Source organism: Pararge aegeria, chromosome 9 (genome assembly GCF_905163445.1).
Source record: "Pararge aegeria chromosome 9, ilParAegt1.1, whole genome shotgun sequence".
Taxonomy (NCBI): Eukaryota; Metazoa; Arthropoda; class Insecta; order Lepidoptera; family Nymphalidae; genus Pararge; species Pararge aegeria.
In genome coordinates this window covers 4,157,596-4,402,483 of record NC_053188.1, presented here as the reverse complement: position 1 = coordinate 4,402,483, position 244,888 = coordinate 4,157,596, and the positions used below count along the sequence as shown (strand labels likewise).

The window sequence follows — 244,888 nt, the reverse complement described above, 5'->3', positions numbered from 1 at the left end:
AAATGTCATTTTATTCGTGTTTTCCAGTAATAACCGATTTGGTTCTGACGAAGTTGCACGGGTCAGCTAGTATTTCTTAATTTGACTAATATACGAGTAAGTAGACATTTTTGAGTTGACTAAGAAGTTAACATTTATCTAATTTTGCTATTGAAACTAAAACATTGCACAATTATATAGATTTGTATCCGCAAAAAAAAACATGTTTGGACCAATTTTATTTTGTACCTATTTACCGCTTATTTTGTAACCCTTGTTTAATGAAAATAAATGAATTATTATAATTATAACGAATTCGTTAATGATACTGAATAATATACATAAATACTTACAAAATACAAAAAAACACCGAGACAACGAAGAACATTCATGTTCATCACAAACATTTTCCAGTTGTGGGAATTCAACCCACGGCCTTGGACTTAGAAAGCAGGGTCGCTGCCCACTGCGCCAATCAGCCGTCATTGGATGGATGGAATTAAATTCCGTTATTCATACAATTTAAATTTGAAATGGTTTATTAAAAAGGTTATACAATATTACTTTTGAATCAGAAAGTCGGTCCAGTCAGTAGGTACGTTAATTATTGCAGCTATTCACACAGTCCCTGTGGCGCAGAGGATAGCGCGTTGGACTTCTAATCCAAAGGTCGTGGGTTCGATCCCCACCAGGGATGGCCAGTAAATCTTTTGACTTATTCTGACTTAGCCTGAAATAATTTTAAAAGTAATTTTAAATTCGCGGCTACTAAGTATTGGACCGACCTACCTCCGCCATTTCGAGACATCAGCATGTCCAACCTCTGTTTTAAAAAGAAATTAAGAGAATTCCTTTTGCAAAACCAAAACATTTAAGCAAGGGTCCTTCTTTTTTTTTATTCTTTATTTTGCTTTGATCACTAAAACGAAATATTTACCATTTTTTTTATTTTTTATTATTATTTCATAACGAATATTTTTTTTTTTAAATTATATAATACTTGACCAGCGCTGGGTTTTAACAGTCACAGCAATCATGCCATTTTGAGATCACACCGTACCTATACCTAATAATTATTGTGGTGTAGATAGACGTTTTGTTTTTAATTATTTTTAATTTTGGTGTATACCCAAAAATAAGTTATTTCTTAGTTCGCGGAGTCAAAAACCAAGTAAAGGTAGTTTCATCATCCAAAAAAAAGTTGATGACCAAGTCTTGTATTTTTTTTGGTTCGACCCAAGAACTGAATCCAGGACCTCGTGATCCGGTGTATTATATGCTTGCCACTATAAGTACCAACTAAATATTTACTTAAATTGAAATTCAATAATGGGCTGAAAACTAACTAACTACTACGAGAGTACAGTAAAATCCCTTTGAACTCTTACATAGACAAAATTAAGAAACTATTTCTTTAAAAATTTTAGAAATACCATTCCTACTCAATTATATCCCCGGGGAAAGGATATAAATTAATCTTCTCCCACAGCTTTATCAACTCTCAGACCAATGGCACACAAGGTGAAATAATATCCAAATAATAGATGTGTATTAATAAACGGGGGTAAACTTCTCCTATTCCATGTTCCAGTGATTTAGCAGGTGGGCACGGTAATTATATCCCTCGTCAGGGGATATAATCGGGGGATATAATTTTTATCTCCCGCCCGTGCTAGCCCTCCTGAGAGTTCTCCATAATATACTCAACTTGGCCAGCGTGGTAGACTACAACCTGAACCGTCCTCACTCTGAGAGGAGACCCGTGCCTTGTAGTGGCCCGGTAATCTGTCATTTGAAATTATTTGAAAGGTGATAACTATCTTGGCAATAATTGTAATAAGTATATATATTTATATATTATACATATATTATACATATATTATACTTTATATGTTACTACGCTAGTACCCAGCCCGCTTCATCGGGCTAGATTTTGCTTTATTTTATTTAAACAATAAACTTACATCATTAAATTTTGATTTCAGTCTCATAATATATTAAAACATTTATTTATCTTCGTATTAATTCTCTTCTATTCTCTTCTCGAGCGGGTGAATATCATTATCTACACCCTTGTACACCCAACAATAAAATATCATCATAGTAAAAAAAGCTGTATTTGACAGTTTGACAGTTCAAAAACGGGAGTGCTCCGATCGTCACCAAACTTTACAGGATTACTCGCCAGGAAAATCCGGTGATGCCCTGAAAGTTTCATTGAAATCGGTCCAGCCGTTTCGGAGCCTATTCGGAACATACCCACACACTTTCTCTTTTATATATATAAGAACATTGGTATAGCCTAGCTTTTTGTGACATAGCTCGTTCGGGGAAGTACTTCCACTATGTTTGTTTCTGCTGTATATTTTTCTATTGCATGCAAAAAAAAGAAGCAAAGTTTAAATATGTATAAATAGTAACATTATATATGTATGAAATATAAGTGCGTTAAGGTCTAAATAAATAAAACATTTTTGAATTTGAATTTTGAATTGTTGTTTATTTGTTCGGCAGTTGGTTGTCCGATTACCGTTAAGTGGGTCAGATTACCTATTTTATAATAACAATTGATGGATTAATTAGATAATTAATCAGTCAATTTTTAATATAAAATAAAATTTGTTATTTAATTTATTTCAATAATACTGCTAATTTTTCGAACAGTTTTCAACCCTAGCGTAACCAAACAAGCCTATGTAAAGCGTTTAAAATTTTTCAGTATTACCGGAAAATAAAACAATTTGTATTATGACCGATCACGTAAAAAATTGATTGTGACGCGTCAGCTTTAAGGTATTACGCAGGTACATTTATTTCAGGAATGGAGCCCGCTGGATTAGGAAACCAATGAATAACCGATGAACTGCCCTGATGGGGGCTTTAAACTGATGGTTTCAATCATAACAATATTGATTGGTTGCTGGTGCTTTCGGCTAAAGCTTTTGGAACGAAGATCCTTTACCACGCGTTATACTACGTGCCACTCAACCCTAGACTGTAATCTAGTGGTCCGTAGGTTATATATAATATAAATATTACAAATAAATAATTGCAAAAGAAGAACAAGTTGCAAAAGATGAAGAAAATAATAAGAGCTTTTTTTATATAAGTTAAAAGTCCATCCTCTGAAATCTAACAAGTCGTCTTTATTAAATAATATTACAAATAAATAATAATTGCAAAAGAAAAACAAGTTTCAGAAGATGAAAAAAAAAATAAGAGCTTCTTTTATATCAGTTAAAAGTCCATCCTTTGAATTCTAACAAGTGGTCTTTATTAAATAATATTACAAATAAAAAATTGCAAAAGAAAACAAGTTGCAAAAGATGAAGAAAATAATAAGAGCTTTTTTTACACCAGTTAAAAGTTATCCTCTGAACTCTAACAAGTCGTCTTTATTAAATAATATTACAAAGAAATAATTGTAAAAGAAGAACAAGTTGCGGAAGATGAAGAAAATGGTAAGAGCTTTTTTTATATCAGTTAAAAGTCCAACCTCTAAACTCTAAAAAGTAGTCTTTATTAAATAATATTACAAATAAATAATTTCAAGAGACGAACAAGTTGCAGAAGATGAAGAAAATAATAAGAGCTTTTTTATATAGAGAATTTACAGTTAATACTAAACTCAGTAATATCCAGAAGGCATTATATTTCATTTCATTACCTCTTCCATGTAGTAGACAAAATAGGAGTAAGTGCGTAGTATATTATTTTATCAACCCTTTACCGGCCTCCACTGAACCAAAAGGTATATCACGTTCATAATATTGATAAGGATAATACGATTTCTAAAGTTTCAAAATTGATTGGATATTACAGTTCAGTCTCATTACTGATATTCCTTTACTGGTAGGTCTTCACGTTAAAGGTACATCCCAACGGATCCTTATGACTGTTATATACTGCCGCAGTAGTCCCAAAAGTTGTGGAAAATTTGGAACATTGTCCAAAACCGGAAACCTTTTAGGCCGTTATTAAAATGGGCAACGTTCATCTCCGCTGCCGGAAGTAGGTCCCTTTGAATGACCAACGATTTAAACTAAAAGCTGTATCGATGTCAAGTACGTGAGCTTCTCAAAAATTATACTATTTCCCGGTTCGTCCAGAGCCTTTTTATTTTAGGCTTACAGCTTTTGATCAACGAAAAATACAAGACGTGCTATCTGTCTTCTTTAAATAAATTGGGCCTAGTCTAATTTCATTAGTTTGATACATTGATTTAAAAAGTTACAATCGGCTTGCTGTGTAAAAGGCTTAATGCATAATTAAAGAGTGGGAAAAAACCGACTATTTTATACAACTAAAAAGCAAGAACTAAACATTCACAAGTCAGTTCCTATTAAAATGTGGAAAATTACTAGATACTTTCCATGTTAGGTACTGTAAGAAAGAAACTTTATTCAAAGTAGGTATATCGATTATCGATACTTAGTAATTTTACATTTTACTTAGCAAAGACTTAAAAATGTTGTAGATAGTATTTGTTTCTTGCTTGTTAGCTTTTTAACAAAGTCGTTTTTTTTGGGCTTTAAATTTTAGACGTTACGTGAAATTTATGAAATACCTCAAATTTCATCATGCGAAAAAACAAACAGACAATTTTTGTCTTGTTGACGGCCGACGTGCGCAGTGGGCAGCGACCCTGCTTTCTGATCCCATGGCCGTGAGTTCGATTCCCACAACTGGAACATGTTAATGCGATGAACATGGATGTTTTTCAGTATCTGGGTGTTTATCTATATATTATCTTATATCTTTAAACGAGCAATTCTTACACATATATAATTGGAATCTCGGAATCGGCTCCAACGATTTTCATGAAATTTAGTATACAGTACATACATATAATTATTTCGGGGGCGATAAATCGATCTAGCTAGGATTCATGTTTATAAAACGTCATTTTATTCGTTTTTTCCGGTAATAACCGATTTGGTGCGGACGAAATTGCACGGGTCAGCTAGTAAGTATTTCTGTATATTATATATAAAGGACTACGTAAACGATAAAAAAGCTTGGGTGTAAATTATTGCTCTAACCAGGTAGCTCTTCTAATAATTTAAAATGACATTGTGAGATGGCGATAACAAAAAAAAAAAACAAAACACGGCTAAGTTTGTTGTGGGCTTCTTCTTAGACCGGGACGCGTTTGGAACCCTCGTAGCTTTAGTTTTAAGTTTACGAATGTGGTTATCGCCATCATCTCACTACCGTGTAATTCTTATGTACGCATCAAAAGTGCCACCTGTGGGCCTATTTGAATAAAGATATTTTTGACTTTATTATTCATAAAAATATTCATCAGTCATCTAGTACCCATAACACAAGCTACGCTTACTTTGGGGCTACATGGCGATGTGTGTATTGTCGTAGTATATTTATTTATTTATATTTGTAGAGACGAGTGGATAGTATCCAACTTACAATAAAGTTTGTAATATATTTTTCAAAGCGTTATATTATAGTAGTTATAAAACAATTTTTGAAAGCGGCGTAGCCTTCTACTTACTTTTCGGGGGGACGGCGTTCGATAACCAGCACGCACCTCTAACTGATGTAGATTGCATCTCATCTGTGTAGGTTACATATACCTAAGAAAATATTTCCTCACAACAGTTAGAGGCCTTAGTCCACCACTTGGCCAGCGTGGTGGACTAAGGCCTAAACCCTTTTCATTCTAAGACAAGACCCATGCCCTGTAGTGGGCGTATAGTGGGTTATTATGATGATGATGATGATGATGACATTCTATTTTTGACTGTAGGTTTTTTCTATACATAGACAAACACTCCGCACTAAAAACCTTACCAAGACAAAGGAAAAATGGTCCGAAAAACAAGACTATTACTTTAATATACACTGAGAATTTATTTCAAGTAAATGAAAATTATCTTTTGTTTATTAGAAAATATTGCTTTGTAACATAATTACAAAAGAATTTTATTTAATTAACGTTCAAAAGATAACAAAAAGGCTTTATAGACTTAACTTATAAGTGCTTTTCAATTTATTATTATTTCTAGGCATAGAAATATCGACACAAAGAAAGTTTTTTTTATTAACTATTGCAGATAAATTTGTTATTAACAAATTTATCTGCAATAGTTGCCAATAAAAAAGGATCCCAAGATAGTGGTGTTCTCTTCTCTCTGGGCAGTTTCTGCGCGTAGAAATTTCCCGCTGTTGCTCGCTACTCCAGCCATCCAAGCTCATTCCAGAATCCCAGCATACCGCCCAGGTTGCTGAGAACTTCTGGGATAGTGGCTGGTGATCCCAGGTAGATCTCGCATTGCTCTGTCACGCCCGTGCACTCCAGCATCACGTGCGAAGGTGTTTCATCTGCCTCCATGTATGCTCTGCAAAGAGGGCTGTCGGTGACACCTACAGTGGAAAGATGTCTGTTTAAGGAGTTATGCCTTATGAGTCCCACCACCTTCCTAAGTTTGTTTCTAAGATAGTGGTGTTATACGATCTCGATTGGGCTCGAGAAGCAACATCGCATGGGCTAGTAGAGTCGACTAGATACGTATGGGTCAGCTTTTGGGACATAAATCGAATCTCCACGCTAACTGATACTCTCCAGCGCGCAATAGATCACCGTGGTGGTCAAAATACTTTCTAAACGTATTTTTCAAAAAGTAATCTTGACAAACTCGCTCTCATTATTCGTCTGGTCAATAGTTACAACCGACCCTGATATTGATATCTTTCAAGATACCCTAGAGATTTTTAGAAAGAAAATTACGTTCATATCGTTATGTTCTTTCAATATTAATTAACCTATCTTTATATAAATTTTAAATATATCAAACTATGACAGTTTGATATATAATATTAAATTGAATTTAAAATTTATATCGAATAGGTTTATTAATATAAGCAGTTTATAAGTTCATAAGTTTTAATAGTTTTTAGTCTAACACGTATCTTAGTTTTTAGTAATGGCAATAGACAGAATTTGTAATTCTAATAGTTTAATCTCTTTGTGAATGTCGTTACAATTACATGCCGGTATGTCTTGTACCTGTATAAATATATATAAATACAAAAATAATTTGTTTGACCGCTTGTAAATAAATAATTAAATTGGATTTTCAGATTCAGTGAGTAGCACCTTAGCGCCGATCGCCTACCTGACTATTTTGTCGACAAGTTGCAAAGCGTTGCGCATTCCTATTTTTATTTATAACACGGGCTCTTTAGTTAAGCTCTTATATGCTTGTTTTTGCAGTCAAGCAACATTGCTGTGTTCCGATCTGATTTGTAGGTAGGTGTTTGCTGGTGTTATTAATTACACGTGCATGTGGTTTACTATACTTTTCTAAGTTATGTGCGTTTTAAGTAATTAAAATATCACTTGCTTCAACGGTGAAGGAAAACATGGTGAGGAAATCTGCACGCCTGAGAGTTCTACATAATGTTCTCAAAGGTGTGTGGAGTCCACCAATCCGCACTGGGCCAGCGTGGTGGACTACGGCCTTAACCCCTTCTCATAGTGGGAGGAGACCCGTGCTCTCTAGTTGACCGCTAATGGGTTGATGGGATGATGATGACATGCGGCTTAAACTACGCTTCAAGTTGATGGTCACAGGGTGCCACATTCTTAGACGTGTTCCCGGCAAGCTCTGCTACGTATTGCTCGACATATAGGCGATAATTCTTCACTTTATCCGATACCATCAGGTAGTGGCGTGCACTTCGTGTAAGCACAAAAGCACTGTCTACCCTAAATTTGATTCTAAAACTCTTATAGGAGGAAGATATGCCGTTTTATGCAATTTTCCCACCGTATGCAGACCCTGATAAGAAATCTAGTGAGGATTTTTGCCGTTTTATGCAATTTTCCCACTGTATGCATACCCTGGTAAGAAACACAGAGCGGATTTTTGCCGTTTTATGCAATTTTCCCACTGTATGCATACCCTGGTAAGAAACCCAGTGCACGCCACTGCCATCAGGTTAATATTAATTGACAGACCAACATTTTCAAAACTTTAACTTCTTCCGAAGTAAAGGTTTAGCGAGAAAATATTTTTATAAGGTGCGGTGTTTTTTTAGGTCTTGTTCTGAGTTTATTTTTAACGTTATCACTTAGTTTTAGTATAACTTTCAAACATTCTATTTAAGTAGAAAAGAATGAAAAATAACTGCACGGATTTGATTTCAATTTTTCCCACGAACTTTTAAAACTTTATCTTTTAAAAAAGGAAAACAAGTAGGTAAACCTTCTTTTAAGTTATTAATTTAATTTAAAACTAACCTAAAGTAATTTATCACTACTGGTTTGTTTTCCTGGCACAAAAAGTATCCTGAGATACTCTCCGTGCTATCAACTAACTATCAAGCCAAGTTCTAAATCAAATATATGAAATAAAGAACGGCAAAAAATCGTCTTTATTGTAAAAAAAAATGTGTGACAAAGGAGTATAGCTGCATACTAAAAAGCGCAGCACTGGTTTTCAGCCAACCCCATCTGGTTGCTAAGTTAGGGCGTACAGGAAGTAGAAACAAACACTCATTTATAATATTCGTTAGGATATTTTCACCTATCCAAGAAATTATAATATAAATGTTTTTGTTTGAAGCGTCAACAAATGTTAAGATTGATGAGAGATAGGTGATAAATACATTCGTAAGCTTAAAACTAAAGCTACGTCAATATGAGTTGAGATGAGAAAATCATCATCATCTCTTCTACCCATTACCGGCCCACTAAATAGCACGGGTCTCCTCCTACAATGAGAGGGGGTTAAGGTCCACGACTTTGGCCCAGTGCGGATTGGTGGACACCACACACCTTTGAGAACATTATTTAGAACTCTCAGGCATGCAGGTTTCCTCACGATGTTTTCCTTCACCGTTGAAGCAAGTGATATTTTAATTACTAGAAACACACATAAAAGTTAGAGGTGCGTGCTGGGATTCGAACTTGGCCCCCCTAAAGTGAAGTCGAGCTCCAAGACTTCATCGCAATTTGAGTTTTTTTAAGAGCACTACAATTACCATGGGATAATATTTACAATATTATGCCTCGTTGGAGTTGTTATTTCGTAGTTTAAAAAGCTAACTTTAGACCAATGGTTAGCTTTTAAAACTACGGATCACGAGGTCAGGGTTCATATCCCCGGTCAGGCAAAAAATGGTTAAGTATTGTGTCTTTTCGGTTAAAGAACTTTCAGTAGCAGCCCGCAGTTAGGCAGCGGTGACAACTCCCGTACCTTGCCCGACCCGGGAATCGAACCCAAGACATCACGATCTACAGTTGAACATGCTCACCATTACACAGATATGTGAATCTATCCACTTCCAGAAATTTCCGAATTAAATTCTATTACAGTAAATAAAGTCGGCCAGTGTTCGTTGTATATTAAATCGAATTAACATGGTCTTGAAATCCAATATGGAGCCGAACGGGGTTTATAGTTACGCAAGTCTGGTGATTAATTGGACCTCATTAAATAAACAAGTCATAAGCGGCAACGAGTTAGTTACGACAAGTCCTTTGTCAATAAAAAAAAAACGTGTGAGCCGTCACGGGACGCCTGGCAACATCGAAATTGTTTTCCATAAGTTATTGCAGATATTGCATAATAAAAAGAGTAAAGCGTTACAAATTAGTTGCACAAATAAAATAAAAATACTACCAAATGGATAACCACTCCTTTTTGTAAGTCGGTTAACAATGACTGTTTTATTAGGTACAAATAATTTTGCATATTCATTTCTATTGTTACATACGAAATACAAAAATTCAGTCATATAGCGCGGCGATGCGTCGCGGCCTTTTGTTTCCTTAACCCTAAGAGATTAGCCCTGCATCTCAGACAAGTAGTGTTGCCCAAATGCAAGAACAAGACGAGACTTAGCCAGTCTTGGTCTTGGTCTTGCGCCAATACACCTGGTCTTGGTCTTGGTTTTGGTCTTGCGCTCCCAGTCTTGGTCTTGGTCTTGGTCTTGCAGCAAGAGTCTTGCAAGTCTTGCAATTACCTATTAGTCTATTACTATTTATTAAAGTTTACTTTAAATCTTAGAAAAACGTATTAGAATTGGAACATTGTGAGCTTGAATTAACATAGCCATAGTAAAGATCAAGCAGATTAATAAATAACTGAAGATTTGATAAGAAATTCGAAAAATCAACTGACCTATATGTCGTTTTCCATGGAAGTAACTGTTTCTTAATAAACATTTATGATTTATAAGCTTACATTTGCTAAAACATGTAAAAAAACAAATTAATTACAATAACTTGACTGTATTTTAAAGAACAATACTTATCTGTCTAGAAAGAGATTGAACCCTCAACTTATAAGAAATTTAATAAAAGAGTTTTACGATTTATCATTTATTTGAATAAAAAATAAAATACAACACAAATCAACAGCTTTATCATTAGGTTATGATACTTTATATCAATTCTTTTGACCAAGAATTAATACAAAGTAACCATCTGGCTGACTCATCACTTAACCTATTTCTATGTTTTCTAATTACTACTGATGCTTTAGAAAATAACCTTTCAGCAGGTACTGAAGTTGCAGGTATTGAGAGAAAATCACGGGCCATTTTCGATAAAATCGGATACTCTGTCTCATGCGTCCTTCACCAATCTAAAATGTCTTCCGAGCTGGCAGTTCTTGGTTTTCTCAGGTACTCCTCCAACTCGTCTATCACTAAGCCTTGAAGACAAGATCCAGATGACGTCGAGGGACATTCATAGAGTTTATCAAAGTCTATTACGTCTTCATCTTCATCACATACTTTATTGTCTTTTTCTGGTAATTCCAGAGATTTGTTCAGTGAGTGTAGACTTTTATATTCTTCATAAAGTTCATTGAACTTGCGCAGACTTTCTGTTTTAAGTTGCTTCCCCCACATTGTCAGGTCAAAAGTCTGAGCCTTATGCCTTGGGTCTAAAATTAAAGAAGTACAATAAATCCAGTTGCTCTTCTTGTAATGTTTAAGCATTTTGTCTCGAGCTGCTTGGAAAGCTAGAATGAGCCTTTCATCCACTTCAGATCGATTAGGTTTCTCATCTAACTGTTTTACCTTTACCTTTTTTCTACTAAAAAAGTAATTGTATGTGGCGATTTCAATGTCGACATTTTACTAGAAAATGCAACAACTGCTAGATTGCTTAACTTATTTAAATGTTTTAATTTGTGTCACACTTTTAGTGAACCTACTAGAGTAACTGCAACTTCAGCATCCTGCTTAGATAATATTTTTTTCAATTGTGACATTTTAGATAAAAGAATAATTTAAGGTCAGATCATTGTGGTCAACTTATTACTGTTTTAAATACTATCAATAAAAGCAGACAAATTATAAAGTGTAGGCCAATAACTAAGACTAAATTATTGCGATTCAAACGTGAAATTTCTGCGAAAATCCCTGGTATTGCGTGCGAACATTTTCATCCGGACAGTCTTTATAGTGCACTATTTAATACTATAAACAACGAATTTAATAGAGTATTCAACTTTAAGCACATCAATGTCAGTAATAAATTAAAATTTAGTGACTGGGCTACTGTAGGTATATATAAAAGTAGGGAGAAGTTGTATGAGCTGTATGATGAAAAACAATTTAATCATACTCCAACTTTCGTAGAACACGTAAAAAAATACTCTAAAATATTTAAGAATGTTTGCACTAATGCGAAATCGCTACACATTAAATATAGTATAATGAAATCTGATAACAAAGTACAAACAACCTGGAAAATAGTTAATTACGAGTCAGGAAAAACTAAATCTCGTGATGTGGATTTTGAACTTATTGTTGATAACAATAAAGTGACGTCTGACAGGGAGGTTGCTAATACTTTCGAAAACTTCTTTCAGAATGTTCCCATTTTGTTAACAGATTCTCTAAGCTCTTCACCAATAGCAGCTCAGCGTATATTGAGAGATAATGTTAAAGAGTGCAATGTTTTATTTAATTTTAAACATATATCTGCAAAAGATATTGTAAAGAATTTCAGGTTATTAAAGTTGAAAAAAACCGGTGATCTGTGGGGTATGTCGGTGATGGTCATTTCTAACATTATTGAAGTTATTGCCCCTTATCTAGCCGTAATTTTTAATGAATGTGTTGATATGGGTATTTTTCCGAACCTAATGAAATGTAGTAAATTAATACCCCTTTTTAAATCCGGTCATAAAAATGACCTTAACAATTACAGGCCTATTTCAATCTTGCCAACTCTTAGTAAGGTCTTTGAAAAAATTATATTAAATCAACTTTTGAATCACTTCAATGTAAATAACTTACTACATCCGGAGCAGTACGGTTTTACTAAAGGTCGTAGCACCACGGATGCAGGCGCTAAACTTTTAAAACATGTGTACGATGCCTGGGAACGTTCGCAGAATGCCATTGGTGTTTTCTGTGATCTGTCCAAAGCATTCGATTGCGTTGAACACAAAACGTTGTTATTAAAACTAAGCCACTATGGCATCAAAAACGTTGCACTCAATTTAATTGCCTCTTATCTAAGTGATAGAGTTCAAAGGGTATGCGTAAAAGACATAAAGTCTAAGGGATCATCTGCCTTAATGGGTGTCCCACAAGGCTCAATTTTGGGTCCCTTATTGTTTCTGGTGTATATAAATGATCTGCCACACCATGTCAGGGGCACTTGTGAGATTGTACTGTTCGCAGATGATACATCTCTCATTTTTAAGACTGATAGAAACAAAGATAATTTTGACGACGTAAACCGTGCTTTGTCACATGTGTCAGACTGGTTTACTGTTAATAACTTACTTTTAAATGCAAAAAAAACCAAGTGTTTGGAATTTGTTTTGCCTAACGTAAAAAAAATTGATAAAAACATCATAATAAATGGAGAAACACTTAAAATAGAAAACTCCACTGTTTTTCTAGGAGTGACCTTAGATTGTAAACTACAGTGGGGTACCCATATAGAAAGCCTAGCGAGTAAACTCAGCTCAGCTGCATATGCAATCAGGAAAATTAGACAGCTTACCGATGTTGAAACAGCTAGGCTTGTTTATTTCGCATACTTTCACAGTATTATGTCCTATGGGATCTTGCTGTGGGGAAAAGCTGCAGATATTGAAAGTATATTTATACTACAGAAAAGAGCCGTACGATCAATATATAAACTTGGATCACGCGAATCGCTTCGTGAAAAATTTAAAGAAATAGGTATTCTTACAGTAGCTTCGCAATACATTTATAATAATATAGTCTTTGTGAGGCAAAATATTACTCTTTATAAATCTGAAACTGAAAGAGCAACTACTGAGTTTCTTGCCGGCTCTTCTCGGTAGAATCTGCTTTCCGAACCGGTGGTAGAGTCACACAAACATGCATACTTGACGTTTCAAAAGTGCTTATATTAGGCCTACTTGAAATAAATGAATTTTGAATTTTGAATTTTGAATTTTACCATGGATTCAATTTTATCTAGCAAGAGATTAAATGATACAATGACTAGCGGTAACGTAACATATTTGTCTCCACCAAGTTTTGTACTTAAAAGTTTAAAGTTTATTAGAAATTTATGTAATTTTTCGAGTACCTGCCATTCATTAGCTGTGATTTGAAAATCATTCAATTCGGTGACAGAACTGCACAATATGTCAATGCCCGCTCTCACTTTTAAACCAAATCCAATCATATCATGTGTGGAATTCCATCTAGTTGGACAGTCAAGAATGGCATTTAGATTTGATGGCACGCCAGCTGCTTCACAAGCAGACTGAAACTTCTTCTTCACTATCTCACTTCTTTTTATTTTACTGGAAATACTGCGTAACTTTGTTACAGATGTACGCGAGTCAGCAATATTTGGTGCAGATTCTTCATCTTCCTCATCCTCAGTTTCGTCTGCATAGTCTTCGTACTGCTGATCTTGCGCGTTAGTGTCAGACTCACAGTGTAATGCTAAGGTCTTTAATAAATCTTGTACACCAAGGTTTAAAATGTGAGCAAAGCACCGGAAATGTTGATTGTCTGAATCAAAGTGTGGCGGCAGCTGTTTGCCCAGTTCATACATAAATTTGGTATTTGCATTTGCGTTGTCGACCGTGATACCTTGTATTTTATCAATTATGCCATATTCCAATAAACATTCATGGAAAATCGTTGCAATATCTTCCCCAGTATGTCGACCGCGTGATGGTATAAAATCAAGAACTACAGATCGATACTTCCATTCGTTGTCTATATAATGAATAGTAACCCCGTAGTAACTCCTACCAGCAATTGACGTCCACCCATCAATGGTAAACGACATTTTAGATGATAATGGTTGAAGTCGTTCCTTGAGATTCAATTGGAGCTCTTCAAATCGCTCTTTGACTTTCCTTCTAAGTGTAGACCTTTTAGGAAACACCATATTAGGGCAAATACGTCGAAAATATACTTGTGTAGCTTCGTCATCGAAAAATGAGAAGGGAAGATATTTTTTCACCACCCAATCAACTGTAGCTGTCGTGATGTTGTCACTGCTGTTTTCCGACTGAAACAAAACAATAAATCTTGTGTTATTATTTAAAACATACTAGGTTTGAGCGTATAAGAGGAGGAGGTTTGTTGTTGTTAAATCGAGAAAATCGTTAAATTGATATTTGTTATATTAAGGTTGCACTGTACTGTAATTTACCAAAATAAAGTACTTAGTTGTTACTGGCCGATTAAATGAAAATATGGGTGTTTATAAAAAATATTTAAGACGATAATTACATACTTAATATGTCGCACCCCTAGATGAAAACACCACTAACTCAAAAATACTTACGTAAGTTAATGGCGTTTTTGAAAGTATCGCATGAATAGCTACGCGGAGTTAAAATTCTTTTAACTGTTAAAAAAATATTCTTACCTGTCCACTTCTTCCAGCGGTTACTAAAAAGCTTGTGATATCTCCACTTAATTTTGGTTTAACAGGAAGAAATATTTCTGATTCCTTTTTGTGGAAAGACATTAGATGTTTCCTTAAGCCTGAAGTGTTTCTGTTTTTCATTTTTATTTCAATCTTTTTATGTTGGCACAATTTACACAAGGCAGTTTGGGATGCATGAATTATTTCGAAAAACTCCTCAAATTTGCTTTTGGGTCTTTTAGATCTGTGACTCAAACTCTCGTTACTCGGACTAGAATAATTTGAATCTTCGTCACTCATATTAAATTGTACACGTGATACGTTTTTAGAAAACAACGAGAATTAGTAAAAACAATTATTAAGTTAGAATCGAAGCACAGCTCAATTGGAAATGACTGGAATTAAAATAATTCCTTCATTTATAGTACGTTTCCTTGCTTTTTACCGCGCCGCCTCGCCACGTGCCGGCTCTATGAAAAGGATGCCGCCGCAAATCGAACGATGCCGCGTGCGGCGTACAAACACACACTAAATATTACCTACTTGTACAGACGCGACCCGTGAATAAAATATATGTAAAGAATTAGTGCCAATCACTATTCTTTACATATAAGTGAATGTTTTGGCGTGCATCTATACTAATATTATAAAGCTGAAGAGTTCGTTTGTATGTTTGATGACAGAAGTTTTAAAATAAATAAATAAATCCTGAACGTCACTATACCTCCAAAGTTACTATTCCTCGTGGACGAAGTCGCGGGCACAGCTAGTAAATACTTACTCTCATCATCTCTCTCAGAGATATTCGAACACTTTTTTGCTATTTTTTCTTGTAAAAACTTAAGAAATATAATGACTAAATGTACAATAATAGTACCTAAGTAATTAGTTTAAAACCATATAAGTAATCAATATTATAATTACTTACTAGAATGAATTATTATGACATCTACTACCTATCCTCACCATTTTATCCTAATCATAATACTACTTGCGTGATCAGTATAATGTATTCATTTTCATTCTAAGCACTCTGAAACTTATTTATTCTTTGGAACACCTGTAGGTACTCTTAAAATTCGAAATTATTTTGCATGAATAGTGTCAAATGTTATGATTTCGGCGCGGCGGCAACGATTGTTTTAGATTTCAAAAGAAGCCGCCGGCGCGTGTATCATAACCATGTACTTCCGAAAAGCGGCAAATTTCTTTGAGAAGTAAGTACAAAACCTTTGATGCCGCATTATCAAAGTGCCGATGGTTAAAACATAACTATGCATGCACTCAGTTTGATTTTAATAGATATTTTTTTATTCGCTATGTTTATGGTATTAGTCGTAATGCGCATAGGTCCAGTTTTTCATATTCTTTGATATAGTTTTTTGCGTCTCATAGAATTCCTAAGCGTACCTACCTACCTATACACCGAACTGTTACACCTAACTACTCCGTGAAATAGCGCTAAGTCCTAGCTGCAAGACGCAAGAGTCTTGCAGGCTATGTCTTGTTCTTGCTCAAGTCTTGCACGGTCAGTCTTGGTCTTGGTCTTGCTAAAAATACGCGGTCTTGTTCTTGGTCTTGGTCTTGCAAAAACGCAAGAACAAGACCAAGACTGCAAGACCAAGACTGAATTTGGGCAACACTACAGACAAGTGACGATGGGTTCAGAATGGAGTCAATGATAATGTCACAGACCAGTGAGATTACGATAAAGCTGTATACACCTATACTTGATTATTGTAATGGCACTAGACAGAATTTCTAATTCTAACACATAATTATTTTCTTTATGAATGTAGTTACAATTTATTGCTGGTGTGTCTTATGAATAAATATAAAAAAAAAATAATAGATTGCCTAACTTATCTTATATCTTTAAACGAGCAATTCTTGTGTTGTTTATTTGTGTTTTTTTCATTGGAAGAAAAATAACAAAAAGGTGGCGTTTGGGTAGTCCCAATTTAAACTGAAAAATATGACTTCCTGACATCTATTGGCACTATTGGCGAATAATAATACTATTTTTTTTTAATTGTGATACTTTTTATAAAAAATATATATTTATTACGAAAGATAAAAATATGTTTGTCAAAAATTTCATGTATGACTATAGGTGTAGACGATGTAGCAGTACGCTGCATTCGAAATTTACGCGGGCGAAGCCGCAGGGCATATCTAGTAAAGGAATAAAAAAAGGACTGAATTCTCTTATAACATACGCTACTTACTTATACTATTACATCATCAATAAAACCGTTCGCACCCGATACGTCAGAAAGGCGCCGAATATACATAAAACACTGTGACCCTCTTATTTTGTCCATCAAAGTTCTCGAATATCTCATCTTTTCCGATGAATCGCCTTTTAAAAAATAGCATTAAAACGTACAAGCGAGTCGTCTTGTGACACGCTGGCAGTAGACATCTGTAAACCATTAAAAAATTGTTTATAGTTCTTGATCAACACAATGCAATGGAATGGAATGGAAGCGGTGATAGCCCAGTGGACAGGAGTTCGACTTCACATTCATTGGGGTGAGTTCGAATCCCAGTACGCACCTCTAACTTTTCTAATTAAAATATCACTTACTTCAACGAAAACATCGTGAGGAATCTGCATGCCTGAGAGTAAAATAACGTTCTCAAAGGTCGTCCAGTAGTCAAAAGGAGTCCAGCAATCAGAACTGGGCCAGCGTGGTGCACTACGGCATTAACCCCTTCTCATTGTGTAAAAAGACCTGTACCCTGTAGTGGGCCGGTGATTGGTTGATATGATGATGGTGATGATTTGATTGACCAATCAGTTAGCCCACTTAATGGTACGCGGCAAGGCATCGCTTATAAACAGAGCAACACTTCGCTGGTCAAGATCTATCCAACTTAACAGGTTTAGGTTTTAAGCCACATGCGCATGTCATTACATCGGCAACAACGCACGTCAGACGGAATAGAGTATTGCTGTTTATTGGTTCGTGGCTACTCGTTCGTGGCAGTATCAGCTTGATGCCCTGGATTCGGTGGATCGCCGTGCTATCGATCATCGGTGACCTAGCGAATTAAAAACTTCAGAGTTTGGAACATCGTCGCAAGGTTGCCTGCCTTTCGGTATTCTATAGGATTTATTTCGGAGAGTGTGTTCAAGAACTATTTGGTCTAGTTCCCCCCTCGCTTTTTTACCATCGAACCGCGAGGCACCGTAAGGATGTGCATCCCTACGTGGTCGATATACCGCGGACGCGTACGAAGCGCTTCGCATCTTCGTTTCTGATCCGCACTCGATCTGGAATGCCCTTCCAGCTTCCATTTTCCCCAATGCCTACAATATGAGTATGACTACAATATTAGGCTGCATCATCGCTTACCATCAGGTGTGATTGCAGTCAATCGCTCGTCTATAAACATAAAAAAATACCCCACTACCGACAAAGACGTGCTACCAAGCGATTTATCGCTCAGGTACTATGCCGCGTAGAGCTAGGGGGCGTGGATAAGTGGTTTAATATAATTGCCACGGATTAAACAGTTACCATCTCAGACTGCATTATCACTTAGGTACCACCACCTGAGATTTTAGCCAAGAGCTAACTTGTAGTGGAAGTAAATAAAAAGAAGCATAAAGCTTACGATGAATGTAAGTTGGTATGCCAGTTACCCAACCTGTTTTATTTATAAAGCAAACTATTTTCAATAAAATCCTGTTTTTAACCCCCGACGCAAAGACGGGCTGTTTTAAGTTTAACTGTAAAGTCTGTATATGTGTGTGTGTGTTAGTGTCTGATTTTCTTCAAGAAAAACGGTCCAAGATGGCCGCCGCGCCGCCACAAAAGGGAGGAAAACATATTTTTTCAAAACTCCTTCAGAATGGTTATCAAATAAAAGAGCTTGATTAGTATACACTTTGACAAATTTCAACTCCAAGATGGCTGCCATAACGAAATGGCGAATTACAAATTTTTCTTACAGCTACATCAATATGGGTATCAAAAGAAACGGCTCGACTTGTACAATTACGTACACTATACTAAAAGTCGGGGGTTATAATTTATATGTTATACTATTGATTTTTCACTTAACACATAGGATATCTTATAATACTGATTATTAAAAGGAAGTCGGCGCCAGGTATAAGAATTTGATGGACACGATAATGGAAAGCATAGCAAGATGGCTACGCGCATAAAAGCGTGGCTCTTTCAAGATAATGGATTACCTAAAATGAAATTCAATCTACATTAGTCTGGATCGATATTGACATAATATACGATAGTAACAATATCTCAAAAAAACGTATACATTTCATTAGTGTGAAGCCCTACCTGCTGCAGTAGTTTAAAGAAGAAGTTTGCACATTGCGCGAAGTTAGGTTTAGTTGTGAAGCAGTACAGATGTTACAAAAGTATTTTTAATCCACCGGGAACTTTGGCCGACTCGTTTGCAAAAGATAACTAAGACTATTCCTAAACTTTTTTTAGAGTGTCAGCGGTCACAGATTAACCAATATATACAATACATTATGTAGCATGTGTACTTGACTTCGACTTCACTATAAGGAAGGTGGGTTCGAATCCTAGCACGCACCTCTAGCTTGTCTAAGTTATGTGCGATTTAAGCAATTAAAATACCACTTGTTTCAACCGTGAAGGAAAACATCGTGAGGAGACATGCATACCTGAGAGTTCCCATAATCTTCTCAAAGGTGTGTGGAGTCCACCAATCCGCACTGGGCAAGCGTGGCGGCCTTAACCCCTTCTCATAGTGGGAAGAGACTCGTGCCCTGTATTGGGTTGATATGATGATGATGATGTTTACTTATTAAGTAACGTAAAGCTATTCCAGCATCCTGGAATCCCACATAGCTCAAAAATAGCTCTTGTTCATCTACGGATCTCCTCATTTATGATTTGATCACGTACTCAGAGTATAGCTCTCTGTACGCCCGTTGAGTGACTCTGAGAAATTCTATGAGATGTTAGTTAACATCTTTTCGACACCAAAGAGAACACAACCATTCTTAGCAGATGTCAGTAAAAACCGGGTACAAATATCTCAGACAGATTTTTCTATCTTAAAATTGCTATAGGTAAAAGGTAAAATACCTACTATTCGTTCTTATAATTTAAAACTCGTAATGAAATTAAGAGAACGGGTTTAGTTTAATGAAATTCGAAAAGTCTAGCTTATTATCCGTCTTAACTAGTAAATTAATTAAAAAGTTAGTAGAGGGATTTTACTACGTACATATTTTTGTAAACTTTCAATATAAAATTACTTCTGTTAGAAAATATAAGGATGATGTGGACATCATCCTTATATTTTCTAAACTGGAGTTTGAGGATGTTACTTTTGTTAGAATGAAAAATACTTAGTTTAAGTTTTGTTAATATTTTACTCTGCCACTAGGCCACACATTATTGTCAGTCATTTGTGATAGGGAAACTTGGAAAGCAATATTTACGTGATCAAAGGTTCCTAATGGGGCTGATTGAAGCTCCAAGACCAAGACCAGGTATATTATTCGAGCATACCTCAGTCGGTTTCCGAAATAAGTAGAAACAGTTGCGTTGCTTAAAAAAAAATTAAACAGATTGTATCTTTGGAACTACCAATGCAATTGAAAAAAAATATTTCCGTTAGCCGCTAGTACGCTGTGAACTTTAAACTGAACACATCTAGAGCATCATAAATAAGTACAAACAGAAAATGACTTCAATTATAAAACACAATTTAATAGCTTTCGTCGTAAAAAACTTGAGTTTAAGAAAATGTAAAGACATTGATAGAAGGATAACATAAAAATAAAAAATCTCTTGTTTCGCGCAGGAGCTGTTTTATTTAGGCAAATGTATGCCCATTTTACGCAATTTTGAACCATCGTAAACTCGTTTATGTCCTTTACTTTATATTATATCTTTGTGCTAGAGTTTCCCGGTAATTTTCGGGGTTTTTTATTAGTTTTAATCTACATAAATCTGGATTATACTTATGAGTGGAGTTTTGCATTGTTGATTGCTTCATATATTAAACATGTATTTTTTCATTTCTGGAAAAATTTATTTGTGATCAAACATGAGAGAATCAATCATTCCCACATAAAATCCTTTATCTTTTAGGTTTATGCATGATGGTGGTGTTATTTATTCAGTGGAAGTGTTTGGTGGCACCTAATGTACTCGTAACTTACGTTTTGTGAGATGGTGATAACAAAAAAAAAAAAACACCCGGCTAAGTTTGTTGTGGGCTTCTTCTTAGACTAGGACGCGTTTGGAACCCTCGTAGCTTTAGTTTTAAGTTTACGAATGTGGTTATCGCCACCATCTCACTACCGTGTAATTCTTATGTACGCATCAAAAGTGGCACCTATGGGCCTACTTGAATAAAGATATTTTTGACTTTTTTTTTTGACTTAGCTAATTGGCACCTGAGGGTAACAAATTAGGTGCCAATTAGTTACTCTAATTGCACTCTAATTATTAGTTTAAGGTGGCATAATTTATTTATTGACGGCCGACTGTGGGCAGCGACCCTGCATTCCGAGTCCATGGCCGTGGGTTCGATTCCCACAACTGGAAAATGTTTGTGTGATGAACATGAGTGTTTTTCAGTGTCTGGGTGTTTATCTGTATATTATAGGTATTTATATATATTATTCATAAAAATATTCTTCAATCATCTTAGTTCCCATATCACAAGCTATGCTTACTTTGGGGCTAGATGACGATGTGTGTACTGACAAAGTATATTTATTTATTTATTAATATTATTAATTATTATTAATTTTTTTTTTATTAAAAAATATATTTTTCTGTCTTTTTCTTTCATCGTCATCCTGGTGTAACGGTGATCTCTGTGGTTTTACGTGGTATGTGCTTGGTTCGATCCCGGGAGGGGGAATTTGGGAATTTATAATTTACTGGCGACCCGACCCCGCTTCGCACGTACGCAATGCAAACGCTAATGTAGGGTTTGCATTTTATACGTGATTACTAATAATATTATGATTAGTTTATAAATAATTCCGTGGCACTTCAATTTAGCTTTTGTAAAGTTTAGCCATCTTGTCTACATTTGTAAATACCATCGAAAATCTTTAATTTTCTCGGATTTTCTTTAATTTAATATGCTTGTATCCTTGATGTAAGCCGTCTTCTTGAATCACTCTATCTTTTACTCAAAACTGCATGAAAATCTGTTTAAAATACCTAAGCGTACAAACAGCGGAGCGAACTTTCAATGTATTAACCTGTGGCGTGCATAGAGGGTATGCATAGGGTATGCAGGTGATACAAAATTAAAAAAGTCTTTAGTGCGAGTTTAAAAAAACCTAAGGATAGGCATTGTAATTTATAAACAGCCTACCCTTAAGTATTTATCACTCGTACTGGAGATTTTCTTCATTTTATATCATCCGCATACCCTGTGTTTACACTCTATGCACGCCACTGCTTATAACACCCTTTTACTTTTTGCGTTGGGGGTTAAAATATGTTTTAATTTTTTCTTTAGCGCATAGATTTTCATATTTTATAAGAGATACTAAACCAGGTTTCAATCGGCCTCGGTCGATATTTTCATATTATGTGAGTAAAATTCAAACATCAATTACCTAAATACTTTTTTAAATACATAAGCGAATCGAAGCGAATCTTCAATCAAAGCGCTATAACGTTGCAAAAGCTCGTAACAATTTGAAATTAATTTGCAGCACGTGTGTCAGCCCAATTTCGAATAGCCGGGTACACATCGGTCTCACGGGAGGGGGGGCAACCTTGAAGTTTTGTGGCCTCAGTAATTTACTCACTCGCACTGTTGACACTTTTTCTAACTATTTATTATTCCGGTGAACAGCTCGAGACTGCACCATGTTCAATGGTCCATATTAGAGAAGTCATCACTAGCAAAAGTACGAAACCTTACTTGTATCTTGTATTTTATAAATTTAAAATGCATATAAAAAGTACAGTCGCTATAAGACTGATGTGAAAGGCACATACTAATTTCGGTATCGACGGTAGGAGAGCCGTAGCTTTATTGGTGAAAGCGCTCAAGCCGCGATTGCCCAAGAGCCGCAGCTTCAAATCCTGTCGGTTCCGAAAATTTTTATATGCATTTTAAATTTATAAAAATTTTAATTCCACTAAGTGTGGGTATAAAAACACTAATAAAAAATATATAAATTGTATCTTGTTTGTCTTAGTATTGGAATTATTATTTATAGCTGTTTTTTTCTAATATAACGTTTTACAGCGCATTCATAACTTCACTATGTGACGCAAAATCATCATTGGTGTTACCATTTCGGCCCTATGATCTATCGGTATTATACTATCGGTTTTCTATTTTCTTTTATTATTTTCTCTTTTTTTTGGAATGAGTCACATAGTAAACGTTTAACTTTTTACTGGTTATCACAGCATGCATTAAAATGCAAAGAGTCATCCCTATAAGTTACTAAACATAAGATTATTTAAAGCTACGTTACAATGTATAATTCATAATTTAAATAATTTATAATTTAATTTAACCAATTATTACTATCATCTTATTTTGTCCTATATTCATGAGTTTACAACAATATTTGACGTAATAATGTAGAATGGGATCACGTAAAAGTACCTACCCTACCTACTTCGTCTTCGTTTTTTTGGAATTTTGAAACTCCCGTGGAAAGCATACATTTTCCCGAAGTTAAAAATGTCTGCTTGCAGCAATCTCTATGCAAAATGTTGCCAAGAACTATTCCGAATATAGGTAAAAATCTTTATTTTTCTTAATCCCGGGAGACCGTTGCTTCGTACTTTACCAAAATAAAAGTATTTTTCAGAATGTACAGTCTTTGTGCAAAATGCCATTAAGATCAGTAATTTGGATAAGTCGCAGTCAGTTACAATCGGTTACAAGCGAACAAACAAACAGAATTTATTTAATATGACAACCGATTGGCGCAGTTTGCAGCGATCCTGCTTTCTGAGCCCAAGGCCGTGGGTTCGATTCCCACTACTGGAAAATGAGCATGAATGTTTTTCAATGTCTGGGTGTTTACGTATTGACTTACGCTAACTCATTCAACGTAGAGTAACAAGTGCTCGAAGATCATAGACGAGTTATGTGTGCTTGGTTAGTTATCAGAGACCGAGCTACAGACGACAGAGGTGTGCGTAATGTGGACGCGGCTATTTTTACGTTCAGAAATTCAAATAAATATTAAATCTTTATAAAGCGAGTATTGAAAAGGGTTTTTGACAGCTGTTTTCTCAGTATTGTGAACGTATTTATTGCAGGTTTTGGAATTTGAGGCCTATTAGAGAAATTTTAAGGCACAAATTTAACTTTATCTTAATTCTGCCATTAAATTGAAACAAAATAATATACATGTAATGTAATGTGCGCTGTACAACGAATTTGTCTATAGACTAAGCGTTAGGTTATAAAGTGAAAAGAACCTTTTCCATTAATTTTGCGTGGACGGTCTTAATTACGCATAAATTTTTCAAATAAAATGTTAGGAGATGAGGAGGGATCTTCTGAAATTATAAAAACAATTCTGTACATTAATGCCTTCAGGGTGTTCCCAAATGTTTTTTTAACTACATTATATTTTTCGACCTTATTAAAAACTCGTATATTAAAAATCCTTATCTCATAATATTAACAAATGAATTATTGAAATGTCGCAAAAGTACGGCCATAAACAATTTTTTTTTTTTAAATACGCGTAATTACTTTGTAAATGAGAATTCAACCTTGGAAATTTCCAAAAAGGTTGACCAACTCCGAAGTTATTTCACACAAAATATGAATGCCACAAATTTTGAGCAAAAATACACAGTACTGGCAAACGTAATGAATTTTATTTTATTTTCAAATCATTTCTTGATTTATTAATCGTAATAATGTAAGAAATTTATTAATCCGCTTCGAGTATTCTAGTATTCTACTGGAAACTTTTTGGTAGGTATGCACTTCTCTAGACCACAGGGAAGCAAAGAGGTTTTGTCTAACCCCTACTGAACAAAGTTATTTCATGCGGCTGTGACACAAAAACTTGTGTCACAGCCGCATGATATTGTTGCACCCGATTTATCATTAATTGATATTGTTGCACCCGATTTAGCCTTAATATTTAATAATTGTATAGATTGTGGTGTGTTTCCTGACTTAATGAAACTTAGTAAAATAGTTCCATTGTTTAAATCGGGTAGTACTTCTGACCCCACTAACTTTAGACCAGTATCCGTACTACCCACTTTCAGTAAAATCTTTGAAAAACTAATTTTAAATCAATTACTTTACCATTTTCATAAGTATAATTTACTTCATATTAAGCAATTTGGTTTCACACGGGGTCGCTCAACAATCGACGCAGGTGTTGAGCTAATACAAAACATATTTGAAGCCTGGGAGGAGTCACGTGATGCACTTGGTGTGTTCTGTGACTTATCTAAGGCGTTTGATTGTGTTCAACACGAAACGTTAGTTAGGAAACTACACCACTATGGAATTCAGGGTTTAGCTCTAGACTTAATGAGTAACTATCTACGCGATAGAATTCAGAAAGTCGACGTGAATGGAAAACGGTCTAATGGATCAGTTATGAAAATAGGTGTCCCACAGGGGTCTATATTAGGACCATTTCTGTTCCTTATTTACATTAATGACCTTCCTTACCTTGCCAAGGACAAACACGGGATAGTTCTGTTTGCCGATGATACATCACTGACTTTTAAAATAAATCGACGTGAACTAGCTTTTGACGACGTAAACAACTCTCTCGCTAAAGTGGAACAGTGGTTTGAAGCTAATAATTTGGTTCTTAACGGAAAAAAAACCAAGTGTATAAAATTCACTTTACCTAATGTTAAACACGTGAAAACCACTGTACTACTTAATAATGAGGAACTGAAACTGGAGGATACGACAGTTTTTCTAGGAATAACGTTAGATTCTAAACTTCAATGGGTCCCTCATGTAAATAAGTTATCGAACAGGCTTAGTTCTGCTGCCTATGCGGTAAAGAAGATACGCCATATGACCGACGTAGAAACTGCGAGACTGGTATATTTTAGTTACTTTCACAGCATTATGTCATATGGAATTTTACTTTGGGGTAATGCTGCTGATATTAGCACTATTTTCGTGCTGCAGAAGAGGGCTGTTCGTTCTATCTACAAAATGGGTCCGAGAGAGTCATTGAGAGATAAATTTAAAGATTTTAAAATAATGACAGTGTATAGTCAGTACATATTTGAAAATTTAATGTACGTTCATAAAAACATTTCTAAATTTAAGAAAAAATGTGACTGCAATAATTTAAACATTAGAAGTAAGAATAAACTTACAGTGCAATATACTAGGTTACATAAAAATCATAATTCGTTTAAAGGAAATTGCATACAATTCTACAATAAACTACCAATGGTCATCTTGGAGATGTCTCTTAAAAAGTTCAAAGTTTGTATTAAACGTAAGCTTATAGAAAAGTCCTATTATAGTATAAAGGACTACGTAAACGATAAAAAAGCTTGGGTGTAAATTATTGCTCTAATCAGGTTGCTCTTCTAATAATTTAAAATGACATTGTGAGATGGTGATAACAAAAAAAAAAAAACACCCGGCTAAGTTTGTTGTGGGCTTCTTCTTAGACCAGGACGCGTTAGGAACCCTCGTAGCTTTAGTTTTAAGTTTACGAATGTAATCGCCATCATCTCACTACCGTGTGGTTCTTATGTACGCATCAAAAGTGCCACCTGTGGGCCTACTTGAATAAAGATATTTTTGACTTTGACTTTGACTTTGTAAATTTGATACTTGAGTCTGTATTTTATGTTATAGGTACGATAAATATAATAAACTAATATGTAACTAATGATGCGGCGATAGCCCAGTGGGCAGTAGCCTGACTTACCTTTCGGGGGGCCGAGTTCGAATCCCAGCACGCACCTCTTACTTTTCTAAGTTAAATGCGTAAGTAGATATCACTATATATATCGGCTCTCACTTGCCTACATGCCTGAGTGGCCTTCATTATATTTTCATAGGTGTGCGGAGTCCACCAATTCACCCTGGGCCAGTGTCGTGGGCACCACCCTCACCCCTTCTCATTGTGGGAGGATCCACGCCCTGCAGTGGGCCGGTTATGGGCTCACTTGATGATGATGACGATGAATATATAAGTTTGTCTCATTATTTTTACTATCATGATCTATTGGATTTATAAAGAACCTGGAACCCATTTGGTTCTATGCTTTTTGAATGTTCAAAGCCGACAATCCCTTAAGTCTTTGATTCTAAACTAGTAAATTATTCAATATAACGGTGGTATGGTAGGAGCTTATTTTTATAATTTCAGAAGATCCGTCCACATCTCCGCTACACTGCACTTTCGGGCGGCCGAATTTGAATTCATGCTGGACACGCACCTCTTAGTTTTCTAAGTTATGTGCGTTTTAAGTAATAAAAAATATCACTACTGCCTTAATCTCCTCCCACAGTGAGAAGGGGGTCTCATTGTGGCAGGAGATTCGTGCCCTTTAGTGGGCCGATAATTGGTCGATATAAGTAACTAAACAAAGACAATACACACATCGCCATCTGGCTTTGCTTGTGGTACTAAGATAACTGATGAATATTTTTATGAATAATTTTCATAATATCGATATAAACACCTGAAAAACATGCATGTTCTTCACACAAAAATTTGCCAGTGGTGGGAATCGAACCCACGGCTCTAGACTCAGAAAGCTCAGAAAGCTCGCTGCCCACTGCGCCAATCGGCCGTCATATGATGATGATGAAATTATTCAGATTTCGGTGGGATTTAATAAATCTGAAGGAAGTAGAGCACTGATAAAGTACGCCAGTCTCTATTTCGTTCGTATTATGTTGATCAAATCGTTCTATTTGGAGTAAAGCGTCTTTGGAGAGCACTTTTCCTTTAATGCAGTTTTCTCTGAAAGAAAATCTCTGGCTCTCAACACTGTTTATCTACTCTTTGCCTCGGCTGTACAGAATTAGAATTAGATGTTTTAGTAGTTTTAAAGCTTTTAGTAGTATTAATAGAGATTTTTATGACAGACCTCCGACTTAGTAGGCAACTATACCCGTCCCGTCCTACCGTAACTGTAGTAGGTCTGAAGTAGGTACATGGTTGTCGGTGTAATTACTAGCTCATGAGGCAACACCTTCGCCTCAGGCTGATAGGCATAGAAGAGAACAGTTATTTGTAGGACATGTTCCTTGCATGCCCTGCGTAGTGTTGTTTGGGTTATAGTCACTGGTTTTTCATCAGGTTGCACATCTGCTGCTGTTATTTATTACTAAAAAGCATAAAAGATTAGCTTTTAGCATATTAAAGTAGTCTTTTTTTTTGTCTGTCTGTTTTTTCCTGTTAAATCTCCGAAACAGCTATTTTGACAAGTATATTATGGTCAGATTGTATTAATAGAAAATAATTAGTCGCGTAAAATATTAACTTATTTTATTAAACTATTTGTTAACCAGATATTAAGGATAATCAAAAGATTTTTTTATTTTTATTTTTAGTTTATTTATTATGGTCAGGAGTATAGGAAGAAATACTAAGTAGAGTAAATAAGTTGAATGCGAACGAATTCACGGAGAGCCAAAGTATCAAATATTATATATGAGTGATTGCCCAAACGTGGATAATCGCAAACCTCCTAAAAAAAACTTCCATCTACATGGACATAACAATATGTCCTCGTAGATAGACTGTAAGTACAAATAACTGACAGATAAAGATAGAGAAAATGTTTTTGTTACTCACATTGAAAACCATTTGGATGGAAGCCAAAGCAAACAAAGAACTAAGTATTTATCCACTCTGATTCTTATAATCTCTTTAGCATATTAGTCTTGAACATGTTTAATAAATATACTACGACAATACACACATCGTCATCTAGCCCAAAGTAATTGTAGCTTGTGTTATGGGTATTAAAATGACTGACGAATATTTTATGAATAATATACATAAATACTTCTAATATACAGATAAACACCCAGACACTGAAAAACATTCATGTTTATCACCCAAACATGTTCCAGTTGTGGGAATCGAACCCACGGTCATTGACCCATAAAACCGGGGCGCTGTCACTGCGCCAGTTGGCCATCCCAAATAAATCTAAGCATAGGGACAGACAGACAGAGGAATTAGACTTGTTTTATACTATGAAGTAAATTGCCAACTGGTCCATCATCTGGCAAATTACTAATATATAAATAATAATAAATAAATAATATTCTACGACAATACACACATCGCCACCTAGCCCCAAAGTAAGCGTAGCTTGTGTTATGGGTACTAAGATGACTAATGAATATTTTTATGAATAATATACGTAAATAAATAGCAATATACATATAAACACCCAGACACTGAAAAACATTCATGCTCATCACACAAATATTTTCCAGTGGTGGGAGTCGAACCCACGGCTTTGGACTCAGAAAGCAGGGTCGCTGCAAACTGCGCCAATCGGCCGTCAAATAATGAAATGTGATGATAAATGAAATGTGATATATAAAATGTGAGTGACCTTTTTACGGGACACCACTCATATGAGCTGTAACTAGCTACATGCGAAATAAGTGAACTCCTTAGAATTATAGACTGGAAGTATTATTTCTATTTTATATCTTTGCCTTTTGCTGCAAAAAGAGCCGAAGGCTTTTACTCTTATTCGAAGATTGTCAATAAGGCTTAACGAGTTTATCGGAAAACGGAACTCGCGTTGGCTGGAAACTCATAGCCAGCAAATAAGCTACGTTATCTTACGAGATAACGATGACTTTGTTTTGTTCATCACATGTACATTCTATATAATAATAATAATTATTATTTATTAACCACAATAAATAAATTACAACATGCAGTATGTTGAACAAGAGAACGGAGAACAAAAAAAAACCTGTGCAATTTATTCACACACGGTGGAAGTGTAACTTCTAAAAAGTGGCCTACGAGAGATTGAGGTGGATGTAGAGTATCAGAACTATTCAGTTTCCATGGTAACTAGAATAGGTAAAAAATGTATAATGTTTTCTATCTCATTCTGTCCTATTTTGTGTTTGTTTCTTTATCTAGATATTATTCGGTTTCCTTGGTAAATTAAATAGGAAAAAAAACAGATAAAATCGTATGTATATTTCTGTCTCATTCTTTGCCGTTTTCATCATACACATTTTTGTATTTGTATCTCTTACCTGTCGTTTTTTCTGTTGCATCCGGTTTGAAATCTCAACGATTCTAAAGAAGTTTGACTTCAATAAATACAATAATTTAGGAGTATGTTGGTTTGTTGCGGTTGACGGGTCACCTACTCAGCTTTATTATATATTGCTTTTTTGGCAGTAAGTACCTGCCAAGGAATACTGCAACGCTGATTTTCAGTAAGGACCCAAGGTCACGGACAGGCAGCGACATTTGACAGTTGACAGCCAGTAATTTTTCTACGTCCATTATTCTAAAATGGGGAAAATTTTACCGTAAACCGGTAAATTTTTCCGTAAAATGGGGAAAATCGGAAAGTTCTAGAGCTAGCTATAAACCACGGATGTGAAGTGAAACGTGCTCGTTTTTACTGTTTTTGGACACAATGCACTGCTTGCAATAATGGCTGAATATATATATAAGGATTCTGTATGTTCTTAATTCTTTGGCATTCAGTTACAATCATATTTAGTCGTTACCGACTTCGAAATATTTAGAATAGCTAGTTGTAAGTACAGTCTAGGATGTTAGAGGTCTAACCTGTAAGGGGAAACAGTAGTTATATTTATTTATTTAACTGTAATTCACGGGGTGTGCACCCCGTGAGTTACAGTTGCCCAATTCGTCTCCCAGGGGCTACAAAATGAATTCAAAAAGTACCAATAATTACAAAAAAAAATAGACAGCTTTTAAAAAAACAATCATAAACAAATCAAATGATAACAATAACAAAAAAATTAAAAATTATATAAACAAAAATCTAAAAATTTTAATTAATTTTCGGAGCTGAAGCGACGGAATATTATCCATACCCCTAGTTGTTTCCTTCGCCTCGCATCGTCGGAACGTTGAATCGCTTGGGGATACACCTCTGTCGGTAGGGTCCTTCCACCAGACAAGACCAATGAAAATTCAGAAATCATAAATTGCCACTGTTGGGGATCAAACCCGTCTTGGATTACTAATAAAGTCACGGCCGCTCACCGTTGTGCCATTGAGGTTGACAAAGCAAACCTCTATTTTTCGGAGAAATATTACCGTCCCAGACATTGTTTCGTAACTTATACCAAGTCAAGGGGATTATCCCAGCTCTAATATGGTCACTGGAATTCGAGTAGAAGTAATAACTTAATTAAGAAAATGAAAAAACGGTTAAATGCGAGTGAGACTCTTGCACTGAGAGTTCCATACCTTTTTTTTTTTTTTTTTGACGCTGGGAAATGCGTTGAGGCATCCCTGCCGGAGGCTGTGCAGTCAGAACTGTGCAGCCTCCAGCTCCACGTTTTAGGAGGGTTGCATACCTACGACAACGTGACGTCAACTGTGCTATGAGAGTGTAGCTCATGGTCCACTCGACATTGTCTATTATCAGTTTTTATCTCACTTTTTAATGCTCGTTTGATGATCTCCCTGGTGCAGTGGTTACCTGTGTCTGTATTTATGGATTTCCCAGTTTCGATCCCCATTTTGGGGCCTTTATTGTTTGGCCATTGGTTGGGTCCGGTGGGAAGCTTTGACCGTGGCAAATTACTTACCGACAAAAACGTTACACCAAGCGTTATGGTACGATTCCGCGTAGAAACCTTACTAGTATTAGTTCAATGTAACTGCCGTAACTTGCGGTGGAAATAAAAGCTCTAATTTGTGTTGAGTCGATATACCATTCGTAGGTTTTAATATTATCATGCATTATTTATAACAATTCCAAATTGTAAGCCGATAGCATTACTAATAACCTGTCTTCATAATATAAGAAGGTTGTGATTTGAGTTACACCATATTGTTTCTATTTTTACCATTTTGTTAACGGAACCCTAGACTTTGCTTTGACGTCACCTTTACGTAATTCATAATTATTTTAACCATAACATCTAAGAATAGAACGTAGACAAAAACTGCTCTTGCGTGTAATATGATTCGTCGTTTATATTAGATACTTCTCTCATAAAAATGTTTTCGTAGTTTACCAAGTTTAATATCGAGGATATATAACACTTCAAGTAAGTATGTATTCCACAAAAAGAAAACGTTCCAAAGTTTACCTTTAATATAAGCGTCTATTTTACCTTTAATATAAGCGTCTATTTTACCACGTGGAAGATAAAACTGTTGGGACTTATGCGTTTTGTAAACATTTTTATATTATTATTAGTGGACTGTATTATCTCTTAGGTTGTTTTTTAATATCTAAAAAAGGGAATAAGCATTCTGTTCAGGATAAGAGATAAGAGGAAAATGGAGAAAGGACCCACTTGCCACAGCTCACAAAAAATTTTCTATGTCGCAGTCCCTTTAAACCTACGCTGAGCACAAAAAATCAGCTTTAAACTTCACCTGTAACTATCTTTTTAATGTCCTTATGCTATTTTAGAGTTTATTTACGAGAGATTAGTTCGGATTACATTTAGATATTTCGAATGCACGCTTTCAGGATGCAAAACGTTTTTTACTTAGAAGGAACAAACACTGGGTTTGCCTTGCATGGAGACTAGGTTAAAAAAAGGATGATTGAACCATTTAGGAGTGAAAAGTGAATGGAGAAAACATAATTTCTATGTTTTCTAATTACTAATGATGCTTTAGAAAATAACCTCTCAGCAGGTACTGAAGTTGCAGGTATTGAGAGAAAATCACGGGCCATTTTCGATAAAATCGGATACTCTGTCTCATGCGTCCTCCACCAATCTAAAATGTCTTCCGAGCTGGCAGTTCTTGGTTTTCTCAGGTACTCCTCCAACTCGTCTATCACTAAGCCTTGAAGACAAGATCCAGATGACGTCGAGGGACATTCATAGAGTTTATCAAAGTCTATTACGTCTTCATCTTCATCACATACTTTATTGTCTTTTTCTGGTAATTCCAGAGATTTGTTCAGTGAGTGTAGACTTTTATATTCTTCATAAAGTTCATTGAACTTGCGCAGACTTTCTGTTTTAAGTTGCTTCCCCCACATTGTCAGGTCAAAAGTCTGAGCCTTATGCCTTGGGTCTAAAATTAAAGAAGTACAATAAATCCAGTTGCTCTTCTTGTAATGTTTAAGCATTTTGTCTCGAGCTGCTTGGAAAGCTAGAATGAGCCTTTCATCCACTTCAGATCGATTAGGTTTCTCATCTAACTGTTTTACCATGGATTCAATTTTATCTAGCAAGAGATTAAATGATACAATGACTAGCGGTAACGTAACATATTTGTCTCCACCAAGTTTTGTACTTAAAAGTTTAAAGTTTATTAGAAATTTATGTAATTTTTCGAGTACCTGCCATTCATTAGCTGTGATTTGAAAATCATTCAATTCGGTGACAGAACTGCACAATATGTCAATGCCCGCTCTCACTTTTAAACCAAATCCAATCATATCATGTGTGGAATTCCATCTCGTTGGACAGTCAAGAATGGCATTTAGATTTGATGGCACGCCAGCTGCTTCACAAGCAGACTGAAACTTCTTCTTCACTATCTCACTTCTTTTTATTTTACTGGAAATACTGCGTAACTTTGTTACAGATGTACGCGAGTCAGCAATATTTGGTGCAGATTCTTCATCTTCCTCATCCTCAGTTTCGTCTGCATAGTCTTCGTACTGCTGATCTTGCGCGTTAGTGTCAGACTCACAGTGTAATGCTAAGGTCTTTAATAAATCTTGTACACCAAGGTTTAAAATGTGAGCAAAGCACCGGAAATGTTGATTGTCTGAATCAAAGTGTGGCGGCAGCTGTTTGCCCAGTTCATACATAAATTTGGTATTTGCAGTTGCGTTGTCGACCGTGATACCTTGTATTTTATCAATTATGCCATATTCCAATAAACATTCATGGAAAATCGTTGCAATATCTTCCCCAGTATGTCGACCGCGTGATGGTATAAAATCAAGAACTACAGATCGATACTTCCATTCGTTGTCTATATAATGAATAGTAACCCCGTAGTAACTCCTACCAGCAATTGACGTCCACCCATCAATGGTAAACGACATTTTAGATGATAATGGTTGAAGTCGTTCCTTGAGATTCAATTGGAGCTCTTCAAATCGCTCTTTGACTTTCCTTCTAAGTGTAGACCTTTTAGGAAACACCATATTAGGGCAAATACGTCGAAAATATACTTGTGTAGCTTCGTCATCGAAAAATGAGAAGGGAAGATATTTTTTCACCACCCAATCAACTGTAGCTGTCGTGATGTTGTCACTGCTGTTTTCCGACTGAAACAAAACAATAAATCTTGTGTTATTATTTAAAACATACTAGGTTTGAGCGTATAAGAGGAGGAGGTTTGTTGTTGTTAAATCGAGAAAATCGTTAAATTGATATTTGTTATATTAAGGTTGCACTGTACTGTAATTTACCAAAATAAAGTACTTAGTTGTTACTGGCCGATTAAATGAAAATATGGGTGTTTATAAAAAATATTTAAGACGATAATTACATACTTAATATGTCGCACCCCTAGATGAAAACACCACTAACTCAAAAATACTTACGTAAGTTAATGGCGTTTTTGAAAGTATCGCATGAATAGCTACGCGGAGTTAAAATTCTTTTAACTGTTAAAAAAATATTCTTACCTGTCCACTTCTTCCAGCGGTTACTAAAAAGCTTGTGATATCTCCACTTAATTTTGGTTTAACAGGAAGAAATATTTCTGATTCCTTTTTGTGGAAAGACATTAGATGTTTCCTTAAGCCTGAAGTGTTTCTGTTTTTCATTTTTATTTCAATCTTTTTATGTTGGCACAATTTACACAAGGCAGTTTGGGATGCATGAATTATTTCGAAAAACTCCTCAAATTTGCTTTTGGGTCTTTTAGATCTGTGACTCAAACTCTCGTTACTCGGACTAGAATAATTTGAATCTTCGTCACTCATATTAAATTGTACACGTGATACGTTTTTAGAAAACAACGAGAATTAGTAAAAACAATTATTAAGTTAGAATCGAAGCGCAGCTCTATTGGAAATGACTGGAATTAAAATAATTCCTTCATTTATAGTACGTTTCCTTGCTTTTTACCGCGCCGCCTCGCCACGTGCCGGCTCTATGAAAAGGATGCCGCCGCAAATCGAACGATGCCGCGTGCGGCGTACAAACACACACTAAATATTACCTACTTGTACAGACGCGACCCGTGAATAAAATATATGTAAAGAATTAGTGCCAATCACTATTCTTTACATAATATAAGTGAATGTTTTGGCGTGCATCTATACTAATATTATAAAGCTGAAGAGTTCGTTTGTATGTTTGATGACAGAAGTTTTAAAATAAATAAATAAATCCTGAACGTCACTATACCTCCAAAGTTACTATTCCTCGTGGACGAAGTCGCGGGCACAGCTAGTAAATACTTACTCTCATCATCTCTCTCAGAGATATTCGAACACTTTTTTGCTATTTTTTCTTGTAAAAACTTAAGAAATATAATGACTAAATGTACAATAATAGTACCTAAGTAATTAGTTTAAAACCATATAAGTAATCAATATTATAATTACTTACTAGAATGAATTATTATGACATCTACTACCTATCCTCACCATTTTATCCTAATCATAATACTACTTGCGTGATCAGTATAATGTATTCATTTTCATTCTAAGCACTCTGAAACTTATTTATTCTTTGGAACACCTGTAGGTACTCTTAAAATTCGAAATTATTTTGCATGAATAGTGTCAAATGTTATGATTTCGGCGCGGCGGCAACGATTGTTTTAGATTTCAAAAGAAGCCGCCGGCGCGTGTATCATAACCATGTACTTCCGAAAAGCGGCAAATTTCTTTGAGAAGTAAGTACAAAACCTTTGATGCCGCATTATCAAAGTGCCGATGGTTAAAACATAACTATGCATGCACTCAGTTTGATTTTAATAGATATTTTTTTATTCGCTATGTTTATGGTATTAGTCGTAATGCGCATAGGTCCAGTTTTTCATATTCTTTGATATAGTTTTTTGCGTCTCATAGAATTCCTAAGCGTACCTACCTACCTATACACCGAACTGTTACACCTAACTACTCCGTGAAATAGCGCTAAGTCCTAGCTGCAAGACGCAAGAGTCTTGCAGGCTATGTCTTGTTCTTGCTCAAGTCTTGCACGGTCAGTCTTGGTCTTGGTCTTGCTAAAAATACGCGGTCTTGTTCTTGGTCTTGGTCTTGCAAAAACGCAAGAACAAGACCAAGACTGCAAGACCAAGACTGAATTTGGGCAACACTATCACTTACGGGACGCCGAGTTCGAATTACAGCACACTTCTTACTTCTTTAAGTTATGTGGAATTAAAATATCAATTGCTTGTACGGCTAAGGAACATGAGGAAACCTGAATGCCTGACAGTTCTCCGTAATGTTCTCAAAGGCGGGTGAAGTCCACAATACTGGGCCAGCGTGGTGGACTACGGCCTAAACATTCTCATTGTGAGAGGAGACCTGTGCCGATCGGGTCGATACACTTTGATCCTTTAACCTAGTTCTTTACCCTCGTAGGTACCTAATACATTCTCATATTACCTATATGATACTCAGCGTACGCGAATAGCGAACTTGATTACAATTAAGAAAATAATTGCTTTCAAGTAACTATTGTGTGCTTGAAGCAAATTGCTTCAACTTAATTATGTTGAGGGTCGGCGACAGTTAAACGAACGGATCTTTGACACTATACGGATGAATAATTCGTTCTCCTGGTATGTTTCACTCACTCACACATTATTATTTAAGCTTCTACTACTAAAAGACTGTTATCAGAGGCTTCCTACTGAAGCAGTATATTACTACAAAACAACCGTTTTATATATTATCTTATTATAGTTTCTACAATTAAAAAAACTATTAAAGGCCCACCTATTAAATGAAAAATAGAAACGATGTCTCCTATCTACAAACTGAGGCGCATCTTGTCACTCTACGTCGATGTAATATCCAGTTCATGACGTAGTTATGCCTAGTGATTGGGATTTTGTTATATTGATACCATACTTCCCTCATATGTATACTTTTAACGGATAACTGTCTGATGTATATGAATTAATTATTTTGGCATATTGAATTAAGTCTTTTTTTTGCGAAGCACACTCTGACTTGTAATGTCAGCAAACCTTATCATGTTTGATGTAATAGCTTTAAGTTTTCATGTAGTATTAAATAAATTTCTGTCGCACTATAAATTTCTTAAACCGCATCAGTTAGCGCTTGACTGCAATCTCACCTAACGATAAGTGATGACGCAGTAGTCATGATGGTAGTGGGCAACCGGCTAGGGAGTATGACAGTTATACCCCTAATCGGTGCCCTACCTACGCGTTGAATTTTTAAACTGAGGTAGGTATAAGTTAATAGCGCTTTACTCTAATGAAATGGAGTTCAAGACAGCCGAGGGGCTGAGAAATGTAATTGAATTTAAGAAGAAACTCGCTTCCTGTGAAAATAGGCAGGAGTTCTATTTAAAGAATAAAAGTATTCCAACAATATATTCTGTAACATCTTGTGTTATTTGAATTGCACCTGCAGAAATCTCATAGCAATTACGTCTAAAGGTGTTGTTGATATTTTATAGCCTAATTGTTAAGGAAAGTTGTTATTAAATTTCTTCTTCCCATCGCCGCGCTGCACTTGTACTAGATTAAACAACTGAAATAATATAACTCTGCAAACATTTGAGAGATAACCTACTTGATTGAATTCTTAAAACTTAATATTTTGTCAGACATATTTACTATTCATTTTTTAATTCATTTATTAAAACATTTATTAAACTAATGTTGAAGCATCAAAAGCCACTTCTCACTTCATTCCATTTAGCAGTTGACAGTTTTAATTATCTTATTTTACTACTAATATTCTTAAAGTTTACCATAAAGTGGAAAAAGTTTATGAGCCAGCAACATTCCGCGGTTGTGAAGTGAGACGTGCGCACCCGCGTTTTCACTGTTTTTGGGCATAATATACTGCACGCAATATTGGCTAAATAAGGGTTCTGTATGCTCTCAATTCTGTGACAATTACATACACCTACCTACTTTAATCTACCTACCTGTTTAATTTAATGGTAGGCAGAGGCGTGCGCAAGGTTTTGATCTAGGTAGGCATGAATCAGGATAACGGCATTAAATGGAGAAAACCTTGCTACTTTCGTGCATGTATAAAGTGCACGCTACTGATTGTAAGGAAGCATACTGAAAGCTACTATTCTTAAACAATTCAATACCAGTGGCGTGCACTTCATACATGCACAAAAGCACTGCTTACCTTAGGAGGAGGATTTTTGCCATTTTATGTAATTTTACTGCTGTATGCATACCCTGGTAAGAATTTTAGTGCACGCCACTGTTCATAACCAATTGTTATTTTAACTTTTATAACTTCAAGACGCCCAATTTGAAAAATCATGTCTTACAGTTTTTAAATAGCTATTTCAAATAGCAGATTAAGTTGAGACCGCAATAAAATCTAACGATAATTTAAATAACAACTTCATTATTAATCTATTTTTAGCTCTATCACAGCGTTAGATTGCTTCCATGCATAAATAATTTATATTTGTCCGCTCAAATAGTTAGAAGTACACCCACACGCTACTTTGGAAACTGTAGAAATATATAAACATAGGTATAATGTAGGCCGTAGTTTTTATTTAAGTCAACGAACTAACAGCCCCCGATTTCTGATCTCAGTGGGATGTGGGTCCTTGCCACGGTCACGGGGGCGATCGGACCATTAATTCAAAAGCCTAGTTAAGTCTGAAATGTCAAGCCTAGACGAGGTCCAAGTCCTCACTTGTCCTCAGGTTGACGTCTCCCCTACCTCCCGACGATGACGTCGAGCCCTGGGGCTTTTTCTCATGGCGTGGTGTCGCACTCGCCGCATCTCCGTGCTGGTAGATTCATTACAAACAGATAGACTTAACGTTTCAAAACAGCTTAACTTATAAGCAACTAATAAATATATTACTACATCATTTACGGCCGACCGGCGCAGTTTGCAGCGACCCATTTCGGAGTCCAAGGCCGTGGGTTCGACTCCCACACCTGGAAAATGTTTGTGTGATGAGCATGAATGTTTTACAGTGTCTGGGTGTTTATCATGTATATTCTAAGTATTTATGTATAATATTCATAAAAATATTTATTAGTCATCTTAGTACCTCATAACACAAGCTACGCTTACTTTGGGGCTAGATGGCGATGTGTGTGTTGTCGTAATATTTTTTTTTATTTACATTCATCTACATTTTTAATTCGGTGACAAGTAATTCTGAATTTTGTATTCAGTTCCTTTTTATATAGTAGTACCTAGTAATTTTCTATAATTATAAAAATAATAATAAGTATTTTAATCATGTTATACATGTTTTCATCTATTATCAATAGTTTTCTCAGCGCACGCCAAGTTATGAAGTTTAAAGGCAAAATGTTGATACTTTGGGTTATATTATTGGAATTTTCTTAAGGATCTCCCATTTTTTTTTCTAATTAATTTATAGCCTGTTACTTCGTTATAGTTTAGCTTTCTTTTGGCGTTGAAATGGTTAAATTCGGAGCCCATTGGGTACAAACAAAATTTTTCCTCTTTATAATGTTAATATAGACGTAATCACTTTTTAGTTGATAGGTAACATTTATTACTAAATTTAATTAATTCAAGCAACTTTATTCATCACAATATCAACACACTACAGGTCAAAATGAGGTTAATGCCGTAGTTCACCACGCTGGCCCAATGCGGATTGGTGGACTCTATAAGTAGCAACAGTATTAGTATAATATACAATAAATAATTAATGACCAGGTGAATTATTTAAGAAGCGATTAAGTTACCTACTAGAGCTGAGATTAAATACTATAATGTAGAGACTCACTTTCCAAAACCACAACGTGACATTTAATAAATTAAGTACATTCGTATGAACCTTATGCGTCTGTATTAAGGAACGTCATTGAACGAGTTTGAAGGCTGGTGGGGGAAGGCTCTCGCGCAGTTTAACGCAAACTGGCGTGTATTGTACTCGGATTGAACGATTTAGCATCACTAAATTGACATATTTATCGATACAAAATCGCAGTGAAAGTGATTTAATGTGATAAGCGTGTTATCGATGTTTATTTCTCACTTGTGATTTGCTTATGTGTGATGTGACATAAAAACGTGGTGAGTTAAAACTGTTATTTTATTCCATAGTGGTGTTAAGGTGGATGATTTGTCCGATTATGACCTTTATGGGCACGTATTAAAATTTATTGTTGTTTAAATACCTATCTCGTTTGGTATTGATGACTTATCTGTTTAGCATCCGTTGTATTGATTAGTCATTATATCGGATGTTACATGGATTGCTATAGCACAGATTCTTGGCCATAGATACATTGTACTTAATTCTGTTGTGAAGAATGAAAAGAAAAAAATCCAGATGTTATATTGCCATCTGCTGTAGTCAGTGCGTAAGTAAATGTTTTTAAAGGCTGGTGATGTTTTTGATTGGACTCTTGGAGTTCCAATTTTTAAACAAATGGATTAAAAAAAACAAACAATGTCGTTAAAAAAACCCTCACTAGGGGTCTTCACCCGTAGGCTCCTAGTAGCCTTAAAATATAAAACCTTATGTAAGAACCATGTCTGATGTGTCACACTTACTTTTGATTTGACAAATTTAATGCGGCCGGTCAGATTATCAGTTAGCGTAGCGACGCAGAGAGAATTTATAAAAATAGAATACTTTAAAGCTCATAAAAAAATGAATATGTTCCCTTTGGTAATGCCATATTCATTTCCTTTGACATACGAACCTTTCACAATTATTTTATACACAAAATATTTTAACTTTTTCAAATAGGTATGCCTATTTTTTTAATAGTAATTATTCACGGACAAGCAGATAGCCTAACCTAACGATGAAACCTGACGTCTATAAACGGAGCAACATTTCGAAGGGTATCCGAGTGACCCGTCCTGCAAAATGCCGCCTTCGTAGGTGTTACGCCTCATGAGCTTGTAATTACACCGGCATCCACACCTTTCAACAACACAACAGCACTGCTTGCAACATTTCCCAAGCTTGGTCTCTAAAACCACCACTTGGTGGTTTCCAAAGCTCCACTACTATTTTTTATTTCAAATAAAATATAAGGTTTAAAGACCAAACATTTTGTTAACAAAAGCCTTACAATGTTCTATTTGAAGAAACAAAAATACCGTGATCCTTTACGAACCCTACCTTCGTCACATTTGAAAGTAACAATCCACAAAAAAATCCTCTAGACCGAAAACAAAAACTATTATAATTTACCTATACAACGGGTACAGAGCATTTTTGGAATCCGTATATATGTTTAATCACTGTGATAAACTAAAATATAAATATTAAATATACTACGATAAAACACACATTGCTATCTAGCCCCAAAGTAAGCGTAGCGTGTTATGTGAGATGACTGATGAATATACATATATACTTATAAAATACAGAAAAACACTCAGATACTAAAAAACATTCGTGTACATCACACCAACATTCCCCAGTTGTGTGAATCGAACACCAGTTTTTCAGTTATTGGGATAGCCTAGTTGGTAAGGTTTCGGCTTCTCTTTTGGGGACAGATTTGAATCCCCGTACTGCACCAACCTGCGCAGGAGCAGCGAGGTGGATCTAAACCTCTAAAAATCACTCTGTAATAAATTAGAGAGGCGATAAAATAAGCTGAGGATGACTGAGATGAAGGCAAAAACTTTTAATATTGTTGTGTTCCTCATTAGGAACCCATTACTGTCTACTGCAGGGCACGGTTCACCTTCTAAAACTAGTAGAGTGTAGCCGTAGTCCACCATGCTGGCCAAGTTCGCATTGGTAGACTTCAAACGCCCTTGAGAACATTAGAGAGGACTCTCAGGAATGCACTGTTAAAGCAAGTGACATTAATGCCCGCACTCTGCACACTGCACCTAGGAACCTTGGATGCCTAATGATTAGAGTGATGCGCAGAGAAAAAACACGTTTCACAAACTCTTAGATGATGACTAACGACGCCAGGTGCCTTTTAAAGTTACGAATTTAAATGGCTCCTAGCTCCTACGAAAAAAATTGAATTCGTTTTTTTAATAGGCTTAAATCTATACGAAAAATAAAAATATGTTAATGCAAACACAAATAACCACATCTTGTGGCAAGAAACAAAAATAGGTTAGGATATATTATGAGTTAGGCAACTAGGCGTGAAAGTCGATAAGTGAAATCATACCTAGGAATCTAACCTGGCTAAGTTTGATGTGGGCTCTTCTTAGACCAAGGCGCGTTTGGAACCCTCCTAGCTTTAGTTTTTGGTTAACGAATGTAGTAATCACCATCACTAACATTAGTGTTAACATGTTAAATGTATGAACGCTTCAAAAGTGCCTGTGATAAGATCTACATGAATACAACATTTTTGAATTTGAATTTTTAATTTGAATTTGAATTTCTTCTTTGATGAGGCGTTACATACTTATGTATTGTCTTGTTAGTCAAACGCCCGTAACTTCGAAAAGTTAGAGATTCGTGCGATCGCGTTGAAGCTGAAGGCCTGGGCTTGACTAGGCTATTATATATGCCACTTCTATTATAATATTAGTATTTGAAACACAATAATATTTAATTTCAAAGAGTTTCACGAGACTATTTAACTCAAGCTGAACTTAACAAAGTGGCATAATTTATCTACGAGATAAAGTGGCGCCTTCGATAAACTAATTGTTTATACTTTATCGACGAAAAGTTATTTGAACTTAGTTAAAGCATGACTATTTGTGTAAACTCCCACGATTTAAAGTAATTGAAAGTCATTTAAACGTGAAATACATTAAAATTCATATGAGAAAGTAGGCATGGGAAAATATAGCTGAGACCTTGATTAAGCACAAAGTTATTATAATTATTTACGTCTTTAACGATAATTTACTGATCATCATAAACCATTGTAGATACGTATACTAACGTTCTCATAGGTATGTAAACTAGTGGGCCTGTGTAATGTAAAAAATATACGGTAAATAATATTGAATGGTTTGTAGTACATACACCCGATATGAATGTTTTGTATAAATTTGAAATTTGTTATGATTTTGATTTTGATTTACTATAATTTAAATTTTAATTTATCTAATTTTATTTTATTTCATTTAATTTGTAAATTAGATATAAAATGTTTAATGTTTATGGGTAAAGCCTGAAATAAACGATTATTATTATTTTTTTAATTATTATTAAATATTCACAATTCATATAAAACGCGACCAAATTTTTACCCGACTACTGGAGAAAGGCAGTTTCAAAGTTTAAAATTAGTTTACTTCAAGTAGGCCTTCTACGTAAGCACTTCAAAAAATTCAAGTCCGTCTGCTTTAGTAACTCTACTAACGGTTCGTTAGGCAGATTCTAACGTAGGAAGCCGCCAAGAAAGTTAGCAGTTGCACTTTTCCTACATCAACATTTTACAATTTAACGTTCACTATTCTAACTTCGATCAAAGCGGAGACGGCTCTTTCCAAGCAACTTTGACAATAAGAAATTCATCAGTTTATAGAGACCTCGCTTTTAAGTATTTCAGCACAGACATTGAATTAAAAACATACAAAAATCTCATTCATCCATTATTGTGAATATGAGTTATAAATACTTGGCTTTTATAACTCTTACAATGCCTATCCTTAAGTTGTCGTACTCGAAATTTTCTTCATTTTATATCATCTGCATACCCTGTGCATACCCACGCCAATGAGTGCATTGTGTCCAAAAACAGTAAAAACGCCCCGTGCACGTGCCACTTTATACCCACGGAATGTTGCTAGCTCATAATTTTTTCCCATTCTTCTATTTTATGGTAAACTCTTAGAAAATTAGAGGTAAACAAATTACCGTAAAGTGCTAAATGGTATGAACTGACTAGCCGTTTGTTCGAGAGACCATTCTAAAGTGGAGTGGTTCTTGATGCTTCAATAGGTATTAGTCGTGTACACGGTTTCTGTTTGTTTGTGATTCTGTGAACGCAGGTACTTTAGTTTGTCCAAAATTAATAACGAAATAATTTTTTAAAAGCATATAGTCAAAGCCACAAAGGAGTGCCTTTTGCAGACGACTACATACTCGTACTTATTACAATACATAAATAATGTATAAAAATCGTATTATAACAATAACCTACTAAAGAAAACGTGTTTAACTAGAAGGAGGCAAGCAAGATTCCAATTAAATAGACAGCATTCCGTAATTTCCGCTCTTATGATTGCAAAAGTATTATCATCAAGTAGCTTACGTTAACCTGGGCTAAATAAAATGTTTCTTAAATATAAAGAACTAGGTTTGCTCACGGCTTCTTCACCTACTTACTTACCTTACTCTACACATGTTATTTTTTGAAAAAAATGGATACAGCCAATAATTTTCTACTTCCGCCCGTTACTATCTTGGAAGGCATCACACCTCATCAACAAGTGTGATGTAAAGGAATAAAAAAGAAAAAACGTAATGTAAGTTGGTCAGTTCATGGCCTTTGCAGGCCATATCGACTCAACAGAAATTAAACTCAAATTAGACATAATGTGTTGTTTAAGCCCGGCTAAGATTGTGGCCTCTTTTTAAACCACGGTATGTTTGGAACCTTCCTAGCTTTAGTTTCAAGTTATCGAATGTATTTATCACCATCTCTAACATTAATAGTAACGTATTATATTTATGAACGCTTCAAAAGTGCCTGTGACGCTTGGGCAACCAATCCATCCCTATGCTTTCTTTTTTTTATGAAGTATGTATATTTTTGTAATTTATGTATATTATTTAAGTATTACTTTGTGTGCACCCTGTGTGCCTTCTTCTTAACTTCATGTACTCAATTCGATTTCGAAGGTCGCCTGGTAGAGATCGCTTTTAAGCGATAAGGCCGCCTATTGTACCTTTTCTCCTTTTTTTGTTCTAATGCTTGTTATTTATTTATTTGGTGTACAATAAAGTGTATTTCATTCATTCATTCATTCATTGAATCGAGCTGGTGTTGTGTGTAGGTATATGATGTGCTAAAGCCATGAACCAGCAGACTTATTGTGTAGTTTGTATAGTATTGTCATGATTTTATGTCATTTATAATCTGTGATACGTTAGCAATACTTTAAATCTCAAGTCGAAGAAAAACTAACTCTAATCTGATTGGTCAATGTGAAATTACTGTTTTCCCGCGCATTCCGTCTAGCCAATCAGAACGTTTCCCTGGTAGATGAGATTGGTAAAGAGTAATAGAGGATGGAAGGCGGGGAATGGGTAAAAGTGATGATGGTGGTTAAGTGGGTTAGCAAGAGAGCTCTGCAAATGTATTGTTATTTATCTAGATTTATGAATGTATATTACCTTTATTTAGTATCGATTAAACATACACTTTTAATATACATTGCATATTTATTCTACGAACCTCTTAGCTAGGTAAGGATACACTTATAATTTCTAAATATTGCAGTAGGCTTCTGCGGCTTTCATAAAATTTCGATAAAACCACCGAGACGATAAACCATTAATATTAATACTAGTGACCCGCCCCGGCTACGCAATTCTTCTATAACAACACACCACTTTTTTCTTCACGTTGTTTATTACGCTAACGAAAAAAGCACCAGCATTTAAAATCTGTAATATCTTGGAAAATATTCATTTGGATTACATATTGTACAGGGCCATATTGATCTATAAAAAAAATATATACTATATATCCCTACTAATATTATAAATGTCAATGTAAGTTTGTTTGTTACGCTTTACGCAAAAACTACTTAACCGATCCTCATGAAACTTTGTACACATATTTTTGGAAGTGTTAGAAATAATATAGGACGATAGTTGAACGTGACAACGTCGTAAGAAAATACTGATGGAATGGTTGCATTTTTTAAAAGAAAATTTTAATTTTATTTGTTTGATAGATATTAGCAACGCTATAAACAATTAACACCACATTCACTTTTCACTGCACTTCATCCTTGCCGAAAACATGTAAATATATTATTGTATAGAAGCTGTCCAAGCGGACGCATCGCTCACTCAAGTAGGAGAGAGACAGATGTCGAACGCGGAGGCCGACTGTGCCTCTTTGTCGCTCATTCCGCACTCTCGCTTGCACTTCAAGCCAAGGCTTGAAGTGCAAGCGAGAGCAAATGGAACTCCTCAGAGCGAGGTAACGCCGCATACGTCATGTTTTTTCGTGCGTACAGCCGACTCCATCGAATTATAAAACGTTGTCACGTCAAAAATAAGATATCTTTATAATATGATATAGGAAAAAAAAACATTTATCGCCGTCCCTTTAAAGTCGGTTGAAGATTTTCAATAGAAAATATGTTTGTTTGACTTTACCGCAATATTCGTCGGGGAAAAAATATGTAAGTAAATTGCGTAGGACAAATTTTGAGTGGCATGTATATATTCACAAGCAGCGTACAAATAAAATCCGACAAGAAATCTCCCATGACACAAATTCGTGTATTTCAAGATTTATTCACTTTCTTTTGATTGGAAGTGCCAGAGTAATCCTTGGAGATACTAATAAAATGATCTTGAAACATGAAATAGGCAAATGGGTAGTTTTAAGGGGTCGTTGTTATTATAAGAGGTCCAATATATTTCAAAAACTCTAAATTGCAAGCTGCAGATGAACCATTTAAAACAGAGTCATTATATCATCACTAGCTGTAGCCCGTGATTTCGTCCGCGTTTAGTTTTGTTTTTAGAGCATATTTTAATTATGGGTTGATTGCCCAGTAAGTAACAGCTCGACTGCGCATTAGGGGCGCCGAGTTCGAATCCCAGCATGTACCCCTATCTTTGCTAAGTTATGTGTATTTTAAGTAATTCAAATATCACTTGCTTCAGCGGTGAAGGAAACTATCGTGATGAAACCTGCATGCCTGAGAGATCTCCATAATGTTCTCAAAGGTGTGCGAAATCCACCAATCCGCACTGGGCCAGCGTGGTGGACTGCGGCCTTAACTTCGGGGCACGGGTCTTCTCCCACGATGCGCAGGGCCGTAAGCCGCCGTAGCCAACCACGCTGTTCCAGTGCGGATTGGTTGACGTTATAATAGAAAATAAATATGCAATGTATTATGTCTCATTCTCTTTGATACATTTATGTGTTTTCTTTAAAATGGGAAACAAAATGTATAATTAATTCTATATCATACTCTCTCAAAAACTTCTATGCGTCTCTTTCTTTCAAATCACAACTATTGTCCGACAAGTATTACTTTAAAAAATATAACACAAAACTAAAATACAAAGAACAATTTCTAAGGAACACCTTCTTTGGTAATTGTTTGTTAGACCGCGTCAGAACAAACGAGTTAACCGTAGTGTTAAGCCTCAAGTGTCTGTTATTACACCCGCATCCACACCCTTCAGACCGGAACACGCCAGTACTTCCCCGGACGAGCTCTAAAACCCTTATACAGGGGGAACCCTTGCCCTGAACCCTTGTGGGCAGGTCAGTTGATGATGATGTGTTTATTTTTATTATTTAACTCTTTATTTGTACACCACTATGAAGTTAGGAAAATAAAAGAACAATTGAAATACAGAGACGGAAGTACAATACAAAGGCGGACTTATCGCTTAGTAGCAATCTCTATCAGGCAATGTTAGGATTAGGACAAGATGACAAGACGAGAGCGAACAGGTGGTGTAAAATTATTATAAACCTACATTCAAATTGCTAAATAGGTAGTACCTAAAAAAATATAATAATAAACTAATATTGTATTACATTTTGATGTACCTATGCAGTAGGAGTTTTGGTATGTATTTCAAAATACGTAATATTCACTGATTAGTATACAATTGATTCACGCCTTTGCCAACTCTACTGAGATTTCCTTTGAAATGGGAGAGGATAAAATTAATTTCATTCATTTTTACTTTCTTTGAGGATAAAGTAAAGCTTCTTTCAAGCTATCTACTCTCGACAGATTGAATTACAAAAGTGAAATGAAGTCGGATTAAACTTTTTACGGAGTGTATTATTTTCACTTTAACTATAAATGCAGAAAGTAACTTACTATAAATATGTGTACGTCGACCTCCCTGGCGCAGTGGGGAGCGCTATGGTTTTATCAGTGAGAGGTCCGGGGTTCGATTCCTTACAGCCAAATTTGGTAATTAATAATTTCAGATTATTTTTCTGGTCTGATCTGGTGGTAGCCATGGGTAGTTACCACCATACCGACACGATTGATGAATTCCTTAACGACATCTAAACATTGCTAAACTTTAAAATGATGTTGGAAAAGAGCAATCTGCTGAGTTTCTTGTCGGCTCTTCTCAGTGGAATCTGCCTTCCGAACCGGTGGTAGAGTCACTACAAACAGACTGACTAGACGTTTCAAAAGTGCTTATTAATTAGGCCTACTTGAAATAAATGAATTTTGATTTTTTTTTAATTTTGAAAGACGTGCAACATAGCGATTTCCTTTCACTCACGGTAATTGCGATGCCACGTGAAAAACTAAAAGGGATTTAATGTAACTGCTATAGCCTTAATAGGTTAGCCCGCTGCCATCTTACACTGTATCATCGTACACTGTAGTGAAGGGCTAACTTGTATCGGAGTAAAAGAAACTATAGTATGAGCGATTCATTCGTTAATGTACACAGTCCCTGACCTTTTAAATCGTATCAAGAACCGGATGGGTACTAATGGTAACTGTCGTTTATTATCTCACGATCATTTGTTTTAACCTTCACTTGAGCAGACCGAATACTTCCTTGAAACCTGTGTACGATACAGCAAGGAATTACTGAAATGTTATAAGTAAAAATAGATTTCATTAATGATGACGACCTCTCTGGCGCAACGGTGAGCGCTGTGAATTTAATTAGCAGGCCCGGGGTTCGATTCCCGGCAGAAGCAATTTCGGAGTTTATTATTTCTGAATTTTCTCTGGTCTGGGGCTTTGGCCGTGGCTGGTTACCACCCTACAGACCAAGACGTGCCGCTAAGCGACTAAGTAGCCCATTCATGAAGGAAGGTGTTGACAATGTAGCGTTTCGCTGCGACCTGCTGCCTGATTCACCAATTTTTCAACCGTTGCAAAGCGGTGCTGGATGATGACAGCAGGTTAGGTACAGTTGTCACCACCCCTCTCCTTCCCATGGGTGTCGTACGAGGCGACTAAGGAAATATATATTATAAATAACATCAATCAAAATCTTCGTCAATGGTGGGTGCGGCTGCTTCCAGTGCCGAGCAGGCAAAGAGGCGTAAATATGAAAACCTGGACAGCAGCTTCATTTTTGTGCCTTTTGGAGTAGAGACTTTGGGGCCGTGGGGTCCGGAGGCAAAAACCCTTTTCAAAGAATTATCGAAAAGGGTTATCGAGTCTACCGGTGATCCTAGAGCGGGCAGTTACCTTGGCCAACGAATTAGTTTGGCCATCCAAAGGGGCAATGCTGCCAGCATCTTAGGAACTGTGCCTCGCTGCGGTGGTTTCGAGGACGTTTTAGATTTTATTTAGTTTTTAAATAGTTTATTTTAGGTTATAGTTATGTATTAATAAAAATTTAACAAATAGAAAAAAAAAAAAAAAAAAATAACATCATACATTTATAATACTAGGGACACTTGTTATCTCCGTACGGAATATGCGATGAGTTGACAACTGTTGCTACCAAATTATGCATTTTTTATGAAGACAACGAGTTGAAAACATGTCGGGAAATTTAGTGAACCGTACCGAATGAAGGACCTCGAATTTTGCTGTCAACTTTTACTTTCAATATTATACGGGTGATATTCAATAAAAGCTTGTTTGAATATCATCTGTATATATAAGTGTGTCATATAAATTAATAAAGCTCGTTCAACAGATAATGATCACCAATTAATAGGTGAACTAATTAGCGGTAGTCACAATATAAATCTGACACACAAAGGTTTTATGTTTCAGTGGTTCTGAACAATAAATATTACGTTACACTGGTTATAAAAGTCAAAGTCGAAGCCAAATATTTCTTTATTCAAAAAGGAACATAGATGGCACTTTTAATGCGTATATTACATGTAAAATATGACATACGAGTGAGTTGATTGATGGCTATAAATAAATTTGTAAACTTAAAATTAAAGCTACGAGGGTTCCAAACGCGCTCTGGTCTAAGAAGAAGCCCACAACAAACTTAGCCAGTTGTCATTTTTTTTCCATCTCACAATGTCATTTAAAAACTATTTAAGAAGTCATCTAAAGCGATCATCGCCTAGTGGTTAATAATTCGGCTTAAATTTCGGGGGACCGAGTTTAATCCCCAGCACACACCTCCAAGTTTTCGGAATTACCAATTTGTATTTTAATTTTAGCAGTAAGAAGCCATTGGTTTGGCACGGAGCGATGGCAAGAAACCTGATAGTACGACGCTCGATCCGTGAAGGCTGGGATGCTCCCCTATGTGGGATGCCGCGTATGTCGATACCCTAGCTGCATCACACATCCAGGCGAATTAGTCAATGGTGGTTGGGGGTATATATCGTATATATAAATATATATGATATACTTATATATAGTATTGTATGTGTTATGTATATTTTAATTTGTACACCAACTATTCTTTGTGTCTCCTGATCTCCCATTACTTATTGTTACCTGGAAGAGATCACTATCAGTGATAAGGCCGCAATTACACCCTAGTTTCTTAAAAAAATAAATTATTATTATTATTATTATTATCGTTCTTTCGCTGTGAAGAACTACATAGATTATTAATAGTTGAAGTTTAATAGAACGAACTTAAGAATCTGTATTGATGAACGTAAGATAGATTCGGGAACATTGTGAAGAAAGGGTGTAAATAATTGAATAACCCTAGTAAGTGGTGTTACGCTTGCGTTGAAATAACATTAATAACACAGCCAAAGCACAGTAAATGAATGAAAAATATATCGACGTATTCGGCTTTCACGCAAGGCAACAAAGTGTTGACTCCTCACATCTCACATCTATTGTTTGACACTTGCGGGATTTTCTACTGGATGGACAGAAATATCTCTAGCTGTTTCTGCCTTTCATATTATTTGGATGGATGTATTATATCGTAATATGATTTTATATTGGTGGGTACTGCCAAAAAATCATATTGCAATATAAGTTTTCCGATCTCAAATGTTCTATATCTAGATATTAATTATTATAAGCACGAATAGGCAATGCTACGCGGTGACAGCTGTGAATGACTGAATGACTGTAAGAGTTATGAGGCTCACCTCATAACTCTTACAGTCATATTCGTTTCGAGTATAAGTAATTAAAATATCACTTGCTAAAACGGTGAAGGAAAACATCGTGAGGAAACCTGCATGATAGAGAGTTCTGCATAACGTTCTCAAAGACGTGTGTTAGTATATCAATCCGCATGTGCCTAAACCTTTTTATAGACCCGTGCACGGGTCGGTAATGGGTTTGTAGTGTTGGTACTCATTCTTGTTTATAATGTAATCAGTTAAAAAAATTCGTAACTGGTTACATAGTATTATAAATAATAATCCCTCATTGCCTGAAGACTAAAGTCTTCGAACAGTGCGTGTTGCCAGTGATGACTTACGGAACTGAGACATGGTCGCTAACTATGGGCCTCATAAGAAGGCTCAGAGTCACTCAGCGGGCGATGGAGAGAGCTATGCTAGGAGTATCTCTACGTGATCAAATCAGAAATTAGGAGATACGTAGAAGAGAGTACTAGAGTTACCGACATAGCTCAACGACTCGCGAAGCTGAAGTGGCAATTGGCAGGGCACATAGCTCGGAGAACCGATGGACGTTGGGGTCTTAAGGTGTTGGAATGGCGACGCCGCACCGGTAAGCGCAGCGTAGGTCGGCCCCCAACGAGGTGGACAGATGACATCAGGCGAGTCGCTGGAGGCAAGCGACCCAGGACCGTGAATTGTGGAACTCCCTACAAAAGACCTATGTCCAGCAGTGGACGTCGATTGGTTGACATGATGATGATGATAAATAATAATTAAACTTATGGTTTATTTCACGCGTGGTTTTTTTTTTTTAATATTATACTTAGCACATTGATAATATTGATAATAATTAATAAGCTTTTTATCGCCCGCGTTTCTTACGGTTACATACAAATCCCGTGGGAACCGTTTGTTTTCCTGGAATAAAAAGAAGCCTATGTTACTAACCGTCCTTTCAACCGGCGCTGTGAAAAAAAACAAGTTTATTGGTTACTTAGTTAGGGCGTGAAGAAAGGACAAACAAACAAATAAACAAACGTACTTTCGCACTTATAAAATCAGTGAGCATTCAAGGGACGTCAAGGTATGTCTTATTAAACTTTTTTGAGGTAATACTATTTTAAGCGATGCTAGTAGGCCTCCTGATCCACATATTTTCATTTTTTACGTTGAAAAATTTTAATGAAGGGTATGTGGAGTGGACCCGAACCGGTTGAATACTGTCGGTGAAACTACAGGTGGGCCCCGGCCTGTGGTGACTGTTTTGAAAAGTTGTGTGACATGATGGGTTTCGTACCAACATTCTTGAGCGACTAGCGTATGCCCGCGACTTTTTCTACGTGGATATTCTATTTTCTTGTGGGAGACAAATGTTTGCTCGCTGCGTACTTCATGTAAAAAGGACGTTTTAACTAAAGGTCATCGTTGATAACTTTCAAACTATTTGTTCTTATTAATTTCAAAAATTCATTTATTTTAAATCTTATTTATTGCACCACCTACCTCTTTTCTATGTTTTTTCCTTTGACGCCATTGGTTGCCTGGAAGAAATCGCAAGCTTGTCATTAAGAAATTCATCAATTGTATAGTAACCTCGCTGTAATAAATGTGTTTTACCATATTCTTTAAACTTATGCACTGGTAGGTCCAAAATAACCTTAGGAATCATATTATAAATATTATACGTATACTCAATCCCATAAATGACTTCTGTACCTTTCGTACTACTTATAAAGGAAAAAGTTTTTTCTCATTTGAAAACCAGAAGCGACAGTTATATTTATTTAGATATGAATCAACTTAATACTTAAATATATCCAGTCTTATTGTATTTGTGGTGTACTATTTTGGCTCTAATATAAATATAATATAATATAAATATAAAAGATGCTATTGCGGACTTCTTATTAAAACGGTTTAAGAGAAACAATCCCACAATAGATTGTTTTAGCTAATCTCCAATAGTCTTTGTAGTGCACGCCTAGATAGCTCTGAGATGGCAATTTTTATTTCCGATTTGAAACTTATCGTTATATTTTGGCTAATGTAGGTACATTATGTTTATAAATTCAAGCCTATGTATTGTTGTGACGTATGTACCTACTGTGTTTCAAGAAACTCGTTTTTTATTTTTCGTACAAATATCCATCTATCCATAGGAACGTATAAAAGGACAATGTTTTTTTTTCGTTTGAAAGGATAAAATCCCACATGGTCGCCACAACAAAATGTCGAATTAATTTTTTTTTTCATCTCCTGTAGTATCAAATAATAGGGCTTAACTAGTACAATCATTTACATTATACCTACCGAAAAAAGGTTTATTTACTTATTTAACATTTTTTGAGTAAGCTCTCATCGTATTGGTGTTTTGTACAATTCCATGCATATTTATCACATCTTTGCATATTCCGTAAATTACATATCAATATCGATATTATATACACTTATAATCCGGCTGATAAATTCACTATCACACAGTAAGAGCTAGTGTTCCATATGCTCTCAACCAGTGGCGTGCATAGAGGGTATGCACAGGGTATGCAGATAATACAAAATGAAGAAAATCTCCAATACGAGTTAAATATACTTAAGGATAGGCTTTTTATAACTCTTACAATGCCTGCCCTTAAGTTTTTTATAACTCGTACTAAAGATTTTCTCCATTTTATATCATCTGCATAGCCTGTGCATACCCTCTATGTTCGCCACTGCTCTCAACAATGATATCCAACTCCACGCCTAAGATAACTGTCAACAACTTCATAGATTCCATAAAATAGTATACCTACGTTGTCAGAACCTCATATTGGTATACTCAGAGTCTTGAGTAGGTACCTAAGTGCCTATGTTATTTTTCTTTCGACTACGTAAGCTTCGCGCTAGAATCTGTTGTTTAAATACAGCCATCCTTGTACGCTTTTGTAGTTTCAGTGTTTGCCGAAGTAATAAAAAGTTTTGTTTTGATGTGGGGAACATTTTGTATGATTCCTTGAGTTAGGTTGATACGTGTTTTAGCTTTACCATCGAAAGTTGTAAGTACTTACCTAAGTATTAACTTCATCATCATCTTCATATCAGCCAAAAGACGTCCACTGCTGGACTTTTGCATGACTATACCTTCTTCTCAGTTGAATCTTATTTCCGAATGTGAGATAGAGTCACAACAAAAAGACTTGACGTTTTTAAAGTAGATCTACTTGAAATAAATGAATTTTAAACATTCTAAAGATTTTTTATTTTCAACCAATGCGTTAAAAATCATTTATTACACTATAATGATTAGGTTGATTGGACGCGGTAAAATGTTGATTTAGATGAAAGGAATTTGAGAATTTATAAATTCTGAATTTTGCTCAGGTCTGTTCAGGATTCAGTGTTCCGGTGCGATGTTGCGTACAAACCAATTAGGGGTATGACTACAATACTCCATAACAGGTTAGCCCGCTACCATCTTAGACTGCATCATCACTTACCACCAGGTGAGATTACAGTTAAGGGCTATCTTTTAGTGGAAAAAAAAAAAAGAAAAGTTCTTCAGTGTTCCGGAAAATGTACCTCGCTTATTGCCACTTCAGCTTTACAACCCATTTTTGAACAGAGCACGTAGCACTAGAATTCTGTAGCCGGGAACTCCACTCTCTTGAGCTTTCTTATTAGATCCATCGTCAGCGAAATGCCGTATACTTTGCAGTTAGCATTATAGCCACATAAAACCTTAAAGAAAAAGGAAAGTATATTCAGGTCGCAACGAAAACCTCTTTTATGTCGCTAACAAGTTTATTATCGTGAAAGTAGCAATTATTTGTAAAACCATTACACCTGTCAGCGGAGATTGAGCCGAAATTGGCACCTTGTGCTTGTTGCTTTTAATTTTATTTATCCACGGAAATTAACCGGAACTTGTTAACGTCAACCTTAAAGTATTGGATAATTTGTTCGGAAGTCCATGACCTTAAATCTACATGGTTACCTATTCGTTTTTCTTTTTAGTTTTCCTAATCCTAAGGTTGCCTGGCAGAGATCGCTACTTAGCGATAAGGCCGCCTTTTGTATCCTGCTTCATTCTTTATGTGTTTGTTCTTTTTTTTGTCTCGTTTTTCTGAGTGGTGTAATAAAGAGTATAAATAAATGGTCATGATTTAGGGATTTAAGTGTTTATGGTTCGTGGAGTTTCATGGCCCACTACAGGTCACGGGTCTCCTCCCACAATGAGAAGAAGTTAAGGCTGTAGTCCACCACGCTGGACCAGTGCGGATTGGTGGACTCCACATACCTTTGAGAACTTTATCTAGAACTCCCAGACATGCAGGTTTCCTCACGATATTTTCCTTCGCCGTCGAGGCAAGCGATATTTTGAATTACTCAAAACGCATACAACTTGTGTGCATACAAGGTTTTGTGATAAACATGTTTGTTTTTCAGTGTCTGGGTGTTTATCGCTATATTATAAGTATTTATGTGTATTATATTCTTTAAAATATTTAACAGCTATCTTAGTACCCATAACACAAGCTAAGCTTACTTTGGTGCTATGTGTGTATTGTCGTAGTATATTTATTTATTTAACTCAGAAAAGTTATAGGTGCGTGCTGGAACTCGGCCCCCCGAAAGTGATGTCGAGCTCCTACCCACTGCGCTATTACGACTTCATATATTTATTGGTCGTGATTTAATAATACGGTAAATACCTATTAATATAATCAAAAAATATGTGATTTAAACAAGAGGTTAAGTTAAAAAAAGAAGATGTTGTTTAGTTCGGGTAAGTCTTTGGTTGGTTGGGTTGTAATGTATGTACCTACCGCAAATAAAGGACGAACTAGAAAACGTGTTTTCATCACCTGAATAACCAGACTTATGTTATTTTTTTTTCATTCTTTATTAATAAACCAACGAAAAATATATTTTTTCAAGGAAATAATAATTACAAACTAAAATTAATATTTACAATAAATATAAGCCGTCTAACTGTTCACTTATGGGCATGGTACCCAAAATGCTGGCGCTATTGCCCCTTTGAATTGCTAGACCGCCGTTGGGCTAAATAAGCGCCAGCTCTTGGGTATTCATTAAATTAATAATTCGCCATAAAATGGGGAAATGGGAAAAGTTTGTGAGCTAAGATTCCGCGGGAGTGAACTGAGACGTGCGCGGGACGTTTTCCCTGTTTTTGGACACAATGCAGTGCATGCATTAATAGCTGAATGAGGTTTCTGTGTTCTTACTTCTGGGTAAACTCCTAAGTTTACTCAATTTAGAAACCTTCGTTATAACCTTATTAATAGAAATTAAGTAAGCCAGCTGCTTCAAAGAGCATCGTTATGGTCCTTTTATCGTTTTTCTCCTCACAATAAGCACTATAATTGCTTAAACGCTTGTCGTATGTCCCCAGAGAACATTTACGACCTATATAAATAAGAAGTTGAGACTGGCGCACCAATAAAATACATTTTTCTCAATAAACGGGATACAATTGGAAACGTTTAAGCCTTTATCGAAGTGAAGGTTTTGTTTTATTAGTGAACATAATATCTGAGCCGCACAGAAATATTGTATACTACATGTGCCTTGCAGCTTCGCCCGCCTAATTTTGGAAGGCAGCGTACTGCTACATATTTATAAATGAGATTTTGAGATTTTTTCACAAACAATTTTATATCTTACGTTATATTTTTTTGAAAAAGTATAGTATATTATTTCTAATACCTCCAAGAATATGTATCAAAAGTTTCATGAATATCGGTTTAGGAGTTTTCGCTTGAAAGCGTAAGAAACAAACTTACATTCACATTTATAATATTAGTAGGGATTAGTAGGGATGTCCTAATTGAAGCGGTGATAGCCCAGTGGTAAGGAGTTCGGCTTCATTTCGCTTCCTAACTGTAAGAAGTTATGTGCGTTCTAAGTAATAAAAATATCACTTGCTTCAACAGTGAAGAAAAAGATCGTGCGGAAACCTGCATGCCTGGTTGTTCTTCATAATGTTCTCAAAGCTGAAGTCCACCAATTCGCACTGTGCCAGCGTGGTGGACTATGGCATTAACCCTTCTCATCGTGGGAGGAGACACGTGACCTGTAGTTTATTGTTGATTGTTATTAGGAACACAAAACAGTTAATAACTAAAGGTATATCTAAATATAAATAATAACAAGTTTTGATCTAAGCTACAACCAGTGGCGTGCATAGAGGGTAAGCACAGGGTATGCAGATGATATAAAATAAGTTGTATTAATCCAGTAAAAGTTGTAAACACTTAGGGGCAGGCTTTTCTAACCTTACGTTTTATATAACTCGAACTAGAGATTTTTACGAATGTAACCTGCATAACCTGTGCATACCCTCTATGCACGCCACTGGCTACAACCCAAGGTATGTGTACACAACTTGCCTAGTTTACTCTCCAACACATAAACTATATCTATGCCCAAATTAACAACAATCCGTAGCTCTGTTGCTGAGTTATTGATAAACAAACAAACACACTTTCGCATTTATAATATGAGTATGGATGAAAAGGCGTTTTGGTATAAATGTGATGGAGATATGATGGATTCTAAGAATAGGGAATATCTTAGCCGTAAGCTTGCGGAAATCCCTATGAACGTGGCAATGTTGGGGATTCCGTATTTTCAGCGCAGATATAGCTCTTACGGAATAGTATTTTAATATGAGATGATGCTGCGGAATTCCGCCTGCAAAAATTCGTCTCTATATTTTCTTACCGTAAGACAAAACCTTAAAAACCTTAAAAAATACCACTTTTGGCTAAACACCAAAGTCTTGATCATCCCCGTAAGGTAGCCAGTCTGTCGGTGTTTTATAGGATACTAGCTGATGCCCGCGACTTCGTCTGCGTTTGATTTTGTTTTAGTTAGATGTAGTTCTAAAAAAATTTAAGAATACCAATTCTCATAAAAAAAAAACTGGTGTAGTTTTTAAAAAGTAGTCCGATTAAATTCATTTTTGTTTTGTTTTGTCTCCTAATAATTGATTAAGTTAATTTTTTTATTGTAATTTAGCTTTAAATATTTATACTTTTATACTTTTAAAGGTTTATATTAACTGACTAATAATTAATTGTAAATAATTTATAAGAAATACTTTTTTACATTTTAATGCATGCTGTGATAACCTGTAAATAGTTGAACATTTACTATGTGACTCATTCCAAAAAAAAAAAGCATGTTTTAATGTATCTACTGTTGGTTGTCCTTTATAAATAAATAAATAAATAAATAAATAAAAGTAATTTTTCAATTCACATAGTAGCAATATCTTAAAACAACTGTCTGATCAGTCTTAGCTCCTTCTTTCACTTACAAGGAATAGTAATCGTTAAAGGAAGAATCGAAATCGCATTGTTAGTTGATTCATATACTAAAGGTTAACGAATAACATTTTTTATTTAGTCCTAGCACTGAAGTCCCCATAAATGGGGCAGCAATTATGTATTCAGTATAGCTAAGCCTTAAATGAGGGGTTCGCTGCTGACCGCTGAGGAGTTCTGTCCTCTATCTCTTAATTTCGAGTTAAAAAGTATCCTATATTACATACTTCGAAGAATATGTGTACAAAGTTTCATGAGGAACGGTTAAGTAGTTTTTGCGTGAAAGCGTAACAAACAAACATTGACATTTATAATATTAGCAGGGATACAGAAAACTTTAATGCTTAAATGGGTCCCGTTTGCCTATAAAATGGAAATCTCCGTTTTAAACGAGGTGTCTTAAATATTTTTTTCTCCGTTATCAAAGTTAACCAATCTTAAATTGCAATTACCAGATTAAAGTTAATAACATGAAGAATCATGCTACGTAATATCACTTTCTTGTGTTCAGTATTTACTGAGATAAATTGAAATCGCTGCTGCCAAAATTTCGAATGCCTCGCCTTAATATGAGATGATGCTGCGGAATTCCGCCTGCGAAAATTCATCTCTATATTTTCTTACCGTAAGACAAAACAATATCACCTTAAAGAATACCACTTTTGGCTAAACTCAAAAGTCTTGATCATCGCCGTAGGGTAGCCATTTTTGCGTGAAAGCGTAACAAACAAACTTACATTTACATAGGGATACTTGGAGAGTGTGCTCAGGATATATTCGATCTCGTCCTCTCCTCATCACTCTACCATCGCACTGCAAGGCACCTGGCGAGTTTGCCCCCCCCCCCCCCCCCCATGTTGTTGATATCCCAAAAACTCGCACGAAGCGATTTGCATCTTCTTTTCCTATACGTATGGCTGGGGTTTGGTACATCCTTCATAGTTCTGTGTTTCCTAATTCTTACAACCTGGGTATCTTTAAAACCAGAGTAAACAGGCTTCTTCTAGACAAGCGGGTTACATCTTAGGCCACATCTACACTTTCCATCAGGTGAAATTGTGGTCAAGCGCTAGTCTATTATAGTTAAAAAAATCTAAAAAGGTTTTTTTCTTTTTTATTAATGTACCTTTATTAATACTAGTGCTTTCTTTTTTTATTACGCCACTACTAGCTTGGCCTTGACGGCAATCTCGCGTGTCATTAATCGATGATGCAGACTAAGATAGTAGCGGGCTAACCTCACCTATGGTTGTTATCTTGGCCATTCATCGGTTTTCTTTGTGAAATCGTACCGTAACGCTATATAGCTTAGAGGCATTTTTTTGTCAATGGCAACTAGCTACGGCCGAAGCGACCCACAAGACCAAACCAGAGAGATCTTATTCTCTATATTATAAATTCCTAAGTCGCCTCCGTCGAGGTTCGAACTCGGGATTTAAAAGAAGAATAAGGAACACTTTATTGCACGTATAACATAAAGGAAAAGAAACAGTAAGGAGTATACAGTAAACAATGTAGACATGCAAAGGCGGCCTTATTGCTGTGAGCAGTCTCTTACAGGCATCCTTTGCAGACAGAACTTACAGCAACATAACGGGATAGTGCCAAGAGTATTGATATACATATATACGTAAATACCAAAATGTATAGATATTAGATACTAATATATACATAATTTAAATAAATATAAGTAACTAGCTGTTGCCCGCGACTTCGTCTGCGTTTGATTTTGTTTTTTGATGTGGCATTAAATTTAGCTGTAGTTCTTAAAAAAATTTAAAGTATTCAGTATCGCTAAGCCTTAAATGAGGGGTTTGCTGCTGTCCGCTGAGGAGTTCTGTCCTCTATCTCCAACACAGTTTGGATAAAATTAAACACATATAATAACCTATATGGTACAAAAATAATTATTTAAATCGGTTATAATTTGTCGGAGTTATGGTGTAAAATCGTCAAACATTTTCATCCCCTCTACCAAAGGAACCGAGCTTAATGTCGGGATAATAAGTATCCTATATTTCTTCTAACACTTCCAAAAATGTGTGTACAAAGTTTCATGAGGATCGGTTCAGTAGTTTTTGCGTGAAAGCGTAACAAACAAACTTACATTGACATTTATAATATTAGTAGGGAAGTAGAGATAGGGATAGGGATAGGGATATATAAACATGAAATATACATAATATATATAACATACATAATGTATATAGGTTGTATTTAATACATAATGAAATTTAGTACAGTAGAGCTTTTTGTGACAGAGCTCGTCCGGGGAATAGTTTTAGGCGATAGTTTTCCACTTACCATCAGGTGGGTCATCTGGTCCGTCAACTATTACAACGAAAAAAAAAAAGGTTATTCGATCAAAGCTAATATACGAACAAATGAACAGACATGTAGAAAAACGTTCGTTCAGGTTTAAAAAAAGAATGCGACTGGCAGAAGTTTTGTATTTATTAACCCATAGATAACGAAGGCTTCGCGCTGCCTGTTAATCGGATATTAGGTACTAATTGTTTTTTACAGATTGCGAAATCCAATTCCAGTCAAGTCATTTCCAACTATTTTACTAACATCTACGAGTAATTTCCTTCGAACTTATTCTATTGATACTACTACTATTATATATATATAGTAATGTCCCTCGGTTGCTCAATTCTAAGTCATGTCTTTAATTTTAGCAAACACTTGAGAGCTCTTCAGAGCGTTCTTTAGAGACATTTCATTTACTTTCCCAAACCTTATTTCACGCGAAATTGACCCTTATCGCCCATAAAGATATACTGGTAATAAACAGTGAATTCTGTAATCAGACGCCTAACGATTAATTCGATAGAACTGTAAGCTTTATCGCCCATAAAATAGAAGGCAGTTTGGCTTATGAGCTTTCAAGAAAACCCAAACATCCGTTTGGTAGTTTTGTCTACAACGCTACGTAGGTATTGACGTAATGCGATTTCGTCAACGCGGATCCGAATGAATGAATGTTTAAAGGCTGAAGTTACGAAATGCTTATAGGTCGCATCACGTGATCAGAGCGCTGTGCTTAAGGTATAGAAATAATAAGCTAAGGTAAGCAATGTGACGCAGTAGCTCAGTGTTATTAGAAATTATACGCGGACGAAATCTCGAGGAACCTTCTTAAATTTATTTCAATAAACTGTTGAAATATCACCTCGTTTCTGAATTTCGACATAAACTCAAGTGGCTTCCTATACTTCATCGCCGGGAGCTGCGTGAGCTTTCGCTTCCGTAGGTACGTACTGTATGTTATGTCATTCAAAAACTCCTCCATACTTAAAAGAGAAGTTTACTTTTCTTGAAGGGCAATCCGGTCTTAAATCGCGTCGTGCCCTGATTCTGAGTATGCCTTTCCTCAAGACCAAATTGACATTGCAAACCGTCGATTCTGGAATGTGCTTCCTATAAGCAAGCGGCAGTTGAAATTACTAGCGATACTTAAAAAAGCGGTTAAGTCATTATCACCTATTTCCAACTCAAGACGACTATTTATTTACTCTTATTTAATTATTTATTATATGGTAAAGAGTTTTTTTTTTTTAATATTTATTATTAAGTACATGTAAGATGCATTTGTGTAAATTAGTTTAAGTAAGTATGTAGTTATTCGTATGTATAACTATATATATAATATTAAGGATTAGTTGAACGATAAAAAGCTTGGGTGCGAATTACTCTAGCTTCATAGCTTCATATAAATTTACTGTGAGATGGTGATAACAAAAAAAAAAATACCCGGCTTTGTTTGTTGTGGGCTCTTTTTAGACCATGGCGCGTTTGGAACCCTCGATTGATAACTTTTTACTAAAGTTGCTAGACCAACGACTTCTTCACGACGAAAAGGGTTTCGGTGGTACTCCTCTTAAATTGGCAGACTTCACACGTGTATAAACACAGCTGCAGAATTAATCATGCATAGGAGGTACAGAAGTGCCATTGCTCTTTTTACGGGGCGCAATCAATACATTGTTATATGTGGAAGTACCTTTCTAGACGTGAAAAGAATTTATGGGAAAGTAAGTGACTGCATACACTATCTGATCATGATTCCGAAGTTTAAATCTGCGGACATAAAAGAGGTATAATATGGAGCTTTATCTGCGATTTTGGTGAGTTTATAAATCGTATGTACTTTGCTAAAACTTTGCATCAAAGTTGAGGCAAAGTCTATATTTATTTTACTAACTTGAAATCCTTCCGAATTCGAGCTTATTTAATAAGATTTGGCATTGTTCAAAACTTCGACTATTTGTTTTAAACTACAAATATCAATATGATTTTCAAAAATTTAAGTACTTTCATTTTATCCAATTTTACCTCATCAGACGCCCAATGTTATTTTTTTTAATCTACATTTTTTTACACGGCTTTATACAATACTAATTGTTATTTCTTGGTGTATTTATAAATCTCTACTTGTAAATAATTGTTATATTTTGGCCAATTTACAAAAAATGCTTATAAGTTATAGCCTACGTTTTATCCTGATATATAACTTCTATAACTGTAAAGTTTTATCAAAATCCTTTTAGCAGTTTTTGCATGAAACCGTAACAAACATCCATCCTTAAAATCTTTCGCATTTATAATACTAATGCCTGAAATCCTATCCTGTTCTGCTAATATTATAAATGCGATAGTTTCTAATTGCTCTTTCACGCAAAAACTACTGAATAAGTTTTGATATAACTTTACGGTAATATTAGTAAGATAGAATAGGATTTCGGGCGTACGTACCTATGCTAATCCCGTCCACCTTAGTTAATATTATGATCAATGCCCCAAAAAAATCCGATGTTTAATACGATTTTTTATCCAATCTGACAATACACGAACTCATTTTAACAATAGTTTAACCAATTTTATCCAAATCCAACCTTAACTTGACACGCCACAATATCTCATCCAGCTCTATTATCTCACCGTAATAAATTTCAAATAAAAGGATCGTTCCTTTGATTTGAAATTAACACAATCCGAATTAAAGTTATAAATGAGAAAGTGTGTTGGTTTGATCGATTTGATTTTTGGAGGAGGAGGAGGTCCAGGAGGTCCTGGATTTGATTCCCGGCAGCGTCAATTGGGGAATTTTAGACTGCATCACAACTTACCACCAGGTGTGATTGAGGGTTCGACTATTATGACCACACTGGGCAGGTGGGTTGGTGATTGCAGTATACGGTAGTAGTTGCACAGATGACGCTGCTGCCCGCTCTCCGTTATATTCCCTTTACTACTTTTAGTCCCAGAAGGAAGGAGATTCGAGGAAATAGTCGTTTTTAGCACAAAAAATCTACTTCAATAGTTATCTGAACACAAGAATAATACTACGACTGCCGATTGGCGCAGTTTGCAGCGACCCTGCTTTCTGAGTCCAAGGCCGTGGGTTCGATCCCCACAACTGGAAAATGTTTGTGTGGTGAGCATGAATCTTTTTCATTGTCCGGGTGTTTATATGTATTTATGTATATTATTCATAAAAATATTCATCAGTCATCTTAGTACCCAAAATACAAGCTACGCTTACTTTAGGGCCAGATGGCAATGTGTGCGTAGTCTGAAAAAAAAAAACACTTGTTTTCTAGCATGTAAAATATATTTAACTCGTAGTTAAGTGAAATCTGAATACTAAAGTCTCAGCTTTCTTAAATAACAACGTAATGTACCTAAGTACTAGGAACATAATAGCAGCGGTCATCGAACTTTAATATCCTATGGAGTTTCAAAACCTAGACAGTATTCGTTCCATTGACTGACTATATTACCTCTTACTCTATCATAATGAGCGTAAAAGAGACAGCATGAAGAGAAATTAGCAAAGTTGTAGCAGCGGTTTTAAATGCTTTCACACGACCGTGTCTAGTGTTCCGTGGTTAGGAATGATGTAATATTGCTCTTCTATACAAATCCAGCGGTAGCGGATAGCCCAGTAGGCCGGATCTCGACTTCACTTTTGGGGGACCCAGTTCGAATCCTAGCACTCACCTCCAATTTGTCTGTTGGGAGGGTTCTGCCGTGGCTAGCTACCACCCTATCGACAAAGACGTGCCGCTAAGAGATATAGGGTTCTGGTACGATGTCGCGTAGAAACCGATTCGGTTTAATATTAATGTCATACCCCTACAGATTAGCCCTTTACCATCTTAGACTGCATCATCAGGTACCAGCAGGTGAGATTGCAGTCAAGAAACCGATTATGGGCTACCCCTAATCGGTTCTACGTGACATCGTTCCGGAACGCTAAATCCCTGGGGTAACTACTAGCCACGGCCATTCATATATTTCTGAAAAATCTTGCAGTGCTCTATAATGAAAATTCTATTTGATTATTATAGGTATTCTAATGCAGTAGAATTATACATTTGAAATATTGCTATTATCAAATTCAATATATTATTTTTATCTCATATACAATGCTCTTTTGTTCTACCCACGTGTTTAATTTAAAACGTAATAAATCAAATTCAAATTCAAAATTCATTTATTTTAAGTGGGCCTAATTTATAAGCACTTTTGAAACGTCAAGTCAGTCTGTTTGTAGTGACTCTACCACCAGTTCGGAAGGCAGATTCCACTCTTTTCCTACATCATTTTATAGTTTAAGTTATTTCAACAATAAATTTTGTGAGAGGTGAGAGCGGAGTGGCCTGCTTCCAAGCAGCCTTGTCGTTAAGGAATTCATCAATCGTGTAGTAACCACGATTTGTTAAATGTGTTTTAATATATTGTTTAAACGTAGGTAAAGGTAGATCTAATATTACCTAATGGGGTCTCCTAAAAGGGTTTAAACTAAACAATGCCTCAACTATCGCCAACGTACTTCTAATTGATTGGATATATACAAATCTTTTACGGTCGAATCAACAATTTATACTGTGCTACTAAGCGTGGTCGTAAACATGCTTTTTTAAATGATTTTATTTAACATACAAAGTTTGTTGGGTCGAATTTAGCAGATGAAATTTTACCCCGTACCTGTTGACATATTGAGCTGATATTTCAGGCACAACTTTCGTAATAAAATTTAAAACTTGAAGTAATATTGTAATCCAAAAATGCAACCGTTCAAAATGGCGGATTAGTTCCATTTTATTCCACAGCTCACTCATTCGATCTCTTATTGACGACCTAGCTGGCACAAAGGTGAGCGCTGTGAATTTAAGTAGGAGGCACCGGGTTCGATTTCCGGCAGGGGCAATTTGGGAGTTTATAATTTCTAAATCTTCTCTGGTCTGGTCTTGACTAGATACCACCTTACCGGCAAAGACATGTCGCTAAGCGATTTCGTGTTCCGGTGCGATGCCGCGTACAAACCGATTAGCGATATGACTACAATACTCCCTAACAGGTTAGTCCGCTACCATCTTAGACTGCATCATCACTTACCACCAGGCGGGATTGCAGTCAAGGGCTAACTTGTATTGGAATTTAAAAAAAAATGCAACTGAACTGCTGCAATTTTCTGATAAGAGCAAGTATAAATAAAGTTTTCTTCTACTTTTCACCATCAACCAAATACCGGCCCAGTACAGGGCACGGGTCTTCACTCCGAGAATGGTTGAAGCCTTTGTCCACCACGCTGGATTATATCCTCAATGAGGATTGGTGGACTCCACACACCTTTGAGAATACTATGTAGGACTCACAGGCATGCAGGATTCCTCACGATGATTCCTACCCAATGAAAACTCCCTTTTATGTTTCAAACCAAGCCTTGTAAATCGATTTCTCAATGAATTCTGGACACCAATTCGAAGGTATGCTTTATCCGTTGCTACCTACACCTTGAGCGTTTCTTGCTTGTGTACGGCCACGCTTAGCTGGGCTTTGAAATTGATTAAGGTGCTTTCACACGTAAGGTCTCATTCAATAGATTTCCGGAATAGACATTACGGGTTTCGCATTTGGGAGAATATCGCACGAATTGTGATCGGTGTATACTAAATTTCATTCCAATAGGTACAAATTAGAATAATAAGCTTATCAGAAATAAGGGAGGTTGTGGTAATTTCGGTGTATGGGTGCGATAGGTATTCGAATTTTTAGCAATTAAATATCACTTGCTTTACTGTTTAGGGGAAACGCTATGAAACCTGCATGCAAAACTCAGGGTTTTCTACAATTACTGACGGCCGATTGGCGCAGTGGGCAGCGACTCTGCTATCTGGTTCAAAGATCGTGGGTTCGATTCCGACAACTGGATGATGTTTGTGTGATGAACATGAATGTTTTTCAGTGTCTGAAATAATAATAAAATATTCATCAGTAATCGTAGTACCCATAACACAAGCTGCGCTTACTTTGGGACTAGATGGCGATGTTTGTATTGTCGTAATATATTTATTTATTTTTTATTTTTATTTATTTGGGACGGAAAATAATAACGTATTATCACAATAGCTCTTAAATCTGAACAAAAAAAGTGGTTTAATATGTAATCCACACCAGTATCCATGTAGATACTAGTTACACTTACTATAGCAATTTATCTTAATTGTAGTTACCTAAAGTACCTATTAAAAGTTAAAGATTGCTCTCATAACAAGTTAATGCAAAAATTTCTTAGCCAAGAAAAAAAAACAAAGGAATAGAAAAACTCATTAATTGAAATGAAATAAAAGACACATTTAACTTAGGAGACTAAATATATAATCAAGGGCGTTCTCAAGGGCGTGAGAAAACCGTACTCCGCGTGGTGGACTACCAGGTAAACCCTTCTCTTTTTGAGAGGTGACCCGTGCCCTTTAGTGGATCTGTAATTGGTTTGATAATACCGGTCTCATTTAATTTTTAGAAATCTGATGAAGAGATTCGGGGACGGATAACAAACCCGTTAAAAAAAATGTGTGTGCTATATACTTCGTAACAAGCAGTGGCGTGCACTACATATATACGATACATGCACAAAAGCTCTGCATACCCTAATTTTTTTGTATAACTCATTAATACGAAGGATTGTTCCATTTTATGGCATCTGCCTTCTTTATGCATACCCTGGAAACTAAAACTAAACTTTGTGCACGCCACTGGTAACAAGATAAAAATCTTTTCAAAAATTTTATCTTTTGCCTTATTCTAAGTTTGTAGAAAAAACGACGCTAACAATAGGTAAAAGGTATATGATACATTGAAAGTTTTATTATAACGCATTCTCTAGTTAAAAAAAGTTTATCTAAATATCACAAAAAAAATATTCCTATATAATTAAAGAAATGGATATAATATCTTTGGAATACTAATAGACTAATTATCGGATTTTTGTACAGTTGAATCAATTAAATCACGGGAATGAGCCAGCAGACTTTGACAATTGAAAGTGTACACTGTCAAACCTTATAGCTAACTTCAAAGTGTCGGTTTTTTGTGACGGAGTGCGCGCGCATCGTAAAAATTTACTCTCATCATTTTTCCATAACGTGCCAATATAAGTATAACTTCAAAAATGACAGGAAATAAATCTTAATTGCTGCTATCTTATAAATATTCATTGTTTACGCAATAACACAACATAACATCGTGCTTGTACACTCGAAAGGGTTACTAGTGTTCTTTTTGATTAAAAAAATCAGTAGGTATTAGCTCGGAATAATGAAATTGGCGGTGTCACCCCCGTGCTTTGGAGAGCATGTTAAGCCGTTAAAACCCTCATTGGAGCGGCGTGTTGTGTCTAAGCTCGAAAACTGTCTCTCCCATGAGAGAAGATGTCTGTGCCCTGCGAATGATTAATAAATGCGGCGCTGAAGCGAGAGTTGCGCTCGTACATTTGCGTCGTCGTTGCGCACGACTGTTATAATGAGTCAAGTTCTGTGTTAATATCATTAGTAAGTAAGTCACACACTGATTTACACTTCATTACATTGAGAATGTACGAGGAATGTTCGTCATGCAAGGTTCAGTGAGAACTCCGATGAGGCATGACTTCGATCGTTTGACATTATTTGCTACTTCGGTTTACTCGGGCATGCACTTGGTCTGCAATAAGTTTTATTCTGTTTTTGCGTATGCGTAGCAATAGTAAGGAAGCGTACCGTTAATATACCAGGAGTAATAACCGAGTACCAAACTACTAAACATCCCTTTGCAGTTTCGGAAACTAATTTAACGCTTCCACAGTCTAATCAACGTCGGTAATGTGGCAAAGCCTCAAACCGATGACGTAGGTAATGAATTAAGTTGTAATCGAACTGTGCTTATGCATAACTCTTATCACTTCTAACATCAGATGATGGAAAGCGTCACGTTTTGTAGAATAATAGAGCTTTCTGTCATCAAGCTCGTAAGGGGAAGTAATAGACAATTCTTGTGACAGACCTCTGTCTTAGTTGAGAAAATACCTACTAGCGCCATGCCAAGCATGCCAAGCCTAGGCCTCAAAAACCACTCCGCTAGTGTTTCTCGAATAGGCGGTTAGTCACTTCATTCAATTTAGCAGTGAAAAGTTATTATTTTACACCTGTTCTAAACGTTTACCATACAATGTGGAAAAAAGGAAAAGTTTGTGAGCTAGCAACATTCTGCGGGTTTGAAATGAGATGTTCGCGTGGCGTTTTCACTGTGTTGGACACAACGCACTGCATGTTATATTGACTGAAAGAGGGTTCTGCATTTTTATAATGCTGTGGCCATAAGTAATCGAGCAAATGCAAAATTTAATATTCCCAAAGCCATCTATAGTAGAACGACGCGTGCGCCAAGTATGTCACTCCTGCTGTACTACTAACACGGATTGCAGAATTATTGGACACTAAAGATCAATAGGCTTTACTTTGACTTTGCTCTGAGCTAACAAACAGTTAAAACGAGACAAAATTATGTGTCTGACATAGATCTGTCTTGTTTTAACGCTACCTTTGAATGAGCAAAATCGAAGTATGTCAGCTTTATCTCAATCTAATATTTACCGTTAGTATAACTCATTCCCCTAGTAGTTAAGATGAACTACAAATCAATTTAGTAGTAGTAGCATTTCAACTGTATTGAAATGCCAAGTATCCATCAATAGTAGTGCCTATTCGCACTTAATGCGTCACGGTATTAAATCAACTCCTCTACAAATTGCAGAAATTATTTGTAAAAAGCAGTTACTATATTGACATCGGTCTATAATAATCTTTTAGTAGTAGTAGTAGTACGGGGAAGTAGTGTCGCCAAGCTTATTTCTGTCGTAACGCAGCATTGTTGCAATGTGTTGCAAAGGCAACCACGCCTTTCTGACCGGAACACAGGTCAGAAAGGCGTGGTTGCCGGCGTAATTTCAAGGACATGAGGCTTAACACCTACGCCTCAGGTTTATGGACACAGGGCAGCACGTAGCACTTTGCAGGACGTGTTCTTTGCATGCTCTGCAAAGTTTTGCTCGGTTTATAGACGATGGCTATCGACTGGCGTCAGATGGACTCATGGGCCATGTGCTTAGTCTGTCAATTATGACTACAGAAAACTAACTCAAAATCATTGATAAACCTATAATAAACTATCTTTTACTCATCACTTAGCGGGCGATGGAAAGAGCAATGTTGGGAGTATCTCTACGTGATCAAATCAGAAATGAGGAGATCAGTAGAGGAACCATAGCTACCGACATAGCTCAGCGAGTTGCAAAGCTGAAGTGGAAATGGGTGGGGCACATAGCTCGGAGAACCGATGGACGTTGGGGTTCCAAAGTGTTGGAATGGCGACCCCGCACAGGTAAACGAAGTGTTGGTCGGCCCCCAACGAGGTGGACAGACGACATCAAACGAGTCGCTGGGAGCCGTTGGAAACAAGCGGCCCAGGACCGTGGATTTTGGAACTCTCTACAAAAGACCTATGTCCAGCAGTGGACTTCAATCGGTTGAAGTGATGATGATGATTGCACGGGAGCTATGGTGATACGCTCGACCGTAACAATAGGAAGATCTTCCTCCGAGCGGGTGATCATTCTCGGGGACCGTGGTCCGAACATTCATTTTTGGAAGTTATACAACTTACACATATAGGCATTCTTCGTGAACACTTCGCTAGCGCGATGCAGGATTTTTGTAGCGCCATCTAGTTATGTAATGTGGAACTGTTATTACGCTCCCTATTTTCCCATTATCCTGGTACGGTAATCTGACAAGGTATTCTGGTATTCTGGTAACGGTAATCCGGTAAAGGTGAGTATGGGTAGCTGGCAAGCAGCTACATGTCATGAAACTATCTTTTACTTCATTAAACGAAAATCTAATTATTTACTACCAAAAGGTAGGTATTAAACGCGAGAAATGATGGTAAACTATCCGTACAAAGTAATTTAAGTAAATATGCCGCTTGTTTGTAACCGTAGCAAGCTTGAAAATAGCTCGATTTAGTTACTGGCGGATTTTGGCTCACCCCACGTACCTAGGTTCTCTGAAAGATTAGTTAAATATTGACCCGTACCACAAATGCAAACAAACTTTGAGCTTTATTTAAACCGCTCACATGTAAATACACGTCACAAAACTATTTAGGCGCCTATCTACAACTAAGTTCAGGGTTGATTCGATATCTATGCTTACTCTATTTTTTTAACTTAAGATTATGTACATAATCTTTACATTACATATGAATTTAATAATAGTAAAAATAAATTACAAAATTGGAATAACAATTTGACATTAAAATACGATTTCAGTTTTCTTCAAAGTTCTGAGGTACTAACTATGCAATGCATGTACATAATATTATTTGAATTGGGAGTTTTTGTTAAATGGAATATTCGTTATATTCCATTTAACTATTACTAACCACTTATTTTTAAAAGCTAATGAGAAATTTTCTATGAACGTTATAAATTCAAAAAGATTGTTTTTATAAAGCTTGAAAGACTGCTTTCTAATCAAAAAGTTATTACGCATTGTGCATTAACATTTTGAACCTGTAACAGGTTTTACATTCCTACATTATACCAATTCAAAGATTTAAACCTGCATTGAAGAAATGGTTATTACAAATATAATTTTATGTAGTCAAGGAGTGATTAATATTACGTATTTATCTAATTACATAAATTTACATTATACTTAATCATTATCCATTTATATAAATATAATATAAATATGTTGATGTCCGCGAACACGTGATGACAAAATATGCGTTCAACTCAAAATTTTAACAATTATATATATAACTAGCTGTTGCCCGCGACTTCGTTTGATTTCATTCGAAGCATTCAATTTAGTTGTAGTTCTAAAAAAAATTCAAGTATTCAGTATCGCTAAGCATTAAATCAAGTGTTTGCTGCTGTCCGCTGAGGAGTTCTGTCCTCTATCTCCAACCAGATTCATCAGATCTACACAAAGTTTGGGCAAAATTGAACACATACTTATTATAACCTCTATAGTACAAAAATAATTATTTAAATCGGTTAAAATTTTTCGGAGTTATGGTGTAAAATCGTTAAACACTTTTATTTCCTCTCCCAAAGGAACCTAGCTTAATGTCGGGATAAAAAGTATCCTATATTACTTCTAACATTTCCAAGAATATGTGCACAAAGTTTCATGAGGATCGGTTAAGTCGTTTTTGCGTGAAAGCGTAACAATCAAACTTACATTGACATTTATAATATTAGTATTGATAGGGATTGTTAATAATGTTAGATACATATAAGTGCTCAATACTTCCAAATTTTTTTCAAATTAAGAATTTGAATTAACAGACATTTTATTGTTTATCAATTTCGATTTGTTTTAATTTGAATGAACAGGTCTCTATACAGTTTAGGCCTACTTTACATTAGTAGTTTTAATTATAATATTTCATCATACACAAAATACACAGCCACTGTTCTGAACTGTCCTATTTAGGTCATATCACCCTCCGCAGTATATAGTGCCTAATTTAAACAAACAAACGGTAACCGGCCTTCGGAATGCAATACAGATAGAATAGATCGATTCTAGATAAGCGCCCGTTCGTTTTGATCCTAGCATTCGTTATGACCTGCCATGGCATCCACCATTCAATGTCAATCAGAACTGCTGGCGATATCAAATTATACTGTTCGAGTATAAGTTGATTTTTTAGGTGTTGAGAGTTCAAGAAAACTGCAATCGACTGGTTCTGCCCTTAGTAACAGTCCTTTTAATCAGTCGATTTTCAGTTATTACACAACATGGATGAAGGAAAACATCTTGAGAAAAGCTGCATACCTGAGAGTTCTCCATAATATTCTGAAAGACGTTTGAAGTGCACCAATCCGCAATTGGCCAGCGTGGTGGATTACGGCTTTAAACCTTATCATTCTGATAGTAGACCCGTGCCCTGTAGTAGCCCGGTAATGGGTTGATCACGATGAGAAATTATTGCTGCCATTCTGATTTCCTCGTAAGCGCAGGTACCTCTTATAAGTGGAGATTCCGGCGAGGATATTTGGGTATTTGCTTATTTTCTCTTGGAGCTTGTCCCGCCATAGCCACATCTGCTTCGCGACTCCTTGTGGTCCTGAGGTGCTGCAATGGCGACCCCGCATCAGTAAACGCAGCGTTGGTCGCCCCTCAACGAGGTAGACAGACGCTAAACGAGTTGCTGGGAGCCGCTGGAAAGAAGTGGCCCAGGACCGTGGATTTTGGGACTCCTAACAAAAGAACTATGTCCAGCAGTGGACGTCAATCGGTTGAAGAGATGATGATATGTTTTCTCTGTTCTGCTTTATTGGGTGGCAGTGGCTAGTTAACACCCTATCGATAAAAACGTGCCGGCAAGCGATTCAGCGCTTCGGAACCATGCCGCGCGTAATTGGGGTGAGTAGTGGTGTGATAAAAAAGAAAATCAAACTGCAGCTCGTAAACTCATCTGTGGCAATTCTTTTTTTTAAACGCGGTATCAAATAGCCTCCCATTTAGTACGAAGAGTTATTTTTTGCAAGGTTTTAACGTTGGATAGTTTATATTGCTCGTACGAATATTAATGACTACCTATTTTCGTTTTGGACACTGATTCTCTACAATTTTAAAATCTTTATTGCACTCGAAATGCATTTGTGGCGTAAATGTTGATGGCTTTAAACGGACGATGTATTTTTCCATTACAAATAGTGTTTAACACCGAGTTGCGTTAGGAATGTAATAAGGAACAATCTAGTTGAATTTCTTATTTGATTATAACTTCATAAACTTCCAAGTCTTCATTACAAATGAAGATAAGAGACTAATAACAATGGAGGGAGTTGGTCACGGGAACTTCCTTAAGCAAACAGTACAATACTCAAGTTTGGACTCATTTGTTCAGGAGCACTTATGACATGACACATAAAGACGAGAGTTATTAATGGTAGGAAGAAGTTTGGTCTTATTTGACTGTTAATCATGCGTTCTTTTCTATACACATAAGGCACATAAAGCCTTTTCTTTTTTTTGAGTTATAACTGATGGGCTTAGCAGATGGCTCATCGTATGTGTGTGTAAGCGTAGACGCAGGTGTTAAAAGTAACAAAAAAATGTAGTTTAAGTAATAGTTTGGCACTCGAAATCAGAGTACAATTACCCAAAACAATTACTTTGTCTATAAGTATAAAGAAGACATGTTGTGCCTACCACGGGCTATGGGCAATGAAGGTTAGAGAAATAGCTTGTATAATCAGGCAAGGAACCCTAATAAAGCTTGTCTCAAGGTGCTTAGTTTGCACGAGCACGTGCGATGGTCACTGACTTCTGTAACGGTAGCGTCATCGTCATGGTATTCGGCCTCATCGTATTTACAAATTCTTTCTAAGTCGAAAACAGGTATTTGAGATATTTTATAATACTCGTCCTATCTTAGTGCTGATTGTCTATTGCATTGAGATCTTTTTTTGAACCTTAATTGGACGTAGTTCAACGAAAAGGACCATCCAGGTCAAATAATAGTAACTTTCTTTTCTCTACGTTTTTTGTGGAAATATTGCATTACTTTTAGAGCTGGGAAATTAGTTAATATTGAGTTATCTTTATTTATCTTTATTGTGTTCAACCTGGAAGAGAGGGAGTGACACAGGGATTTCTAGAGCGAAAATAACTGACTTTATCTGTACTCTGTACAATTTTGTGGAATGAAAATTTGTTTACACATGTTTGTTAAACATAATCGCCACGAATATGGTTTGTATCATTTTCGTGTACTATTGCAAATTTTGCCCATAATTACAAAAACAACCGATATTTTTGGCAATATTATAAATGTTAACGATATATTAAGGTTTACTTGCCTTTGTTCACATAAGTTTTGTAATATACATTCATTTTTGAGCATGCACGGTGTATGTAAAATCATAGAAAAAGTAAACACAATATGCTTAAATAACTAAATAAATAAATAAATATACTACGACAATAAACACACCGCCATCTAGCCCCAAAGTAAGCGTAGCTTGTGTTATGGGTACTAAGACGACTGATGAATATTTTTATGAATAATATACATAAATACTTGGAATATACATATACACACCCAGACACTGACAAACATTCATGCTCATCACACAAACATTTTCCAGTTGTGGGAATCGAACCCACGGCCCTGGGCTCAGAAAGCAGGGTTGCTGCAAACTGCGCCAATCGGCCGTCAATAAGGGCGATTTACGAGTAATAATTTTGATGATGGCAATACTTCCGATCGTAAAACTGGTGATAATTTTGCAACATAAGTTTACGTGCGTTTTTAAGACTATCTAATAACAATAAATTTTAATAACCAATGCTATAGCTACATTATTAACGTCTGGCTGAATTGATCTTCTTATCTTTGACTGGAAAGTTTGTGGATAACTAACTACAACTTGAGTAATAGTAGAGAATATAAGTAAGTTCAGGGTCTTGATTACTGTGTCTGTGGCATTGGGATCGCTCGAGCGGAATCTTTTGAGTGCTATTTTTGGAGCGTAGTTTTACTACGTGTAGTAATCTTTAAACAAGGTAATTACCTCGCTTTTTCTTGTAGCGGTGCTTTGGCAGGTGTACATAAATTTCATCTGCTTTGAGTGGTTATAATTTGGCTATACTTTTTTGTCAGGAGACAAAAATAATATACCCAAATTATACAATATTTTGGCCATACCAGTAAGTTCTGGTATGGCCAATGGTATCTCCAAGGTCGTTACTACGTAGCACATCACGGTTAAGATTGAAGTTATCAAATGCAAAACGAGGGTATTTAAGGTTGGGGTTACGCTGTTTTAACAACTTTTGCCATTAATTCGCCTAAGTTGATATATTTGCTTAGAAAAATAGGTAGCCTTTATCACTCACAAAAATCACTTCCACACTTTGCTTGGATACTACATGACAAATTGAAAAACTATCAAATACTATCATATCTTAACCAATAGAATAATTGTTAAATTTTTGTTAATAACTCTAACTAGATACCCAACCGAAAGTCAAGGATACCGCACGGTTCCCTAAATATGGAATAATAACTTTAGTAACTGTCGCTCATAAAAATCACGTTGATCCTTTGCTTAGATGCTACGTGACAGAATGTTTAAGAAATGTTTGTTTATTACTCTTGCACGTGTTAACAAGGAACTCAACCGATCATCATGGAATTTTGCATACAAGTCGTCCGGGGTACCGCACTGTTCTCAGATATGAAAAATTTACTTGAGTAAAATTACAACCCGAATTGATTGTAAATATCTACGTGATTATCCCGCTTTGTTATGTATTATTATGTATTGGCGGTCATCATATAATTTTGATTGACTCCATTTATAAAATACCTTTAAAAATGATCTTTCGAAATACACGTAGGATAGCATTACAAAGCCTTGGTAAGTTTATAAATGGTGGCTCCCATAATACCGTTTAACACAATCAAGTTGATGGTTCCTTCAGTTTCCCTTATCAAAGTAACGCTTTTGTGCTCAAGGGACCGAAAGCAATCTTGGACAATTTTAACGATTTGTTGATCGCATATTACAACACGGACCGCTAAGTCACATACGCGTCAGAGCTAAGGTTCAAGGAAAAGTTAGGCTGGCTAGTCACCAGAGACATAAGTGCAGAAAGTTTTGTCTTTCACATACGCACCGTTAATGGAAATAAGACTCATTTTAATATACATCAAATGTATAAAGTTGACGTTCGTCAGGCTCTGTTGTATGTCGTCCGCGAGTTTGTTAATGTATTTGACCGCTTTGAGTTTGTGCTCAATTTCAAATTCAAAACATATTTATTCATGTAGGTCTTTTACAGGTTCGTTTGAATATTTTGTTTAATGGCTTGTACTAGTACGTGCGGCGTGTCTCGTAATACGCAATCACCTTACTCGCATATATCCGCATTGTATGCCTCATGTGGGCGATTGGGTTTTGTGAGCTAAGCTGTATTATGTCAAAAGTTCCACACTATAATGTATTTATATCCTATACCTATAGGGTATGTTATCTGAGTTTATTCATACTAATATTATTAATGCGACAGATAGTGTTACTGCTTGTTTGTAAGTTTTTACTTTATTCTGCTTTGGGTATAACAAAGCTCCTTCTCCGGGATACATATATAATGATTTATTCCGAAAAAGCAGGTTTTCTGCGGGATTTAGAAAAATTACATTTGTTACCTATGCGTAGCCTGACCGTTTAACTTAGCGTGGTGAAATTTTACATTCAAATAGGTTGCATTCTGGAGATGGTTTCTTGTGGGTTTATTTTTAAAAACTTAAAATAAACGCGGTCGAATGCGCGGGCAACAGCTAGTGTGTACTCAATATAATAAAGAGGAAATATTTGTTTCTCAGTTTGTTTGTACCCGATACACTCTGAAACCAAGCAACCCATTTAAATCATTCTTTCACCACTAGAGAGTAAGTTTATCCAGGAATAAGGTATGCTATATCACATATATTATTTTAGTAATAATAAAATTTCCACCTGAAATAATGGTTTTTGAAAAATCCATTATAAATAGCGCTAAAGTAGCACTAAACTAAAGGCGCGTTGTCCCCTAGTGTGAGGAGTGCTGGAGGATTCTGTATAAGAATATAGAGTAATTCGCTATCCAAAAAATGAGATAAATACATGGATGCATAACAAATTAGAACGCATTATAAATAAGCAAGCATTAGGTGTGAAACTTTATTAAAATATTAATTAAAAATAAATTAAACCGTATAGCTAATTGACCTTCAAAACCTGAAACTAATTGACACCAGTAAATGGCCTTTATTGAACCAAACTTTGGACAAACTAACTAGTCAAAGGTATTAGTAAACGTTGCTTCAAACATATTCACACATTGAGGGTTCCTACATTTTATATAAACTAGTTTATTTAATATTATCTAAACTAGGCCATGTTTTACTGTGGCTGTTCTGAAATATAAGGATAGCTATGAATTTCCGTTTGTAGTACATCGTAAGAGCTTAGTGTCATAAGAATTTAGAGTATATGCTTAAAATATTATTTTAAAGAAAAAGATGTGTATATATATGTTTCAGGTAAATTTTTCGACCATGTTTCGAGCTTTGTTACACAAACATATTATAATAAAATCAGACTTTTCATATTACACAATAACATATTTTAAAAGCTTACTAAAGATGGAGTAGCGATAAAGTCAGTCAATTATTTTAAACTTTTACGGCCGTAGTGAGAGAAAATTTTACGTTATTTCATGGTAACTTGTGTTTTCCCCAATACGACATAAACCTGCTAATTCTTCGAGCGAATCGAGTGGAATCGTCTTTAATATCACTCCATTTTAATCTTTATTAATAGATTTATAAAGTTGTAATTCGTCTGTTGATCTGTTACTAGTGGTGGGGTTTGATGACATTGTCATGTCTTAAGTGAGCAGTCAGTAGTGAAACCCGGTGCGCGTACGCCGCCCGACGCCATCTTGTTCAATTCAAATTTCGAAGCCTTAAATCCTTTGCGTTGGGCTGTCGGAAATTGATTTTATCGGTTGTCTTGACAAGGTTATACGGAAATATCGTGTTGTAAAGCAAATCCGTGTGCTTTTAGTTTCTTCTTAAAACAAACTCACTTTAACTAAGTATCGTGACTGATGTTTTAGTAATAAAAATGTGATATTTTATTGGATTGTATCATTAAAATAACGGTACGTACCTTAATATTCTTTTAATAGGTCCTTCCGCAGGTAAAAGTTTTTCAGTGCGTTATAAATAATTATTATATTACTAAATAGCTATAAAGAGTTTTATAAATATATCATTAATAAGTAGGATTTTGTGCGTTTTTCTGGCAAGAGAGTCTTATAGTTCTGAAAAAAAAAAAATTAATACAGCAAATTTTAAGGAAACTATACTTGGATCGAACTACAAAAGGTTTAGGTGTCGAAAAACAACTCGCTTAAAATAAATGTAACCGAACAAATCTTGTTCACCTGATCAAACAAGGAGATAATGAGAATAGAGATACAAAGTATAATAAACGTGGGCAAAAAAATACATGCAAATTCTGACATTAATCCAATTGGCAAAGATAAAGTGTCAATATGAGATGGCCACATGTCGAGTCGAATTAAATTCAATATGTCGATACCATAAAACTTTCTATTGATTAATGAATGGAAGTTGAACGCGGGTCCAGCGACTTTCCACTACGTACACTTTCTCTAGACTTGTTGCGTCACTGCGCATGAGTTCGGTAAATTACACCAACCACGAAAATTACTCCTCACAAAAATATAATTGGATTTACCAATGTGTTTAAGAATACTGCCTGCATCACCTTCACCACGTAGCTTAATTGTATGGACATATTTGCCATCGTAACGAATGGAGGTCAACTGCTGAACCTAGGTAGATCTTTATGTTGTATTCCACACACAATATTTGATGACCGATTGGCGCAGTAGGCAGCAACCCTGCTTTCTGAGTCCAAGGCCGTGTGTTCGATTCCCACAACTGGAAAATGTTTCTGTGATGAACATAATGTTTTCCAGTGTCTGGGTTTTATCTGTATTTTATAAGTATTTTTGAATATCATTCATAAAATTATTCTTCAGTCATCTTTGTACCCGTAACACAAGCTGCGCTTACTCTGGGGCTAGATGCCAATGTGTGTACTATTTTAGTACTTATATTTATTACTATTATTATTGAAGGTCCTTTTCAGTCCTTGTGTTCAACTACTCTTTCAACGCATCACACGTTTGATGTCATCTGTCTACTTAGGTAGTTGAAGGTCACACAAGACGGATATCAAAGAGTGCACTCACACTGCGGTACCTTGAAACCCAGTTTCGCAATTCTCGTCACTATAGACGTGTGGTGACGGCAGATCTGAATACAGTTGTCACCACCACTTCTCTTCCTGCAGGTGTCATAGGGAATATAATAATAATAATAATAATAAAATTTTATTTCAGGCATAGCCCATATAGTGTGCACTTAACAGTTTTTAAAAATAACATAAAATGAAGCACAAATTAAATTAACAATAATAATAATAATAATAATAAAAATAATTAAAATTAATAAAATACTAATAAATAAACACGAAACAAATATTAAACTAAATAAATATAATGTTAGTAACAATACAAAACCACTATAACAGAGCAGCAGAAGCGTAATCTGTGGTAGCACAGAGGATGCTTCTACTGCTGAGAAAGTTTGGTAGTACTACCATCTCATCAAGCCGTCTGCCCAGCGTGGTGATTATGGGCTATTGATTGATGTCAGCTATTCTATTGATTTCATTTCTGACAATTAAATGATAAAATGTGCGCTGTAAGACCCCTGTGTACCTTACCAGGCTTCTCTCGCAGTTTGCAAGCTAATAATAACAGAGAACAAAAAACTGAACGTACTTCTAAGTAAGAATAACTTCCGAACTGAGGTAGAATTCTCAGATATGAATAGTAAGTAATCAAATACTACAATTTCGATGTTTGTAGATTGTTTTGCGAAAAATTGGTCTTGACGTCTGGTGACCCAAGAGCTGGCGCTTATTTAGCCCAACGGCTAAGTCTAGCAATTCAATGGGGCCAGAGCGCCATTTTAGACGGCTTATTTTTTTTTCAAATATTAATGTTAGTTTGTAATAATTATTATGTGTTTTCTAATTGAAATTATATTTATGTATAAATAAAATTAAATAAATAAATATATTTAGATGTTTTGATTCATTGCAAAAACTATAATACAAAATTGTTTATTATCATCAAGATAAACAGTGTACTGCGCGAAGATTGCACAAAATTACTTACTCTAATGTAAATTGTATAATATAAACCCTAAAGTAAATAGCTTTAACGATAATTTATTAGACAGCTCACGAATAAGAAGCCATTGAAATATGTTCAAGATTAGACAAGATTCCATCTTCAGGGAAACCCATTTCGCAAAACTTAACAATAATTAAAAAAAAAATTACGTAACTTGGGTATTTCTCACAAAAACAAGAAAACGTCAAAAGGAATAAACTTGAAATGGCTAACGCCTGACCTTTCACGGTGAAGCCTTTATACAACAGAGGAAGTGTTTCTGATTCTCCATTGTCATTCTTTGTTTAGTCCGGGTAGATAAACGTTCCGGTTTTAAAAGAATAGGAACTTTACTATTTTTAATTTATTTATATATATTATTGTGTATTTATTGGTAAACATATTTAAACCGACCGCATCTATTTTCTTTTAACAGTAGAAACATCGAAAATTCTATATTTTAACCATGATCACGATCATCATTAAATCAACCGATTGACCTCCACTGCTGGACATAGGTGTTTTGAAGGGCGTTCCAAACTCCATCTCCATTTTCTCCCTCTCCATCATATCCAGCGGCTCCCCGCGACTCGGTTGATGTCATCTGTCAACCTGGTTGGGGGTCGACTTACGCTGCTTTTGCCGGTGCGGGGTTGCCACTCCAACACCTTGGAACCCCAACTTCCATCGGCTCTCCGAGCTATGTGCCCCGCCCATTGCCACTTCAGCTTCGCGACTCGTTGAGCTATGTCGGTAACTTTAGTTCTTCTCCGGATCTCCTCATTTCTGATTTGATCACGCAGAGATATTCCTAACATGACTCTTGCCATCGCTCGCTGAGTGACTGTGAGCCTTCTTAGAGGCCCATACCATGATCATTGGATACTAAACTAATGTTTCAAGCTTTAAGGCTATTTGTAATACTAAACGCATTATCAATTCTTAAGCTTAGCTTGTAACAGTTCCAAGCAAAAGTTCAACCGCGGGTGGTCACAAATGATAGATAATTTTTTTTTTCACGGCTATTGTTCAGCATGTCAGGCCTTGTTGATAAATATAATCGAGTGTGTGTTAGACTTCCAGACTCGTCGAACAGGTTTTTGTTATGGTTTTAATACAGATTTCTTGGATCATCATTCATGACTAACACGTGTATATGATTAAAACATTCTTAGTATAACAATAGATCCGAACGGATTTCTGTTAACAAATCGGTTTATTATTCACCGAAGCATCTGATATCCAAACGCATTAAATTCTTTAATCTATATTAATAAAAACTAAGCTTAATTAAACTTAGCTTATCGACTGCCATGACTATTATTAAATTTATAACATTATAACATTCAATAAATAATCTAAAGCTGGCGGTTAGTCGGTATGCCTTTTCATGTGAATAAGTTTTTGACTAAGCTTCATCTCCGAACAACATCGGAACTATGGCAAATACTTATGTCTTCAGCTCTTATATGTGTTTCATATTTTCCTAAATCATTATCATCATCATCATCATCAATCATAATCGCAAGGTTGCCTGCCTTTCGGTGTTGTGCCCAAGAACTATTAGATCTAGTTCCCCCCCTCGCCTTTTTACTACTGAACCGCGAGGCACCGTAAGGATCTGCATCCCTATGTGGTCGATACACCACGGACGCGTACGAAGCGCTTAGCAACTTCGTTTTTGATCCGCTTGGAATGCCCTTCCAGCTTCCATTTTCCGCAGTGCGTACAAAATGATTACCTTCTAATCAAGGGCATCTTCTAGGCAAGCGCGCTCCACCTTAGGCTCAGTGGCGTGCATAGAGGGTATGCACAGGGTATGCAGGTGATATAAAATGAAGAAAATCTCGAGTACGAGTTATAAAAAACTTAAGGATAGGCATTGTAAGAGTTATAAAAAGCCTACCCTTATGTATTTATTACTCGTACCGGAGATTTTCTTCATTTTATACCATTTGCATACCCTGTTAACCCTCTATGCACGCCACTGCTTAGGCTGCATCATCGCTTACCATTGATTGCAGTCAAGCGCTCGTTAACAATAAAATAATAAACATAAAAAAAACATTTATCGGCCCACTACAGGGCACGGGTCTCCTTTCAGAATGAAGGGTTTAGGCCGTAGTCTACCAAGTGCGGATTGGTAGACTTCACACGCAGTAGAGAACTTTATGGATACGCTCAGGCATGTAGGTTTTCCTCGCGATGTTTTCCTTCACCGTTTAAAGCTAGTAATATTTAAATAGCTTAAATTAAATAACGCACAAAACTCCGAAATGTCAGTGGCTCGAACTCGGTCTCCCCGCAAGGAAACCTGAATTATCTCTTAGCCTTATCTAACTAGGCTATCACTGCTTTTTCTAAATAGTTTCCTTAATAATATAGCTAATATATTTCATCTTGAGTATCTTTTTCCATGACAATTCATTCATCTCCTTATTAAACTAGTACGTCAACATAAAATGTTTTATTTCTTCTACTCTTCGAAGAATCCTATAAATCTGGGAACATCATTTGGGATTCGTTATTGCAGCTTTAAAGGTTTCTTTAATCAAATATATCCTTTTGTTCCAAGTTATATAAAAAGTAGTACGCCTACTTCTTTAAATCCTTTTGTTAATAAATTTACCTTTCACATTACTACGAATTCCTCGTGTAAATTTTGCCGAGACTGTTTTTCTCATCACCGCCTCAAGGTTCAATGGAATTTTATTTTAAGATTTACTATTTCTCTGCCACTGTTTTAATCTTAATTTGTTTATAAAAACGTTAGAGCGCCGTGATTAACACTGTATTTCACCGTATTTAGTGCTGCTCTAGTCTATTTTGAAAAATAAGGTGTCGTTGATTCAGTTTAGCTTTCAGCAGCTCATAAGCTATAATATGATAAATCCAATGTGATTCTATGGAATCTGTGAACATTTTAGGTCCATATATATTGTAGACAGGAAGGATAGTCTAGTAGAAGTCTTAAGTTAAAATTATTCATTGTAAAGTCAACATCTCCTAAGGATGCTCCGGTTTCGGAGCGAAACGTGCGTAGAGGGTACATTGCCGAGAATCTGTATGGTGTGGAATCTACGGATTGAAGAAATTATAAATTACACCATACAGGTTCTCCTGCTGCTCGCGGAGTAAATCAAATTAAGCTTACTCTTGTAGAAGTCGTATATTCATAATTATGATTGTATTGACTTTTTTGTTTTACCTTTATTAGTATTAGTTTCAAAATACTGGAAACTTTCCAATTTTTTTTAACTTAATGGAATATAATGCATATCCAAATTGGTTTTTTATTTTTACCTCGGATTTCAAGGAGACCTTTTACCTCAGACTATTAATCTGTATTTCAGTAGAGCGGTGGTTAAAAACTCTGTAGCTCTTATGAGAGCGGAATCCCATTTTCAACATGTAGATAAAATGAGGCTGAGGATGTCACATACATTTTTTCACCTTTATCACAATAATACAGCCTATGCACAAGATCAACCTTATCCAAACTTTACCTTTGTAAGCTGTATCAACAAAATCAAAACTTGTTAGTCAAAGACAAAATGATAAACATATTTCGAATACCAACGCTTTTGTATATTTACAAATTGTTTAAAGCAAAACAATCCTAAAAGGAATTCTACGAAATACTTTCTTGAATATAGAATGGAACTTTAGACTGCGTAATTTCACGTGGCGTGATCATAGATCGTGGTTTATTTAATTTCAGCTATTTATATTCTTTTGAATCAACTTTAAAGGTGGAGGAGTTTTTAAATTAATTACATATTTTTGTTATATTTAAGTTGCACGTAACTTTTAAAGATGATTAATTTGGTACGCAGATGGTTTTAATTTAGATTTGCTGTATAGTTTTGAATATAGACGATGGAATTTACAGTACCAGAACAGAGTCAGGGTTAGACCTGCGCATTGTCAGGGAGGTGAAAAAACCAGACTCGTTATGTCTCAGAGGTCCACACGAGAGTTCTCAGATGTGACGTAACGCATCAAGCCAGCATGTTGCATTACGGCCTAAACCCTCAAATTCTGATTGGAGACCCATGTGTCGCAGTAGGCAGCTAATATTGTATTATATATTTTTATAGTATAATCCGGTCACGACACGGTCTGAAAGACAAAAATCTTTTCTTTAATTGACCATCATTTCCGACGCGCGCATTCGAAATAGCTCATCAGAACATACGTTGTAATATCTTTATTACATTTTACGACTCAATATCCATTTATCTTCTGTATAATTACAAAACGTTTGCTATTGTGCCATTAGAACGTCTCAATCGTCTAACGGTACCTACATTTTTTGATTGAATTTATGCATGATCGAATTCCAATCACTCTAGATTCGATACTAACTTTTCATATCATATTTAGTAACAAGTTTAGAATGTGGGTGTTTTCATTTATATAACTGCCTGTAAGTGAACCAGCCAATTTCGGGGGGCAAAATCGGGTTCACTAGGGAGCAAAGTTGAATAACTGGGAACTAAACACCCAATCGTGCACGTTTACAAGGTGACAGCAATTCGCGTTTAGCCCGATAAGGATTTATTTCAAGATTATAAATAGCAGCACTCAAATGGAGTGCTTGGCAGACTGTCACTAGGGAGTTAAAATAAAGTTTTGCTAGAGATTTGACCTAAGGGCTTGAAGAAATTGATAAAAATGTCACCTAAAGGCACCTCCTGTGAGGCAGACATAGTTGAGTTAATTGTAGTTGAGTTTTTAGTGACAGAAATTATACGGGGAAGAACTACCGCCTTCTTATTTCTGCCAAGCTGACAGGGGATATAATTAACGTGTCCACCTGCTAAAGCACGGTAAAAGGTTATTGGTGAAGTTTAAACCCGTTTATTATTGCACATATATTATTTGGATATTATTTCCACTTGTGCACAAATTTCCGACGAGCATATTTATGATTCAGTTTTCGATATTTCACAATATTTTCCATATTACAACACTTTAAGCAAATATATGAGACTTGCGGAATAAAAATCATATAAAACGCTTCCGCATATTTATGAAAATTTCAAATCAATCCATTGACAAGCTTTGCAAACAAGAAAACATTAAAGCTGAGAGATTAGGGAATAATGCTGAACATAATATTAAAGATGATATTTTTATAAACTTACAAGGCTGTAGTCTTAATTTAAATTATAGGTATGAATACCATTATTTCCACCCCTTTGTTCCTTGGCAAAAATAGGCCTGCTTTGCATAACGTTGTTTTGTTGATTCGTCTGTTTTTCGCCTCCTGATGGAATAGGGTTGTTTTTCTTTGCCAAATTGTGATTTATGAACCTATTACGTATACTGTTACTTTATTTTAATGCATTTGTTCTTAGAAACCAAATTTAATGGGTGCGTATCGTGACTTTTTCCGTTTTCCACTGTCTGGAATGTCGATTAGTGCTCATTATCATATTATCGAGTTCTGGTTAATGATCCTACTTGGCTAAAGCTTTCAGTGAAGTGATTCGTAACTTCGCTGGAAACGTGCAGGACTCTCATAGGTCTGCGTAATGCCTTCACCGTATTTCGCTTCGGGGGCTTAGTCTCACTGGCTGAATATAAATGAGAGCCAATAAATATACTCCCTTCGCCTCATAGCTTTACGCCTTATCTTAATAGTTTAATATAATTGCGTAATACAAATTATTTCGACCTTATCATAATAGGAAATATTTATTGTACTTAATGTTAATTGCAAACCAGACCTGCATGTTAAAAGTTTACCTCTCATAATTATTAAGATTTAGCACCAACGAACGGCCCACTACAGAGCACGGGTCTCCTCCCACAATGAGAAGGGGTTAAGGCCGCAGTCCACTACGCTGGCCCAGTGCGGATTGGTGGACTCCACACATCTTTGAGAACTTTATGTAGAACTCTCAGGGATGCAGGTTTCGTGAACGTGACGTATTAAAGTGAAGCAAGGAATTTCTAGCTTGCGTTCTGAATACGAACGTCGAAGAAGAACGAAGGAAAATCATATATTATGCGATGACGTAGCCACATGGGAAAAATTTTCTTTAAATTAATGAATAGTAAAAAACCGTATCTGATAGCTTTTGTTTTTTATATTAAACTTTACTCCGAATAGAATACTACTACGTAACTACTACCCAGACATAAAAAAGGCTGGGTGTTATAAGTAACGTGTATGTGTGTGTGTCTGTGTGCATTCGTGTGTCTGTGTGCATTCGTGTCTCTGTGAGTGTATGTGTAGGGTGTGTGAGTGTGTCTTTGGCATCGTATTTCCCAAACGGATGCACCGATTTCGATTTTTTTTGTTTGAAACGTGAATTTGTTGAAAATAATAACCCCACATAATGGCGGATTACGGTATGTTATCAAATAATAAGGCTTGGCTAGTAGAACACTATGAAAAAAATTAAATCCAAAATGGCTGCCACGACAAATTAGTGAATTACGTTGTTTATACATCTCCCTCTGGGTATAAAATGAAAGAGTATCAAATTCAATTTTAAAATTTATAAGACATATGAAAGGGCTTGACTAGTAGAATTTCTACCTGTGTGTACCTACGTTATAGTCGGGGGTAAGTATAAGTATAAGTCGGGGATTTTTAAACTTTTAGTCTTTATATTAATAACATGATATTAGATATTTTGATAATAATTATTAAATGCTTTAACTGCTTGTTACTGCCACATTAAATTAGTAGCTAAAATAATACTTGGTGTGAGTCTTAATAAAAAATATTACAAAAATATAACCTCTACAGAACAACGCCAAAAAAACTAATGTTATTCAGATCGAGAGGCCCCATATGTGCCTTTAAAACCTGAATTAGCGATATATTGCGGAACGAATCCGTGAATCCATTATTGTCAGCGCTTTATACACTGACGAGTCAATTTAATTTTTAGGGTCAGCAGACCGACTGACAAATTACGAGAGCATCCTCGATCGCTTAAACATGGATTTGGATAACAAAACATTACCCTATGTAATTGAAATAGTATTACAGTTCTAAAAAAAATTAAAGTATTCAGTATCGCTGTCTTAAATGAGGGGTTTGCTGCTGTCTGCTGAGGAGTTCTGTTCTCTATTTCCAAACACAGTTTGGACAAAAACACATATTCTAACCTCTATAGTACAAAAATAATTATTTAAATCGGTTATAATTTGTCGGAGTTATGGTGAAAAAATCGTCAAACACTTTCATCTTATCTCCCAAAGGAACCGAGCTTAATGTCGGGATAAGAAGTATCCTATATTACTTGTTAGCACTTCTAATATGTGAATATGTGAACAAAGTTTCATTAGGATCGGTTAAGTAGTTTTTGCGTGAAAGCGTAACAAACAAACTTACATTGACATTTACAGTATAAGTAGGGATAGGGATAGGGATAGGGGTTATATAAATTGTGAAACTTTTTGTTCGATCTTCAGTCATTCATAATCATTCATTCAACGGTGAGCGATGTGGATTAAGGAGGAGAGCCCGGCAAGGACAATTTGGGAATTTATAATTTCCAAATTTTCTCTGGTCTGGTCCTCTGGGCCGTGGCTAGTTACCACCCTACCGACAAAGACGTGTCGCTAAGCGGTCTAGTGTTCCGGTGCGATGTCGTGTAAAAACCGATTAGGGGTACGACTACCATACTCCCTAAAAGATTAGCCCGCGATTATCTTAGACTGCATCATCACTTACTATCAAATGAGACTGCAGTCAAGGGCTAACTTCTGATGAATAAAAATAAAAAAATCTCAATTAGGTCTTATTAAGACATTAATTTTCATTGGTTTTAAAAATTTATCGATTCATGCTGTGGGCTTGATAAATAATTAAACTAATCAAGCACGCCAACCCGTGAAGTAAAACAGAGTAAATCTTATGAGAAAAGACGCACACCATACAGGGACCCAGCAGTGGGATATAAAAAAATCTGGTGATAATTATTATGACGTGTATATTGCTATAACATCTTGTCGCATATCCGTGTAGAGCTCATTACCCGTTTTCAATCATTGCGAAATGCGAAATCATACAAAAAAGGGTCACGTAATGTTGATTGTTGTTGCGTCACAAAGTTAACGGACACTCACCAAACATAAGGGAGTACCAACTCAGTTGCAATGTATTTAAATATTGGATAGAAGCAGGCGTTACTTTGCGGAATACAGGAGATGTTGACTTAACAATTAGGTTTCATTGTAAAGTCAACATCTCCTGAGGATGCTCCGGTTTTGGAGCTAAACATAGAGGTTACATTGCCGAAGTTCTGTTTAGTGTGAAGTATAAAGATTGAAGATAGTATAAATTAAACCATTCGGATTCTTCTGCTTTTTGCGGAGTAGGCATAGCAAATTAAGCTTTATTTTCATAATATACAAAGTGTTTAAATAAAGTGTGTGTCTTGTCGATATTTTTAATGTTTTAGACATAATCACTAAATATCATTAACATTTTAATCGTTTTCGAAATTCGATATCGAATTCCACTATGACGTATGCGTCAGCCCTAGCGACAACTGTGAAACGTATGTCTGCATATCAAAATATACGTCATAAAATCACAAAGTAGTATCATAATCGTAATCAATAGGTCTGCTTCCAGCTTTAAAGCGGTACATTTACTGTCATGTTATGCTTTCGAAAATCACGAAAACCATTACCTCTGTCGAGAAGTGCAAACTCGCACGGAAGCCACGGGTTTTTTTGTAATTTAATTACGTATTCCGACTATGTTGATTTGTAACTTCTCGTAGAATAACCAATTACTTCAGACTTGTCACGCAATCTATGATTGGAATTAATCTTTTCATTCATTATCTGAGTAGTTAATTGTTGTCGACGCAAAAACAAATTACAATTGTAAATGCAGTTGTTGTTTGATATGTAGTTTTTGTTTGATGGTACATCCAACCAGTGTTTCTACGCACCTATCTATCATTCGTTCCATCTAGACCAACGCTTGAAAAGTTTTAGTATAAGACTTGTTATACGGTATATGTCTATAAGATCCTCAATTTCCTCCCTAGGAACTGGAGTTTCTTCACTGAAATACCCAATTGCTATTAATTTGGGCTTAACCCAGACTCCAAACCAAACCTATAGATGCACAGTCAAACTTGCTGACTTCTTGTTTTATATCTGGTTTGGCTTCGGCCGTGGCTAGTTACAAAGAATGGTATAAGTTAATTAGCATTCCGATACAACGAGGGGTATGGATTCAATATAATTGGCACACCTCTTACAGGTTAGCCCGCTACCATCTTAGACTGCATCGTCACTTACTCGGTGAGATTGCAGTCAAGGGCTTACTTGTATAAGACTTGTTATACGGTATATGTCTATAAGATCCTCAATTTCCTCCCTAGGAACTGGAGTTTCTTCACTGAAATACCCAATTGCTATTAATTTTGGCTTAACCCAGACTCCAAACCAAACCTATAGATGCACAGTCAAACTTGCTGACTTCTTGTTTTATATCTGGTTTGGCTTCGGCCGTGGCTAGTTACAAAGAATGGTATAAGTTAATTAGCATTCCGATACAACGAGGGGTATGGATTCAATATAATTGGCACACCTCTTACAGGTTAGCCCGCTACCATCTTAGACTGCATCGTCACTTACTCGGTGAGATTGCAGTCAAGGGCTTACTTGTATAAGACTTGTTATACGGTATATGTCTATAAGATCCTCAATTTCCTCCCTAGGAACTGGAGTTTCTTCACTGAAATACCCAATTGCTATTAATTTTGGCTTAACCCAGACTCCAAACCAAACCTATAGATGCACAGTCAAACTTGCTGACTTCTTGTTTTATATCTGGTTTGGCTTCGGCCGTGGCTAGTTACAAAGAATGGTATAAGTTAATTAGCATTCCGATACAACGAGGGGTATGGATTCAATATAATTGGCACACCTCTTACAGGTTAGCCCGCTACCATCTTAGACTGCATCGTCACTTACTCGGTGAGATTGCAGTCAAGGGCTTACTTGTACCTTGACTGCAATCTCACCGAGTAAGTGACGATGCAGTCTAAGATGGTAGCGGGCTAACCTGTAACAGGTGTGCCAATTATATGTAATAATTGTGTGGAATACAAATAAACTTCAACTCAGTGAAGCAGTACTTTAATTAGTTGTTCTAAATTCGGTATACTTAACACAAGGTTTTGTATGTGTTTTCTAAATTCCCACCATATATAAAGAAATCTAATGCAAAACAATGGAACGAAGTCAAGAAGTTGCTTCTTATTTTGAATTTCTATTTTATAACACACAAATGCATGACGCTTTCACAAAGGCCACAGACACAAACAGGAATATTATATTTCATTTCAAGATGAGAAATACGCTAGTTTCCCCGGCGTTCTAGTGTCTTTCTATGTTGCGGTTAATCGCTCTTAAAAGGACACTGGTTTAATTAAAGGTCTCTGGTGCTCTTTGAGAATATATGTTGTAAATAGTTATCATAGTTGTGGTTCTCCATTACAATATTTGGTCATAAGAAGTATCATAGTTCACGGACACAAATGCTTATTGTCTGCAAAAGATTTTTAAATTTGAGTTGACCCTTTTTTAACATGGTACCGAAGCTAATTTTGTACCTTCCAGCGCGTATAAATTTGAATAATGTGTTATTTATTATAGCGAGGTGACTATAATTTTATAAATTAAAAATATAAAACAAATAAATATACTACGACGACAAACGCACATCGCCATCTAGCCCCAAAGTAAGTGTATTTTGGGTACTAAGATGACTGATGAATAATTTTATGAATAATATTCATAAATACTTATAATATATAGATAAACACCCAACACTGAAAAACATTAATGTTCATCACAGAAACATTTTCCATCTTATGTGGGAATCGAACCCACGGCCTTGATCTCAGAAAGCAGCATCGCTGCCCACTGCGCCAATCGGCCGTCAACATCAATCATTTTAGTATATACTTAATGACTAGAATGCTTTGAAGCTGTTAGCTCACACACAAAAATGATTGTTAAATTGCAAAACGTTGGTTAGAAAAGAGCAACTGCTGAGTTTCTTGTCTGGTTTTCTCAGTAGAAGCTGCCTTCCTCTAAAGAGAGACGACGTTTTATATGAGGATTATTTATTTTATTTTTTATTTTTTCTTTAATTGGAAAACCAACAGTTGTACATACTAACTAGTTAACAGATTGATTGACTTAAAACGAATAACAGGTTTCCACAGATAAGTCTTATATAAACAAGGGTACCTGATAGAACCCAGCAAAAACGCAGCAAACTAAAACAAAGTGTTAAGTTTACCTAGCATGCAACAGTTTATCTACTAAGTTGCGGCGTACACTATTCATATTACCATAAAATAAGTCAATTTCGGGGTCATTATAAACAGAATTAAGAAGGCGAGAGACACGGATTATAAAGTAATTAAATCTATTCTTAGTTTTAGTTAAGGGTACGTGCAGAATCTTTTTATGCCTAGGTAATCGCGAGGGTACAAATAAATCTAACTTAGTAAGTAATTCCGGACTATCTATTGACCCTCTAACAATGTTAAGTAAGAGACAAACGTCGGCAATGTTTCTACGTGTATGAAGGGGTACAAGGTGTAAATCCGAACATGATATTTCGTAGGAAGTTTTAGGAAGGTGAAATTTGTGCTTAAGGAATCTAATAAATTTCTTTTGAATACTTTCTAATTTATTGATATAAATGTGATACGCAGGATTCCATATTTGGCAAGCATACTCTAGTTGACTACGGACCAGTGAACAGTAGAAACTGGGTAGAAATTCCACATAACACAAAAGCTCCCGCAGAGAATCGGATATAAAGAAGATTTCCCCTCCAACGTACGTACGTACAGTTCAACGAAAATACTTTTTCTCGCCGAAATATGGCCATAAGTTTAATCTATTTAGTTCGTCCGTAGAGAAAGCCGGCACGCTCTAATGGTCGTGGTCAAGTGGATCATACCGGAGTTGTTATTTCGTTCATTGTACCGATGGAACGATACTATTCAATTTGTGAAATCTTTTAATTAGCGATCTCAGTCTTAGCAATACTTTCTTTGATATTGATAAAAGTTGATAAAGAAATTAACTTGCTGCTAAAGTCGCGTCGCGTCAGCGAGATAGTGTGGTACGGGCTCGGTCAGGCTTTTGGAGCAACTGAGTTTTATCCCTAGACGCACCTCTTACTTTTTGGAGCTAGGGATGTTTTTCGTTAACTATAAAGGAAAACTTGCACAAATGTACAAACCTGCTCGTCTGAGAGTTCTTTTTTTTCACTACACTACATTTGCGCCCTTGACTGCAAGTGATGATGCAGTCTAAGATAGGAAAGGGTCAACGTGTTAGGAGTGGAATCGATTAGGGGTATTAAATAACTGTTTATTTAATACCCCTAATCGTTTTCTAAGCAACATTGTTTCAGAACGCTAGTTCACGTTTTTATGGGTAGTGTGGTAAGTAGACGTGATTCAAGCCTCCTTCCAGAAGTTCTCCAATATGCTCTTGTTTAAAGGGTTCACAAACCTTCCTTTCTAAATTTGACCAGTGTAGTGGACTACGGGCTAAATCCTTCTCAGACCCCAGACTTGAAGATTATGATGATGTAATTTCGCTAAATTGTGCTAATTTTGTGTGCAAATCTCTTAATTTAACTGTATTAACACATTAAAATCTAGTGTCATCGTTTTCATTGTTCTTTGTGAAAAACGACACATCAATTCAGCAAAAATTTAGAGAGTTTGACAGTGAGGTGTATGCATCCGCCATATAGCGCTTACGGAAAAAGCAACTGCTGAGTTTCTTGCCGGCTTCTTTTCAGTAGAATCTGCCATCCAAACCGATGGTAGAGTCACTACAAACAGACAGACTTGACGTTTCAAAAGTGCTTCTATGACGCCTACTTGAAATAAATGGATTTTGAATTTTTTTGAACTTTATCTTAAAAATGGCAAAAATTCATTCAACCAAATGGCATATAAATATACTGTAGATAAATGTTAATTACATTTTCCCCAACCTACAATTGTATAATCAATACTATACGCTCACAATTATATAAGCGTATAAGTTACTTCGGACTGCTGGTCGAAAATAATTTTGATTGTTGCAATAAATACGTAAAACTCGAGCAGATATCTCGCTTGAAAACTTGAATATACTTGGCGCTTTCAAGCGGGCTCCTAAACTATAAAATCCGTTACAAAATCAAAGTTATTGACATAGCTAAAGGATTTGCAAGCTAACTTAGCACTGAGAAGATCAATTCATAATAGACCTTATTCAACAGTAGGTAATTGAATTTGTATAACACATATTTAAATAAGTAAGGCAGTAGGGAAGAACTGGATGCAGCTAACCACCAATAGACCGAGATGGTGTGCAAATGAAGAGGCCTTAGTCCAGCAGTGGACTGAGATAGGCTGATGATATTTAAATACAACTTTAAGTAAATAAGTCAACCCAGATTTTAAAAAGTAGATAATGTTTATCTTCTTTTTAAAATCTGTTTAAAAAAAAAAATGTTAGAAATGTCACTTCTATGTTTGTAAAATACACTTATCCTGAACTTTATTACTTAACTGTACCTACTTAGTGTTCTGAATAACAAGTTACAACAAGCATTTCTTAGTTGATTATCTTTTCAAGTTAAATCCCTTGTAATCATAAAATATGTCCACTTGAAACGGACAAAAACTTATAATTGCTTTTCAAGTCTAAAAATATTGAATTAGGCTTGTCGGCAATTTTCACTTCGAATGGATTAGAGTTTGCATGGTGTTTGTTTTTTTTACTCTACAACAAGTTAGCCATTTGATGGAAATCTCATGATGTTGGGAGATGATTCAGCCCAAGATGACATGTTAGGGGTATGTCAGTTATAAGCCTTACCCCTAAACGGTTTAAACGCGACATCCTACCTGAACGTTAAATCGCTTTGCCACACATTTTTGTAGGTAAGGTAGTAACTAAAAACATTAGATTAAAAACACTAATAACATCTCCAAATATGTTAAGGCAACCTTAAAGAATTTTCGTCTAAAATAACTTTATCAGTGAGAATGTTGCTTGGGGTAAGGATCTGGTATGTCATCTATGTACAAGTTGTAAACATAAACTTGCTATGTTGTGTACCGACTACTAGTAGGGTTGTGATAACAAATAAATAAAAAAAAATAGTATCACTATACCTTGTCACATAAACCCTGTGTGGATAGAGACGAGGTGAGTTACCTAGTTGTCATCAACTGTTTTATTAAGTTGATAAATAAAAAAAAACTTCTTAGCCACGGCCTAAGAGATAAGAACAGAGGAATTTTAGAAATTATAATTTCCCAAATAGCCCCTGCCAGGGATTGACCCGGAACCTCCTCGTTGTCAAAAAGAGATTTTGGTAATGTTACACAATAATTTCTTAAATCGCAGTCCAGGTTAAAAATCCGGGGCAACGTAGGTACACTATGAGAAATTATGAATGTAGTATTTTGTATTCAAAACCACATAACATTAACAGTTGCTCCGTTGCTGCGTGAATGAAGGATAAACCATCAAACGTACTTTCCTAAATATAATATTCTATATAAAGTATTGATTTCCACTCAGTAATGAATAACTATCGCGGCCACGCAGCGGTAAAATTATATCGAATTACCTACAAGGCGATTTAATATTTCAACTGTATTGAAATGCCAAGTATCCATCAATACTATTGCCTATTAATGCGTCACGGTATTAAATCAACTCCTCTCCAAATTGCAGCAATTATTTGTAACAAGCAGTTACCAACCGAATCTAATCGGTCTTAATATTTTAGTATTTTATTAAGTTCAATTTATTGTTTATAGCTTGATGATGCTAATATAACTAATTTTCACTATTTAACCGACCGGAAATCGCATCCAGCACTTCATAATCCGCACTTAATACTGACCACTAGATCAACACAGCTCGTTTATTTTTAATATTTAGAAATAATTAATTTTTTATTTCATTTGTTTCAGATCAACCTTATTGGGATAGTGCAGTGAGCGTGCCAGTGAACAAACTGTTTCATATTCATATAAGTTGTAGTAAAGATGCACATCGCCACATTCCATTAGCTATTGTGTGTAAAAACAACAGTTAGACCACTGGTGTACTGTGTGTGCTCAAACAATAGGTGTACATGTGTCTGTGATGTGGTTACACGGGGAACAAATGAAGCGACGCGGGCCGCGGCATATCACCAACACAACGGTTCAGTGAAAATGAATATGATAATACATATTATTGGCATCGTATCAGGATGCATTGCATTCGGTGAGTATCATTATATAATACGACCGTCTAAATAATGTGTTCCTGGCAGGCCGTTATGAATTAGGTATTTTGCTTATTTATTAAATTTACATATTTCGTTTTATGATGGCGTTTATATTATAGTTCTATACACTACAACCCCTCTGATAACGCGGATGAAACCACGGGGCATAGCTAGTAATCATAAGTGTAGCCACTTAGATAAGTATTATTTTTTCACGTTATTTTTGAATATTTTAATTTTAATTTAATTATTTCTTATTAAATATGACCGTTTTCTATTTTTCATTTCAGTGAACTCGTTAGGACTATTTGGAGTTCGTTTCATGAACCTAAAATTTAGATTAGAAAATTGTAATTCTAAAATTTTTAAATTAAATAATCTCCTGGCACAAAAAATTCATAAAGTCACAATATAAAATGTTAGATAGAAGAACTCTTTAATTAGAAACACCTTACATGTATTAGAATCCCACCAAGCATTAGATGTTCTTAGAAAGTACTAGGACGTAAGAGGTTTGCAGCAGGTCTAGTTTGCAATCCGTATGTGGCACACGCTTCCAGAGTCCAGTTCACCTACACATTGATAGACAGTTTTTCTATGATCCTTATTGCTATCCCGCTCGCACTCGTGAACATATGGGACATTTATGCGAGAGGGCAAACGGGTTCGTGTATAAATTCAATGTGTGCTTTTCCTTTCATTCAACTGTATTGTATACGTATGTGGGAAAGGAACACAAGTTGGCAAGTAGGTATTCTGCCATGCGATATTCTTCGCTTTTCAATACCAAGGCAACAGAAATAAACAGGATTAAAAGCAGAGTGGTTTTAATAGAAACTTTGAGATATCCCGATTGAATACTGGCGCGAGTTATGCTTACAAAAAAGGTAGTAATGTAACGGAATAACTATTGCCGATTTAAACGTACACAAGGGTCCAGTTTTTGCGTGAATTCTAGAGTGCTCGGTTTATGATGGAGAATGTTTTATCCGATATAAAATAGTTATTATCGTTCTTCTAACTAATTCATGAGTGAATTAAAGACTTGAGACTTCGGCCGCGCCTAGTTACCACCTTGCCGACAAAGACGTCCCGTTAAGCAACGACTTCTTTATATCGATGCTTATAAATGCTGATATTAAGGTCATACCTAGTGTATTTTTTTATGTAAATTAATTTTACATCGGCGTCATTTTATGGACGAACCAACTAAATGAATGTTATTCATTGTTCTTATGACCAAGTAGTAGAAGCTTTTTGTGTAAGAGCTCGTCCGGGGAAGTAATACGCAATACTGTGTTCCGGTCTGAAAGGCGTTGTTGCCGGTGTAATTACAGGCACACAGGGTATGCACAGGGTATGCAGATGATATAAAATAAAAAAAAAACCCAGTACGAGTTATATATAGTTAAGAGTAGGCTTTTTATAACTCTTACAATGCCTATCCTTAAGTATATACCCTCTATGCACGCCAATGTAATCTGAGTATCTTCTAGGCAAGCGCGCTTTATCTTAGGCTGCATCATCACTTACCATCAGGTGTGATTGCAGTCAAGCACTTGTCTATGTTAGCAGTTATATGTAGCTGTTAAGGTAGGCAGCGCTTTTGTGCATGTATGCAGTGCACGCCACTGCAGGCACATAAGGCTTTAAACCTACCACAGGGAACTCCTTGCAGTATGTTTTTCTTGCATGACGTTAGGTGTCACTCTGTTTATAGACGATGGTATCCCACTTACAGTCAGATGTTCTTTCTGTTTGATCCATCTGTAAATAATTAATAAAAAAAAAACGTTTAAAAATACCTGACATCTTATAAGCTAAGCTTAAATGCACGACTGTTTATTGTATAATAGTTGTTGTTGTATCACCAATATTTTTCTCAGCGCACGCCATTATGCAAAATTTTGCTACTTTGGTTTACATTATTGCAATTTTCTCAAGGAGCTCCAGCTTTTTATAAATAAATTATAGCCTGGAAGGCTATTTATTATAATCTCTAGCCTTCCACGATAAATGAGCTGTCCAACAATGAAATAATTTTTCTAATCGGACCAGTAGTAACTGAGATTAGCGCGTTCAAGCAAACAAACAAACTTTCCAGCTTTATAAATTAGTATAAGAGTATAGAATTTCTTTAGCCTATGTGTTTCTTAAAAACCCTAAATAAAAAAAATACATACAGATACCAAATAATCTCTGTATAATTATGTAGATATATATGTCACTTTTTCCCAAAAAAGTATCGGAAAGATTGTTACGTAACCATACTAACTAATATGTATTATTATTTTATTTATATACTTTATTTGCACGCCAAAATGGGCACAACAAGAGGAAACTTAAAAAGTAGGATACAAAAGTCGGCCTTATCGCTTAGTAGCGATCCCTTCCAGGCAATCTTAGGATTAGGAAAACCAAGAGAAACCGATTGGTAGGGTGACTATTACATATAATACTTTTCCAAATTACACAGATAAAATAAAGAAGTAATACTTTTATTATTATTTATTGATGAAACAGTAACATTTTCCATTTCCGCCATTTCATTTAATATTCACTATTTCATTTTATATTTAATATAAAATTCATTGATATAACTTTCACATTTTATAAATATTTTCATTTGTTTAACAGAATAATTGAGAGTAGAAAATTGAAGGTTGATAACCTTATCATTGAATATGATAGAATGTCGCAAAATATTAAATAGTATATTGAGAGATTTTCAAAAAACTTTGCAATTTTAAATATTTTTTTTTAACAGTTTAAAAAAAAAATTTTTAACAGTTTAAAAAAAAATATTGAATTTTTATTCACTTTGCTATTCAAAACTGATCCGTTAGAAAATATTGGAAATAAATAATTCTAATTGCCATTAGCTGGCGTATAAGCCAAGAAGCGTGGAGTATATGATATATACTACCAATCCAAATTATTATTTTGAAATAGCGGAAACTACACAGACGTTACTTCCGTCAGAATTATTACAGATTTTTTATCTGTAGTTTTACTTCAATAATAATAATAAATAAAAAAAAATTGACTAATTTATACTATAACATAACATACCATACAATATACTCAAATATGTATTATGCAAAGCAAGATATTTTATTCAATTTCCAGTCTCCGTTGCGACATGGGTAGATAAACACAATACGCGGTGAGCTCAAAGCTAAGCTCATATTGACAGTCTTTCTAATAACACTCGAGTCAAGCTCAAGTCATGCGATGATGTGGATATGTCTATAGTACTTAGTGAAGTAGGCTTATAAGAACGCGGTGATAGCTCAGTGGGTAGGACTTCGACTTCACTCTCGGGAGCGAGTTCGAATCCCGGCACGCACCTCGAACTTTTCTAAGTTATGTACTTTTTAAGCAATTAAACTAACAATTGCTTCAACGGCGAAGGGATACATCTTGAGGAAACCTGCATGCCTCAGAGTGCTCCATAATTTTCACAAAAAACAATATTTTTATGAGTAATATACATAAATACTTAGAATATACATTGAAAAACATTCATGCTCATCACACAAACATTTTCCAGTTGTGGGAATCGAACCCACGGCCTTGTACTCAGAAAGCAGGGTCGCTGCAAACTGCGCCAATGGGCCGTAAAGTGTAAAAGCACTCTTTCAAATAAACTTTCTATAGCTTTTCACAAGTGGGTGTAAAGCATAAATATCTCAACAATTATTGTTGAAATGTTATTCGAAACTGACTAAAATAAGTTGGCAATTATTACTAGGACGCGCGCGCGTTACCCGTTTTACTTTTTGCCAAGCTGTTTTTGTCTATTAAGTCTAATCGAAGGAAATTTTAAGTAAAATCTTTATCGATATAACATAAAACATTAAGTACTTTTCAATAAAAAAGCGTAGAAGATATTTTCTTTGTGACAGGAAATAACATTGTTTTACAGGTTCTTATAGAGTCGTCTGGAATCCAGAATCCGCAGTCTTCTACTGCGATTATTTTTATGACTTCTTACAACTGGTGAAGTGGGAAAATATGTTTACGTATGTCATACAGAGGACAGGTGAAAATTTAATCTGCACTCGTTTGAATCCCCCACAGTAAAATATCAACTGTAATTTTCTAGCTATAAGATCTAAAATCGTCTAAATCATAGGATCGTGGTCGACTCCTATTTTTTATTTCAAATACAATTGATTTTAAACTGTAATGTTATCAGTATAAGGTTCTCTTTCAGCATGGGCACGCTGGTTAAGTAGAGTTCCAAGCCTTTCTGCAGCCCTAGTACAATCTGACGCACACACATGGAGGTGGCCCGGTTGCTTCCATATATCAAGGTCACATGCATCCATCTCGTTCGCACATCAACTCAAATTATAGGGATGACAAGGTCGTGTATATTGGATACACACGACGGTAACCGCAATAGAAACTTTCGCGTACAGTATGCCCTAACAGCTTAGTACTGAGAAACAAGTTTCTAGTCAATCACAAACTCTAATGAGGGTCCCGATTAACAAACAGAAATAGTATACCGTGTAGGCGACTGTTTTCATCACATTATTCGTATTCTATATTCAATTCACATAGCATAAAGGAGCATGTTTAATTTGTTTATTTAAGGATAAGTTTCAGCATAATTTGTTTCTATTTATTCAATCTTCGAGTTTGGGTTTTCATTTGGTATTCAAGTCGGTCTCATGGTTATTAATTAACCTGTTTCTTTTACTAAAGTTATATTTTACAATTCGCGAAAGAAGTGTTTTGCTCAAGCTTAAATAATAAAATTTTAATTATTGGTTTGTTAAAAGAGGAATCATTTTTAGGCATGCGAAAAAATACCTTAACGAACTATTTTCTAGAATTTAATGTCTCGTTACAAACTTTATGAATCTACTTAAAAACTCTTATAAAGACAACTCATAGCTTGACCTTCCCAAAATAAGAAGTAGGCTCTGCAGTAGACCGGAAATGGGTTGATAATAATTATGATGATCATTATGTGATGATGACGTTTACTAACTCTACAAGTTAGCCCTTAACTGCAGTCTCATCTGATAGTAAGTGATGCAGTCTAAGATGGTAGCGGGTGTTATACGTGTGGCAGTTATATTAAATCCATGCACATCTGGGATTATACACGGCATCGTACCAAAACGCTCAATCACTTAGCGGCACGTTTTTGTGGGTAGGATGGTAACTAGCCACGGCTGCGGCCACCCAGCAGACCAGACCGGAGAAAATTATAAATTTCTAAATTGCCTGAGTTGGGGCTCAAACCCGAGACCTCCCACTTATTTATAAAAGCAGTCCAGCTAACCACTGCGTCAGCGGGTTGTCAAAATACTTCACCAGTTCCATCAAGCAAATCATACACGAATGAATTTTCCAAATATGTATTTGTGTCAATCAATTTATTTTTTCTCTCTTCCTTAAATTGAAAGCTATTCATGCTTTTTATTGTTGTAGCGAATTGCAATATTACTTGAGTCATAAATATAGTCATCAACAGTGTAATAAGCTTTGCTCTGAAGTATTTTTTTACACTTTGAAGTTATGTAGCGGTAAACACGACGTGTTGTAGAGTTTTATTACAAAGCAGTGTAATTACATACCAATAAAATTTGCAGAACAAAAAACTGTGAGTTATTAAAATATCCCTTGTCGAGTTTAATATTAAAACACTTAATAGACGTTCCCCACGTTCTTCGTTCGCGTTTTCAAATCCTGTGGGGACCATTGGCTTTCCCGGGATAAAAATTATATGGTTATAAATAATAACTCTCCTTTCAAAAAATTCAAAATTCAAAATTCATTTATTTCAAGTAGGCTTCTATAAGCACTTTTGAAACGTCAAGTCTGTCTGTTTGTAGTGACTCTACCACCGGTTCGGAAGGCAGATTCCACCAAGAAGAAGCCGGGCCAGGGTAGGAAGGAAGCTACTAACAAACACTTTTTCACATTAATAATAATATTCAGTTTGAATTTTCAAATAAATCATCAACATCAACCCCTTACCGGCCCGCTACAGAGCACGGATCTCCTACTACAAGAATGGGTCAATACTGTAGTCTACCACGCTGGCCCAGTGCGGATAGCGGACTACACACACTTTTGATAACATTATGTATAACTTTCAGCCATTCAGGTTACCTCACGATGTTTTCCTTCACCCTTGAAGCAACGGATGTTTTAATTACTTAAAACGCATATAACTTGTATACGTATAAACATATTATATATGTATAATATGTATTGTATAACGAAGTTACAGGTGCATTTTGGGATTCGAACGCGGCCCCCCGAAATGCCAAGCTCGTACCCAATGCGCTCACAAAAAATAAAACTTAATTTGTTCGCAAACCCGTTTTAGTTATTCATAATATTACGTCTCTCTAAGATTAAAACGGGTTTGGTGTTGCTTTATTATTAGAATTCTATACGTGTTAGAGCCAGTCAAAATACATTATATAGTGCAAATTATATAGCGTACTTCAATATAGCGACTTCCTAGATTCAGTAAGTTCTTTGTCCCCTAAAATTGTCCATAAGAGTCAATGTAAAATATACTTTTACATTGCGAACATTGTTTGCGAATAGCCTCTTTATAAAGAATTTTCAAGTATCAAAATAAAGGAAAAATACTTCTAATTAACGAATCTTGTCAAAACAAAACGTTGTCAAATATAAAAACATTAAGGTAATAAAACTATTTTTAACCTCTTTATAGTGAATTTTAGAGGAAACTAATCTAATTATAACAAACCTTGATTTCGTCAATCACTATCATAATCACTATCATAACCCTAAATGGTATAAAACAAAGTCCCATTTCGCTGACTGTCTGTACAACGTGTAACAGAATTAAGAAATAATATTAAAGGACGCAAAAGTATATTTCATAAGCAATCACCCTGTAAAAATATTAAATCAAAAGAAGCATATTAATTTTTCCATACAAACGAATTCAAAACATTTTAAGTGTTTACTTATGACAACCCTACGCTACACGACGCGTATCTAATCAGCGATTTTTAGTCATATGATTTTAAATTAGCATGTAATCTTAGGGCTGTATCTGATTTCTTTCAATAAAAGCTATGGCAGTGATTATTAAAAAACTATTAGGTTTAAAGTGTCACAGAAAAGTCTCAGAAACAGTAAATATTTTACCTCTAAAGCCTGTGAAGTATTATTTCGGTTTTCGTTTACACGTTGTGTATGCTTAGATCTCTAAAACTACGAAACAAATAATGCTGTGGTTTTTTGAATAAATAAAGTGATTCAAGAGGAAAGTTTATGTGTATAATACATGCATAATATAGTAGAGAAAAAATGATCATTCGAGAGGTTTCTACTGAGATGTCGTAAATAAACACTTTCTTTTGCGTTTACATTGATATAAGTACCAAAATAGTGTACCTACTACAGTATTGTACACCTTAAAAAGTTCTACTGCGAAAATTAATATAACCTAAAATACATCACATACGTTGTGCATTTCGTGTTAATCAAAATTGTCCTTTACAGCATATCATTAAAATGAATATATCAGAGGATATTGGTGATTTACTAAGCGGGGGGGGCGGGTGGCGGTCGCGACATTCAAATTACCTTACATACATAGCACCCGTGTGAAGCCGGGGCGGGTCGATAGTACTTGATATATCGAATATTTACTTGATACTTTCCGATCTTTTATATCGTGGTTGCACTGTAAAAGGTTTGTATTACAAAGCAAGGATAGTCAATAGTCATACAAAGGTTCGAAAGAGCCGTCGAGAAAGAGCAATCGACCAACAAGTGTTGGACAAGGAAAGTACCTAAGGGAGGAATACATTGTCGTGACGTTTCGGTCTAGACGGTGTTGGCAATCGGCATTTACAACGAGATCAAAGACGTCGAACTTCTGAACCTCTCCTTTATACTTTGTTTGTATCGATGATTTCGTCGTTAAGAGTACCTACCTACTTTATGCCGCGTAAATTTGCCTTTTAAATTTACCACGTAGGTATTTGAAGTCCCCATTTTAACAATTTTTTTTTAAGTTATTCTTCTTTTGGCGCGTTATGGAAAAATTATGAGAGTAAATTTTTACGATGCGCGCGCACACCGTCGTAAAAAACCGACACCCTGAAGTTAGTTATAAGGTTTGACAGTGTACACTTTCAATTGTCAAAGTCTGCGGGTTCATTCCCGTGATTTAATTGATTCAATTTTACAAAAATCTTAAGTTTTAATTTCGACTGTAACTTGGCGTCCGATAATTAGTCTATTAGTATTCCAAATTTATTATGTCCATTTCTTTAATAATGTAGGAATATTTTTTGTGATATTTAGACAAACTTTTTATAACTGATAATGTAAAACTTTTTTTTATTGTTAGTGTAATTTTTCTATAAACTTAGAATAAGGCGAAAAATAAAAAGATTGAAAAGATTTTTATCTTTTACGCCAAAGAAGCTATAACTTCTAACGCGTGTACATAAGTACACACACATTGATTTGACGCTGAATTTCGTGGGGAACAAAGAATCTTTTTAAAAATTGACAGCATATGAACGCGATTGAAAAATTTTCTTTATCTAAGAAACTTTCTACACGAAGTTTATATCGTGTTTTTTTTTCAATACTTTGTATCAAATTTATATGTACAATATAGTATTCAAATTAACAAACATCTAGTACATTGCGTTAGGTACGTAGGTTTCCACTGTGTTTATTAGAGCACCTTTATAGTCTAAGTCGTAACAACTGCGTGGGAGCCCTGATTACATCTAATCATTACGTCGGAATCGAAGTTTTTTCAGAGAGAGCAGATAATATGATGAGAAAACTCGTAAGTTTTACTTCATTATTCCCGGTCGTCAATGTAAAAGTTTAATGGTGGACATAAAAAAACCAGGTAACTCAATCTCTACTTATTAAATCAGGTATATACCAGAGATATTAAATAAAATTGCTTCACAAAACATTAAAATGTAACGGCCTCCATAAAACGAATAATATTAGATTTTACAGTAAAATCATCGTTATGAAATGCCTAGAGGCAATTTATGCTTAATTGTTTTAAACGTAAACCGACGGCAGGTGATTCTTTGTGGAAAAATTTTAACCTACATCACATGTCTGCAAAATATAAAAAATATAAAAAAAAATAATAATGTATGAATTCTTTATTGTGTGTCTGAGAACTAAAAATAGTAGGTTATTTTACTACATCTCCTCGAGAACATGAGAAAACATGTTTTTTTCTTTATTACACAACCATATCTGTATTACAAATGTCGGACATAAAGCTACAGAATTTTACCCAACTTTGTATGTGCTTTCCCAGCAGAAGTTGGATTGGCGCAGCGGGCAGCGACCCTGCTTTCTGAGGCCAAGGCCGTGTGTTTGGGTGTTTATCTGCATATTATAAGTATTTATGTCCAAAATATCAGTCACCATTGTACCCATAACACAAGCTACAGTTACTTTGGGGCTTGATGGCGATGTTTGTATTGTCGTCGTATATATTTTTTTTTTTTTTCAACCAATTGACGCCCAATGCTAGGCTAAGGTAGTTTTTAGAGAGTTCCAAAATCTACCGTTTCTTAATTGTTAAGGCCGTACTCAACTACGCTGATGAAACAATAACAGTATTTTTTTAACTTTCTCTGTGGTGTATTATAAACTCTAAGGTATGCAGGATCACTCACGATGTTTTCTTTAGCCGTTCAATTTATAAATGCCTAAGTAAATAAATCCGAAAAGTAAGTGGTCCGTGACGGGGTTCAAACTCGCTGAAGGGGGACTAAGCTCTACTCATAAGGCCTATCACCGATACTTGCCATCCTATACCCATAACAATAAATCTCACTAATCGGAATCCAATTAATCCCCTAATGCCGACTGCTATCGAAGTAATCTATTAATTTTCTCCATTAATTAGCTGCCGAACCAAAACGGGATAATTTATTGTAAGACCGTAGAGATGGACAGACTGGTCTTCAGCTTTACATAAACTTCCAATTTACTACGGTTCATTTACTTTATCGTGGTTGTTTGTACATAAACAAGTATAAAAACAGCCTGACAAGTGGTCGCATAAGGTAACTTTAACAGGAAACAGATTCCAGAGTTGATGGTGAGACATTCAAGACGGAGTTTAGCTCCGTGCGACCTGTGAATGGAGTTCCATTCCGTGCTGCAATTATGGCTCAAATTACACTTAATTACGGAAGGGATTTGTTGCTGACAAGTGATAAACTTCACTTAAGGTACGCTATTCAGGCTAAAACAAAACTCTACGGCGTAAGTGAACATAATAATAATTACATATTTCGATTTAAATTCTTAAAATTTAAACACAATTTTCTTTAAATTAACCTAAGAAATTACGATTACAAAATACAATAATTTGATTAAAACGCAAATGCTAACAATAAATTATTATTAACAGTATACAGTAATTTCCACACTAGGATTGTAAAACATCCTTACAAAATTGGTTCGATAATGACTTCTACCTATAATTACTTGTTTACGTCTCTCTTCTAGAAGGTTATTATTCTCGTAGGAGATAGGAGTTTACAACTTGGACTCTACTCTGCACCAATGTGGGCTATCAGTATAAATTTTTAAATTCAGTTCAATTGTGGCTAAAATTACACTAAACTATCATAGAATAGATTTGTGGCTTGAAAATGAGAAAATATGCTTAAGGTTGCGGTATCTACCTGTTTCTCCACCTGAAAGAAGTTAAGTAATCGCAGTGATTATTATTTTTGTGTTATCATAAACATCCTTATAATAATATTAATGTATCACTGCTTGAAACAGGTACTGTCACCCGTAAGAGAAACAAATATTGATTAAATAAGTTAACTAAAGGCTATAAAATTGTAAAGTATAAGACTATACTAATGTCAAACAAGTTTTTTTAAATTTCTTGTTGCTTTAATATATTCGTAGTGACGTTCATGCTATACATCAAGCGTCTCGCTTTTGAGTATTTTCCGCCCATAAGTAGGTACTAAATCAAATATGATTACTTTATGATACTCTATGTTATTAAAAATAAGCCAGCGCACTCTTAAAACGTTCTTTTCCGCAGCGTAGCTAATATCGCAAAATGATCTTGAGAATTTGATTTGATTTGGGTCCAAAAATGTCTCAATCTTTATATATTTCTATATACGAAAAAAATATTCGTTATAACGTCCTATTAGCCCAATCAGTAAAAAGCGGTATAATAAAATTTTAAACGTTATCTAACTCTTGTTAAACTATAACATATTATTATATCCTTCCAAACTGAGAAGGGTGTAAACTTAACTTAAGAGTTCGCTGTTCAGGGTAAAATAAAACTCTACGGCGTATATAAAAATAATAATAATTAATGGTTAAACGAACTTACCTAAAGTGATGTTTGACCATAATTATATGAGACGTTACATCCGAAGAGATTTATTATTCACTATGTAGTTCACTTCTCAATTAACTAGGCATCGCACAATAAGTTTAAAGCTAAAAAAAAAAATATCAATTTTTAAGTATCATGACGCAACATTCGTCCCCTCCACACCCCGCCGCCGCTGAACCCGCGCGGGAGTGTGGCTTGCCTCATTGTTTTTAGAGTTATTTAGATCTATTTTGCGAGATTCGGGCCGTATAAGGGGGAGGGCGGGTAATAAATCTCTTCGGATGTAACGTCTCATATAATTATGGTCAAACATCACTTTAGGTAAGTTCGTTTAACCATTAATTATACTACGACGTTACATCCTCAAGATTTATTATTCACTATGTAGATGTTTAGCGCTTCACGCAAAATAGATTTGATAGAAACATCATAGTTAAATCAACATTATTTATTTAACAAACTAGATATCAAACATTAACTAATATATATACCGGAATATATATTTGAGCTTATGTAAGTAATTAATTATTATTTTAAATCAAGTTGTCCATCAACCGCCTTATCTTTAAATACTATTAAATACTGCGTCGGCAAAAGCATTGTTGTCTTCTTCCAGTATCGGTCTATCATAAAATTTCGCAAATGTTAATGAATTGCCGGACCAACCTGCTGTTCTTTTTATAGTGTCTACCGATAGACCTCTCCGACTGGCTGCGGAAGTGGAAGCATGGCGGGTGCTATGGGCCGAAAAAACTGTAATGTCAATACCGCTTTCAGCAAGTACAGATTTAATCCAGCGGCTAATTGTTGAAGAGCTAGCATTATGTATGGGTTTTTTGAAAGTCAAAATTAATTTTTCGGTATTTGTGTACTGGCGAAATTTTCGGGTTATTTCTATATACGATATCAATGCTCTTGCCGGGCAGATTTCTTCCTTTTCAGGGAAGAATGGAATAAAAAGCCTCGGCATGGGGCGGCCCGGAGCAGAGGTTTTTATTTGGTCTGTAATAATTATCTCTACGTTATCATCGTTTACTCTGATATTGGGTAACCGAATCAGCGATAGCGTCTGGACACGTTGTGCAGTTGACAATGCGAGCAGAGCTACTAATTTTTTCGAGATCTTGTCTGTTGGCAAGTTTCGATTTGGATACCAATTAGCTAAGAATTCTAAGATTATGTTAGGGTTCCACGTAGATTGGTATCTAGGTAAAGATGGTTTTGCTTTAAAAGCTCCTTTAAGAAACCTAGATACTCTTTCGTCTTTGCTGAATTTTTTGCCCAAAATCAGAGAAAGCGCTGATTTAATTGTGTTTAAGGTGGAGTAACTAGCGCCAGTTTTGAATTGTAACGTTAGGAATGCTAACGTAAAAGGGACGTTATTGTTATAAAAATCAACATTATTTTGCTTACAATATTGCCACCATTTTTTGTATGCGCTATTATATTGTTTTAATGTATTTCCATTTAAAGAAGCTAACATTATATCTATGGTATCGCTTGAAAGGAATTGTTTTGAAAAAGCTTTCCTGATAATAGTGTTGACACCAGGGTAAGCCGTTTCCAGAGTGGATGTCGCGTTCTGAAAGGAGATAGTAGTAACTCAGGCTCTGGGTTAAAGTAAATAGGTTCGTATTTAGATAATTTCATAAAAATCGGAAACCACGGCTGACTAGGCCAATAAGGTACGACTATAATACCAGTGGCTTCTTCGTTAATAATTTTTCGAAGACTTTTGAGAATAAGCGAGAAAGGCGGAAACGCATAGAAGAAAAAGGAACTCCAGTCAAGCGTGAATGCGTCGATATCAAATGCTTCTGGGTCTCGTTTCCAAGAAACGTATTTTTTGCATTTAGCATTGATACGCGTTGCGAATAAATCGACTTGCGGATAGCCGAAGTTGCTTATGATTCTGTCAAACGCCGCTGGTGACAGATCCCATTCTGTGTCAATGTTCGAGCGACGGGACTCCTCATCGGCCTCTACATTATCTTTTGACTTGATATAAGACGCATACACGTACAACTGTCGTTCTTCACACCATTGCCAAATATGAAACGCTATTTCATTAAGGTGAACATATTGTACTCCACCATATCTATTTATATAGGATAAAGCAGTTGTATTATCTATGCGCAACAATATTTGCTTTTTTCGAAGCTTTTTTGCAAAACATTTTAATGCATTAAAAGCAGCTAGTAATTCTAAGTAATTGATATGACTCATTGCCTCTTGGGTGTCCCAGAAACCTCCTGTTTTTTCCCCTTCGCAAGATGCGCCCCAGCCTGATAACGAAGCGTCTGAATAAATTTCGAGAGCATACTTTTCGTCGCGAATATGATTATATGACGTCATAATATGCTGAGTCCACCAAGACAAATCTGGTTGGACATGAGGACGTATTTGCATGAGAGAGTCATAATTTTCCTTAGCCTCTCTAAGTGCTAAAAATTTTTCACGCTCCAAGCGTTTTGTGTATACCCATCCGTAAGCAATAGCTGGGCAAGCAGAGCCTAGTATCCCTAAAAGTCTAGCAAAATCTCTGATAGAAACGGTGTTTTGCACAGACACGTCTTTGATATACTTAAGAATTTTTAGACGTTTGGTATTTGGTAGCCTTAGACACATGTTTTTTGAGTCAAGTTCAAACCCTAAGTAGGTCTGAAGTTGACTTGGTATTAAATTACTCTTTTTGTAATTTATAACAAAGCCTAAATATTTTAGTAAGTCAACACTTTCTGTGACGCACATCAGGCAATCGTCATAAGAATGACCTATACAAATTATATCATCGAGGTATGTCGCTAGTATTAGACCCTTACGTCTCAGCGTAGATACGACGGGTTTTAGAAGTTTTGTGAAAATCAACGGTGCCAGGGACAAGCCAAAGGGTAAACATTGAAATTCGTAAGTATTTTCTAGAAATTTGAATCTCAAAAACTTTTTACTTTTTTCACTAATAGGCACTAAAAAGTAAGCGTCTTTGAGGTCCACCGTGGACATAAAACAACCTTTAGTCATAAGTTTTGTAACGGTTCGGATGTCCTCCATTTTAAAATGTTGAGCACTTATAAATTTATTTAGGTTTTTTAGATTAAGTATAAAACGAAAGGAACCATCTGGCTTTGCGATAAGAAAAATTTTTGATAAATATTGTCCTGGCATTTTGTTGCATTTCACAATGGCTCCTAATTCCTTTAATTTTTTTATTTCCGAAGTAATTTGACTAATTTCTATTGGGCTAAAATTATCATTCTTTGGAGCAAAGTTTTGTGATACTGGGTAGTCAAAAGGTATGGTGTAACCTTTGACGTAGTCTAAAACTGTAGTATTATCAGTTACTTTATGCCATTGGTCTAAAAAATGATATAATCTACCCGCGTGGGGTATTATTACCTCTGTTAATTCTTCGGGACCTTGGGTTTGGCTCGCGTCGTTGTCCGCTGTGCCCGGTCGCCTGGTGGTGGTGGCCGCCGGTTCTGCTGGGACGTGTAGCGACTCCTCGGCCCACCCTGTCTGTTCGCTCTGTGACCTTGTAATTGGGGTGGGCCTCTCCAGTTTCCCTGTTGTGGGTATTTCTTGGAGGTGGATGGCGTAGCATCATTACGTCTTATTTGTAGTCCGGACTTCTCTGCTGTTTTAGAAGCCTTTATTTTTTCTCCTAGATTTGCACCAAAAAGGTAAGCATCCCTTTTTACATCCGTAACCATGTACAGAAATTTTTTATCTAATGATGAGGCTATCAGTTTTCTTCTACGCTTTGTGTCTTCATAATGGAGATCTAAAAATATTTGACTTATGTCAGAAATTTTCTTTAGTATTTCTACTTTGGTCATCTCGTTTCCAATAACAGTGGTGGCTAAGTTTGTTAGCTCAGATATACCCCGACCAAGTTGATTTTGTGATTTTTCCATCAGCTTGTCACGATTTCGGGCGGCGTCACTCAGGACGTGAGTAATTTCCGGGTTTAATAGGGGTGCTTTGGCCAAACGAAAATTTTCCGGTATCAAGCATTTTTCTACAATCTGTTGTTTCTTATCCTTAGTTAGGCCGTCCACCAACACACGCCCCCAACGTTTAGCGATCTCCTCTGGAATTGTAGGTCCGAAAACCTCTTCTTTTACCTTCGGGTCTCCGAGAGCTTCCAAGATCTCCTCGGGTAAAGAGACGGTCTCAGTGCTAGTGCTTGGCATGAGCACGGGTGGCGGTGTTACTGACAACACTGTATTATTCGTATCAACGGTATTTTGTGCTACGATCACGGATTTAGGTCTGTTGCTTTCGCTTACTGAATAGTCAGAGTCTGATAAGGGTAGTATCGGTATTTCACTGTCGCTTTCTAGCGGTACTGTGTTAGATCGACTATTATCGATCGATCTATTAACGTAGTGATCACTGCCATGGAGATCTGTAAGGTTATTATATACGATTCACATTTATTTACCGATGTGGGAAGTTATCGGACGTAAGCTCGTTACGCCGCACTAAACTATGATTGGCAATATTGTGATGCTCAAAGCATACAAAATAATTGCTGCCGTATACCTAGATGGTAAAAGATAATTTAAAGTCCTTGGATGTAAGCACGTTACACCGCGTCAGACTAATGGTATCAGCTGTACGCACGTTACAACGTATAACCCTTAATTTTACCTTAATAACAGGTAGGTACTTATATTCGCTATCCCTCAAACATCGTACCTAGTAGCTAGGTATTAGTCATTAATTAATTTACGTAAACAGTTTTGTTTTGCTCCTATTTTTATTTAATTTCATTTGAGGGTGGGTCAAAAATGAATTTGAAAAGAAACACATTTAGTAAATGTTGTAAACTTGGTATACTTTATGTAAATTCAGCTCCAAATCAATGTAAATATGAGAAAAATAAATAAAGTAACACTAACCTTCATCAGAGGAAGCTGATGTATTATATTGTTATAGGCGTTTCTGTAAACGCCTTATTTTCCGTGTAATATGATCCGTTTTATCCTTATATGTCCTACTTCTTTTCGGCATTTTATATATTAGAGTACTATTCCTAAAAAATTTCACTAAAAAAAAAATACACTAACTATCTTTTGTGATGAAAATGAAATAAAGTATTGCGATGCCCGCACAAAAGAAGCGAATGAGGCAAGCCACACTCCCGCGCGGGTTCAGCGGCGGCGGGGTGTGGAGGGGACGAATGTTGCGTCATGATACTTAAAAATTGATATTTTTTTTTTTAGCTTTAAACTTATTGTGCGATGCCTAGTTAATTGAGAAGTGAACTACATAGTGAATAATAAATCTTGAGGATGTAACGTCGTAGTATAATTACATATTTTGATTTGAATTCTTAAAATTAAAAACGATTTTCCTACAATTTAACTAAGATATTGCGATGTCACAAACAAAATTAAGGCCGTAGTCCACCTTGGCCCCAAGCTGGCCATTGTGAATATTAAAAAAAAATACGTACTAATAACTACATACATAAATAAATATTAAAAAAAAGTAATAATAAACTAATATATAGTTTAACATATCATAAATACATTAATAACAATAGATACTATTACAAGTCATCTTTAATGTAAACTATAGTGATTTTTGACAGCTTCCTAAAAATATCAAGTGATTTAGACTGCCTTATGTCGAATGGGAGCGCATTCTACAGCTCTATGGCTTGCATGCTCGTAGAACTTAGTTCTATGAAAAGGCATACACAGAGTCAGCGCGCGACACGATCTTAAATCGGATTGCACTCCCAGAAAAGTGAACTACTCCTTAAGATAAGAAGGAGTTTTTAAATAAAATAATACACAGTACAGAAGCAGTAGATAATAGTATTTGTAAACCATTTTGTGACAAAGCTAAACTAAGAAGTCCGTCACAACTTTGGCTGCATTTATACACGCATGTGGTGGAGAGTGGCTAGTTTTATTTTTATTGGACGTTGTTCTTATGTCTATGTTAAGTCGTGATCTGTTATGAGTGTTAAATAAATTTAAAAAAAAAAGAAGTACTACTGTATTGTTTACTTCTGCCGCCAAGAAGCATTGCTGTGTTTCGGTCTGAAGTTTAACCTGAGGCTTAACACCCGAGCCTCAGGATAATGGACACAGTCTTTGTAGAGCGTCTTATTTGCAGGCCTTGCGAAGTGTTGCTCTGTTTATAGGCGATGATTTTCCACTTACCATCAGGTGATATATATATATCTTATCAACTATCTGCTAACAGGTAAGCCCAGATGAGTTTGCAGTCAAGGGAAATTTTTTAGTAAAATAAAACGAAAGTCTGTTTTTGGTTGAATGATTCTGTGAATGATTCCAATATTTAATACCTCCATAAAAATCCTATAAAAATTTGATAAGCCATTTTACGCCATTATCGAGAGACAAACCAAGAAACACACTTTCGTATTTAAATTTATTTTCAATTTAGTAAGAATCATAATCATTATATTTAATGTGATATCAAATGTAATAAATAAGAATTCAAGTGAATGAATGTAATTGTTTCTATTTTATTTGTTACCGTATAATTTTATTTCGGGTGACTGACTTTGAAAGTTCGAATGTGCGTGTGTGGGGGTGTTGTTTTTGTGTGAAAGGTGAATAAGTCGGGAGTGTTCTTTAAGTATTTGATAAAAATGTATCTAAGATGGCCGCCGTGCCACCACAAACTGGCGGATCACATATTCCGTCACAACTCCCACAATACGTGTATCAAATGAAAGTGCTATACACTATGACAAATTCCAAATCCCATATTGCAGCCACTACAAAATAGGCGAATTACATTTTTTTCACAACTCCATTAATATGGGTATCAAATGAAAGGACTAGTAAAACAATGCACACTATATTGATTGTTTGGAATTTATTTATATATTATTAAAACATAAGACAATTAAGAAACAAGGGCCCTACTAGGCTAATACTGCATACTAAAAGTGCGTTTAGTAATAACGAAAACCCGCATCGGACCCCAAGAGAGGTCTTCTACAAGCAAAGCGCTTTTCAAATGTTATTTTATTTTTACTTTCATCGATTACAAGTGTTCAACATAACCCATCAATCCGTATCACCATCCGCAAATTCAATGGCACAATGAATCCATTATAAACACCATGATAGGCATTCAACGCTTCACTTTCATATTTTGGTGTCAAAATCTTAGCTTAGGAGCTAGTGGCAGTATCGGTATGTGATTTATCCGTCGTTTTCAGTGGCAATAGGGTTTATAGCCCACTAAAAGCTTTAAGCTGTAAAGGCTGTAGACAAAATGAGGGTTTTTAGAGCCTAGAACCTAGAAACTAATACCCAAAACCCGTAATTAAGACTCAACAGATAAGCAAGTGAGTTAAACCGCGTTATTATACCTACAGATTTTAATTTCACCAAATAACATTAACTAATTTATTATTTTAAATTAAAATAAAAACGAAGCTGGTTTCGAACTCCAAAAAAACAAGAACCAGCAGATCACGCCATGTCACTGCTTACGTCACCCGATGCTGCAACAATATAAAGTTTTTGTTTTTAATGGTTCATTGTATTTTTTTAAAACAAATCTTCATTAAATTCACAATACTCTTGATACAGGCCTCCATGCGAGTGCCTAAACACTTAATTTGTAAGCTTAAGGGTTTGCTTATTTTTTTATAAATAAATATACTATAACAACACACACATCGCCATCTAGCCCCAAAGTAAGCGTAATCATTAATCACCAGTGACCTATAACATTCTACTGCTGGACTAAATACCTGTCTCAGTTGGAGTGCTTGCCCATAATCACGCCACTGGACAGAAGAGTAAGTGATCGAAGTGGATGGTAAAATTAACCCAGAGAAAACAGCTGCTCGATCTTCGTTTATACCCTGAATCGCCTCGTACGACACCCGTTGGAAGAGCATAATCATTTGTAATGTTCACCTTTCTTAAACCCTTTTTTTAGGGGTTTATATCTATAATGGGTGATTTGCTTCTCGATATATAAAGGTATTTTTTTTATTAATTTCTTAACGAGTCCTTTCTTCCACCAGCTCTGTCCCTATCAGTTAGTTTTGTAACACGCGATCAGCATACGTAAGTGATAAGTAACGTTACGTGTCGCTCGTAATCCAAGGCTGGGCGAAAGTTCACTTTCACTCGCGCCGCGTTTATTAAACCAGTTAGTTATCCTCATATTTTTGCATATCTATTAGATAGTTATTAGTGATCTTGCCGGACTAATGGGCAGATATCCATAACAACCTGTTACTTTTACGTGAGCGATCGTCCGCTACGATTGAGCTGCGAGGTTTTCCTGATCAAACCTAAGTAGAACTTACACTTTTGCAAGTCGTAGCTTTTATTAAAAAGCGTTCTGTTAATTTCGTTATGTAAGAAATAAACCTTCGATACTAAACTTAAGATTATAATTTTAGATTTGATTTTTGTTTATTTTTATTTATTACTATTTTTAAATACGAGATAGTTCGAAAGGGGGTTCTTAAAGCAGATGAGTGAATTGATGTTATTATAATTTTTATTTAATTAATCCAACAAATTATTAGAAATAATTAAAACTATAATAAACTGCCGCATGTTTACTGACAGGTTGTTTTGATGGTTTGCAGGTAGATATTTTTGTAAATACCGATGGATTAATAGATTATCAAGTTTAGTCTTTAATTGAATATCAAATAAAGCGTCATTTGATACTAAATAATACCTCCTGCCTCACCTAAATAGGATATTACAATATTTTTAATGTGATAATTTTATTGACTGAACGCTTATTTCTCAAACGTCAGATAACCTAACCTAACCTTAACTTCTTTCTTTTCTTCTTCTATGTATAATAATTATTGCACATATTATTATACATAATAATTAATAAAAAATTATTATACATAACTTCAAATTACTGCATTGAAGAGCTGTACTTACTGAAATTATTCAAGTTAATTATGATAAACATGAAAGCAAATTTAGAAAAGGATCTTGTGTATACTAACACAAGATCTCAATTTAACTTGGAAATGTATAGGGAGCATTTATCTTAATTTTTGCGCTATAAAAATAGCATCTGGATTTTAACTTTCAAAATACTGAACTGTCGTACAACCTTCTGATATCAATTTCACCCCTGTAACTGGCAATTTTATCAGAAATCGCGGAAACCTTTGCCTTGCAATTTATTAGGTTTCTTCTAAGTTTGTAATATAAAAGTCACTTACAAAAAAAATTTACAACCTCAATATTATTATCATGACTTGAAATCAAATAAACTCGTTATTTGTGTTCGTATGAACGTTTATGTGATTTTTTTGTTTCAAACAAGTTTCAACCTTTTTCTGCTGCCAGTATAATTTGACCGCATTTGAACTTAAATAAATACACAAATTAGTACAGGTACCTATTTCTCTTAAAGACCTCAGCAAAAAGTTATAAAACACAAGATTTTCATCAGTATTAGTATAACCATTTTCGTAAAGAACCCCCTTTCGAACTATCTCGACGGCCGAGTGGCGCAGTGGGCAGCGACCCTGCTTTCTGAGTCCAAGGCCGTGGGTTCGATTCCCACAACTGGAAAATGTTGGTGTGATGAACATGAATGTTTTTCAGTGTCTGGGTGTTTATCTGTATATTATAAGTATTTATGTGTATTATATTCATAAAAAAATATTCATCAGCTATCTCAGTACCCATAACACAAGCTACGCTTACTTTGGGGCTAGATGGCGATGTGTGTGTATTGTCGTAGTAGTATCTCGTATTTAAAAATACAGATTTAAATGCCATAACCTGAGACTATTAGCCTTTTTATGGTGCAGTGTATAATAATAACTCCAAAGCACATTGCAATAAATTTAACGAGATATCGACTAACTTCGTCGACCTTCCTGGCACGGCGCAGCGATTGATGCGAACGCTGTGAATTTAAGTTAGAGGGTTTGGGGTTCAATTCCATGCAGTTTTTCAGCAATTTGGGAAATTATAATATCAGAAATTTTGCGTGGCCGTCCTATCGGCAAAGAGCCGCCAAGCGATTAAGCGTTCCGGAACGATGACGCGTAGAAACCGATTAGGGTAAGACTCCCATTCCGATAACAGGTTAGCTCGTTACTTTTTTAGATGGCATCATCTCTTACCAGCCAGTGAGATTAGAGTTGAGAGCTTTTGCGTTACCTGGTTTATGGTTCATTGGGCCAATAATAAATAAATAAATACACTACGACGATACAAATATCGCCACCTAGCCCCAAAGTAAGCGTAGCTTGTGTTATGGGTACTAAGATGACTGATGAATATTTTTATGAATAATATACATAAATAAATAGCAATATTAATATAAACACCCAGACACTGAAAAACCTTCATGCTCATCACACAAACATTTTCCAGTTGTGGGAATCGAACCCACGGCATTGGACTCAGAAAGCAGGGTCGCTGCAAACTGCGCCAATCGGCCGTCATAAATAATGACTACATGGCACATCGCAATAACTTTAACGAGATATAAAACACGCGGTGGCACGCAGAGAAATCTTATTAAATTTAGACACGCTTCATCTGCAAGAACCTTCTGCTCGTGAAGGAAAGCATTGTGAATAAAGTACCACATTGTCCCTTTACATTTTGTACCGTTTCACAGGTAAGATATTGCAAGCATAATAGTTGTTTTGCCGCCATCTTGTTAGTTCTAGGTATATTCTTCCAGGAATTTCAAATGTAGTTTTACGAATTTAGTTAATATGCTTTAATAGCACAGTGGGTAGGACTTGGACTTTACTTTCGGAGGGCCAAGTTCGATCCCAGCACGCACCTCTAACTTTTCTAAGTTATATATTTGCTTCGACGGTGTAGGAGAACATCGTGAGGAAACCTGCATGCCTGAGAGTTCTCCGTAATGTTCACAAAGGTGTGTGGAGTCCACCAATCCGCACTGGGCCAGCGTGGTGGATGACGATGATGATGTAGTTAATGTATAAATGATAACACTTTTACTTTACACCAAACACTGCATTTTAATTTTTACAAAATTTGGCGACCTAATCGCTCTATTATAGTGACCAAGCAACCAAAGGCGTAGAAGAAAATGCTTATGATATATGAATATATATAAGATGACTAGTTGTTGCCCGCGACTGTGTCTACGTTTGTTTTTGTTTTTAAAGCATATTATTAAGTTGTGTCGTATGCTTATAGAAAAATCGGGCTTTGTAAAAATTACTTTTTTAATTAAGTGTCTCTCTAAATAGTTGGAAAATACAAAAGTGCACGCCTCACAATCTCAATTATTACAATAAAATTGAGATTATTTGTAAATAATAATTAAACTACATCATCTAATTATACCGTGAAAAGTAATAGGCTTCTATTCCTCAAAATACTGAAGCCTATAAAAAAAAACCAACTCGATAAGTGAACTATTTCGCTCGTTATCGTGACCAAAAGATACGGAATCCGCACATACTTTTAAACAATTTTTTTAATTAGTTTAAATAATAAAAAGAATTTTAAAAATATCATGAGTGTTAAAAATTTGTATTTTTCTCAACATTGGTCTATTTATATTCACTTATAAAAGCCTTAAATAATAAAAAAGTGACATTCTAAGTTTAAATTCACTCGGTGTGCGTAAACTGACAGTAATACCCACCTCAACGCTTCGCTTATGAGGCGTGCAAAATTACTGATTTATTTATGTTTAACTCGTTATAACTTCTACATTACATGTCCGATTGGAATGAATTAATAAGTGTTTATTTGAATCAATTAATACTACGATACTTATGTTACCTACTTTTGTTTCTACCGGAGGTCTAACAAAATTTTAGAACACATAGATATATACCCTCGCAAACTTTTTTGTAGGCAATAATGAGTAGGTACTTTATTATTTCATGCATATTGTTTATGTATCTTCAATAGTTTTCTCAGCGCACGCCAAGTAATGAATTTTACTGTCAAAATTTTGCTTTTTGGGTTATATTATTGCAATTTTCTTAGGGATCTCCATTTTTTAAAATAAATTATTGTCTATGTTACTTCGTTATAGTTTAGCTTTCTTTTGGAGAAAATGGTTAAAATCGGTCCAGTACTTTTCGAGCCTCTTGGGTACAAACAAACAAACAATTCTTCTTTATACTATTGACGGCCAATTGGCGCAGTGGACAGCCACTTCTTTCTGAGTCCAAGGCCGTGTGTTCGATTCCCACTACTGGAAAATGTTTGTGTGATGAACATGAATGTTCTTCGGTGTCTGGGTGTTTATCTGTATTTTATAAGTATTTATGTACCTATATTATTCATAAAAATATTCACCAGTCATCTAAGTACCCATAACACAAGCTACGCTTACTTTGGGGCTATATGGCGATGTATGTATTATTGTAGTATATTTATTTATTTATTTATTTTACTAGCTGTTGCCCGCGACTTCGTCTGCGTTTGTTTTTATTTTTTGACGTGGCATTAAATTTAGTTGTAGATCTAAAAAAAATTAAAGTATGTAGTATCGCTAAGCCTTAAATGAGGGGTTTGCTGCTGTTCACTGAGGAGTTTAGTCCTGTATCCACAGTTTGGGCAAAATTAATCACATATTATAACCTCTATAGTACAAAAATAATCATTTAAATCGGTTATAATTTGTCGGAGTTATGGTGTCAAATTGTCAAACACTCATCCCCTCTCCGAATGGAACCGAGCTTAATGTCGGGATAAAAAGTATCCTATATTACTTCTAACACTTCCAAGAATATGTGTACAAAGTTTCATGAGGATCGGTTAAGTAGTTTTTGCGTGAAAGGGTAACAAACAAATTTACATTCACATTTATAATATTACTAGCTGTTGCCCGCGACTTCGTCTGCGTTTGTATTTGTTTTTCGAAAGACATGTGGCATTCGATTTATTTGTAATTCTACTTACTTTATGTATTGAGGATAGCTAAGCCTTGAATGACGGGTTGGCTGCCGTCCCCTGAGTCCCCAAAATTAAACAGATATTATAACCTCTAAAGTGCAAAAGTAATTATTTAAATCGGTTATCATTTGACGGCGTTATGGTGTAAAAACGTCAAACACCTTCTATCCCTCTCCCAAAAGAACTGAGCTTAATTTTGGGATAAAAAGCATTCTATATTAATTCTATTACCTTCAGAAATATGTGAACAAAGTTTCATGGTGATCGGTGTAGTAGTTTTTGCGTGAAAGGGTAACAAACCCGGCTAAGTTTGTTGTGGGCTTCTTCTTAGACCGGGACGCGTTTGGAACCCTCGTAGCTTTAGTTTTAAGTTTACGAATGTGGTTATCGCCATCATCTCACTACCGTGTAATTCTTATGTACGCATCAAAAGTGCCACCTGTGGGCCTACTTGAATAAAGATATTTTTGACTTTGACTTTGACTTTGAAACAAATTTACATTCACATTTATAATATTAGTAGGGAAGGGATTAGATTAGAGTATAATTAATGGCGATACTTGTGTGGTTAATTATTTCCTTGTTTGTAATTTTTTTAGTGTGTTCATGTATCGGTATTTTCACAGCATCAACACAAATGCTGCCGCCTGGCTTCAGTCTGCCTGCCATCACACATGTGGACCGCAACTGGGATGTGATGTCGACGGCCCCGATCGGCGCTGTAGTCACTGTGGTTCACCGGGATAAGACCGGCTCAGGTGCCGTCACCTACGGCCTGGAAACTTCTGGACCGCCAACTCCTTTCGAAATTGCCCCGGATACTGGAGTGGTCAAAGTTAATGATACTTTGAAGGACAAGGTAATACCTATTTATTATCTAAACTGATATTAAAATAGTATTAAAATTCATACAAAAGTTTTTACGAGACCTTATTACAGGCACTTATGAAGCGTTCATACATTTAACATGTTACATTTAATGTTAGTGACGGTGATAACTGCATTCGTTTGCATTCTTAAAACTAAAGCTAGGAGGGTCCCAAACGCGCCCTGGTCTAAGAAGAACCCAAAAAAAACTTAGCCAGGTTTTTTTTTTGTTATCACCATCTCACAGTCTAGTTAATGTTGAGCTATGAAGTAAGAGCAATTCATACCCAAGCTTTTTTATCATTACTTAATATTATAAAAGGATTTTTCTATAAGCTTACGTTTTATATAAACTTTGAACTTATTGAGAGGCATCTAAAGGATTTCATCTGGTAATATGTTATAAAAAGATACAATTACCCAGTGGCGTGCACTGGGTTTCTTACCATACAGCAGGAAAATAGAATAAAACGGCAAAAATCCTCCTCTAATACGAGTTATATATAAATTTTAGGGTAGGCAGTGCTTTTGTGCATGTATGAAATGTACGCCACTGCAATTAACCTTAAATAAATTACTATTTTACTAATTTTAATGCAGCCTAGTAAACTGCACTAAAAGTTTATTTTTACTTTTGCTTTTACTTTTACTTTATTATATTAATACAGTCGCTACCCCTTCTTTCCGCAAGTGTACGAGGCGACTAATGTTTTTTTCGATAATAAGAAAACCATCGCCTTTAAATAGAGGCAACACTTCGGAGGGCAACGAACACGTCCTGTAACATGCCGCCCTGTATCCATTTATTTATTTTATTTTATTTATACACTTTATTTGTATATGTATTTGTATAGACGGCCGATTGGCGCAGTGGGCAGCGACCCTGCTTTCTGAGTCCAAGGCACAAACAGAAAAAAAACAATGGACACAAAAAAAATAAAGTTAAAAAGTAGGATACAAAGGGCGGCCTTATCGCTTAGTAGCGATCTCTTCCAGGCAACCGTAGACCTAGGTAGGCCACGTCATGTGCCTCTTACTACATAAAGTATTTCTTCTTCTTCTTCTTCTACATCGATAACCACGCCGTTCAGATCGGAACACAGCATTGCTTCTAGTAGAAATAAGCGTGGCGTGTACTCAGTGGCGTGCATAGTGGGTATGTACAGGGTATGCAGATGATATAAAATTAAGAAAATCTCCAGTACGAGTTATAAAAACACTTAGGCTAGGCATTGTAACAGTTATAAGAAGCCTACTTTTAAGTTTTTCTTCATTTTATATCATCTGAATACAGCATTTGAACATCTGCACAGGGGTGCATACCCTGTATGCACGCCACTGCGTGTACTTCCCCGGCCGAGTTCCATATTCCTCGGTGCTACCAGGTACCATATTCTGCGATCACCAACCCGTCTGCCCAGCATGATCATCATCATCAACATATCAATCTATTACCGGCCCACTACAGGGCACGGGTCTCCTACCACAATGGGAAAGGGTTAAGGCCATAGTCCACAACGCTGGCCCAGTGCGGGTTGGTGGACTATGGGAAAATCCTTCGTTTGCGAGACTAGTATAAACTTGAATTGATGAATATTATAAATGTAAAATTGGTTAGTAAGTTTGTGCTGTTGCATGGATCTTGCACAATACCTATGTTATATAATTATCTTTATGAATATTTGAAATTTGAAAAAAAAACTATTATTATAAATGCGCATGTGTTTGTTAAGTGTCCCTTCTTTCACGCAGCAACTTTCACGATAACAACATTAACAACTATGAAGTTACTATGCACAACAAGCACACAAGCTTTGGTCAAAGTCCGCTTTTTAACACAAAAATGTTGTAGAAAATATTTATTTCTTGCTTTTAAGTTGTACAACAAAGTCGGTTCATTTTGTCCAAAAAAAATTTTTTATTTAAAAATCAAACTTCTGAACCGAATTTGACAAAATTTCTAAATCACTAATCTGGAAATAAATCACTTAGAATTTTATTTAAACAGTTCGTAAATGACGCGGCTCTAAGGTAACAAATATAAAAACAGCAACAAAATTGAGAACTTCTTCCTTTATTTAAAATCAAAAAGCTTTATTATCTATCTTTTTTTTTTGTTTCAGGAGAACCAAACCTACTCACTATGGGTGACGGCATCAGATGGCTCTTCAATACCACAGCGTACAGAAGTATTCGCCACAATCACCGATAAATCCGGTTCAAAACATAATGCGCCTCGCCCACCGCGCTTCCCACTTCCGTATCCCGATTTGCCTTTACTACCGGATTTCCCTAGATCTACTTTGAAAACAACAAAACCAGCAGAACCAATTTCACCAGAAACTGTGCCTGACATAACAACAACTACCACAAATACTCCAGCACTAAGTAAGGTCGATGAGTTACATGAAGATAAAATAGTAGATCAGGAGGTATCGAAGCGTAATGTTTCCAAAGTACCAGTTCAGGAAACAACGGTAGGCAGTGATGTTCCTTTAACAGTGATACCTCTAATTGCAATTGGTGGACTGGTGATTATAGTTGCAGCCGTTATTATATTTGTGTGGAAGAAGAACAGCGGCAAAAGGACGAAGCCAAATAAGGAAGACATGGTGAGTTAAATTTAATTAAGATAAATCTAACGAATATTTTTAAGTCAAATACAAATATTTATTTATTGAAATAGGCACATAGATGGCACATTTGATGCGTACATTACATGAAAAATATTACAAGAGAGATGATGGCTATAACTAAATTCGTCAACTTAAAACTAAAGCTACGAGGGTTCCAAACGCGCCTTGGTCTAAGAACAAGCCCACAACAAACTTAGCCAGTTGTTTTTTTTTGTTATCACCATCTCACATTGTCATTTAGAACTATTAAAGAAGCAATCTGGTTAGAGCAATAATATACACCGAAACATTTTTATCGTTGACGTAGTCCTTAAAACTATAATAGGACTTTTCTAAAAGCTTACGTTTAATACAAACTTTGAACGTTTTAGGAGACATCTCAAAATTAAAAAGTAAAATTATGTACATTTACATCATATTCCTTTATATTTAGTTGAATCCATTTCAAATTAGAAACATTATATATAGTACTAAGTACTTACTAATATTAATGCAAAAGTGGATCAACCCCAGCACAGATCTAGAAAAATTTTAAACGGGCATAGCTGGCATCCTCTTGTTTTCCTCATCCTAAGGTTGCCTGGCAGAGATCGCCTGGCGCCTGACGATAAGGCTGCCTATTGTGTACTGGCTTCTGTCTGTGAACTTCTTATATTTTTCTTTCTTGTAATGTGTAAATAAAGAGTGCAAATAAATTAATCCTCAAGAACTACATCACACATCACAGACTCTTTTATTCCGGTGAAACTAACAAACTAAACTTCCGCATTTTACAAAAAACGAAAACATCGGATTAGGATACATGCAGCGAATCTGCATGTATAATAGTACGAAATATTATAAATTTGAAAGTGAAAACACCTGCTTATAAACGTACCTGCTCGTACCTGATCGGTTTGATGCTGCCAACGTATCAACGCAAGTCACAACTCACCTCAAAATAATGTTTTATAGTTAAAACATATTAGATAATTATATTGAACGTGTGATTACGTGGCTTTATGTACTTACTAAACAGAGGAAACTGAATTACTTGAAAATACATAGTGACGCTTCTTATCAATTAAATTAGGTTCCATTCTAAAATTACTCGAATCTGGTCTGGTCTAGTCTTTATTTTAAAAAATATGACTGACTTCTAGGGTACATGTGACTAGTAGGTCTTGTTCATAGAAGATATATGTGTCTAATGATTTCGTTAACGTTCTCCACAGAGCAAAGACTCAAGTGGCATCGTGTTACAAGACTCGTCTTTCAACATGTGGGACCACCCGCGTGCTTATTCAAATCGATATGAGTCCTGGGACACCAGCCATTTGCAGGTCAGTTTATGACCTCTATCGTAAAGCCACGTACATTTCACTCTATCTAATTTGTCTTATAATGTAATATTTTCATTTAATAAAACATGCACAACAAAATGGTTAATATAAAAGCACCAAATAAACCGCAGAGGTTTGTCCTCGATGCATATCTGCACCAATTACCTTAGGTCTAATCAAATCAAATCAAATATAATATAATATATATAATATAAGCACTTTTGAAACGTCAAGTATGTCTGATTGTAGTGACTAAACCACCGGTTCGGAAGGCAGATTCTACGGAGAAGAAGCCGGTAAGGAACTCAGCAGTTGCTCTTTTCCAACTTCATTTTACAATTTAACAATAATTGTTCTATCTTGTGTGAGATGAAAGCGGAGCGGCTTGCTTCTAGGCAACCATGTCATTAAGAAATTCATCAATAGTATAGGTAAACTCGATGTATTAAATGTTTTTTTATACATTCTTTGAAGTTACATTCTTAGGTATTTACTTAAAGAAAAACATCCAGCTTGTAGACTAATATACCTACTGCGGAAAAACACACCTGTCGCTCATTACGTCCTCTGCAGTATGGCCGCATGGCACATATCGCTTTTTAGGCCGCCAATTGTAAAAATTATGTTTAATGTGTTACGTCGTTGTTTTGTGTTTCTTAATGCGAAATTAAGTATACTTACTGCAATAAAGTACTTACTTACTTACTGCTACATTGTAGAACGATAGGAACTAAGTAAGCGTGCAACTTTTAATGGTGAATAGTACCTACGTACTATAAGAAATAATTATAACCTTTTTTAGAGACACATAAGAGTCAGTTAAGTACTTTTTAGTGTAAAAATGCTTGCAAAATATAAAAAAAACAAGTTCTATAAAATAAATATAAACATTACATTAAGATACAATTAAAGATAGTTAAGAAAAATACTTACTATACTATAAGACTTTTAACCATCATCAGCTTTTTGAAGTTATACTTCTTTTGGCGCGATGGAGAAAAATTATGAGAGTGAATTTTTACAATGCGCGCGCACACCGACACCTGAATTCTACATCGTAAAGTTAGTTCAAGGTGGTATGAAAATCGATAACTATGTTCAAGTTGTATATTCTAGTATTTATATATTTACACGTGTTTCGTAACAGTACAAACAAGGCGAAAAAATAAATATTATTACGTTAATAAAACATTTTTTATTTAAATAAAATCTTTTTGATTCAGTTTAAAATTTATCGTTAATCACTACTGAATTTTAGTTATTTTTTTTCCATACGCCAAAGTAGTATAACTTCTAACGCGTGCACGTAAGTACACACACTCTTTTTTTTTTAAGTTAGCCCTTAACTGGAAATTTACCTGAGAGTTCATGCAGTCTAAGATGGTAGCGGGCAAACCTTTGAGGAGTATGGATCAGGTGCGAGTGCAGTCTATTTAAAAAAAAATCATATAAGTTTATCATGGTTCAGCAATAAGGAATGACCCATATAACTATTGAGTTATTTATATTTAGGTCATTTTATCTAACAGCAATATCTACCTAATAAGTTGTTTGGTTACTGTTTATAGAAAATTACGTTTCCGTATTACAGGTATACTCTTTAGAGCACGGGACTGTTCTCAGAATGAGAAGGTTTAGGCCGCAGACCACAACGCTGGCCAAGTGCAGATTGGTAGTTTTCTCACGATGCTTTCTATCACCGCTAAAGCAAGTTATTCTTAACCACTTAACACGCACATAGCTCCAAAAAGTTAGGGTCAAACTCGTTATCCCAAAATGGAAGCCGAAGTTATCTTAGCTTTCCCTTAATGTTTTGTGTGGAATGAAATTCCATGATATTGCACCATTTTAGTACCAATAGCGCTTTTTTGTAAATCTTGAGGGTACTCAGCCTTTCTGCTAAACTAAGTCCAATTATAATAAATTGGACCACCGCGCGACGGCCTATAGCGTGCTTTCCGCGGTACAACGTTCGAGAACGTTATTTTGGTTCCATCTATTCCGTCCGTTCCGTTCCTTGAGAAATGCCAGACAGAAAATTCAATACATAACGATTTGTGGCTCCTCGAAATCGTACCTAGAAGCCTGTTATCGAATTGGACCTAATTTTCCTCGTTTTAAAGCGTACCTTCTACAACTTATTTATATTTTAGAAGTTCAGCTAGTAAAGCGGGCTGTGGATGTTCGGATGAACCCAAGAATTAACTTAATAATTATAAGGTTCTTTTGACTCTGATTAAGAGTATTAAATGTTAAGTAGCGTACACGATTTGCTCGCTCGCAATTAAGGAATCGTTTTCGCAAATCAAACTCTGTATCGTCAAAGTGAAATGGATTTAATGTCTTTCATTTTAGAGACGCAAATCCTGTACTTCTGATTTTCGAAAGAATTGTAGGCAAATTTCAGCTTCAAAGCGATGTATTTAAGATCCACTTTGCTTTGATATTCAAGTATTTCCATACTCGAGAACGACTCTTCGAGTGCGAGCGACCAAGTCTAAGGCTACAGGTAGAAGGGCAATCGATTTCGGTTAGAATTTTTATCATTAGTACCGGAGCAACAGTTTGTTGCTCGAAATAAAAATCCGTCATCCCCTTCTTCTCCAGGATGCAAGGCTATACCAATATAAAACTACACGAAGGTTTTGCCGTTCACCGAACGTTACCCTGGTAACTTTCCCGGATGAAAAATATACTAACTAAGCCTGTCTCCTGGAATATGGATATAGCATCAAGGAGATATTTGCCAAATCCCATCATGATCGGTGCAGTGTTTAAGCCTAAAATGGATGCGAAAAATAAACAATCAGACACACACTTTCAGATTTTTTATATAAGTAGTTATGCATAGACTCACATACATAAACACTCACTCACTTTATTATGCAAAACTAATATAAAAGTATTTACTGTATAATTATTATCACCGCTACGGTTGATGTTGAGCATTACGCAATGAATTATTCTGGTATTTTTCCGCACAATAATAACATATCTGAATTCAATTTAAAATTAACAACACATTTATATTATTTTCTGCCTCTAACTCGTTGGTCTAGTAGATACCGCGCGAGTATGGGTGACAAAGTCCTGGATTCAGTTCCCGGGTAGTTTCAAAAACTTTACGTTAACACACGGTTTATCTTCCATGAACTTCTCAGTACTTCTCAAACCAAGTAAAGCTGCCCTTTATAAGTTATCACTTACATCACATATATGTGATAGCATCGGTAGAGACTGCATCCACATTGGAGCAGCGTGGTGGGTCAAAGCTCTAACTCCATCTTATATATGAGAGAAGACTATGCCCAGCAATGGGGCTTGAATATTATTATTAATATAATAATTATATATATATATATAATAAATAAATTTATATAATTAATAGATATCTAATACTAAAAATAATAAATAAGGGTAATATTATTACTATGAAAAATTATGAAAATCAAGCTTAACTTGCTATACCCCGCGAACAGCAGGAGAATCTGTATGGTGTAATTTATAATTACTTCAATCCGTATACTCCACACCAAACAGATCCTCGGCAATGTACCTTCTATGCACGTTTCGTCGTCGGAGCGATATTATGGATTTCCGCAAAGTAACGCCTGCTTCTATCCAATATTATTACTATTTCTCAGCAAAATAGCAACAGTTTCATTTAATTATACTAGCAGTTTTACGCGACTTGTTTGCGTAAGTACATCTTCATAAAAGTATTTTTTTCCGTCCCACCTATATTTTCATATAACGAACCATCACGTAGCATCGCCCGCCTGTTGGTCCTCTCCGAAGACTCTTAGAATAATATTCCTTAAGAATTGGGCTATCGAATATAATTAAAAAAAAAGTTCCAGAGATAAGATAGACACAAACAAAACAAACGAAACATTTCAGCCTTATTATTATTACACACAGACATATTATAGACTACAATACCATGGAAATACTTCCTTTGTTTACCTTCAAAGATTGTTTATAGCAGCGTGAAATTCCCAACAAAGTAATAGGACTAAAACTATAAAAAAAAATCCAGTCTTATAAGCAATATATGGATAAAGAATTATTAGAAGTACACAGTATTTCTGTACAAAATAGTAAAGTCGTGAGGCGAAGAAATCGTGTTGAAACATTATTTCGAGAGATTTCAGATAAAGACCTCACGTTTACGTGTTCCTTAGTGACAGGGAAAACTAATCTGTAAGACGATACAACAAGACTTCAACAGTCGTGCTTCTGGAAATAATACCTAATTATATCAGCTTCTTATAGGCACCATCATTTAGTCTTAATTTCTTTTTTCTTATAAAAACCTATTAAATTACCTATGAAATTTTGGAATCGATCCCAGAACCTCGTGTTGCATAGTCGTCTACCGTGATTGATGCTAACCATTTCATAATGCAATGGAATTTGGAAATACCTACAATGAGTTATTTCCATCGTCGATCGAGTATTATAATATTAACGAATATTGTTGTGACAGTCCTTAGTTAGTGTCTAAAGTTTAAAATTTTAAGTGTTATAGTAATTTGTAATATAAACTCTTAATATGTAAGAAAATTGCACGACAAAAAGTGGCAAACTGTTGCAACTATTCCCAAAAATATTTACACAGTTAAAGCAATTAAATTTATTCTATTCTATTCTATTCTATTATCATATACCCATATACAGGGCACGGGTCTCCTCCCAATTCAAAACAAAATTCAATAATTCAATTATTTCAAGTAGGCCAAGGTTATAACCACTTTAGAAACGTCAAGTCAGTCTGTTTGTAGTGACTCTAGCACCGGTTCGGAAGGCAGATTCCACTGAGAAGAGCCGGCAAGAATCTCAGATTGCTATGCTTTCCAATATAACTTTATAGTTGAACAATCTTTAGAATTTTTCTGCTTTGTGAAAGATGAGAGCGGAGTGGCCTGCTTCTTATTCTTTGAATTCCTTAAAGACAAGTAGCCTTGTGATTAAGGAATTCAGATGCCAATGAGAAGGAGAGCCGTAATTCGCCACGCTGGTCCAGTGCGGATTGGTGGACTCCACTCACTTATGTGAACATTATGTAGAACTCTTAGGCATGCAGATTTGCTCGCAATGTTTTCCTTCGCCGTTGAAGTAAGTGATATTTTAATTAAAAATTAAAACACCCATAACTTGGAAAAGTTAGAGGTGCGTGGATTCGAACTCGGCCTTCTGAAAGTGAAGTCGAGCTCCTGCCCACTGGGCTATCACCGCTTCTCTATTCATATGATAATGATTAATTTATGAATCGAGCCAATAAAAAAATAATTAATCGTCATTAAAATTTCTTTTACTCTCAAGAAGTCTTTGTATTCAATCTCGTTCTTTTTTCAGATTTCTGAAGAAACCACGATAACTAGCAAGGAGGAGCCACGTGACGAATGGGAGTTCCCGAGGCACCGTCTGAGGATATTCAACATTGTTGGCGAAGGCGCTTTCGGTCAAGTGTGGCGGGCGCAGGCTATAGATATTGACGGTGAGATAAAAAATTGTTGCGGCAATACCAGCAAGTGGCTCAAACCCAGGGCGCTCTGTCGGCTATTCTTTTTTCAAGTATTGTCCGCAGGCGGGAAAGGGCTTGGAATTGGTTGACCTACCCACTTTACGCTATATTATAAAATTCTTATAAAAAAAATAAAAATGGCCGACCATAAAAACAACCTTGAATCAATAGCTAGAATGGTACGTAGTTTACTAAGCACTTCACTAACTTGACTCAAGAAAGGGGGGATGTAGTAATCAATGCTAGGTAAAAACCCCCCTTTCATAAGGGAGGGAGGGATGTTAGAGATTAAGATAAAACACACTGCGCTAATGCGGGTTGACAGGCTATCCGAACGAACATTTATATATAACTTCATGCATTGCACTATGATATATTATGCTTTATAAAATTTCATCCGCTATGACAAAATATATAACCTGCCGTGTTGCCTGTCAACGCTGTCACTGCTCTTACTCTGATCCGCTGCTTCTGTGACTGTGACATTGTCACAGTCACAAGCAAACCCCTAACCTAACCTAAGGGATGAAAACCCTATAACCTACTTCTTGAAGTAGGTTAATTCTTGAATTAGGCTAACAAATGAGAAAAAAAAAATTCAAAATTAGACTGATAGTTCCAGTTCACGCTTTTAAACAAAAAAAATAAGCTTTATTGTTAGTAACGTATACTGAAGCGGTAAATGGGTAAAATTCCGACTTCACTTTCTGCAGGCCGAGTTCAAATCTCAGCACGCACCTCTAACTTTTCAAATTAATGTGTGTTTTAATTTTTAATTAAAATATCACTTGCTTCAACGGTGAAGGAAAACATCGAGAGCAAACCTACATGCCTGAGAGTTCAAGTCAACCAATCCGCACTGGGCCCGCGTGGTGGATTACGGCCCTAACCGATTCTCATTGTGGGATGAGACCCGTGCCCTATAGTGGGCCGATAATGGGTTGATATGACGATGATCGTAATTTGTGCACAAACACTATCGGGCAAAAGTTAAAGGAAATTGTATACAATTTTAAAATAAATTACCGGTTGATATCTTGGAGATGTCTTTTATAAAGTTCCAAGTTTGTATTACGCGAAAGCTTATAGAAAAGTCCTATTATAGTATGAAGGATAACGTAAACGATAAAAAAGCTTGGGTGTGAACTATTGCTCAAACCAGGTTGCTTCTTAAATATTTTCAAATGACAATGTGAGGTCGTGATAACAAAAAGAACACCCGGCTAAGTTTGTTTTGGGCTTCTTCTACAAGCAAACCAAAAAATCAATTTTACCTCAAAGACTTGAATAGCTATGAATTGTTTGAAACTCTAACCCAATTTAATACCGTCTTTGAACATTATTACCTACTAGCGTCGCCGTTTTAAAACATCGAAATAATTCTTAGCCAGCGTCTTTAGAAAAATAACTTCTTCCATTAATCATGTTTAAAGTTTAATAAAACTGGAGGGTTAATTGGGTTATTTGGGTTTACTGCTTCAGAAATCTTAAAGTAGCTCAATTCCACCAGCTCCACATTCCACCATTATCTTTAAGCTCATATTACTGCGATGGTCAGTTTTATTTTTAACATGAGAGTAGGTAATATTGTGATATAATTATATAACCTTTTTGAAATAAGATTTTTTGCAATGAACGCCTAGTTGATAAGGCTTCGGATTTCCTTGCGGGGGAAGCGAGTTCGATCCCTGGCACGCACTCTAACTTTTCAGCGTTATGTACATTTTAAGCCATTATATAAGTTACTTGTTTCAACGGTGAAGGTAAGCATTGTGATAAAACGTGCATGCCTGAGAGTTGTCTATTATGTTCTCAGTTATGTGTGTAGTCTACCTATTTGCACTTTTACAGCGTGGTGGACTACGACCTTACTAATTTTGAGAGTTGAGTTGCTTTACAGTGGACTGGTAATGAGTTGACGATGATGGTGATGACATAATTCAACGGTTTTTCCTGCCACTTTGCTCCAACCTAGGCCTCATCATTGCTTTCTAACAGGCATGATATTCGTCAAGCGCAAAAGATTGCGTAAATATAGGCAAATCTTTGTAATGCAACATGCTTCATTCAGTGCCAACCATCTCACTTTGCAAAACATAAATCTTTTAATAATAGGGGAGGTCTTTTGGTAGTATATTTTGATAGTAGTTTGGTGTGTCTCTCGGCCCCATTTTTGTGAGGAGTTATCACATAATACCGCCTCGAGTGTAATGATCAATACATGCGCGTTTTATACGACGTTTTTCAGCACGCGAGAAAAAACCTACTCGTACAGTGTTATTAACTTTTATTGGATTTTTCCACCGCCGCGAGCAGGTAAAAGCAAGGTCGCGAACAAAATCAACAGTCTCCGATAGTCTGTCAGTCCGATATTAAAGATATATAAAAGAGAAAATGTTCCTATTTTAAACATTAATTATTGCCTATTTTCAATAACTAAATAAAAACCCAAGAATACTCTGTGCAAGCCATATAAAAACTCTTTGTTCGTATTTTTTGTAACGCTGTATTTCTCGGATAAATTAAAAATCCTTCATCTACAAACTTAATCAGAATATCATAATACACTAGTGCGGCAATGTAAAGAAAAGCGAGCGTGTTTAAAACCTCAGAATACGAGCTTAATAGTTATTAAAAAGATCCACCTAGCAACAGATTTCGTAGGTATGCCAGTTTTTAATTTTGCCGCTTGCCAAAGATACGAGGCGTTGTGGCGCGGCGCAGTAAAAAGTCAAAAAGAGCATATTCAAATCTCTCAACTCTCGGAAAACTTTCGGAGCGAATCTATGGAATAACTGAACTACTTAATATACCTATTATGGAAAATGTATTCGCACGTGTAAAATGAAGATGCCAGCTCTTGTTATACGTCACGACCCAACATGTAATTCTGTCAATTTGGATTAGATGGAGTTGAGTAATTTTATTAAGGATGAACATAAATGTTAGTTACAGGTGCAAAAAAAGGAATCTCAGACAAAACAAAATATTGCAATAAAATCTTACTTAAAATATGACTTAAGCTAATTCCATTATAATTATTATTATTTAGATTTAACTACTTTTCACTTTCACCTTTTCACCTTTCTTTCGGGGAGCACTGAATACGCACGCACCTCTTACATTTCGGCGTAATGTGCGTTTCACGTTGTCGTTGTAAGTTGACGGCCGATTGGCGCAGTTTGCAGCGACCCTAAGCCCAAGGCCGTGGGTTCGATTCCCACAGCCGGAAAATGTTTGTGTGATGAGCATGAATGTTTTTCAGTGTCTGGGTGTTTATATGTACTTATATCACAAGTAATTATGTATATTATTCATAAAAACGAAGTGGACAGATGACATGAGGCGAGTCGCTGGGAGCCGCTGGAGGCAAGCGGCCCAGGACCGTGTATTGTGGAACTCTCTACAAAAGACCTATGTCCAGCAGTCGGTTGACGTCAGTTGGTTGAGGTGATGATTGATAAAAATATTCATCAGTCATCTTAGTACCCATAACACAAGCTACACTTACTTTGGGGCTAGATGGCAATGTGTGTATTGTCGTAGTATATTTATTTATTTATTAAGGATTAATTGCTTTAACAGTGTAGGAAAGCATAGTGAACAAAATTGCATGCAATTAAAACAATTAAAAATTAACCTGTCCGGTGTATTAAATGTGCAGTTAACTTTTCTCTTTTCTCTAATCTCTTAGGTAGCTATTGGGTATTGGCTATTCAAATTAGAGAAAATCGCTGCCATTCAACCAAGATATTCCAGCGTCGATTAATTCAGATTATAATATTATCATCTCTTGAAATTATCGATTTAATTTATTCCTTCCAATGCTTCCATCGAACACGTTTACCTTTACGTCGTAGAATACAGAAATAGGTGGCATAAACACAATATGTTCCTAATGTATTAATGCCTACCTGTCTAGTCTTTACGATTTAAATATACATCGGTAGGCATTACATGTTTTCTATGACCAGAGGTTTTTTATTATTATTATTTAAACATTGAAGCGTGATAGCGCAGAAGTGGTGATAGTGCATTGGGTAGGAGCTCGACTCCCCTTTAGGGCTGAGTTCGAATCCCAGCACGCACCTCTAACTTTTCTGAGATATGTGCGTTTTAAGTAATTAAAATATTGCTTAAACGTGAAGGAAAACATCGCGAGGAAACCTAAATGCCTGAGAGTTCTACATAACGTTCTCAAATGCGTGTGAAGTTCACCAATCCGCACTGAGCCTAGAATAATACCTACTAATAAAATAAGGTTAATTGTTCTCGATTATGCCAAATCTATCTTAATTTATGTATAATGTTTTCGGTACAAAATAGTTTCAATGTTTCCTATCATCCGACCCTATTTGACGACCTCCCAGGCGCAGTGGCAGTCCTGTGGTCCTATAAGTTTAGATCCAGGTTTCGACACAGGCAGGGGCAATTCGGGAATTTATAATTTCTGAGTTTTCTCTGGTCTGGGGGCGCGACTTCGGCCTTCTACCACCGCCCTAACGACAAAGACGTGCTGTCAAACAATTTACCGTTCCGATACGAAACGTTCCGCATGGAAACTGTTGGAACCGTATGCCTCGCTGCAAATGCAAATACGTCGCTCCTGGCTTAATCTGCCACTGGTATACGTCGCTCGTGTCGTGTGAGCTCGGCCCGTAATGTCGATATATTTACCTACATTGTGGTTATCGACTATTGATACCACAATAATATTAGCTTAGGCACCGAACAATTGAACCGGGTTCGTATTGTCAATACTGTTTCGGAGATTGCTTGACAATTTGAAATAAATTTGTCACTAGAACGATTTTTCCCTGTTTTATAAGATTGTTTGCCTCTGATTTTAAAAATACTACATTTTTTTGTATTGTTTGAAAATATTGGCGAAGTATACGGGTCAATAAAGTCCGAGTCAAATGACAAGGATACATTTGAAAAAACATTTTGCTGCAAACCATGTTTGGCTTTATAATTAATACAGAATCTATTACCCATGTTTAAAGTCGAATCATCATAATCATATCAACCCATTACCGGCCCACCACAGGGCATGGGCCTCCCACAATGAGACAGGGGTTAAGGTCATAGTCCACCACGCTGGCACAGTGAGGATTGATGGACTTAACACACCTATGAGAACAGTATGGAGAACTCTCAAGCTCTCAAGCTTGCAGGTTTCTTTACGATGGATTCCTTCAACGTTGAAGCAAGTCATATTTTAATTACTTAAAACGCACATAACTTAGAAAAGTTAGAGGTGCGTGGGATTTGAACTCGGCCCCCCGAAAGTTAAGGCTGTATGCTGCTGGCTGCTTATATCTTTAAATGAGCAATTCTTGTATATATATAATTGGAATCTCGGAATCGGCTACAACCAGCCGGCTTTCGGGGTCGATAAATCGATCTAGCTAGGATTCATTTTTAGAAAATGTCATTTTATTCGTGTTTTCCGGTAATAACAGAGTTGGTGCAGACGAAGTTGCACGGGTCAGGTAGATATAATAATAACAGTACAATTAATTTTTTTTTTACTTACTTCATTTCACGACGACCAACTGGCGCAGTAGGCAGCGACCCTGCTTTCTGAGTCCGAGGCCGTGGGTTCGATTCCCACATCTGAAACATGTTTGTGTGATGAAAATGAATGCCTTTCCGTGGCTGTGTGGTGTTATCTTTCTTAATATATATAAATCTCCTGTCACGATGTTTGTCCGCGATGGACTCCTAAACTACTTAACCGATTTTAAATAAAATTGGCTCACCGTGAGCAGTCTGGTCCAACTTAAGAGATAGGATATCTTAGATCTTTAATTATAGTCGCAATTTTATTTTATTGCAAATTATTTGTCACATGTTATATATATATGTATATATATACTACAATACTCACTTAAGGCTAAGCGATACTGAATACTTTAAAAACAAAATCAAACGCAGACGAAGTCGCGGGCAACAACTAGTATATTATAAGTATTTATGTATATTATTTATAAAAATTTCCATCAGTCATCTTAGTACTAATAACACAAGCTACGCTTACTTTAGATCTAGATGGCGTATATAATGGTGTATTGTCGTATTAGTAATATATTTTATTTATTTATTATATATATTATTATTGTTATTTCTTACTTCAATTTCACGGCTACTCACAGGAGCGTGGTGACATAAAGCCTATGCACTTCTCCAACAAATATGAATCATTTTGCAAATCCAGCTGGTAATTCCAGAGATAAACGCGTTTAGACAAACAAGTAAACGAACGCATCCGCTTTATTATTGATTCAGAATTTATAACAACTTTCTTTTTCAGGTAAAAAAGGAGAGCAAACTGTAGCTGTGAAAACGTTGAAAGAGAACGCTTCAGAAAAGGAGAAAATTGACTTGATCCAAGAGCTGACTGTAATGAAGAACTTAGGCACACATCCAAATGTAGTTAGGCTCATAGGATGCTGTTCAGAAAAGGTATGAAAACTTTTTTTATCATGGCAATTGAAGATCTCCCGGCACAGTGGTGAGCGCTGGGATCTTAAGTGAGTCGTCCCGGATTCCTAGTTAAGGAAATTTTGATATTTATTATTTCTGAATTTTTCCTGGTCTGGTATGGTGGGAGGCTGTGGCTATTTACCAAGCAACCCAAAAGACATGCCGAAAACAATTTCGCCTTCCGATACGATGCCGTGTAGAAACCACAGAGGTGGAGGTTTAATATAACTATCATATCTCTAATAGGTTGGCCCGCTTACCATCCTAGACTGTATCAGCACTTTTTTTTCTGTGATGATGGAGTCTAAGGTGATAGCGGGCTAACCTGTTTGGGAGCATGGCAGTTATACCCCTAATCGGTTTCTACGTGACATCGCACCGGAACATTAAATCGCTTAGCGGCACGTCGTTGTCGGTAGGGTGGTAACTAGCTTCGGCCAAAGCCTCACACCAGACCACACTAGAGAAAATTCAGAAATCATTAATTCCCAAACTGCCCGTGCCGGAAATCGAACTCGGGACCTCCTACTTAAATTCACAGCGCTCACCTGTATGTATCCTCAAACACTTACCCACAGATGAGATTGCAGTAAAAGGCTAATTTGTGGAACAACATTATTGCGATCTCATGGATGAAATGCACAAACAACTTTGCACACTCGACACCGTAAATTCGATCTAGTGTTTCGAATCAATATAAAATTTGAATAAAACGAAACTCATTTCATTCACAAAACTAAATTCCATATTTAATTTGGAAACTCAGTTTTTGGAAACCGGTGGTTATTCAGACTAAAAAGCCAGCGCATTCTAAGCCCTTAAACAGCTGGCCGATTCACTAATATTCCAACAGTTGCTAAGCCACCTGTTATTCCCTCTCAAATCATAAGTTTTGCTTAGGGTACGGTAAAAGGTGTCATTGGGTGAGATGTTTTCGTGCAGGCAGTGACCAGGATATCATAAAAAAGCAAGATCATTAATAATTATTTATGCAACTGTGTTACAATCATATTAAACAATAAGAATATTTATTGTTGTACAATAAATTTTATAATCTTGTTTAACATTAGAGGATTGTGCATTGTCCATACAAACTCAGTGGAGTTTCAGGATATATACCTACCTACTGATTGTACAAAAAAAAAACATGAATATGGGTGGCTGATTATAGTATCGCATGAACGTTTTTATAGCTAAGTGTCAACAGCTGCATATAGGATCTAGTTATACCCATATTTAATATGCATGCTTTAAAAAAGATTCTAAAACAGTTAGCTGGAAAAAACCAGTCCTAGTAACCCAATATCATTCATTTCTGAGTATAAACAAATAAACTAAGTATTAATCAAAGAATAATTGAGTTTCGTAGGAAGTAACATAAAACTTGAATCGCTCATTTTTTTGTAAGCATAACAATAAAATAATCAAAGAAAAATGGCGGGGTTTCGAATAACCTACTTTTTTTACGGCGCTTGGCGTTCGCGTTTCGGGCGTGAATTATATTGTTCTTTTTTTTAAATTCATACAGACACCACGCATCCAGCAGTAACAATGTGGCTGTCTGTTGAGTAAACCCTTTGCGCAGAAGGTATTGAGAAAAAAATATGAAGGAGTGTTGTTATAAACTTCACCCGTTTGGATGATATTATGGTTATTAGGACATTGGGTGTGTTGGCAATAAGCTAACTGTTTGCGATATAAAATATTATAAATCATGGGAGTAGAGAAATTTTGTCTATTGAACTCTTAATTTTTTACAGGAACCAACCCTAGTTATCATGGAATTTGTGAGTCTTGGAAAACTGCAGCAATTCCTCCGAGACTCCCGCGCTGAGCGTCACTACGGGAACACGCATGGAGGCAGCCAGTTCCTGACGTCGCGCGACCTGACACATTTTGCCTTCCAAATCGCTCGGGGCATGGACTTTCTTAGCTCCAAAGGGGTAATTCTTTCTTTCTTTTTTTAAGCGGCAAATCTCATTGGACCTTACTTGCAAAGATTTTGTCTACCTCCCTGGCGCAGCGCTGCGGTTTTAAGTTGGAGGTCCCGGTTTCGATTCCTAACAGGGGCAATTTGGATTTTTTTTTAACCCCGACGCAAAAACTACGGGGTGTTATAAGTTTGACGAGTACTTATGTGTTTCTGTTTGTGGCATCATATTTCCCGAATGGATTTACCGTTTTTTTTTCTGTTTTATTGTTTGAAAGGTTCGGTACCTAGCTTGTTTCATGAAAAGCGGTCCATATGGCCGCCTCCACAAAATAGCGGATCGCATATTTTTTCACAACTGCCTCAAAATGGATATCATATGAATGGGCTTGACTTATATTACTAGTACACTATACTGAAAGTCTTGTTTTTTTTCATTTCAACTTAGTTCATTTTATCTGGTCTTTGTACGTAATATTTACGTACGTTATCATTATCATCATCATGTTCATATCAACTCATTATCTGCCCACTACATTTCTCTGATCTGGTTTGGTAGGAGGCTTCGGCCGTGGCTAGTTATCACCCTACCAATTAAGACGTGTCGGTTTTTAGCGTTCCGATTCGATTTCGCGTAAAAGGTTCAATATAACTGCCATACTCCCTAACAGGTTCTCCGCTACAATTTTCGACTGCATCTAAATTTACCATGTGAGATTTTAGTCAAGGGCTAATTTGTAGTAGAATAAAAAAAAAAATGGCATAAAGTTTGAATAACTATCAGTTGAAGTGTGAGAAATCATTACATACCTATATTTCGACGTAATGCCACGTTTATTAATAGTTTTAAATGTTGTCATTTGTGAGCTTAACGCATTTTTTACCTTCAAAAAGTATATTACTATTATAGCTTAAAGCAGTGTTATTTTAAAATGGCAGTTTATTTTACAGACCTTGACGTCATAAAAATATGGATTATTATAATTATAAAACAGTAATCTTAAAATAATACTGGTTTAAGCGGGCCGTTGTATCTTTCCAAGTAGATTTATAATTCAGTAAGTAGGTACTGTGCTTACAATTTGGGAGCATAACATTTTGTACGCTATATTCTATTTGTTTTTGTTTTCTGTCTTTTATTTATTCATTCATATTGTGTGAAATTTTAAGACTCTTCTGTTACAATTAAGATTAAATTTTTTGTCATTTCTATACGAGCGAATCAGAATACTTGGGTGTTTTCTTTAAAGGTTTCTCGCGCTATATAAAAGGAGCTACATTAAATTTAACAATGTATTATGTAGTACCATTTATATTACTTTGGATTGTAGTTTTTGTTTTTATGGGGACTGAAATATAGAAAATATTTTAAGAAGCAAAATTATCTCCAGGGTTAAATCAATAATTTTTTTAACTTAGTTTATTGTAAACTAAAAATGTAAACTACCAGTTGATATCTTGGAGATGTCTCTTAAAATTTTCAAAGTTTGTATGAAATGTAAGCTTATAGACAAATCCTATTATAGTATTAAGGATTTACATCAACGATGAAAAAGCTTGGATATAAATTATTGCTCTAACTAGGTTGTTAATATGCCAATGTGCGATGGTGATAACAAAAAAAACCGGCTATGTTTTTTATGGGTAGTTTTGTGTACGCATCAAAGTGCCATTTACATATATGTCTATTTGAATAAAGAATAATTTGACTTTAACTTTGATGATGATATATACAACATGGATTTTCATTAAGTAAGGCCAACTTATATTTATTTATTTTTTACAGATAATCCACCGTGATTTAGCAGCTCGCAACGTGCTGATTACTGAGGAGAGGACTTGTAAAGTAGCCGACTTCGGCTTTGCGAGAGACGTAGCTGGAACACATGTTTACGAACGAAAAAGTGATGGACGTCTACCAATTAGGTAATATAGGAAGGAGATTTTCTTTATTTTGTGTCATCTGCATACCCTGTGCATACCCTCTATGCACGCCACTGCTCGATACTGTTGAAGGCGTAATTACAAGCGACCTATTTTGTAGGAATACTGTTCATTTAAATACCTACTTTTCACATGTTTACAACCGTAACGTTGCTACAGGTTTATTTTTAATAATATATTTTATAGGCCATTTGCTTCGAAGTACTAAGTCGGTCCCTGATTTTTTTATTCAGTAAAAAATCATTTAGACCTCCGTTATGAGACAATATGTCCTTTTTCTTTGGATTTTTTACGGAAAGTACCTACGTAAAAATGAATGAATGAATACACTTTTATTGTACACCAAAGAAAAATGCAGTTACAGAGATATAAACATAGAACGAGAGCGTTCTTTCTTTTCCATTTTACCACGCTATGCCCAGTTTTCTTTTTGTTTTTAATCTGTATAGATTTTTTTCATCCATGTTTTATTTAATTACAGATGGATGGCCCCGGAATCTTTATACGATGACATATTCAGCGTCAAGTCAGACATATGGAGCTTCGGTGTCCTTCTATGGGAGATCGTGACACTGGGTTCAACGCCATACCCCGGACTATCCGCCGGAGATGTTATGAGAAAGGTAATCTTTAAATTTTGTGTACCAACGTAGTGGCGATAGCATTAAGTCACTTTCGAATCTTCAGTAGGACTAATACTGTAGAAGAAATGACAAAGATAAAATTTATGACTTAAAAAAATATGTAGAAATCATCATTTAAATAAATTATTACTATTCAGTCTAATAAATCTAAAATCTTTGCATAAGTTAAATCTTCTGTTAAAATAAAGAAATTCATTATTTAAAATATTGAACACAAAGTTACTCTTACTTAAATTTAAATATTACCGAATAACTGTTATTATAACATTACTTAAACTATATTATATGTGTATATTGTATACTTTATCCTGGAGAAAGGGCCTGGTGGCTTGAGATACAGGTTCTACCTAGTTCAAGCATCAGTCCCCACATTATAAATGTGTAACAAAATAGCCCGTAAGCAACATTATATTGTACTCATACTTATAAGTAATATGGAGAAATAAATAAATCATTCATTCATTCATTCATTACTTAACTATTACGCGTCCACAAAGGACACGTCTCTACTCTACACACTACACTACACTACACACTACTCTCAGAATAAGAAGGATTTTAGCCGTAGTCCTCCACGCTGGCTTAGTGCTGATGGATTGACTTCACAGTTCACACGTCGCGCCGTTGAAAACCTTATCGAGAACTCTCAAGTGTACTCACCATTTTTGTTTATTTACTTAAACATGTTTATTGCGTAGTAAAGGAGAAATAAAAAAAATATACTTAAATAAAATTAAAAGAAAACTGCGACCTTATCACTAAAAGTGATCTCTGCCAGGTAACCTTCACGATAGTACACAATAATACATGAGAGACGGGAAATCGCAATTACAATAAACAATACATAAATTTACACACTAAAGAACGAATTTTAATTATCGAAAAGGGATATCGAGTCTACAGGTGATCCTAGAGCGGGCAGTTACCTTGGCCAACGAATTAGTTTGCCCATCCAAAGGGGCAATGCTGCCGGCATCTTAGGAACTATGCCTTGCTGCGGTGGTTTCGATGACGTGTTAGATTTTATTTCGTTTTAAATAGTTTATTTAAGGTTATATTTATAAAACAAATGTGAAAGCACACTAAAATACAAATTACTAATAACCATGATAATCACCATGTTTTCCTCTACCGTTGAATTCCTTCAAAGTTGCTTAAACGTTCGTTTTGGGGATCGGGCTCCATACCCCCGAAATATTGGATAGAAGCAGGCGTTACTTTGCGGAAATCCATGATATATTATGAAAATTAAGCTTAATTTGCTATAGTCCGAGAAAAGCAGGAGTATCTGTATGGTGTTATAAGTGACTAAACAATTATTCATTGTTAAGTCAACATCTCCTGAGGATGCTCCGGTTTCGGAGCGAAAGGTGCGTAGAAAATACATTGCCGAAGATCTGTTTGGTGTGGAGTATAATTATCGAAGAAATTATAATTTACACCACACAGTTTCTCCTGTTTTTCGCGGACGATAGCCAATTTGATCAGAAAGCACATTAAGCTGTCGGTCCTCGGCCGAGTGCGCTTATTATTGCGCACAGACTTGGTCACTCTAATATTTCCCGCGCAGTTGGCATTTTGTCAGCGAAACTGTTTTTTAATTCTTATAACTATATTTATTGGCTAACTAATAAACAAGGCTTGCGTTTGATGACAAGTGGTTTCCCTTTTAAGCACTTATGAAAAGTAGAGACACTGGCTCAGAAGGAAGATTCGAGAAACTCAGCAGTTACTTTTTTCCAGCATCAACATATTTTCGCAATTTAACAATCATTTCGCACCACTCATTACGCGAAGTGGTTGAGGTAGTGCTACTCTCGACACGTCAAGTTTTTTCGAGAGTTATCTAACGATAAATCACGAAAAATATGACGCATCGAGACCTTTTCTGCCGGATGCCTGATATAAAATAACCATTATTAGGTTTGAAGCACACTTTCCTAGAAAACATCCATTAACTTTTTCGTTAAGTTATATTCAAATTCAAAAATTCTTTATTCACGTAGGACTAACACAGGCACTTATGAAACATGTAATATTTTTACGTAATTGGAAATTAATATTAAGCTATGAAGTTAAAGCAATTCAACCAAAGTTTTTTATCTTTTGAGTAATCCTTAACATTGTAAAAGGATTTTTCTGTAATCGTATGTTTTATATAAACAATGAACTTATTGAGAGACATCTCAAACATTTAATTGTAATTAATTTAAGAAAATTTTGTTATAAAATAGAGGCTGGTAACCGATTTATTATCTTTGTGTAATGCCGCAGGTTCGAGAAGGTCATAGACTAGAAAAACCAGAACACTGTCGACGGGAGCTCTATAATATCATGTACTACTGTTGGGAGGCGGAACAGTCAGCGCGGCCGGACTTCAAAGAAGTTGTTGGCATGCTAGAAAGGTTGCTGTGCACTGAAATGGACTATATAGAACTCGAACGGTTCCCAGACCATTCGTATTACAATGTGCAGCATTTGGACGGGGAAAAGTTATAGTATATATTATAGATATAAGTACTCATTATTTATCAACTCGTTATAAACGAAATGTGAGTTTTAGAGACGGACCATGCATGATTGGTACCACAGAAAAAGTAAAAAACAAAAGGGCAGTCTATGTAAATATATACAGTAAACATATAGCTCTTGGAAAGTGTTTGGTGACGATGACGCAAGTTCTATTATTCTCGTTCACCTAAAAAGTGATCAACGCCTATAAAGAAACTTTAACTTCCTTTTAACCGCTAAAGAATTTATTACTAAAATTTTTCAAATGTATAAAGTTGCCTGTCACTTGAGGCCCGTTAGAAGTATCTTAATTTGCGAGAGCATGACGGCATAAAATAGCGTCACGCTGTTTGCCGTGATGGCATAAGATTTGGTTTTATTTCCAAGGTGCACCATAGATTAACAATTGCGAAACTTTTACAAATTTCGTTCGCTAGTAAATTTTTACTGCAATCTGTAGCGACAAATTAAAAAAATATATAGTTACAAATGTCCGCAATGCCGGGATAAGTAAGCCGGTTCAACCATTATAGAGAGGGGTTCGAATCTCGTCGGTTTCACGTTTACTAATAAGTATTAATTAAAGTAAAAGTCATAAAAGAAAAACTTGTAGATTATACTGTAAAATAAATAATAAATGGAAACGAAATTTTATTTTAGGAATACATTAAGAGTTGATCTAATATTGGAGAACATTGACTTTTTTCTAGAATAGACCAAATATCTAACAACTATTTTTTACGGGAATTACTCGTAAAACACTTTGATTTTAACATTTTTATAACAATTGCATTTATCTTTCCTCCAATTAAAAAACCTTAAAAATTTTAGCTGACTTTAAAAAAAGAGGCAACTTTTATGTTCTTCTGTATTTCGTGCGTATTTGTTTTTATTCGTTTACCGGTTTCTTCATTAATTAAGGTCCGATTTGGAAATTTGGCTTTTATTTAAAAGTTTTTCCCAAAGACTCCTGAAGACATCTCATGGAAATCGATGGAAATCTTCCAATTTTAAAGCCATTGAGTATATTTAATGGACAAATGATTTACATTAATCCCATAACCGATTTCAATTGCCTTTGTTAGCTTTGCCCAGTATAAAACCTAGACCGATCTTAACGGCTAGTGATTTAGGTACTGATTGAATGATTCATGGTAAGAATAACTCAGTGAGAAGAAAGACCCTTGTTTTCTATTAAAATAGTAGAAAAAGTAATATTTCGTCGGAGAGAAAACAAACGAACTTGTGAACTTTACAAGGTTTGAAGTTTTCTTTTAAATAAATCAAGAAGTTAGCTCCGTTGAATATACGTACCATTTATCAGATAAATACTGAGTGTATGAGAAATGGACACCTGCTCAGGTGACTAAAATTATAGTTCAGCTTTCTTTAATATTAATAATATATACTTATAACTGATACTATTGTCAAATTGATTTATGGAGAGTATTGGTTTTATCAATTTCCTAAATGAAAATTTATTGTTATTCATAACTTGAAAAGTAATAAAAAACATTTGAGAATAACCAGATTCAGTAGCCTATACTTATTGTATATATTAAAGTACATACTGTATATATTAAAGTGGCTTTGTAGGTAAATTATTCCAAAAGCATTTTAGTGCAAAGTTTTTTGCGTAAAATGACACAGCAAAGATGTTGTGTATTTCCACGCTCTTGTAACAATTACAAGGTTTTTAAAGTAGTCACACTTAGTTATTTGAACGTAATTTAACGAAATTTGAATCTACATGTCTCATATTGGTCGGGGCACAACGAAAAATATTTTTATTTACGAAAGTCGGTTGAAATCACTATAAATCATTACTAAAATATGTTTTTGTACTTTAATCTTGTATTTTGTTCAAACTTTATGATGAAGTTTTTTGTCATAATTATGACATATTTTGTGTCGAATTGATATTATCGAAATAATTTTGTTGATGACACGCACTTTTTCAATTATTGTTAATATCATTATTATGTTTTACAATGTATACCTAAACGAGGTTAAGTGACGCAAGTGTTATAATTAGTTTACACATATTTGTATATAATATATCACGCCAAAAAAAATTAGCCTTAGTGAATTAATGCGCCTAATAATAAAATTCATTTGTACCAACACAAATTCCTTGACCAAACTAAAGGATGTCATCCATTTTGCTCCAAATTTGAAAGAACTAGCAAAAATATGTTTGCAGTATTACATTAGAAATCCGCCTTAAAATTTATTAGTATGACACCGAAGCTATTGTAGAACAAAATAAAAAAAAACATGTTATCTTATTATGAAATTTATTGTTGTTAGTAAGCATATTATATGCATTTTCTTATAAGTCACGGATATCCGTTACCTAATTATTATATGGTAATGTGGACTAAATCACCTATTTTTTATGACCTAATTGTCTTCGGTGACATACTAAAAAATGTATAGAAGGTCAAGGACCAGTTTTAACAAAATTCAAAAAAACATCCTTGGCTGGCATTGTCTCTTTTGGATCAGAATCGTGGGATGTCCTCTACAGGTCTAACATTAAACCTGCTATCTTTTTTCACAAAGATCAAAGTGAAAAGGACAGCACTAATTTTTACTTTGCAATCTAATGTCTTTTACAAAGTATGTTCAACAAAATTGTTAGGTACCATTAATAAGTCTGGCTGTTCAGCGTGGAAAGACAGCCAGAACTCTTGGCACTATTTTCACGCAGACATTACCTGTACAGCAATTAGTTAACAGTATGTTAGTAATAAGCTTTATGTGTAACATTTTTAATAAATAAAATTGCATTAATAAGAAAAGTTAATCTTTGTGATTTCGTTGAGAAATTTACCCTCACCTACTCGTATCTCTCTAAGAATGGATATCGAAAATAATATGAACTGTAGACAAGATGAAATGAATTAATTATTATGTCTTCCAATTTTCTTAGACAGCTTAGTGGTTAGAGCATCTGTCTCCCCTAAGGATGAGCCGAGTTCGTTTGCCAACACGCAACTCTTAACTTTCGAATGCATATACGCAATTCAAATTTATTTCTTTTATTTTACAGAAATATTTTTGAGTGTTTTAAACAGAATTTTTAACAGGGCTTGAATGGTCCCTGTATTATTATTTCATTTTCGTTGTTATTTAACCGGTTAAATAGAGAAACCGGTACTAATTCGATTAAGCTCAAATAACAGGTATACAAAGTGATGCAACACCTTTTTTATAAATAGTCTGTTTGCTTAGATTAATTAAGCATTTAATGATTATTATGCATTATTAGTGATGACTTACGGATCAGAGACATGGTCGCTAACTATGGGCCTCATAAGAAGGCTCAGAGTCACTCAGCGGGCGATGGAGAGAGCTATGTTAGGAGTGTCTCTACGTGATCAAATCAGAAATGAGGAGATCCGTAGAAGAACTAGAGTTACCGACATAGCTCAGCGAGTTGCGGAGCTGAAGTGGCAATGGGCGGGGCACATAGCTCGGAGAACCGATGGACGTTGGGGTCTTAAGGTGCTGGAATGGCGACCCCGCACCGGTAAACGCAGCGTAGGTCGGCCCCAAACGAGGTGGACAGATGACATCAGGAGAGTAGCTGGGAGCCGTTGGAGGCAAGCGGCCCAGGACCGTGCATTGTGGAACTCCCTACAAAAGACCTATGTCCAGCAGTGGACGTCAATTGGTTGAGATGATGATGATGATGATGATGATGCATTATTTGACCAAAACGCTAAAATGGAGATGGACAGGGCATATGCTTCGCGAAAAACGCGAGAGATGGACCAAAGCTATGACTGAATGGGAAGTTAGGGATGGCTCAAAAAGAAAAATGGGTAGACAAAGAAAGCGGTGGGTTGATGATATCAAGCAGACGGCAGGCATACTATGGTCAAGGAAAGCTCGGAACCGGCACACATGGAAACACCTGGAGGAGGCCTACGCGTTACTGTTAACTAAAGTGCGAGATATTAGTGTTAATAATTTAAATTTACATAATGTACATACTGTATATCAGTTATAAAGGCTTTATTTATTATTTATTTTATTTTATGCATTATTTAAGTTTCTGAGAAATCGTTCATTCAATTAACCGGTAAACAAAGAATTTTAACCGGTTACTAAATACTAACTAAAGCTCCGGGTCACTTAGCGGGCGATGGAGAGAGCTATGCTCGGAGTATCTCTAAGTGATCAAATGAGGAAATTTGTAGAAGAACTAGAGTTTCGCGATATAGCTCAGCGAGTCGCGAAGCTGAAGTAGCAATGGGCGTGGCACATAGCTTGGACAACCAAATGACGTTGGGGCCCTAAGGTGCTGGAATGGCGACCCTGTACCGGTAAACGCAGCGTAGGTCGTCCCGCAAAGTGGTCGACATCGAGCGAGTCGCTGGGAGCCACTGGAAACAAATGACCCAGGACCGAATATTTTGGAATCTCCTACAAAAGACGTATATCACGCAGTAAACGACAAATGGAATTGATGATAATCAACTAAAATTAACCGGTGCATAAAAACGGTTTCGAAGCCCTTTATGCGTTTTTGTACCATGCTGTCAGTGCGTTTATGTATGCATGAATTGCACGCCACATTGACCGACTGAAACTAAAGTGTACTTTCACAAAGGCCGGGAGGCCTTGGTTGGTTACACTACCTGGCCTATCAAATCAAAAATTTAAGGCTTGGAATATTAAATGCAATGCAGTACATTCCTAGCTCACAAGTTAGGGAGGCAAAATACGCAATTTTATCATCTGCAAAAATACCAGCCCACTCGAACGCAAGAATAATTAGAGCAAGAACGGAGTGGGCGTACATTTTTGATCTCTATTGTGTACGTTTTTCATCAGACTGATTAAAATTTGCTTTGTACCTTGAATCTAAATATATGTAGGTATATAAAGGGTTCGAATATTTTAGAAGATCCTGCACTCCCTACCATTTGCGTTTTTTTTTGCCAAGCATAAAGTCTGCATAATCTATAATTATTAGCATACAAATTACTAATAATATAATAGACTAGTTGCCCGCGTGTTCGTCCACGTTTGCTTTTACTTTTAAAACATATTTTAAGTTGTGTATTCTTGTACAAAATAATCAGGTGTATTCAATTTTTTTTTAAACTTTAAAAAGAACTATTTATTACTTATGTGTAGCGCTCAAAATAATTGTTTTTTTTTAAATTTATTTTTATCTTATTGTATTATCAGTAATACCTTCTACAATAACATAAATTACAAACATTCCGTGAACTGTAGAACTGTTGAATGAATCTACTCTCTTATAATATCACTTAGTAATAAATTGCTAAGATTCTGAAACTATGTCGGCCTATAAGTAGGTAGTTCTTTACATTACACCGTCTTTAGTCGTCCCTTTCTTTTCCTTCTTTTACTAGGCTGGTTAGGGCATTTAACGCCTATTTTCTTACGATTATAATCCTCAAACTTTGTGGTTCAAATCTGTGAATTTTGGTGTTTCTAACTTCAAAAACAGGACTTTCATACAAAATCCCAACCCTTTTTCACAAATATTATCTTAACTAATGTACATGCTTTAAATGAAACCAATTTTCTAAATTTCAGGCTACAGATTTAGTAATAAAAAAAATCAGCAGCCGACAAAAGTGCGTTTTAGGGTTCCGGTGCGATGTCGCGTTAAAACCGATGAGGAATAACTACACCATACCATATATGACTCCAGGTGAGATTGCAGTCAAGGGCTAACTTGTAGTGGAATAAAAAAAAATGTTTGGTACTTTGAGTTACATTATTTTATTTTTCTTAATAGATCTCCAATTTATTTTTAACTAAATTAAAGCTTTTGTTATTTCGTGATAGTTTAACTTTCTTTTGGCGAAGAGATGGTTTAAATCGGTACTTAAGAAGCCTGTCGGTACAAATAAACAAAGAAAAAAAATCCTCTTAAAAATAAGACCGCCTTTGCGCATTTTTATTTTTCTTGTATTTATGTTTTCAATATATATTATCTTTATCCCTTCATTGTGTGCAATAAAGAATTTATCTATCTATCTATCTGTCTATAATATTAAGTATAGATATACAATATGTTAGAATCGGTCCGGTTTACGACATGTTATCTATTAAACGCTGGTCGTCGATTATTAAACATACACAACAAAGGTACAGTGGAACAACAAAGACTGTAAGTATAACAGAAACTAATATTCAAAGCCTTCAAGCTAATATGCTGTGTAGCCTAATCTTAGATGGAACAAAGGGAGGCCGAAGCACTAACGGCTTAGGCCTCCCTTTTGGGATAACCGAGTCCGATACCCGGCACGCCTCTGACTTTTCACAGTCATGTGAGTTTATAATTTATGCAATTCAAATATCACTTGTTTTAGCGATGAAGGAAAACAGCGTAGTAGAATACGGCCTAAACCCTTCTCATTCTAATAGGAGACTCGTGCCCTGTAGTGGGCCGGTAATTGGTTGAAGAAATTTACCTCAAAATACTTTTATAAAAACCGCCATAACAATTTTCTTTTACATAGCTGAACTTTTAATTTATTTAAAAAAGTTTATAATTTTAAAGCAAAAATAAAATTGAACGCTATGCTTAACTAGGTAGTAATTCATTTAACTTGGACTCTGACACAAAGAGCCAATCTACCCAAAAAATCGACATGATTATCAGGAATTTCTGTGCGAACATAGTTTCATTTGATTATCTGCGCATTTTATTTGTCTGCGCTGTTCAACACTTCTTGTGATTGTAAAGAAACTAAAATGATTGTTGAATAGTAAACTTCTTGTGATTGTAAAGAAACTAAAATGATTGTTGAATAGTTATTGAATTTTTCTTAATATTTATCTACTCTTATGCAGCACCTTTCACAAAAGGGAGATCCGTGACTATTTTGCCCAATGCTTTAGAATAGTGATAAGTACTAAGACACCGGGAGGTGTCTTTGCATCGTTTGAGTCCATATAGGACTGAAGTGTGGATAATGAAGTTATATCGGAATGCCCACTAACTCAATGTCATGAAAATTGGTTGTTAATCAAATATAATTAAATTGTTTCTTGAAAATTATTTATTAAATAAATAATAATTATTAGCATAATTGTAAAAATTCTAATAAATTTCATAATATATCAAGCCAATATGAATTTATAGTTATCCAAAGTTTAATTATTTACCCACTTACAATATAAAATTACTGTAACAATAGTTACTGAAACTAAGTCATATATTACCAAGCACGCTATCTACCCATGGGATAGATAGTATCTATCCCATCCCATATCATAAAATTTTTATTTATTATCAAAATTTTTCAAATAGATTTTTTTTTTTTTTTTTTATATTAAATGTATAATATAAATTAATAAATTTTTATTATTTTCTCTCATTTTTTTTCATGGCACGTGAGATATTTCCTATTCTGTGACCGTATAAGAATCACAGATCCTTTAAGTTAACTAATTCCGTTACCGGCTTCCAAAGCATAATTACTTAACTTGTTACTTTATACCCAAAATCAGGAACTATAGTCACTTAGTATTTCGTTCACGTCAAAATTAAATAATCCTTGCTCCTCTTCTCAAACTTGGAGCAGCGAGTTGGGTGTAGTATCTCACAAGCTTCTTTGTCACTTCTTCACAATATAATAACTTATTATGAAGTTGCAGAAAGAAGAGGCGTTGGTCGCAGAAAAAAGTCCCGGCTTCGTAACATCAGAGAGTGGACTGGAATCGCGAGTGTAGCAGAATTATTTCGCCTCGCAAAAACTAGACAAGAATTTACGAAGCTGACTGCCAACCTTCGATAGTCGGAGAGGCACCGCAAGAAGAAAACGAACAATGTAATCATTTTCGAAAGGCCAGCGCTTGACGACATTCATGCCTCTTAGAAAGCAATGATGAGGTCTAGGTTGGAGCACGCTTGCCTAGAAAAACCCTATACCCCTTTTGTCTGAATATATATTTATACCCGTACTAATATTATAAATATCAATGTAAGTTTGTTTGTAACAATTTCTTGTGATTGTAAAGAAATCAAAATGATTGTTGAATAGTTATTGAATTTTTCTTAATATTTATCTACTCTTATGCAGCACCTTTCACAAAAGGGAGATCCGTGATTATTTTGCCCAATGCTTTAGAATAGTGATAAGTACTAAGACACCGGGAGGTATCTTTGCATCGTTTGAGTCCATATAGGACTGAAGTGTGGAAAATGAAGTTATATCGGAATGTCCACTAACTCAATGTCATGAAAATTGGTTGTTAATCAAATATAATTAAATTGTTTCTTGAAAACTATTTATTAAATAAATAATAACTATTATCGTAATTGTAAAAATTCTAATAAATTTCATAATATATCAAGCCAATATGAATTTATAGTTATCCAAAGTTTAATTATTTACCCACTTACAATATAAAATTACTGTAACAATAGTTACTGAAACTAAGTCATATATTAATTACCAAGCACGCTATCTACCCATGGGATAGATAGTATCTATCCCATCCCATATCATAAAATTTTTATTTATTATCAAAATTTTTCATATAGAAGAATTTTTTTTTTTTTTTATATTAAATGTATAATATAAATTAATAAATTTTTATTATTTTCTCTCATTTTTTTTCATGGCACGTGAGATATTTCCTATTCTGTGACCGTATAAGAATCACAGATCCTTTAAGTTAACTAATTCCGTTACCCGCTTCCAAAGCATAATTACTTAACTTTTTACTTTATACCCAAAATCAGGAACTATAGTCACTTAGTATTTCGTTCACGTCAAAATTAAATAATCCTTGCTCCTCTTCTCAAACTTGGAGCAGCGAGTTGGGTGTAGTATCTCACAAGCTTCTTTGTCACTTCTTCACAATATAATAACTTATTATGAAGTTGCAGAAAGAAGAGGCGTTGGTCGCAGAAAAAAGTCCCGGCTTCGTAACATCAGAGAGTGGACTGGAATCGCGAGTGTAGCAGAATTATTTCGCCTCGCAAAAACTAGACAAGAATTTACGAAGCTGACTGCCAACCTTCGATAGTCGGAGAGGCACCGCAAGAAGAAAACGAACAATGTAATCATTTTCGAAAGGCCAGCGCTTGACGACATTCATGCATCTTAGAAAGCAATGATGAGGTCTAGGTTGGAGTACGCTTGTTTAGAAAAACCCTATACCCCTTTTGTCTAAATATATATTTATACCCGTACTAATATTATAAATACCAATGTAAGTTTGTTTGTAACGCTTTCATGCAAAAACTACTTAACCGATCCTCATGAAACTTTGTACACATATTCTTGGAAGTGTTAAAAGTAATATAAGATACTTTATATCCCGACATTAAGCTCGGTTCTTTTGGGAAAGGGGATGAAAGTGTTTGACGATTTTACACCATAATTACGACAAATTATAACCGATTTAAATAATTATTTTTGTACTATAGAGGTTATAATATGTGTTTAATTTTGCCCAAACTTTGTGTAGATCTGATGAATGTGGTCGGAGATAGAGGACAAAACTGCTCAGCGGACAAACCCCTCATTTAAGGCTTAGCGATACTGAACACTTTAATTTTTTTTAGAACTACAACTAAATTGAATGTTACATCAAAAAACAAAATCAAACGCGGACGAAGTCGCGGGCAACAGCTAGTATATAATATATATCATGGATGCATGAGTTTAAAGGTTGACTGAGGATTCACGGCACTGCGGCGCTCAGGAACAACACAAACGGTTCCCTGAGTGTCGAAAGTGAAGTAAGGCTAACAACAGGGAAATGCCGTGGTGGTTTTTGGTTCAGTTATACACCCATCGGAGAGGTTGGTCCCACACCACCACGGTTCTGCCCAAGGAACGGAGGTAGCCAAAGCTTTTCCACCATGACAAAAAGTTCAACATAATATGGCAAATAGGAATTCTGAGCAGGCAAAGTCGGGAGCAACTCTTTTTACGGTTTTCAAATATATAATAAATAAATAATATAAACAATCTGTTACTATTTCTCAATAGCTTCAGTGTTACTTAGTTATAAAAAGGTATGTAATTGTCATTTTAATATATCGATAAATATAAAAAACATGCTTTACCTACTCTGATAGAGCCTTTATGACCTAACTTATCTGATTCTATAAAAGTCGCCCGATAGCTATTGTCCTTACCTGATGTAAAATCTGATATGAAGGGCCGATTTTAGTTTTATGATATTTATATACTCATAGCTAGGTACCGCAATCTTTCTTAAGTTAAAAAAAAGTATATTAGAATTGTAGAAGGATAGTGTTGAGGCCACGAAAAGCTGCAAATAAACGTACCATAAAAATATCACTTTATTAATTTACTTTATGAACTATGACAATATGAACTTATTCTTTACAACCTTGCATTTCACTCACTAACCCTTCAGAGAACGATCCAACCCGCCAACAAGAGAAAAAGCCAAGTTTCTCGCCAAAACTCACAGACGTCCAGGTAGGATCCATGATTGGTTGGTTCCCGCCGTTATGCGTCTACCGGCGTTAACCAATCGGAGAATGACAATCGATCGTCTTGTTCAAAAACAAGATTAAATTAAAAAAATAACAAACAAGTGGAAATTACAACGCTAGTTAAATTTAAAACCTAACAGGTGAGTGGATTTCATTTTTGTTACAATTTTTCTTATTGATTTCTTTGGATTTTAACCTTGCCTAAATCCTACAGCTAGACGAACGAAGGTATATGGCAAAAAAAATCGAAAACGGTCCCACGAGTTTGGCCGCTTGTTTTTGTTCATAACGAATAGTAGGTATACGCGTCTTAGAACCTTGAATGAAGTTTTCTTTATTTTTTGAGGGGATAATGAGCTTATGAATGAATACACTTTTATTGTACACCAAAGAAAAAAGTAGTTACAGAGATATACACATAGATTAAGAGAGTAAAATTTGGTGGCCTTATCGCATAGCGATATAGCGATTTCTTCTAGGCAACCAAAGACACAAAAGGAAAACACCTATAAGAGATATGTGGTGCAATAAATGAGAAATAAACATTACACAAATATATTAATATAATATATAACTGTATATTATAATTATTAATGTATAAAATTCATAAAAATATTCATCAGCCATCTTAGTACTCTACACTATACTGCATAATTACGTACCAACAGCTGAGACTTCAGTCAAGGTCTTATTTGTAAAAGCATTTTTTTATAATACGGGAAGAAAAATCTACATCAATTTACCTATAGAATACAAGCCGCGATTACTTGAGGGTTCCGAAGCTACTGAGTAATTTGTATGCTAAGATGGTTTCCTTGAGGTAGATTCAATTAATTAGATTGTGTTTGAGTTTATTAACATTTTTATTTGCTATAAGATAAGATTTTTAAATTGAAAATGCATATAAAAAATTGTCGGAACCGATAGGATTTAAACCTGAAACCAGAGTGAAAAAAATTTATATGCATTTAAATTTTTTATATAAAATAATTAATAATTCCTTCGAGTGTAGGTAAAAACACTAATAAAATTATAAAAAAGATCAAATTTAACTAAATAAATCTTTAATTTACAATAAATACATACATATACAGCTCACAACTAAAAACTATTTTATATTTAATATCCGCATAACATATAGCCGCAACACAGATTTTTGCATAAAATTGCTGTTTATTAAAATTTCCATTATTAGTACAAAAGTCCCACCAACAATGCCTAGACCTAAGACAAAGAAACCACTCTGTAAGTGTTGGATGGATAATGAACTAATTTTATCCCTTTGGACCTTTAATGAAAGAAGTAATCTTTCTCGTTTTCTCCTGTTTTGTTGTGCAAAATCCCGCCTTACGTTTTCGTTCATCCCAAATTGTCTATACAAATTTAATGCATAAGATAGATTCTTCATGTAAGGAAATCCTCTTAAACCTATCATTTCCAAAGGAACTAAAAATGTACTCGTCTCAAAAGCATAGTAATTGTTGCGTCCAAAAAAATCACTGAGTTCCGGTAATACTGATGAAAGATAAGCTAATTCCAGTTTACTACATAATACTGAAAAGTTTCGATTAACAACCACATCTAACAAAGCGTTTGTTATATTGAGTACATCTATCCATTCATCATTTATTAAACAGTCGAAAGGATCAGTAGAATTGTAAAATAAACCATGCAATTCTTCAGAACCACCATATTTTAGCCCGCTTTGCACTAAATCTTGAACAGTTTTAATTTGATACCCAAAAGCTGGGTTCTGTAAAACAATGATTAATTTGGTTTGATATGCTGTCATAAACAAAACGCAATACACATTGAGAAATACAAAAAATATTCGCAAACTTTCTTTCTTTGGACGCATGTATGCTGGAAAACCAAATAAAACTATCCAAGAATTTAAAAAGCAATGGTTGAAAGTTCTATTGTAATTGGTATCCCCACTTATTTGTCCCAATATTTTCCAAGTAACGACACATATAAGAAATACTATCGTAGCTGAGTACCAAACTTCCTTTTCAAATGCAGCAGTAAGTGAACTCCAGGGTGGAGAAGGGTTTGCTCGAGGAACCACCCATGTATATGAATCCGCTAAATATGTCGAACTGCATTCAAAATCCTCATGAACATCAAAATCAGGAAAGATACCTCCTAGTAATATTTGACCTTTCCGAGCAACCAATTCCTTTAATGCTCCATCCCATACACCCTTCTCATCTCGCTCACCACGAAATTTATTTAATATCATATCAAAATCTACGGAAAAATTTAGGGGTTTGAGCACTCTCTTAATGAGTGTTTTCTCTATGTTTGGATCATGTTTATATCTACTAACAAATGGCTGCCGTTCTATAGCTAAAATATTGAGGGTACATCCACGCATATCGGAAGGTAATTTATCCTTGAATATACTATCCGTGCTCTTGACAACACCTCGTTCACAAACATTTTCTATAATTAACCTGTTCTTGGCACTCTCGTTAAAATAACCGCAGTAGTTTGGTGGATCGTATGGTCTCCAGCTGTAAACTAGTGCATTACGTACATCTTGAGCTCGAGGAATCATGATGACAACATTTACGACATTGGATTTGAATAAACAAGTTAAAATATTTTCAACATCTTCACGAATTCCGCTATCGTCATTGGCTAAACGGTGCAACAAAATTAAAAATCTTCCATATGGATTCCAGAAACGTGATCTGATTACTTTTCTAGCAATGTGTGTAAACTCCTGAAAGCTATCAACAATGATGACAAAATAATTAGCAATAGACATTATTTTAAAAGGATCCATATGGAGCACTTTAAATTTTTTGTTAGCATCGTTACAAACAGCTTTGATGTCAGGACCAGTGACTTGGACAGTGAATTTGTTACTATTGTGGAGCTTCTTCAGAATATTATCCCTTATCCTTAAAACTGTAGAGCTAGAATTTATTGAATGAGGAAATATAAGTTGGCCAGGAATGACAAAATTTGCTTTTATCAAGCCATTTAAACAATTGACAGAATCACTAACCACTCTAGGTCCTCCAGGATTTATTGCTTGAACACTAAATACAGTTACCAGAATAGTGACTATCTTCATTTTAAAATGTAATATTGTCTGGTTTATAGTGTCATATGTTAGCGTGCAGAAAACCATTTACTGCATTCATTACTGTATTTTAATTGAGTTTCTATGTTTAAAATTATCAAAAGATCTAATAGTACGTACAATATTCTATTCAGTTGTTTAACAAATAAATAATTACATAATTATAGTGTAAATATAGTATTTCAATGCAAATAAATAGTTATACAATTCAAGCGTCTATTCGTGATTAAGAAATCACTGCCTCTTGTTAATCGCCGAGTTTATTTCGGTGAGAGTTCGGTTGTATTGTCGCATTTGTCTATCTATATTGTTTATCTAATCATCAGATACTTTCCGTTTTCCTTTAGTACGGCTGAACCTATCTCGGGATAATTTCGAAGGTAGATAGAAGACTTAACAATGTATGCATGATGTTTACTAAAAGTTTACAATGAACTTAGTTCTTACAGTTATTCTTAAAATTGTTTTCTTAGAAAAATCCGTCTTCGTAAAAAGGCTACATTATTATATTTACTTAGAGCAAGGTCTTTCCCGCAACTTGGTCCGCGTTGGTATTAGTTAATAAAACCGCGGGTAAACGGTAAACGGGTTCCCAGGTCCCGGTTATCAATATTCTCTGTAATTCATCAGGATGCGAGAATCTCTTTTCAATATTTTCTGATGATCCCTAAGATCGATCGATAAGCTGTTAAGCTCTGCACAGGTTGTAAGGATATATTTATTTTAATTTCCAAAGATGGATTCCGGATAAAAGTGTTCTATGTTCCTGTATTCTTGAGGATATCTTAAAAATAAGAACAATCAAATTTATAATATTGGTATGGATGTACAAAGATGTGATTTTTGAAATGGAATGCGATGCAAGATCATTGTGCCATCATCATCATCGTTATCAACCGCCTTCCGGCCCCGACAGATCACAAGTTTTTTCTCCTCTAAGAAAGTTTAAGCCGTGGCCCACTACGCTATGCAGATTGTTATACATCACACGCCTCTTATACAATACATAACGAAGAACTTTTAGGAATGGCAGGTACGAGGTATCCTCATTATATCTTTTCTTCACCGCTATAATGATATTTAATATAACTACAAAAAAGTTCTTTCATACGAAGGTACACTACATTTTAATTTTTTAATTTTGTTATTTTGTTGTAACTGTTTGCGTGCAATACAATTTTTCTTCTTCCTTTTCTCGATCCCCCCAAAAGCTAAAGTCCAAGCACTAGGCTTTCCCCGCTATCTTGTAAAACCTCAAGGGATTTACTACACGAGAACTCAACTTTAACACAATAAATATTTACACATAGGTATGTACAATTTATTTAATTTACTACCTAAATTTGCAAGTAATAACAGTATTACTTTAATACTACAGCATTTCAAATATGTGAGGGTGACTACGAACCGCAATATACTGGCCATGGGATCTAAAATAATTATATTATATACTAGTCGTTACGCGCCAAAATTACAATGTCGTACGACCAACCAACGATAATTGCTTTTGTCATTAAACGTACTGAAAAGTATATTGACTGTGATTACGTGTTATAAAGTGTGAGTGGAAATGGTGATAGCCTAGTGGTTAGACCCTTAGCTTTCACACTGGGACCCCGAGTTCGATCTCCGGCACGCACCTTCAGCTATTCGGAGTTCATCGTCAACATCATACAAAGCCAATTCAAAGTCAAAGTCAACGCCAAATATTTCTGTATTATGGACCATAGATGAAGCTTTTGATGCGTACGTTACATAAATAGACGTGTACATGGGTAGTGAGATGATTGCGATAACTGCGTTCGTAAAATTAAAACTAAAGCTACAAGGCTTCCAAACGCGCCCTGGTCCAAGAAGAAGCTCGCAAACTTAGCCGGGTGTTTTATTTGTTATCGCCATCTCACTTAACGTCCCACTTCTGATGAAAGGCCTCGTCTCTAGTGAGTTCCAAAGCAAAGACCGACCACGCTGCTCGAATGTGGGTTGATTGGATTTATCCAAAGTGATAATGGCCGAAAAACGCGGGTTGACACCGATAATTTCCTAACTCCGGTCTGAAAATTTCCTCACGATCCTTAGTTGAAGACTTAGCCAGCTTGGTAGACTATGGCTTAAAACCCCTCTCATTCTGAAAGGGGTTATGGTGATAATGTTGATGATGATACTTAATAAAACGTACCTATATTGACTATCACTATACGTATTAAACTTATGACTGTTTTCACTAACGATGGACAAGGCAATGCCTAAGTAAGTAACGACTAATCCAAGAACATTTCTAGGCGTACATTTTCACTAAACGATTTTTGGCCACTCATATGGCCTTACTTATCTATGGTTCTTGCCACAAGGTGTGGTATTTGTGTTAGTATTATCATATTTTCCATTTTACATATGGATTTAAGGTTATTAAGAAAAACTGAATTTATATTCTATTTCATTTATCAAGGGTCAGTTTACGAGTCCTTTACAATCCGCCGTCCTTTGTAGTTTGAAATGAAATGAAATGAAAATACACTTTATTGTACACCTAACAGAAATTAAATTATAAACAAAAACAACACAATAAAACACAGGTACAATGGGCGGCCTTATCGCTAAAAAGCGATCTCTGCCAGGCAGATCTCTGGGTTTGGTGTCCTAACTTAAGATGGCGCCGTACTTCGTTAGATACCATTGATTCGTGAAACGTTTCTTATGTCTAGGAAGCAACTAAATCACTAGGCATCCGATTAAGGCCATTCCTCTGTTGTGTAATGATGTCTTACTACGTGTTTAGCATTTATTGTTTCTATCTAGAAGGTAAAGTGACATAGGTGAAAATAGATGAAACTGCTAACACTCACTACCGCACTGCGTGGGCTAGCCTTATTTTTTAATGCGGAAACAAAAAGAAAAGGAACAGGAAAGAAAAACAACGTACGTTAGTTTGCAATACAATTTATTTGAACATCTGGTGTGGGGGTGTCATAGTTTCGCCTTCACTTGCTTAACGTAGATCACCGAATGACCTGGGGGGTGCCTCTGGGTGGGCCTCACATTCCTCTCAATGGGGATACTGTTTGTGCCCTCCAATTGCCTCAAAAGCCCCAGCTGTGGAGTAAAATTCATTATTAGTATGGGGCTTAAACTGACACAATTCGATAACATTGAAATAATATATAACATACTAGAATAGACATCGCGAACAAAACCGTAACGCAATGCTTACGTTGCATTTCACAAGGCCACTTTTTTATCGTCTTAAACTCTATCAAACAATTTGTTTGTCAAGTTATTATTCAAAATCTGTTCAATTTACTCCTGACGATTAAAGTTTTGAAGCTCATCAAATTAAATACGTTTCGAATATTTTTTCTCTAGAGCGAATGACCGTTACATTGATAGATACCACCGCTGCACTGCTTTACTCGTACTCGCTCTAGGTAGGATGTATTTTATTGCACCGGATTTTTAATTATTTTCTTTAATTTTTCTTAAAAAGTTTATCTTTTATTTCGAATGAATTAAAAAAAAGACAAAGCCTACATTAATTGCGCCGCTATTGTAATATTAGCAAAAAGTAACTGTTTAAAGAAGGCGCAATCATATTATAAGCTAGAAAAGATTATATATATAATGCTCAAGTGAAAGAAAGTGACTAAAATGAATATGCCAATACCATTGCAATCGGATTAAACCTTATATAGGTAGTGTATGTCATAGATAAACTTTTAGATTAGTAACTAAGATACTTAATCTTGTAAAATACTCTGCTCTTATCGGTACATAGCCGCGGCCCCTTTAAGACAACCATTTGTCTAAGACAATGAAGTATTTAAGATAAGTAAAGGGAAATTTTATTCGACAATAATAAGAAAATGAAAAATCTTCGTCTTCAGTGTGATAAATAAAGACGATGACTTTTATTTATCACTCTTGCTGATTTTCGGTTTGCTAATATTTTTCGCTTATCTTACAGGCTGGCGTTTATGAGTTAAGAAGGCATGGACTTTGATTAATTTTGATAGCACCCGAGTATTATGGCATTGGAAATTTAAAGAACCGCAAAAAATGTGAATAGAAGCAGAAGTTTTTTTTTTTAAAGTTAAAATTTTGTTTGTTTTTGTTACACTACAAGGTGGAGTGGCTTGTGGTATTGACAACAATCTCATCTGGTGGTAAAATGGAAGCTTGCCTGTACCCTGACCCCTACCCCCAATCGGTGTCTACGCGGCATCATCCGGAATACGTTGGCGGCACGTTCTTGTCGGTTGGGTGGTAACTAGCTACCACCAGACCTAACCAGAGATAATTCAGTCTATTGTGTATAATATTGTGTCTGTCCGCTTGTTTATCGGGAAGTAACAATGATTGACTATGGACCACAATGGGTTCTGGTTCTGAAAAATGTTGTTCCGGCCCAGAGTTATGAAGCCCCGGTATCTTTTTGTTATCATTTAAATATCTAAGAAACTTGTGCCCAACCTTGGGATAGAAATAGGCTGAGAATGTATGTTTTCTATCCTCTTCTTTACCATAGCTAAGATCTAAATTTATTTGGGGTCTGCACTCCTAGTATATCTGTGCCACAGTTGTGGTCCTATACATACGAAAAAGAATATTAAGATTGTATGTACGTATGTTTATATTGTCTATTGTTACATTTTCATGGCTAAACTTTAAGAACAATCTTGATGATATAGGTAAAAGAGACAGCTTCAATTATGGAGACGGTTGGCGAAGACAACTTTTACCGACGCGAAAGGAAGACCCACGGGAAAACAGAAATTATTTTTATACAAAGTCACTGCCAAGCTTTTTTATAGTAATAATTGACGGACCAAGAAGATTGCCCACCTGATGGTAAGTGGAAACCATCGTCTATAAAGTAGAGCAACACTTCACATAGCATGCAAGGAACACGTCCTGCAATATACCACCCAGTCCATCAATTTGAGGCATACATGACAATGATGTAATTTCAGGTACATGAGTACCTGAAATTACATCGGCAACCCGCCCTTCAGTCCAGAACACAGCAACAATGCTGCTTAGCGGCAGAAATAAGCAAGGCAATATATATTGTACTCCATTTCATATCTGTACGGAATTTTTTTGAAGTGATCCCTTCCAGTGAATAACATTCAGTGTTTGTTACTACACGGATATGTTACAAGTATAATCCCCTAATGGGAGTAAATAGGGCCTGTTCAAAACGTATGGGATTTTCTAAGGGAGTCCTTGCCGTTTCGTAAAATATATACCTCTGTTGTTTATTTTGTTCAAAGCATTAAAATAATGTTTTAAAAAAAACCCAAAAATTATTATTATTATTATCGAGATTTACTCTCACGCGCGTGTACAAAATAAATATATTTTTTCAATTCGTTCATGCACACACTAAAACAAAATACAAAGAGAAACACTAATTAGATTAAAATAATAAAAAACTATAGGCGTGCAAAGGCGGCCTTATCGCTAAAGCGATCTCTCCAAGACAACCTTTGGCGAAAGAAGTTGTTATAAGGAATGGGTTGGTGGGGCAATAAAAATTTATACCTACATAAAAATATGGCAAACTAAACTACATGTTATAAACTCTATTACTACACATATAATTATTATATATAATACATATTGTTCATACATATAATAATAATAAACTAAATACTATTTTTCAAACGACTTTTAAAAAGCGGCAAGAACAGTATTATATGTATTAAGTAGTACAGGTTAATTTGGAAGCTACATTTTCGGTTTAACCAGCAAAGTGGAATAATACCGATACCCCAAATTGACTTTTACGCGGCGTCGTACTGAAACGCTAAATTGCTTGGCGGCACAACTATGTCGGTAAGGTAACTACACTAGCCATGGCTGAAACAACTCACGAGACGACTTCAGAAATTATAAATTCCCTAATTTATCCTACAGACAGACAAACAGATGCAGCGTGGGACTTTATATAATATGAACCTAGTGATGAGAATAATAAATATGTTCTAAAAACTGACAATGCCCGCGTTTATTACGGGTTTTTACAAATACCGTGGGAACCGTAAGTTTTCCTGGGATAACAAGTGGCGTATGTTATTCTCCACCCTATCAAATAATTATAATTTGCTAAAAATCAAGATGATAGGTTTCTTAGTTAAGGCTTAATGGACAAAGAAACACACTTTCGCATTTGCAACGTGTAAATGAAAACCGAAATATTACTTCACATGCTTAAGAGGTACATTATTTACTATATCTATGACATATATGTGAAATTTTATAATTATGATCAGTGTCTTTACCTACACTTTGAGGAATTATCAATTTTATAAATTTAAAATGCATATAAAAAAATTATGCATTTTAAATTTATAAAATATCTGTGGAAATGAAACACTTACAGTTTCTGAGTAAACCACTGCCAACGTTTTTACTACTAGATACAGCCCTAACATGCAAAATTAAATACAAGTGGCTCCTGTCACTTTATTAGGTACGCGTCGCGTAGCGTAGGTACTATGCGCGTGTCGGTCTTTTATCTTCAATAGGGTTGTCATAAGTAAACGCTTGATTAATGGTTTGAATTAATTTGTATGTAAAAATAAATATGCTCATTTTGATTTCATATTCTTAAAGAGAAATATCCTTAAGCATTTTTCAACAGTATTTCGTATTTAGGTTACACGTTGTTTAATAATAAGGATTGGAACTTTTTACTAAAGTTTGTAAACCCACGAGAGAGTGTAGGCCGTAGTCCTCCACGCTAGCCTACTGAGGATTGGTAGAACTTTTGAGATCATTATAGAGAACTTTCAGGCATGACGGTTTCCTCAGGATGTTTGCCTAAACCGTTAAGTGAAATTTACACTCTCATGGGAGATACGGTTTTAGTGCAAATACCCTGCACACATAACTCCAATACAAACACACGTTTCTAAATCATATCGGAGTTAGGAACGGCGTTTTATGTTAGAAAACCGTATCTCCTATTATAGAGAAGAGCTGTGTTGTGCCTGTCCATTTGATAAAGCAGCGTTGTTAGAATTAGGTCCCCCAAAAAATTTTAGTTATGCTGAATACGAATATAATGTAAATAAAATGAAATGTATTTATTTGAATGAATAAAATGTTGTTAACAAATAAAAAGTCGCAACATATCCGGTCGGGCACCCCAACATACAAAATTTGGTCAATTATATAAACAATCTAGTTCTGAGGCCTAAATTGCAGAATTTCATCAACTGAATGTATTGTATTATGTATTTTACATTGCTCAATGGCCACTTTTTCAATGTATTTTTAAATTTTTGATGCAATAATACGGCTATTGAGTTTGGAATTGCATTAAATATTTTTATACACATGGCACTAGTTTTAAAATACATGCCTGTCCTAGGGGCACTTATTGAACAATAATCTGTCTTTGTTTCGAGTGCGCCTTGGAAATAAATCAGTAACCTTCCTAAAGAGATGTGGGTTAGATTTAACAAAAGTTGCTCATCCTAAAATATATATGTATTAGAAATTAAGGCCTTGGATGATTCAGTAAATCAGACCTAAGAGATTTAATGAATCTAAATTCACAAATTCAAGGACTACACCTAATTGAGACAATTTCTTAAGTGGAATTATAACTGTGTAACTCAATCAGCTTATACATATATAACCCTTTCTAAAATGGTACCTGGCACTTGTATACTTTATCTTATTAATCATACATCAGTAGTTTATTACTCTGTAGGTATATTTATTACAGTGTGATTTATAAAAGGACATGCACTTTCTATACACGACATCCCTATCTCTACTAATTCCTACTAATATTATAAATGTTAATGTAAGTTTGTTTGTTACGCTTTCACGCAAAAACTACTTAACCGATGAAACTTTGTACACATATTCCTGGAAGTGTTAGAAGTAATATAGGATACTTTTTATCCCGACATTAAGCTCGCTTCCTTTGGGAGAGGGGATGAGTGTTTGATAATTTTACACCATAACTCCGACAAATTATAACCGATTTAAATAATTATTTTTGTACTATAGAGAGTTATATGTGATTTATTTTGCCCAAACTGTGGTTGGAGATACAGGACAGAACTCCCCAGCGTACAGCAGCAAACCACTTATTTAAGGCTTTAAAAAACAAACGCAGACGAAGTCGCGGGCAACAGCTAGTCGTTTATATATCAATTTTTAATCTTACCGCGGGAACTATTTAAGATATCGGTATAGAAAGTACCAAAATGTCCTTTTCCTTAGCATAGATGACATGCATACCAAATTTCAAAGCTGTCTGCCTGCGGCTTAGCTCGTAAAGCATTTTTAATTTTCCGTCGGGAACTATTTAAGGAATCGGTATAAAATTGCCTATGTTCTTTTCCATGTCAAAGGCCTACATGTATGCTTAATTTCATCCAAATCCGTTCTGCTGTTTTTGCGTGATTGAGTAACAAATATCCAAACATCGCTTACCTATCGGTGAGCCCTCCCTTAAGATAGATATTACATACATAACACCTATTCCTTCCTATGTTTATGATTATTTTTATTTTGCTGTGTTTACATGTCATTATTATTATTTATTTTTGTGAATGTCATGGTCACTTGTTATAGATGTACATATAAGGGAATGTGTTAAATATTGTACAAGTTTATTACTGTATATGGTAAATATGTATTTTGTTAGTGTCCTTAATAAATAAATAAATAAATAAACATCCAAACATCTACACTTTCACATTTATAATATAAGGAGGATAAGCTGAGAAAGACAATGATGATACTAAAATTCTGTTTTAGTACATAAGACATGGAAGTCAGTTTAGATTTTCTCAAAACATATATTTTTTAAATTTACGATACCACGTCTCCCGATAAAATAAAAAGTGTAAAAGCTAGCGGAGGCGTCGAGATGTGAAATAATAAATAGGTACGTGACTTGAATCTTTTGTCAGAGATTGCGCGTCCTGACGTAATTTAACGTTTTTTTCTCGAGTATTTCACAAAGGAGGCCCAGAAAAAAGTAGGTACGTGAACCTACTGAAGGTTTAATTTTTAAAGCAACTGAACTAGATAATTTTGTTCATTACTATCCCGTAGGGTATAAACCTTCTAAGGAATCGAAATATCGCCTTATTATGTAAAACTGCTCCATAATGTTCGGAAGTCTCTTCTATATATATCCAAACAATATCTTGTTTTTGCAAAAACAAGATATTGTTTAGATTTTTTGTTACTACAAAAAATATATATTTCAAGCGAAAACGCTCGCCGCGTGTCACTGTACTGTCCCTATTCCATAGCTAATTATTGATTTTGGTTTGGGTAGCAAAATTGCAAATATTTTACAAACTGATAGTTTGAAATCCTTACTCGATTTTATACGGCCGAAACGCTGAATTAATTTACGGCGCTTTTTGGTGGCGAGGAACTTGCTACGCGAGAAAATATCAGAAATGAAAAACTCTAAAATTTACACTTCCTGAAAATGAACCAGGGACCGCCAATGTGTAACACCACATCACTCATCACTGCGCCAGGAGGGTCTTGAAAGTAGTAATTGAAATTACAACTTCACTTTATGCGAACATTTACACCTCTTTTATGTATGCGGCAAGTCAACAACAATCTGAAATTACAAAAAAGAACTTGGGGGTAAAACTAAATATTTGTTACACAGATTAAAAATTACCTGCTCGCTACCAATTTGGACGGGTTTCTCGTATATGATCCATGTGACGCACTCTGTGTAGGGCGGCGTGGTGAGGGAGCCCTTGTAAGTCACATAACTGCCCGTAGCTACATCTTGTCTGTCCATCCATACTAGGGATTCTGTAAATCAATCCAACTTATTATGAAAGTGTTGTTATACCCCATGAAAGAGCGATGAATATTATATAAAATTTAAAATAGTGATAATTACTTCAAGTGTAGTAAAATGTAAAAATAAGCACTTATGAAACGTCAAGACTGTCTGTTTGTAGTAACACCAGTTCGGAAGGCGGATTCTACCGAGAAAAAGCCGGCAAGAAAGTCTGCACTTGCTCTCTTTGAACATCATAATGTGTACAGTCTTGCGAGAGTTGGAAAGGGAGCGTGTGCTACCAACAACAGCGAAGTTATAATACAATTCATGAATCTCTTAAAGACTACATTAAGAAATTCATGAATTGTATAGTAACCTCGCTGTAACAAATGTGACACATTGTTTTAACGTATAGATTGGTAGGTCCAAAATTACCAGGGAATCAAGTCAAAAACCCCATAAATTATTCGACTGTGATAACAGAAAAAAAAACCTGTCTTAGTTTGTTGTGGGCTCTTGTTAGACCACGGCGCGGTTGGAACCCTCCTAGCTTTAGTTTTAAGTTAATGAATGCAGTTATTACCATCACCTAACATTAGTGGTAAAATGATAAATGTATGAAGGCTTCATAAGTGCCTATGATAAGGTCCACATGAATAAACCATTTTTGAATTATGAATTTTTACTTCTGTATTTTTTGCAGACGAGATGTACTCGTCACTATAGTTTAGTTTTCTTTTGATATTTAGGTGTACACTCCATCTGAATGGCATGATATTTGACATTTCTTGACGTCCTTACGTGGGATAGGACGCCAGACCAGACAAACGTTCCCTATGTCCGTCATTATAACAGGCCTTTAAACTTGAGTGTTAAGGAGAAATCGCGGGCCAAAATCGGTAATTGGACGGATATCAAAACTTTCGCGTTTCCAATTACACGTTGATATTATTCTTAAGTTATTTTCTTAGTTATAAATGTAAGATAACAAACGTTTCATGACTATCTAATAAGGCGTGTGGTCACTGCTGGTCAGAATATAGCGGTCAACTAGTCACCTTTCCCGCGGGTATTGTACGAAGTGACTAAGGTTATATAACAGAGAATGGACAGCAGCGTCCTCTGGGCTACTACCACAATCTAATGCGAATACCTTCTAGTCTGTCCAGCGTGGTGATTATGGACAAACGCTCCCATTAGGGGAGATCTTTAGTACAGCAGTGGACTGCTGATAGACTATTGATGATAATTAATATCTAGATATTTCAGATGTTCCCCTTACGCCATTTTCGCCCAATATATAAGCTGAAGGAGTAGGATGGGCAAGAGACATTTTCCTCCCTAGCTGGGCTAGCACGGGCGGGAGATAAAATGATATCCCCCAATTATATCCCCTGAAAAGGTATATAATTAACGTGCCCACCTGTTAAATCACTGGAACATGGAATAGGAGAAGCTTACCCCCGTTTATTAATACACATCTATTATTAGGATATTATTTCCACTTGTGTGCCAATGCTCTGATAGTTGATAAAGCTGTGGGAGAAGATTAATTTATATACTTTCCCCGGGGATATAATTGTCTCCTGCCCATGCTAGCCGTGCAGAGAAATGAAAAAAACTTTATTTTTGCCCACAGTTATATCAACTCGCCCAGCAGAATTTAAGTGGAAAAAATATCCAAATAATCCCTACTAATATTATAAATGTGAATGTAATTTGTTTGTTATGCTTTCACGCGAAACTACTCAGCCGATCTTCATGAAACTTTTTATACATATTCTTGGAGGTATTAGAAATAATATAGTATACTTTTCATTGAAAAAAAAAAATAACGTACGATAAAAAAATTTTGTGAAAAAACTAAAAATCTCATATATCACTATAGGTGTAGACTATGTAGCAGCACGCTGCCTCCCAAAATTTCGCGGGCAAAGCCGCAGGGCACATCCTAGTAAAAATATAAAAGTAAGCGGAGGTAAACTTCTCCTATTACCCATTGAAGTTCTTTGACTGGTGGACACGTTTATATTCCTTAACAAGATATAGTTTTTGTCTGCTGGTGTCAATTTATATCTACGTACCTGATGATACAACCACGCTGTTTTCAGGCTTCCTAATCTGCTCCAATCCTTCGACGAACTTGTCAAAGCTCGGGTTCGGCGCGTCTGTGGCTTCAAAAAGATACCCCACGACGGCCAAACCATCTGCATGCGCCACTGCGGCCTCTAAAGACTGGTATTTACTGTTGTAATGGACGAGGTGGCATTCTGCAGCGTATCTAATAAATAAATTAATTAATTAATACTTTATGACAATACACACATCGCCATCTAGCCATAAAGTAAGCGAAGCATGTGTTATGGGTACTAAGATAGCTGATGAAAAGTTTATGAAAGTAATACACATAAATACTTATAAAATACACATAAACACTAACATTCATCACACTACTATGCACACATTTTGTATGTAACGCATCAAAAGTGCCATCTATGTGCCTATTTGAATAAATAATTATTTGACTTCGACAAACACTTTTCCAGTTGTGGGAATCGAACCCACACCCTTGGACTCAGAAGGCAGGGTCACTGGCCACTGCATCAATCAGCTGTCTAATCTGTTGAAATTGTATAACATAGTTTAAGCAGTAAAATAAAATTTTATAGAGACGAAAACATACATCCGCTAGCTGGGTACGGTTTTTTACAACTCCCGTGGGAACCTTTAGTTTTTCTGGGATAAAAAGTACCCTACGTTACTCTCTGTCGTTTCGACTGACTCTATGATAAAATCGAGTCGGATTGGTCGAACCTTTTGGTAATTGTATAATGTTTATATATTTATTTAATGTAATATTATTTAATAAACTATAATTATTTTATGTAATAATCCTGAACTGAACTGCACTGAATTTCATTATAACTGTAATATGTATGTATCGTTTCGACAGATTTTCGTTTCGCCAGATTTTTATTTCGTCGGGTTTTCGTATCGATAGATTTGTAGTGGGCCTATAATGGGCTGATATGATGATCTTAGATCTCGTTATATCACTTTAAGACTTATTAACGAAGATATTAAACACGCATCCTTAATTTCACATTACTACCTACTTTATGATAAGTATTACCATTGAGTGAGGTCTGTACCTCACTGCAAGTTATATGTATGTAGACGAAGCATTCTTATTTTATTCAAGAAATGTTTTGTTAATGAAAGTTTTTTTACTGACTTTAATCTTAGAAAACAATGCATTAGTCGGGAAAAGGAGATTTTAATACAGTCGCTCATTAAGTCATCTGTACGAAACGAATATGGTACAAAATATTTAGTACAGAATTTAAGACTCTAAAATAATTTTCATTTTGCTTCAACAGTATAATGTTTTTATATAATATTTATTACTAGCTGACCCGTGCAACTTCGTTGCAGCAAATCGGTTATTACCGGAAAACACAAATAAAGTGACATTTTCTAAAAATGAATCCCTGCTAGATCGATTTATCGCCCCCGAAACCCCCTGTATACTAAATTTCATGAAAAACGTTGGAGCCGATTCCGAGATTCCATTTATATATATATATATATAATATATATATATACAAGAATGGCTCGTTTAAAGATATTAGATAAGTATTAATACTCGGTTACAGGGAAAACACGGGTTCTTCCTCTACCGAGTTCTTCGACTCTAGACCCTCGAGTCGAACACACCCTGCCAGTAATCAGAACATCCTTAGGGACCATTGAATTTCCTAAAACCAAAACTAAAATCATTGTGAAAGCTAGCTTAGAATCCACGGACCACACAGCTTCTGTACAGTTACTGTCAAGCTCAAACTAAGTTGTATTTCACAGGCACTTAAGTAAACAAGACAAAGCCAAGCTACTTAGTAAGCAGTAGTTGCGTACATGTTAAAGCAAGTACGCAACTACTGAACTACTTAACCCAGAGTGCTAGCTCTAAGCCTACGTAACTAACTTAGTAAATGCAAACTTCATTCATGATACTATTAATGACTCTAATGGGAGAGACGATTTAAACCCTCTACACTGTTTTTTTAAAAATTCCGCTATGAGTTAGCTCTTGATTGCAGTCCTACCTGTAGGAAAGGATGCAGACCAAGATAGGCCTAATTTGTTTTTAAATTTGGTTTTAAATCAATAAATAAATTAATATTCTACAACAGTACACACATTGCCATCTAGCCCCAAAGAAAGCGTAGCTTCAGTTATGGGTACTAGGATGGCTGATGAATATTTTTATGAATAACTAGCTGTTGCCCGCGACTTCGTCTGCGTTTGGTTTTGTTTTTTTGATGAGGCATTAAATTTAGTTGTAGTTCTAAAAAAAATTAAAGTATTCAGTATCGCTAAGCCTTAAATGAAGGGTTTGCTGCTGTCCGCTGAAGAGTTCTGTCCTCTATCTCTAACCACAGTTTAGGCAAAATTAACCTCTATAGTACAAAAATAATTATTTAAATCGGTTATAATTGGTCGGAGCTATCGTGTAAAATCGTCAAACACTCATCCCCTCTCCCAAAGGAACCGAGCTTATTGTCGGGATAAAAAGTATCCTCTATTACTTCTAACACTTCCACAAATATGTGTACAAAGTTTCATGAGGATCGGTTAAGTAGTTTTTGCGTGAAAGAGTAACAAACAAACTTACATTGACATTTATAATATTAGTAGTTTTACTTTGTATTATGTTTTGGTGTACAATAAAGCGTATTAAATAAAAAAGATAAACACCCTGACACTGAAAAACATTAATGTTCATCACACAAAAATTTTCCAATTGAGTGAATCGAACCCACAGCTTTGAGTCAGAAAGCAGGGTCGCTACCCTCTGCGCCAAGCGGATCGCTAATTCGCATGTCGGAACGTCTTTATTTCTTTTTTCGTTTATTCTACTACAATTGTAGCCATTGGCGGCCGGAGGAAAGGATGCAGTCTAATAAATGGATGCATCCTTTTTTTTGTTACAACAATAAACACATCGCCATCTATCCCCAAAGTAAGAGTAGCTAGAAGACTGATGAATATTTTTTATGAATAATATACATGAATATAAATACTCATAATATATATATAAATACCCAGACACTAAAATACATTTATGTTAATCTCAAACATTTCCAGTTGTGGGAATCGAACCCATAGCCTTAGACTCATAAAGCAGGGTCGCTGCCCACTGCGCCAATCGGCCGTCATAACCATATGGGTATAATGGGTTTCTACACGCGACATTGTAACGGAACGCTAAATCGCATGGCGGCGGCACGTTCTTGTCGGTAGGGTGGTAACTAGCAACGGCCGAAAACGTGTGTAATAATATTTTAACACTACCTAGATTGTTTGAATTTTCTTTACACGTTTTCTCCAATATGTGAGCTTATTTTATATTCTGCATTTCTTTTGCGAAATTATAAAGAGCCGATATATCATCTCCAAAGTTGCAAACAGAATTTCAGTATTATACAAACATATATTATCAGTTTATTGTGTGATAAAAGTTACTGTATTGCAGTAATATCAGAAGCATTATAAATTTTATGTGATTTTTTACAATCACAACGCGTGATTAAATATACATTGTAAAAAATTTTTACTGCAGCTGTTGCATTTCTGATAAAGATAAATTTAGGTAGCTCAGTGATAATATAGTTTTTAGTATATTATAATATGTACTAAATTATATAAATACATATATCCCTACGGACACTTAGGGATATATGTATATTGTAATTGTAAAGTAGCAGATTCATTGTATATCGTTATATAAATATTAGGGCAAATTAGTTAAGACTATTTTAAGTGCAAAGTTTATCATCCAGTCTGAATACGCAGCAATAATTAGTAAAGCTTCTGATATAAAGTTTACGACACTGAAAAAGGGGTTTATAAATAATCGAGCGATAGCTTTACATCGTTGAAAAAGTCTTTACGCGGGAACTTCGGACACTCTTTCTCTTATGCCCGTTTTCACTAAACATAGGCATCGCCTAAGTCGATGATTTAGGTGGATGTCTATAGAAATAAACGTTTTACTAACTCTTCGTTTATAACTTTTGGTAAACGGTTGACGTATGACTGGAAATCTACTTAGATTAGGCGTTTAACTTATTTAGGCATTGCCTTGTTTGTCGTTAGTAAAAACGGGATTTAGGGTTTGTATGGGACTCCTAGTAGGTAGTTACTTCATTGAAGGAAGTTTTTGACGTGAAAACGTCTTATAATTCGATGGAGCCGGCTGCACGCACGAAAAAACATGACTCATGCGGCGTTACCTCGCTCTGAGGCGTTCCATTTAAGACTTGAAGTGCAAGCGAGAGCGCGGAACGAGCGACAAAGAGGCGTTCGACATCTGTCTCTCTCCTACTGCTATACAATTATACATTTACTTGTTTTCGTCAAGTATGAAGTGCAGTGAAAAGGGAATGTGGTGTCAATTGAGATAGAAACAATGTGAATTGACATAATTGTATTTATGCGTACAAATAAAAGTAGCTTGATCAATTTTAATTGTGATTTCCATTTCCTGACCTACTTCTCTATATGCATACAAAAATCTATCAAAAAAATAAAATTAAAATTTTCTTTTGAAAAATGCACCATTCCATCAGTATTTTCTTATGGCGTTGTTGGCACGTTCAACTATCGTCAGTAAACCGACTTTACAGACGATTTTTTATTTATTTCTAACACTTGATCTTCATCACCCACTAAATAGTGATCAACATGAAGTGATTATCCTTTAGTGGGTGATAATCATGAAGTTTTATGATCTCCTTTCAGAATGAGAAGGGTTAAGGCCACGCTGGCCAAGTGTGGACTAGTAGTTTTTAAAACACTTTTGGGACAACATTATAGGGAACTCTCAGGCATGCAGGTTTCCTCGCAATATTTTCTAACTGTTAAGGCAAGTGACATTTTTATTGCTTAAATAAATAAACGCATATAGCTATCAAAAGTTAGAGGTATCCGAGGATCGGAACCAGGAAATCGTGTTATGTATTCAAACGTGCAAAGTCAAAGTCAAATATTTCTTTACTAGCTGTCCCGGCAAACTTTATACCGCGGATCGTTTTTTTTTATGAATGTTATATTTTAATACTTATTATCCTATTCCGGCCTAGAGAAATCCAAAAAATCAAATATCATGAAAATTGCCGTTCTTGAGTTATAAATGGTGTAATTAACACAACTTTATTTTTCTAAATAAAGATTTAAATTGGGACATATTTGATGGCACTTTTATGCGTACTTACATTACATAACAAAATATGTACAGTGCATGCCATTGACTAGACCAAAGAAAAACCTCCTACTTATAAAACTACAGCGCTCAGCACTCCACCAGGGACTTTGGCATTGCAAAGAAGATTCTGTTGAGAGGCTGGTGAGGTAATTTTTTACTTGGCAGCTTACCCATGACCATCAAGCACGTGCTCGCAGCCAGTGAAGTCATCTACTGACCAGTGGAAGTGCATCTGCTCGAATATGTACTCCCCTATCAGAGGTCCTCCGCTGAGGCGCGGTATGTATTCAAACGTGCAAAGTCAAAGTCAAATATTTCTTTACTAGCTGTCCCGGCAAACTTTATACCGCGGATCGTTTTTTTTTATGAATGTTATATTTTAATACTTATTATCCTATTCCGGCCTAGAGAAATCCAAAAAATCAAATATCATGAAAATTGCCGTTCTTGAGTTATAAATGGTGTAATTAACACAACTTTATTTTTCTAAATAAAGATTTAAATTGGGACATATTTGATGGCACTTTTATGCGTACTTACATTACATAACAAAATATGTACAGTGCATGCCATTGACTAGACCAAAGAAAAACCTCCTACTTATAAAACTACAGCGCTCAGCACTCCACCAGGGACTTTGGCATTGCAAAGAAGATTCTGTTGAGAGGCTGGTGAGGTAATTTTTTACTTGGCAGCTTACCCATGACCATCAAGCACGTGCTCGCAGCCAGTGAAGTCATCTACTGACCAGTGGAAGTGCATCTGCTCGAATATGTACTCCCCTATCAGAGGTCCTCCGCTGAGGCGCGGTCGTGATGGAGTGTCGAAGGTAAAATACGCTGGAACAAAGCAAATTTTCGCATATCAAACTCGGTGCCAAAGTGAAATGGACCTAATGTTCCTTGTTTTAGAGTAGCAAATCTTTTACTTCAGATTTTTTGTCTTACAAACGTTCGTTCAAAACAAATTTAAGTATTGATTCAGTGCAAATAAGAATCATTACTCTGTGATGTTCAAGTATTACCATAAAAGAAAACGACTCCTTGACTGCGAGCGAGCAAATCTTGTAGTAAGGCTACAGGTGTCATCAACATTTTTTTTATATTACTACTAATCAGCCCTGGACTGATTGCAGTTGATTGTTTAAACAACGCTTAAAAATGATTGCTTATCTATGCAATTGAGTATTATGTATGTTTATAATAGCATAAATATTTAATAAAAATATCTATTGTAGTATAAGTATATTCATTTTTTTTTTGATAAAATACTTTATGCATCATCCTCTTTCCACGTTATTATTGGCTCGCTCAGGTTGCCTTTAAAATATCACTTTTAGTGATAAGACCGCCTTGGCGCCCTAGCACAAATTACTATTACTGTTTTCCTTGTGTTTTGGACTGACTGCAGTCTAGGGCTGGTTAGTAGTAATATAAAAAAATGTTGATGACACCTGTAGCCTTACTACAAGATTTGCTCGCTCGCAGTCAAGAAGACGTTGTCTTTATATCACCTGCTAGTAAGTGATGATGCAGCCTAAGATGGTAACGGGCTAACCATACCCGTACCAACCATATGGTAGTTAAATCAAAGTTAAAGTCAAAGTTAAATATTTCTTTATTCAAGTTGGCACATAGGTGGCATTTTTGATGTGTTCATTACATACAAAACATGTAGTTTTGTATGTAATGAACACATTTTTGTATAACGGCGATACCTACACTCGTAACATACTAAATCCATACTCCGAACCGGTATCTACGCGTCATCGTACCGGAACGCTAAATCTCTTAGCAGCACGTGTTTGTCGGTAGTTTGGTAACTAGACACGGTTGGAGGCTTCCATCAGACCAGACCAGAGAAAATTAATTAAATAACTAGGCACTTGGTTGACTGAAAAATGGGACAGTGAATCAGAAATTAAAACCCGGATAGAAGTCGCCCGTAGTGCTTTTCAAAGCATGAAAAAAGTGCTCACTAGCTGCCGCCTAAACATCGCATTACGAAAACGCCTTCTACATTGTTACGTATGGCCAATACTTCTTTACGGGTGCGAATCCTGGACCATCAAAGAGGATCTCAGGAAACGTCTAGAAGCATTCGAGATGTGGGCCTATCGACGCATGCTGAAAATTAGTTGGACTCAAAAGGTTACCAATGAGGAAGTCTTGCGACGAGTTGGTAGTCAGCGCGAACTTTGGAAGACCGTCAAAAAGAAAAAAGTTGCTTATCTAGGGCATGTGCTTCGGAAAGATAGATACGGGCTACTGCTACTGATAATGATGGGCAAAGTTACTGGAACGAGACGCATCGGTCGCAAGAGGAAGTCTTGGTTGCGCAACATTAGGGAGTAGACTGGGATCGCGAGTGCCGCCCAGCTGTTTAGCCTCGCGAGAGAAAAGGAAAATTATCGAAAACTGACGGCCAACCTTCACTAGTTGGAAAGGCACCTAAAGAAGAAGGGGATCGAACCAGGGGCCTGCGACTTAAAATCACAGCGCTTATCGCTGCGCCAAGGAGGTCATTACATTAACACAATCCAGGGAAACAACCGAGTGACGACATCAATGAAAATATCTATTTTGTCATATCAAAAGAGTGGTATCCTTTGGGATTTGTGGAAAACCCTGGTTCCCAAAATATAACAGAGATTTTTTAATTTCACTCAATGTCATAAACGAAAATTTCAGTTGATTACAGTATCGTGTAATTTATCTAAATACGCAACATCTGTTTGTGGCATGTCATTGTTCGGGAGCTTTGGGAACTCGTGTGTAGCTCTATTTAATTTAATCCCATGATTTCGCTACAATTCTTTTAATTAATAGGCTTATAGGCTTTTATTTATAATTAACTAGCGGATGCCCATAACTCCGTCTGCATAGAATTTCTGATATCCCTTGAGATTAGGGTGTGCAGTGCTTATGCCCGTCTCCAAAAAATATAAAGTAAGGAAGTTCTTTTTTTATTTTTCTTTTTATATTCCAATATTTTGTCACTTTAAAACTTGTCAGCCTGTTACTGTATAATGTGATAATTCCAGTTTCAGAATTATTTAAATTAGTTTAAAATAATATTAGATAAAAGACAGACAAACTCAAGGTGAAATTAAAAAAAAGCTTTTAAAATTGTAAGTGCCATGAAATGTTTATCTAAATCTGTTAATGTCTTAAAACTGTTTTTATGAGTGATGGGTAGATTTATCAGTCGTTTATCAATGGATCAAATCAACAAGCAAAGATATTTATAGTGTACTAGCTGTTGCCCGCGACTTCGTCTGCGTTTGATTTTGTTTTTAAAGTATTCAGTATCGCTAAGCTTTAAATGAGTATATATATATAACATGTGACTGCCAATTAATTATAGACAAATAATTTGCAATAAAATAAAATTGCGACTATAATTAAAGATCTAAGCTATCCTATCTCTTAAGTTGGACCAGACCGCTCACGGTGAGCCAATTTAATTTTAAATCGATTAAGTAGTTTAGGAGTCCATCGCGGACAAACATCGTGACAGGAGATTTATATATATTAAGACTAGCTGATGCCCGCGACTTCGTCTGCGTTAGATTTTGTTTTTAAAGTATTCAGTATCGCTAAGCCTTAAATGAGTCTAGTAGTATATATATATATAACATGTGACTGTCAATTAATTATAGACAAATAATTTGCAATAAAATAAAATTGTGACTATAATTAAAGATCTAAGCTATCCTATCTCTTAAGTTGGACCAGACCGCTCACGGTGAGCCAATTTAATTTTAAATCGATTAAGTAGTTTAGGAGTCCATCGCGGACAAACATCGTGACAGGAGATTTATATATATTAAGATGTGATGTGAAAATCTTATCGTTTTGTTGACATGTAAAATGAACGGCTTTGTGACGTAGGCACGCTTTTTGTGAAAGAAATTAATATTGACTAGTTAGTTGTTCGCTACGACTGCGAACAATGTGTAATACGTAAAATTGAAATCAGTAGTGCTGTATTTTCCTTAGTATTCCCAAAAAAAAAAACAAAAAAAAACATTCATCTTCAAGTAATATTTCTCTAAAAGGCGATTAGTCACGTTATTCATTTAGCGGTACTGTTACGGTAACAGTAATTATATTTCCTCTAGTTTTCTACACTTTTACCATAAAATGGGGAAAATATGAAAAGTTGTGAGCTAGCAACATGAGAACAAGAGACATGTCCGGGGCGTTTTCTCTATTTTTGGACACAATGCATGCAATAATGGCTCATTGAGGATTCTGTGTGATCTTAGTTCTGTGATCTTTGCATTATTTTTCTTTGAGCCTAGTTGTCCTATAATCAACGACTTCAATTGTATCGATATTTATAATAGTCCATTGCTGGACTAAAAGTCCTAGTCTCTGCAGCGCTGGGCAGACTGGTTTCTGATCGCAAAGATTGTACTAGTCGCACGAAGGACGCTGCTAGTCACCTTGAAAATATCTATGTATTTTATGTGTATGTTTAAATAGTAATATGTATTTAAGTTTATATATTGATATTTATATACATATATATAAATATATATGTTTTTACTATATATATGTAGTATTAGTATGTAATGTTTAAAATTAGCACAATTTATGTATTGCACTATCCCGTTTTCTCTAATATGTTTCTTCAACCAAAGGTTGTCTGGAAGAGATCGCTTCAAGCGATAAGACCGCCTTTGTGCATATGTATATTATCGTTTTTATTTTATTTTTTGTTAACCTTGTTTTATATTTGTATGTGCAATAAAGACTTTTTCTTCATCTTCTTCTTCTTGTGGTGTGTTGTCTTCACCCGCGGTGACAACTGTATTCTGATCTACCGTCACCACACGGTACCATAACATATAATGGTCATCATTATCAGCACATTAGCGGCCCACTACAGGTCACAGGTCTCCTGTCAGAATGAGAATGGTTTACGCCCTGCTCTACCACGCTGGCCAAGTGCGGATTGGTAGACTTCACAGGCACTTGAGAACGTTATGACTTATGGAGAACTCTCAGGCTACGGCCTAAACCCTTCTTATTCTTATTCATTGCTCTTTAGTGTGTCGGTAATGGGTCGTTACCGTCTAACCTAGTATTTTTCCTAGTTAAACTTTTAACCGAAAACATTTTTCATTTATACATAACTAGCTGTTGCCCGCGACTTCGTCTGCGTTTGATTTTATTTTTTTATGTGGCTTTAAATTTAGATTTAGGTTTAAAAAAAAATTTAATATGTAGTATCGCTAAGCCTTAAATGAGGTGTTTGATGCTGTCCGCTGAGTAGTTCTGTCCTCTATCTCCAACCACAGTTTGGGCAAAATTAAACACATATTATAACCTCTATAGTGCAAAAATAATTATGTAAATCAGTTATAATTGGTGTAAAATCGTCAAAAACTCGTCCCCTCTTCCAAAGGAACCGAGTCGGGATAAAAGTATCTTATATTACTTCTAACACTTCCAAGAATAAGTGTACAAAGTTTCATGAGGATCGGTTAAGTAGTTTTTGCGTGAAAGCGTAACAAACAAACTTACATTCACATTTATAATATTAGTAGGGATGGAGAACTCTCAGGCTCCGGCCTAAACCCTTCTTATTCTTATTCATTGCTATTTAATGGATCGGTAATGGGTCGTTGATGATGATGATGATGATCACATAACACAGTGTATATTCACGTGTTTATGCTAACCTAGTATTTTTCCTAATTAAACTTTTAACGGAAAACATTTTTCATTTATACATAACTAGCTGTTGCCCGCGACTTCGTCTGCGTTTGATTTTATTTTTTTATGCGGCGTTGAATTTAGTTGTAGTTCTAAAAGTAATTAAAGTATTCAGTATCGCTAAGCCTTAAATGAGGGGTTTGCTGCTGTCCGCTGAGGACAGCAGCAAACCCCTCATTTAAGGCTGTCCTCCATCTACAACCACATTCATCAGATCTTCACATAGTTTGGGCAAAAACAAACACATATTATACCTCTATAGTACGAAAATAATTATTTAAATCGGTTATAATTTGTCGTTTGAGTTATGGTGTAAAATCGTCAAACACTTTCACCCCCTCTCCCAAAAGAACCGAGCTTAATGTCGGGATAAAAAGTATCCTATATTACTTCTAACACTTCCAAAAATATGTTTACAAGTAGTTTTTACGTGAAAGCATAACAAACAAACTTACATTGACATTTATAATATTGGTAGGGATAGGGATAAACAGAAGGTAAATAAATGAAGTTAGGGTAAAAACAAAAACAAAATGTAATGGGAAGAGTTAATCTAGCGAAGCTAATTAAGCTGCCATTTGTTACCATACTTTCTACACCGCGTACGTCAACTATTAGCCATTCCAAGCACGTTCACGCCCTTGCGATGCTCGCATAAATAAGTACCATATCCGCAATACTGTGATAAATTCCTCATCCTTTGTTTTACACATCCGAGTACCTATTTAATATAAGGCGTGAAATAGGCATTATGACAGTAACAAAGACTCGGCATTTTTTAGAAAATTAGATGGCCCCTATCTTGGATCCATTTTTATCAAACATAAGTAAAAACACTCCCGAATAATTCCGCTTTCCAATTAAAATCGGTTATTTCGTTCGGGAAATACGATGCACAGACATACTCAAAAACGCACGCACGCACGTACGCACGGACGTAAGGACGGACGGACAATTATTACTACTTATTACTACCTATATAGCAATTTCAAGCTGTAACCCATTCATTTTATATGTTAATATCTTCTTTGACCCGTATTTCAAGTGACTTATACGTACCTGCTAAACGGAGATTTTTAAACCAGTACTTATTTTGTGTCAGTTTTTTTTACTCTCGAAATATCCTCGCAAAAGGCCCCATTTTAACTTCCTTCACTTTGTAGTAGCAGTTTTAAACACTTTTATAATTAATTGTGTTACTGACCTAATTTATGTTTTACTTAATTCATCGGCGTTCTGAACCGGCGCGGCACAGCGGTAGATTTACTACAAACAGCCAGACTTAAAGCTTCAAAAGTTTGAAATTTTATAATTCTTGCAATATTAGAATAGGCGAATATAAATTGAAATTGTTCTAATAAATTAAAAAATAAAGTGTTTTCAAAAGAACAATCCCACTAATCCTTTCCAACTAATATTAGATACAAATGCGGAAGTTTCTATGGCTGTAAGGATGGATATATAAATGGATGGATGGTTGTTTGTTACTCTTTCACGCAAAAACTAATAATCGGATTTTGGTAAAATTTTACACTAATACAGATTATGTATCAGAATAACACATAGGTTATGATTTTGGAGATTTTTTTTATGTTTTAATTATTCCAGTTTAGGGTACCTACGATGCGACAAAAATACAACGGACTCACAAGAAATCAGAAATCCAAAACATCCGCTAGTTTCTTATATATAAACAACTGGCTCCCGTATTTTTAAAATTGAAAACTACTTTTAGTGCGTTGAGCACTTTTTGCTCGTCACGTCACCGAACGCTTTCCATGAGATATATTTGCACTAGGTACATATGTGTACTTTTCACGCTTTCCATTAGCTATACGTGTATGTGTGTACATAAGTTTGGTTGTCACTTCGAACAGCAGTCCCCTAAGACTGCCTTGGATGTTTTTTTTTATTATTTTAGTTACTTCCTTTTGTGAAATCTTACCAGTTTGACCCGTGTTGAGTAGGATGCCATTGGATTCATTGTCCCAGTACTGCTTGAAGCGCAGAGGTTCCAGCGAAGACCAGGTGGGGCAGCGGTGTACAGAGATTGCAATTGGTGATTGTGATGCTCTTAGCTTTGATATTTGTTCCGCTGTAAACAGAAATGTGTTTTTTTTTGTATATATTTTCTTCATCTGTACTGTTTTTTTTTTATATTAATAGCGGGCAAACGAGCAAGTGGGTCACCTGATGGTAAGTGATCACCGCCGCCCATAAACATCTGCAGCACCAAAAGAGCCACCGATGCGTTGCCGGCTTTTAAGGAATTTGTTTATCCGCCCCTTGAATAACCCTAGATTGAATTTTTGAGGAAACACATCAGATGGGAGATTGTTCCACAGTTTGCAAGTGCGCGGTAGAATTGATCTGGTATTTCGAACAGTAGAAGAATACCAGACATCCAGATGATGAGGGTGGAATTTATTTCTACGACGTGAGGTGCGGTCAGAGAACAGGGAAGGAGGTATCAACGCAAACAACTCTTCGGAACACTCTCCATTATAGAGTCGATAGAACACACAAAGGGAGCTAACATCTCTTCGGTGCCCCAGGGACTCCAAACTGCAAGTCAATTTGGTATTGTCAACATGTCGAACTGCCCGCTTTTGTATCCGATCAAATGGAAGGAGTTGTTGGAATTCGAATTTCCTGTGTTTACCAGAATTCGAATCCAGTACCCCGTCTTATGAGGTCACAGTTGACTGCGCCACCGAGCCCTTCAATATAACCTACACATTTCACAAAAAAAAACATTATGACGAAGGCTTTTCCCAACCAATATTTTCATTACCAACTGACAGAAATATGTTGACAGTTAATGAATACAATATTATCACAACAAGAATAACTTCTATTCAACATTTCAGGGTTCGGAACCGTATATAATAAGGATCGCGCCGTGAATAGGACATTGGGTCCTTTCGACTTTGCACGTGACCCATCGCTTTGCACGTGATGAGTCCTTTTGTATTTAACTAGCTGTTACTCGCCACTTCGCCTATGTTCGCTTTCATTTTAAAATCCCTTAGGAACAGTTTATTTGAGAGAAATATGTGGCATTCAATTGGGGTGTGGTTCTGCAGATATTTTTTTAATTAAGTAGTCCATAATTTTTTTAACTCTCGATAAATTCTTAATTAATGTCCGATCGGAATGAACTAAAAACTGTTTTACTGCCTTGATACCGTTTTGGCGAATGACAGGTTAAAACTGGCCCATTACTTTCGGAGCCTATTCGGTACAAACAAACACACATACAAATATTTATAGTAGTATGGATAATAATAAATATCTGTACAAATATATATAATATATACAGTACAAAAATCGTTTCTACATATGATCGCTAAGGATTTAAACCCATTCAATAGCTGATGTTGTCGCATTGGGTACATGCATGAAGTCGATTTTTGATTTTACCGTTGCAAAATTATTACTGAATTTTAAATTTTGTATGTAGGACAGTGTAGTCTGTTTTTAGCTTAGTATAGCAGATACCGGGTATCCATTTCTTGTTAAAAATGATTCATCATTATCGGATCATTATTGCATATTGCATCTACTGGAACCTAGTGCAGATCTTTGATGCAGCTGAGGTACGGAAAAATGAACGATGAAATGAATTACTTAACTTACCATCTGACGCCGATGTCTTCGAAGGGCAAACATTTAATGATGTTACACTCGATCGCATTGTAAAAGTTTTGTCACCACTATAAATTATTCAACTACAGTACAATCACTTTATTGTGTATCTCTTATGTAAGGTTAGGGCTATGAAATGAAATAATTCGATTCGAAGTCGAATAGTACGTTAGATTAGATTAGTATTATCTATTTTTTGACGATTGGTCGACCGTGAAATAACTTAGTACAGAATCACAAGGTTGTTGATAGACATTCAAATTGAAAAGAAAATCTTAAGGCTGGATGTCTACGCAGATTTTCTATAGCAGTACCTAAAGCTTGAAACATAGTTCTGACTTCCCAAACACATGTAAATTCTCGTGTAGCTGAATCTCTGATAATAACATTAATTGGAGGTTTGAGATGATTTTTTTGTTTAGAATATGACGTGTTATCTATATTATACAACTCATGTGTCGTCTCATGCCCGAGAATGTTCGCAGAATACCAATGGTGTTTTAGTGATCTCTTCAGGGCATTCGACTGTGTTGAACAAAAAATATTTTTTACAATTTTGATTCCCGTTTATGGTGTGTGGCGATTGAACAAATTATAAATTCATTCCATTCATCCAAACGACTGCACTAATATAGATGGAACTTTCGAGAGCAGGAAGAGAACTAAACAATGAGTAATTAAGGCTACATAGTCCGTCAAACTAAGCCCTTGCGTTCGAAAATATTATTCCTTTTTATTCCTTATAACCATTAGAGATTAAAATGGGAGTTGGAAAGTTGTTATGAAAGTCTAATGTTTTTGAAATTACAGATATTCGGAAGGTAAACGAAAGCTATGGGGACTAGGGAACCGCGAGAAAACTTTTTAATCAACATAGTGCTTCCGGATTTTACAGAGTAGATTTAACCCATCATATTATGAAATATATAACGTGCTGATTATTTTTTTAATAACATTATTGCTGGGACACTGGTTTATAGTTAAAGTTTGCGTAACTTCGGAATAATCACGCAGTATTTTTTCACGCTTGACATTTGATAGATGCTATCAGATGAAGTGTAACGAAGTACTGCATTCCGTCGCCATGCCACGTTTTGGCTTTTGGTTCGAAATAAAGTTGTATGTATTGTACAGTCTTTAAAAGTTTGGCAGTTTATAGGCAGTTCTTTTACGTTAGGACCTATTGCCACATATTTTATAAAATTGATTACCGTTCTAATGTGCTTATAATTTTTCTCCCAATTCGTGGGCCATCGTGGTGGACTACGGCCTTAACCCTTTTTCATCTGTGCAATGAAATGGGCCGGTAATTTGTTGATATGATGATGAAGGAATTCAAACTATATCATTTGATTCACAGCGAATGTTTATATGACATTATGTCGGTGTGTATTATGATATAAATATGGATCCATTATAGTGATTCCATTTGTGATACACTTCAGTTTTGTTGAGAGACATAGATCGGTCTGGCGACTTACGTCCGTTTTCAATATTCAAACTATCTGTAATCTACTGATAAGTTGTTATTTGTTACAAATTGTAGGGTTATTTTTTGCCAATAAAAACTGTTGTTTACGGATAAATTGAATGTTGAAAATGGACGTTAGTTGTTTAACCATGCTTTCAAGAGACATTAATTTAATTATCAGAAATTCTGCGCAGACGGGATCTGCCAGTTTGTTATAATTTCTCGACCCCTTCGAATACCGAATACCGCACTACAAGTTTTCTTGATAGGAAAGTTATGGGAATTATGTATTTTAACCCTTTTGACCTTACTCACTTTAATTTCTTTTTATCGAACCTTAATATTTTAGTTTTGAACTATTCTCAAGTCGCTGCTACTACCGAAATATGTCACGTTGGTCTAGTGGTTAGCATGTCCAACTACGGAACCCGAGGTCAAGGATTCGATTTCCCTTTTGGGTCTTAGATAAGGGTTTTGTGGATTGAGATTTTCCCGGAGGTTAGAAGGCGCCCGGAAAGCACACTAAGCCATCGTTCCCGGCTTTTATTACTCAAATGTTATAGTAATTGTTAGAGCTTACCGAACCCGCATTAGAGCGCGTGGTGGGTTTCAGCTCTTAAAGTCAAAGTCAAAGTGAAAAGTATCTTTATTCAAGTAGGCCCATAGGTGGCACTTTTGATGCGTATATAAGGTCTCCCCCGAGAGGCGAGGCCATCAGTGAACAACAGCTCATAGTCTGATGACGATGATAAACGCTGATATATTTATCTTGCCAAAACTAACAAAGTCACACTAAAAAGGCTAGCTTTTACTATTACGGCAAGTACCCTTAAAAATAGAACGAAACGTGAAAAGAAAAAGTGAACATAAAAAAGGCGCTATATTTCAAGAAATAAGAGTATAAGGAGCAAAAATACTTAGCAAGAAAGTTTATAGCTTCCGCATACCGCATTGTCATTTCGTGAAATTCTTAAGTATAAAAATAACTTTTCGCGAGATCGCAATAATTAAAATTGCTGAGTAAGAATGCTTACTTGCGATGGATTTTGACTAACTCCCTAGTAAAGTGGTGAGCGCTGTGGTCTTATGAATGCGAGGCGCCGGGTTCGTTACCAATAAGGGCGATTTCAAAATTCATGACTTAATTTTCTTTCTACTCTAGTCTCTATAGCATGGCAGTTATTAAACCCATACCCCAAATCGGTTTCTACGCGACATCGTACCGGAACGCTCAATCGCTTAGCGGCACGACTTTGTCGGAAGGGTGGTATCTAGCCACGACTGTCACACAAGTCTCCTACCAGGCAATTTACACACAGGTTAGTACACTATACCGTTTTCTCTCACACCTTTGCCTTCTGTGTTAACGTCTAACTTTTTTTGTTAATACCTAGCGTAAACTGTCCCAAAAGCTCGTCTTTTTAACTCCGTTCATAAAAACGACGGGTTGTTATGAGTTTAAAGTGTCTGTGTTTCTGTCTGTGTGTTTGTGTTTCTGTCTGTGACATAGTAAGTATTTCCCCAAAAGATGAACCGATTTTTATTTAATTTGTTTTGTTAGAAAGGTGAATTAGTCAGGAGTGTTTTTAGTTATGCTTAATGAAAATCCGTCCAAGATGACCCCCGCCACAAAATGGCGGATTACATATTTTTTCGCAACTCCCTCAATTTGGGTATCAAATGATAGGGCTTGACTAGTAGAAAAATCCTACTATCCTACTAATTCTACTATATATTATATATAAATAATATTATAATTGTGAAAGTGTGTATGTTTGTTATTCAATCACGCAAAAACGGCTGAACGGGTTTGTATGAAATTTGGCATGCATGTAGCCTTTGATATGGAAAAGTACATAAGCTAACTTTTATCCCGATTCCTTAAGTAGTTCCCGAGGGAAAATTGAAAATTGATAAGCCGCGGGCAGACAGTATGTACTTTCTATACCAATTTCTCAAATAGTTTCAGATTTAGATTAAAAATTGTTAACGAACGAAGCCCTAGAAACGATTTTGAAGTCCACGCAGACGAAGTCGCGGGCAGAAGCTATATATTTACAGTCGGGGGTTACTTAATTTTTAAATTTTATCTATTACTACGGTTAAACACGCATGCAAAAAAACACAACACACTGGGCTGGGAATGACAAAATAGCTACACTTCGCCACCGTAAACCGTAAACATCCGACCTTCCGCCCGTTAGACCTACGAGCTTATCGATGCTTATTTCAGCGAGACCTATTAGAAACTAATAAAAGTTGACGTCTCAATTTATTGCAAAACAGTTGCACTCGAATAAATATTTTATAGGAAACTTGATCGATATTGGCCGTAGGAACCGCCATGTTCTCATGAATATGAAATGTATGTGGAAGTTTCTAGAGATACGACGTATAGGAAGTTTAAGAAATAGATTTGCTGATCGCAATCGATTTTACCCACCGTTAGTAACATTAAACAAGAATATAAAATGTATTTTCTTTATTTTTTAGTTACATCCAAGTACGTATTCCTTTCGAGGGGACCGAGTTCGGCTTTAAACTTGTCGGAATAACATTGGTTTTTAATTAGCAAATAAAATAAAATCCATGCTTGGAAACGAACGAAAACGTGAAGGAAAACATCGTGAGGAAACTTGCATGCCTGAGAGTTCTTCATAATGTTCTCAAAGGCGCGTGAAGCACGGGGGGTGGACTCAATTTCGATTTTCGGATGGACACTTGCCGATAACCAGCTAAAGGGTTGGTACGGCGTCACCGGGGGAGTGGGGCGAGCGCGAAAGCTCGCCATGAGAAGAGCCCCAGGGCTCGACTACATCAGGGGGAGAGTGGGAGACTTCGTCCCGAGGGTGCCTCCTGCGAGGGTGGTGGTGGACTACGGCCTAAACTATTCTTATACTGAGAGTGGGCCCGCACCCTAATGGCCCGGAAATGGGTTGATAATAAGATAAATATCAGGGTTCACATTTCTATTTTATTTTCCGAACCGTAGCGGCAACACTATTACATCAATGATAATAACAAATAAATAAATATACTACGACAATACACACATCGCCATTTGGCCCCAAAGTAAGCGTTAGCTTGTGTTATGGGTACTAATATGACTGTAAACTATAATCCTACTAATATTATAAATGTGAAAGTATGGATGTTTGTTACTCAATCACGTCGCATGGATTGTACCGATTTGGCTGAAATTTGTTACAGAGATAGATTGTAGTCTGTCATAGCACATAGGCTACGTTTTTTCCCGGAAAATAAGAGTGTTCCCGTGGGAATAAAAAACCTTAATCCAGGCGAACGTAGTCGCGGGTATTAGCTAGTTACATACCTATAAACACCCAGACACTGAAAATCATTCATGTTCATCGCACAAACACTTTCCAGTTGTGGGAATCGAACCCACGGGCTCTGATTCAAAAAGCAGGGCCGCTGTCCACTGCGCAAATCGGCCGTCAATCTATCACCCAATATCTTTGAAAGGCGAATAGAAAAATATAGATAACCGTACATTCTTCGATAGGACAGCCAGGATTACGCCGATAACTATACGCTAGAGATTAGATAATTGGCATTCAGTATTGTCTAGGTATTTCCTTGTTATTCTTCAGCATTCATTGAATTATAAAAGCGTAGCGTAATTGTAGCAAAATTCATTTAAATTAATTGGGAACCAGTAAAGTCAATTCAAACAGACTGACTTGTCTTTTCAGAAGTGCTTGTAAACTATACGCTTGTTTTTAATTAATTTTGAAGTCATATAAATTAGCAAAATAGGTACATTATAAATCATTGGTAATCAAGTGTCGTGCAATGGTTAATAAATAGGTAGTTCTGTTTATTTTTGTAAATCATGAAGGAAGGGAATTTAAAAAGAATGTAAATAATAAATTTATTAAATTTATTTGAAGAAGTACACTTTCCTATCATTTAGGGGTTGTGGTTGCCGAATAAACGACCCCCTCAGCCCTGGTTCCGCAATCAAATCGTATACAATATCCACCATTTTCTGAAAAGAAAAAAAAAGTTCGTATAGAGACAGTTATATTTTTAATAAATTACAGTATCCTGAGTACGAAAAATATATGATTTTTTTTTTTTATCATGACAAGCTATCGACTGAACTTGAATGTTAAATGACAATGCCATCTAAGATAGAAGCAGTTTATGAAAATCATATCACTTATCAGTTTCAACGTAGCATCAAACGCTAAATTGCTTGGCAATAAGGCATTGGCGCCCGAAATCAATTTGAAGTGCTATAATCTTCCTGCTCTTCCCGTTAAGATAAGGATAGTTTTAGTAGCTATTCAATCTGTCATCAGAAGATTTTGGATTAGATTGATTATTTATTTAGTAACTTACTTCAGGTATAAGTCAGTATGGGAATAATTTGCCGCAGCTGATAACTATACTATATGCAAGCAAAGGTACGTAAATATACCTATGTCAAATTCAAAAATATTTTATTCATTTTGACCTATCACAGGCACTGACCTACCATGAACCATTCATGCATATATTATGTTAAGAGTACCATTATGGTTAGGTAAAGACGATTTAATTAAAACTAAAGCTTGGGGGTTATAAACAAGCCCTGATCTAAGAAGAGCCCACGATTAGCAATTTTTTTTTCGACAAGGTTTTTTTTTGTTACCACCATCTCACAGTCAATTAATATTAAGGTACGACAAATATCTAATAGTCTTACCCTAGTAACAGGCAACGCCCTGGCTCTGACCAGCCATAAGATATTTTCAGAGCATGGCGGCATGGTGAGGGAGCCCTGGTAGGCAACGTACTCCTTCATTGGTGGGTTAAAACATGCTAGAGGTTTTGGTAGCATGCCAACCTCTTGATTGGGTGAGTTTTTAGCCCCAAGGAGGAGTTCTTCAAGGCCGTGCTGAGTGTCGTTACTGTACTGCAAGAAAATGCAGTGCATATCCTGTTTAAACGAACTCTGACGTGGGACATGGGTGAAGACACTCATTTACTTAGCCAGGTGTAAAAGTGGGTGGGGGTTTTCACCCACGGCATAGCGTGACCGGTACACAGCAATACAGCTTGGCAGCAGAAATAGCATACAAGCGTACTTCCGCGGACGAGCTGTGTCACGAGGAGCTCTACTACTATTTATAACGCAATGAGATTACCAAGAGATCAATCAAGCAGTAAAAAGATAAAACTAAAGAAATATATTAGATTCCTAGAAAAAATAAACGTGTTACAAATTCTTATGATTCGGCGGATCTTAAGGTAAAGTGACACTTGACGTGTAAAAACAAATCATTTCTTTTTTAAATCTAAAAGAAAAATTAAAAAAATGATAATAGAAAAAAATACCACACCTTGTGGCAAGAACCATAGACAAATTAGGTTATGTGAGTTGCCTAGAGGAAATCGTTTGGTGGAAGGTAAATGTATGCCTAGGAATGTAATACCTACTAGCGGATGTCAGCAAAACTTTAGCGACGTATTTTATAAAACTCTTACTTTAGGCTTGCATTTCTTGTTGTGATACAATGTTTTTGTATAAAAAGTGTCCTCAAAACATTCAGACAGAATAATTAAAAGTTTAGCACAGAAAAGAAAATGCCACAGTCATAATGAATTCTACACCAGCGTCTTAACATTGTTTGATAGATGCGGAATCAGAACTTTGTTTGATGGCTTTTGACGGAAAGGGATCGCTAAGAAAATTAAAGATTCTGCGACAAGATATTTCTGTGTAAAATGATCTTTTATAATTATTATAACAAATGAAAAGTTCGCTGGGCTTAGAATAATTATAAGAAGCTTAAGTCTTATTAGGTGCTGTCAAAAAATGCAAAGTCTTTAGACAGATGAGTTATATTGAACATGAAATTGTCAAGGGTTTTCTTATCGGTAAATTTTACTTTGTTCTGACAACAAAGTAGTTTATTTAAATTTTTTTTAAATTGGTACGCAAAATGTTCCAAATTAATTAAAAAAGGTTAAACGCGAGAATTGCCGAGAAAATTTGGATGAACATTTTTATTTAACTGTAATTTGATGGAAAAATTCCGTGTAAGTATAAAATGTCTAAAATCTATCTAAAAAGAAAAAAAAAATCTTTTTTTTCCTTTTAAGATTTTCAAGCTACACCCGAACTCGTTTTTCTCGCACGTCCGAAGGTCGGCTGGTAGAAAATGCTTCAGCATGAAGTCTGCCTTTTGTAAAACGTATTTTTGGTTGAGCAATTAAGTAAATAAATAAAATGTTTAGTAAAAATAATGTTTAAGAATAAATAAATGTCTTTTAGCTAAAATGCCAGAGTAATATTGGTTTTTTTTTACTTCAAATTATATTATATTATAAAAAAACAATTCATATTTATGCCCCATCAATCAAAATGACTTGATTTTTATAATTTTACACGCTTCACTTGTATGTTTGTTTGTAACCGAATTCTTTGGGCGCGATTTTGACCCACTTTAAACGGTCAGATTTCTTACAAACTATGTAGACATATCGAGGACCGATGACAATACACTAATCTGAAAAGATTATTCCAATTTTCACTATAAAAAATAAGATTTTTTACTAATTACTACAGCGCCATCTAGACTAAATGTAAAAACCCTATGGCGTTCGCGTACCTAACAAATTCCACAGAAAACATTAAGCTACTAGATGGTAGAGGGCGTTAGCTATTACTTTTTAATGGCCTGTTTTAAATAATAATTAGAACTTGCATTTCGAGAGACGGGCACACTGAATAAAAAAGAAAATATTTTATCTCTTTAATGGTGGATGGGTTACCGATTAATTTTGCTCTAAGAAAAATAATACATCAAGAAAAACTAAAAAAAATCGCTATTATGAATAAACTAAAAGAAAGAAATTAGTTTAGTTTTTTATACCAAGCGTGTTTTTTTAGTTTGTTTGAACTATTTAATTATTTATTAGTGTTTTTACGTTTTTATATGAATTTTAATTTTATAAAATTTTTTCGATTTCAAGTTAGCCCTTCACTGCAATCTCATCTGGTGGTAACTGGTGATGCAATCTAAAATGGTAGCGGGCTAACCTGTTTATGGTTATATTTAACCCATACCCCTAATTGGTATCGTACCCCTATTGACGTCGTACTGGAACTCTACATTTATTTATACTCTTTATTTGCACCCAAATAAAAATACAGAAGAATTAAAAAAAAACACACACAGAAGCAGCATACAAAAGGCGGCCGTATCGCTTCGTAGCTATCTCTTCCAGGTAACCTTAGGATAAGGAAAACAAAAAGGATAACAGACTGCAGGTTGTGCATATTAAAAAAAATACATAATATAATAAATATAAAAAAAAAATAATAATAATCTAATATATACTTTAACATATCATAAATACATTAATAACAGTAAATACTATTACAATTCGTCTTTAATGTAAACTATACGTTGTCTGGCGATAGTTATTTTTAGTAATAATTGATGTACTAAGATTGTCCATAGTTAGTGGAAACCCATCGACTATAAACGCATCACTTTGCAGTCTGCAGAGTGTCGCCCTGAGTCCGTCAATCTGAGGCGGAAATAGGTGTAAAGCCTGTAATTACACCGGCAACCACACGCTTCAGACCGGTTTCTGCCATCGTGTAGCAATGCTACTTAGGGGCAGAAATAAGTATGGCTGTAGAACTTCCCCGGACGAGCTCTGTCACGAAAAGCTATACTACTCCTACAACTAACTAACCAGCCGCGGCCGAAGAATCCCAGATAGTACCACAGAAACAGTTAGTTTAGAAGTCAACGAACCCAAGACCTCTCACTTATAAGACAAAAATGTTTTTCTCATTATACCTTGTAAAAGTTTACGATACCAAGTATCGCTTGGGCGTCCCGAGGCGTGGCTTTGATAGCGTCCTCAAGCGTTTTGTGCTCAGCCGATATATGGATGACTTGGCTCTCTAGGGGGTATTGCAGACCCCCTATCCGATGCTCGGAGGGCCAACGGAGGGTTACCGAGTGGAACAAATATCGGCGGCTGTGAGCCGCGCCGCCGTATACGACGGGTTGACGATTGCATTCCCACTCGCCGGAGAGAACGACTGGAATGAATTCAAATTGCATTTGTACGTCGGCTTCAGAATTCTCATTCAACAAGAATTGAACTCTGTCCATGCATACGTATAAAGCACCTTGATTCGTCATTATATTGTTAAATGAGATTTGCAAAAATAATCAATCTTGTAGTAATTTAGATTTACGTGTTAGTTTAGCCAGACGAAGTTCACACGTAATCATTTTTAATAATGGAATACACGACATCGCACCGGACTGCTAAATTCGTTTGCGGCACGTCTTTGTCGATAGGATATTAAAAGGCTACGGCCGAAGCCTCCCATTAGACTAGACCAGAGAAAATATAGAAGTCATAAATTCCAAAATTGCCCCTGCCGGAGATCGAACCAGGGACCTCCCACCTAAAACCACAGCGCTTTCTTCACCGGGGAGGTCGTAAAAATTATGCTGCGTGTGGCTAGTGTCTGAGTACTGAGTCGATCGTACACAAATCTCGAAACAAACTTAAATTAAAAGTGGAGCGCTCCCTTTCAAAATGTTCTCTTTTCACAACTATCTAACAAATATCATGCATATGGTACATACTTAAGGCCCAATCCATTAATATTACGTCGTACGTTAAGAATAGGGTCCACATTCATCCTTGGTACATTTTGACAAGGGACGACGTTATCCACATTAAATATCAAAGCATTAAAGGATCATAAAATGGCGGGACATATTTTGCAATACGATCGATCCTAAAATGGCAGTTTTATCAGCGTATTCAGCGTACGAGTTATTCAGCGTCATTAGAACCATAATATAACAATATATCTTTCATATTGCATTACAACATTACAGTGTGCGTCGTGAAAAATAAAGAATATTTGTTTGTCTCAGTTCAACGAACAAATGGTAAAAAAATCTAAATGGCTTCCAAGGAGCCTTTCTTATGATCAAAATCTCTGTTTCGGTAATAAAACGTATTAACACTGTTCCAACAGTTCAACAGTTTCCACACCGGTTCAACTCCAATTTACGAGTGGATAACGAGCCATCAACCATTCTTCAGCTCGATATCAACCATTATAATAGTACAGAATTACGAGCGACACGATATTACCTATTAGTTTCTTGTTTCCATATAAGTGACGTGTACCTTTTATGGAAATAAATATCTTTTAACCAAAACCTACTTACTTTAATTCGGCATTAACTGTCACTGCAGGAGTAATAGTTGATGCCGAGTAGAAATGATAGTTTATACGGGACTACATCAGCGATCTTCTACATCGCACCAAGTGGCGTTCCAATCAAGAAAAGCTGCGCGCGCGGAATCTCGTATTGCAAGAATACCACGTCGCACCTCCCAACTGGCGCCTGGGCAGGGTCAGTGAACTTTACCAAGTTTCTGATGGAGGCCGCCGGGTAGCTGATATCCGTAACGCAAGAGGAGTAGTGCGAAGAGCGTTGAATCGCATTTGCCCATTCCAACTGAGTCTTAAACGCTAGTCGTTTCAGAGGGGGCAATTTATGTCAACGCCAATGACAGCAAGACCATTAAGCTGATAGTGTGGACTAGTGCCTAAATTCTGTTATTCTAGATTGTTTATGGTCAAATTTTCTGCAAGATTTTGTCGTTTATTTCTTATTAGTACCTGTAATTTTTGAGGACCTGCTCGTGTGCTGGTTCAAGTAACCAACATCAGTGGAATTAAGTAGTTATACTCGTAAATCATCAAATCTTACGCCGTTTGCCATCATTCTTCAACGTCATATTTTTTGGTACATCATCATAATTGAGGAAAGAAAGTTCTCTGCATCCTTTGGTATTTATTAGTCCCACGGGTGGCAGGTCGACTGGCGACTGAGAATGGCCTCCGCAAGCTGGATAGTATTTTTTCCATTTTGATTGATCTGTAAAAGAAAAGACGAAAGTATTGGTGGAATACTTTTGGCCGGCCGATTGGCGCAGTGGGCAGTGACCCTGCTTTCCGCGTCCAAGGCCGTGGGTTCGATTCCCACATCTGGAAAATGTTCGTGTGATGAACAGGAATGTTTTTCAGTGTCTGGGTGTTTATCTGTATATTATAAGTAAGTATTTATGTAAATTATTCATAACAATATTCAGTCATCTTAGTACCAATAACACAAGCTATGCTTACTTTGGGACTAGATGGCGATATGTGTATTGTCGTAGTATATTTATTTATTATTATTATACATTTTTTTTAAGGATAATGAAATCCACCTATCAATTAATGAATGAATGAATACACTTTTATTATACAACAATAAAAAAATCAATTTGGTAGCCGTATCGCTAAGCGAATTTTTCAAGGTTATAGGGGGTGTGCAATAGGTATCCCCTAGGGAGGGAGATATGTATATATATACTAGCGGACCCTAGCGCCATCTGTCGGGCTGATGTGTGAATCTAAGCCATCCAGGGTGCCATCCAAACGCATACCAAAAAATTCATTCAAATCGGTCCAGCCGTATAGGAGGAGTTCAGTGGCATACACACACACACACAAGAAATATATATATAAAGATTACATATATATACAAATAAGTTATAAACATACATTAAATAACTACCCATAATTAATATAATCTACCAAAAATTATATAAAAAACGGAACTATCCTTACTACTACGTATTATATATGCGAAAGTGTGTTGGTTTGTGTGTCCTCTCAATCCCTGACTTTGCAAACAATCCGACCGATATATTAAACACTTGACTCCCTAGGGGGTACGTATTGCAGACCCCCTATCCCATGCTCGTTGGGCCAACGGAGAGCTATCGAGTGAAACAACTAAGCTAACAATCTACTTGAATTTCGCCAGAGCTTTAGTTGGAAGGACGGAAAGTAACGTTTCCACGGGATTTGTAAAAAACTATAATAAACGTTTACAAATTTAAAAATCTATGTAGGTGTATTAAGAGCAATTCACTTGCGTTTGCCAACAAAAAACTCGAAATTGATGGACCGGGTTGAACATATTTATAAATTTGATTTGATAATCTTAAACAAAGTCATCAAGAATCAGACAAGTATTTTTGTTGTAGCCACTTCAGATTACTTTTTTTCAAACAATAAATAATATTGGTGATTTATACCTTTGTAACTCCATTTTCTTTCTTTTAATACTGTTTTATCTGAAATTATAAAATTATGTTATAATCAGATACTAGCAGTGAGCTTTCTAGTTACATATTACATCAATGGGTAGTACCCATACTAAGCTCAATTAACGTTTTTTTTTCATTAACTCCTATTCTTCAAAGAGTTCATTCACCCTAGTCATCGTATCAACCTATTACTGGCCCACTATAGGAAACGAGTCTCCTCCCACAGTGAGAAGGGGTTAAGGCCGTAGTTCCACCACGCTGGCCCAGTGCGGATTGGTGGACTCCACACACCTTTGAGAACATTCTAGAGAACTCTTAGGCATGCCGGTTTCCTCACGATGTTTTCCTTCACCGTTGAAGTGATTTTTTTTTATAAATACTACGACTATACACACATCACTATCTAGCCCCAAAGTAAACGTAGCTTGTGTTATGGGTACTAAGATATCTGATGAATATTTTTATGAATATAATACACATAAATACTTATAATATACAGATAAACACCCAGAAACTGAAAAACATTCATGTTCATCACACAAGCATTTTCCAGTTGTGGGAATCGAACCCACGGCCTTGGACGCGGAAAGCAGGGTCACTGCCCACTGCGCCAACCGGCTGTCAAATTGTAATTGCCTAAGACGCACATAACTTAGATAGAGGTGCGTACTGGGATTCGAACTCGATCCCCCCAATGTGAAGTCTTACCCACTGGGCTATTACCCTAGTATATAAAGGAAAATGTGCGTGAAATGCACATTGCATAATCGGAGAGGTCAATATACCTACTACTAGAAGCTGTGCTGTCACAAAGTGTTCTTGAAAACTAAGCTTTCACAGACGAATTTGGCCTGTTTTCGTTATTTCTAGTGAAAAAGCAAACAGTTTGCGCTGAACGTCCGAAAAAGAGATAAAAAGTGACGGATTTTCTGTGGGCACGGTAGTGCACCAAAAGCCAAGTGAAGAGCATAATTACTTTACTTTCTTATTCATCTCATTTTTATGGAACTAGTAAAAAACAAAAAACCGAACTCTTTTCTACTAACTAGATTTTTAACGGGGCTGTGCTGTTTATTACAAAAATTGATCTTCTTTTAACGTAACCACAGTTCTTACCGCGAACGAACAATAAAAATACATACGCATCTTTTTCGTGGTCTTGCTTTGCTGAAAATTCTCCTGAAATTGTGTTACATTCTGAAATAGATAAAATAAACAAAGCTTACCAACAAATTGTTATAGTATTGTATATGACACGTAAACAGAGCACGAAATATATACATTTTAAAATTAACGAAACTGTTAGCATTTTCCTAAAACTGACGCACCTATTTTTGACCAGTTTTTTTCTGGGGAGGGGATGAGTGTTTGACGATTTACACCATAACTCCAACAAGTTATTACCGATTTAAATAATTATTTTTGTACTATAGAGGTTATAATATTTATTTGTGTTTAATTTTGCCCAAACTGTGGTTGTAGATAGAGGACAGAACTCTTCAGCTGACAGCAGCAAACCCCTCATTTGCGGCTTAGCGATACTGAATACTTAATTTTTTTTTTAGATCTACAACTAAATTTCATGCCACATCAAGAAACAAAATCAAACGCAGATGAAGTCACGGGCAACAGCTAGTAAAAATTATAAGATTACCATAGCCTGTAGTATAATATTAACATAGGATTCGAAGGTCATTACTTAAGCCCACCCACGCTCATTGCCGAAGCGTGGTAGTTCCAAGCTCTCGATCCTTCTCTCCTATTATAGACCTGTTCCCAGCAGTGGGACAATAATAAGGCACAATGATAAAGCAGTAAAAATGAAAACTAACGAAATCTCGTGCATATCTTGACCATGGTCTGGTTTGGCCGCTCGGCAAATCCGTCGGAAAGTGCAAAACCCACACAGCTTGCGGCTTAAAATTAAAAAAAAACTAATTTGCATTAAAAACGGTCACCTAAAATCTGTTATTTGAACACATGATTGCAGTATTAGATATATTTTTTGACGACCTCCCTGGCGCTGCGGGTGACCCTAACAAGTTAACCCGTAACTCTTTTAGTCTGCCAGTAGTATAAGTCAACCGTAAAAGATAGATCTCTCCTGTCGCAGACTGTTTTTTAGAACTTTTAAAGCGGAACAACTTTGTGATACATGTTTATATATAAACTTCAGCCGTTTACGCAGCGGAAGCTCTCAAAAGGAAAAGAAAACCCCAATTTTGAAACATTCTTAATTGGTGTTATGCTTCTACTGGTCTCTGCGTGATGATATACAACGTGTAAATGAAAACCAAAACAATACTTCACATGCTTTAGAGGTACATTATGTACTGTCTCTGAGACTTATCTGTTAAACCGAAAACCTAATAGTCTTACAGTAAACCACTGCCACAGTTTTTACTGCAAGAAATCAGATACAGTTCCAACATCATATGCAAGATTAAAACCATATGACTCCTGTCACTCTGTTAGGTATGCATCGCGTAGCGTAGGCACTATGCACGTGTCAGTCTTTTATCTTCAATAGGGTTGTCATAAGTAAACAATTAGAATGTTTTGAATTCGTTTGTATGGAAAAATAAATATGTTACTTTTGATTTAAAATTGTATAAGGTGATTCCATATGAAATATACTGATGCACCTTTAAATATTAGTGCTTCATTCTGTTACACGTTGTATAGCCTATAGCATTCTTCGATAAATGGGCTATCCAACACTGAAAGATTTTTTGGAATCGGATTAGGATTTCCTGAAAACATCGCGTTCAATTCAACAAGCAAACTCTTCTAAGGTTAAGCTAAATTTTAACTGTATAAACACAAATGCTGACATTGTACCTTTCCATACATCATTTTGTCATGTGCTTCATTGTTAAGCTGCTTCTGTATGTCATCTGCATCGTCTAGTAAAGTATTAGCTCGGGTGGACGATTGGTCTTTCGTGCTCTCTGTTTCCAAAGTGAAATTATGTTTAGACACGAAATCATTAACTACACTGCAGACCCACCGTACTCATTGACGTATGGTGGTCTTTTTATGGTTTTAATTGACGGACCAAGAACTATGAACAGAGCGACAATGCATGCAAGGAACAAATGTTGATATAACATGGAAGCGTACAAACCGCTTTGCATCTTCGTTTCTGATTCGCACCGCAAGGATCTGAAATGCCTTTCCAGCTTCCATTTTCCCCAGAACCTACAATATGAGTACCTTCAAAACAAGAGTGAATAGACACCTTCTAGGCAAGCGCGCTCCACCTCACACTGCATAAAAATTTACCATCAGGTGTGATTGCAGTCAAGCGCTCGTCTATAAACATTAAAAAAATCGACTTATGTGCGTAGTTGTGCCAGAAATTAAACCGGCAACAATGCCCTTCAGACCGGAACAACAATGCTGCTTGGCGGCAGAAATAAGCATAAAGGTTGTACCACCACGGACGAGCTCTAACACAAAAAAGCTACTGTTTCGTTGACCTCTGGTACGTGATAAATGAAAACATGGAATTTGGCACTTCCAACAAAAGACCTATCTATGTCCAGAATTAGACGTCTATTTGAGACGATGATGATGATTGTTGAGATGATCAATCAATCAATCAAAAATACTTTGTATCACTCATGCGGGGAAAGTAGTATCTTGACGCTCGCTGTTGCGGTTGAAAAAGAACCGTTTGCCCATTTTAAAATTTGAGTGAAAATTATTCTTGGCACACGCAAATTGAGGTTGACGCGTCTGACAGTTTAATTTAATAAATAAAATTGTAATTAAATTAAAATTAGTTTAAAAACTTTCCCCGCATGAGTAATACAAAATAGTATGTGCAACAAGTGCGACATCGATTACCCACTCAAGCGAATGACCGCACTGGCTTCTCTCGTGCGTTCAACTTCGCTTTCGTGGGCAATCGACAACTTGCCGCATTAGTTGCACAACATACTATTATTGCACACAAGAAAAATGAATAAAAGAGAACAAAGGTACAAGTCAAATAAATTTGTGTAACAAAGGCGGCTTATCTTATCACTTATAGTGATTTCTTCCAGGCAACCATTATGAGAAATTGGCTCAAATAGCGGTGCGCTACAAAAACAGTACATATATAAAATAAAATAAAATACTATATGGTAAAATAAATAATACTAAAACTATATATAATAATGTTAACGGTACAGAAAGTAAATGTGATACAAAAAGTAGATGATGATCATGATGAAGAAACTGTTTGTGATACTAACATTTTTTTTATATACTAAAAAACACTTGGTAGTTTCTTTTATATTTATATTTCATAAAAACTAATAATTAAATTAAGAAACGTGATATACATATCTACAGTGAGCTTCGATACTAACATATAAACCTTAAAACATATTATAAACGTAGTTAAAATGTTATAAAAACTATTTTAAAGTACCCTCATAGCCAGATATCGATATGGTGAAAAGTAAAATACAAGTTGCAGGCACGATATGAATCAACATATGGTAAACATAATATCAACAGTTTAACCGAAATTATAAAAATCTTATTTTCCTGTTTCCACGTAAATCGAACTTCGTGAGTCGTGACTGACACTATGTTAGAAGAAACCGTTACGGTTGCGATAGTAACATAACATTAAAACTAACAGTGACACAGATTCAGTATTTTGACTCGACAAATATTAAACAAAAACCACGAAGTATTTATATCTCAGATTTATTATAATAATCGACCCAAACCCAAATCAATGCCAAAACTACGATAGAAACAGTCTGAGTATCTTATGGATCTACCTGTAAACCTACATACAAATAAATTTCCGTGTCACACAAAAGACTGAACTGAGAAACTGTGAACAAAGAAAATTAGAAAAAACCCAAAGGAGCAGTTGAAATATCAAAATAACGTTTGAAGGAAATAAACTTTGGAGTACTTTAACTGTTTGGAATTCTTTAACTAATAAGTTTAAGAAAAAGGCAATTTTAGAGTGAAAACTTCTTTAGCCGCTTTGAGCCATTTTCGTTAGGATAAAACTCCAAAGGTTCGCGTCACCGATGACCTTGACGAAAGTATTTCCTATTGATCAGATTGATGCTTAGTCTGACCAACAGGAATTTAAATTCCCAGTGGACACTGTTAAAACCAGAATAATACTAAATAGAATGTAATCGTTGTCAAAACTAGTTTGAAGAATAGAACAAAGTATAATCTGCTAATTCCAAACACATAACTAACTAGAATGCAAACTAGAATTTTCCTTTAAATTTTCCATACAGGTTCGTTCGTTCAAATGCTCAAAGGAGTTATTACTTGAGATTTTAGATTATTGGTTTATTGCTGCCTCATCTTCATATCTCTCACTGCTGAACACAGGATAATCTCGCTGCTCTAGCTGAAATAAAAGACTGCGAAATGCTGCTTACTTCCAGTGTGATGGTGCCATTCTAGGACCATGAGGCAACATTTGCTTACCGAGAGATTCTAAAGATTTCAAACTAAGATTTTCAGAGGTCCTTGGCAGATCGGAACTTGACATCTCGCACCTCCGCAGGCCCGTCGTGACAAATCCCTTAATATGTCGTATTATATATGTACATATTGTAACACTCCGGCTACGACCCTTCCCCCGCGCAACTCGCGCACTCCCGCGCAGAGGGGAGTACGAGTGTGCATAAGTAATCGCGATTCACGGCTGAGGTGGACGCGTTAATTATAATCTTCCTACCAAATACATACAAATTGAACTTGATAATAATTAGTTCGTGTGAAGTCTTGTGCCCTTAGTATAGTGCTAAATAACCCCGGATTGGGTAAGTGTTGTAAGATCTAAGATTAAGTTAAGTTAATATCTAGAATTTTCCATGCTACAAACGAACATAACAATATAATGCTTACCTTCACTTGCCTACTGTTCGCCTTTAGTCTTTTGTTATTTGTCAACATTATAATATTAAACTCTTGTTTAATAAGTAATTCAGTTAATAGTAATTAGATTATAGTTATTGAGTCATTATACGTAACCAAAAGGGTGTACTGTGTTCTCCGCTAAATTGCTAATTGAAATTACGCTGCCTTATGCTAAAGTAACCCTTCTGATTACCACAGCCTAGTATAATAAAATGTAAGCACTGATTATCTAAAATATATAATAATTAATAAATGCCTAATTGAGTAGTTCGGTATTTGTTAATAGAACAACATTCCTACAACTGTGTAATTTATAATCAATGTACCTACATATCAATCATTGTATTAACCTAAAACGAATTGTTCTATATTCCTGTTGATTTTGCCTGGACTGCCTCATCTAGATCTTTGCTTGACACTTGCTATGCTTGAGATTGTCACATCAATAGTCAGTAACGATGTTGCAGTCGAGTTGCAAAATCAGACAATTAGTGAAATGTCTGGTTCTGTGGATTTCAGGGTTTTTCCCACCTACTGCTGCGGAATAATACTTCGGCTGTCTTGTTGGTCCTCTACGTTCCATCTACTCTCCGCAACAGTGCAAGTTAAGTGGTGTTAAGTGCCGGATACGGGAATCCTCTACTCTCCGCAACAGTGCAAGTTAAGTGGTGTTAAGTGCCGGATACGGGAATCCTATGAGTGTGCGAGAACCCACCTAAATTCTTATATATTAAGTAAATGGTAGAAATCCTGTTGTGCCAATAAATAATCTGTAATACTATCTAGCTTAAGTGTTTCATTAAATAAACTAAAGTGTAACATATGGCGCCCAACGTGGGGCGTTATTTTGGGGGCAAGTTATTTTGGAAAACATTTAATATTTTCCCAAATAACTTAGATGCTGTCCAAATGGTAGAAAGGTCCAACTCCACTCTGGTAAAAACTATAACCGATAAAAATGATCGTCTTTGTTCTTACGATAGTCTAACGGAAAACCAAAGACGAACGGCTAATGTTATTATCGACCAATTTAAAGAAATTTCATATGAAACGCGTGGTTTAGGTAGAACTTCTCTTATAACTCATACGATTGACACTGGGGATGCTGCCCCCATTCGTCAGAGATATTACAGGATGTCTCCAGAGAAGCAACGCATTTTAAGTCGCCAACTTGATGAGATGCTTCAGGATGACGTCGTTGAACCATGTGAAAGCCCATGGTCATCTCCCGTACTGCTAACTCCAAAAAAAAATGGAGAACTTCGATTTTGTTTGGATAGTAGAAAATTAAATGCAGTTACGAAAAAGGATGCCTACAGTTTACCCTATATATCAGATATACTTGATAACCTTCGTGATGCTAAATATCTCTCTAGTTTGGACCTATCTAAGAGCTTCTGGCAAATCCTAATTAAAAAAGAAGACCGATGTAAAACTGCCTTTTATATACCATCTCGTGGTACATTTCAGTTTAAGTCAATGCCCTTCGGTCTTACTAATGCACCAGCTACCCAACAAAGGCTTGTAGATACTCTTTTCTATGGCCCAGAATTTGAACACATGGTGTTCGTTTTTGTTGACGATATAATAGTAATCTCACCTACATTTGAAGAGCATATCGCCTTATTAAAACGTGTTCTAAATAAACTTAAGATCGCTAATCTAACTATAAATTTTGAAAAAAGTAAATTTTTTAGAAATAAACTCAATTATTTAGGTTATGTAGTAGACTGCAAAGGACTTCATGCTGATCCAACAAAAATTGAAGCAATACTTAATTATAAAACACCAGGCAACCGTAAAGAAGTGAGAAGATTTCTCGGTACCGCATCGTGGTACCGAAGATTTATACCTAATTTTAGCGCCTTGGCCTCACCTTTAAATAAGCTAACATCTCAAAAGAAAAATGCTCCACCCTTCTGTTGGACACCTGAAGCAGAGAGTTCGTTTAAAAAACTTAAAGAATGTCTAGTGACTGCACCAGTACTTTCCTGCCCTGATTATTCAAAACCATTCGAAGTCCACGCAGACGCAAGTGATTTTGGCTTAGGAGCTGTGCTTACGCAAACTTTGGATGGTAATGAGAAAGTTATAGCTTATATGAGCAAATCTCTTAACGACCAAGAACGCAACTATAGTGCAACTGAGAGAGAGGCTTTAGCCGTACTTACTGCTATCGAACATTGGAGATGCTATTTAGAAAACGGACATAAATTCATAGTATATACAGACCACGCTTCCTTGAAATGGTTTTTAAATTTAAATAATCCTACCGGTCGACTAGCTCGCTGGGGTGTTCGGTTATCTGCTTACAACTTTGAAATAAAACATCGTAAGGGCTCTGAAAATGTCGTTCCTGACAGCCTCTCGCGTTCTGTGCCGATAGCTGTAATAAATGAAAGTTCTAGTAAAAATGTCCCCCCCAATACATCAGACCCCTGGTATCTGAATATTTATAATGGTACTCTAAATTCTCCAACATCTTTTCTAAATTATCGCATATCGAATAATAAACTTTACCGATACGTTAAAAGCCTAAACCCCTTAACTAGAGAATTCCAGTGGAAGGAAGTTATACCGGCAGAACTCAGGACTGAAAAAATCCATAAAAACCATTCTGAACCTACTTCTGGCCACCTTGGTGTCTATAAAACTTTGAAACGTGTAAGTTTGAATTACTTTTGGCCCAATATGCACCGTGATGTCACCAACTTTGTACTTAATTGTGACACTTGTAACGCTTATAAACATCCTAATCACCCTACCTTAGGTACGATGGGCAAACCAAAAGAATGCTGCAGGCCTTTTCAAATGCTTAGTATGGACCTTATAGGTCCATTACCAGTGTCACGTAAACAGAATTCGTTCATATTTGTCATTACCTGCTGTTTCTCCAAGTACTGTATGCTTTTTCCTATAAAGCGTGCTACCTCTGAAATAATGGCACGCATTCTAGAAGATAATGTTTTTCTTATTCATGGAATTCCTAGCACAATTTTAATGGATAATGGAAAGCAATTTACTGGAAACGTGCTTAAAGCTTTATTTACTAGTTACAATATTCCTAATGTTCGTTATACGCCTAAATATACACCACAAATAAATACAGTTGAAAGATATAATAGGACTATTATGGTTGCAGTTTCATCTTATGTTGAAAATTATCATCGCTCGTGGGATAAGAATTTACCTAAAATACAATTTGCTCTCAATAGTTCTGTTAGTGAAGCAACTGGCTTTACCCCATCATTTCTAGTATTCGGTCGCGAATTAGTCAGTTGCGGATCTTACTATGTTGATAAAGATCTAACAAGTGATATAATATTCTCACCTCGCGATGAGTACGCTGAAAATCTTGGTAACTTGCATAAATACTTCGATAAGGCCCAATCAGCCTTGCTAAAAGCTCATTCAAGAAGTAGTACTCAATATAATTTACGTCGGAAAGCGGTTGAATTCAATGTTGGTGATGTCGTCTGGAAAAGGACATATTACCAAAGTGATAAAGATAATCGTTTTGCAAAAAAACTGGCCCCTAAATTTATAAAATGTCGTATAATTTCAAAAAAATCCCCCTTAGTCTACGAACTTGAAGACTGTAACGGTAATAATTTAGGAATTTGGCACATTAAGGATTTAAAACTTAGAAATTACGTTGAATGATGCTTCTAAAGAATAATATCTATAGATACCTTGAGTACATAAGTGTAGCGGATTTGTACCTAGGTAAAATCCTATCCTTAAAAGGGGGGTATGTAACACTCCGGCTACGACCCTTCCCCCGCGCAACTCGCGCACTCCCGCGCAGAGGGGAGTACGAGTGTGCATAAGTAATCGCGATTCACGGCTGAGGTGGACGCGTTAATTATAATCTTCCTACCAAATACATACAAATTGAACTTGATAATAATTAGTTCGTGTGAAGTCTTGTGCCCTTAGTATAGTGCTAAATAACCCCGGATTGGGTAAGTGTTGTAAGATCTAAGATTAAGTTAAGTTAATATCTAGAATTTTCCATGCTACAAACGAACATAACAATATAATGCTTACCTTCACTTGCCTACTGTTCGCCTTTAGTCTTTTGTTATTTGTCAACATTATAATATTAAACTCTTGTTTAATAAGTAATTCAGTTAATAGTAATTAGATTATAGTTATTGAGTCATTATACGTAACCAAAAGGGTGTACTGTGTTCTCCGCTAAATTGCTAATTGAAATTACGCTGCCTTATGCTAAAGTAACCCTTCTGATTACCACAGCCTAGTATAATAAAATGTAAGCACTGATTATCTAAAATATATAATAATTAATAAATGCCTAATTGAGTAGTTCGGTATTTGTTAATAGAACAACATTCCTACAACTGTGTAATTTATAATCAATGTACCTACATATCAATCATTGTATTAACCTAAAACGAATTGTTCTATATTCCTGTTGATTTTGCCTGGACTGCCTCATCTAGATCTTTGCTTGACACTTGCTATGCTTGAGATTGTCACATCAATAGTCAGTAGCGATGTTGCAGTCGAGTTGCAAAATCAGACAATTAGTGAAATGTCTGGTTCTGTGGATTTCAGGGTTTTTCCCACCTACTGCTGCGGAATAATACTTCGGCTGTCTTGTTGGTCCTCTACGTTCCATCTACTCTCCGCAACAGTGCAAGTTAAGTGGTGTTAAGTGCCGGATACGGGAATCCTCTACTCTCCGCAACAGTGCAAGTTAAGTGGTGTTAAGTGCCGGATACGGGAATCCTATGAGTGTGCGAGAACCCACCTAAATTCTTATATATTAAGTAAATGGTAGAAATCCTGTTGTGCCAATAAATAATCTGTAATACTATCTAGCTTACGTGTTTCATTAAATAAACTAAAGTGTAACAATATGTATCGTGGTATGTAACCGTTGAACTATTTCTAGGAAGATTATATATAATATAATTCTAAGGTAATTTATAAACGACAAAAAAACTTGAATTTGATATACTCTAAAAAAAATTTTGTTTACTACAAAAAAAAATCAAAAAACTCTGTGAGACTATGACAGCAAAAAAAATCACCCGGCGAACATACGCGACTCTTTATTAATAATTATGCCTACCCAGCACGGTTAGCAAGAGACATTTTTCTTCCCAGAGAAAGAACAAAATTGTATCTTCTCCCACAGTTTTATAAACTCTATTAGCATTGGTGGAAATAAAATACAACTAATATAAGTAACAAAACTGGAGTAAACATCTTCAATTCTGTGCTGTGGTGGGTGGAAACGAAAATATGAAAATAACGATGGATATAACTTTTATCTCCTGCCTACGCTAGCCGTGATAGAATGATTGAATGAATAAATACACTTTTTATTGTACACCACACACAGAGAATTCACAAAGTACAAACATAATAGAGCGTTAAGCTAGAAGGTTGCTTTTTTGCTTTTTCGGAAGGACACTTGCCGATAACCACCTGAGGGGTTGCTACGGCGTGACCGCGGGAGTGGGGCGAGCGCGAAAGCTCGCCATGAGAAGAGCCCCAGGGCTCGACGACATCGGGGGGAAAGCTAGAAGGTACAATTTTGTGGTCTTATATAGCGATCTCTTTCAGGCAACCAGAGGCGTAGAAGAAAATACTATGGAAGCTTGGTAGGTGGTACAATATATATATATTTATGATATAACGATATAAATACATAATTTTAATAATTTTCATTAGTGTTTTTACCTACAATTGAGGAATTATCAATTTTATAAATTTAAAATGCATATAAAAAATTTCGGAACCGACAGGATTTGAACCTGCGACTCTCTAGCAATCGCGGCCTGAGCGCTTTATCCAATGAAGCTACGGCTCTCCTACTGTCGATTTCGTAATTAGTACATGTTTTAATATTGCCAGAGAGTCGCAGGTTCAAATCCTGTCGGTTCCGAAAATTTTTATTTGCGTTTTAAATTTATAAAAATAAATACATAAACTTATAAAATTAACTAATATAATATATATTCCGTGCCGTTTACCCAACGAAAAAATGGTAGACGTAATTATCTTGTGCCGCGCACCTTCTATTCCATAGCAGGTTAGCCTTCGACTGATAACTCATCCGGTAGAAAGTTGTGATACAGTCTAAGTTATTCAGCGTTCACCCCTAATCAGTTTCTACGCGGCTCACCAAATCGCTGGACGGCACGTCTTTTTTTTTAAGTTTACTAATATTGTCATCAGCATCATCTTAGATAATTATAATGTTGTTATGGTTCCTATTTTTGCTAGCATTAAATTATAGTGGCCATAATAATCGTTGGTTCTTACGAATTCCCATGTGGCTTCTTGGCAAGAGAAACGAAAGTAGCCGACGAAGACGTGCTGCTAAGCGATTTAGCGTTCCGGAACGATCTTGCGTAGAAACCGGTTAGGGTATGTGTTAAATATAACTGCCACACTTCCTAACAGGTTAGCCCGCTGCCATCTTAGACTGCATAATCACTTACCACCAGGTGAGATTGCAGTCAAGGGCTAACTTGTATTGTAATATAAAACAAAACATAATTAAGTGTTTACTTGTAAACAAAATAATATCCATATTAATTATATGTTACAACAATAAAAAATAATTTAGGTTTTACAAAAATCAAATTTAACCCATCGATTCAAATCTAAACTGCTTAGCACACCAGCACATAATTCTGTAGCAATTCCAAGATACTCATGTGTGCGTAAGTAAAGTATGTGATGAACAATAGAGGAACTGGAATAAAACAATAACTTCTCTCGCTGAGAAGTAGAACTCACTGTTGGCTCTAGATCTATATCGAAATACATTTCAGTAATACGACAATATTCTTCATCTAACTTATCAGCTAATCGTCCTAAAATTTGGTTAACTGCTATATACTTCTCTGTAAGTAGATCCCTATTTTCATACCACGGCTTTAAGCATTCTCTATGTGCAAGCCGCAAATACTCGTAATATTTCATTCTCTCATTGAATTCCTTATTCATCATTGCGGTACGCCAACTATTAATTGACAGATCCCAAAGTTCTCCCGGGATCATTTCTGTGTACATATCTTTCATTTTCATAACTTCCGTCTGGTGATAAAAACATGCAGGGTTTTTCATAACAAAAATATCAGCCTCCAAAATAATTTTGTCGTAAGGATAAATTTGTGGTTCAATACTGGTAGCTTTCAGTATAATTTCTGCAAGCAAATCTCTTGCAATGTTTATGAGTACATTCGCATAAATGAGGTTTTCCAACTTTGCTGTTTTCTTTTTAATTTTTGCTAGATTTTCTACGGAATCAGCATAAAAATTTAAAATAAGTTGATTTTCAAGTGAATCAAAAAAACAAATATTCAAAAATACTAACTCCCAGCTTTCTTCGTAAGTACCAGGAGTATTGGACATGAAAGTGAAATACACTTCTTGTGACTGTCCAGGACAAATAACATTTTCATTTTTATTAAAAAAGAAAACCTGAGTAGGTGAGTCATCTGCGTTTGCTCGTGTAATCTTTTTCCAACAATATCTGAGTGATACAGTACCGAGATTTTGTAGAAAAAGTGTACTTCTTCCAACTCTACTTACAGGACAGTTAAAATAATAAGACCAAGAGTTACATTTATCACGGCCGTAATCATTTTTGAGTTTTTCTAGATGTTTAAGAGTTTGATGAGGTATTTCTTTAAAAAGTATCGTATCATTTATTCTGACTGCATAAACTGTACATAGTACTTCTTCAGAGATTTCGTCAGATGATAATATTATGTTTGGTAGTGGTGGGAGTTCTTTTGGGGGTGGTTTAGGTTTACTGCCAATAACTATCAACTCCTGTAAATCAGATCTGTAAAAAAGGGCAAACCAAAATCATGACTTGTTGACATTGACATTACAAACATTAAAAATTCAAGTAGCGAGCTAACCTGTACGGATCAATTTTCTTTATTATTTTCGTTAAATCTTTTTCTCTTTTTTTCTTATAGCTCTCGTATTCCGCATCTAACTTTGTAAATAATTTTCTCTGAGAACCTAATATGCCTTTTTCCGTTTCTTGTATGTGTTTTGGAACACCAATATGCTGAATTATTTTTGGATTACCTAGTTCAACTCTAGTTCTTTGTAGTTCATACACAGGCTGACCAAAAAATTGTTGCTTTAGCCTGTCAGGTTGGTCCCATAACGCACCTCTCACGCCCACCTTTTGCTTAATCTGGGCATTCTCTAATACAATTTTTTCTTCCTTTTTCTCCCGGACTTTTTCGCAAAGATTCATTGCCAATTCTCCAGTTGTTCTACCCGTTTTATAGGCTAAATGCCCCGTTTCATCTTTTCTAATTTTTATCCATTTTTCCCATACCAGCAGTTCATGGTCAGGTTCGACTGAATCTTGGCACAAAATTGACCTATATTTCTTACTCATTTTGCAATATAATAAAATCAGGATTTGATTTATTTTTTTCCGAATTCCTCAGTGTTATTCACTTTGCTTTGACAAGTAATATGTCAAAAGGTTTTTAATAAATGTGTGATATCTATTACTATCCGTAGTTGGTATTTATTTTAATACTGATTTTATCCTCTTTGGTTGTATGTTTTTATTTATCACTGTCATCTAGAATGTAATAACGAACCATATTTATTTTGAACCGTTGTATTTAAATTTTTTGTGCAATTTAAATATTCTGATTATGATAAAAGTAGCGGTATCTCAAACTGGTAAGTATCAATACTACAGAAAGAGCACAATTTGAATTTCCATAGTATGAAATAGATATTGATTTGTCAGGAAAAAGAATAAACAAATTGACTTACAAAAATATTGTTTCATTAGAAGACGAAGAATTAATACCTGTAGAGGAGAAGACAGAAGTACCACCATTCGGAACTCGGGAACACATTCATTATTGGAGTGAATTGGAAGGGAATCTCCCGTCTCCGATTGATGTGTCTATAACCGGTGCTGTAAAATATACTTGTCCTGATCTTGTTTGGTACAATTTTGATATCTACCCACACAAAATTAAGCTGACAAATACGGGGTATACAGGTTAATTTAATAGGGATTTCTTTATCAACTTACACTCTATCAATCCTTTTAAAGAAAAACTTCGATCAATCATCATCATCATCATCATGATATCGTTTCATTTCATATTCAATAAGATCGAGTACTTCAATCCCCCACGTTGGCGCCCTTATCAATTGTTTTTATTTATTAACTTTAGGCTACCGTTTGGTGGCAAGCATGCATGTCACAAAGCAATGATCTTATCATATGTTAATTATAATGACCAAAACTCACTCCTTAACGTCTTGCTCGAAGTTATTAACACCTACACCACAGGTGCTCTGTTTATATGTAATAATTATAAAAAAAACAACGCTGGCCATATTCGGATTGGTAGACTTTACAAGTAAAACCTTATGGTAAGTAAGTAAAACCTTATGGAGAACTCACAGGCATACGGGTTTCCTAGCTATGTTTTCCTTAATCCTAAAAGCAACTGACATTTAATGGCTTAAATTGAAAATCTTTATTACTCTGAAGTTGAAGGTGCGTAGGGAAGTGGTAACAACTAGGCTACAATCACTCTCTATGGCCATTATACAAATCATATTAAGGTTTATGTAGTACTCGTGGTGCTCGTTTATCTGCAATTTCAAGAAATGTATCTGCAATTTACAATGCAGGTTGGCACGATTGTATCTTAATCAAAGTTTTACTACATTACAATTAATTGTTAGATACTTTTATCTTTCAACGAATTTAATTTCTTCTTAGTTATCTTGGGAGCAAAATGGAGAACCGAGCGACCATATTTGGAAGGCGGGCCGTTTTTAGAAAAGCACGTATTCTCACAGGCACACTTTCATTGGGGAGCTAACATGATGGAAGGCAGTGAACATACGGTTGATAGACAACAGCATCCTGGTGAAATGCAAGTAATTACAGTAATTTATTGTGGCATAAATCATAGTTCTGATTTTGGACCAAGAAAACTATTAAAATGAGTTTTAGTAGAGAAAGATTCTCTACTCTTTTCTAACATAGTAATTTGTGATGAATCGCAGATCATAGGTAAACTATAATCAAAGTTAAGTACACCGACGACGCATTTTCATAAACTTCTAGAATGGTAATATTCTATGATTCTTTCTGATAAAAAGTGAAGTGTTGTGCAGTATTGTTGTTTTAGTTTCGACTACTTTGATATCATTTTATTAAGTGATTCTTACAATCATGTATTAGAAAACAATATAAGGTAGGTACTTATCTATGATAGAAGCTTTTAATTGAATCAAAACCTAATAAAGCTCTTATTGCGTCAAATACAATCAATGGGCACACAAGCACGAACATTCCTTGTTTTCTGTTTATGTGTGCAATGGAAGTTTTGTGCATTAATGTAAATAAATTCGCGCAATAAATAACGTGAGTTGGTAACATTGGGCGGATCGGCGAGTGAGTACTGACGTTACAGTTTATTAATTCAAAGAGATATATCTCATAACATTAACACCTTGAAAGCTGATTGAAACTGAAATGTTTTAACTAGATGGCAGTAGCACTAGCTTAAACTGTTAGGAATGCATGTTTCCAATTCGGTACTCATCGGGAGTAGAACCGTGGCTGAATTAGCGAGGCACTCCGGTTGTAATAGCCTTATATAAGGGGGTTCTAAAAGTTTTTTTGTTTAATACATATATTACGCACATCGCCATCTAGCCCTAAAGTAAGCGTAGCTTGTGTTATGGGTACTAAGATGACTGATTAATGATATACATACTTATAATATACAGATAAACACCCAGATACTGGAAAACATTCATTTTCATCACACAAACATGTTCCATTTGTGGGAATCGAACCCACGGCCGTCTCAGCGACTCGGCCGTCAAATACATCGGTTTCGCAGATCATAGGTAAACTATAATCAAAGTTAAGTACACCGACGGCGCATTTTCATAAACTTCTAGAATGGTACTATTCTATGATTCTTTCTGATAAAAAGTGAAGTGTGGTGCAGTATTGTTGTTTTAGTTTCGACTACTTTGATATCATTTTATTAAGTGATTCTGACAATCATGTATGTACTTATCTATGATAGAAGCTTTTAATTGAATCAAAACCTAATCAAGCTCTTATTGCGTCAAATACAATCAATGGACACACAAGCACGAACATTCCTTGTTATTCTGTTTATGTGTGCAATGGAAGTTTTGTGCATTAATGTAAATAAATGCGCGCAATAAATAACGTGAGTTGGTAACATTGGGCGGATCGGCGAGTGAGTACTGACGTTACAGTTTATTAATTCAAAGAGATATATCTCATAACATTAACACCTTGAAAGCTGATTGAAACTGAAATGTTTTAACTAGATGGCAGTAGCACTAGCTTAAACTGTTAGGAATGCATGTTTCCAAATCGGTACTCATCGGGAGTAGAACCGTGGCTGAATTAGCGAGGCACTCCGGTTGTAATAGCCTTATATAAGGGGGTTCTAAAAGTTTTTTTGTTTAATACATATATTACGCACATCGCCATCTAGCCCTAAAGTAAGCGTAGCTTGTGTTATGGGTACTAAGATGACTGATTAATGATATACATACTTATAATATACAGATAAACACCCAGATACTGGAAAACATTCATTTTCATCACACAAACATGTTCCATTTGTGGGAATCGAACCCACGGCCGTCTCAGCGACTCGGCCGTCAAATACATCGGTTTCGCAAGTTTTAGAGAGACCTGCATAATGTTTTCAAAGGTTATCCACCTGACCAGCATGAAGGAAACCTTTCTCATTCTGAGAAAAGTCCGGACCTTGTAGGGCCGGTAATGGGTCGTGATATTTACTTGCACATAATCTGATAAAACTTTTCCATCGGATGTTCCACAACAGATTTTATTGGTTTTATAGTTACAAAGCTTATCAATACTGCACTGGTATTAGGAACTATGAAGTAGTAGCAGCGTAGTCTACTCGCAGCCCAGAACAGATTTCTTGCAGCAGTTACAGCAGCGCGGCAGCAGGAGGCGTGGGCGCGGCGTCACGTCGTACAGATGACGCGCCACCAGGCGATGCTCAGGCACATACCAGCGACCGTTGCTGTCGTATTTAGGACCCTCGGGCATTAGCACGTGGCGCTGACAGAGACGACCCGACAAAATTAAACTTCATGGTGATTCCAAAGCAGTGTAACAACAGTACTGGTCACCAAGGCTTCTGGCGTGCGGGTTCTCAAAAAGGGGGTTGAACGTATTTTACTAAAAGAAAATCGATCGATCAATTATTATAATCGACATAATATTGAAAGGCCCTAAAATAGAGCCCTGTGGTATGCCATAACTCAACACTGCAGGACTACGTTCAAAATTTCCTATTTTCACTAGTTGTTTTCGATTATTTAAGAACGATTCAATGATTTTATATGCCGAACCTGTTATTCCTATTTCATTTAATTTTTCTAACAATGTTGTATGACTTACTGTGTCAAATGCCTTTTTTAAATCAATAAATATACCCAGAGCAATTTGTTTTTTATCTAATGCAGTTCTTATTTTAGTAACAAGATCCATAGCAGCTGACACTGTGTTACTTTTAGGGCGAAAACCATATTGTTGTTCGAAAAAGAAATTTATTTTATTAAGATGGTTATTGAGACGATAATAGATGAGTTTTTCTAAAATTTTTGATAAAACCGGTAAAACCGATATAGGCCGGTAATTTCCTGGATCTGCTTTGGAACCCGATTTGTAAATTGGTGTCACTTTAGCGACTTTTAAACTGTCCGGAAACACACCTTGTTCTAAACATTTATTCATACATTTCGTTAAATTTTTTAGTATTAAGTTTTTTACACATTTGATATCTTTTACGCTTATGCCGTCAATTCCGCAACTAGTATTTGAATCCATGTCTATAATTATTTTAATAACCTCTGGTTCTGAGGCTGGATCAAATGTGTGGAGTGTGCTATCGTAGTAACGTGGAAGTGTACTCGTATTTTTTAAGTGGTATCTTTGTGGTATTTCCTTAGCAAGATTAGAACCAATCGTGGAGAAATAGTCATCTCAACTCTTTATCCAATAAAATCGGTACCAAAATAGTTCTCCGTATAATACAATTTATTTTCGAACAAATAGAGCGTGCAATAAACCGCATAGTAACAGCCATTCTCGCAATATAGTCGATACCATTTTAAACAGGCATAAAAAATAAAAAATTCAAAGAAGGATTTATTCCATAATAATATTGCAAGTTCGTCCGATTCACTTTAGCAATGCAAAATTTCAGCACAATCGGAAACCGGTAAGTATTTCAAATTTACCTTCCAAGCTTTAGTAACAACTAAACTCTACAGTCAAGCGAAACTAAATACACAGAAGCTTGCAAAATGACTTGATATAACGTGGCGTCGCTTTAAACCCATATATTACCTAGGAGTTAAGGATGATATTTCTATTGAACATACGTTTTGACTTCAGAGACTACTGAAATATTATAGATGCAGACAGGACCTTAAATTTCTAAATAGAAAGAGGTCTCAAAATCGAGTAGGTATAAGTGATACTCTATGCATCGGTAGAGTCCTAGTAGATCGTCTATCCAACTAACCATTTATATACGCATATATTTTATACAAATAGGTAGTTTTTATCTCGCAAAAACCTACTAATTTTAAGCTGTAAGAACTCAACTGCGACCCTCTGGCAATCGCGGCCTGAGCGCTTTCTCCAATTAAGCTACGGCTCTCTTACAGTCGAAGCCGAAATTAGTATATGCCTTTCACATCAGTCTAATAGCGACTGTAGGTAAAAAACAATAATAAAAATTATAAAAAAAAAACTCAATGTTGGTCTTTCTTATTTTAAACGGTCCTACAAAGTGCTGCCGTGTGTCCACCAACCTGAAACCCTAACGTGCCTGTAATTTCACCGGCAAGCACGCCCTCCTAACTGAACATAGCGTAAATAAATCTCTGACGATGTAAGCCGTGCTATGCCGTGCGTGTATGTATGTGTGCATGTGTCGCACTGGTTTACTGTCAATAATTTACTTTTAAATGCAAAAAAAACTAAGTGTGTGGAATTTATTTTACCAAATGTAAAGAAAGTTAATAAAAATATAATAATAAATGGAGAATCACTAAAAATGGAAGATTCCACAGTTTTTCTGGGCATAACCTTGGATTGTAAGCTTCAGTGGGGTACCCATATAGATACACTAGCAGGTAAACTAAGCTCGGCTGCCTACGCCGTCAGGAAAATTAGACAGATTACTGACGTAGAAACAGCAAGACTTGTTTACTTCGCGTACTTTCATAGTGTGATGTCTTACGGGATCTTATTATGGGGCAAAGCTGCTGATATTGAAACTATATTCATATTGCAGAAAAGAGCTGTACGGTCAATATATAAACTTAAATCACGTGAATCCCTCCGTGAAAAATTTAAAGAAATTGGTATACTTACGGTAGCCTCACAATACATTTATAACAATATAGTATTTGTAAGACAACATATTAGTCTTTATAAACAAAAAGTGGATATAAACAGTCGACTTACAAGAAATGGTCATAAATTAGTGACATCTGCATATCGTCTGCGAAAGGTGCAGAAGTCATTTGTGGGATTGAGTATACGCTTTTATAATATGATTCCTAAGGTAATTTTGGACCTACCAATGCATAAGTTTAAAGAATGTGTTAAAACACATTTATTACAGCGAGGTTATTATACAATTGATGAGTTTCTTAATGACAAGGTTGCTTGGAAGCATCCGGCTCCGCTTTCATCTCTCACAAGATAGAAAAATGAATGTTAAAATATAAAATGTAAATTTTTGATGTTGGAAAAGAGCAACTGCTGAGTTTCTTGCCGGCTTCTTCTCGGTAGAATCTGCCTTCCGAACCGGTGGTAGAGTCACTACACACGGACAGACTTGACGTTTCAAAAGTGCTTGTATTAGGCCTACTTGAAATAAATGAATTTTGAATTTTTTTGAATAAATAAGCAGAGCTGTAGTACTTTCCCCAAACGAGCTCTGTCACAAAACACTACTAAAACTATTATATTTCACAGGCAATTTTCTTCAGAGCTGAATACATAACACAAGAAGAGGCGATGCGCCATCCTGACGGTGTTGTGGTGATCTGTAATATTATCAAGGTATAATTTATCTTTCTCTGTCTATTTTTTACGAAAATTAAGAACTCAGGCTAAGGCATTAATATAGCTGTTACCGTGATTGTGATATGATAGGATTTTATTTCCGAGTGTTGAAACTAAAACACAATCTAAAATTCTACGTGACATTTTTCATTTTAACTTTTTTTTGTTTTGATGGCCTAAAAAAAATTATACCGGGTTTTATTAAAAACACCTGAAAGCACTCTAAACTAACAAGGAATTCAGTATTACACGAAATTCAGTATTTATTTAAGTTATACAAAAAAACATGCTATTTATGTATAGTGAAATTACTCTGTGAAATTTAATACATGTCCCTGTTGTGAAACCGCTGCGAGCACGCACGACAGTCGTGGTTCGCACGCTGTTTCCGATGTTACATTACAGGGTAGTTATAAGTAGAGTATCTATGTAAAATATTGTATATTTAATATACCACCAACTATAGAGTTATAAAAAAAGGTTGTACAACAAAAGTTGTTATTTTTAATATTAACAATTACAGGCCGATAGCTTTCTGGTTTTTTTTAACCCTGTATATAACCAAAATAATTATAGTCATAAACAAACAAATTTTCGCATTGAAGTATTAGTGAGGATTTTATTTGAGGCAATACAACTTTACTTCATCGTATATAACGTATAACCATTTAGTTTTAAATATTGATAAGAATAGCATTATATTTTTGTGTTGTGGTGGTGAAAGTGTAGGTAATTTTTTCCATAGAAGACCGACCATGTTAGAAACATTTCGTTTTGTCGGTCAAAGGTAACTGTAAAACAAGTATCAACTCGATATCTTACTTATTTCCCGTAACTCCAAATGATAATATTTCGATTTGAAACAATAAAGGCAATTTATTTCCTATCGCTATTTCATGATATCCAAGCTTCCAGGCGTATCAATTAGAGAGTAACTGGAATCACTACGTAGCAATCAGAAAAACCGTCTGCAGTTTCTTCTTCTATTATAAATAACACAACTTATTATTTTAATGGGTGAAGAATAAAAGCTAAATAATTTGCATGTTCAAAGTTTCAGGTAAACAGTAATGTTTCACTGAATTTGTCACCAAAATGTACCTACTGTTTTCGAAGCCAAATATACGCAATGAACATTATCTAAATAGGTTAAGCGGTGATAGCGCAGTGGGTAGGAGCGCGACTTAACTTTCGGGGAGCCGAGTTCTAATCCCAGCACGTCCATCCATCCAACCTTTAATTTTTTTAAGTTATGTGCGTTTTAAGTAATTGAAAATATCACTTGCTTCGACGGTGAAGGAAAATATCGTGAGGAAACCTGCATGCCTGAGAGTTCTACATAATGTTCTCACACTGGGCCAGCGTGGAGGGCTACGGCCTTAACCCCTTCCCATAGTGGGAGGAGACCCGTGCTCTATAGGTAATGGGTCGATATGGTGATGATGAAAAAGATATTGAAGCAAAGAGCGCTTTGCATCTTCGTTTCTTGATACGATCCGTTTAGATCTGGAATGCCCTTCCAGCTTCCGTTTTCCCCAATACCTACAATATGAGTACCTTCAAAACAAGAATGAATAGGCATCTTCTAGGCAAGCGAGCTCCATCATAGGCTGCATCATCATTTACCATCAGATGTGGCTGCAGTCAAGCGCTCCTCTATAAACATAAAATACGACGATACGACTCTCCGATTAACAATTTGTATATTAAACTCCACGTAGGGCTGCCTGGACGCAGAAATTTTAATTTGTAACTTTTTATATCTATATTGCATATTAATATTTAGTGTAAGTTTTTTTTTGATTTAGTTTAGTTTTTAATTATTCTGTTATGATATAGTGTAGTGTGTAGTGATGGGTCATACTTACCAAAATATACCCCCGAAAGTAAAACCATATCCCATATCCTAAATATAAATTTTGGGTACCAGCAAAAAGGTTGGCTGTCTTCTCAAACAATTCATTTTGTATGGCTATTACTTTGTACAATAAACTTTCGGACTGTCACAAAAATCTGATTCTGTATTTTGATTCTTTAAATTGTAATGTAATTTATATTTTATTTTTTACTTTTATAAACATTTGCACACTGTCTGTGACAGTCGATTGTGAAGGGTCTGTTTAATGAAATGTGTTCTTGTTATGTACCCACAATTTGGCAAATAAATAAATATTATTATTATTATTATGTCGAAGCCACTGGGCTGGATCCTTAAACCTAGATTTGCAGTAGGTACCTACTACTCATCTCCTTAAACGCGCATCGAATTCACGTAGACATTACGCCGCGTGGGTGTGCAGCTTACGAAATAAATATTGCTAATCTTCATCCTTTATTTTAGTACGGCGTAAATCCCGACGAGCGTCTTGAATGGATAATAGAAGGGTTTCCACGAATACGAGAAGCACAAACACACACACGTATCGGGCCGTTACCTTTGTCACGTCTCTTGCCAATGTTCTACGAAGATTACTTCCTGTACTGGGGAAGTTTGACTAATGTGAAAGGAGAGAGCTGCGTAGTTAGGTGGCTTGTTCCGCGGATAACTTTGTTCGCCTCGTTCGAACAGGTGAGATTTCAATTAAAGTTCGGTACCAACGTTCTTGTTACGTAGGTAATTAAGTCGTAGCTTGAAGAAGATAACCCCCCTCCCTGGCGCAGCGGTGAGCGCTGTGAATTTAAGTACGAGGTCCCTGGTTCGATTTCCGGCAGGGGCAATTTTAGGAATTTATAATTTCTAAATTTTCTCTGGTCTGGTTTGGCCGTGGCTAGTTACCACCCTACTGATAAAGACGTGCCGCTAAGCGGTTACACTAAATTGCTGGTGCGGCGCGATGTCGCGTAGTAACCCATTAGGGGTACCATACTCCCAAAAGGTTAGCCCGCTACCATCTTAGACTGCATCATCACTTACCACCAGGTGAGTTGCAGTCAAGGGCTTACTTGTAGTGGTAAAAAAAAAAATCAAATGGCGACCTTATCACTAATAGTGGCCAGGCTAACTTTTCGAACGGAACGTTTTGCGTTAGAAGTTATACTTCTTTGGCGCAACAAGATAAAAATCTGTTCAAAAATTAAATCTTACGTTTATTTTAAGTTTGTAGTTAAAAAGGACACTAACAATAGAAAAAAGGTATATACATTGAAAGTTTTATTATAATGCATTATCGATTTAAATAAAGTGTATCTAAATATCACAAAAAAAGTATTTCTACATAGTTAAAGAAATTAATATAATAAACATAATTAAATAGGGAATACTAATAGACTCATTATCGGACAACCAAGTTTCACACAACATTAAAATTTGAGATTTTTGTAAAATTGAATCAATTAAATCACCGGAATGAGCCCGCAGACTTTGACAATTTAAAGTGTATCTACACTCTCAAAACTTATAGCTAACTTCATGGTGTCGGTTTTTAGTGACGGTGTGCGCGCGCATCGTAAAAATTTACTCTAATCATTTTTCCATAACGCGCCAAAAGAAGTACAACTGCAATAAATAAAAATAACAGTTAATAATTTATAGCGACAGATAATATGTCCTTACACGGAATTTACAAAGCGCTAAAGATTGAGAGCGCTGAATTTCGTCAGGGAGAGCATTCCACAGCGTTGCAGCTCGTATGTAAAGGAACCTGAATATCTATGGAAATTGGCTCTGTTCTCGTACATATTACCTACTATTTTCTCTCAAGGAACCTAGGAATTTACAACGTCCCTTGAGGTAGGTCGGCGACTACGTATGCAGACGGACAGAATAGAATAGAAACAGGACATGTAGATTTTATCTGAATATTAATAACTTGCGAGCTCTTCAAATAACTATACCTGAATAAACTGTTCATTTTTAGATGAAAGAGTTCCGAAAACTTTGGGATCCATGGGATGAACCGATTATACGGAACTTCCGACCACTGCAAGAGAAACACGATCGACACGTGTTCTTCATACGTCCTCATTGGAACCAATATAGGTCTTTATTGCCAATACCAAAACTACCAGAACCGTCGATAACGATCGTTTCACCAGAATACCGAGCGAAGCCTTGGATGTTCCCTCCACAAAATGCGTACATGCTCCCGGAACCGGAACAAGAAAATGATGACTCTCAGCGAAAATAAAAATAAATTATTGACCATAAAAGAAGTTGCTTACTTATACTTTATCTTTGTTTCACTACACGTGAGCCTATGACTGAAATCTCACCTGGTTTAAAAACTTGAGAAAGATTCTTTCATATAAAAAAGCTACATTCTGCAGTGAGGAAAACTGTTTTATTTCAGACTGAAATAATGGTAGATAGAGATCTATTTGTAAGTTACAAGAGTGTGTGTGTTTGTGGTATGTGTCTGTGACATCGCATGTTACGAACGGGTGATCCGAATTCGATTTTGTTTTCTTTCTTTGAAAGGTGAATTAGTGTGTGAGGGAGTGTTATTAGCAATGTTTGATGAATAACGGTCCAAGATGGCCACTGCCACAAAATAACTAGCGGATTAGATATTTTTCACAGCTCCCTCAATTTGGATATCAAAAGAATGGGCTTGACTAGTAGAACACTATACACTATGAAATATTAGAAACCTAAAACCACCAAATGGGAAATTAAAATTTATTTAAAACTCCCTATATATATATAGATATACATAATATAGGGTATCAATTATCAAATGTAAGGGCTTGGCTAGAAGAATAATGTACAGTATATTGAAAGTCGGGGATTTTTTATTTTTTTATTTTCAACTTTGTCCGTCGGTCTTTATTTTGGAGGTGCATAAAACTGAAAACGTGGCATAATTTAAATTCATAGGGGTAGGAAATCGGATAGATACCTAGTAACTTTTATCCAAAATACTGCATTTTTGTTGTAATTACCTACCATGTTTGCTAAATTATTTCACTACTACTTACAGTAACTCAGTCTGATTTCATTAAAATATTCGTTTTTTTTTTAGAAATTATGATGATGGATTGCAATACAATTTTTAAGATTGGTACTTACCTCCTGTGGTATTTCAAATATATCAAATAATTATGTAATTCGTATTATAAGGTTTTCTTACTAAAATGTTTGGTTGCAATGTCCTAAGATTGATTATCTGTGATTTACAGGAGAAAGTTAGGGTGGAAGTTCTTCTTCTTCTTCTTCTTTTGATTTATGGCTTTTCGTAGTGCCAAAACAGCACAATGTACTTTGTCAATGTCAAGTAGCTTGGAAAAGGCAAGGTGGAAGTTTTAGGCAGATAAAGCATCTGTGACGTTTCATGACAGTAATCGACTGTCACTGTCACTTGTCAGACATATTTTCGTCAATTTGACAGTCCAAACTGCAAATTAAATACCTATTACCTACTGTGGTAAACAATCCAAATTTTAACCTAAACCAGCGAAAACTGTATGTTTTATCAATATGTTTAGAGTTTTCCTTCGTACCAGCCGTCGGCTGGCACGGTGGCAAAGTGCAATTACGCCATCAATTTGCAGAAGTTGGGATATTAAATTAAAATCCTATCAAATTCATAGCGTAACGAATCGCATGTACAGTGCCCAAAATATTCAGCCTGACTTGGATCCTGTTGTTTTCGAAAAAGTGTGCAATGAAACATTAGAATCTCTGTATGAATATTTCGAAGAACTGATCGACCAGTCATCTAATTTGAAAGGAGCTGATGTTACTTTTAGTGTAAGTTTATTCATACAGAAAGAGTGTGGAAAGATATACTAAATTATAATATCAATTTATAGCAACAATTTACACCCATAGAAAACCCAGTATTATTACAAATGCATGAAAAATTAAGAAAATAACAATAATAAATAATTGAACATGCAGTTTAAAAAAGTAGAGAAGTTAAAGAGCCATTTTATTTCCATTTTATGAGACTTCTGATTTCAACAAGTATGTATAACTATGTTCAATTTGTTTAAGACAAGTGTGCTAAATATTTTAATTTCATTAATTACAGGATGGGGTCCTAACAGTAGCCCTAGGACCAAACTATGGCACCTATGTCATAAATAGACAAACACCTAACAAGCAGATTTGGTTAAGTTCACCTACATCTGGCCCCAAACGATATGATCTAATATTAGACAATGGGGGATATTGGATTTATAAACATGACGGAGTGACTTTACATAAACTTTTGCAGCAAGAAATATCAAAAATATCCAGCAACGCAGATTTCAAAACGTGCACCCACGCTTTAGTTTAATATTGGCACTGTATATAATTTATTGTAATATAAGTAGGTATTCAATTCTTTTTGTAGTTTTATTTGTTTTTTTTATAAATAAATTTCAAAATGGAGGTTATTGAAGATGGGAATATTATGGACAGGATCCCAATTCTGTTGCAGAGAGATTTGGAATATTATCAGGTAAGCTTTGATTTAATATTAATCAGCAGCCTAAGCAGACCTTGACCTGCCCTGAAACTCAATTTAAAAGCTAGAATCTGATTGCAATGCCACCTATTACTATCTAATCTAAAACTAGCCAGGGACTCACTCTAACAGAATCAAAATAATTCATTAAAATTGGTAAAGCTATTTTCAAGTTATTGCAATACTTATGCACAGCAATTTATTTAAACTAAAGATTATTCTAGACCTATGAATAAAGTGGCGTGCACTTGATACATGCACAAAAGCACTGAATACCCAAATTACTTTATATAGCTCGTATTTGAGGGGAATTTTCCCATGTTATGCCATGTACCTGCTTTATGTATACCCTGGTCAAAGAACCTGTGCACGCCACTGCTATTATGTATAATAAGTCAGTACCTTAATTTTTTACCTGTATATATTATAATTAATAATTAATAGATAAAAAAAATATATTATAATTAAATTAAAAATTGAGTAAACTTAAAACTGCCACATTGGTCTTGTGGTTCGCATGTATATTGAGAGCCTGGGTCTTGATTTGGGGGCGGGGTCAATAATTATTTTATTGGGTTTCCAGGGTAACCACATTGTGCATGGCAAAATATAAAAAAATTAAATTTCAAAGCTGTACATCTGGCAATCTTTTATAGAGTTTCTTTCAAGCATTTTTTACAACTCTACAAATTTAACAAAACGTAATGAACTTAACAACTGTTAGATTTACTAACCTAGTCAATAAAATTCTATAAGTTTTTTATGAGAGAATGCATCATTCCAGAACAACCAAACTGTGCTTTCGGAAAATGTTTGCTGTGGTGTTGTTGGCGGGAGGCTTGATTTCCCGAGGAGTGCATCATTTGCAGCAGTAAAAATAGTGCTGTGGTTGGAAGAAGAATTCTCTATAGCATTTAAGTAAGTACAGAAAATTGCATAAAATAGCAGTAACAGCAATAGATACTTCAATAGGATACAGCAATAGGTCACTTCTATTAGAAACAAAGAAGATTATGTTGGAAATGGCTAAACAAATAACTACAGAATATTTTTTTAAATCTAAAAAAAAGTTTTTTTGAGCAATTCAGTTAACTGTTTCATATTACCACAATAATTTAAAGGTCAGTGTTCCATATTCTTGTATGTATTTTTATCCTCATTGGATAGTATATTTTATTTAAACTTTCCAATAATATCTGTTATTCCCAGACAAGGTTCCGGAATGTTTGTCAGCATTGGAGAGGACAAAGTAGATGGTGTTGCAAAAACTTCAGACCCTGATAAGTTTGCTCAGTTGGCTACCAAATCTAGCGACTCTTTACTAGGTAAATATATCACATAATGTTTCTTGTTAGTATGAGCATACGCATTTTTACATTATGTAATTTAAAAATGCGTCTGGAGCAATTAGTGGTACTAATTTCGGGGCTCTTTTGTTATAAAATTAAAATTGGTAACTTTAATGGTTTTTAATGTGCACAAACATGCCCCTAAGTAGATCTAGGTAATCGACAGTACTAAAGTCAGACTTCTCCGAAAATCTTGTTAAAAAATTCTCAATAAATATTCCAGAACATCTTCATGTACTGGCGCAAGAAGCGCTGGATCACGCAGACTTGCCAGTGCTAACTGCAACCTTGGGAGCCGCTGCGTTACTAAAGAATAGTTTATATTGCTACGTACAGCATGTTGAGGACGCTGGCAACACTGATAGACATTCTTTATTACTGGTAATATGTTTTCTATCAATGCATAAAAAAAATTGAGCCTCCGAAGAAGTATAACTTGCATTAAACGAAATTACTTGAAATCTAGTCATAAATATTAAACAACGCCATCTATGTATCTGACTGTACACTACGATTCAACAAGCTAAGTTGTGAAATGTTTAATGGCATTTTCGTGAACTTGTCCAAAGATGGCGCTGCACATTTAATAGTTTATTCTGCGTCGCGCTATGAAGATTCTTGCTCGAATAATGACTAGTCGTCTATTACGTTGCTTAAGCATACTTACCTGGCGTAGGGGACACCGTGATCATGAAGGCGGTTCCCCCAGAGCGAGGCCCTTCCATTGCACTGCGGTTGGGTTGACCTCTGCGATTATCCCTAATGCGGATAACTCGGACGTGTAATTTTTGGTAGTGGGGACTGCGTACGCGCCGTCCCCCTCGTATGATTTCCAATCCTATTAATACTAAATACCCCGGGGTGAAAATTATTATAGAAATATAGAAGTATTTTGTGAAGTATATTTCTATAATAATTTTCTCGCTGGGAAAAGGACAAAATTTATATACTCCAAAATTATTATCAACAAAGAGTATTGGTGCACGTGTGAAAATAATAAACGGCGATAAATAGGAGCACTAATTTTTGTTGCCGTGTTTTGGCGGGTGGACACGTAAATTTTATCCTTTGTCAGAGGATATAATAGGGGTATATAATTATTGTCTTCCTTATATACTAGCAGTGCAGGACACTTAAGCACGTATAGGTCGCTTAGGTTCAAGTCTGGTTCCATTGTCTAAGCATCCGCATTTGTAAAGTAAACCCGTGACAAGTAGCTAGGTTTTTAAAATTGCACTTTTAATACTACAATATCTAAAAAAATATGGTTTACTCGTACATTGGCTGCTTACTCCTCAGGCATGCTACAAACGCTACGCGACCATGTCCGAAGCAGTAGGTGAGAGAGTGCTTGACCTACACAATCGAGTGCTGTCTCTCTACATCCTACAAGATTCCGGCGGACGCCCAATAGACGACCTGTCCAATAACGTTCCCGAAGCTGGCACACCGTCTGTGCAGGGATGGTGGCTATATATGAATGGTAAGATTACCATCGAATTCAAATTAAAAAATCTTTATTCTTCAAGGCCTATCACAGGCACTCATGAAGCGTTCATACATATATGTTTACTTGATGCGCGTAATATGAATTTGATTTCGATGACGGCATTTTCTCGAAACTTTTTATAGTAGTTTTTAATTATTTCTTAGTGCTATGGTCAGAATTACAATATAATTTGGATAAATAACTATTGTAAATGAGTATTTGCTGCCCATTTCAATAATATTGCACTCAATTTGTACAGAAAAACACTGAATATACCGTGATAAAATTGAATAAAAGACATCCTAACTAACGTAAACATCGTAATCGCGGTGATTGGCAGTGACGCAGATTCAATTGAAATAATTTCTTTATTTTTCTTCTGGCACTCTTAATGTTGGTATGAATGGAACAGTTATTATATTTCTCTATGGTAAGTGTCTGCGCCATTACTGTTGCGGCTGTCAGCGAGGTCACTGGTACACAGCTTATCGTTAAAAAAAAACCTGTATTTTCGCGATCGTGGATATGTGACTGATGCAAAAAATAGATAAAAACAATCCTTGATGCGTATTATTTATCATGCTAAAATTTCAGTTCGATCGGTGCAGAACTTTTTGAGTTTTAGAAGCTTACACAAACCGACATAACATTTTTATATACATATTTAAGATTGTCAGATTTCATGTTAATTTATGTTATGTCTTAAAAATTGGCTTAAATAAATAAAAAAATATATCTATTTCGTCTTTCAGGTAGCAAGAAGGATTTATGGGATACAGTACCACCGAGAATGGCGCAAAGAATCTTTGCTGGAATGTTAAATGAAACACTTACAATACTGACTGTTAGGTATTGTCAGGTGAGAACTAAATTTAAGAGAACAGCGTTTGCCTGCGAATTCTTACTCCTATACTTAGCCTGATGGACGTTGGGGTCTTAAGGGGCTGGAATGGCGACCCCGCAGCGGTAAACGCAGTGTAGGTCGGCCTCAAGGTGAATAGACCACATAAAAATTGAAAATACAATAAAATAATTATTAACTATTAATCATTATAAATTTAAAAAAAAAGTGTGTGTGTAACCTTTAAGCGTGATTGAAGTAAAACTTTTATTATTATATATTGATGAGAGAGCAAAATGTTCCTGGGACTCCGCCATTTCCTTTAGTATTCACTATTTCATTTTAAATTCTATTTAAAATTCATTAATATCACTTTCACATTTTATAAATATTTTCATTTGCTAAATAGTATAATTGACAGTAGAAAATTGAAGGTTAGATCAGCACATGTCAATATAACCTTGTCATTGAATATTATACACTGTCGCAATCGTCAGAAAATTTATTTATAATTTGTTTATTACAAAAGTAATAAATAGACAAGAATATTTAGAGATTTTCAAAAAACTTTGCAATTCAAAACATTTGTTTGTCAAGAAGCGTGGAGTATATGACATATACTTACGTACAATCGAAATTATTATTTTTAAATAGCGGAAACTACACAAACGTCTGACGTAAGCGTTACTTCCGTCAGGAAAAATCTGAGTTACCCCCTAGTCGAGCCCAAAGAAGTTTTACTCCCAAAAATATGTGATATTTAAAATTGTAGGTGTAACTAGCCCTAACTTCATAACAACAATCTTTATCTCACTAGACGAATACAACGGAATCAACAACGCCGCTCCTAATAAACGATATATTGAATATTCTGCTATGTGTGGGCCAGTTATTACCAGCGACATGCAACAACGGGTCGGATCTAGCCGGGTTAGAGGAGGCCAAGCAATCCAGGGACGTAAGAGATGTTCACGCGAAATGCAACGAACTGTTCAAATGTATGGTGTACAGAGGGTCCGCATTGCACTTCTTGCATCAGGTACTTATGTAATATTTTGGGGTATAAGCATCATCCTATATCGAGTGTCAGCGGCGCGTTGCAGTGGCGGTAAATTTAATTAATTGCATCCCATGCTGCAGAATGAAATATTCGAATAAATCAATTTGATCAACTAAAGTTTTATTTTTATACAACTAGTGAAGTTAATTTCAATTTATTTGAAAAGGTTGGTAGGTATCGATGTGTTGTCCTGCCCTAAACATGAAAAATAATTTGATTGGTGCGCCACATACCGGGTCCAATTGTAAATCTTAAAAAAATCACTCTAGAGACCTGCTGAAACATTAAAGATTTTATCATAATCGGTCTTGACGTTTAGGAGTTCCGAGGCATACCTACAAAATAATAACATAGATACACAAAACCTGAAGCCGGAATCAACGACGCCGCACCTCATAAACGATATATTGTATAACCTGCCAGTCTGTTGCTTTGGCCTACTGAGTTTTTCGTTCTTCCCTAAAACCCTTGTCCACCTTGATTTCTGAGTCCAAGGCCGATTGGACAACTAGAAAATGTTTGTGTGATTAACATGAATGTTTTCCAGTGTCATATGCCTATATATTATAAGTATTTAAGTATATAAAAATATTCATCAGTCATCTTTGTACCGTTTATAATGGGGCTAGATGGATTTACATTGTGTTACGAGTTCGATGAAAATTGAAAAAGCTTCCAAACTACTTTCAGGCATTTACAGAACAAGAAGATACCAAATTCTCAAAAGACACCCCTTACCCATGGTTTACGTTTATAAATCCGAACCTCTTCGATTGTGGCGATCACAAAAATGCGAAGACCACTCAGGAGCTGTCGACGAAAACGGCTTTATGTTTGGAATTGATGGTTCTACTTGCTCAACCGCAGCCTTCCTGGTCTTTGGTTGTTAAAGTAAGTTTTTCTTATCCCCTTTCTCGTTATTTCATCATCATCTACAGACTACATCATCTGAATGAGAAATGTATAATGGTGATATATGCTAGTTTTTAGACAACTTTTTGCTCCGGATTTCTAGGTTCTAATGATGCGGAATTGCCACTTATTGCGAATGCTCCTGATTAACGCCATCAGCAATATGTCAAAGGACAACTCCCGCTGGCCAGCGGACGGTTTATGGTACAACGTTGAGGGATGTAAGCAGAAATGCGAAGGATTTTTGTGCACGGCTGACGGATTTTGCAGGTTCAAAGGGGATTGTAATGGTGAGTTGTAACTTAATTCGTCCGCGTAAAGCTTCTTGTAAGGTTTCTATACAAATTTAATTCCGCTAGCCTACACAGTTTTCCCCGACCCACGTCGTCGTCAACCTACATTATTAGTTCATTTTTTTACTTTAAAATTGTGCTATTAAATGCAAGAAATATTTATAAACCGGAATGGTTTTTCCAGAGTTTTTGTTTGATAAACAAAATTTCATCCCCTATTCAACCTCAATGGGGGTGAAGTTATAAATCCTGCATAACATTTTTTATTATTTCAATTGTAAGCATTTTTTATTCATATAACTTGAAAAATCGCGGATTATAATACAAACATTCATTCTCTATTTAAAGTTCACCTCCTGCAAATTTTTATGTTCAAATCCGAATGGTAATTCCAGAGATTAGTGCATTACTGATAAACATTCCTAAATATTTAAAACATAAAGTCATTCGACAACTGTTTTCAGCGGGAGAAGAGTACGCTCGTGCGGTCGGAGCCCTAACGTACATATTGGCTACAATAGGGAGCAAATCAGACGTGAAATCGACGCTCTGCTACGCCTTGGAAGTATCCGGGAGAGATTGGGCTTCCTGTCTTGATAAGCGACAGGTTGGTAGACATGTTTAACCTTGAAAATACTAAAGAATTTACATCAGAAGTTGTAAATGTTTTCTGTTAATATTCTTATTAAAATGTTCTTCATAAACGCTGTAAATTCGAAGCATTTCAAAGCATTTTGAAATACGATTGGCGCAGAGGGCAGCGACCCTGCTTTCTGCATCTAAGGCCGTGGGTTCGATTCCTATGACTGGAAAAATGGTTGTGTGATGAACATGAATGTTTTTCAGTGTCTGTCAGAATGTGTATTAAATTTATAGAATAGTCGTAGTATATTTATATTTATATTTACATTTTATTTTATATTATACACGTTAACAGGTGTGGTGCGACCGTCGACCGCCATGGTTAGCCGGGCTACTGGCAGTGGCAGGCACATTACTGCAATATATACCCTCGGTACTCGTCCATGCTGTACAAACTGGGGCATCTATGTATCAGGTAACTGGTCCAAAAGGCAATGGTGCCAATTCTGGTGCCCAAATCTCTAAGTTAAACCGTATAATTTATGTTTTAGCATTTTATTTATGTTGTCAATATCCCAAAAACTCGCACGAAGCGGTTTGGAACGCCTTTCCGAGTTCTGTGTTTGTGTTTCCTAATTCTTAAAACCTGGGTATCTTCAAAACAAGATTGAATAGACAACTTCTATGTTAGCGCGTCCCATCTTAGACCTCATTCTATCAGGTCAGACTGTGGCCAAAGACTGGTCTATTAACGTTAAAAAAAAGATATGCAGTGACTCCCTTTCGCGGGGACAGAATTCGATCCTTAGCACGTCAACAGGTTAAGAAATAACGCGAGGAGACCTGCACATCTGCAAGTTTCCCACAGTGTCTAAAAGGTTCTCCATAATTTCTCAACGGCGTGTGAAGTCCGCCAATCTGCAATCGGCCAGCTTGGTGGACTACGGTCTAAACCTTCCTCATTATGAGAGGAGACCCTTACAATGTAGTGTAATGTGTCATCTCTTGTTTCAAACGTGTTTCATTGTAATATGGACCTTTGAATAAGTAGATCGAAACTGCATCGTTTCCTACCAGATGACGCTACAGTCGCTATAAGATTGGTGTAAAAGGCATATACTAATTTCGGCATCGACGGTAGGAGAGCCGTAGCTTAATTGGAAAAAGCGCCCAGGCCGCGATTGACAGAGAGATTGCAAATTTTATATATGCATTTTAAATTTATAAAAATTATCATGACGTTTCCTACGCTTAACAAAGGAGTGAAAAGGAGTGCACTATTTTTAGACCTTAGACCTTAGTGTTTAATACGTTGTACACAAATCTCTAAACTTAGCTAAAGTTGGAGTTATCCTATAATATCTCTTACACTCTCTGTACCTCTTTGAATCACCAGTCTCGTCATCATTGACAATGTCAAGGAGCTAGCTAGTCCTTACTTAATTCGAGAGTGTTCTTTACCAAAAGTTTTCTAAGTAATATAATAATATTTATCTTTTTATTTTCTCTTCTTTTTTTTTAAACTGCACGATCAACAGACGATGTCTCTATGCCTCACCTGTATATCCCGCACCCTGGATTGCATACCACGTTGTTTCATCAACGCCTGTTCTACTCTGGAGAACACCCTGCCTTCCAACATCAACCCGGTGGGCGGGTCCATCCTGTTGCAAATGTTGATAACCGTCGCATACGAGGAGTTGCAAAAATGGGCCCAGAAAGAAGTGGTTAAAGAGAAAAGTGGTAAGGGAGTTTAGTTCTATGTATTTTTTTCTACTCCAATGCTTTAAAAACTTTATAAATTATTCTAAAACAGTTAACATATAGCCAACACTAAGACATCTAATGTCATAATAAGCATATAATGTTGGAATGAATTTCATTATTTTTTCTTCTGCGCAAAGGTTTTACTCAACAGACAGCCATATTCTTACTTCTCAATGCGTGGGTTCTCTATGAATTTCAAAAAAAGGACATTGTTATTCACGCGTGTCATAATGAACGCCGCGAAGGTTACTAGGTCTGGCTGTTTAAATGTTAGCAATAAGCTAACTCTTTCAGAATTTTAGAGGTTTTATATTATGGGACCAGCTAAAGTCTTCTTTGCAACTGTTGATAATTAGGTATTAAAATAAAAAGCGATAATATTATCACATTAGTGTTACCCTTAGTCACCATTTTTATTCAACCATTATGTTTTACATCTCGATATTGTTTTTAGTACAAAATTTGCGCGCTCGCAATCGAGAGGTCACTCTCACTATCCGTCTACTACGTTCCAAAAAGAAGACTGAGAGATAAATTTAAATTTGTTGAATTTTAGTGTCCACCTTATTGTACATTTTAATATTTAAGTTTTCAGACTATGTATTACGCTTCCACGATGCTTTCTCCTACTTTCCAATTTGGTTAAAGCGTCCAGTTTTTGGACAATTTAATATTTTAATGTATTTACATTTAGTGCCCCTCCACAATGTTTTTTTTGGTGTTACGAACAACGATTATCGCATCGCATATAACGATTATTTTTATATTTTGAGTCAAAGTAATATTTATTTTTTTCAAAATGCTATACACATATTTTATTATTTCGAGATTTTGTTAAATTACAACAAGGTACCAGTGGATTCCGTTTATATCATAGCGATTGTACAGTTGCATAATCTTGAAAAAGCTATGCCCAGGTATACGAGCTACGAGCTTGCAAGCTTCATTTCAATATGGTGGTACTATACACTACACCCACGCTTGATTTTTTAAAGGAAATATCTGTAATGCCAGATCAATTTTACGAGAGAAGTAGCACAAGACGTGTTATGTTATGTTGTTATAATATACATAAAATTCATTTTTTATTCTAGTGTCGAATGGTGAAGCTCATGATATGAACATCAAACACCGTCAGAGACCGAAGCAAGTTAGGATTTCATCAATGAATCGCACAAGTAAGTAACGTTAAATATTGTACAAGAAATGATTGACACACTTATTGCCTGATCTATCAATGTATTGAACGGGTTGGGCCAAAATTTAGGATACAGATCGAACGTAGGTGTCAAATCATGAAATTTTGAGTTTTAAGTTTGCAAATAACTATAGAATACGAGAATTTTATATATAAGATACTATTATTGTTTATTTTCTTTATTTGGAATTCACAACATAGATATATATATATATATATATAAGCCTAGACCTAGCCTAGTCTATATATATAAGAGGCAAAGGTGACTGACTGACTGACTGAATGATTGATCTATCGACGTACAGCTCTAACTACTTGACGGATCGGGCTGAAATTTTGCACACAGATAGTTATTACAATCTAGAAATCCGCCAAGAAAAGATTTTTGAAAACTCCAACCCTAAGAGGATTAAATGGGGGATAAAAGTTTGTATAACATCCTTCATTTATCGATTCATTTTTCAAGTTAATTTCCATGAAACTTTTTTTAGGTTTTCGATTAAAAATAAAGGAATACGTGTTTCACATATTTTAAAAATTCCAACTCCAAAGGCATTAAATAGGGGATGAAATTTATATGAAAGTTTCTTAGTTTTTAAGTAATTTACGTTCAAATTTTACTATTATCAACCTTTGTAGTTAAAATTTACCAAATCAAAAATTTAACTTAAGGTGTGCGAAGCTGCGGGCAAAAGCTAATACCATATAAAGCAAGAAACAAAAGATGTATATCCCCATTATATCTGACAAAGGATAATCTTTATTGGTCCACCTCCAAACACTCGGCTACAAGGAAAAGGAGAATTAAGCTTAATTTGCTATACTTCGTGAAAAGCAAATGAATCTGTGTGGTGTAATATCATTTCTTCAATCTTTATACTCCATACCAATCAGATCTTCGGGAATGTACCCACTACGCACGTTTCGCTCCGACGCCGGAGCATCCACAAGAGATGTTGACTTTACAATGAATAATTTTTAACAATTGTAAAGTCAACGTCTTCATAAGTCACAAGTTTCGTAGTATATCATGGAATTCCGCAAAGTAACGCCTGCTTCTATCGAAGTTCACCTCCGTTTTAATGTTACACGTAGGACAAAAATGTGGGAGGTTAGAGGACAAAATATTGTCATTTTGACAATTGATGAATTTCTTAATGAAAAGGTTGCTTGGAAGCATCCGGCTCCGCTTTCATCACTCACAAGATAGAATTGTTGATGTTAAAAAAGAGCAACTGCTGAGTTTCTTGCCGGCTTCTTCTCGGTAGAATCTGCCTTCCGAACCAGTGGTAGAGTTACTACAAACAGGTAGATTTGACGTTTCAAAAGTGCTTATATTAGGCCTACTTGAAATAAATGTATTTTGAATTTTGTGCTCCTTCTGTGGAGAAAATGTCTCCTAACCATACTGAGATAGATGATGTTATTTATGGTCACAGCAACATCATCATCGGCGTCTTTCGACGGTAGCCACAGTGCGCCATCTTCCATTGCTCTGGCGATCGCCGAAGCACTTTGTTCCATCGATGAAGACCATAAACACACGTCGGAAATAGAAGATCTAGTCATTCAGACCAAGAAAACTTATTCAGTCTCCGATAATTTTGGTTTAGAGGACTTTCCTGAGTTTGCAGAATTTTTTGAGGAGGTATGTATATTTTGCTTTATCAAGGAATAGATTTCTATCCACTGAAATGAAAAAAAATATCTAATGCGAATTCTTCAGATCAAATAATAACGGTTTTTTTAAGTGAAACTTCTTTAGAATCGTTGTGATTTCAAACCGGATGCAACGGAAAAAACGACAGGTAAGAGGCACAAATACAAAAAATGTGTAGGATTCAGCCGGCGAGAGAATGAGATAGAATACGTTTAATGCATGTGTTCGCGCCTGCGTATTAGAAAGTTTTAGTATAAGTGTGTTGATTTTTATTTGTGTCAATATTTTTATCTTGATAAATTAATTTTAAAAGTATGGCAAAAAGAAAGTTAAAAAAAACCGCGCACGCACTGCACTACGGAGTTATATTGTTTGCTTTGTGTTATAATATTTATTGTAGGGAAATTAGAACCGTTGTGATTTTAAACTTGATGTTACGCAATGCTTCACGATCAAGAAAGAGACAGATTTATAGACGACACATGTATGGGAGGGAACGAGATAGACTAGACTAGACTAGAACGAGGTACCAAGGAAACCAAATAATATCTAGATAAAGAAACAAACACATAAATATATAGGACAGAGTGAGATAGAAAACATTATACATTTTTTTAACTATTCTAGTTACCATGCAAACTAAATAATAAACCTTACATTTATCCTAATAGTTTCGATCTTTTCAGAAGTCACACTTCTGCCGTTTGTAAATAAATTGCACAGTATTTTTATTTTTTGTTATTTAAAATATATTATACTAAAGGACTCGGCAGACGTATTCCTGTTAAGTAAAGTAGCGCCACCTACCGGGTCCAATTGTGTTTTTGAACCAACCAAGCACCCATTGAAACACACACAAAATTTCATCAGAGTCGGTCCAGCTGTTTAAGAGGACCTTGTTGACAAACACACGTACAGAAACGTTGTATATTCTTTTAGTTTTTTTCTGACCGTAAACCTTACTTCATTCTTGGTAAACCGATTGGCCAATATGCTAGCAAAAATAGCCAATACAATAAAGGATTCTTATACAGGAAAAATGTATAAAAATCCGATGATTAACTGTATAAAACAGCCTAGGTAATCCCTAGAGTCTTTATGAAATTCGATTGGTTCAGTTAAACAAAAAGTCGGCAGCTAATGCCGACGTAAATGCCTCCGGGCTGAACCGGCGCGTCAGCTGGAAAAGACTCCTTCAAATCAAATCAATTCCTTTAATTTGCATAAAACATTGTAGGTATACATGTTTAGTCATAATATATGACATGCAAATCTTAATTTAAACAAATTTATTTATGTAATAATTAATAAAACGTCAAAATAAATAAAATCAAAATAATCGGCTGAATATAATAAAATTTCATTAATTTTACTGTATGAAAAAAATGAAAAAATATTTATTATCAAAAACAACATTTACAGATTCCATGTTACCGATGGTACCCATACTAGGTATTTCTGTTTCGTGGGTGCCTATTTACAATTTAACAGCTTAAATTTATGTTGTCACTCGAATTACAGTATATTGATAAAGTTGCATTTTGTATGATATTACGCTAGAGACAAGAAAAGTTTTTCTGTAGAATCATAGGTTAAGGTAGCAAGCCAGGTAACAATTTTTGCTTTTGCCTGTTTTACGGAACAATGTTTAATTTCACAAATACTGGTAACTTTATTATAAATTAAGGAGTCTATAAATGGACTGAAACGTTTAGCAAAGCTCGACTTGATTCTTGGCAACGGGACCTTAAAGACCCGACGTTTGAGTAGAGTTTTATAATCTTTAGTGGATGTTATTGACTGATGAACTCTAAGTACCATTTTTAAAATATGGAACAATAAACATGGAATGTCAAGTAAAAAATAACTAAACTAATACTTATATTTTATTATCCAAGAACTCCTTTACCGAGTAATAGCATTTATCAACCAACTTACCCTTACATTAATGGTTTCCATTTCAGAACTATAACGTCGTTCTAAAATCTAATTCGGTATCAACTGATAAATAGTGTCATGTATGTCATGAATCCGTAGTATTAGGATGCTACATGACACATGCACTTTTCAATTTTTTTGTGCTGAAAGCTGTTCATGTTATTAAAATGTTGTTCATTTAGGGAAATGTCCCGGCATCGGACGCCGAGCGAGCAAGTGACGCTGCAGCCTTAACCACTCAAATACTTATGACTTCTGCGGGCAGAGATAGTTTAAGAGTAAGTCCATGGAGGCCCTTAAGATGCCCGCACATTGTCAATATTATTGACAGTATAAATATTGACAATATATTTTAGCAATACTTTGACTCTTCAATTAAAACATTCTTGTTTTTTTTACCATTAAAAAACCTTTTCTCTGGTGGCAGATTTTGGCCGTGGCTAGTTACCACCCTACCGACAAAGACATGCAAAGCGATTTAGTATTCCGGTGCGATGTCGCGTAGAAACCGATTGGGTATGATATCATACTCCCTAACAAGTTAGCCCAATACCATCTTAGACTGCATCATCACTTATCACTAGGTGAAATTGCAGTCAAGGGCTAACTTGTAGTGGAATAAAGAAATAAAAAAAATCCTTTTTTTTTTTTTGGGTTTCAAAAATTCGTTTATAGATCCGATATAATCCGATCATAAAGATGGGATTATATTGGATCGATAACCTCGGAGACGCTCGCGTCAGGAAAAGTTTAAAACTGCATTCCAGCCGTCACGGCCACCTTCAAAATTTAAGCTATGATTATAAACTATGTTTAACATTGTTGTATGAATAAGTTCGTAAGTAGATCAGATCCCCGTTTGGTGTCAGAAATTAGATCATAGCGAACTTTGGGGGTGTTTCCGCAAAATGGTACAAAAATAAACAATTGTCGAATTGTCGGGACCCGAGCATACAGCTCAATAGTTAAAAAAGATGGGTTTATTACACATGACTTTTAAAACGAATCCTTGGACCATTTCAAGCTTCATAATTGAAGTTGTTCCTGAGGGAAGTACCACCGCCATGCGTATTATTGCCGTTTGGTCTGAAGGGCGTAAGTTGACGATGCAATTACAGACACAGGCTTTACACCTACGTTGCAGGTTGACGGCCACACGTACACAGGTGTAGGACGTGTTTCTCGAATGCTCTTATAGTCGTAAAAATGTAATAGGCCCGTTTTGACATTTGTCGTCGCGACGTAACTAGTTATGGAACCATAAGACTCGGGACTCGATACTCACGATAAATCAATTCAAGTTTGTATCAGTACTTGATTGATATTATTATGTATTGTAAAGTGTTCGTTCGTTCAAAGTATTCCTTTAACTTCACAACCAATACGCGTGACTGGCTGTTGATTATACGTCCACTCTGTTTCAAGAGTTAGTACTATACAACAACAAACACAAAAATCGAGTCAAATCACTATGTTTAAATTAATGTCCAAAATAGAAGAGCCATAGTTAACGTTATAGTAAACAATATATATCAAAGTTAAACGAGCGCACAGTCAACTTTACAAGATGAGGAACGAAAAACTGCGCAGTGCGCGCGGGGACGCTTCAGTCATGTGCCGCTTGATCAGATACATTAACTCAGACTCATTATTTAGAACCCATTTTGAGAACCAAGCTCATTCTTTGCAGTAAAGATAACTACACAATATTTAATTTCGATATTCAGTAAAAAAATGGTTACAGCTCTAGTATAAAAAAAAAAAAAGACTGAGAACGTACCTGTTTCGGAACGTTTCGCAACAATTATAAGTTGCATGCTACTATAAAGTAAGCGCAAAAAGAATACTCGCGATATATTCTTTCATATTATTTAACGTCCCAAAAAAATTAACGTATTTTTTAAAACACTATGTAATTGATTTTTATTTTATTGTTTCTTTCAGTTTCGTTCCAAGTTACATTCTATGGTCTTGCACAAATGTCAAAACGGGCCTATTACATTTTTACGACTATAGTAGTATTGCTCTGTCTATAGTTTCCATTTATCACCATGTGGGCCATTTACTTTGTCAGCCAATCATCATATCTACCCATTAACAGCTAAAAGGGACGGGTCTCCGCCTACAGTGACCAGAACCCTCGATTAGGCCGTGGTCCACCACGCTGACCCAATGCGGATTGGTGGGCTTCATTATGGAGAACTCTCAGGCATGTTTCCTCACGATGTTTTCCTTCACCGTAAAAGCACTTCTGATACTTGAATTACTTAAAACGCACATAACTAAGAAAGTTAGAGGTGCGTGCTGGGATTCGAACTTGGCAACCCCGAAAGTGAAGCAGAAGTCCTAACCACTACGCTATCACCGCTTCAGCTATTTTATAATCTAAGTTTATTTTATGGTGCACAGGTAATCTACGACCACCTACAGCTTCACTGTGAAATGATCTACAAGGATTTGGGAGTCCAAAGTCAACAGGTCGCCGAGATATCACTTAACAAAGCGCCGCTTTTGTACATCATGTTTCATATCGGGAAGAGGCCGTTCGATCAGGTATTGCATCCATATTCATTTAAACTAGTTGCCCGCGACTTCGTCTGCGTTTGATTTTGTTTTTTGATGTGGCATTAAATTTAGTTGTAGATGTAAAAAAAATTAAAGTGTGTAGTATCGCTGAGCCTCAAATAAGGGGTTTGCTGCTGTCCGCTGAGGAGTTCTGTCCTCTATCTCCAACCACAGTTTGGGCAAAATTAAACACTTATTATAACCTCTATAGTGCAAATATAAGTACTCTATAGTGTAAAATCGTCAAACACTCATCCTCTCTCCTAAAGGAACCGAGCTTAAAGTCGGGATAAAAAGTATCCTATATTACTTCTAACACTTCCAAGAATATGAGTACAAAGTTTCATGAGGATCGGTTAAGTAGTTTTTGCGTGAAAGCGTAACAAACAAACTTACATTCACATTTATAATATTAGTAGGGATTAATATTTAGCTGGTATGTTTAATTTTTTTTTTTAATTTCTTATATATACCTATAACGTATTCTTTATCCAGGATTCAATCTATCTCTGTACATGCTTGACCATATAGTTGACCCTTCATCGGTGTTTGACCACTGGTAGTACTAAGTTCAAATATAAAGATACCCCGCCGATATCTATTTATTTTTATATTGGTTATATTTAGTAGCAACTAAAGTAAATCAACCAATCAAGTTGCTGCTAGAAAGAAACAAAAACATAGCGTCACTATACTTACGTTTCAGTCTTACTTTTATCATTTCTATAAAATAGGTTACATATCATCTTACTCATATCAACCCATTATCGACACGCAGGGCGCGGGTGTCCCACACCTGAGAAGGCTTTAGTCAGTATTCCACCACGCTGGCCCCGAGCGGATTGGTGGACTCACACACCTTAGAGAACATTATGTGGGACTCTCAGGCATGCAGGTTTCCTTACGATGTTTTCCTTCACCGTTGAAGCAAGTTTATATTTAAATTTCTTAAAACGCACACAACTTAGAGAAGTTAGTGTTGCGTGTTCCGATAATGAGGTCATTGCTTCAGTTACATATACCATTAAACAAATGTTATGAATCCCGTATGAACCCCTTATTTTCGGGTTAAAATGTATCATCAGTTTTAAAGAATAAAAATTTCACTAAGATTAGTTTAGCGGTTGAGCCGATATAGGTAACAAACAAAACAAACATACATACATAAAATTACCATGGAAATGTTTGTTTGTTTGTTCTGTGGCTCATCCACTCCAACCAATCTTAATAAAATTTGGAACAGAGAAAGTGTACATTTAGTACGTTATTCACCGAAAACTCATGATGTATATTAAGCGTACCTACTTCTAGTTCTTGCGAGGCGAGTGGACAATGCCGTGGAGCAGACTAGTATCGCTGGCGAAGACCTGGTCCGGTGTAGAGGGCGCTAAGGTGCATGTGAACAGACGCACAGACATACGCAATGTCAAGAGTCAGAGCAAGAACAATAAACAGCTTTTGGAATTGTATAACATATTCAAATCGACTACTGAAGGACTTTTGTAGATTAGATATTACTGAACTGCTTTAAAATTATTTATCAGATAAAAATAAAATACTGGCATTTGAGTGGTTTTTTTCATTTTTTTATTTCCTAGTGGTTAGAATTTCCCATACTTACAAACTATATTCCAGATTGTACCCTCTTCGAGAGTTGTTTTAAAAAAAGACTTATAGTAACTTTATTTTTCATGCAATCTTCAAACCCACGTTTCACCCCTTTAGGAGTCGATTTCTGAAATAATAAAAACATTCGTGGGCAGTCTTGGGGGCTACCGATGGAAGACTAAATCTATGTACATATATGTATGACACGGTATATCGCCTATCGACTTATAGCTCATGGAAAGCTTTCAGCGACGATGACACGAGTTCCGTCATTTGTATTCTCTCAAAAAGAGTCTTACTGCCCGTCTAGTCCTATGTAAGATACGTCAAAATCGGTCTCGGTCTAGCACTGACTTGTAATAAATGAATGAATGAATACACTTTTATTGTACACCACATAAACGTAAATAACATTAGCGATAAGGCCGCCAAATTTTACTTTTAAAAAAAATTGTAAACTTTTAACCTAAGAAAATAAAATAAAAATCCAAGTTGGTAACTGGCTAACCTTTCATGGATATGGCAGTCATATTATACCCATACCTCCCAAGTAATTGCTTACTACGCGTTGTACAGGAACATTAATTCGATTTGCGGCACCTTTTGTCTGTTTCACTGTTTTTGTCTACATTTAGTTAAAAGCTGTTATTTTGAAATAATAGACAGCTATTTACAGAACAATGGCGTAAAAATTGTTGGTGGAATTCATTGTTAGGTATATATTTTCTTATATTTTTCAAATGAAGTTTATGCCTCGTCTAAGTCTGGAAACAAAACAAAGGCGACAGCCATTGGTGCTGATTTTTTTCTGTACTGTATATCAACCTTAGAAAAATGAAACCAAAGAGGATATAAACTACACTAGCTTAGCAACTTTAAACCTCAATATCTTTATTTCCGTACTTTATTTAAAAGTAAACCTTAAGAAATAAAGATTTCTTAATTAGTAGACGCAAGAAAAAAAACTCAACGAAAATACAGATGTATCTGCCGACGTAGGCAATATTTTTTATTATATATATCTAAAGATTTGCTAGTATTAAAAAATTGCATGTCTATAAATACTTAATATTAGGTATGTATTTTACTTTAAGTACATAGGTGGTTCTCGTTTATATTTTTCTAAATGAAATACCTAATAACTATACTTTAGGCACTACGGTTTTGATCCGACCACAATTTATTTTATAGTTGGCACGGAAGCGTTTAAAGACCTCTATACTAATAATCTGTGTTTCCGTTTTTATAAAAGAAGCTAGGAACACTCCCAAACTCACACACCCGAACACACCTTTACACTATACACTCATATACACACGCACACACACCCTCAAGCACGCACGCACGCACTCTCACACACACTTGTCTACGACCATAACGATCAAATAACTACCGACAATGTGTCCCATCAGCACACAAACACAACCAACACAGCGTCTTCACCGGCGAACACGAGGGCCCCGATTTCTGACGTCACCCGGACGTGGATCCTTACCACCGACACGGGGGCGTTCGGAATAAACAATGATTAGTCCAAAAGTACACCAACACTCAGATTAACGTCGAACCGAGCCGAGGTCCGAGCCCTCGCAGGAGGCACCCTCGGGTTGACGTCTCCCACTCTCCCCCCGATGTCCTCGAGCCCTGGGGCTCTTCTCATGGCGAGCTTTCGCGCTCGCCCCACTCCCCCGGGGACGCCATAGCAACCCTTCAGCCGTGGTTAGCGGCAAGTGTCCATCCGAAAATCGATCTCACACACACACACACACACCCTAACATCTCGTCAATTTTCCGTTGGGGGTTAAAAATTGAGTAGTACGCTAAAAGTTTGATCGCACTTTTCGTTTTGTCTGCAGAAGTTAAAGATCTGACTTAGAATGTCAATTTTCTATGACCTCAATAATTGTATTCTGCATCTAACTTGTTCGATTCTTATTTTTAATAATATCTTTTTTCTGTTGTGTACAATAAAGTACATAAATTCATTCACAGTACCTAACTACCTCGCATCTATAGTAATTTTCTTTTCGGTACCTACGCCTTTGTTGCCTGGAAGGGACATTTTGTACCTAGGATAAGGTACGCTTTATTTATTTCGTTTTATTGTAAATTAATATTTCTGTAACTTTTTATTCTGTGACGTACAATACAATCATTCATTCTCCATAAGTTCAAACACTACGTCCGTATCATATAATATACCTAGACATCAAGTGTAATATTTACAGCTTCGAAGTTATTGAAGAAATAAAAGCTTTTGTAGTTTAAACTATACTAACTATATCAAAACGTCAATATCTGTGAGGCAAGTTCCACAAATTCCATTATAAAACTTATGACAACGCGACTCGAAAACTTCGCTTCTGTTCTTTAATAACTTATAAAGAATTTCCTCTAGGGATATTTTATAGATATTATGATAGATTGTGGCCAACGTTCTAGGAATGTATACGTAGGTAAACCTGGGACACACGATCCAGTTAGGTAGGTCCAATTTCGAAATAGAAGTGAACCGCCGAATCCAACTTAAATGGATAGCGTTCGGCAAACTCAGTGACATGTTTCCCTCAAAAAATCGGACTACTACAGTGCGTTCCAGTGATGACTTATGGCTCTAAAACATGTTGGCAGACTACGACTCTCATAAGAAGGCTCAGAGTCACTCAGCGGGCGATTGAGAAGCAACGCTTGCAGTATCTTTACGTGTTATAATCACTAGGAATAGAAAAATAATATGATGAAACGTTAATAAAACTAAACAATTTTACAACTACCAAGATCCGATAGATTTTTTTAATGAACATTTTTGTTTACGTGGACGATGTAATTTTAGTTCGTTTACGGCTTTTAGGAGTTTTCATTTAGGTTGAAAATGATTTTAGTATAAACAAAACTTTGATTTTGATTTATTAATAAGACGCCGTCTTTTGTCTAGCAAAACGTTTTCGGAGTGTAATGCCTATTCATTATTTTCGTGACAGTTATATTAAACACGCACGGTTTCTACGTGACATCGTACCGGAACGCTGATTCGCTTGGCACACGTCTTTGGTCGGTAGGGTGATAGGTAGCCACGGCTGAGCTCACCAGACCTAACCTGATAAATCTTACTATTCAATCATTGTTTCGTTTAATATGGTTTCCATGATGTTTAGATTTTGCACGGCATATATGCAACGGTTTTTTAAATATGTAACAGCTTTAAAACGTGCATTTTCCAAGTAAAGGTATTCTATTCTTAAGATTTAGAAATTA

General features: G+C 35.7%; 8 protein-coding genes, 2 long non-coding RNA genes and 2 other non-coding genes across 14 annotated transcripts; 8 read left to right on the top strand and 4 right to left on the bottom strand.

Annotated features, from left to right (window-relative positions):
• Nucleotides 1-603: 603 nt before the first annotated feature.
• Trnar-ucu lies at nucleotides 604-676 on the top strand. Its single transcript has one exon. It is a non-coding gene; the product is annotated as a tRNA-Arg (tRNA).
• A 39,382-nt stretch (nucleotides 677-40,058) lies between these two features.
• On the top strand, nucleotides 40,059-145,475 carry LOC120626263 (tyrosine kinase receptor Cad96Ca). Of its 3 annotated transcripts, none has more exons than XM_039893696.1 (11): nucleotides 40,059-40,209; nucleotides 95,808-96,105; nucleotides 121,027-121,259; nucleotides 123,391-123,879; nucleotides 125,118-125,225; nucleotides 130,584-130,725; nucleotides 137,069-137,220; nucleotides 139,002-139,184; nucleotides 140,958-141,097; nucleotides 141,597-141,738; nucleotides 144,034-145,475. In XM_039893696.1, exons 2-11 carry the CDS (start codon nucleotides 96,054-96,056, stop codon nucleotides 144,256-144,258), a joined length of 1,866 nt encoding a protein of 621 aa, XP_039749630.1. In that variant the 5' UTR covers nucleotides 40,059-40,209; nucleotides 95,808-96,053; the 3' UTR covers nucleotides 144,259-145,475. The 3 variants fall into 3 exon arrangements, with proteins under 3 accessions (XP_039749630.1, XP_039749633.1, XP_039749631.1); XM_039893697.1 differs by lacking the exon at nucleotides 40,059-40,209 and adding an exon at nucleotides 78,443-78,690; XM_039893699.1 differs by lacking the exon at nucleotides 125,118-125,225.
• Nucleotides 145,476-155,855: 10,380 nt separating this feature from the next.
• Nucleotides 155,856-157,832, bottom strand: LOC120626449. The gene has a single exon (XM_039893975.1). The coding sequence runs from the start codon at nucleotides 157,830-157,832 to the stop codon at nucleotides 155,856-155,858; it is 1,977 nt and encodes a 658-aa protein (XP_039749909.1).
• Nucleotides 157,833-160,799: 2,967 nt separating this feature from the next.
• Nucleotides 160,800-184,318, bottom strand: LOC120626448 (carbonic anhydrase 1). The gene is made up of 6 exons (XM_039893974.1): nucleotides 184,261-184,318; nucleotides 182,567-182,716; nucleotides 175,596-175,734; nucleotides 169,713-169,909; nucleotides 167,515-167,654; nucleotides 160,800-160,934 (listed from the first exon to the last, which is right to left on the bottom strand). Exons 1-6 carry the CDS (start codon nucleotides 184,316-184,318, stop codon nucleotides 160,809-160,811), a joined length of 810 nt encoding a protein of 269 aa, XP_039749908.1. The 3' UTR covers nucleotides 160,800-160,808.
• Nucleotides 184,319-189,644: 5,326 nt separating this feature from the next.
• On the bottom strand, nucleotides 189,645-201,466 carry LOC120626406 (carbonic anhydrase 1-like). Its single transcript, XM_039893930.1, has 9 exons — nucleotides 201,333-201,466; nucleotides 199,751-199,860; nucleotides 198,742-198,825; nucleotides 198,052-198,106; nucleotides 196,898-196,936; nucleotides 195,520-195,687; nucleotides 193,567-193,814; nucleotides 190,455-190,664; nucleotides 189,645-189,752 (listed from the first exon to the last, which is right to left on the bottom strand). Exons 1-9 carry the CDS (start codon nucleotides 201,397-201,399, stop codon nucleotides 189,645-189,647), a joined length of 1,089 nt encoding a protein of 362 aa, XP_039749864.1. The 5' UTR covers nucleotides 201,400-201,466.
• A 1,039-nt stretch (nucleotides 201,467-202,505) lies between these two features.
• Nucleotides 202,506-203,593, top strand: LOC120626572. The gene is made up of 2 exons (XR_005658862.1): nucleotides 202,506-202,710; nucleotides 203,327-203,593. It is a non-coding gene; the product is annotated as an uncharacterized LOC120626572 (long non-coding RNA).
• A 2,760-nt stretch (nucleotides 203,594-206,353) lies between these two features.
• LOC120626571 lies at nucleotides 206,354-207,655 on the top strand. The gene is made up of 2 exons (XR_005658861.1): nucleotides 206,354-206,772; nucleotides 207,389-207,655. It is a non-coding gene; the product is annotated as an uncharacterized LOC120626571 (long non-coding RNA).
• Nucleotides 207,656-209,410: 1,755 nt separating this feature from the next.
• Nucleotides 209,411-211,217, bottom strand: LOC120626447 (MYCBP-associated protein-like). Its single transcript, XM_039893973.1, has 2 exons — nucleotides 210,721-211,217; nucleotides 209,411-210,641 (listed from the first exon to the last, which is right to left on the bottom strand). The coding sequence occupies exons 1-2, from the start codon at nucleotides 211,215-211,217 to the stop codon at nucleotides 209,411-209,413; spliced, it is 1,728 nt and encodes a 575-aa protein (XP_039749907.1).
• Nucleotides 211,218-211,441: 224 nt separating this feature from the next.
• LOC120626446 (carbonic anhydrase 3-like) lies at nucleotides 211,442-222,106 on the top strand. The gene is made up of 6 exons (XM_039893972.1): nucleotides 211,442-211,513; nucleotides 211,629-211,754; nucleotides 212,580-212,740; nucleotides 217,890-217,976; nucleotides 220,321-220,548; nucleotides 221,837-222,106. Exons 1-6 carry the CDS (start codon nucleotides 211,486-211,488, stop codon nucleotides 222,104-222,106), a joined length of 900 nt encoding a protein of 299 aa, XP_039749906.1. The 5' UTR covers nucleotides 211,442-211,485.
• Nucleotides 222,107-223,311: 1,205 nt separating this feature from the next.
• LOC120626528 (frataxin homolog, mitochondrial) lies at nucleotides 223,312-224,249 on the top strand. Its single transcript, XM_039894068.1, has 2 exons — nucleotides 223,312-223,668; nucleotides 223,952-224,249. The coding sequence occupies exons 1-2, from the start codon at nucleotides 223,396-223,398 to the stop codon at nucleotides 224,198-224,200; spliced, it is 522 nt and encodes a 173-aa protein (XP_039750002.1). The 5' UTR covers nucleotides 223,312-223,395; the 3' UTR covers nucleotides 224,201-224,249.
• Nucleotides 224,179-241,594, top strand: LOC120626527. Its single transcript, XM_039894066.1, has 17 exons — nucleotides 224,179-224,365; nucleotides 225,156-225,289; nucleotides 225,581-225,696; nucleotides 225,944-226,101; nucleotides 227,020-227,203; nucleotides 227,962-228,068; nucleotides 228,868-229,089; nucleotides 229,801-230,001; nucleotides 230,126-230,312; nucleotides 230,780-230,922; nucleotides 231,253-231,372; nucleotides 232,436-232,640; nucleotides 233,759-233,842; nucleotides 235,302-235,510; nucleotides 237,643-237,738; nucleotides 239,870-240,013; nucleotides 241,337-241,594. Exons 1-17 carry the CDS (start codon nucleotides 224,291-224,293, stop codon nucleotides 241,529-241,531), a joined length of 2,580 nt encoding a protein of 859 aa, XP_039750000.1. The 5' UTR covers nucleotides 224,179-224,290; the 3' UTR covers nucleotides 241,532-241,594.
• On the top strand, nucleotides 226,380-226,541 carry LOC120626635. The gene has a single exon (XR_005658866.1). It is a non-coding gene; the product is annotated as a U1 spliceosomal RNA (small nuclear RNA).
• Nucleotides 241,595-244,888: the final 3,294 nt, after the last annotated feature.

Excerpts from the sequence above, each read along its gene's own strand:
- LOC120626406 (XM_039893930.1), bottom strand. The coding sequence starts at position 201,399 with ATGTTGATTCATATCGTGCCTGCAACTTGTATTTTACTTTTCACCATA. Across the intron at positions 198,826-199,750 it reads ACAAAATGATGTATGGAAAG|CCGCAAGCTGTGTGGGTTTT; the intron begins GTACAATGTCAG and ends TTTAATTTTAAG. Across the intron at positions 196,937-198,051 it reads CAAGACCACGAAAAAGATGC|ATAAAACAGTATTAAAAGAA; the intron begins GTATGTATTTTT and ends TTATAATTTCAG.
- LOC120626447 (XM_039893973.1), bottom strand. The coding sequence starts at position 211,217 with ATGAGTAAGAAATATAGGTCAATTTTGTGCCAAGATTCAGTCGAACCT. Across the intron at positions 210,642-210,720 it reads AAGAAAATTGATCCGTACAG|ATCTGATTTACAGGAGTTGA; the intron begins GTTAGCTCGCTA and ends CCTTTTTTACAG.
- LOC120626449 (XM_039893975.1), bottom strand. The coding sequence starts at position 157,832 with ATGAAGATAGTCACTATTCTGGTAACTGTATTTAGTGTTCAAGCAATA.
- LOC120626263 (XM_039893696.1), top strand. The coding sequence starts at position 96,054 with ATGAATATGATAATACATATTATTGGCATCGTATCAGGATGCATTGCA. Across the intron at positions 96,106-121,026 it reads ATCAGGATGCATTGCATTCG|CATCAACACAAATGCTGCCG; the intron begins GTGAGTATCATT and ends GTATTTTCACAG. Across the intron at positions 123,880-125,117 it reads AGCCAAATAAGGAAGACATG|AGCAAAGACTCAAGTGGCAT; the intron begins GTGAGTTAAATT and ends CGTTCTCCACAG.
- LOC120626527 (XM_039894066.1), top strand. The coding sequence starts at position 224,291 with ATGGAGGTTATTGAAGATGGGAATATTATGGACAGGATCCCAATTCTG. Across the intron at positions 225,290-225,580 it reads GAATTCTCTATAGCATTTAA|ACAAGGTTCCGGAATGTTTG; the intron begins GTAAGTACAGAA and ends TGTTATTCCCAG. Across the intron at positions 230,002-230,125 it reads CCTGGTCTTTGGTTGTTAAA|GTTCTAATGATGCGGAATTG; the intron begins GTAAGTTTTTCT and ends CCGGATTTCTAG.
- LOC120626448 (XM_039893974.1), bottom strand. The coding sequence starts at position 184,318 with ATGCGATCGAGTGTAACATCATTAAATGTTTGCCCTTCGAAGACATCG. Across the intron at positions 182,717-184,260 it reads GAAGACATCGGCGTCAGATG|CGGAACAAATATCAAAGCTA; the intron begins GTAAGTTAAGTA and ends TTCTGTTTACAG. Across the intron at positions 169,910-175,595 it reads CACGTGCTTGATGGTCATGG|ATACGCTGCAGAATGCCACC; the intron begins GTAAGCTGCCAA and ends TTTATTTATTAG.
- LOC120626446 (XM_039893972.1), top strand. The coding sequence starts at position 211,486 with ATGATAAAAGTAGCGGTATCTCAAACTG. Across the intron at positions 211,755-212,579 it reads GATTGATGTGTCTATAACCG|TTATCTTGGGAGCAAAATGG; the intron begins GTGCTGTAAAAT and ends ATTTCTTCTTAG. Across the intron at positions 220,549-221,836 it reads TGTTCGCCTCGTTCGAACAG|ATGAAAGAGTTCCGAAAACT; the intron begins GTGAGATTTCAA and ends GTTCATTTTTAG.
- LOC120626528 (XM_039894068.1), top strand. The coding sequence starts at position 223,396 with ATGTTTAGAGTTTTCCTTCGTACCAGCCGTCGGCTGGCACGGTGGCAA. Across the intron at positions 223,669-223,951 it reads GAGCTGATGTTACTTTTAGT|GATGGGGTCCTAACAGTAGC; the intron begins GTAAGTTTATTC and ends CATTAATTACAG.